The 288,358-nt window shown below is 40.0% G+C and overlaps 4 protein-coding genes, 1 long non-coding RNA gene and 1 pseudogene across 10 annotated transcripts; 2 read left to right on the top strand and 4 right to left on the bottom strand.

Annotated features, from left to right (window-relative positions):
* Positions 1-111,473: 111,473 nt before the first annotated feature.
* On the bottom strand, positions 111,474-209,754 carry LOC140515978 (uncharacterized). 4 transcript variants are annotated; one of them, XR_011971231.1, is made up of 7 exons: positions 209,660-209,754; positions 208,177-208,267; positions 168,798-169,015; positions 135,918-136,084; positions 134,455-134,617; positions 128,578-128,796; positions 111,474-113,870 (listed from the first exon to the last, which is right to left on the bottom strand). It is a non-coding gene; the product is annotated as an uncharacterized lncRNA (long non-coding RNA). The 4 variants fall into 4 exon arrangements; XR_011971233.1 differs by lacking the exon at positions 111,474-113,870 and adding an exon at positions 133,722-133,861 and having other exon boundaries at positions 128,405-128,796; XR_011971230.1 differs by lacking the exon at positions 111,474-113,870 and adding an exon at positions 179,298-179,416 and having other exon boundaries at positions 128,406-128,796.
* LOC140515495 (protein phosphatase inhibitor 2 pseudogene) lies at positions 114,992-115,959 on the top strand (annotated as a pseudogene).
* On the top strand, positions 209,699-219,037 carry LOC140515977 (protein EOLA1-like). Its single transcript, XM_072626874.1, has 3 exons — positions 209,699-209,787; positions 215,189-215,484; positions 218,442-219,037. The coding sequence occupies exons 2-3, from the start codon at positions 215,208-215,210 to the stop codon at positions 218,684-218,686; spliced, it is 522 nt and encodes a 173-aa protein (XP_072482975.1). The 5' UTR covers positions 209,699-209,787; positions 215,189-215,207; the 3' UTR covers positions 218,687-219,037.
* A 1,656-nt stretch (positions 219,038-220,693) lies between these two features.
* Positions 220,694-222,434, bottom strand: LOC140515976 (uncharacterized). The gene is made up of 2 exons (XM_072626873.1): positions 221,877-222,434; positions 220,694-221,398 (listed from the first exon to the last, which is right to left on the bottom strand). Exons 1-2 carry the CDS (start codon positions 222,192-222,194, stop codon positions 220,790-220,792), a joined length of 927 nt encoding a protein of 308 aa, XP_072482974.1. The 5' UTR covers positions 222,195-222,434; the 3' UTR covers positions 220,694-220,789.
* Positions 222,435-233,250: 10,816 nt separating this feature from the next.
* On the bottom strand, positions 233,251-235,558 carry LOC140515163 (heat shock transcription factor, Y-linked-like). Its single transcript, XM_072625708.1, has 2 exons — positions 234,953-235,558; positions 233,251-234,192 (listed from the first exon to the last, which is right to left on the bottom strand). The coding sequence occupies exons 1-2, from the start codon at positions 235,481-235,483 to the stop codon at positions 233,377-233,379; spliced, it is 1,347 nt and encodes a 448-aa protein (XP_072481809.1). The 5' UTR covers positions 235,484-235,558; the 3' UTR covers positions 233,251-233,376.
* A 7,129-nt stretch (positions 235,559-242,687) lies between these two features.
* On the bottom strand, positions 242,688-266,293 carry TMEM185A (transmembrane protein 185A). 3 transcript variants are annotated; one of them, XR_011971241.1, is made up of 8 exons: positions 266,048-266,293; positions 255,623-255,799; positions 253,913-254,120; positions 248,496-248,579; positions 247,982-248,031; positions 246,103-246,279; positions 245,257-245,380; positions 242,688-243,675 (listed from the first exon to the last, which is right to left on the bottom strand). XR_011971241.1 is itself a non-coding variant. In XM_072626928.1 (7 exons), the coding sequence occupies exons 1-7, from the start codon at positions 266,083-266,085 to the stop codon at positions 243,431-243,433; spliced, it is 1,053 nt and encodes a 350-aa protein (XP_072483029.1). In that variant the 5' UTR covers positions 266,086-266,293; the 3' UTR covers positions 242,688-243,430. The 3 variants fall into 3 exon arrangements, 2 of the variants coding, with proteins under 2 accessions (XP_072483029.1, XP_072483030.1); XM_072626928.1 differs by lacking the exon at positions 247,982-248,031; XM_072626929.1 differs by lacking the exons at positions 247,982-248,031; positions 248,496-248,579 and having other exon boundaries at positions 266,048-266,286.
* Positions 266,294-288,358: the final 22,065 nt, after the last annotated feature.

Raw genomic sequence — 288,358 nt, 5'->3', positions numbered from 1 at the left:
TTCTCAAGGAGTTTAGCCACAAAGGAAAGGAGAGGTAGAAGCTGACAGCAGGGATCAAGTAAGAGTTTTTTAAGAATGGGTGGTGGGACATGGCAGTGGTTGTGTAGGCTTCAGGGAAAGAGCAAATAAGGAGAAATTAAAGAGATAAAGAAAGAATGAGGAAGGAATTGTGGGGGCATTTTATTAGGAAAGACAGAATGGGATGAGATCAAAGGTGCATGTGGAGAAGGACTGACCTTGGCTAGGAGAAGAACCACCTCTAATTTAGAGAATGTAGTGAAAGAAAAGATAACTGTGAGAAGACGTATGAATGACGTGAGCTGAGGAGGAAGGGAGAAGGGTGAGCTCTCAACAACTAGTCTCAATTTTTTCAGTGAATTATGAGGAAGGTCCTAAGCTAAGGGAGTGAAAGGAGGGGGTCCTCTAGGAGGCTTAAAAAAGGATGAAAATGCTTGCAACAGCTGCTGTGGAATTCATCAGAGAGGAACAGAATGTCTGCCTTGCTACAATGAGGGTGCAGTGGAGATCAGATAATATAAATTTATAGTTGACCCACAATTTCCTTCAACTCCATTTGGTCACATGTGAATAGAAAGCAAGGAGGCAAATGGTGAGAGTGATCCCGATTGGGGTTTAGCGAGACGTGATCAGCAATAAGACAATGGGGCAAAAAATTTCAGAGAAGAAACTAGTGCAGAGTTAGGTTGAGGAGGGGGTGGAGAGTACAGCCAGTGCAGAGGTCATGGCCTGGGGAAGAACAAAGGAGGGGAGGGAACTCTGGACCAATGAGAAAAGGCTGTGAGGAAGGCTCTGGAAAGTGGAGGGAAAATCCAGGTAGGTAGGATGTTGTTTTTCACATGTTGATGTCACGAGAATCAAAGGAATATGGTACTGACCTCACTCACAGAGACAGCAAATCCTTTTCAACTTATTTTTTGTGGTCCATATAAAATAAAAATTGTTCTGTGGGCAAACACCATGGGCAAGCTCTTTGCAACAACCCAGAGCCTGGCAAGCTTTGAAAGAGCATGCATAAGTGACTGGATGACAAGCTTTATGTATCATCTAGTCACAGATATACATGTGGTCCTACTCTTTTCATTACGTCTAAAAAGTCAAGCACATGGCTTCATGTTTGCCAGATGAATTTCACTGAGAGGAAATCCATGAGCCTGTTGAATAGACTAGATTTTAGAGGGCGAAGTGAAAGGATCATGTCAGGCATTCAACAACCATTTAGTAACTTCCTCCTATGTGTAATACACTGGTCTTGCTGCTAAGGGGGATAGAAAGATGATTAAATTATAGTTCCTCACCTCATGAAGCACCACCACCACCATCATCATCATCAAAATGATGATGACGATGATAGTAACTAGGATTTATATACAGAACCTACTATGTGCCAGACACTGTGTTAAGTGCTTTCCAAATATTATCTCAGTTGGTCCTCACAACAACCCTAGGAGGTAGGTGCTGTTATTATCTCCATTTTATAGTTGAGGAAAGAGAGGCAAATAGAAGTGAAGTGACTTGCCCAAGGTCACATAACTACTAAGTGAATCTTCCTGACTCCAGGCTTAGCACTCTATCTAATGTACCATCTTACTACCCCATCAGATCTTAGGATCTAATATGGGAGTCCATGGGGAACATACAACACACACGAATGCAAAAACCATCTAAATGAAACATAATGTAATGCATAACAGAACACAAAGAACATAAGACAGGGTCAGTTTCCTATTTAAGCTTCAAAAGGAGAAAACTCATTTTTGACTGAGAGAAAGCAGGGAAGCTGACATTTTTAAAAAATAAGCTAGTCAAGTCAAGTCACCAAGTGGAAAGAATGCTGGACTTGGAGCTCAAAAAGCATTCAAATCTCATCTCATGTGATCATGGAGAAGTCACTGAACTTTACTCATCCCCAGTTTCCTCACCTCTAAAATAAGGATAATAACACGTCACAGACTTGTTGTGAGTATAAAACCAGAGAGTATTTGTAAAGTGCTTTGAAGACGTTCAAGCTTTGCACCTAGAAGGTCTTTAATAAATATTTATTGAATCGAAGGTTTGAATATAAATGTCAGCTATCATTATTGCTAAAGCCATAAGCATTTCCAAAGGAAGTGCCCACCCTCCTGCTGTGTCCCTAGCACATCACTTAGGACTCTAGCTAGCTAATACATATGAACTTCTACCAAGGTCAAAGTCCTAGCTGTCTCTAGAGGCCACCCACCGTGGCATTATTACTTTTTTATACCATATAACTGAATACTTAAGCCTACCCATAAAAATGTTGTCTTTTCATTATACAAGGCTAAAGAATTATTCATCATAGTTTGTAACTAGTAATTAAGTAATTTGAAAGCACTGAAGCATTTGCATGTAAAAGAAAAAGAGACTTTATATCTGAGAAATTATGTGACTGTTCCTGGTGGCAAAATGATTTAGGTGAGAGAAAAAGAGTCACTCTGGAGCAAATCTGGATGACATGCAATATAGAGAGTCACTTGCTCCCTATTTAGTCAAAACTGAATTAATCTTAAGTCAACACGTTTTAACACAAAACTATATGTCTTCCTTTCTTTCCTCTCTGCACAATACACACTGCAATGCAAATACAAGCAGAAGTATCTGATTGTTTCTTATATAGAAATGGTGAAGTTAAAGCGTGCTTGCTTTCCACAGTGCGGAAAGATAAGTTTTGGGTTTTTTTTTTGTTCAGGATCCATATGAAAATGTCTTCTTTTTTTGCTAAAGCTCAGATCTATCTGATATAAAAGCGGTTTCTTTCCTCTCACTCCACCCCAGGACTCCAGTTCAGATGTTTGCTATAGCGGGCAGGCAAATGGTAGCTCATGAAGGAGACTTAAATCAGAATCCATACTATTTCCAGCAATGACTGTGGGATTGGCTGTTTTGTAGATGAAGGAGAAAATATTCTCCAAGACCATATTTTGTCCATATGAACATATACATACACATACTTGACTAAGTCCTGCACACATGCCAACCTGATACTGCTGAAATCTAAAGTTTCTCTGCTACTGTCACCTGACCAGTGTGAAGAACCCCTGCCCCAGGCCTATGGTTACTGACACACATTTTCTCTTAAATATAGTGCTTCATTTTGCACCAAACTATGGACCTCATCAACAACACTCCCATTCCTCCTATCAGGATTAAATGAACCACATGGCATACATGTGACTTTGCAAAGACATTCTCACTGCCATAAAAATAGCCTGCTCAAGCATCTGAAGGCACAGTTCTCACTCTCCTTCTAAATTGAGGACATTGGTCTAAAATAGTGTTAGAAACATGGTTCATTAAAAGAGAATGTAAGGGAGAGGGTGTCCCTCTTTTACTGGAGCAGTGACTCTGAGGACTTTCCTCGATCCAAGTCTTGGGCTCAAAGGGCTATCTATTGGACTGTATTGCCTTGACTTGTTAGAAGTTAGTGCATGGTGAAAGTGAACCCCTTTGTAATTATAGTTCTTTCTTAAGAGATTTGAAGATAAAAGTATGGGAAATCAAAAACTGTAATTTTTTCTGTTGCTGTTGTACTCATTAATTAATCGATGTTATTTACTAAGACACTTTCAGATTCTTTCAATGACAGTGAGACCTAGGATCTACACTACAAAGCACTGCAGGATTTTGCACGTGGCTGGATTCTTTAAGGGATTCATAGTCTACTTCTAATCTCACCATTTTTCCAAGCAACTGAAAACACTAAACTGGACTCGTTGTCTCACTGGCACACACACACACACACACACACACACACACGTTCCTTCAAAGGAGAATTTCAGTACACCCACTTTGAGCATCAAACTTATGCTGATAACTGGCTACCTTAGCTAAACATACACTTGAAAAACTGAAGCCTTGTTTTTCAGACTTAGTGTCTACATGCACAACAACAGAAATCCCTTCACTATTGTGTATCCTGCACACAGTGGATGCTCATAAATTCGTGGAACTGAATTGGTTCTGACTGTAACCTATCGTCTAATCCATCCACAGTGGCCTGCCTACATGGTGACATGATTGGCAGAGATGTGGAAGTATCAGGCACACCAATCATGCCACCATGTAGACAGATCATGGCCAATCAATTACATCTAAAGTTATAGAGGGAACAGCTCTGAATCTATTCTGTCATTATGTGGAAATGCAGCCATAAAGCATTATGGGATTTAGAACTCATTCTTCCTCAGTGGTAAGAGGAAGGGAAGAAGGGGGAGAGGGAGGGAGGGAAGGAGGAAGGAAGGGGGGGGGGGAGAGAGAGAGAGAGAGAGAGAGAGAGAGAGAGAGAGAGAGAGAGAGAGAGAGAGAGAGAGAGAGAGATTTTATTCAGTATTCACTTTGAAGGATGATACTACTAACAGTGATTATAATCTGTGTGTGCAGGTGTGGCTGAAAAGACCAATTCAGAATGGACAGTTCTTCCCACACTGAGTTCACTTGAAATGTTCCCTTGATTAGCATCAGCAGCTGTTCTGCAAAAGAGCCTGTCACTATCTGAAACTCATGGTCTCAGTTCAAATAAAAGTAATTCCATTTAGTTGGGACAAGAGAAGACTTGTGGAGAGGACATGATTACCATCTTCAAATATGTAAAGGGCTGTCTCATGGAAGAAGGAATACACTTGTTCTGTATGGGTGCAGAAGGCAGAACCAGGATCATTGGGGAAAGTTCTAGAGAAGCAGATTTTGGCTCAAAATAAGGAGCAATTTTTAAAATAATTAACCATCTGAAAATGGGATAGGCTGCCTCATGAAACACAGTTCCTCATCAATGGGGAAGTTCAAGCATATATTGGAGAATCACACATCAGGAGGTAGTATAGATAGGATTCCTGTTCCAGGTAAAAGGTTGGAATTAGATGTTTTCCAAGATCCCTTCCAACTGTGAGATGCTTTGATTCCAGGATTCTTTAGCACTGAAGGTCAGGCTGAAATATAAGATGCCATAATTTCTCAGTGATACACAACTAGACTGTACCATCTAAGGCTGTGTTTCCATAATTCCTTAAACATAAGTTATGAGAACCTTTCTTCTGCCCTCTCTGATTCAGAATCCCAAGCACTTCAATTCACTATTGCAATAGCTGCTTAGAAAGCTTATTGTGGTCCTTTCTCTAGACAAGTATCTAGCCTAACAGAGGTATAAAAGAAAGAATATCTTTTTAGTATTGCTGTCCTGGATACATTCCAAGCCATCGTTGTCTTACCATCTGACACTCAATGAGGATCATAGATGACTTTGTTGAAGCTACTCAAGGAGCCAAATATGATGTCAGTGGGAAGCATGGCTCTCATAGCCATATTCTAAAGGCTGATGGTTTGGAGGGGAGTACGATGCCATTCTCTGATCATCCCCAAAGGGACAGACTAGTGGATTGTCATGGAAAATCACAGTGTACATGTTGTCAGTAATGCTAAAAGTGATTGGCTCCTGCAGGAATGGGAAATATTTGTCGCAAAGATCTATTACTTTTGCTCAGCAAGTATGCCAAACACCAGCCCAGAATCACTAACTTTTTTTCCACCTACTGAGCACCTGAGCTTTGAAAGCTGTAAGCTTATTGATTGTGTTCTAATTTGTCAGGGGGCCTGGGCAAGCACAGTATCTTAATTGCTGTGCTGAATCATGGTACAGCAGACTAGGTTGACTCCTGCTTGATACACCTCAAACTTTCATGGAAATCATAAACTCTAATTGTCCCTAGATTTACTACCATGCAATTTAACTAACTGTTCTCTAATTAGTTTGTATACATAATCTAATCCCCCTCCCCCTCCAGTCAGATTTGAAATGCCATGAAGATGAGAAACTTGTCTCTCTGTTTTTCTAGATTGCTCAAAAATAACCAGCTAAATACACAGAGTAGATAACCAATATACATCCCTTCATATGTTGATGACACAGGGAGCACAGTCCTTAAACCATGTCAAAAGCAGAAAAAGACTTTCATTTAAAGGCTCCCTGTATTCCCACCAGTTGAAAGCCCAGGACATTTTAGAAGGGACACTGGCAAGCTGGAGCTCATCAGGAAGAGGGTGACCAACATAGTGAGGGGCCTGAAAATCATGTCATAGGTGGAAAGACTTGCAATGTTTCCCTTATAGATTGTGATTAAAAGATTGGTTGGTTTGGAGAAAGACTGATGCCAAGGAAGATCAGGTAGCAGATAACTATAGTAGTCCAGGCTTGAGATGATGAGGCCCCAAGAGCACTCACAGCAATCTGTCACATTGATTACATTGGCTTATAATGCCATATTTTTTAATCACCAGTACATGTGTTCCATTATAAATTCCCTGAGGATATGAATCATGTTCTATATGTCTCTATAACACCCATATCTAGCACAGTGTCTTGCACAGAGTAGGTACTTGAGGCACTCAATGATTGATGGGTTAGACAAAGAACCACTGTGCTGCACACTTGTTAAGTCCTGGACTAGAGGTCTTGCCATTAAAGATCTAATCCCAGTCCCACAGTAATAGTTTAGGTCTCTGGAAGAGGGAGATTCCAATGAGGAGAAATCTTAGGACCTCAAGAGGGCAGGCTTTGGAACCATGAAGAGACTCAAATCAACCTGGATGTGACCTTTCTCATTGACATGGAGGAGTAGATGAGAACCTAGTCTCAGACATTGGAGAATGGGACCTGCTTTAATAGACACTGACTCTTTAAGACTAAAAAGTATCTGTCTCTAGGGTAGAATTGGCCATGAATTCTTGGCCTGTTACCAGATAAAAGAGTTCCATTTATTTAGGTTCCCTGACCCAAGACTAGCTACCTTTGGAGCTATCCATGGTACTTGCCTCTCACCTTGGCTTTCAATCTGCCTGACTGGTTAAACCTGTCACCCTCTTGATCCTACATAGAAACTGCTTCTTGACTTCCTGATTGTTGTCTCTGTTAAGATCCTTGCCTGTGTTGATCACACCTACAGACTTATGCCTGTCATTACACACACATGATTCTGACCTCTGTTTATCCAACTACATTTCCCCCTAAGTACTATCTTTGTTACAACCATGCTTAGCCCCAGGACTTCCTGACTTCACTCTTGACTTAAATGCCCTACCAACCCTATCCCAACTCTCCTGTCTAAAATATAGCAACAATGTACCAGGAATTGTAGAAAATCACAAGATGACACAATCTATACCCTCAGGAAACCTGTACTCTAATTCATTATAATGCTATCCTCAGAGCTCATGTTCTGTAATTGTTATCAGTGAGATAGTATTACAATGATGTCCTGATACTTCAGTAACAAAGCCCCCTTGGATGACTCAAATTGATGCTGTAGCAGATCTCATGTAGTTGGTAACAGCCTAAAATCTTGGGGGATTAACCTGAACCCTACAATTATTCTAGTGACAGAATCAAAGAATTCCAGTAAGAAGGGACCCAAGTTTCTGGATAAGAATCTTCTCCAGAAATAGTCATAAAGACTTTACTTGATGATCTTGAGTGAATGGTGATCCACTATATCTCTAGACAGCCCAGGCCATTCTGGAATGGCTCTAAATGTTAGGAAGTTTTCCTTAGCAGTTGAAATTGGCCTCAGGGTGACTTCTAGCCATTGTACCTCATTCCATTCTCTGGGGTTAAGGAAAACAATCCCTTCTCTACTTAACAGAATCGATGAAAATTAGTGAAAAGAAATTAAGTGTTTATATGCCAGGCACTGTGCTAAGTGCTAGGGATGCAAACTCATGTAAGCAAGACAGTCTCTGCCCTCAAAGAGTTAACAATCTAACAGGGGAAGACAACATATTTAGGGGACTAGTGGTCAGGGAGGGGTATTTGGGTCTGGAAAGTCACAGGGATGGTGACTAGAGCCACAGGGCAACTGAGTGACTTGTCTTTTCCAGGAAAGGTAGTATTGGCTTGATATTGTACCAAGAATAAAAGTTAGAAAATTTGGGTGTGTGGGGGGGAAGTGGGGAGGCATGAAGAATATGAGTAGTTGTATAGGATGAAGATGGCCAGAGCAGTGTTGAAGGTCTGGGTTTGGGTTAATATGGAGAACTCTTACCAGTCAGAAGCCCAAGGCCCTGGGTGAGATAGATTGGTGGTGAAGGCCCTCTGACTTATCAGTGTCCTTTATGAAATGGTACCCCCCAAATTGAACATAACATTCTAAATGTTGTCTGACCAGGGCAAAACAGAACTGTGACTTCCCCAGTCTTGGTCCTTTCGCCTCTCTTAATTTTTGTCCTATGACACTATAAGAAGCAACATGATATAAGGGAGGAAAAAACAGGGGAATAGGAAAACTGGGTTCAAGCCCTACTTCCGACACATATTGACTGCATGACCTTAAGTAAGTAACAACTTCTCTGTGTTCTAGGCAACCCTCTAAGATCTATCAGGACCCTGAAGCCAAGAGCCTTTGGAATAATAATCCTTTTGCCAATTCCACCACCCTCAGTCATTACCCTGAAAAGCACCCTCTGTAGAGACTGTGGCAGCTGCTCCCGCAGGTACTCCTACAGGCAGCCACAGCTACTGAAGTCCCAGAAAAGAGAATTCTTGCCACCAAAGTCTTTGGCACTGCCAATGAGTCAACAGCAAAAACTGATGTGCTATCAGTAGAAATGACACTAAAGAAGAGACATTACCATCTGCTTTTCTGCTCTCCCCTGGGGACCATAGGATCTTGCTAACTGACTTGTAGCTTAAACCTTCTGCATGTATCGCCTCTTCTATTAGAATGTGAGTCCCTTGAGAGCAAGGATTTTCTTTCTTTTCTATGTGTATCCCCAGAGCTTAGTGCCATGCTTTGAACATAGTAAACACTTAATAAATCACTCATTCATTCAAAGACTGCAAGTTGCAGACAAGGTGCCAACAGTACAGGAGATGTCCTTATCTGGGAGTTCCCTACACCAGTGAGAGCACAGGCTCAGGCCTTACCCCTATCATACCATCCTGTTGACCCACATTGAGCTTTTAGTATGCTGAAACCCCAAGATTTTTCAGAATCGTTGCCATATTATGCAAAATGGCAAAGCCCATGAGGCAAAAGTCAGATCCCACTAGAAACAATACTTCACATTGCTACTCAACCATATTTGACAACTCTTTGAGTCTGACCATTTAGTTATTTTGAATCCACCTAACCCAACTGTTATCTAATCCATATCTCTTGTCATCTTGTCTGTATGAAGTGTATGAGAGACTCCATCAAACACTCCATTAAAATCTAAGTCACTGTCAAACATTTGCAGGGTCTTGAAGCCAGATCCTGATTACTAGGCTGGACCCAAATGCTAAGAATCAGTGATAAGCACTACTGTCTACCTGGCTTTGAACTGGGTCCTGTTCACTTAGATAAATCTGGTTTTCCCTATGTTGACCCTTCTACTCTTGTTATCATAGAAAATCTTGATTATGCTAGAGGGGAAACAGAAAGATATGATTATGCTGATCACGATAGTATTTTAGAAGAAGGTTTTGCCTTATTTTTCTTTAAGATGGAGCATTTTAACTGTAATCATTTTATTTGTCTCCTCATGAAAGAACTAGAAAATTAGCATAAATAATGTCAAAAACCACTCTGCTCTCCCCCTGCTCCTTTCCTATTTCCCCACTCCTTCTATTGTTAATACGTGGCTAAAGGTATTTTAACATTGACAGGCAAACCAAACCCCACAGATCATGAAGAAAAGAAACATTCTTCCCTTACAATAATGTATGTTCTACAATGCAGTGGGGGGGAAAGTGTACTGATGGTCCACTTTAAGAATCAACCTTCCCCACTCCTGCCTCAGTTTCTACCTCCAAACAATGTGAGAAATATTTAATGTAATATACTCCAAACACCCACATCCAGTGGAATGGTATGACATACCCAGAACTAATGAATATTAGCAAATTTCATTGGTTAGGCCCAGAGATCCTAGCAGATGATGGTAATCACACAGCCAATGTGGCAGGGGACCATGCATATTTCTTCCATCCATTTGTATTCATCATGTTGCAGTTTGGTAAAAACCGACCTTTCAAAGGATTCTTGGGGAGAGTCAGTCAACAAATTTCCTTTTCCCCTTTCATCTGTGCCCCAGTAGTTTTTTATGTAGTTCAGACTGCCTTAACGGAGACCAAAGATTTTTCTTTTTAAAGGTGCCACCGTGGATTTAAGGCTCATAAATTAGTAATAGGCTATACTCAAATCCATAGGCTCTTGGCCATGTGAAAAAATTTCATAAGCCAGACAGGATTTCAGAGTCTCCTGGCCAGACCCAGACCTGCTGGTACCTCTTCTATTTACCAGAGATCTTGGAGAGATTTGAAGGCTCTAGTTTGAAGACAGGCATTCCCCTATTCTCTACTAAGTAAACAAACACAGGGGAGACTGACCTTTGGGTTCTAGAGAGAAGTAAGTTCCAGGTGTTGCCCTCAACCTTCAATATATTTTCAGTAGCCATAGTAATAGGTAAGGATTCAGAAATTCAAGGAGCCAGGTCTCTGTGCAGTATATGACTCTACCAGGTGCCATCTCCCGCACTCCCTTTCACACATTCTGGTTATTTCTGAGAAAGGCCCCCGGGGGAAAGAGAAGATGAGATCATTTTGTCCTCAGTGGACTGGGTGTCTCTTTTTTTTTTTTAGAGAAATTTTGCCTATTACCTAAATTCCAATATGTTTATCATGCCAAAGAAAAGCTCCAAAAATATAAACTTGGTCTTTGAATGTGTATGTGTAGATGTATACACAGGGCTTATTGACTTATTTGGGCTCGACTGTCTGTCCTTCACACAGCAGGTGTGTTCAGCTGCATCTACTAGTAAAGAAAAGGGAGAGGGAGCAACCTGGAGCCAGAGTGTTTCTGCCACTCCAAGAGTCTGTTCATGGCTTCTCTTTGTTTTGAAAGTGTCATCCTTACCTTCTCCCCTCCTTCCTTTCTCAAACACACACACGTGCACACACACGTGCACACACATGCACACATGGGCACATGCACACACACACACTCATGTGTGTATGCAGCACACATGCACGCATGTGCGCACACACGCACACACACATATATATACACACACACATGTATGCACATTCTCACACACATGCCTTTCTTCCCACTCTCAGGGGCTCCCAGGATTTATATTCAGAAACTGGTCCTATGGCAGCTATCTATTTTTCACTCATCAGTCTGGTCAGAATTGGAGAAGCAGCCCCTTCAGTGACAATCAATGCAGGTGGGAGTCATTTTGTATTCACATCTCCCTTAAATTCCCTGGGAATACAATAACTACATTTCTAACTGGTTTCATAAAGCAACATGCCATCTTTAGTATTTGAGAAAGAGTTTTAGCATGACTGTTTCAGATCCACTTGGGAATAGGGCAAGACAAGAGAGAGGGAGAAGCAGCATAGCACAAGAAAAGGGGGAGTGGTGTGAAGTCTGTGGACCTGGGTACAATTTTGCTCCTCACATTCTGTGTGGCTTTGATTAAGTCCCTTCTCCTCTCTAGGTCTCAGTTTCCTCCTCTGTAAAATGAAAGGGCTGGATTTCACAGTCTCTAAGAGCCCTTCCGGATATAAATGCTATGACCTTATGTTACCAGAACAACTGCAAGCATGATGGGAAATCAACAGTCATATAGTAGTGTCTTTGTTTTTTCCAGAAATCTGTCTGTAAAAGAAAGAGTGAGGGTTACTTGCTCTTTATCTTTCACTAAAGAGCTAAAAAAATACATTCACCACCAGTTCAGATAGGACCTATCATGTTTAATATATTCTGGGTTATGGTTTTTCTAGATAAATCAATATCAGTAGCTCCCCAAGGTGAAAATATACATTAGAAGGGAAAGACACTAGACGAGACAAGCTTTGTTTAAAAAAGAAGAAATCCACCAGCACGCATATCTTTTGTGTTTGCGTGTAGTCTGCGGAGGTGGCTTATATCTCTGGTGACACATCAGCATACTGTGCGACAGTGTTACCACAGTCAAATGACAGTCTTCCCAGTTTGATAATATAATGCTTACATTCCCATTATTGATTCTTCCACATAAATGGCCTGAATAGAGCAGAACATTCTATCTGGATCATGTTCTGCTGTGCTAGAGACAGAAAGCACCCAGAAAGCTAGAGGTTCCCAGTTCCAGAAATAGCATACCCTGCTTACTACCTGATCTGATACAAGCAGGAGAGCTCTGGATTAGCCTTGGCTGAAAACCATTGCAGGCATAACTAGACTTGATTTGTGTAACTGGTTAGTAAACATAAATTTGATCTGACTTTCTGGAGGCATGAAGCCAGGCTAATAGGTGGCACACTGCAAAACCCCCTCCGCTGGAGGTTTTCCCTGGGTGCTGACTCTGGTAACTTCACTTATGATGTAGCAGCCATTCTTTCCACTTCCTGGATCTAGGATGTAGGGCACGCTAAATCTGTTTCCAATAAGACTGGGGCCTAAGGGACTTTCAGTTTCTGAAAGTTACAAACCAGTGAAGTGAAAGTCATCACTATGGTTTTATTTAGACCCAGGCATATTTGTGGGGAGTTTGCTTCTCCCCCTGGGCTCCTCCTTACTCCAACCCATTATCAGTCTGGTTCTAACAGCACTTCCTTCCTCTCCTGCCTCCCTCCCTCACAGCCTCACTACCACCTAATTCCCTTCACCTGTGTCATACCCAGATCCATCAATGACTTCATGCTTGCAGTTCATATCTCATTCAGCCAACCACTCTGGCCAGCTCACCAAATGCCAGCACCCTCCACACTAGATTTAACACACCAGGACCTTCATTCCCTGGTTTTCTTAAATATATGCCCCAGTCTCTGAGCAAGTTAATCTACATATTTTTAACCTTCTGATCTGGGATCCTACCCAGTTGACTATTGCCTGGGTGGTAGCAAACAAGTCTATTTAGCCTGCCATAGCTACTGGCTGGCCCTAAACAGTAGATTATACTTCAACTCCATACCCTGTTTAGTAATCCACCCAGGCCATCTCCCTCCCATCTTTCCATCTCCTCAGAATAAAATTCTTTTCTCTGGGCACCTCTCTCTTTTATATGTTGTCTTCCTCTATTACAGTGTTAAGATCCTAGGGGGCCAAGATGGTGGAGTAACAGCACAGACTTTCTAGAATGCTCCTGCCAAACCCAGTCAAATACCTGTAAAAATGGCTCTAAATAAAATCTGGAGCTGCAAAACTCACAGAATGACAGAGTAAAGCAAATATCCAGCCCAACACAGCCTAGAAGGTGGCAGGGAAGTGTCTATTGTGCCACACTGGGAGCACAGCACAGTCCAGTGTGGGCTGTGAGTGCACAGAGGGGACCTGAGCAGGTTTTGGAGAGACTGAATCTATCACAACTGTGGTGGTTTCCAGACTTCATGATCCCAAAACGCTGAGGATAAATTGGAAGATCAGTGGGAAAAGCCTGTGGGACCAGTGTGGGAGAGTGGAGTGATCAGTCCCAGGGAGGCAGAGGGGTGGAGGAACCCTCAGCAGCCACAGCAGCAGCAAGGGCAGTTGCAGCCACTGTTTCTGGAGCTCTAGGCCCACAGATTGTGGGGGGATCAAGCTGACAGTACACCCCCTAGCCCCACTGGAAGCAGAGAACTACCTTGACAAAGAGCTCAAAAGTCAAGTAAATGACTGGGGAAATGAGCAAAAACCTGGAAAAAGAATCAGACTATAGAATCTTACTTTGGTGACAAGAAAGACCAAAGCATGCAAACAGAAGAGAACAAAGTCAATGCTCCTCCATCCAAAGCCTCCAAGAAAAATATGACTTGGTCTCAGGCCATGGAAGAGCTCACAAAGGATTTTGAAAATCAAGGAAGAGAAGTAGAGCAAAAATTGGGAAGAGAAATAAGAGTGATGCAAGAAAATCATGAAAAATGAGTCAACAGCTTACTAAAGGAGACCCCAAAAATGCTGAAGAAAATAACACTTTAAAAAATAGACTAACTCAAATGGCAAAAGAGATCCAAAAAGCCAATGAGGAGAAGAATGCCCTGAAAAGCAGAATTGGCCAGATGGAAAAGGAGGATCAAAAGCTCACTGAAGAAAATGATTCCTCAAAAATTAGAATGGAGCAGATGGAAGCAAATGATTTTATGAAAAAATCAAGAAATTATAAAAATGCAAGATCCTGGAAGGCAAGGACTGTTTTTGCCTTTCTTTGTATTCCTAATACTTAACACAGTGCCTGGCACATATTAAACACTTAATAATTTTTGATGTTTTTGTTTATTTGTTTTATGAGGTAGCTAGATGGCTCCAGTGGATAAAGTATTCACTGGGTCCAGAGTCAGGAAGATCTGAGTTTAAATCTCACCTCAGATACTTACTAGCTGTGTGACCCTGGGCAAGTCACTTCACCTCTATTTGCCTTCATCTGCTGAAGAAGGAAAGAGAAACCCACTCTGGTTTCTTTGCCAAGAAAACCCCATGGACAGTATGATCCACAGGGTCACGAAGAGTCAGACATGACTGAACAATGTCAACCAATGCTTTTTTAAATCTATTCATTTCTTCCTTCCTTCCCTCAGATATATTAATGGACCCATGATCTTATCAACTGGTTGATACAAAATGGTAAATTAACCCTCTCCTTGCCTTCTTATACTGGGAAATTCTCATCAATGCATTTCCATAAATTCTCCAGAGAAAATTTACATAATGCACCGGAAATCTTCCTTTGGTTCATTTAATGTCTAAAAAGTATCAGTGTAGTACTCAGGCTGTCCATCAAGTCTCGTGCAATCTCAAAACATGACCAGCTCACCTCCCTGAAGATGTCTTTCATTCAATTCAACAAGCTTTTATTAAGCATTTACTAAGTACCAAGCATTATGATATTTTTTCCTTCCATTATTCTTTTGCTCCTGAAAATTTTGATGGGGTTTTATTGCCAGTATGATACTTAACTGTTGCTCCTTTATGGGCCTCATTCTTTGTCTATCTGTTGGTAGAGTAACTCAATGGGGTTTCAGCCCAGCTGGATGCATAATCTGGGCAAAAGCTGTTTTTCATCCACTTTATTTTTCCAGTGTGAACAACTGAATTGATCTATTTCAAATACTATGAATTTCACTGAGGAGGTTTATGACATTCTGGAGCTTGAAAACATACCATCTACCAAGAAGAACATTTGGAGTAACTTGCCATGAACAGGAAATCCTTCTACTATTTGGAGTTTCCACAAGACATCATCTACGACACTGGGGAACACCTTAGGTAAGCATATATCTCCATGTTTTCCCACTTCATTTCATGTCACTGCTCATCAGAACACCAAAGAAAACTTTAGTCATCAAAGTAAGTGATAGTTCCATTTCTCACAAAATCTTAAAAAGACATTTGTGTGAAAGAGTCCTTGTTTGACAAGAGCCTATTAAGCTGCATTTTATTTTACCAGCTCAAATGCTTTTTTTTTAAATCAACAAACAATAAACACAGTGGAATATACATTATTTCCATCTTAGTCATCAGTGTGACTCTAAAGATATGGCTTTCTATAGAAAATCATCTATGAAAAACTATAGTTCCCTTCTCATATCTTCATCAAGGATATCCTCAATACATGTTTAAACTAGCCTCAAAGATTTTTATAAGGATGAAAAAACAGACATAGTTCAAACACTGCCTATACCTTCTAGGTTATCTTTTTATGATGAATGATCTTTTCAATTCTTTTCAAATTTTCTTCTCTTTGAGATACACTGAAAATGTATCCCTGTGGTGGGGGGAAGAACACATAGGAAAATGTTAGTGATGTAAAAAATGAAAATAGCCATAACAACTAATTTTTGAAAAAAAAAATTGTCCCTGAGGGCATTAAGAATTGTGTTACTCTCAGCACATATTCCTTCTGTATGTATTTCTCTTGTTAGCCAAGAAGATCTGGGCTTGCCTTCTGGCATAGTGAGATTACATAAGTCATTTCACTGTTCTGAGCCTCAGTTTCCTCATCTGTAAAGTAAGGGCATTGGTCTTGCTTTAGCTGATCTTCCAGATTTAATACTATGTGATTCCATCAGGTCCAGGTGCTCTTCTCAATTTTGTCCTAAGCACCACTGAAACTTTCTTGCATAATATGTAGGCTATTGGTAAGGTTGTTGTTTCATATGTTTAACTTATTCAGTTCAATAGAATATGTATGTGATGTGCATAACCAAGGGAGCCCCCGATCAGCAAGGCTGGGGTACTTCCCATGGAGCTGAACCTGTGCGCTGGTTCATTCTCATTAGCCTCAAACCACAGTTCCTTACTGAAGGACATGTATGACCAGATGCTCCCAGTTGGCCCCCATATTCCCTGACACTAGCATCTATGTTGAAGATGATTGTTGATTTGAGCAGGAAAAGCCACTTATTTTCCGAGCTTTAAGAAAGAGATACCTTCCTTTCTTACAAGGATTCAGTGGATTCAGAGAAGCCCATAAATAGATACAGAAAGCCGTATTAGCTGTTACCTCCATTATACTCTCCCGGAAAGATTCTCAGGAGACTTGCAGGCTCTACAGCTCCATTAGAATTACCCTAGTCTAGCACATCCTAGGAATCCCGATAATTACTCCCATTACATATACACATATAGATAGAAATAGATGTGGAGACTCAGTTTCCTTAACTATAAAATGGAGATAATAATAGCTCCTACCTCACAAGGTTGTTGTGAAGATAAAAATGAGATAATATTTGTAAAGTGCTTAGCATAGCTCCTGGCACAGAGTAGGTACTATATAAAAGCTTGATAGTATTACTATTATTACTATCATCATCATCATTATTATCACATAGGCATAGATCAGAAAGCTACAATTTTAGTAGTAAAGGTTGTTCTTTCCCACCCACAGCTTCCACCACTGATGAAGATTATAAGTCTTCCATGCCTTAATAGACAATCTTCATGAGCTGTTGGTTTAGCAAAAAAAAAAAAAAAGTCCATCCCTTAATGGCCACTGATGGCCAACTTTCTGGTGATGAGTCTCTCTGCCCTTAACAAGGCTGGATCCTTGGACAACAGACACATAGTGTGCTGCTGGATCTCCACTTAAAGCCTTTTCAGTTTCATAAGCCCTGTCAGAGTTTGAGGGCCATTGGCACAGCCTTCCAGAGCCTGGGGTCACCGCCACACCATGATGAGGCATCAGGGGAGGACTTTTGCATAGGATTTATATAATTTGATTTTTGAGCCAAGTCTCTAATCCGCTCTCTGGTTACTTTTCCTCCAGATCCCCCTTTCCCCTCAAGAATGGGAAAGGAAAGAAAAGGGATGCTAATAAAAGCCACAGCATAGTCTCCAGGTACACAAAACCCAGCCATTTACAAAGTACAAAACTCCTGCCAGAAAGGAAAGCGAAGTGTTGTACAGTGGGCAAAGCAATCCATTTGGATAAGGCACACGCCTTTGTGAATCATACTCTGACTTGCTACCAAAAACAGTCTTTCCTCTCCTCTCCCAGCTCCCTGAACTGGGGGAAGGAGGGGGGGAGTGTTGAATTTTCACTGCCTGTCAGTTTCTCAGAAAGACCAAAGCATCAAATTTCAGCTCTCAACTGTCAGGTCTGATCTTTATTTTCTTTCAAATTCCAAAATACTTACATGTTGATTGGAGTTCTTGATATCAGACAATAGCATTTAAGAGACATTCTGGCTAAAATATAGTTTCTGATCTGTCGGAGTGGGGAGGGGAGTCCTTTGGTTGCTGCCTGAGTATTGATCTGGGACTCATTTCTCTACGAATTTCACAAAGTAGTGGGAAATTCACTCAAATGAAACAGTTCTTTTGTGTCTCTTCTTTTTAAATGGACCCTTTACAGGAGGCCCAGGGAGCTTAATTTGCAGAGCAGTCCCCTAATGCTTCCCAGAATTGAATATTTCTCTGACTTCCCAACTGGAAGCAAGAAGCAAAAACAAACTGCAAAGGAAAACAAAACACACCAAAAAGGCCAGGAAAAACCCCTTCTTAATAATAACTCCGATTTCTCTAACACTTTAAGAGTTTTAAGACTGACTTCACCCAAGGCTGACTTGATGAGTGGTGAGTCCTTGCTGGGATCGACTATCTCATCAGAAGTCTCAGTTGTGGTGCTCATTTCCCTCCTAACCTTCTCTGGTCTGCTCCAATTCCACAATGGCCTGCCTTACCCCATGTAGGTTACCCCCACACCCATCCTCTTCCACCTCCTATTTGTGTGTTATTCTCCCCTATAAGAATGCAAACTCCTTGTAAATAGACACTATCTTGTTTTCTTGGTTTTGTGTCCCCAGTGCTTAACATGGTCCCTGGTACAAAGTAGACGCTTAAGAAATAATTTTTCTAATTTAACCTTAATGTTTAGAAAATGTTTTTCACATAACATCCCCGAGAGGTGGAGACTACAAATGTTACTGCCCCCAGTTTTAGTAGTGATGAAAAAAATTAAGGCCCAGAAGTTAAGTGGCTTGCTCAGAGACACAGATCAAGTAAATGACAAAATCAGGATGTGAGCCCAAGTCTCTCTTGCTTCAAAGTCCAATGCTCACGTATAATAATTACACCAAGCTACTACAGACAGAGTCAACCAAAGTTTGAGGCACACTAGTCCATATGAGGTGAAAGACAGACTCCAACAATAGTGTATGTGGCTCTATTAATTGGATTAAAGAAAAGCAGTGGAATCATAGAGATAATAGTAATAATTAATGACTGACATTTGTATAGCACAGAACACTTTACATTTGCTATTATCATCTTCATTTTATATACAAAGACACTGTGGTTCAGAGAGTTTGAATGACTTGTCTGCCAAAGGGTCATACAGTTAATAAGTATCTGGTGTGAGATCTGAACCCAAAGCTTTCTGACTCCAAATCCACCACTCTAGTCCTCTACTGACATTTGCTTCTTGACTTCACCATGGCCCCTTGGAGATCACAGGACTTAGACCTGGAAGGTATTTTAGAAAGCATCTAAATTCACACACACACACACACACACACACACACACACACACACACACACACACACACCCCTATTTTAAAGATTACTTGCCTGTTGCCACAGGATTCTGAGATAGGTAAAGATGGTAAAATGATATGGGTGATGTCTTTTGATTCACGAGTAAATTGGATTTAAGCGAGGCAAAGCTGCACAAAGTCATCGGCCTCTCTCTCTCCTCCAGAGTCATCATAATCCACATTCTCGCCAGAATCTTCCTTAATAGGTTGGTTTTCCACCTGGAAGATGGCCATCTACCTGAGAGCCAGTGTGACTTCAGAAAGGGCTGAGGAACAGTTGATATGGTGTTTGCTTCCTGACAACTCCAAGATAAATGTCAGGAGCAAAACAGAGGTAAACACACAACTTTCATCAATCTGACCAAGATCTTTGATACTGTCAGTGGTGAGGGCTTATGGAAAACTATGTCAAAATTTGGTTGCCCGAAGCACTGTACATCAATTTCACGATGGCATGCTTGCTTGGCTTCTGGATAATGGACAATGCTCTCATGCCTTCCCAGTCACCAATGGAGTGAAACAGGGCTGTGTGCTTGCTCCCATGCTTTTTAGAATGATGTTTTCAGCCATGTCGCCAAATGCCTTCAATGAGGATGAACATGACATCAAGGTCAGCTACCGCACTGATGGTAAATTCTTCAACTTAAAAAGGCTGCAAGCCAAGACCCAAGTGCAGGGAGTATTGGTGCATGTTTTTCTGTTTGCAGATGACTATGCACTTAATGAGGCCTCTGAAGCTAAGATGCAACAAAGTATGGATCTATTCTTTGCTGCTTGTGCTAATTTTGGCCTAACGCTTAACACCAAGAAAACACAGGTGGGCCGTCAGCCACTACCACACTATCCATACATGGAACCATCGGTTACAGCAAATGGAGAAGTTTTGAATGCTGTGTATAAGTTCACTTACCTTAGTAGTGCACTTTCCAGGGATATGAACATTGATAACAAGGTTGACACACATTGCCAGAGCTAGCTAAGTGTTTGGGAGGCTCCCAAGGAAAGTGTAGGAGAGAAGGGGTATTAGACTGACTACCAAACTGAAGGTCTACAGAGTTGTTGTGTTGACCTCATTGTTATATGCCTGTAAAACCTGGACAGTCTACCAGTGCCATGCTAGGAAACTGAATTGCCTCCATTTGAATTATCTTAGGAAGATTCTGAAGATCATCCAGCAGGACAAAATACCAGATACAGAGGTCCTTTCTTGAACTAAACTGCCAAGCATTCAAACTGCTGCAGAGAGTGCAACTTCAATAGGCTGGTTGCGTTGTTTGAATGCAAAACATATGCTTGCCAAAAAGACTATTTTATGGAGAACTCACACAGGGCAAGCATTCACATGGTGGTCAGAAAAAGCAATACAAGGACACTCTCAAGGTCTCTCTTAAGAACTTTGGAACTGATTGTGTGACATGGGAGACACTGGCACAGGACCGCTCAGCATGGCGTGCCCTCATCAGAGAAGGTGCTGTGCTCTATGAGCAAAGCAGAATTGAAGTAGTTCAAAAGAAACACAAGATACACAAATTTAGAGAATCCACCCCAAATTTTCACATGGATTATTAGTGCTTGACCTGTGGTAGAACATTCCAAGTTTTTATTGGTCTGATCAACCAGAGTCAGACACACTGTAACTTGACTCTAGCATGGTGATGTCATTTTAGATCTCTTTGAGACCGATGGACAACAACAACAATTTCAGAGAGTATCTAAATAGTCCCCCCTGGATGCCCATCCATTGAGGAATGGCTGAACAAGTTGTGGTATATAAATGTAATGGAATACTATTGTGCTATAAGAAATGATGAACAGGAAGCTTTCAGAGAGGTCTGGAAGGACCTATATGAACTGATGCTGAGTGAAAGGAGCAGAACCAGGAGAACTTTGAACACAGCAATAGCCAGAGTGTGTGAGGACTGTGTCTGATAGACTACGGCCTTCACAGCAATGTAAGGACCTAAAACATTCCCAAAGAACTCTTGAGGGAAAATGCCTTCCACATTCAGAGAAAGAACTATGGAATCAGAACATAGAATGAAGCAGACTATTTTCTCTCGTGTTATGTTTTGTTTTGGTTTTTCTCATGGTTTCTCCCATTCATTTTAATTCTTCTATGCAACATGACTAATGTGAAAATGTGTGTAATAAGAATGGATGTGTAGAACCCATATAAGGCTGCATATCATCTCAGGGAGGGAGGGGGAAGGGAGTGGGAGAAAGTTTAAGACTTATGGAAATGACTGTAGAAAACTGAAAACAAATTTTATATATATATATAATATATATATAAATTCCCCCCCCTCCATTTTACAGATAAGAAAACTGAGACTCACAGAGGTCAGATGACTTGCTCCAAGTCAAAGAGTGGCAAAGTGAGGTTTAGAACTGAGGTCACCTGACTCCTAGCTTAGTGCTCTTTCCATGACACTGCAAAACCTCTCCCTATAGTCTTTGTTCATTGTATATCTAGTCTCTATATGTACAATAATATTCTCAATGAAGATGATTATAATTCCAATGTTACTGATAACATAGTCCTCAATTTAGTTCCAAGTCATCCAAAACATAGAAAAATAATCTTTGAATCTGGAGAAATGTAACCTTATCTCTCCAGCAACAGATGCATCCCTGCATCTGCCTTTCTGAAAATGCTACTAATGTGCTTGTTCTTGTTAGACATGTAAGGATTTGGTCGAGACCCAAATGTAGCTTAGTTTTCACAGGTTGCACACTGCTCAATAGATAGCCTGGCACTCCTGAAATTTCATTAACTATTCATAGCAATGATTTGAGGGGCCTTGTAGTGTTTGGATATGCACACTGAAAATATATCATATGAATCTGAACCCAGGGATGGAAGCCAAAGGAGTCTTTCCCTTTAAAAATCCATTCACTTATGGCCTTTATTGATTAAAAAAAAATTCATTGCAAGCACGGTTGCAGGCCATTCTGAAGGCTGGAGGAAAAGTGAGCCTTGAATATTAACAATGAGAGGAGATGAAGGGGAGGAAATGAGGTTAAGAGATTTGAAGCCCACTGTTGTAACCAAACCCTGAGCGATAAGAAGGCAGAGAATTCCAGTTCAACTTTAATTGGCTAACTGGAGGTGCCAGACAATAAGGTCACAGAGAGAGTCATAGGAATGCTCTTTCTCCTCTACTCTCAAATTCCAGCATCTCCTGGGGGCACCTTTATTGTCATTGCACAGCACTGATGAAATGCCTGCATGTACCCTGCATGACTACACAGCTGTCCACAAGAGCTTAACATTTAAGAAAGTGTAGTTTATAATGAAAGCACAAAGCCAAGCAAACTCCCAGCCCAGGACTGATCAACCAGTAGAAGCTGGGCTCCCCAGCTCAACCCCTCCTCTTTTGCTCATTTCAGGCAAAGTCTCAGCCAGGTACTTTTGAACTCATGCAACTTAATGGAGCCCCAGGATCATCTCCTATCACAGAGTGGCTCCAGTGAACACCCTTTCTCTCATCTCCCCTCTCCTTTACTGTTAAGACTCCTCCTTTTTTGTCATACCTGTCATCACCCTTTTCTCCCACCCTGGGAAATACTATCCCTTGGTGCTGTGGTCCTCATGGGGCCTGACGCTCCTGCAGGCTGTCGCGTCTTCTCAGTGACAAGTAAAAAGTGGAGCACATTGGTGGTAACAGGACTGGCACTAGCTGAGGAACCCAAAAGTCTGAAAAAAAATCAAAATGGAATGGAACTGATAACCTGATTAAAAGGGGAATTACTGAGTTTTGTGGATGAGTTCCCTTCTCAGTTTTCTGAATCTTGAAAAGTATAAAAAGAAAACCACAGCCTAGTCTCAATTCTACTCCTGGTTGTCTTATGCTGTGGTTTTATTTGGAGTCAGGGCAAACTAGACAAAAGCTAACAAAAATAATTTCAAGTACAGTGGAACAGATACTGGACTGGGAGTCAGGAGAACTGCTTTTTGAATGCAGCTTTCTGACTCCTTGGAGGCATGTGATGTTAAACAAGTGATTCACTTCCATGGGCCCCAGTTTCCAATCGATGAAATGAGGATAATGACATTAGTGCTCCCTATTTCACTATCACTATTGTAAATATGAAATCCAAAAGCAGAGATATCAGAGTGGGGATTGATGTTTTAGGCCAGGGTTTGGCAAACTATGGCCTGAGGACCAGTCCTAGCCTGCCACCTGTTTTTGTGCAGCCAGAGCTAAGAATTTACATTTTTATATACAACATTTACATTTTTAAATACAACAAAATTTTACATTTTAAAATGTAAAGGGTTTACAATTTTAAATATAGCAAAACTTTATATTTTAATGTAAAGCATTTACATTTTTAAATATAGTAAAACTTTGTTTAAAATGTAAAAATATTCTTAGCTCTGTGGGCTCTACAAAAACAGGCTGGCTGTAGTTTTCTGACCCCTGGTCTAATCTCTGAGTAAATATGTATCCTTCTGCCTAGTCTATATTACAGATCCAGTATCTGTGAATAGGAATCCTATGAAAGTAAATTGTACTCACTGAGAGGAGTGGGAGCTGTGGGGGCTCTATAGTCTACCCAAATGGTGATTTCACTTGTTTTTTCTTGCTCTTGTCTACATACATTCAAATGCTGGACTCAGTTTCCTCTCAGGAGGAATGGGAAGATAATAGTATATCAGAGTATCAACCATAACATTAACAAGCCACCACTAAGAATGGACTGGGTTCTTAGATGAGGATGCAAAAGTCAACGGGCCCAAATGCCCAGCAAGGACATTACAAATGATTCTGAATCCAGGTTGAGGAACAATACTGTTCCTGTTCACCATACTGCTGAGTTTCATTCCTACATAGGTAACTTGGTGGCACAGTAGATAGAGTGCAGGACTAAGAGAATCAGGAAAACTTGAAATGAAATCCTGCCTCAGACATTGAACTAGTCATGTGACTCTGAGTGAGTCACTTTAACCTCTCCATACCTCAGATTCCTCTTCTGTGAGGTAGAAACACATACACACATATATGTATGTGCATGTGTATGTTTATAATACGACTGAACAGCAACAACACAAGGTGGCTCAGTGGATAGAACACTGGGCCTAGAGTTAGAAAGACCTGAGTTCAAATATGACCTCAGATACTTCCTAGCTATATGACTCTGGACAAGTTGCTTGACCTTGTTTGCCTCAGTTTTCTCATCTGCAAAATGAGCTAGAGAAGGAAATGGCAAACCACTGCAGTATCTTTGTCAAGAAAACCCTGAATGGGGTCATGAACAGTGGGACGCAACTGAAACAACCAAACAACCAATATAAAATAGCACCTACTTCATAGGGTTGTTGTGAGTATTGAATGAGTTAACATCTATAAAATCCTTTTCAAACTATAAAATACTATACAAATGGCAACCATTATTTTCATTAGGCAGGGTTCTTTGAGAATAGGGACAATCTTTTCCCTTTCTTTGTATCCTCAGCGCTTAGCACAGGGTCTGGCACATAGTAGGACCTTAATAAATGTTTATTGACTGACCCAGAATTACCCTTCATGGCAGTAGTAGGAGAAGAAACCCAATGAGTAATTCCCAAGTTTTCAACACTGCGACTCAGATATTTCCACAACATCTCTTTGACCTTGGTCTTTTTCTCTACTGCTTCAGTAACTAGTCAAGCAGACTAGCTATTGCCAGAGAGGTGACATAACTTAAAATGCAGAAGGAAATGAATGGGAATTTGCAGGCATGGTCAATGTGCAAATTTGTTTTGTTGGACTATGCATGTTCATAATGAGGGCTTTAGTTTTCATTTTTTATTTGCTCAAAAAGGAGGGGGTAGTGGGATAGATTAAAATGTTTGTAAAAAATTTTTTTGAAAAAAGAAATCATTGGTAACGTTGGAGAGAGCACTTTCACTTGAATGATGAAGTTGCTGGTTCCATCCCGCCAACCCAGCCTACAGACAATAACAGCAGCAATAATGATGATGATGGGGATGATGATGATACTTCTGTTGATGTATATAGAGGGATTTGTAAATGCTAAAGTGCTATATGAATTTAAGCTATTAGTTATTATGTAAGTTCCCCTCCAATGCAGGACTGAAAGTGACCCTGGTTTCTCAAAAACTGTGGAAGCATAGAATCTGGAAGATTCTACCAAGCTAGAAGGGCTTTGAGTACAGTCCTAGGAACAAATTGTGTCTGCTGTCCAAGGATCAGTCACGTAAAAGACAGAAAGGCTCATTACCAGTAGATTGGCCCTATTTACCCATTTATTACTATTGCACACTATGGATTTCCATATGAAACAAATAAGACCCCCAAAGGCTCTCAGGCTACAATTTTGGAAATACAAGGGATGAGTCAGAGAGCCTTTAGCCCTCTCCTAAAAAGGCCACATTTTCTGAAATGTAGTTAACACTAATTTGGCCTAAAGGAAGGGGCCCACCTGGCATCGATGTTTCTAATGGCCAGCTCCATCTCACAGGGCAGCTGGAAGCAGGAAATCACATTATGGAGCTGAATAGGTGATTAACCTCTGCATCTGTGTATTCCTGTATGCCTTTGTGTTTGTAGAGGATGTTCAGAGGTCAGAATGGTCCTCCTTGAGCAAGCCCTGACTAGCTGATATTTTCAGAAAATCTCTAGTTCTGGATCCTAAAATGGGTAGATGTCCCATTCCTCAGTAGTAACAAAATGCTGGCATTTTAAAAGTAAAGGACAATCAATCTTCCGATGAATTAAAGGGAAAATGTGCTTCTAACACACCTAGAATGCTTTAGCTTGTGCCAAGATAGTGTGCAGTTTGTCTTGTGACCAAAGTATGCAGCCAAGACTAGAAACAAAATGCCAACTTTTTAACACATGCATCATTTCATTCTTGTAAAAATATGTTAATTTAAGAAGACAGATAACATGGTTTGGATTTGTTTTTGTATATTCTACACTACAACCAGACTGAGAAACTTTGGTGAAATGGGTTTTGTAAAATATCATAAAATAGAGTTGGAACTCTAGAGACACTTTATAGATGGGGAACTGAGGCCCAGAGAGGTAAAACTGTGTTTTATCTAATTTCTTGCACAAAAAATGAAAATAAAACATGTTTCCCATTCATAAAATTTATTCAGTTTAGCAAACATTTACTAAGCATCTGTGTACAAGATCTTTGCATATAGAAGACATCTAATAAGCATTCATGATGTTTGTTGGCTATTCGGCAATGAGAATATAAAGACATATGCAATACACCCTACTCTCAAGAGATGTAGAAGAATATAGGTGAATGTAGATAAGTAACTATTACATAAGCAACAATTCAATGTAAGAAAAAAACTACCTAACAACAAAGTGAAATGGCCTGCCTTGGAAGGTACTAGATTCTCCTTCACTAGGGGCCTCATTGTTGTTGTGTTTGTCCTTCGTTCTCAAAGAGGACCATGACATCAAGATGATGACATGACTTGCAGTTGACTTTCATCTGAATAAGGGAGGGCTGTGCAAGGTCACCAGCCTCACTTTCTTCCCCTGAGCCATCTGAGTCCAATGACTTGATATTCATTGAGATGACTGGAGATGGCCCAGGATGTAATGGGAGACCCTGAGCCTTTCAGGGTAAGGTCTTATCACATTCTTACTTTGAGTGAAATACACCCATTCGATGAATAGGCTTCTTTAAGTTACTCAAGGGATGGCCCCTTTAATAAAAAAAATCCAACTGAGAGGGGAAGACCTTCAGAGTTCCTGGATAAGAAAGAAACAATTACTTTTTAGTTAGAGGCCTTAAAGTAAAAGCTGAATGACCACATCTCAGAAATATTGTGGAGGGAATTATCGTTCATGTATGGGAAGGGCTAGATGGACTCAAGAGGTCATCTGACAGTCTGTGCCAAGGATAGGCCCAGGAAAAGTGCCTTGAAGAATGTGCAGGGTGATTACTTTCCTCCAGGAGCTAGAGCATGAGGAGGCAGGTATTAAGTGGAGGTTTTCTTGGGGAAGATAACACATAAGCTTTTCATTGAAGGTGGGAAGGGACTTCAATAGGCAGAGGCTCTGGGATGAAGAATCTAGTCACAAACAGGGGAGAGGAGTTCATTATGAACAATGGCACTAAAATGGGTCACAGATTCAGAGCTGTAATGTATCTCAGAAGTAATGTAATCCAATTCCCTCATTTTACAGATGAGAAAATTAAGGCCCAGAGTGGTTAAGGGACCTAAGATAAATGTAGCAACTATTATAAAATGGGCTAGGCAAAGAGAAGTGAAGAAAAGGAGAATTAAGACCATCCCAGTTATTTATTACTAGTGTTGACATCCATTCCCTTTCTTTTGCCATCTTTTTTTCCTTTGAAATTGAGGGAGGTACAAAGAAAGGAAATATCCAAATAGGATAATATGGTAGAGAGGTGGATATTATTGTTAGGGAATCACAACCATGAATATGAATGGGATGAACTGATTCATAAAACAAAAGAGGGTAATAGACTGGATTAGAAAACAGAGTTTTACAAGAAATACAGGTTTCTTTTATTTTTCTTTTTAATTAGGAACTTACAAATACCAAAAATGACCATTCTATTATAAAAAGAACATAAAATGAGAAATAAATATGTCATTATAGTTCTCTATTACATAAAACTTCATTTTTAAGATACATATTATATATAACATAATAGCTCTATCACTTCCTGGCTTGTCTGTATCCCGTTCTGACCTTCTTTGTTCTCTCATCTATTTTCACTGATGCTTTTTGGTATCACTCTCATCATACCCCTTGATTGCCCTCCACATAGTGTTCTCCCCCACCAAAAAAACCAACCCTCTCTTGTAACAACTATAATTAGGTAAAATGAATCCACCCATTGGCTATATTTGAAAATATATGTCCCAATCTATACCTTTAGTCTATCAATTTTCTGCTAAGAGGTAGAAAGCATGATTCATCAACAGTCTTGGTAGTCATGACTGCTCATTGCATTAATCAGAATTCTTAAATTTTTCATAGTTGCTTTCATTTACAATGTTGTAGTCATTGTACAAATTGTTCTTCTAGTGCTATTCATTTCATGCCACATCCATTCAAACAAGCCCCCTCAGGTTTCTCTGAAACTTTTTTGTGATTTCTTAAAGGACAGTAGTATTATATCATATTAATAGATCAAATTATTTATAATAGGACCTTTTGTACATAAGCCATGTATCCAGTTGGAACTTTTTGTGGTGTATAGTGTGAGATGTTGGTCTAAATCTAATTTCTACTAAAATTCTTTCCAGTTTTCCAGCAGTTTTTTATTCAATTTTATTTTAAGTTCCAAATTCTTTCCCTCCTTCATCCCCTACCTACCCATTGAAAAGGCAAGAAATATAAAACTCATTACAAATATAGTCATGTAAAACAAATTTCTAAATTAGCCATAAGCGGTTTTTGTTGAACAGTGAATCTTTACCTATCAAGGGTGGGGAACCCGGGGCCTTGAGGCCATATGTGGCCTTCTAGGTCCTCAAGTGCAGCCCTTTGACTGAATCTAAACTTCACAGAACAAATCCCCTTCATAAAAGGATTTGTTCTGTAAAACCTGGACTCAATGAAAAGGCTGCACCCAAGGACCTAGAGGGCCACATGTGGCTTCAAGGTCGCAGGTTCCCTACCTCTGTAAATAGTTGGGTTTATTGGACTATATGCCATTATGTGGGATTGCTTCTGGATCTTGTGTACCTAATTTGTTTCACAGATCAACTTTCCTATTTTTTAACTAATACTACATAGTTTTGATGACTAATACTTCCTGGTATAGTTTGAGACCTAGTTCTTCAAGGCCTACTTTTTTTTCTCACTTTTCCCCCATTGTTTCCCTGGAGATTCTTGACTTTTTGTTCTTCCTGATTAATTTTGGTATTATTTTGTTTAGATCTACAAATGTGCTCGGCAGTTTGATTGTTATGACACTAATTCTATAAGTTAATTTAATTATTCATCTTACAGAAGGAATATGGCAGGGTCTCATCTTATTCTAGCTATGGGAAAAGGGTTATGTAATATTAGATTCAAATTGTTCTTTTTGAATGTTTGAAACAATTCACTTGTAAATCATCATGGTTACCCCCTTTTGTATTTTATGGCTTGCTCAATTTTTTTCTGAGGTTAGTTTATTTTTAATGATTTAATATTTTATGTTTTCCCCAATTACATATAAAAACAATTTTTGTCATTCAATTTTAAAAATTTTGAGTTACAAATTCTTTCCTTCTCTCCTTCCCTCCTCCCCTCCCACCCTCACTGAGAAGGCAAGCAATTTAAGATAGGTTATACAAATACAGTCATGCAAAAGAGGTTATTTATTTAAATTTTCTATTTCTCATTCTGCTAACCTGAGTATTTTGCAGTTTTGTAAATATTCATCCATTTCTCAGTTTTGTTGGCATTTCATATTTGAGCAAAATTGTATCTAATAATTCCCTTCTCACTTGTTGTGAATTCTTCTTTTCCTCATTTCTGAAAGTGACAATTTGGTGTTCCTCTCTTTTTCAAAAATCAAATTGACTAATGGTTTATATATTGCATTTGTTTACAAAATAGATACTAGCTTTACTTATACATAAGACAAAAGTCATGGTATGTTGTTTCACAGTCATAATTTTATTTAATGAAATTATCCATCATTTCTATGATTGTTCTTAAGATTAAATAATTGAGTATCCATTTAAGTTTGAATCTCTTCTTTAAAGGACCTTTACTGATTCTAATTTTTATTGATTTATGGTCACTAAAGTATGGGTTTAATATTTCTCTTTTTCTACATTTGTTTGTGAGGTTTATATGCAATCATAAATGGTCAATTTTTGTAAAGGTGCCATCCATAGCTTACAAATATGCGTATCTGTTTCCATCCTTATTCAGTAATTGCCCAAGACTTATTGTTTATCACTTTATTATCTTTTTGTTAGATTTGTCTAGCTGAGAAAGAAATCTAGCCAGTAAATCCCAAGATATCATGTGAGGTTTCAAGGATCAAAATTTACATTCCTTTGGGCAGATAACCAGGAAGGAAGGAAGGAAGGAAGGAAGGAAGGAAGGAAGGAAGGAAGGAAGGAAGGAAGGAAGAGATACATTAAGTTCTCTAACTATTATAGTTTTGCTGTTTCTCTCCATAATCCAATTAGCTTTTCCTATAAGTACTTAGATGTTATACCATTCAGTGCATATATGAAGTACCAATATTATTTCATTACCTGTTGCCTTTAAGTTTTTAAGTATATTTATTAAGTATTTAAAGTATTAAGTAAAGTATTAAACATATTTAAGTATAATGTAGTTTCCCTATTTATTTCTTTTAATTATGTCAATTTTCATTGTTGCCTTTTCTGAAATCATAAATGTTACCCCTACTTTTAAAAATTGGTCTGAAGCATAACAGATTCTGATTCAGTTGCTGATTTTAATTTTTAAACAACACACAGTTGGATTCTGCTTTCAAATCCAATCTTGTACTCTCCTGTTTTACAGTTCATTCCATTCATATTTGGTATTATGACTATTATTTTTATATTTCCCTCCATCATATCCTCTAATATGTTTTTATCTTTCCCTCTAATATCCCCCTTTGCAAAGAAGAAAGAGATAAAAAGAAGAAACCTATCAACACTGATATCATATAAATAAAGTGGTCTGTCCTTATTCTTCTCTGACTGATGTGGTTTTCAGTGCTCTGGATCCTGTCACTGTGCAGTGATCTATGGAACTGGATCTGTCCCTCACTTCTGTTCTGAAAGACCAGGGATGGGATCCAGCTTCATGTCCTGATTTTTGTAGTTTATGCTGGCTGTGATTTCCACCAGGGCTTATACAAGCTGACCTGGTACAACTCCTCTCCCAGCTTCTACCAGCTTCTTTGCACTTACAGAACTTGGTTTTATTTATCATTGCTTCATTCAGGATCCTTTTAAAATATTTTTCTGGGGAATGTGTGAGAGACCTGAGCTCCACTACCACATTTCACGTCACCATCTTAACTGGATTCAAACATCACCATCTTAACTGGAAGTCACCAAGCAACACATAGAGAACAAAGACTCACAGAGTTAAAACTGAGCTGCTGGAGTAAAATCTATTGTGCCTCAGGTGAATAAAGAAAAAGCAGGGGGTGGCAAACATGATCACAGACAAGGCACCAGTAAAAACAGACATGGTTAAGAGAGATAAGCAGGGAAAGTACATTTTGTTTAAAGAGACCAGAGATAATGAACCAACATCAAATATATTTATACATGTACACACACAAACATGTATATATGTACCAAACCACATAGCGTCCAAGAACTTAAAGGAAAAGTGAATATAACTATAGGAAGAAGCAGAAAGTAAAGCAATAATTGTTAGAGACTTAAATGTGATCCTTATCAGACCTAGACAAATTAACAAAAAGATAAACAAGAAAGAAATGAAAGGCTTTCAGAAAAGGCAGAAATAGTAAACTCTGGCAACTGATGAATAAGAATCATAAGGAATATATATGTTTGTATATACATACATACATAAGTTTCTTGGCTTTATGTGGTACCTGTAAAACTGACCATGTATTTGGTCATAAAAATTCAAACAAATGCAGAAAGAGCAGAAATATTAAACACATCTTTTACTGACCACAATGCAATTTAAATTGTAGTCAATGAGGGCAATCTGGGGAAAGTATTCAGACTTCAATAGAGACTACAAATATAATTCTAAAGAATGAAATGGGATGAAGAATAAATCATAGAAACAATAAATAATTTTATCAAAGAAAATTATAGCAATAAGACAACATAGTAAAACATTGGGAATTCATCCAAAGCAGTCCTTAGGGAGAAAAGTCCATCTCAAAACCCTTTCATCAACAAAAGAGAGAAATAAAAGATCAATGAACTGGGCTTATGACAAAAAAAAAAAAAAAAAACAACTAGAAAAGCAACACATCAAAAAACTCCAAATAAACACAGGAATAGAAGTTCTGAAAATCAAAGAAGAGATAAAATTGAAAACAAAAAACAAGTTGAGCTTATAAATAAAACTAGGAACTGTTCTTTTGGAAGACTAAAAAAAAAGAATAGACAAGCTATTACATTTGAATCAAAAATGAAAAAGGAGAAGTCATAATAGATGAACAGGATATAAAAGAAATTGTTAAACCATTTTGTCCAGTTATGTGCCCAAAAATTGATAACAAATATAATTAACAAATATTACAAAAGTATAAAATACCCAGATTAACAGAACAATAATATAGAATTTAAATAACCTAATTGGAACAAGGCATAAAATAACTACCAAAGGGGGAAGAAACCCAGTCCTGGATTTACAGGTGAATTCTATCAAATATTCAAAGAAAAATTAGCTCCAATATTACATAAACTCTTTTCAGAAATAGAGAAGGAAGACATCTTATCAAACTCCTTCTATGAGATGACTATGCCTCTGATACCCAAACTACAGAAAAGTAAAAAAAAAAGAAAGAAAAGATAGACTACTATCTTTAATGAATATTTATGCAAAAATAGTGAAGAAAAACATATTAATGATAGCTAGTATTTATATAGTGCTTCAAAGTTTGCAAAATGCTTTGTAATTATTATATCATTTGATTGTCACAGCCTTGGAAAGTAAGTACTATTATTATCCCCATTTTACAGAAGAGTAAACTGAGGCAAACAGAGATTAAAGTGATCTCTCCAGTCTCTGCTTCTGACTTTCTGGACTTCTTTCTCCACTATGCCACAGCAGCTTCTCATTCTGGAACTTCGCTCTGTCTCTGATAGGTCTGTTCTAGTCAGATCTTCAGTTTTAAGGCTAGTGTCCAAGCCAGCCATATTCACATCTTCATTCCTTTCTGGACTCCACCACTAAGTCTGTGGACTAAGTCTATTTCCATATCACATCTCTCACACACACACACACACACACACACACACACACACACACACACACACACACACACAACCCCCATTGCTATTTCAGCTTCCTTTCATGTGCCATCTTCCCTCATTAAAATGTAAACTCCTTGAGCAGGGAATGTCTTTATCTTTGCTTCTATTTGCATTTCTAGAACTTAGCACAGCGCTTGGTACATAATAAGTACATAATAAATGCTTTCTGACTGACTGATTTGCCCAAGCTCATACAACTAGTAAATATCTGAGGTCAGACTTGAATTCAGGTTTTCCTGACTCTAGATCCAGTACTCTCTCCATTGAACCACTTGTTTTATTTGCTAAAATACCAGTGAAGAGGTGACAGCAACATTCAAAAAGATTATTCACAAGATGATTTTATTTGTGCCAAGAATGTAGGGTTGGTTCAATATTAGGTAAACCATAAGATATATTGTATTAATAACAAAAATGAAAAAATTATGATTACATCAATATGTATATTAAAAGCTTTTGCCAAATATAACACCTATGTATGTTTAACCCCCCCCCAAAAATAGGAATAAGTGAATTTTGATTAATACAGAAAACTGTTTCTATCTAAAACCAAAAGCTAGAATTAGCTGACATGGAGACACGCTACAGGCCTTAACAGTAAGATCAGGGATACGACAAGCATGTCCATTGTCACCACTATAATTTCATACAGTTCTAAAAATGCTAGGTATAGCAACAAGTCAAGGAAAAAAATTGAGGGAACAAGCATAGGAGGTAAAATTATGTCTATTTGCAGATAATAATAGCTTACTTAGAGAACCCCAGGGATTCTAAAATCTAAACTAAATCTAACTAAAATGTAATTGAAGCAATTAATAGCTTCAGTAAAGTAGCAGGATAGAAAATAAGAACATAAAAATAGTCAGCTTTTCTCTTACCAACAAACCTAGCAAAAGGATATGAGGAAAAATCAATTTGAATAAACTAAAAGGTATAAATATCTGAAATCAACAAACCAAGACATAATCAGGACTTATATGAGCATGTCACTACAAGAAATTTTTAAAGACTAAAAACAGAGTTATATAATTGGAGATATATTAATTGTTCATGGTTGGTCTGTGCTGGTATAATGAAGGTGACAGACAATAGCACCTAAATTAATTTATAGATTTTGTGACATACCAAACTACCAAGGTGTTATTTTATAGAAATAGAAAAATAATACAATTTATCTGAAGGAACAAAATGTTGACAATCTCATGGGAAATAATGAAACAAGTAAGAATGAAAGTGGCCTAGCAGTACCAGATCTCAAACTATACTTTAAAGCAGTAATCATCAAAACTATCGGGCACTGGTTAAAAAATCATAAAGTTGACCAACGGAATAAATTAGGTATAGGTGACCCAGAAGCAAAAGAACTTGATTCTTTCTCCTTATAGCCTCAATGCCTAGCACAGTGACTAGCACATAGTAGGAGCTTAATAAATGCCTATTGATTGATAGTATTCAATAAATCTAAGAATATCAACTACAGGGGTAAGGATTCATCATTTGACAAAAACTACTGGGAAAACTAGGAAGGAGTATGGTAAAAATTAGGATTTAGGGAAATATCTACATGCCATAATAAACTTCAAATGGACACAGCCCCTAAATTTTGAAAGCCATGTTATTTAAAAAAGTTAGAAGTTTTACCTTTGATCACTATGGACAAGGGGAGATTTTCTAAATAAATAGAATATTATAGTTGTAATCACAAAAGATAAAATGGACAATTTTGAGTACAGAAAACTTTAAATCTTTTGCAGGAAGAAATAAGCTTAGTTAAAAATTAGAAGAGAAACAGTTAACTAGAAAAAAAAACTTTGCAGCAGATATCCCTGATAAAGTTTTAATAATATAATTTAAATAATAATAGTTTTAAGTTTACATATTCATGTAAATATATAAGAATGAGTCATTCCTTAATAGTTAAGTGGTTAAAAGATATGAACAGGCAGTTTTCAGATGAAGAAAAGAAAGTTATCAATAATCACATGAAAAAAATACTCCAAACCACTAATAAGAAGAATACACTCTGATATTCTGCTTCACATCCATCAGATTGGCCAAAGAAGATGAAAGAAGAAAAGCCACTATTGGAGAAGCACAGGAGAACAGGCACACTGATGATAGAAGTGATCCAAAATTCTGGGAAAGATCTGAAAATATGCCCCCAGAGTCACTAAACTTTGATCCAGCAAAACTACTGCCAAGCATATACTACAGGGAGGTCAAAGACAGAGGGAAAGGATCTACCTGTACAAAAGTATTTATAGTAGCAAAGAACTGGAATCAAAGTAGGTGCCAATCAACTGGGAAATGACTTAACAAATTGTTGTATATGAATATGATGAATTTTTGTTGCACAACTGCAAGATGACCACAATAATACAAAACAAAACAACTTTGATAGACAGCTCTGATCAAAATATTGAGCAATCATGACTTCAGAAGACTGATGATAAAGTGATAAAGTGCACAAGAGGTGCAGCATTAGATGTACATTTTCAGACGTGTACTATGTTGATGTGTTTTACATGACTACACTTATTTTTAACAAGGAAGGGATTCTATTGGGGAAAAGGGGTTAACTTGGTGGGTTGTGAGTAGAGATGCAAAAAAGAAAAATTTAACAACAAAATGTAACAACAAGAAGGAAATGAAAAGTTCAGAAAGAGACACAATGAACAATTTTGTAAGTACCTTCTTAAATTGAATACACTTTTAAAACTACATGTAACAAGAAGGAAACAAAAGTTCAGAAAGAGATACAATTAACAATTTTGTAACTACCTTCTTAAATTGAATACACTTTTAAAAGTACATGTAACAAGCTTGTAAGTTTACATACAATCTTTTTTTGTTCTCTGTATATTAAAATGTTTGTTTTTATTAAGTGCATAATTAAAAAGATTTTTTAAATGAAGAATAATCCTGCTAGATAGTAATAATTCAGTTATTTTCTATGAGATCAAGGAAACACTTCTTTAGAGTTAATCTGACTCTTAAGAATAACACAGGTGATTCATGCCTATAAAATCTTGAGATAGCGAAAAGCAACATAGGGTGCTAAACATCATTTCCAAAATTGTACCAAATATGGCTTTCATGGTCAGAGGCAAATATTAAATGGTGAAACCAGTTTCCCAGTGACTAGTCACAAAGCTGAAAGATCAATGTTAGTGAGACATCACTGTTACAACTCCATGTGGATGATGCAACAGGACCAAAGGAAACTGTTTCCAAGTGGAAATATACCTGTTAATACATGTAGGTGTTGAGAGAGACCAAGAGACCAAGGGTGAGGGGCAACGGGGAAAGACTGTAAGAAACCATTCAACCTCTGCCTAACATCAAGTCAGAGGGTTTGGGGAGAGTGTGAGCAGCTAGATTCAGGATCGCTCTTCAAATAGGCAAGCTGGCACACACGGGAAAGGCCGTCTTGAAAGAGCAGGACAGAGAAAGTGGACAATCACAACAGTCATGTTCTGAATTGATCTGAAGACTTTCTCCAAAGAGGACAATGAGCTCTACAGTCATTCTCTCATTAATCCTCCCAGCACCCCTGTCAGGTAGGCTGAGGCCATTCTCAGACGCCCCCTTTCCTCCCTGAACGTCAGGCTGCAGGGCCAACGTTATACAATGGCAGGGCTGTTGCAATGGGAATTGAAGGAAGTTTCTGAGGCCCATGGTCCAACTCTGCCCAACTATCATAACAGCTGGGCCTTTGTTTGCTTGCTTAGTTGCAGAGCAGATGAGCATGGGTGGTCATTTAAATATTGTGCATTCCCCCTCCCCCCTCCCCCTTCCAGCTTGCACAAAGACACTTTTTCCATGCCTGTAACAAGACTGATGGGGGGGATAGAAAGAGGGGGGATTCTAGAAGAGACAGAACACAGCAGAAGCTCTGTGTATGCAAAATATTAGTCTGGGTTTAAATCAACTTATGGTTTGGTTTTAAAATTAACATTGTTATATATTTGTACACACAGCTAAATGGTGTGTATGTATATGTGTGTGTATATATGTGTATGTATATATGCACATGTGTCCATATATGCCCACATGTAATCTTTAGGGACACAGACATATGGCCATGTAGATTAAAGACTCCACTTTTTCTGTCACTGGTGTTAGCTTGACACCCCCCCCCTGCCATTTACTCCATTCTGTGGCATTATGACTTCTATTTGTGAACCAGCCCTAGACACCTGACCTACTTCCCCACTAGTGTAAGGTTTCAGGGGTGGGATGGGGTCTATAATTTAAATAAAAATTCTGAGTGCTATGGTATACAATGTGACATTCTCTATTTTGTCAAGCAAGGGCTGTTAAATTTGTTCCAAAGCTGTTGCATAGTATTTCTGACATTTAGGCAGGCAGCTTGGGGCAGTGAAAAGAGATGGAGACCTGGAGTCTGAGTACCTGGGTTCAAGGCACAGAATCACAGACTGCCAGGGTCAGAAGGGACTTTGGGAGCCAATGAGGCCAAGTTGTACTCCACCCAAAACACATCTGATGAGTGGCTGCTGAAAGATCTCCTGTGAGAGACAAACATACAGCCTCCTGCAGCAGCTCAATCACTGTGTGGACAGAGGTAATTGGGAGGTTTTTTCCCTAAATTTGTCCCCTTGCAACTTCTACACATGGTTCCTAGTTATGTCCCATGGTGGCAAGCAGAACAATTCTGTTTCCTCTTTCACATGTCAGCCCTCCTGAAGGCAGTTGATAGGTCTCCTCAACACATCCCAATTTCTCCAAACAATCATCATGAAGCATGGACTCAAGCTCTTCACCATGTTGATCAGCCTCCTCTGGATGTTCTCTAGAGCTTGTCAATGCCTTTCAGAAATTGTGGTGTCCACCTCTCTGGGCCTAGAAAATGACAGTTTTGGACTAGATGATCTTAAACATCCCTTTCATCTCTCAATCTAGTGACAATATTTTGTCCCTTCATCTTCTGGACTCTCTCAGAAAATGAAAACTGACTTCTTTTTTCTTCTCCTCCACTGGTCTGATTTGTGGGTTATTGACACAATGTTAATCAGACAACTGGGGCTCCTGAGAAGAATAATTGACATTTCTATAAGGCTTAGAAGGTAAAGGTTAACCATGCTACAGGATATTACACAGAGAAGGTCATAGTGGTTAGGGTACAGTTAAGACAATAAAGAACCATAAGTGGAGTGAGGGCATTCTAATTTAGGGCAAAATCTTGTCCCAAGATGGGAGAGCTGGAAGGGACCTTATCATCTTGTCCAACAATATTGTCTTATAGATTAGATAAACCAGGCTCAGGACCTAAAGTGACTTGTCAAGCAATGTACACAGAGTAAGCAACACAGCCAGCGCATGTTCATTCTCAGACCTCCCAATGCCAACTCTAATGCTATTTCCACTCTCCCATGCCCCCTACTCACCTAGCTAACAAGCTGGCATCAGAGATGAAGCTTGAATATAGGTCTCCTAACCCTCAGTCATGCTTTCCACCACATCATGCAGCCCCCTTGTAAGGTGTTGGACACAGACACGGACAAGGAACTGAGATTATGTGGGGTTAAGGAGGCAAGTTGTTTTCTTGGGTCAGGGTTAATTATAGAATGGGCCAGAGTGAAGACAGTCCAAGACTGACATTCATTGATTGCTGTACTAGAATACTCTTGGGGCCCCTTTCCTGCTGGTATTTAGAGGGGGTTTACCTGACTAGGCCCTGACACTTGATCTGGCTGTCTGCCAAAGAGGCAGACAGACAACTTGCTCCAAGGCTATCCAGTGCATCACTAGAAGAAGGCAGGACTAGAACTCTTATCTCCTATCTCCCAATTTGCAGTCCAACAATTCAACCATTGAGTTACTTGGCTCATGGACACAGCTGTCTGAATGCTATTTCTGGATGGTACCACACCCTTCTCATAACTCATTAAGCCCAAGAAGCAGCTCCTGCTAGGAGAGCGTGGGCAGGGAAAGCAATGGAGCTCACTGTTTTGCTCAGCAGCAGAACTAGGACATCTGCACTCTCCCCGAGTGTGATTTTGGCTTCGGCTTTCACACGCCTTCCAACTACCCGCCATGGGTGGCATGCTGATGGGATCCCTTACTAGTGAGTCACTGGTTGGAACTTTTCCTGGTTTGACCTACAACGAAAGACTTATGGCCCAAGAAGCCATTGCTTCTTTATAGGGGTGACTAGTGAGGCTCCACCCTACCAAGGTAGATGAGGGACAGCTTTTGTTGGGTAGTAGGCTTTACTTGCTGCTTCCAGAACTTAAAGGGTATTTCAGGGCAAAAGGGAATGGTCTTCCGAGAGACAGAGAGAGAGAGAGAGAGAGAGAGAGAGAGAGAGAGAGAGAGACAGAGAGACAGAGAGAGAGAGAGAGAGAGAGATCATTCCCTCTAAGAATTTTCAGCTCTAGAGAGTTGCAAACGAACAGCATGGATGCTAAACTCACATGCTGGGGAAGGGGGCAGGTGCCAGGCTAAATAAAGCTTTGTGAATGCATATGCACAGAGCATACTTGCCTTCATTTCCACAGGGAAGCACAAAGCAGTATATTAATGAGGACGTCGGACACCAAGGAATAAAATAACAGCATCAACATCACAGTAAACACCAAAGCCCAAGAGGTGGCAGTAATCATTTGTTAGGGAACAAGCAGCAGGCTTCTATTTGCTACATGCTGTGGAGCACAGATACTTCGAAAGGGATAGATGCCCAGTTTGAAGGGGGAGCTTAAAGTTCTCAGAGCTAAGGGGAAACTCCTGGGGTTCTGTGGTTAAAAAAAGTGGGAGTTGGAGAAGCCCTGAGAAGACATCTTACATGTTTCTGCGTATGCACCTGCACATACACACAAGGTGAATGGAGACTCCATACTAGGGACTCATGGTTGAAGGGCACACTGGGATAGATGGTGTACAAGAGGAGTGAAGAAGACATAGCAGTACAATGGAGGCAGCGTCTCCAGCCCTAAGTTCATACACAACAGTGTTCATTACATATCTGTGTATCTTCTCTTCTGTGCCATACAAGGGTTGGAAAAGATGACCCCCAAGAGTCCCTTGCAGTTCTGAGATTCCTCAAATGATAAATGGGTTCTTCTGTATTCATGTTATCATGAACTGGCTCACTCTGCATGCCCAAAGTCCTCTGCTGCCCCACCCCAGCCCCTGCCCAGTTTTAGGAAAACAACAAGGTTGATGATGTGTCTGTTAGGGCCGAGCCTACAGAAGTATAGTCATAATGGTGGGTAGCTAGAGCCCAGAGCTTGGGCAGACCCACTGAGGCAAATCCCAACAGTCAGCCATGAGAGGAAGAAGTAAGCAGGCAGTATCAAAGAAGACTAAAAGGAACTAACAAATGAATATCCCAGAATGTGGGCAGAGTACTGTATTTGAGGAATTTGGCAGCAAGGACCAGGAGGGCTGAATTCCAGGGTGGAACTCCAGGGCTCAGGAGGAATAAAGGAAGGCAGATAGAACCTATAGAAAATTGCAAGGAGGAAAATTCAGACTTACCATCATGAAAAACTTCCTAATGATGAGAGCTGTCCCTAGGTGGAACAGACTGCCTACAGAGTCTGAAGGATCCCCCCTCCATGGAGGTCTTCCAGCAAAGGATGAACAACCACTTGTGTATGTTCTAGTGGGGGGAGTGCCCTTTTCAGTACATTTGGGCTATATGGCTACCAAGGTCCCTTCCAACTCACAAATTCTGGGATCCTGCGAACCCAGGTCTTAGAAGGAAGAGCCAAAGTAAGGACTCATTTCTGAGAAACAAAGCAAATGACCACTTGTTGGAACTAGGACATCACCAGAAAGGAGAACCAGCAGCAAGGCTGACATGATCCTAATTAGTCTATGAGAAGAAAACATAGCAAGATCACTGCATCTAGAGTCAAGAGCTGAGACTGACCATGGCTCTATGTAGATCACTTAAAACTTGTTGTGCTTCAGTCTTCTCATCTGGAAAAAGGAGGGGAGGAGAGTGATCTCTAGGTTTTATTCCCAATTCAAAGATACTAGGTTTTGAATGAGGATACAGAGGTTCTTGGATTTTCCTTGCCTGGGGGGCTGGATCAGTCCCAGAGCTCTGGAAGAGGCCAAGCCTATATGTGCCATTAAGTAATGCCCAGTATGGGCAGACTGAAGGAATAGAGGCCTAGGGAACCAGACTAACTATGACCATATGCAGACTATCTCTTAAAATTCTGGGGAGAATCAATAAGTGATGATCAAGACCAGCCTCCCTTTCATGTCTCTGGCTTTTCTTCTGCAAATCTCACTGATCCTTTAGAGTCCTACTTCTGCTCCAAAGTCTTCCCTTTTTCTTATCTTCTCTCTTTCTCTCCCTTCTCAGAACCCCTATAGCACTTAAGAATTAGGAGCAGTTACAAAACCTTTTGATGTGACCCTGTTAATTTTATAAGGTTTGTGGCCTGTGTAGAGCAGGACGGGGCAAGGCAAGGCCCACAAGAGAATAGTACTGCCCCAAGATAAGAAATAGTGGGTATTCTGAGGAATAAGATTTCTCTCTCTCTTTCTCTCCTTCCCTCCATCCCTCCCTCCTCTCCTTCCCTCCCTTCCTCTCTCTCATTTTAATTTTTTCTCAATTACATGTAAAAAAAATTTTAACATTCATTTTTTAAAACTGTGAGTTCCAAATTCTCTGCCTCCCTCCCCTCCCCCTCCTTGAGAAGTCAAGTAATTTGATATAGATTATACATGTGGAGTCATGCCAAATATATTCCCATATTGGCCATGTTGCAAAAGAGAATACAGGAACAAGACCTTTGACAGTGATGTGATGCAATGGTAAGAGCCTGGAATTTGGTCTATGCTCCAACCTCAGCTCTCCTAGTACCTGTGTGACCTCCAGCAAGTTGACTATCCTTTCAGTGCTCCCGTTCTGTGTGTAAAGTGAGGGTACTGGACTAGACCAAGGGTTCTTGACCTGGCTTCGCTGACCTCCTCAGGCCACATACATAGATTTCAGGGAGTCTGTGAACTCAGATAAGGAAAAATGACATCTTGATTTTCACTACCATCCTCTGTATCTTTTTTCATTTATTTATAAGCAAGATTGTGAGCAGGGGTCAGCAGGCTTCACTTCTCTGCCCAGGGGGGGCCAGGACACACACAAAAGGTGAAGAACCCCTGCTCTAGATCAATTCACTGATCTCTTCCAGCTCAAAATCCTGTGGTCTCCTCAGAGGAGGCCAGGGCCCAATAAGGATGTGTTCAAATAGGGGCAGGGAAACCCTGCAAAAGAAGAGGTACTTCTCTGCTCCCCTCTGAGAGATCCCATCCCACAGAGAGAAAATGCCTGTGTTACAAAGACTAAGTGAAAGAGGCCCCAAAAGGGGGCCCACAGGCCTCCTTCAAAGGGAATCCAAACCTCCTGAAATAACAAAGGGAACAGTTTTAGGAAATGATGGAGCCTTTGCTTCATCTGTTGCTGTGGTCCTGTCATGTGACAAGAGCCTAGAGTCACTCAAATTTAACTCTTCGCAGATGATTTTGTCTCTGGCTGTCCCCAAAAAGAACACATTAGAAGCGGGGAGTAATTCTCTGAGCAGCACGTCCACGGCTGTCATTGCTAACCTAACTCTCTCAATGGGTAAGCATTTCAAGAGCCAAACAGCCTAGCAGACTCTTTCAGCTGGGCCTGCCAAGTCATACTTCCTCCTCTGGTATGGATGAATGGATCAATATGCATGTCTTTTAGTCAGTCCCTAATGTGGGAAATTTTACTTTGATGAGGAGCCAGATTCTCCCTCCCTGAACCAGTAGGGTGCAACAAGGTATCTTCTAAAGCTGCCATGGGGAGAAAACTTGCCCTTTTCCTTTTTGGAAATGGGAAGGAGACCGATTCTCCTAACCCTATCTAAAACCACAGTAGCTTACTTGCCATAAGCTTAAGACAGTCTGTACTCCCACACATAAGTTGGAGAAATAGGATGTGTGAAAGATTCTGATGAGGTTAAATCAGCCTATAAAGAAAGGTTATGTTTCTGACAACGCTGAAGAAAATGAAATCCTGAAATGGGGAAAGAGCTAGGAAGACAAAGAATCATAGGATTTAGTCATGGAAGGAACCAGAATGGAAAAGTGACTTGCCCAAGGTCACACTACTAACTAGCTGAGCCAAGAATTGAGCCCAGGTCGGCCTGACCCCAAATCAAGTGCTCTTCCCCACCACACCAAGCTAGCTCCCATTTACTGACTTATTTTTAGCTTTGTTCTGCTTGACTCCAGAGGGTAGAACTGGAATCAATTGGCAGAAGTAACAAAGAGGTAGATTTCAGCTCAATATAAGGAACTTCCTAACAATTAGAATTTTTAACAATGGAACTAACTGCCTAGTGAGCTAGGGAATTTCCTGTCCCTGGAGGTGTTCAAGCAGAATGACCATAGTGGTGAGGCCATAGAAAGGATTGTGGTATCCGGTTTGAGGTTAGACTAGATGACCTCTAATGAATCCTAAGATGCTAGGGACTTATGTATGCATGTCTGCAGAACACATACCCCCACCACCACCAAGGCAGGCTTTCCCATCCATTCCCATAGCTTGGAGCAATCCTCAAGAGAGCTGCTAATATTTTACTTACAGCTGCTTGTGGAAAGAACAGACTTCAGAGACAAGAGGATCTGAGCCCAAATTCCTGCCTACCCACCCTGTGTGATCTTGGACAAATCACACTTCTGTAGGCCTCAATTTCTTCACCTGTAAGATGATGGATTGAACTACATAACCTTCCAGCTCTAAATTTATAACCCTGGGATCCTAGAATAATCTTCACTTTTGAAGCGCCTTCAAGTTACAGGGATATACCTTAAGGCAACTGGATCTGTTTGACTCCACAAATATACACGTATGACCACACTCTCTCCAAAGTAGTTTATAATTAAACCATCATAAAAGAGTTTCCCCAGCTTGGTATATGTGTTGACTTTCCTAGTACCCAACAGTAGGGACATGTGGTAAGCACGAAGTCTCTTTTCTGGTATGCACTCCAAGCTGACCAGCTAGAATATTTTTTTTTGAGATTTCTCCTAGCAAAAGGAGCTCGAGAGAAAAAGATGTTCCTAGATGGCTTGTCCAAGTCCTAGTACTTCCCCCATCCCTTACTTGTCTTTGCCATTAGAGTGCAGGCTCCTTGAGAGCTGGGAGTTTGTTTACTTTTCTTTGTGTCTCAAGTACTTAGAACAATGCTTTGCACAAGCACTTAATAAATGCTCCTGAGTGATTGATTGCCTGTCTTTCATTATTGGATCTATTTTCTTGCCAAGAACAATATCCATTCTGTATCTACACATACTCTACCACATCAGGATAGGCAACTGACAGACCAGGGTCATGGACTTGCTGAAGTGGGCAATACATTGGAAAGTACCAGATTTGGAGGCAGAAGCCTGGGGACTTGATCCCGTTTTGCTGTTGCCTTAGACAAGTCATTTCCCCTCTCTAGGTCTTCATTTTCCCATATATAAAGTAAGAGAGTTAGGACTAGATAGTCTCTTCAAACTCTAACCTACTAAGGAGTGATTGTGCCTTAAAACTTCCAAGGGGCTGAGTGATTTCTCTTTTTGTTTAAACTTATCAGTTAGCTGTTTCAAGTTGTCTACACTGACACAATTCACAGCCCAGGCCCAGCCCCAAGCAAACTTTCATGTTCATGCTATAAAGACCTGAAAACTGGGGACACTAATGGAAATGCTGACGCTTTCCTAACCTGAGGAGCTGTGCAAATGGGAACTCTGTGACAGTGAATGAGATGCCCTTTCTGGCTATAGACCAGTCAGCCTCCCCTGACTTCCATCCAAAGTCTCTGCAGCAATTTTCAATCTATCCTGAAAGAGGTTTCTAAAATATGCCCCCACAGCACTGCTAGCTTCAGTTGCCTTGGGGAAGAAAAGGCCTCCCTCGCTGACTCTGCACATCATTATCAAACATAGAGCTCTGATGTGATTTTTACCTCCTTGACTGAAAAAAAAAGAAAGAAAAAAGAAAGAAAGAAAGAAAACCCAGTGCAATTACTTGGTCCCTCGAAGATGTACTAAAGCAGAGGGCAGGGATATGAAAGCTGCTAGTGTGACATGAATTTCTGGGGTCCCCAGTTTTCCCAGGAATCACCACTTCTTTTGTGAATAAGATAGCTGAATAGGGTGGCAGCTGGAAGCAGTAGTATAAGTACAAATCCTGGCTCCCTAAGTAAAATGATGCAAAAAGGGCAGCCACTCCCCTGACAGCTCACCATTTACATGAATGTCCTTGCACTGCATTTAAAGTCTGGGGCACAATTACAAATCCAGGCTCTTCTTCCCACTAGGTATGTGAGCTTGGGTCAGTCACTTTCAATGAGAGGATTGAACTGGATAATCTCTAGGGTCCTTTCCAAATCTAAATCCTATGTACTGATCTTCACTGGCTTTATGGGCCATTTCCCATCTCCCTGCCTTTGCACTGGCTGTGCCCTATGACTAGAACACACTTCCTCCTCAACTCACCATTGCCTCTTAGAATCCCCAACTTCATTCAAAATTCAGGTTAGAAATCACCTCCTCCATGAGGTCTTTTTTGGTCTCCCTCAGCTATTAGTGCCTCCTACTCACCCAAATCACCTTCCATTTGCTTTGTAGATATTTTGTAAACAGTATACTTATATGTGTACCTCAATAGAACAGAACTTCCAGGAGGACAGGGATCTTTTCATTTTGTCTTGGTATTCCCACCACCCACCACAGTACTTAACACATAGTAGGTGTTTAATACTTGTTTGTTGATTGATTGGTTGATGATCCTATAAACCCCTGCAGACTTGTTGGAGCATCCAGTCTGCCTTTGTTATAACACTCTTCAAATGCTGCTTGTGTTCGGTTCAGCACGTCCCTTCCACAGCTTTGGCCCTCTTTCCAGTATGATCCATTGTTCTATGGACTGCTGTCTTCTTTGTAGATTAATGTTTCAATCCCAAACTCCCCAACTGGCCTTAGGCACAAGCTGCTGGTACTCCCTGGCAATTTGCAGGGAACCTGAAACATGCATTACTCCCACAGTAGTAAGAAGGAACTAATTTTCCCCCCTTGGGAACCAACGAATTCCCCTTCAAATGAGGGATGCTTAATAGAAATCTCTTGTATACATAGAGAAAAATGCTGAAAAAAAAAAGAAACACACACAAAAAAGCTACTTGACCTGGCAAAATATAGGGAGTTTCCTACTGAATCCACAAAATATCCAACAGCTAAGACATTATTTGTTCATTTCTCTGCTTTCTCAGCTGAGGTAGTGTAGAAATTTGGCATGGGAAAAAATGAATCTCGAAAGAATGCAGCCTGCCAAGTCTGCTATGCTCAGATCCCAAACTATTAGTAGATCTACATAGAGAATTGTCAAAAAGTACACACACACACACACACACACACACACACACACACACACACACCTTGCATGTGCAGAGTGTTGTGACCCTGAGTGGTCCTGGGACCCTTTCCATGCTCGACATATCCTATTAGTCTCCTCTTTCTCCATCTGGATTGGCAGAGGACTACTCGAAGCACCTTGCTCTGGCTCCATGCTCTGGCCAGTGAAGGATAATGAGATAAGAGAACCATAAAGGGGCTCCCTTGGCATTCAGAGGAAGCCTTGAGAGATGAGCCAACATATTTGCCTCTTATCACTTTACTTACCACAGTTTGCCCTTGAAACTCTCTCAAAATCTCTCTAGGCCACAAGGACTTCAAATCAGCAGACAAATTGTTTCACTTAGCTGGTTAATTGGCACCACAAGGTACTATTCAGAAAAGAAATAACATGACATTATAAGTTGACTTAAAAAGGTGCCAGTGATAAAGGAAGTATATATTGTGATATTTTACAACATCATGATATGTCATGATAACCAGTGCCCCAGGTTACCTTGTGTCCTCCCCCCACTTCTGGAGACTATTTTTCAACAGAAATGAGGAAGAGCTCAAAATCACATAATTCAGATACCATGCCCATGGCAGAATCTGATTTTACAGAGTTTTCATCAAAGCTCTCACCCTGCTTGTTGAAGTGATGGAAGCAATAGCAATCAGGCCACAGTGCCACTTCTGTATACAGTTCTCCCCTAAATATCCTTTGGTTGTATGGCACACAAGCACTACAAACACCCTTAAAGTCAACACACTTCTCAAGCACATGACTCCTTCATTCTTGATCTCACAGCAACACGTGTCCAGAACGCTCACTCTCCACGATCATTACCTCCTGTTCCATGTTCCCTCAATCATTGGTTCCAGACCAAGATCTCAACCTCTAAAATAAACCAGGTCTTTCAAACTTGTTTTTTGTCATGAACCACTCTGGGAGTGCAGTTGATATCTCAGAATGATGTTTGTAAACACATAAAATAAAATACATAGGATTACAGAGGAAACTAATTATACTGAAATACAATTATCAACATATTTAAAAAACCAAGTTAATGGATCCCAGGTTGAGAATCTCTGTATCAACCAACACTAGCCCAAAGGAAACTTACAAGCATCTCTGTCCCCTTGCCAATTCCCAGGGATACTTGTCTTCCTTTTCCCCTTTCACTCCGAAGCTCCTGACAACCATGAAACATACTTCACTTTGAGCATATGTCACATCCTCTGCTAACTGCTTTATACACCATCCAGAGTCCTCACTGGGCTTCACCTAAGATCACTATCTTAGGAAACCAAGTCACTGGGAGCATCCCCAAGCAGGGTACCAGTAATCAAAATGTGAGTCCAACTAGGAGACTCTGGGGTGCCTGATTGTTTAACACACCATACGTCTTCAAGAAACCTGCCTCCCATGGCTCTAAAGCTAGAAGGTGCCTGGAACTTAGAAAGTCACATAGAGTAGGGGAGGTGGGGAGTAAACCCATGCTCTCATTCCCTATGTCCCTTCTGGCAGGGCCACTGCAGGCTCAATCTTTGGTGGTTCCTCTTTATATCATTTGGGAGTCCCTGACCCCTTTGATTCAGCTGGGGAAAAAAGTGTTCTGGGAAAATTTTAAAAAGGTCCTTAGAGAGTCTGGCAACACCCAAAGCCTTTTCAGTGATCAGCAGGAAACAATTGCATAGGGACTTAAGACTGTGGCTGGCTCAGAATCTAAGAATGACAACAATGGACCAGATGCTGTAGTCTTATACATTTCAAAACGACTATGAATAGCCAGCTGTAGCAGGTTTTTTAACCCATAACCCATAAACACCCAGGGTTTTTGAGATCATGTCATGGTCTTGTTCATACATCAAATGGTTTCAGCACCTGTTTCTCCTATTGGTGTCTCCCTTAGAATTTTTCCTATTATTAACTCTAAGTGGAAATCTGTTGCAAACATGTTCAAGCCTCAGAAAGAAACATATTCCAGTTTGTCTTCCTAGCCCTTTCAGAAATCCCCTCACTACTCGACTCTTCTCTTTCGACTTCCTGACTTGTAGTCCCAGAAAGCTGACTCACCAGAGCCTAGCCTTCAGCTCCTGCCCGTTGTGAGGGGATCAGCTTCTCTTTGCTCTCCTGGCACCATATACCATGGTTTCAAAACAATACAAATGTGTTTTGAAAAAGGAACCCCAGCATGGAATCTTCTCAGCGAGCCAGCAGCTGAAGGTCAACAACTGTGGAATGAGCTTTAAGGGATGCCAGCGTCAGAGAAGTTGAGAACAGATGTCCCTCCTTTCTCCAGGTGCTACACTCCAAGCACTGGCGGGGGAGGGATGTCCACAAAATGCATTGAACACTATTTTTAAGGAGATAGAGATAGTGGCTCAAAGACAGAAAGAGAGAAAGTGAGAAGCCTTTTTCAAACACACTCTGAGGCCAAATTCTGGGTCAAGCAAAAACGAGGATCTTTGGACCTGTTTCCTCATCTATAAAACAGGGATGATAATACTTAGAATATATAGCTCCCAGGATTACCATGGGGATCAAATGAAATCATGTATACTGAGAACTCTGTAGGTCTTAAAGTATTCTAGAAAAACCGGCTCTGACAATTATCTCTCTCCTACATCAGAATTGGCACAATCCTTGAACTTTTGGAGTCTGAAAAAGTGTCCGGACAATGACAGTTTCAGGACTACTGGCAGCAGCCTTTCAGGAAGCTTCCATTGCTGCTGCTCATGCTATTTCTGTTGTGAGGATAAAACGAGCCAGGCACCCTGTGTTTTCAACTACTTCCTGGTCACCTCCACCTGTATGTGCCATCAGTACCTCAAAGTCAACATGCCACAAACCTCATCTACCTGCCAAAGCTAGCTTTTCCTCTTGATTTCCTTATTTTTGTTGATGGCAGTATCAATTCCCTCAGCCACCCAGGCCAAGCACCCAAGCTCAAGGCTTGCCATTTTCTGGTGCCAGATTCTCTTTGCCCTTTGATTCTCCCATTACTCCCACACAAAGACACTATCCATCCTCCATGTGGTACCACTTGATGTTTTTCAAAAACATTCCATGTTTTCCCACCTCTCTATCTTTCTTGGTCTATTATCTCCACCCAGAATGTGCTCCTCACCTGAATCCCTGCCCACACTCCAAGGCCCAATTTAAATGTTAACTTCCTAGTGAAGGCCTTCCTTATCACTTCATCAGAAATTTGTTCTCATTCTCTCTCTCTCTCTCCCCTCTTGAAGTTTCAAAGCACTTGACTCACTTTGATGGTGCTTAGTACATTATGATCTTTATAATAGTTATCTGGGTACATGCCTTACCTCCACTATTGGGTTTTAAACTCTCTAAGGTCAGAAGTCATGTTTTATGCACTTTTGCACATCCCTCAGCATCTATCTAGCATAGGCCATTCAGTGAAGGTTTGCTGAATGAATGATGACTCATCAAACATGCAAGATCAAGTAGAAGACTCTATTTTGAAACCCAAATGCACAGAGCCCTTAAGTTCCTTGTCCAGGAACAATTTTCAAGCAATGTCACTTGCATATAACATTTAGGAAATGGCCACAATGTCATGTGACTGGGGAAGCTTTTCCATGGCCAGCCTGTTGTCTGTGGACATACTCTCAGAATACAGCAGTCAATAACTTTACCTTTGAGAATGGATCCCAACTATTGCTTAGGTGTGAGGAAGCAGAGAACTTTTCCAAGTCCTACAGCCTACTAGTCATGTTTATTAGTTAATTACAACATTAATTTCCTTCTAGGGTCAGCAGAGTCTCCCCTTATCTCTCTCTTTTAGCTTCTTCACTTTCCCTCATCCCTCAGATCCAAACATTTTCCAAGTCTTATAAACTCTGTCTTCACAGCATCTATCATATCTGGTTCCCTCTCTCTATTCAAATGGTCACCATCCAAGTTTAGACCCTGTTTTTCACAGGACTATTGCAATAGGCTCCTAATCCCTGCTTCCCATCTTACCCTTCTCTAATCCATTTTTCCACAAGGGTTCCAAACTGATATTCCTGAAGCAAAATTCTGTTAGTCCCTGCTCAAGAAGTTTCTTTCAATGGTTCCCCATTAGAAATAAAAAGATGAAAACAAAACAATCTCTACCCTCAAGGAGTTTATATTCTACTGAGGGAAAAATGCAAATTTCAATTTGGCATTTAAAATCTTTCACAATCTGGTTCCAACCTATCTTTACAGACAGATTTCACACTCCTCCTCTCCATGCACTCTATGTTCTAACCAAAAGAGCTTGATATTCCCTATACACAATTCCAGTTCTCACCTCCAAACTTTTGTACCAGCTGACCTCCTTGTGCTTAGAAAGTTCTCCTTCCTCACCTTTACCTCTTCAAGGCTCAGCTCAGGTGCCAAGTTGTATATGAAGTTTCTCCTGATTTTACTCCCCATAGTTAGTGCTCTTCTCTACCCTGATATTACTTTGTATTTACTTTTTATGGATTTTCTAATGTAATTACATATACATACATATACGTATATATGTATCACATATATGTGTGTATGTATGTATATACACACACTATTCCCCACTCCCCAAAAGAATGTAACCTCTTTGATGTAAGGAACTATTTGATTTTTCTCTTTGCATATCTAGTACCTGACTAGGCATTTAATAAAATTTCTTAGCACATAATAAATCCTATCCGAATTGAACAGAATTGATAGATTCTAGTTGCCACACTTTGGGAATCTGTTGTCTATGTCAAATAAACTTCTACGTTCCTTCTGGAAACATCTCTTATGTTTGTCACTTCACTGCTCTGGGGCCAGTGCTCAGAGTTTCTGCAGATCTACATAGTTCTCTTTACAGATAATGCTGCCTTTGAAAGCCTTTATCATCACTTTTATCTCAATCCATCTACCTGTGGGGCCCAACTTCTACCCATAAATAACGAAGGGCAAAAAAAATCAATTCTCATGCCTGTCATTTCAGGAAACCAACACACTCCTTCTATTTCTAATGTTTTTTTCAAGTGTCTATCTTTTAGGATACTGTTCGCAGCTGGAACTGTCATTTGCATACACTTTGGAAGGTTCCTTCCACAATAAGGTACCATAGTGCCCACTCTCATTTTATGTCTTTGCTTACACCTTATCATGGGGTTGGCTCTCCTTAGTCCTGCTCTCTGCCATGTAGCCCTAAGCCAAAGGCAGATGGAGCTGAGCCACTCTCCACATTGCGTCTCTGACTAGGATTTTCAGGCCCTGACACAGAGATGACACCCATGACAACACTTTTCTGAGACAAAAGCAGTTGCTGCCTTCCATTTCAAAGAACGACCTTAGAATCTCTGCCTCCAGCTCCATCTGTCAAAATGCTATCAATTCTTCAAGTCCCACCCAGTTAAAATGCCCCCTCTTCCATGAAGCCTTCTCCATTTGTCCTGGCCCCCAAATGACCTCTTCCTCTTCTCAATTCCTGGAGCACTTTACTCATAAAACTCAGGTAGTGCTTATTGTCTTCTACCCTTTGTTTTGCCCTATGATTATGTGTTTTACAGAAATGCTTTAACCCCATACCAGACTACAGAGGCATTATAGCACAGTGCAAGAGTGCTAAATGTGGGGCCAGGAAGAGCTACGTGATCCTGGGCACCTCTCCAATATAATCTTCTAAATTCTAGCTGCATTAAAACCTCTTCCTCCTAAACCCTGCCATCTTCCCAACTTTCCTATCACTCTCGAGAGCATCACCATCTTCTCAAAATTCCACACATCCAATGTGTCATCCTCGTTATTCTGCCTCAAGTCTCACTCCCCTCTAATCCATCCTCCACTCAGTTGTCAAAGTGATCCTTCCTTAAAGTAGAAGTCTGACCTTGTCATTCCTCCTGGTCATTGAGCTCCCATGGCTTCCCCTTACCTCCAGGGTCAAATAAAAATCCTTTGGCATTTAAATTCCTTTACAACCTGGTCCTTTCCTACCTTTACCATCAGGCTTCTTCTACTTAACTCCTCCTCAGACAATATGTGACCCAGTAGCACTGGCTTACATGAATTCTTCACAACAACCCATTCATCCCCATGTCACATCTTGCATGCTTTCCCACTTCACTTCTTTCAAAAACTCAATTCAAATCTGACCTTCTACAGGAGGCCTTTCCTGCATCCCTCTCCCCTCCTTTCAGTGCCTTCCCTCTGAGATTACCTTCCAACTGGGGGCCATTTCCAGGCATCCTGATTGATATCTGACCCGTGGACCCAGATGGCTGTGGAGGAGAAAGTGAGGCTGGTGACCTTGCACAGGTCCCCCCCTTTAAATCCAATTCACTTACACATTATGGCATCACCTTCCTGATGTCATGGTCCTCTTCCAGAACAAAAGACAAACAACGACCATCTTCCTTCTACTCTGTAGATATCTTCTACATAACTTCTTCTTTCTATATTGTCTCCCCTCCCATTAGAAGGCAAGCTCCTTGAGAGTAGAGACTATCACCTTTCTTTGTATCCCCAGTGCTTAGCACAGTGCCTGGCACACAGTAGGTGTTTCATAAATGCTTGTTGACAAATTACCTATCTATTAAGTCATAGCCAGGTGTTAGAAGGGAATTACCTTACTAGTCAAGTCACAGATTTGTGATATATGGATCAGACAATATTGACCAGTCTTCATGAGGACAAGACCCATATCTGATATTTCATTGTATCCCATGGAGCACCTAGCCCAGTGACTTCTATACACTAAGTACTCCATAAATATTTAACGAATGAATGAACTATAATTGAACTGATGTCCAACCTCTCTACCTCCTTCCTTATGGCAACCCTGTCTACTCTATTCCACAATGTTTAGCTACCGGTGCTCCCCAGGTAAAGAAGAAAGCACCTTAACTGTGATAGCAGATAAAAAAAAATACCTGAAATAACAGGGTCCTAAAATCACCACTTGCCAGAGTTCTCAGACCTACTCAACTTATTCCAACTTGTTTAAAATTGCTAACAAAATACCTATTGTAACTGCCTTGTAGACTAAATAAGCTCAATTATTGGATGGAATAGCATGAGTTAAATACATTCATCCTCTTGGAAATAAAACCCTATCACATCATTAACACAAGCCATGGGCAGGCCAGGAAAGGCCAGTGCCCAAAACCAGGCTCAACTGTTAGGGTATGGTATAGCCTGAGTAAAATTAAGAAGAAGCTCATAGCCAGGGGCGCAGTTAGGTTATAGAAATGGGCGAGGTCCTACAAGAAAACATTCCAGAACAGGGGTTCTTAGCCTGGGATCTATGAACTTGTCTTTTAAAAAAATATATCCTGATAACTCTAATTAAATAGAATTTATTTCCTTTGTAAAATTCTGCATTTTATTTTATGCATTTACAAACATGGTTCTGAAAAGGACTCCAAAGGCTTCACCAGATACTCCCCAAGGGGTCCATAACACAAAAAGATGAAAGACTTCTGGTCTAGAGAGTAAAGTCTCTTATTAGAAATCATTAAATTAATGATTATAGTCAACCAGAATATTATTAAACATAGTAAGGATGATCCAGCTATTTACGGCTGCTGGATTTGGAGTCAGAGAATCTGGATTCAAATCCTGGCCCTATCTCACTACATGTCTCCCTTAGGAAGATCACTGAGATCTCTTTATTTGTAAAATGATGAATTTGGACTGGATGGCCTCTGAGGTCCCTTCCAACTCTGAATCAACAATCCTATACTCATCAGAATCTAGAGTTCAAATAGGAGAGAACAGGCAAATTGAAAAAGGGATTCTCAAGGCCAGGGGAGTCAAAATGGACATGGTTCAGAGCTAGAGTAGGTAGGCAAGGGGCAGATGTCCAGAGCAGTGTCCAGAGATTCAGACTAGACAGACAGATAGAGACAGAAACACTTGACCATGCATCCAAGCACAGGTCAGCATCCAGCATCAAACTAGGAATAGTTTGTCTTTGGACTGGGAGATTGATAAGTGCATCTTGGGATCCCCCAAAATAGCCTAATAAGGATTTAACTGTTGATCCCTGGACAGGGCTGAGGTGTGTCCTTGGCCCTGAGTTTCAGTGCCCTTCTAAGTGCTGACAGAGAGTGGTTGCTCTTCCTCAGAGTGGGGCAGGACTCCACAGGTGCTTGTGGTTGGTGATTACAACCTAAACAAAAAGAGGGGCCTCTGGGGAGTTCCAACAGTCCTGAAACATATTTTAAAGAAAATAATTTCTTCCAGGCATATTAGATGGGTCCCTGAGGACAGCACTTTCAACGGTATTACATTTGGGGGTATTTTTCTATTTTCTTCTCTTCACATACTCTGAGTACACGCTGAGCTTATACTGATTCTGATACTAAGACATAGTGTTAGGTCTCTGCCCAGCTTTATCCTGTCATTGTGTGTGGCCTGACCTAGTTGACTGTAGCCAGAAGGCCAAAGACCTAATGAAGAATTCTGATGCTGACAGAAATAGGGACAAAGATGAGAGGATTACTCACCAAAATTTCAAAGAATCACAGGGTACACAGGTAACTTAGAGGCCTATTCACCTCTTAACTGAAGGAGAATCCCTTCTACAACATACCCAACACATGGTCATCTAGCATCTGCCTGAGTACCTGTAGTGAGAGTGAACTTTTTATTTCCAGAGGCAGACTAGCCCACTTTCAGACAGTGCCAATTGTTAGGAAGTTTTGAGTCCAAATCTGCCTCTTTATAACCTTAACCCACTGCTCCAAGTGTTGCCCTCTGGGGCAAAGCAGGACAAGTCTGATCCCTCTTTCACATGACAATCTTTCAAATAGTGGGAAATTGCTATCATGGGCCCCTCCCCCCCCAAGACTTTTCTTCTTCAAGCTAAAAACATCCAGTTCCTTTGACTGATCCTCCATATGGCATGAACTCAAGACACATTGGTTGTCCTCCTTTTGACAGTCTCCAGCTTATCAGAATCTTCCCTAAAATGTGGTACTGGAAAGTAAACTCAGTACTCCAGATGTGGTCTGACCAGGACAGAGGACAGGGGGACTGTCACCCCATTAGTGCTGGCTACTACGTCTCTCTTAATGCAGGCTCTGATTTCATTACTGAGTTTGCAGTTACTAAAACCTCATAGCTATTTTTTGTAGTCACTATGGTCTCTCCCCTCAAGTTTATATTGGTGAAATTGACTTTTGGATCCCCAAATAAATTGACATTTATCCTTATTAAATTTCATCTTACTATATTTGACCCAGTGTTCCAACCTGTCAACATCTTGCCTACCCAGATTTGTTTAAAAGGTTGTTAGGATTCAAGCCCATGGTCTCCCTAAGTTAACTGCCCTTAATGGGCACTTTTCCAAAGAGATGGAAAGTACATATTAAGGAGATCATCACAGTGTTATTTACAGCCTTCCCCTCAGGAGTCCCCTGCTCTCTAGCCACAAGGAGGAGCATACCTCACTACTCTACTAAGGTTTCAGCAACGACTCATTCTCTCCAATCAGGTGGGAAATGAGAGTGAGATAGGGTTGCCGCTGGCTATCCCTTCTCAGGAACTGAGACTGAGTTCATGGGATATGGGGTTCAGAAATGGAAGGGAAACAAAATACAAAATACAGAGGCTCCTGAAACAACAGTTATTGGGGAGGTGGTACTGAAGTTGCATGCAGTGCTATGGGTCCATTAGGTTGAGCCTTTCACTTCCCAAGGGGAGAGGGAGAGGCAAAAGCAGATGAAGTTTAGTTGAATCAATCCAGGCCCCTTATTGTTAATACTATGGATTTGTCTGTTCTTCACTAAGAGATGTAGGGTTAGTCATAACTTAGAACTAGAAGGTGCCTTTGTGCGTTGCACAGAGTAGGTGCTTAATATATGTTTACCATGGGAATAATAATATTAATTAAAGCAGATCACATTTATATAGCACTTTAAGGCTTGCAAAGTACATTTGATCTGCTTCATTTTATAAATCTCAATGAACTCTTCTATTTTATACATGAGGCCCAAAGTCTTATATCTGGGGGGGGGAGGAGGTTCCTCAGGACCCTGTACTTTCCACTGCATACAATATATCTTCTTGTGGTAGGTGCCTCTTAAAGCTTTATGCAAACACAATCTATCATTATTTTTCTCTGTCTCCACTCAAAGAAATAAGTTTGAGACTGATCACATTCCCCTCTCTGACAGGTAGGATTGCAGAAAGACACATCTGGAAATTCTGTGAACTGCAAAGGATACTGGAGTGAATGGCCAGGAAAACATTTGAGACAACTGCTACAAATTCCAAGAAAATGTTGACAACAGTCACCACAAATAGGTTGCCAGGACCTTTACAGATAGATACAGATAGATTATTTCATGCCACACTGAATTCTGCTAGCAAAGGCCAGAGCAAATTGCAGAACTGCCTTCTGTACTGCTGACAAGGAGACAAGCACAGTAGTAAGGTGTGCCAGTCTTGGCCTGGGGTCTCTTGCAGGAAGAGATTGAGCCAGTGATAGATAATAGCAACAAGATGCTACCTGAGCCCTAGCTGATCAGAGCAGTACAGTACGGTGGGGGTATCTGCTCTGGTCAGACTCTTTTTCTCATTTTACAGGTCTATGTTCTCCTTTTCAGCCCTAAGTGGCAACTGAAAAGCGAAAATTAAATAATTTACCAGTTTCTGCTTCTGAGCAGCAACTGGCCAAGGGTACATCAGCTTATCCTGCTGGGCACTGTACTAAGCTGGTCTTTGAGGTGATTGACAACCCAGGAGATAACCCCACTTCCATCTAGCAAACATGTAAATCATTTCCTTTGCTGGACCTTTCCATTGGGAGGGGGCAATAAATTGGTGCTCTCCTTGCCTGCCTTCTTTCTCTTGTGCTGAGTTTTCTCTTGCTGTACAGCTCAGTCTTTCCACTGAGAAACAAAGAAAAAAAATCCCTCCAGCTTAAATTTATTGCCTATTTCTTGTGCATAATGAGACTCAAGCTGACCGACACAAGAAAGGGTTGGAGAAGAATAGGGTTAGCCATTGAAGACACACCCGATTCTGGTTACCAAATGGCGCCATCTACCGGTACCTGTTTTAAGTGATTCGCCTCGTTTGTCAGAACAAGATTTATGTAATCCCTCAGTTCTAATTGCTTACCCAAGAGTAATTCAGAGACACAGAGGAAGCCAAATTGAGAATGTCTCTGCTTCGATGTAATTTTTAGAGATTTAATGGTTGATGCCAACTACTAGATCTTAAACACAGAAGCCTCCATTATCCCTCATTCCAGATGTAAATACTGAAGCCAGGAGAAAGGAGATAGATGGGAGACTCATATAATAGGAAAAAGCACTGGATTTGAATTCATATTGAATCTTGACTTTGCTACTTACTACCTGGATGACCTTGGAGCAATCACTTGCCTTCCCTGAGCCTTAGGTTTCTCATGCAAAAAAAAAAAAAAAAAGAGGGGGGCACTCAACTAGATGACCTCTAACAGCACCTTCCAACTCTAAATTCTATGAATTCAAGTTAAAGAGTAAGTACATCAGTGAAAAATACTGGTATAAAAGTCAGAGTGAGAACTTAGTGCTGTTTTGCAGTGGGTAGCAATCTCAGACCTTGAAATGTTATGCCTTAAATAGATAGATCATTGAGTCATAGACTCACAGATGTCAGAAATGAAAGGTCCAGTTTCTAGCCCAACAGCCTCATTGGACAGAACAGAAAATGGAGGCTCTTTTACTTACACCAAAACAACCTCCCTCCTGGGCTTCCTTCCCCCTTGCTTTTTCAATCTATCCTTTCCTATCCTCTGAAAGTGAGCTCAGAACAAAATGCCTATTCTAATAATAAGAAGTCATTTTCAGAATCCATTAGATGTTTACCAAGTCTAAGAAGGTCTCATAAACTGCACCAACTGCCCCAAATCCTAGCTTTTGCTCCTTAAAGACTTCTGGTATTCACATATGACTGTTACTCCAACTTACCCAGGAAAAACAATGGCAGAAAGAGGAGAAATAATTCATGTGCCTGACTGCTTTGAGAGGTATTCTTTTTTTCCCTATTAAAACTATAGTTACTCCCAACATTGACACTACACCATGTCCACAGTTTAGTGAAGGCTGTTAATTGCAAAGAAGCCTGCAGAGTGGTGAGTGCTTATCAGTAAATCCCTCAAGGCCCTGTCATTTCTATAACTTATAGTTGTAGAGAGTTCGCTTAGACTCATGGTTGGTCATATGACTAGTAAGAGACAGCGAAAGAATTTGAAGTTAGGTCTTCCTAACTCCAGGCCCAAAACTTTATACCGCCTCTCATAGCAATAGACAAGAAATTCTTCAATACAGAAACATTGTCAAGATGTAAGAAGAGATGAATGAATATCTGAAGCAACATGTTTTGTTTTCCTAAACCAAGTGCTTGAAACCTCACAGCCTAAGTGGAGATGGAAAGGTACACTTTTTTAAAAAAATGTATTACATGACCAGCTGCTATGATATTTTAAATATAACACTTTTAATATCTGAGATGAACTAAAATGGAGATTTTTTTAAACCTGTGTATCGAAATATCACAGCATTCCAGAGTTGGAAGGGACCTGAGAGGCCACAGCCTTTGAAAAACATCCAAAAAATCATTTAGAGTCACATCTGCTGAATGAGATGAATGATTACACTGGGTTAACAGTGCCATTTGAGCTCCAAAGTCATGAGATTAGGGTTTGGTTTGGTTTTGTGGGCATCATAAGCTGCCCTCAAAAGCAAAGATGAGATCCAAAGATGGGTTGAGTGATAACATCTTCTGAAAACTGTTGTTTTTAAAATCTACTTCAATGATTTAAAGAAAGATGTTCCAATGAAGAGAGAGGGCTGGTTAAAGAAGGCTGCTTCTAAGAGCCATTCTCAACAAAACGGTGAAGCTGTTGCTTTGACCACCCATTTCCACACCTACTTCTCTTCCTCTTGTCCATCCTCCTGTCCCAAGGAATTCCTTTCTCAGCTACTTCCCTTAGATCTCATTCATTCTCTTTTCCAAGGTGTTAACTAAATATTAAGGAATTAATGGATAAAGTGTAAGCTGTGCATTCTCCCAGGAGCATTTGTTTCTAACTTTGACCTAGACTCTAGTTTCAACTCCTCTGTGAGCTCATGAGCTTGATAAAGAATAGGCACTAAATGCTCTAGAAACAAACCTTCCCATGGAAAGACGCCCACACTCAAAAGAGGGAGTTCCCTAGGTCAATGTCTCCACATGGGATTCCATGATACAGGAAAAGATGTAGTGAGGAAAATTTTGCATTGAGGAGAGAGGAAAATATATTTTGTAAAACCTTAGGGCAAACTTTAATTTCTCCCTAAATCCCTCATTCCATGATGAACTCAATTACCATGATATTCCTACTTTGTCAATCCCATAGCCAAATTCCTCATTCAAGACAAACACTAACCTTTTCTCAATGTTCTTCTGCCTCCTTCTCCTCCCACCGCTCCTACTGCCAAGGGTAAAATTATCTTACATAAACATTAAAATCATGCCTCTAAAAACTAGGCAATGCTATATCCACTTTGTTCCAGATCAAGCACAAACTCCAAAGAGCCCAAGAAATTCTATGAGCTTGCTGTGTTGTGCAATTTTTCTTGCCTCCTTAAACAACCCACACTCTCTTAGACATTTTCAGTATTCTTAGATATTGGCATATCATCCTCACTCATTGGGAGCCTGGGCTCCAATCTGAGAATCTGTCATTCTTTCTTTGGCCAATGGATATTATAGCATGCTCATTGGTGAAAACACTTTATAACCATAGACAATATGATAACTACTTCAACAATCTGATTTCACTAGCCTGTGTACTTTCATCTTTCCCTATGCCTTCCACACCCTAATCCTGATCTTTGTACTCATCATGACCTCCATTTCTTCTAACCCTCCTCAGTTCTTTCCCAGGCCATCACCCCTACACTGGCTATGCTCTCCTTCCCTCTCTATCTCAACTCCTTGGCGAATCAACTCAATTCTAGACTATCATTCACCCTCAAATCCCTTGCACCCTTTCCATAGTTGAGGTGGTCAAACATCAACTTTGGATCATTCTCAGCACCTGCTACCTTCACTCCTATTTACTTGCTGCTGAATAGAACTGGAGGAAATCATGAAAATGTACTAAGCCTTCTACAAATTTATATTCTCTAATCCCAACTGGGACCTCACTATGACAAGGCAAATATTCTATTCTTCTCTAATTGATTAGGTAGAATTGATAAAGGTGAATTTTCTCTTCCATTCCAAATCAGTGTTCCAAAACTTCCCCTCTCCAAAAGCCTCCCACAGTAGCCCCTCCCCCAACCTTCTCAGCTAAGGACTTCATCTTACTTCCCTGAAAAGATTACAGTCACTCATGGAGAGAGCTTCCCCCTTCTTCCCTCTTCCTAATCTCACATCATTGAAAGATTGTCTGCCATTATATTCTCCTTCACTACAATCTTGAGTGAAGAAATGGCCCTTCTTCTAGCCAAGGCCAATTAATTCCTCTACACATACCTTCTTGACTTCTCTGGCAAAATATTTCCACTGTCTCTCACCTTCAATCTCTGCCTATTGCCTGGCTCCTTCCTTCATGCCTATAAACACACCTATGTCTCCAACATTTTGACCCTAAATTGATCCTCCCATCTTAGATAGCTATTGTCCTATGCCTTCTCTTACTCTTCTTTGCTAAACTCATTGAGAAAGTTGTATACACAAAATAATTTTTAAAAATAAAAAAAATAAATTAAAAAATAAAATAAAAATAAATTTAAAATTTTTTTTAAAGTTGTATACACTAGGTGACTCCATTTACTCTGTTCTCTCCTCTATACCCTTTGCAATCTAATGTCTGACCTCATCATTCAACAGAAACTCACCTTTCTAAAGTTATCTGTGATCTCACAATTACCAAATGGAATGACTTTTTCTCACTCCTGATCCTTCTTGACTGCTCTCCGGTCTCTGACACTCTTGATCACTTTTTTCTTTTTTATATCTCTTTTAAGTTTTCATGACATTGCTTGTTCTCTACTGATTCTCTTAGGTGGTTAGTAACTCCTTTTTCAGATTCCTTGGCTGGATCTACTTAAGCCCACTAATTGTGGTATATCCCCAGGGTCTGCCCTGGGCACTCTTCTCTTTTCACTTTACACTACCTCTTTGGGTGATCTTATCAACTCCCATGGGCTCAATTGTGGTAGATTGCACAATGGTTAGAACTCCACTCCTACGGTCAGGAAGACGTGAGTTCAAATCTGATCTAACACACTGTGTGACCTTGGGCAAGTCATTCAACCTCTATTTGCTTCAGTTTCCTTAAACGCAAAATGAGGATAAAACCTTCTGTAGGATCGCTCTCCCAGTCCCCCTCCCTCGAGTGTCTCACCTTGTAGAACGCTTTCCTTCTTCTCTGTATACATCATGGATGTATAAGATATTGTAATTATGATATTGTATGATACTGTCATTATTTACATGTTGTCTGTCTCCCACATGAATATGAGCTCCTTGAGCACAGGCACTGGGTTTTTTTGTTTTGTTTTATCTTTCTTTGCATCTCTAATTCTTTGCACATAGTAATACATATAGCCACATGCCTGATACATAGTAAGCTCTAACCTTGTTGACTGACCTTCTCCACCAGTGCAGGCACACAACCCCTCCATTATATATTTAGTAAATAGCCTTTGAGAGTTGCTGTGTTAAAAAATTCATCATACTTTGGCCAATCCAGTGATAAGTTTATGCAAACATAGCTAAGCTGGACCTTGAACAAGAGGCATACAATCCATCATTCAGCCTGTGCTTGAAGCCTTTCCAGCATGGAAGCACCCACCAGAATTTGGATCCCAATGATATAGCCCTTAAGAAGGTGGATTTATCTCCATACCATGATGAGGCACTGTGGCAGGAGTTTGGTGGAGATCCATCACCACTAGGTGCTTGCTAATATTCATTTATATGTATGTCATCATATGTATGTCATTATACAATTATAAAGCAGTTTAATTTTTAACAGATTTTATTTTATTTTATGTCTTTTGTTTTTAAAGAACCTAGGTTTCCCCTAGTAAGCCTCCCCCTCCCTCTCTCAGAGAACCATCCCATATAACAAAGATTTTTCAAATTTTTTCTAAATTTTACTTTATTTTTTAAATTAATGAGCATTTGTGTTTCATTCTGTCACACCAAATCCCAAAATCTCCTCTCCCATTTGAACCTCATAACTAATATGAATAGCCAAGCATTAGCCATGGCCCAAAATGGATGTCTCGGTGAAAGGGTAAAGAGCACATCTTATCTTTGTCCTCTAGAAACCTCTGGCTTTTCATTTCATGGATGGCAGTTAAGTTTTTCAAAATTATTTTTCTTTAGAATGCTGGTGCTACAGTATAAATTGTTTTTATTTTACTCTCTATTAGGTTGTACAGGTATTCCCAGTTTTCTCTGAAACCATCCATTTCATCATTTCTTATGATGCAATAATATTACTTTACATTCATGTACTATAATTTGTCTAGCCATTCCTCAATAGATAGACACCCTCTTAGTTTCTAGCTGTTTGGTACTATACACACAACTTCTATCAACACTTTTGCACACATGGGTTCTTTTTTTCTTTCTTTGGTTTCTTTAGGGTATAGGCCTGACTGTAGTATTGCTGTGTCAAAGGGTATATATGATTTATTAAAAGTGTAAAAGAAGAAGGGAAAAAAATTCAGCAAAACTGGTCAAGATATTTACCCCCAAATCTGACATTATATATAATGTTCCACTCCCATGGATGCTGGGGGGGCTGGGAACCTTCTCACACCTCTCCCTTGCTGCCAAGCTTGCTCTTTATAAGGTTACAACATGCATTCTCAATTGTTCTGTGGCTTTTCTTTCCATTCACATTGTTATGTTTTATTCACATCATGTATATTGTTTTGCAGGCTCTGTTTACTTCGCTTTGCTCTTTGTTGTTTCTTACAACACATTTATGTGCCACAGTTCCAGGTCTTTACTACCACAAAAAGCACTTCTATAAATACGTTGGTGTACAGTACATGTAGCCTTACTTCTTTTGTCAATAACCTCCTTGGAGTGTATGCTCAGTGGAGGAATCTCTAACTAAAAGAGTATGGATCTCTTAGCCACTTTATTTGCGTAATTCTAAACTGCTTTCCAGAACAGGTATATTAATTCACCGCTCTTGGAATTAGGGTTAGAAATGCACAGTCTACTGCATTCTATATCTCCTCAGGACTGCCGTGCATGGGCCCTCCATAGTGCATAAGGCAGGCAAAGTCTGCAGGCTTGCCTTGCCTTTCTAGCCCTTTCCAGGTAGACATTATCATTGGCCATCTATAACTCTGAGATTGGGACACCCTCCACGTAGTCTCACCCCATCCCTTTCCAACCACATACAATTGCCTTCCACCCTGAGACAACTCTTCCCAGGGATGAACCCCATGTACAATGATAACTCATCTGAACTCATTCCTCAATGATTAACATATTTTCACTCAGTCATACCCACATCCCAGTGACTATCACTGTTGAAACTCCTTCATTTTCCAGCCTGCTTTGACTGCTCCCTTATTCCTATACCCCATCCCAGCATACACCAAAGTTACCCAAACTTTCCTCTATATTCTCTGGAATGCCAGTTCCATAGGTAACAAACTAGATTTCATCTTAAACCATTTCCTTTCCCATCCCTCCATCTTTGATGCACTCACTGAGATGTGGCTCCCTTCCTGATGACACAGCTTCCTTGGCTATCCATTCTAGCACAGCTTATGATTTCATTCACTCAGGCTTACTGGTTGCACATTGGGAGTTGGATTATTCCTTGTTTCCCAGTGCCATGCCCAGGCTCTCCCTCTACCACTATGACTCTAAGCTCTCCTCCTTTGAGGTTAATTCAATACACATTTATTGCCCAATCAAGATTCTGGGAGCTGCTTTCTACAGAGCCTCCAAGACACTCTCCTTCCTTTATCAATGAGTTCAGTACCTGGGTCAGTCTCTCTTTCTTCCCCAAATCATACTCTCACATTAGGGGACTTCAAAAATACCCTAACCTCCCAACTTACTCATTTCTCAGAACCTATTAGACCAGCTCACCAGTATTACGCACAAATATGGTCATACCCTCACAATGTTGCCATCACCTACAAATGTTCCACATCCCATGTTCATGAACTCTGAAATCTCTGATTGTAATTTTTTGTCATTGCAATTCTCCCTCTAGTTTATAGCACTAAAGCTATAAACTAACTTTGGTGGTGTTGCCATTTTTATTCTATTTCCACAGCCCAGCTACTTAAGTTGTCTTTTTTATCTAAGAAGCATTTATAACTGAATCCATACAAGTATAGAGTGTGCTTTGGTAGATTGGCTCCCAAATATTTCATGTATTTTGTAGTGATTTTAAATGGGATTTCCCTTTCTATAACTAACTTGGATTTTGTTTTTATTATATAGGAATACTTTTGATTTTTATGGGTTTATTTTGAAGTCTGCAACTTTGTTGAAGCTATCAATTGCATCAATTAATCTTTTTTGCTGAATCCCTAGGATTTTCCAAGTAAATTGTCATGTCATCAGCAAATAGGTATAGTTTTGTCTCTTCTTAGCCTATATTTATGCCTTTAATTTCTGTCTCTTGCCTTACTACTATTGCTAGCATTTTTAGAACTATGTCAAATTATTTTGGGAAGAGAAGACACACTTTATTTGCTCCCTTTATTTACTGGGAAAGCTTCTAGTGTGTTTTCATTATATATAATGCTTGTTTTTGGTTTTAAATAGACTTTTATGATATTAAAAAAAGATATTTCTATGCCTGTACTTTGTAAGGTTTTTAACATACATTAACGTTGTGCTTAATCAAAGCTTTTCTCTACATCTATTGATATAATCATGAGGTTGGGATTTTTAAAAATATCATTAATTATGATTGAGTTCCTAATGTTGAAACTTCTTTGTTTTCCTAATATAATCAATTCAGATCGCTCAAAATGAATGATTTCTTGGATAATCTGCTGTAGTCTGTTTGGAAGGATTTTATTTAAAAATTTTAATTGATATTCATTAATGATATTAGTCTATAGTTCTCCTTCTGTGCTTTATCCTTCCCTGAATTAGGTATAAGGATTTTATTTATCTTCTAAAAAAAGTTTAGTAGAGTTCTTTCTTTCTCAATCTTTGAGAATAATTTGTGTAGTATTGGTGTTAACCATTCTTTCAAATTTTTATATAAATTTTCTGTAAATCTATTAGGTTCAAGAACATTTTTCCCTGCCATGGTAGTTCCTTTACAACTAGTTCTATTTCCTTTCTCGAGATTAAATTACCTAAGATTTCTGTCTGCAATTTAGTTAGTTTCAGTATTTTATATTTTTTAAAGGTAATCCTCTATCTCTTTTGTGAGAACAGGTTCTATTGGCATATGCATTGTAGGTTCTGATAATTCTTTATTTCTTTTAGTTTTGTGTTTGTTTCATATTCTTTATTTTTTATTTTGTTTCATTGATTTTCTACCCTCTTCTTTTATTTGAGTTGACTAAAAGTTTATAAATTTTGTTAGCTTTTATAAAGAACCAGCTTTTAGTTTTATTTATCAGTTTTATAGTCTTTTGGTTTCCAATTAATTTATTGCTAATCCTATTTTCAAGATTTCTTCTTTTGTGCTTATTTTGGTTTATTGAATATTGTTTCATCTGCACCCCAGAAACTGTGGAAAGCTGTCTCATCATTATCATCTTCTGTTACCTCACTGTTAAATGTTTCTGTGATTTGTTCTTTGACTCGCAAGTTATTTAGGAATTCCTAAATGGAAATTTAAGCGTCTGCCTTTGTTTGTTTCCTGAAATTACTATTCTTTTTATCATGTTAGGTTCTGTAAAGTATATATTTAGTATTTCCATCTTTTAACACTTATTTGCAATTTCTATGTGCCTGGATACATGGTCATTTTTTTTAACTGCCATGTAGTGCTAAAATATGTATATTCTTTAATGATTCCATTCAGAAAGTGAAATAAAACTTTTAGCTCTAACTTCTCCACCAATTTGTTCATTTCTATATTATTCTTTTTGTTTAAATTTCTCTTAGATTTTTCCAGCTCTTAGAGAGGAACATTAAAGTTTTCTATTATCATTGTGTTATTATCTACATATTGGTGAAATTTTTATGAGGTTAGATGCTATGCCAGTTGGAATATATAAGTTTAATATTGATAGTATTGGTTTTTTTCTTTTGACCATTGTGAATTTTTGTTTTTTGCTCTGTTTAGTACCATCACTGTGACTTCTGCTTTTTCAATTCACCTGAGGAATACTAAACTCTGTTCCAGCTTCTCATTTGTATTTTACATATGTCTTTGCTTTTTAGATATATTTTGTAAAAGCAACAGATTGTAGAGTTTTGTTTTCTTCTCCCATCTGTCACTCTTTTATTTTACTGGATTATTTAATCCATCAACATTTAAAGTTATGAGCTAGGTTTAAATTTCCCCCTCCTGGACAGTGTCTATAGTTTTTGGGTTTTTTCCCGAATTAGGGTTAAATTTTTGTTTTTGTTTTTTCCTTTTTTTGCTCATTTTGTCAGTAATTTTTCCCTTAATATCCCTATCACCACCAGTTTGTCAACTCTTTTCCTAGTTTTAGCGTTTTACATATTGATTTTTTTCCTTTTATTCATTTATCTAGTTCTTCTCCATTTCCTTTCTTTTTCCCCCTCTAGGTTATGTGATTAATTCTAAATCTCCCTTCCAACTTCTTTTGTTAGTTTTCTTTTTCTGTGTCTTATTCTAAGAATTTCTTTACATTTTTCTCTTCATTAATTACATTCCCTTCTTATCTATTATGAATTTTTATTCTCTGATTCATGGTCAGTATACTTATGTGATCCTTCTTTAACTTCTTTGTGTTCTTTATGGAATTAAAGCTTCTAAAGTACCAAGTTTGAGTTCCTTCTTCTAACCAGTTTTATTTATGTTATTGCACAGTGCCTGACATATTGTTCTTCAGTCATGTCTGATTCTTCATGACCTCCCTGGACTATAGTATACCAATGCTGTCCATGGGGTTTTCTTGGCAAAGATACTGCAGTGGTTTGCCATTTCTTTCTCTAGTGGATTAAGGCAAACAGACATTAAAGTAACTTGCCCAGGGCCACACAGCTAGTAAGTGTCTGGAGTCACATTTGAATTTGGGTCTTCCTGGCTCCAGGTCAAGGGCTCTATCCACTGCACCACCTAGCTGCCTGGCAGATAGTATGTGCTTAATAAATGATTGTTTATTTATTGCCTTTGTAGATCTTGCCCTCCAGGTAATTTTTTTTTCTGTTGTCCCAGTCTTAAGAATATAAATTCACACAGGAAATGAGGATGGACACATTACCCTATGGTCAAAATTTCCCCGTGTCCCAAATTGTAAAGTCTAATTCAACCCCATGATCTCCCCATGATCAATCTCTTTCCCATCTACAATGCAGTCTCTTCTATGGGTCCATGTCTCCCAATCCTTGTGGGTGCCAGTTATTCCCAGGAGCTCTGATTTCCCTTCTCCTGGTGCAGGGTGTGTCATAGAGACACAGAGGACTATCTTGGAAGAAGGAGTCTCCTTGTGCACCAGCTCCCTGCAGATTATACATATTGTTAGGTCCCCATCTCCTATTACAGAATATGCCTCTTTCCTCATGGGAGTGTGTTTCAATAGGATTTCCTCTCTGCATTTGGTTAAGACTTCCCCCTTTATGCCTACTTAAATTCCTTCCTTTGCCATCTCATCCATTCTCCTGTAGTTCTTCTTGCTGAGAGATTATAAGAGCTATTTTCCCTTTGTTGTTTATTCATAGACTCAACTGGGGTACTCCATACATTCCCCTCTATTCTCCACCTCTCCTCTCCCCTTTTATGCACCCTTCCAATATGAAATTTAGTCTCACAGAATACAATGATTCACCTGTTAAGGGGTTTCAGGGTTTAGTCCATGGTGTTTTAGGCCTGTTCTTCTAGTTACATCTCTTACTGTAAGTTCTACTTTCATAATTATCCCTCTGTGTACTTTTAAAAACAAACCTCTTAAAGGTCTGGCTGTTGTCTTGGTTTTTTAACCCAAGTGATGTTTTTATCTTTCTATTTTTATTTTTTATTTTTGATAGTCTTAGAGATAGGGTAATTGATTTCATTACTTGTTCTTTCCTTGATGATTATAGTTCTTTAACTTTCTTGTATTTCTGTTGCTTGAGGTACTTACATATTGAATAATTTGATCAAATCTGTTTTATATTGATTTAATGAATGCTTCAAATGCCTCTCTTTTACTTAATGTTCATCTTTTTAAAAATAATCATTAGCCTCAGGTTTGCATGATATGTCACTTTGGGTGGCATCTTGAGCTTCTTTGCTTTACAGGTTATACTATTCTATTCTCTTCTGAGGTTTCTGGTGGCATAGAATAGTTTTTTTGATATTCAAATTTTCCTTCCTTTATATTTCAAGATCTTTCTTCCCAGTTGCTTGAAGAATTTGTTGTTTGTCATTGGAGTTGTTTAATTTAACCTCTATGGAACTTGAAGTTTGAAGTGTAGCATTTGTTTTTAATTGTTGTAGAGGTGATCAATAGATTCTTTTGATTGCTACATTGTTTATTGTCATCAAAAGTTCTGGAAAGTTGTCATGTATTATTTCTAGCATTATGGTGTTCAGGTCTTTTGATCTGTAATGTTCTTCTGGAAGGCCTGTGATTCTTAAGTTGTCTCTACATATCCTGTCTTCAAGATCAATGTATTTTGCTTGCATAGACATCATATTCCTTTACCATAATTCCCCTTCACTTCTCTTCTGCCAGTCTGTCCACTTCAGCAATATCTGTATTCCCAATCTGTTGTTCTCTCTCGTTTCCTTGGAGAGACTCACTGTGGGTTTAAGTTTTTTTCCTCTGATAATTATTTCTACTATTCAGGTCATAAATTCTGCCATTTGCTGCTCCCTTCTTATTTCTCTTAAGATTCTGATTTCTCTCTTGACCCATTCTGGAGCATTTTGCTGTGGTTACAAAACCTCTTGGGAATCCATAGCATTCTATGTTTCATCAGATGTTGTTTAATTTTCTTTGTCTTTCAATCTTTATTTAGAGAGGTTTGTAATCTTTTAGATTCTTTGGTACTTCCCTTCCCTTCTAATTTTTAGCATCTTCTCTGTTGATTTATTTCCCTGTGCTTTAAGATTTTAACTGAGTTTTATCCTTCTTGAAATTTTTGGGAGGAAGGGGGAAGGGAATAGCATTTATATATCACCTAATATGTACCAGGCACTGTGCTAAGTCCTTTAAGGTATTATCTCATCTGATACTCACAATGACCCTGTCAGATAAGTGCTATTATCCTCATTTCATAATTGAGGAAGCTGAGTCAAACAAATATAACCCCAGTCCCAAAGTTCACTTTGGGTCCTACAGTTATTCTGGGCTCTTCTGGCTTCCACCTTTGAGAGGAAAGACTGAGAAGTCCAGCCTCACTTCAGGTTGCTGAAGGAGAGGACACTGGAAAAACATAAGAAGAGCTGACAGTCTCAATTGTGTCTCAAAGCTAGAAACCAGGCAAGCCTGGAGTGACTGTAGGATCCAAATGACTTGAAGCTTGAAGCAAACTGGATAAGAACTGAAGAGCTCTCCTCTCTCCCCCCTCTTGCCAACACTGCCTCAACCATGACACAAGTGCAGGACACTGATCTCTACCAATAAAGAGAGCCCCTTACCAATGAGCTTTGGGCTTGGGATTATGCAAAAGTTAAGTAACTTGCCCAGGGACACACAACTAATAAGTGGCTGGATTTGAATTCAGGTCTTTCTAACTCCTGACCTAGTTGAGTTATCTACTGTGTCATCCAGTTGCCCCTTTGGTACTTTTGACCTTTTTCCTTATATTCATTCTCTTGTTCCTCAGTTTTTTGTGTTTGTATGTGTGTGTGTTTTGTTTTTTAAGACTAGGTCTGCATATTTCCATCAGGCTATAAGTGCAGTCCTACTTCTTTTTAGTTCTGTTTCTGACTTGGGCCAGTTTGCCCCTCCAAAGTAGCCTGGTGGTCCCTTTTTTGGGCTTCTTGCTTTCATAGATTCCACTGTTATTGTTCTAATACTGGCACATAGTTGATCTTTTGGGATTTTTTTAAGTTAGTAAGAATTGGAGAAAATATCTTGTTGTCCCTCTTGTTCACATAACCAGATCCTCCAAGGTTTCATTTTTTCAAACAAACTAGAACTTATCCATCCAAATGAGTGTTGATATTCAAAGTACCATACAATACAATATCAGAGGTAGAAGAAACCTCTGAGATCATAGAGTCTCCCCCCACCTATTCCTATTTTGCTGCAGCCTGGAGTGGCTATGGGAAGTAAGAAAGTTCTGTTGTCCACATTCCTAGGTAATGAGGGTTGTGACCTAGCATGGACAGGTTAGAGGTCAGAAACTAATGCACAGGCCCAAGGAAGAGTGTGAGGAAGGGCCTCTCAGAGAGGAGAACATGGAGTCACATCATCAGGGGATGGTATCGTGAGAAATCCAAAGTTCAGAAAACAGTATAAGAAGCCCCATCTTTCTGCATGTGTTGTAGTCATCCTGTAACCTTACTAGGAAGGCTACCTGTCCATTCAGAGGGAATGGACGTAAAGATTAATAAAGGCTTTCCTGATTTCATAAGAGGCATTGCTCTTTATTTAAGCTTCTCACTGTTGGGGACTTGCTAGACAGGCTCCCTTCTAACAGTGGCAAAATAACTTGTTCAAGGTAACCAGAACAGTAAGAAGCAAAAAGGGGGCTCACACCGAGGCTGCACGTCCAGTGCCTTTTCCATACCCTTATTCCAGTGATGATGCTATTCCTCAAAAGAATTTTGAAGCTTCTCTTTTGCAATGGCCTTCAGCTATCATACAGTCTCAAGACTTTGTCCATGGTCAACACAGTTAGACCAGCATTTAAATATCAGTAGGTCACCTGACTCCAAGTACTGTACTCTCACTATTATACCATACTGCTCAGTCAAAGAGCTTTAAAATTGTAATAGATACTCATTTGGACATATAAATTTAGTTTACTCATTAATCCATTATCTAGTCATTTCTACAGCTAGGTGGGGCACTGGGGCTGAAGTCAGGAAGACTTGAATTCAAATGTAGCCTTACTAGTTGTATGACAATGGGTGAGTCACCAACCCTCTGCTTCAGTTTCCTCAGCTTTAAAATGAGGATCATAATAGCACTTATTTCCCAGGGTTACGATGAGGATAAAATGAGATGATATTTGTAAAGTGTTTTACAAAACTTAAGGTGCTACATAAATGATAGCTATTATTATTATTAATTGTTCTTCAGGTACATTCCAAATCATTTACTGATATTTCTCACAGTACCAAGACTGTGAGCTTGAAGGCCAGGGTTGTGTTCAGCCTAATCTGTAACCCTTATCATGCTTACTATACAATGTCAGGCACTCAGAATAATAAATTCTGGATGAGAATGCTGATCAGATGTCACTGATATGCTAAACTGAATGGTGATCCTACTGCAGAAAGACAGTTAAACCTGGATTCACAAGACCAGCATTCTATACCAGTTCAGTTACTTACTCTCTGTGTGACCTTAGACAAATCACTTAACCTTCTGGAGCCCATTTTCTCCTCTGTAAAAAGAGGGAGTTGGATTCGATAATGTCTAAGATTTCTTCCAGTTCTAAATCTAGGATCCTGTACCCTTAAGGGTTTTTTTTTTCATTTCCATGGTCTTTCCTTTCTCTATTTGTAAAACTGGGATAATAGGAAAAAGAATGAGGATAATAATAGCTCCCACTTAGGAAGCCCTTTGCTCACAATAACACTGTGAGGTCAGGATCACAAATTTTCTCATGTATAAAATGAAAGGTTTAGACTAGATGGTATTAAAGGTCCCTCTGAGCTCTAAAATCCCATAATTCTAGGTATTCTCTCCATTTTAATAATAATAGCTTATGTTTATAAGCACTTAAGGTTTACAAAGCACTTTACATATATTATCTCTATTTGACACTTAAAATAACCCTGGGGAGGCAGGTTCTCCAGTTCACATTGTGACGATTTTACAGGAAGAAGAAGCTGAGGCTCACAAAGGATAACTAACTTCCCTGTAGTCACAGTGCTAATAAATATAAGAACCAGGATTTAAACACAGGTAGGTCTCTTAACTCCAGCCCCCCACACTCCCACTACTGTACCACAGTGGTCCATCAAGGTCTAGAAAGCGCTTAGAAATGTTACAAGGACACTTTGTGAGAGAGATAGAAATAGAGAGACAGACGGACAGAGACAGAGAGAGAGAAATTCAGAGAAACAGAGACAGAAAGAGCAAATTACTAAAATAAAAAATGAGAAAATGGCCTCATAAGGGAGAAGAAATAAATAAAACTATCAGAAACTTCCATACACAATTATATACCAAAGAAACTGAAAACTTAAATGAAATGATGAATGTCTACAAAAATATAAAATACCCCAGTTAACCATATAGGAAATAAAGAACCTAAACCTAAACCATCTCAGAAAGATAAAAAGAGCAAGTCATGAATGAACTCTAAAATAACAACAAAATCTGGTCCAGATGGAATTGCAAGTGAATTATATCAAACATTTAAAGAACAAATAATCCCTTTGCTATATAAACTGCCTTCAAAAAAAGATAAAAAGGTACTCTACCAAACCCCTTTGCTGAGACAAATATAGTCCTGATACCCAAGCCAGGTAGGAATGAAGAAGCAAAAAAAGAACTACATAGCAATATTACTGATGAATATTATTTCAAAAATATTAAATATAATATGAGCAATAAAGTTAACAGGCATTTCAAAAACAGTCATTATGAATATGTAAATACAAGTTGTATTTGTCCTAGGAATGCAAAGATATTTCAACATTTAAAAAACTTCTGGCATAATTACATTAAAACAAAAATTGCATGATTATATAAAAGCCAAGAGAGCCTCAGACTTTGAATCAGGAAGTTCAAATCTCACCTTCTACTTACTATCTGTAAAATGGAGATAATAATAGCACAAATGTTGAAGAGAGAGATGGGAGAGCTGGTTCAAAATGTGAATGAATTCACTTAGACCTTCTCTGTAGCCACTGGGAGCTTTAATGACACAAAAGCAGTGGGCCTGAGTTTTAGCAAGGAGCTAAACAAAGGCAGTGATATAGGAAAGGGTCAAATAGGATGATTTTAGGGTTTTCTTGTAGCGGCTGGAGATCCCGAATAAGTCTTACAAGATAAAGAAGTCTTGCAAAATAAAGGTACAGGGTGAGGACTATGAATGTCACAAGATAAGGAAATCCCATTCCCCAGGATGAGGGGTGGGGACAAGGAATTATATGGTCCAGGATAAGGAGAAGTTTTGTGGTAAGGGGAGACTTTAGGGCACCAAGGGCTTCACAAAGTCAGTCAATACTATTTTAACTGTAGGGCACTGTTTCTATCCACATCACCAATGCTACAAGGCTGTTTGGAGGAATATATTTAAAGCATTTTGCAAATCTCAAACTAGTATATAAATGTTGCTTATTAAGCTTATATCAGTGGATGTGAGAAAATCCTCCAAAAACCCAAGTCATTTATTACAAAAACAAACTAAGAAGTAAATAAACAAAAGGACATTTCCTATGTATGATTAAATTAATTTACGTAAAACTAATATTTCTAATGAGCAAACACTGAAATCTTTTCCAATGAAGTCAGAGGTAGAACAAGGATAGCCAATTACAAGTATTTGTCATAATGCTTGAAATATTAGCCATGGTAAGATAAGAAAAAAAATTAAGGACATAGGAACGGACAGATAGGAGATACAATAATCTCTGTTTGCAAACAATATGATGACTTACTAAGAAAATCCCAGGGAATCAACACAATATTAATTGAGACAATTAACTGAATGAATAAATCATAGTGAGTGGAAGAATAAAAGCTAGAGAACATCAAGGGAAATGTAAAAAAAGGAAGAATGAAAGAGGCACCACATTTGATCTGAAATTACCTTACAAAGCAGTATCAAAATTATCTGGTTCTATGTTAAATAATAGAAAAGTAATTAGTGGAATAGATTAGACCAACAAGACCTGGAGGCAAACATATAAAATGGGCTGGTGTTCCATATATTCAAGAACACAAACTGCTGGGAAAGAGACTCTTTACATGACAAGAATGGCTGGATAAATTAGGAGCAATTTGGTTGCACACAGGTTTATACCAATACACCACATGAATGGATCCACTAACTCTGATAGGTGAGTTTTTGCCTTATCTTTTAAGGGTCCAGGACAACTAGGTGGCATGGTGCATAAAGTGCCAGGCCTCCAGTCAGGAAGATCTGAGTTCAAATCTGACCTCTGACACTTTCTAGCTGTGTGACCCTGGACTTAACCCTATTTGTCTCAGTTTCCTCATCTGTAAAATGAGCTAGAGAAGGAAATGGCAAACCACTGCAGTATCTCTGCCAAGAAAACCCCAAATGGGGTCCCAGAGAATCAAACATGACTAAATGACTGAACAACAAAATAAGGGTCCAGGCCTCCACACCACTTTCTGGAAAGTTCTTCACCATGTTTTCCCTGTCTAGATCACCATCTTCATTTCCTCCCCTTCAGAAACTTGGACTAGGATCCTGGATTTCCCAGCCTGGATAGACAAGTTTTTGCCTTATCAAGTTGAGGTCCAAGCCCCCACTTTACTTCCTGGCCATTTCTTCAACATACTCCCAGGTATGTACCATCTTCCCTCCTGTTCTCTAGCACTCACATTTTCCGTTAGAATATAAGCTCCTCCAGGGCAGGGACTGTCTTGTTTATTTGTATTTGTATCCCTGGCATTTAGCACACACAGCACCAGGTACATAGTAAGAGCTTAATAAATCTTTGCTGATTGATTGAATGATTAAAGAGTGGTAGTCTGAAAATTATTTCAAAAGTCTGAGTAAAACTTTTTCTTTACACTGGGTTCATGAAATTAGAACAAAGACAGGGTGAGAAAGAGTGAGCAAGTGTATTAACTTATTCTGAAGGGAAAAAATAGGACATTTTAGGATGGAACAAGGCCAGAGAACCCGCTGAGAGTTGTCTCCTCCTCTCAGAGCTGCTAGTCCTGGCACAGTATAATTTTCTTCCAAATGCTTGTCTAACTATTTTTAAAAAAAGCAAAAAAAAAAAACCACTCTATTCATCCCAGTTGTTTCTATTATTGCCTTTGGTAATTTTTTCCCATGTTTTAGCTCTTCTTTGAGTAAAGAGATTTCCTTTGGTACTTGGCTCATTAGAATCAGTATTTCTCCCCAAGAAGCCTGAAAGCATTCCTATATTTTCTTGTTCTAAGTTTTCAGTACTCATTGGTGACCCAGGTGGGCCATTTAACTTGGAGAATATCTAAATATATAGTGACCATACATCCCCTATTATCAAGAGCAGTTCTGAATTCAAATCTTCTATTCCACTGCAGTTACAATGTCAATATGTCAACCATTATAATGTCAATATTTTAATAAAAATTATAACAAATACTCCTGGAAATGCCAATATTTTAACAAAGAGTAACTGAATGAATCCAGTCAATGATCATTATCATAAAAGCATAACCATAAAACAAAAAAAATTGATAACCATAAAACAGGAAGAATAAAGAAATTTCATAATTACTCAAGAAAAACACATGTGAGGACTTCTGAGTCATAAAATAAACAATATGGAGTACTAAACATTTGATTTAATCCCCTCTACCTCTTAAAGCTCTCCAAAACAGAAATTATGTGCCAAAGACAAAGAAACTTCAGATGTCTCCATGATTTAGGACACTAAGAATCCAAAAGAAAGCAAAAACAAGAACAAAAATAATGTGAACTGACATCTACACTGAGCAGACTCAGCACTCTTTGCTCCTACCCCATCCTATCTCCAGTGAGGCTGTACTAGCTGACCCACATGGGCTCACAACAAAACCCAATCCCTCATCCCTTTTCCCTTCCCTCTTTCTAGTGCAGTAGAGAGCCCAGTTCTAGGCTGCCACAACAGAGAGCCAGTAGCCTCTCCAGGTTCCAGCCTATGAACACTTATTAGGGCCACACACCCTGTGCAGCAGTGTGCAGCAAAAGATCTCTACAGGAGAGTCAGAAACAGAGGGAAAGGGGCAAGACAAACATCTGGGCTAGAAATAGAGCTCAACACCATATCTCACCACCACCCCTCCTCCTAGAACATCAGAGATTCAAACTACAAAAATCATTGTAGTAGAACCAGCATGGCAACTCTCTAAACTACTGGATCTGGGCCAGAGAACAGAGGGAACAGGACAGGACACTGGAATCAAACACAGTATATAGGTGGGTGATGTGGTACTCCATTAACCTGAGGGAAAATACTCAGCATCCAGTTGGGGGCAGTTCTGTTCACTCAAGAGTCCCTATGAGCAAAGATCCTATACCAAGTCTCTGAGGAGAGAGGGAGGAGGCTGGGAAGCTTTGAGATTCAGTACCCCCCAGGAAATCACCACTGGAGGAGAAGGAGTTAGAGAGTCAGAAAGTGAATGACAGGGGAAAATAGGTGAGGAGGGGACTAAAATTACCAAAGTTCTCAGGAATAAGAAAATTCAAAGACTTTGAACATAAGTAGAGGTCAGGTATCTCTGAATAAAAACTGAAAAACAAAGGAAAATGATATGACACTTAATGAGACAGAAGACTATGGGATTTGAGGAGAACATGGAACCATAACATGCTGTTTCTGAGTGGTTTAAAAGAAAAAGAGAGCAAAATGTATGGCTTACACAGCAAAAATAATGGGCAGAAAAGAAAGCCTGGGATCTGCAATGGCAAGTTTCACCAAAGAAACCAAAGAGAGAATAATAGGTTTGGGGTATAAATATACAGAAGCAAAGGATAATCTAGAAGAGAAGTCAAAAAATAATATTAAAAGAAAATATGTTCACCATGTAAGCAAAACATACTGATCTTGAAGACAGGATGCATAGAGAGGATCTAAGGATTATAGGACTCCCAAAGGAATACAACAGGATTAAAAAATCTTAATACCATAATGCAGGAAATAATACAGGAGAACTGGCCAGTACTTCTTGACATAGAGAATAAAATACTAATTGCAAAAAGTCATAGTTTGCTTCTAGGAAAAAAAAAAAAACTCAAGGCTGCAAACTCCAAAACACATAGTGGTTAAATTTAACAATGCACTTCAGAAACAAGTTCTGCAAGCAATCAGGAGGAAGACCTTCAAATATAAAGGGAAGGAAATTTGAATAACACAAGACTATTCTGCACCCACCAGAAAATACAAAAGGGATTGGAATAATGTGTTCAGAACAGCAATGGAGCTCTGGATGCCACCCAAGGTTACTCATCCTGAAAACGCAAACTTAGCCATAAATGAAAAAAGATGGATGTTCAATAATAAAATGGCATGAGAAACACTCTTAGAAAACCAGAATAAAAAAGAAAGAAAGAAAGAAAGACAGGAAGGCAGGTTGGCAGGAGGGAAGGAAGGAAGGAAGGAAGGAAGGAAGGAAGGAAGGAAGGAAGGAAGGAAGGAAGGAAGGAAGGAAACCAGACCTGAAGCAAGCATTTGTCTTCTCAAATGCCCCAGATAAAAGGAATGTAACGGGCAAAATGAATGCAACGTTCAAGGACAGTAACAGAATGAAAGCAGAGACCAGTAAGAGAATTCTTTCTAAATGTATACAAAAAGACTGGGATGAAGGTGGAAGTCAGATGGAGGGTAACAGTGAAGAGATAGGTTTAGGGCATTATGGACAGAACCTGGCAACATTGCTTACAAGTGAATCAATGTTTTTGGTGGGGGAGACTATATTACAAAATAGGAGAGTAAATGAAAGGGGAGGAAAGGAGCAGGGGGATAGAGTGTGTGATGAGCATGGATGAAATCAAGGGTTAGAATGAGGGAAAGTGACCCTAGTTGTCTCAGGAAGAGAACTTGCCAGGGAATAGGTGAAGAGGTGGGGAGAAGGATTGAAGATGGGGAGGGAAAGGAGGAAGGACAGGATTTAGTAGTGGGAGTAGGTTCCATTGATGAAGGTTTCTATGGGTGAAAAGAGATGTTTTGCGAAGGGAGATAAAGACCTTGTGCTGGGGATGGTCTGGAGTATTTGGTAGGGAGTTAGAGATCATGGGAGCAATTGGCACCTGAGAGAGTGGGAAGGAATGGACCTAGGGAGGAGATTTGGAGGCAAATGGAAAAAAAAATAACCCAAGAGAAGTTAAGAATCAACAGTGGCTGCATAATAAGGGACATTACAGGGTAAAGGAGTGAATCCTACCATGGAATAGTGTCCTTTCTGTCACCTGCAGAAACTGGCACAATGAAAAAGGGAATCCTTGATGCAAGCTCTACCAGGCAGTGGCAGAAACTGCCAAGAAGGGAGAGCCCAGACTGGATACCTTGGAAGTGATGATCCCATGAGGAATACAGAGAACAGAGACTAGATAAGCAGCATCAGGAACACCAGGTCCCCCGACTGGATAATAACATGTACAACATTGTCACTGGTCCTTATAACAGATCTGAGTCAACAGCATTAAAACAGCTAAGAGGAAAAAGACCTCTTGCATACAGCCTATCCTGAGGTCAGAGTTGTTTAAGAGGACTCACTCCATATTGCCATCATTCAGTGTTTCTAGGCCCATTAAGCCAAAACTTCCTTTCCCCTAGAAGTCCCATAAAGGGCAGACAACTTACAAATTAAGAGGGAAGTTAACCATTTCCCCAGGTGGCACAGATTCTTCTATACTAAACAAACAAAACTATAATTTCTTTCATGTGAGTCCTCCTTCCACCAGTGCAGACTTCAACCTCTCTAGGTTGTTAGACATTCTTAGAGAATTGCTGTATCTGAAAGATTTATAACCCTTTGGCCAGTCTATTTGGCTAGGTTAATCTTTAAATGAACAGTCCGCCAAATGGCCCATACTCTCAAGCTTTTGCAGCTTGGTTGATGAACCTGTCAAAACTTACACTGTGCTGTCATCACATTTGAAAACCCAGAATCACCTCCACGCCATGATGAGACACCAGAGTAGTGCTTATGTAGAAGGAAAGCTTAAGACAAAGATTCTTTCATTTCTGTCTCCACATACCAAGCATCTAACGTTGTGCTTTGCTCTTAGTAGATGTTTAATGAAGCTTGTTGAACTTGGTTAGATTGACTTGGGTAGATGTAATAACAACAATAATAAAGCAGGCAGCATTCATGTAACACTTAAAGGTTTGCAAAGTGCTTTCAATACTTTACCTCATTTGATTCTTATAACAACCCTGTGAGACAAGCAATAGAAATACTATCTCCATTTTACAGATAAGGAAGTGGAAGGACAGAGTGGTAAGGAGATTTTCCTAAGATAACTCAGCTAGTGAGTGACAGAACTGGGGTTGAAAGCCATGTGTTCTGATTTCAAATCCAATGCACCTTCCTGTCCACCATACTACCAACACCTAAAGGCAGAAGGGATCTTGAGGAATTTGGTTTCAATAGCTGCCTATTTATATGAATAGACTGTTTCTATCACAATATTCCTTGTCTTTTCTCTAAAATTCAACAGTTGAGAGATTTTCAGTAAAGTTGAATTGTATCATTTTCCAGTTCTCTTCTCTGTTGGGATAAACTATTTACACTAGGAGGAAGTGAACTGTTTGTATGTAACATTAAACTTCTAGCACCTTTCAAGTGTATGTTCTGGGGTCAAATGTGGTTCTGCAAAGTTGCCAGAAATCTCATCTGATTTCTCATTTTTTTAATGATTATTTCAGTATTATGCTTGAGGACCTGACTCTTGTCTTCCTTCCCCTGGTGTTATAACTATCACTGGACAAATGAAATGGGGAATTTGGGGAGATGCAGCCAAATTAAACAAGATGACCACACTGACAAACTATCAAAGGCATTTCCTTCTAGGACTTTATCGTGACCCACTCCATCGGTGCAGAAGTGCCTTGTAAGAATGTTGCCAATGCTTTTTACTTCCTAAATTAGTATTTAAGATGTGTGGAGAAGGATTAGGGCTACAGTAAAAGCATTAACTTCTTAATAACTTGTCTTCACTTAGCCAAATATCTGTGGAAAGGAATTATGGTAATTTTAAGAGTTTTTTTCTTTTCAAAAAAATTGTTTATTTTTTTCTCTCCCTGTCACTTCCCTTCTCCCCCCTTCCACAACTGAATAAAGAAAGAGAAAAGGAAAACTTCATACTAAATATGCACAGTCAAGGAAAACAAATTCTTGTATCATATCCAAAAATATATGTGTCATTCTGAATTTTGAGTCTATCACCTCTCTATCAGGAGGTGAGTAGCATGCTTCATCTTTGGTCCTGTAGAATTGTGGTTTGTCATTGAGTTGATTGGAGTTCTTAGAGCTATCAAAGTTATTTTTCCTTAGAATGTTGTTATATAATTTGTTATACAATCCTAGCTCTGTTTACTTCACGATACATCAGTTCATAAAAGTCTTTCTAAGCTTTCTTCTCAAACTACTCATTTCATCATTTCTTATGATACAGAGTGTGATGTATACACCACAATTTGTCCAGCCATTCCATAAGAGGTAGGTACCCACACAGTTTCCAGTTTTTTGCTATTACAAAAAGAGATGCAATTCATATTTTTGTACATGTGGCTCCTTTTGTTCTTTCTTTGTTCATTTTGGGGCATAGGCCTGGTGGTGGCATTGCTAGGTCACAGGTTGGGTGCAAAGTTCCAAACTGCTTTCCAGAATGGTTGGATAAATTTGAAGTTCTGCCAACAATGTGCTACTGTGCCTATTGATAACTTGGATTTCTTCCTTTGAAAATTGCCTATTTATAGCCTTTGACCATTTATCTATTGGAGAATGTCTCTTATAAATTATAATCAGTTCCTCATAGATTTTGAATATTAAACCTGTCAGAGAAACTTGCTGCAAAGATTTTTCCAAGTTGTTTCCCTTCTAATTTTAATTTCACTGATTTTGCTTGTATAAAACCTTCTAAATTTCACATAATCAAAATTTTCCATTTTTTCTGTCATCCTTTGTAACCTTTGCTTGGTCATATATTCTTCCCTATCCATAGACTGGATAGGTAGTTTCTTACTTGCTCCTCTAATCTAATTATGATATCACCTTTCTTGTCTATTTGGTGTTTATCTTGGTACCTTTACTCATGTCATTCATACCTCTAGGAATGCTCTTCCTCCTTCTCTCTATGTATCAAAGTCTTTCCTGTTCTTGGAAATAGAGCTCAAAGGCTATCTCCTCCCCTAAGTCTTCTCTCATTCCCTCAGAGATCTCTCTCCCTCTGTACTATTCAGCTCACATTTGAATAGTGCTTTCCTTACAAACATTCTACAAGGTAGGTAGTACAAGAATTGCATCCTCATTTTATATGACCATGAGCACATAGCTAATAAGCACCTGAGGCAGCACTTGAACTCGGGTCTCCTGATTCTAGGTCCCATGTTCTACTCACTAGACCAGATGGCCATCCTTAGTATTAGAGATTTTTGAGTCTACCTTATCTATCCTTTTGTCTCTCCCTAACACACTGCCTTTTATACAGCAGTATTCCACTACTAAATGAATGAATGAACTTGGGGTTTTGTTTTGACCCTGCATTAAAAGGATCCTGTTATACAGACAACAATGCACATCTACAAGGAGAAGAAAAATGGGAAGCAACTTGGCTGAAGTAAAACCAAGACTTAAACCTGAAAACTTAGAAAAAAATGACCCACTAAGTGGTGGCCAATGAGAGGTTAAACTTATGGCCTAGAAGAGTTCAACATGATTTAAACAGTTGGCCAGAATGGAAGGATTGTTCACCCCAACAGAAACGACTCTGCCTAATAACATTAGTCATTGATGGCTTTCCATCTCTTTTAGCTTCATACTACATAACAGGCTGTTTTGAGCCAAGAAGAATCCTCTTTTATCTTTGTAGTGCCATTCCTTTGCTGTCCATTTCACGCTACCCAGGGACACGACTGAGGGTAGGATAATTGTGCACAGTTAGATCTCTTTTGGAAATCTCCCCAGAGCAATTGGGAGTGTCTAGGGACCATCAGTACTAGCAATTCCTTTCACAAGTTATTATAATTCCCTGTTTGTCTCTTGCAAGGGAGAAAAAAGGTGAGTTCTTCTATTGTCCTGCTACCCTTCAGCATGTAAATGTCATCCCTGGTAGGGGGCAGGAAAGCTGCAGCTTTAGGGGAAAAGTTGAAGAATTTCCTTGGACTGACTACTTATGAACTTTTGAGGCCTTATCTGTACAAGTAAAAGGTTTTACCAATCTGACTGAACCAACTAGTCAGTGTACCTGACTCAGTTCATTGGCTCACTGAAGTAACCAGTCACTTGGTCCAAAATGACCCAACACAAAAATATAGTCTGAGTTCTTTCGAGTTACATATTACTGAGGTTTCCAAGTCTTTTTGACTTGAAACACAGTAATTCTTTAAAATTTCATTAAAGTTAAATAGGGATTGTCATAAATGTAAACCTATTAGTGAAATGTGCAGTATATAATAAGTTCTTTGTTATTTTATGTGGTCAAAAGCAGGAAATTACTGGTTGGAATAGGAAGCTTAAATTTTGACTATATGCTGTGACATATGGCTGAAAGGAAAAGTCATTCATCTGAATATTTTAAAATATATGAATACCTTATATCCTGTAGCACACTGTAATGGAAACAGGATGTGTCTACATACTAGCCCTCCCAGCTTTTTTAAAATGAAGAACAAAAGAAAAAAAAATAGGTGATCTGATGATCAGTTTTAGAAATCCACTCAATAACTGTAATGATTGATGTTGGCCCAAGAGAAGTAATGAGCAGTCATCAGGAGAGAGAGCATTCGGGCCACAGGTATAGCATGCCACCTGCAATGTCAGACATGTTGACTATGTCCATTGGGTTTTGCTTAACATTTTCCTTTGTTACAAGGGTAGGCTCTTTTGGGCAAAGGACTTATCTAGAAATTACTGTGACATAAAAATCAAAGGCATAAAACAAAAGGTATTCTTCTCTCCACTCACACAATCACCACCTTAGTTCATCTCCTTATCATCTCTTACCCAGATTATTGTAATGGCCTCCATCTTCCTTCTCTGTAGCTTTGGACAGGCTTATCTCCATGGTTAGATTGTACTTCCACCCCCTCTCCACCTCTTGGAATGTCTGCTTTCCTTCAAGACTTAGCCCAAGCGCTACTTTCTGCAAGAATCCCTCCCTAAACCTCATAGTTGGTAGGTAATGCTGGTGCCCTCCCCTCAAGCTACCTTTTATCTGGTTTATGCTGTGTCATGTGATCTCCCCTGTTCCAACAAAATTGTCTCATTTTTGCCTTTGTATCCCAGTTCCGGGTACAATGCCTGGAACACAGTAGGCACTTAATAAATATTTCTACATTAATAAATGATTGAACTCTTTTGACTGTTATATTTCTATTCTCTGGTCTTTTCCTCTGTGCTACATTCATGACAGGGCTAGACAGGAGAAATGTAAATTGAATACAAAATACCTTGCAACCTAGTTATCTTTTCTTAAAATAAATTTTTCTCTCTTTTATTTTTACATAACTTTCCATTTCCCCTGCAATCCTACCTCTACTCTCTCAAAGAGAGCCATCCCTTATGAAGAATTTTTAAAAGAAAAAAGAGAAATAAATAATCAAAACTGATAAATAAATTGAAAAAATTCAATAACACATACAATGTCCCACACCTTTGGTACCTCCTACCACTTCTGCTAAGGAGTAGGAAAGGTGTTTACTCATATCTCTTCTTTGGGACCAAGCTTGGTCTTTGTAATTCTACAGCATTCATTTTCTATTATTTGTGGTTGATGTTCCTTCCATTCGCATCATTGTAATTACTGTGTATATTTTCCTGGCTCTGTTTACTTAACTTTGCATCAGTCCATTTAAGTCTTTGTATGTTTCTCTGTAGTAATCATATTAATTCCTTTTTATAGCACAGTAATAAGCCATTACATCTAAGTATCACCATTTGCTTATCTATTCCTCAACCAAAATGCATTTATTTTTATTCTAGTTTCTTTCCTACCACAAAAGGTGGTGCGTGTACATGTATGCATGTATATGTAAATGTAAATATGTTTAATATTTTGGTTTTATAGTGAGCCTTTCTAACACTGATCTCCCTGGGGTATATGCCTAGCAGTGGAATTTTTGAATCAAAGGATATGGACATTTTAGCCATTTTATTTGCACAATTCCAAATTGTTTTCCAGAACGGCCAACAATGCATCATTAGTGTGCCTGTCTTTACACAACTTCTCCAACAATTACCATTCCCATCTTTTGTCATCTTTGCCAATTTACTAGTTATAAGGGAAAACCTCGCGGTTGTTTTGATTTATATTTCTCTTATTATTAGTGAATTTGAACATTCTTTCATATGGTTATTAATAATTTGCAATTCCTCATTTGAGAGCTGTTTGTTCATACCCTATGACCACTTGGTGGTTTTTGGTCTTATATGTTTCTGCTACTTGTCTAAATAATTTGGATACCAAATTCTTATAAATATTTTATACAAAGATTTTTTTCCCCAGCCAACTACTCCCCTTCTTTTCCTAGATGCATTCATTTTGTTTGTGTAAAAGCTTTTCAATTTCATGTAATCAAAATTATCTATTTTATTTTTTGTAATCACCTCCATCCCTTCTTTGCTTAAGAAGTCATCTCCTATGGGATCGAAAGCTGTGAAAAGTACACAATTGGCTTCTCTTCTAATTTTTTTATGGTATAATCTTTAATATTCAGGTCATGTATCCATTTTGAACTAATTATGGAATATGATATGAGATATTAGTCTGTGTAATTTTTGCCAGACTACTTTTCTGTTTTCCCAGCAATCTGTATCAAATAAGGAGTTCTTTCCTAAGTAATTTAAGTTCTTTGATTTATCAAACACTGGGTTACTGAGTTTCATTATTTCTGATTCTTCCTTGTTTAGTCTATTCTATTGATCTACTTTTCTGGGGGTTTTTTTCAACCAGTATCAAATGGTTTTGATGATTTCTGCTTTATAATGTAGTTTGAAATCTGGAGGTACTTATCCCCCTTTATTTCTACCTTTTCTCATTATTTCCTTTTATGTTCTATATCTTTGGTTCTTCCAAATAAATTTTCTTATTATTTTATCAAGTTCTGTAAAATACTAGTTTGATTGTTGTAGCGTTAAAATGATAAATTAATTTTGGTAGTTTTGTCATTTTCATGAACACTGAATATTCCTCCAGCTATTTACATTGTTCTTTATTTCTTTAAAGAGAACTTTGTAATTGAATTTCTACAAATATTACGTGTGCTTCATTAGACTGACAGGCCAACTAGGTGGGGCAGTGGATGTAGTGCCCTGCCTGTAGTCAGGTAGACTCATCTTGCTGAATTTACATACAGCCTCAGACACTTACTGGCTGTGACTCTGGGCAAGTCACTTAACCATATCTGCCTCGCTTTCCTCATCTATAAAATGAGCTGGGGAGGGAAATGGCAAACCACTACGGTATCATTGCCAAGAAAACCCCAAATGGAGTCATGATGAATCAGATATGACTGAACAGCACCCAGAGTTAGATTGACAGCTATGGAAGGGATCTAGCATTATTCCTTGCTGTCCTCCATGCCTGGAAGGCTCTCCCTCCTCTGTTCAGATTCCTAACCTACCTGACCTCCTTTAAGCCCCAACCCAAATCCCACCTTCTACAGGAAGCCTCACCTAACCCCTCTTTATTCCAGTGCCTTCCCTCTGTTAATTATTTCCTATTTAACCTATATATAGCTTGCTTTATATATATTTGTTCGCATGTTGTCTCTCCCATTTGACTGTAAGTTCCTTGAGTTCAGGGACTGTCTTTTGCCTCTTTTTGTATCCATAGCGTCAACACACTGCCTGGCATGGTAGTAAGCACTTAATAAACGTTTATTGGCTGATTAGTCAGGACTCAAAATAATGCCTGAACACACCAGCTATGCTTCCACAATAAAGAATATGGAGTCAGGCACAAATCTGTATGCCCTCTTAAGGACTGAAGGGAGGTATCAACAGTATGCTTGGCTTTCTGGTGTAGTGGCTATCATGTCTGCTTTACATGTATAAGGCCCTGGGTTTGATCCCCAGTGAAACCAAAAGGCAGTTGTATTTTTTTAAATTGTGCAGAATTGATGAAGGTAGGAAGGAAGGAAGCCAACACAACTCAGCCAGTGCCCCACGCTCCCAGGGAAGGCTTTTCTTCTCAAACCTAAATGGAGAAGTATACTTAAGAAGTACTAAATACTTAACTTTAAGTATCACCCAGCAGCTGTGCATTTGAATTCCTTAAGTCAAGAAAAGGGATGAAAGCAAGGATGGAAGCATCCACTCAAAGTGCCAATCACTTGTTTCTTTTGGCGACATAGACCTGAGCACCAATGAAATTTGAAAAACTAATCATTTAAATATTTAATATAGTGGTGTTTCTTATTAAAATACAACATGTGCTGTACTTTGCTCTAGTTCATTTTCAAACTTTGTAAAACTTTTTATCAGCTGTTGCTCAGTGACTGAAAAGAATTGTATTTGCAATCCTATCCTTAAGATCATCCAAAGAATGAGGTTTTGATGTATACAAGACAATTTTGACATGACCCCACCAAAAAAAAGTCTGATGGAGAGAGATCAGGTAATTGAATTGGCCAGGCAAGAGGTCACCTCTACAGAGATGTATGGCTCTGAGAAAATGTTATTCAGAAAGTGTCCAAAACATAACATATAACGTCAGGGGCCTTTGGCTTGTTAAAATTAAAATATATTATTCAAAATTCATGAAACTAAATAAGTACAAAAGAATTTTAAATAAACTTTCCTTTTTTATAAATAAGTATTTGAAGCTTAAAACTGTACTGACTTTTGGGACACTAAAAAAGCCACCTGCAGTCTCAACTACAGATTTGTTTAATAAGCAAAGATCAGATTGCTGTAATCCAGTAATAAGTTCAAATCCCATCTCTGAGATTTACTGGCTTTGTGACCATGGTCAAGTCACTTAACCTCTCTACACTTTTGTTTGCTCATAAGTAAAATGGAGATGGTAATACCCACAGTACTTACCTCAAAGGATGGCTGTACAAATTAAATGAAATAGTGTGTTCAGTACTTTGGAAACTCTAAAGCACTGTCAATGTCAATTACACTCATACCCAAAACCAAATAGCAAATTCTGGAATCTATCACATTATTCGGGGGCACTCTTAGTTACATATTATTCTTCAGGGAAAATGATAAGTTGTTGGGTTGTTTTTGGTTTTGGGGGGGGTTTGCTTTTAAAAACAAATATCTAAGACATAACTTTGGAAGTAAGTGAATGAAAACTATGTGTTTATTCCCAGCAGGGAAATGGGATTATGGCTGAGGTGGTGGTGATGGTGAAAGGTTCTAAAATGAAGAAAGAATGGTGATAACGTCTCTTTTTTCCTTTGTCTTAGGTCAAACCAAACAAGGAATGATCAAAGTAGCATAAAGAATGCAATAGACAAATCAGTCCATAAATGGAAAGATTAACTGCAGTCCTTCCTACATTTCATTATAAGCTTCTGACAATGGCAGGCTTTCTTATAGAAATACCCAATGCTGTACCACTTGCAGGTTTCAAAGACAATGAAGTCAATCTAATTTAGAAACAGCTGGTCTTCATGCTAAAACACAAAAAAATGGCAGCAAAGAGTTGTAATCTAAAATGATTAGAGGGAAAAAATGATGGAATAAAGAAAGAACATTGCTAGGAGAGTGTGATTTCTTATAATTCTATTTAATATCAACAAAGCAGAGAATGAATACAAAGCTGAATATTTTAAACTAATGCTTAATTTGGTTTCAAAAGGAAAATTATCCTAATTCAACCCCAAAATGTACTATTACTCATTATCAAAACTATCCTATGGTGAAAATCCAGCAATCATTTGGGAAGAAAAAGAAAACCAAAGAGTTTTCTTTTTTTTCATTAATACCTTCATAGTCACCTTTCCAGTCTTATCTCAAAAAATCAAATGTATAGGAAAAATACTAAGAATATTCTAAGTCATGTAAAATAATTCCTAGTCTTGACATTTAAATTGAAATTCACATTGAAATTAAGTGCTCTGATTTGGAACTCTGCCCAAAGGGCTACAAAAATGTGCATACTCTATAACCCAGCAATATCACTTCTAGGGCTGTATCCCAAAGAGATCATAAAAATGGGAAAGGGCCCCACATGTACAAAAATATTTATAGCAGCTCTCTTTGTGGTCGCCAAGAATAGGAAATCGAGGGAATGTCCATCAATTCGGGAATGGCTGAACAAGTTGTAGTATATGAATGTAATGGAATACTATTGTGCTATAAGAAATGATGAACAGGCAGACTTCAGAAAAACCTGAAAAGACTTATCTGAACTGATGCTGAGTGAGGGGAGCAGAACCAGGAGAACAATGTACACAGTAACCACCACATGGTGCAATGACTAACTTTGATAGACTTAGCTCTTCTCAGCAATGCAAGGTTGTAAGAAAACTCCAAAAGGCCCATGATGGAAAATGCTATCCACATCCAGACAAAGAATTATGGAGTCTGAATGCAGATCAAAGCATACTATTTGCTCTCTTTTTTGTTTTGTTTTGTTTTTTCTTCTTTCTCATGGTTCATTCCATTGGTTATAATTCTTCTTTATAACATGACTAATGTGAAAATTATGTTTAATAGGAATGTATATGCAAAGCCTATATCAGATTACATGCCATCTTGGGGAGGAGGGAGAGAGAGAAAATTTAAAACTCAAAAGCTTGTGGAACTGAATGCTGTAAACTAAAAATAAATAAATTAATTTTTTAAAAAAGAAATTAAGTGCTCTGCCCATGCATGCCATGGTAGTGTATCTAGTAATCTTCAGAGACAAGATAGGAACTCAGGCTTTCCTAACTCCAAATCCAACAATGTATCCACTTGGTCAATCTGCCTGCCTCTCTAAATGAATGACCTGGAAGAGACCCAGAAGGGCTGAGCCTAGACAGAGGGCAAGAGAACTCTGAAGAAAGGGGGGAAAATGAGCTGACAATCAAAGCTTCTAACTGTGAGAGGAAGGTGACATCCCTTTGCAGAGAGACAGCATGGTATGACAGGACAGAGTAAGGAAGATATGGGTTCAATTTCCACCTTAGATACTTCCTAATTCAATAACCCTGGCAAGTCATTTAACTGCTATATGCCTCAGTTTCCTCATCTGTAAAATGAAGGGGTTGACCTTGTTTGCCTCTAAGGTCCCTTCTAGCCCTAAATCTCTGATTCTATGAAAACCTTCAGAACATCTTACCCTCTAGAGACATCTTTTTCCTTCTCACCTGGGCTAATTAGACTATGAGACTTCAGTGGCTTCCATCACAAACTACAGGAAGCAAAGATGCCTCTAGAGAACTAGACTTTGGGAGCACTGAGAATGGTCCCTTTTCCTCCTAAATATGACAGACTGTGTTGGCCCAGTCCTGGACACTGAGAAGCTACTGGCAGCTGGGCCAGTTTCTAAGACACTGTTACCAAGCTCTGGACCTCAACAAGGAAATAGTGCTATTTTTTCTCAAGATTTACAAGTAGAATGACCAGTAACAAATGTTCAGAAAACTCTTATTTGTCCCCCAATAAAATGAAAGTTCCTTGAGAGCAAGGACTACTTCATTTTTGTCTCTGTAACCCCAGTACCTAGCACCTAACACAGCACTTGGCACAGTGTACCTGCTTAATAAATGTTTGTTGATTACTGATTAATATACTAATAGAGATTAATGCTTTTATTTTCTCCCTTAATTCCATCCCTCCTTCCTCACCATAGCAATCATTCTCTCTGTCTGTCTCTTTTTCTATCTCTGAATCTGCATCTCTCTCATCAATAGCCTTTTCTCAGTCCTCATTCTCCTGTACCTTTACTGAAGCTTCTGACATTGGTGAACACCCATTCTTAATGAGTGTTACTGCTCCTGCCCTTAACTCCCAATGACATTGTCTCTTCTGGCTTTCCTCTTGCCTTACTGCTTGATCTCAGTCTCCTTTACAGGATATTTATTCATCTTTTGTCTCTTCTCTTTCTACACAGTCTCATTCTTGTGAGATTATTATCATCTCAAATATATACCTATATCAAGCTTTAATCTCTATGTTGAAGTCTACTTCTTCACTATAATTTCCTGCTGACCATCTATACCTAAATGTCCTCTAAGTACCTTAAATTAAATATATATCCAAAATGGAAATCTTCAATTTCCACACAGACCTCCACATGCCCCTGTTCCCAGTGACCCAGGTTTATAGTCACGGAGTCATTCCTTGAGTATCCCTTCATATCCAATCAGATGCTCAGTCCTGCTGATTTCACCTCCATATCTTTTGCATCCATTCTTTTCCTCTCCACTCATAAGACCATCACCCTAGAGCAGGCCCTCACCATCTCTGGCCTGGTCTACCATACATAAGCAAGTATTGACTTACTTATATGTATGGCATATCCATAATCTAAAAAAAAAAGAAAAAAGAAATAAAGGCTTCCTTTGACTCTTCTATCCCACTGAGCTGCCAGTCCACCTCTTTCCTCCCCTGCATTGCAAAACTTCATGAAAAATCGAACCATGATGCCTGTATTTCCTTATCATACTCTTTCTTCTCCCCCTTGCAGTCTGGTTTCTGACTTCACCATTCTACTAAAGTGACTCAAAGGTCACCAATGAAGTGCAATCATCGTATTCAATGGCCTTTTCACCTACTCCTCATCTTCTTTGATCTTACTTCAGCTCCTCCTTTTAGACACTTACTCCCTCAATGATTTCAGAGACACTTAGTTCTCTGACTCACTCAAGGTCTTCTCTGTCCCTTCCCAATACATCCCCAAGGCTCTGTCTTTGGTTTTCTTTCTACACTACCTCCTTTAGCAATTTCATTCATTCTTGTATCTCTATCATCTCTACTGATATAAAGACTCCCAAATATCCCAAGCTCTAACTTCTCTTTCTACCATCTGAGCTTTATCTCCATCTGTCTACAGATATCTCCACAAAAATGTCTTACAGGTACCTCAAGATAAACATTCAAACAGAGTTTACTGCCTATCTCCCAAACCTGATCCTCCTTCTGACCTGACTATTTCTGTCAATAGCACCATCTCTCTCAGAAATTAAAAAATTTGGTTTTGGCTTTGACTCAGTTTAGCTGAATGCCATGCTTGCTCCAACCTTCTGAATGATTCTCTTTTCAACTTCCTTAATAATGTACAGATAATTCTTGAGGTGTGGCCAAATTTCCTCAGCCTATCTGAACATGCTTCTTATATAACATTACTTCTGTCTGAAGGACTTTTTGCATTTAGTCTTTAGCCTGTGACTGATGGAGACATTCTCACCTAATTAAGATAGCAAAGCTAAAATAAGGTGGGGTAGTTTTGACCCCATTCTAATAAGGGCAACATTTGTTTTTCAATGATCTTGCAGCACTTTTCCACAATCATATTTTCTATTTCTTTCAGTCTTAATAAAAGGATTTGTACTATAAAACTTGGACTCAGTCAAAAGGCCACATGTGGCCTCGAGGCCTCAGGTTCCCCACCCCTGGAGTAGTTCATGTAGGCCAGGTGACTTGAACTCAACAAGGGCCGCTGGGAGTTCTCTTACTATCTCCTTACTTATCTTGGGTATTGATTTCCTTGTGGCCATTTTTGTTCTAGCATTTCCAATAGCCAGGTCATACTCCTTGGCAGAAGAAACAGAAGCAAAATAGGAATTAATGAGTTCTGCCTTCTCTCTGTTATCAGTTCACATCATTTTACAACAATTGTTGATCCTTCTCATTTTCCCAATATAGTTTTTTTTGGGGATTAATCCCTTTTTTATTGCACTTAGCTTCTCTTGATGGTTTCAGCTCACTCTGAATTTCAGCATTACTGACAGTTTTTTTATAAGACCATACCATGCTCTTATATTCATATTGTTACCTGTACTTGGCTCCATTTTCTGCATACATCTTTCAAAAATTTAAGTTGGATAATGAGTTCCCTGTACATCCACACTGATCTCTTCAGACAGTTCCCATTTTTCCTAGTGATCAGGATTGTTTATCTTTGTGTCTTCAGAATTTCATCTCTATTGGGTTAATGTAGTCCAGGGGATCCTTTACTTCATGCCTTATATCTACTTTTTATTTTAGAAGAAAAGATTTTAGAGGGTTTAGAAGATGGAGACGTGTTCCTGAATCAGTTTTTCTCTCCTATATCCCTTGTGTCCAATGCGTCAACATGAGGAAAACAAAGTCTATGCCTCTATGGTTTTCTGGTCCAAGACTCCTTAATCTTTGGTATTTGGGCCTACAAGGGTCTAAGGGGAGACTCAAAGCCAATTTTTTTGACTCCAAGTCCATTGCTCTATCCACACTGCCTCCACAGTAAGCCAGGCCACAAAGCACAAGTAGAAAATAGGAGAGAAAGAAAGAGGAAAGGAGCAAAGAATTGAGAGAAAGACAGAAAGAGACACAGAGAAAGCAATTCTAGGCGTATAAAACATTGAGCTCTCCAAATAAGTGGTATGGGATACACAAAGCCTGAAACTAAATGGTAAATAGCTTTGGAGGCCTCATAGAGAAAAGTTGGAAGTACTATCTAAACTCATGTTTCACAGAAGAGATTTTCCTATGTGACTTGAAAAGACTTGTCATCACTGAACATGGTAACAATCAAGCCTCAGAGCTGACAATGGTAAGAGGAAGGAAGTATAATCCCAGCCCACAGCAAATGAGCCTGGGTGAGGTGTCCTAAAAAAATGTCCAAACTGAATGACAAGGAGTCAGAAAGTATTGCCCAGGTTCTAGGTGTTCACAGCCACAATTGAAGGCTGAGTAATAACAACCTGGAAAACAAATCTAGAATTATGTTTACACAATTTGATACACTCAAATATCTGAATGAATTTGTATACATTTAAGCCCAGATGTATAGATTCTGCCTCCCTCAGCAGCCCTATCCCACCTTCTACTTCTAGATGATCAGCAGCTATGGATGGCTTCTATTGCAGCTGTAGAAACGTGGGATTGGACTGATAGAGGAAAAGATGCATGGGAAAGAAGAAATCCCATGATCTTCTATACTCTTCCCCACATCTCCACCACAGGATCCTTGATACTCTGGGTAATGGAGAAGGAGGCATGGACTTCCCATTCCCCAGGTTCAGGCCTCAAGGAACCACAAAAGGAAGCAAAAGTAGTACAAAACATAATTATTACCCTTGACTTTACAATATAGTTGGGATGATAAGATGCATATGTATAGACATCCCAAAATTTCTACAAATAGAAAGATCCCAGATCTCCTGGCTCCCAATTCATTTATCTCTCCAAAAGTATCCTGGGCTAGAACAACCTATAATATAACCTTTGCCTATGGTAACACTTTTAGTGCAACAGTGTGGGAAAATACAAGGTAGTACAAGAATGGAGGAATTATTAAATTGTGGTATACAATAATATAATGGAATACTTTTACTCAATGAAAACTAAAAATTATGAAGCATATAAAGAAATTTGGAAAAAATTTACTAAATAAAGTAAAACAACAACAAAAAAACCTCAAAGAATAAAGTACATACTGTATGACCATTAAAGATAAAAAGTGAATGTGGATAAGTGGACAAAGAATTTTGATGAGGGCAGTGACTGAAAAATTATACCTCATGTTGAAATTCATTAATTTTTAAAATAACTGATTTAAATGTAAATCATTATCAAGTAAGTATGTTTGCTTCTATGGATACCAATGCTAATGGGTTTTTTTAAATAAAAATTTAATTTTTACCAAAAAACCCATAGCTTTATAAAAGAGGTTGAGGCAGACATAGAGCTGTAACTGCAATTTGGGCACTCATGCTTTCCCTCCTACAAGAGTCAAACACCCCCCTCCACTAACAAAGAAGGTCTCCGTTAACAGCATATTCTCTCTTACTCTTTTCTTCCCTAAATCAACCCCACTGACCAACTTCCCTAAATTAATTCATGATAATGGGGCAACTAGACCGTGTAGTTCTAGGACCCCATAGTGAGGAGAGAGGACAAGACTGTCTGCAGGAACATGGAAAGCAGTAGAATGAGAAGAGTGAGGAATGGAGCAAATCAAAGTTGGACTCCCTGGACATAAGAGGTCGAGCAAATTCTCCTGGTGCCAGGACGCTATGCAGAGTTTCCAAAGACAAAAGGCATTTTGACTCTGTGTTATGTGTGTTATGACTGGACTAACCTTGCCATTATAGCTTTTACTAAAAAAAAGAAAAAAGAAAAAAAAAAGACTTAATGAAGCTGGGAGTAACCTTACAAGTCATGTAGTCCAATGCCTTCATTTTGTAGATGAGGAAACAGGTCCAGAAAGAAGTGATTTACCCAAAGATAAGGGCAGTTAGCAACAGAGGTGAGATTAGAACCTGTTCTCCTAACTCCCAGCTTCCTGTACCTTCCATCACTCCACCCTCCAGGATCATCGCCACCCCCAAAAACTCTTTGTCTGATCATGACTTGACTAATAGAGGCAAATTCTGTTAAGTGCTACCACAGTTCTTTAGCCTGAGAGCAAAGGACTTACTTAAATTACTGTAACCTCGACTGGAAGCACCAAACTCATGTTTCACAGAGGGGATTCTTCTGTGTGACTTGAAAAGACTTGTCAGTGCGGAACATGGTAACAATCAGGCATCAGTCAACAGTCGAAAGGTTTAGTAGTGGAGAAAATTCATCTTTGAAGTGGTCCACTACAATATTTCTGGCATTCCAAGTATGAGCCCTGAGAAAGAGCCTGGCATGGTATTTTCCATCTAACAGCAATTAAAGACAGCTAATGTGGTCCCTAGTATCACAGGATATTATTGTTTACTTAGGGGCTTTATCTTTGACTGGAGAGTATTCTGCCAAGATCTACAAGCTATTTCCTTATAAGAGGCTCTTCCCAAAAATAAAGAAACCCAGCACTGTTGTTCTATCTTTTTTTTTAAGGCCTTTCATTTGTAAATTTAAAATGCAGTCCCTGTAATACAAAGCCCAACAGTGAGGAGATTAACTAGCTCTTTGCATTGGTGTTAATCTGAAGACACATTTATGGAACAATGTGTTATCCTCAGATGAAGAATTGGGAGGTGGGTGGAGAGGAATATCAGAATTTACTTGTTTTTCATCATAAAATGTCAGAGCTCAGAAGAGAAAGTTTAGAGATCATCCAATTCAATCCCCTCATTTTACAAATGAGGAAACTGAGGGCCAAGAAGGAAAAAGATTTGCTCAAGGTCATCCAGGTAGTAGGCCACAAAACTAAGACTCTAACCTCCAGCTCTAAATTTTGTATTCTTACTACCCCTTTTTCTTGCTCCTTGCCCCCTCCCTATCCCCAGAAACACCTCCAATCAAAACACATTCATGCATCTCAATGCTGGGAGTGATGTCATCATATCACAGTACCTAAATGATAGAGATTGCTCATGGTACCCAGGGCAGAGCACACAAATCATAAGCATTTTTCCAGAATTCCAAAGGCAAAGTCAAGCTCCCTACATCTTAAACATTTTCAACAAATGCTACATTTGTTTTTGCATCCCTCTCGGTCAAATGGTAGTCCTGGCTCAATGACAGGCAGTACATCTCACTTACTGTGTTAGTCTAGATCTATTCGTTCTAGGTGAAAGGGCTTTTTGGAAAAGGTTTGTTGGCTGGGGTCTGGAAATGATGACATTTTAAAGTTTGTTCTAATTTTAGTACTTATGAGATAGGAAAACCACTAAGGAAAATGGGCTCTTCTAAAGGAGATTGGCTAATGGCTTAAACACTCATTTGCTTAAACAGTTGGAATCATTCAATTGTAAATGACTAGGTTTTTTTTTTCCATGGGAAACATGCTGGCTATCAAAATGATACAATACCACTCTGCTGTAGAGTGCATGGACTGAAAAGCATTAGACCCCCATAACTATATTAGCAGTCATTTAGAAGACTTCGAAAGCATCTAATGAACAGGAATTTGGTCTGTGTCTAATAGGGATTTAATAGCTTGGAAAAAATTGAGTACTTGAGTAATTTGACATGGCTTATTTTTTCATTCAAACTTCCCAAATGCCTAATCTCATTAGAGGCTATAAATTATAACTTACACTTACAAGGCCCATAAGTGGAAATTAATTATTTAGATATTGTTGGTTTTATTAAATATTAAATATTATAATTGAACATATATGCCTGGTCCTATATGTAGTTAGGTGATGTAGTGGATAGAATGTTGAACTTGGAGACAAGAAGAACTGAGTTCCAATCCTGTCTTGAGCACTTACTAGCTGTGTGACCCTGGGTAAGTCATTTGATCTTTCTCAGCCTCAGTTTCCTCATCTGTAAAAATGGGGATAATAACAACACCTATTTCCTAGGGTTGTTGTGAGGATAAAATGAGATAACATATATAAAGTACTCTACAAATTTTCAAGAACATACTTTAGCTATTATTATGCCAATAGTTATACTTATTCAGATGACCTAATATCTGTAAAGTGCTTAGCTCTGTGTCTGGCACATTATATGGGCTTAATAAATGCTTGTTCCTTCTCTGCTCCTCCCCCTTCCCGCCCTATTCATTCTTCCTATACCAAATCCATAGATCTGACTCTGCTCTCTCTCTTGAGTGTTGGTCCCACAGTACCAGCTACCTAATGGACATTTCAAACTGTATGTTCATCTCAAATTCAATATGTCCCAAACATGGCCTACTATCTTTTTCTTCATTTGCATAGAGGGCGCTATCACCACTGCAGTCAATCAGGATTCATCTTCCACCCCTCCATCTCCCTCACTCAGTGTATCCAATCAGTTACAAGTCTTGCCAATTTTACATCCAGAAGATCTCTTGCATCCCTTCCTTCTTCTCTGACCTTCCTGCTAATCCTCACTTAGCCCATCTCTCATCTCTAGGCCTTTGTAAAGGTCACTTAGTCTAATCCCTTTATTTTACAGATGAGCACCCACCTTCAAATTTATATATTTATATTATCATATATTATCGCTTGCCCTTTCTAAGCTCAGCTTCAGTACCATCTTCTATGTGAGGCCCTCCAGTTGCTAATGCCCCACCCCCAATTACTCTGTATTTATTTTGTATATATTTATATGTGTACATATTCTCTCCCCCTAGAGAATATAGGTTCCTTGAGGGGAGAGACTGTTTGATTTTTGCCTTTGTATGCCAATGTCTGGGACATACTTAAATGCTTGTTCATCGATTAAAGAGCCATTTTGAAGAAATCTAATCATTTGCCCCTATGTCTCTTAATTTTATGTCTTCAAAGGAGAAATTCACATCTACCACCAAGAACCTGGAAATGTTATGGGTCTGAGACAGACAATTAGGCATGTGCAGGGAAGATGTCCTCCCATTCATTTGCTCCATATCCAAGAGGTTGGAAGGGGAACACAAGTAATAATAGGAGGAATGGGGGAGGGTCCAGGAAAGTAGGTTAGTAGCTTTGCAGTTACTATAGATTGACTGGTGGTTAGGGAGACCTGTTTCAGAGTTATGACAGAGAAATCCTAGAAAGAGTCAATAACTGTGGATGAGGGGGTGCGAGTGAGATTAGAGGGCTGACTCATACTACTCTCATACTATCTCATACATACCCCAAAGCCCTGCCAAGGCTCCCAAACTCCACACTAAGAATGAATGAGTATAGTTGAGAGCTTTAGTAGCTGCAATACATTCTGAGAAAGCCCTGAGAAAGGAAGGAGAGTACATGGGAGGGCCCTGACCAGGACGTTATTTCCCCACAATGTTCACTGAAGTATATACCAATATTGAGTAAACTATGAGTAAGCAAAGAGAAAGAAAGGTTGGGAGCTTTAAGATTTGTCCAGTCTAGCACGTCTGAGTCATGGTGTCTGTATTTTGGTCGGCGTTCTTCTTTTCAGAAAGATTGCTCCAAAGATGCAGGGTGGGGATGAGAGGACGATAGGCAATGTAATATCTATGTTGGTAAATGCAGATGGGAAACAGAGTTGAATTTAAACCTTTCATCTGAAAAATATGTTAGGATGGTCACCCATATTTCCTAAGCAAAGATAACACAAAAAGGCTGATGTCAAAAAGACCTCTAATGATTATGCTTCATTGAAGCGTAATCAGAATGTTCTCTACACCTTTTCAACAACTCTCCAAAGTCTACTATTCTTTATAAATAAAGAGGCAGCTCCAAAATTTTCTAGGATATCAAGAGATTTCTATTTGCTGCTCTACTGCAATGATTTTCTCAAAACAAATGCATGAAACTCATCTGGTCAAAATGAAGCATTTTTTAAATGAAGGAAAATAAACACTTGGCATCCCTGACTCTGGGCTAACTGACTCAGAAGGAAATTTGAAAACTTGCTTTCATTGTTAGTAATTCCCCCTTTTCAAAAATGTTCAAATATTCTCTTAACATCATATGGTGTTTTTAATTTTCAAAATGCTTTTAATTAAACCACTTAATATGATATATTTAATTGACCAATCTATATCATTCAAGCCAGTTGTTCTTACCACTATGCAAGGGATTTGGGGCAGAATTATTCAGAGGATTATCTTGACTGTCCATATCACTTTACTTATATAGATAAAGGCTTAAAGTGCTAAAACAAAAAAAAAGTTGTCAATTTTAAAAAAATGTCCTTTGAAAGCAAATATTTGAATTATTTTCACTGAAAACAAAACTCTCAGTCCAAAATGTCAGTCCACATTATGGCCTCCAACACAAAGTGCCTTAGTTCCCTATTTCTCTTCTCATTCTAAGGTAACACCCTATAACTTGTGCTCTGGCAGTTATCTTAGCAGCTAGGATCTAGTCCCATTTAATTCAGTATGACACAGTGGAAAGGGCTGTTAATTTGGAGTCACAGGGTCTGGGTTTGAACCATGACTCAGCTATGTGGCCTTGAATTTGTCACTCCTGTTTTGTTGACCCCAGTTTCCTCATCTATAAAATTAGGGGACTGGATTAGATGATCACTAAAATGGTAATGTTTCAGTTCTAAATCCTATTAAACTGGACCACAGAATACTTAAATTATGTGATCAAGTCAAATGGAGAAGTCAGTGGCAGAGTGGAAAAAAGATTCCTTAAGTTGCTCAAAGGTTTCTGTATAAGGGTAACATCCTAGAATCTTTGAGGTAGAAGGGATCTCAAGGACCATCAAGTTCACCCCACATCTGATGATGAATCCCTTCTACTACATTCCTGATGAGTGTTAATTCATCCTCCACTTAAAGATCTCCAGTGATGGGGCACATACCACCTCCTAAGCTCTAATTGTTAAGAATATTTTCCTTTAATTGGATCTGAATATGCTTCTCTGCAATTTCATAGGATCATCAATTTTGTTTTTAGTTATAAAAGACATTCAAAGGTCACCTAGTCTAACCCCTTTTTTTGACCTATGAGGAAAGTGAGGGTATAGAGAGGCCTATGGTCATAAAAGTAGATAGTAAGTGGCAGAAGCAGCATTCAAACCCAGGCCCCCTGACTCTAAACTTAGTCCAATTTGCTACTATTACTGTTTACTTAGATTTTTCACTGCATTTTCCTGTGTTAAAAATTTTAATTATGTGAGAGTATTCAATGTAAAAAAATTATTTTATTAAGGTAGCAATTTCCTAAAATTGAAAGACTTGAATATTAAGCAACTCTCCCTCCAACCCCCCACCTCCCCACTGCTCCTCATTCTGCCCTCTGGGTCCAACAGCACAAGTTTTAGCCCTCTCACACAGGGGTGCACCAAGCAACCCCAGACTCAGGGCTGATGGACCTCCTTCAGTCATGGTCTGTCATGAACTGCCTGTGAAACACTAGATAGAACACTGAAGCAATTGAAAAGTAGTGATGACATGCCTAATTTGTCTGAGGCACTAGGGATACAAGTACAAAGCATGAAACAATACCTACTCCAAGGAGCTTACATTCTAAAAGGGAAGATAACAGCTGATCCTCTCTGGGCCTCGATTTCCTCCTCTTTAAAATTATGGTTCAAGATGTGGAACACAGGAGTGCAGATTTGGTCAGACCAGGGCAGAAAAGAGTAGGACCTTCACATCTCACACTCTGGGCACTATGGGGCTATTAATGAAACCTCAGATCACTTTATCTCTACTAGATTTGTACTTTGATGTCTCATCATGACAAGATGACCCTGGATTCTCTGAGGCTATGCAAGTGAATGGAACATAAGCTCTGGTAGTTCCAACCAAGCTGGAAAAGTGGCAAATGTAGGCCTGGTGATGAGCTGTACATGTCAGACTCACTAAATGCAGAGGGACTCATCAGCAGGTTGCTTACAAGATGATGAATTCCACAGCCACAACAAATCTCAGAGACAATCTCCTATGTCACAAAGAAATTGTAATTTGCATTGGTGGAGGGAGCACAGAGACAAATGAAATCACAGATGCTTGAAGCACTGAAGAACACATTAGCTGTTCTGGCTGCTGCCACACTGATGACTCACCCTGAGCCTACAGCACACTCAGTGTCTCTGTCAGGAAAACCTCCTGGTGCAGAGGAAGAAGGATCCTCCTGCATACTATTACTCTTTTCCAAGGTTAACTGTCCCCCATATGTCCTCCATTTCATCTACACCTATCTCCTCCAAGTCCTTGTTTCATCGATTATCCTGTTTTATCTCTCTCATATCTCTAATCTTTGTGAGCAGCCCAGTCAGTGTACCCTGGGCAGCTCGAAAGTCTGGCCTCAGCTACTCTAATAGCTCACCTTGCTTCCATCGACTACACTGCTGCCAGGTTAATTTTAAACACGTTCTGGTCTTCTCTCTCCCTCCACACCTCCCTTCTCTTTCCCCCATTTCCCATTTTTGCCTCTCCCTCCCTCTCTACCTCCCTCTCTCTTTCATTCTCTCTCTTTCCCCTTTCTCTGTATCTCTGTCTCTAAAATGCCTTTGATGATACCTATCAAATAAAGTTCAGGTACTCCACAATCCGGCCCCAACCTACGCTTCTCTCACCAGTCCCTTCATATACCCTAAATGCTTTGAACAAACTAGATTATTGCCATTCCCCTGACTTCTCTGACATGGAAAAGCATTTGTTAATTACTTACTATGTGCCAAGCACTGTGCTAAGTGCTAGGAATACAAAAGTAAAAAAAAAACAAGACAGTCTCCACACTGTAACTGGGGGATATAACCCATTTAAGAGTTCAGTTGCAGGCCCAGAAGTCCTAAGGTACAGGTCAAATGTCCATGTCCAGGGCATACCAGCAGATCAGATGACAGTGCCCAACAAGAGTTGCTGAAATCTATATAATGTTTTAAGGTTTGCAAAGTACTTTCCATAGGCTATTTCATTTGAACTTCATAAGCCCAATGGATAGATATTATAAGTATTATTATTCCCATTTTATAGATGAGGAAACTAAGGCTCAGAGAGGTCAAGTGACTTACCCAGAGTCACATAGCTAATAAATTTCATAAGCAGGATTCAAAACCATGTCTTTTGATTCCAAGTCCATCATTCCCACCATTATGACATACTGCAGTTTGAATACAACTATAAGATTTTACATTATTGGAAACACTGAATCCACACATCACCTGCATGGAGTCTCAGCACCAAACCATGTCCCAATGGATGATGTCATGATCTCCAGCATCCATTTGATACAGCTACTCTACCAAGACTCCAGAGAAAGCTATCCAAGTGGACGCTGTTAGATCAGAAATCTGAATTCAAGCCCAGAGAGCTCAGTGGTTCCAGAAATATCTCCAAGATCCTTGAGATCATCCCTCTCCTACATTTTACCTCACCCAACCTCACTCAAAATGGACCCACCAACCATTTTTATCACCAGAGGGTAAGCCCAATTTGGTTGTGGTTAGGTAGGACCATTTCTGATTCCTAGGAAAGACAGAGCTGTTGGGAAGAACATAAGTATCATTTCTGCCCATGAGAGGGACAGTTTATACCTAGTGATCAATCAGTCTAGAAATGGGATAGGAACCAAGACTTATACACTCAGCTCAGTTTTTTCCTTTCTCAGAAACAAGAGATCCATAGCATGGACATTAGTCCAATAAACCCCAAATAATCCTTTACCAAGGATTCTATGCAATGCTGGAAAGAAAAAAAAACCAATTCATGTACTACAAATTAGAATCCTTGAGTTGCATGTATAATCATAATAACATTATTATATTATATATTATACTTTTTCAATACTTCAACTCAGATGACTTATCATAATGTGGCAGCAAACCTAGGTTCTGGAAATCTATACCACAGAGATATAAGATCTGACAGATCCTATCAATATGGAAAGGCCTGGTGACAAACTATATGTTGGTTGTCCAAAGAACAGAGAGATTCATTACTATATGGGCCACACAGTAATAAATTTTTCAGCAATAACAACTCTCAAAGACCTTTTACTAAGTCATAGAGGAATTGTGATCTGCATTAAAGGAAGGAACACCTATTCCAATGAAATCACACGTCATTGAAGTATGAAAGAAGTATATCATATAATATTTACGATGTATAATTATACAGATATATAATGTAGACATATTTGAATATACTAGCAATAAGCAAGCATATATTAAGTAGCCAATATGCACCAAGCACTGCGGGGTACTAGAGATACAAAGACATAAATGAAAAAATCCCTGCCTTCAAAGAGCTTACACTCTACTGGAGGAAAAAGCATGCATACATATAGGATAAGGATTAGGAACTGGGCCAGATTAACAAAACTCCATCTCTGTACCAATATGATTTACATACAGACTTCATACAGAATTGATTCAAAGTCATTTGGAAGGGGGAAAGCACTTGTTGCTGATGACAATTGAGAAGGGCTTAATGTGGAAAATGGCCTTAGAGGTAAGTTTTGGAGTTAAGAGGTGTGGAGGTGAGGCATGTCAGTGAAAAGGCCCAGAGAAGGGCCATGGAGTGTGAGGAATAACAAGAAGACCAGAAAATAGGAGATAATTCTCAGAACAATAGTTCTCATTTCTACAGCACTCACTATACCCTAGTGGAACCAGCACCAGGTTTGGAGGCAAAGAATAGAGGGCAGAATCATGCTTTTGCTCTTTACTTTCTATGTGACCCCTGGCCCTCTCTGACCTTCTGTTTTCTCTTTTGTTAAAAGATGCTGTGGGACTGTGAGGTTTCTAAGATCCCTTGCAGCTCACTCTATCATTAAAGGCAGCAAGATTTCTTGTCCCTATTTTACAGGAGGAAATGAAAGCTCAGAGAGGTAAAGGATCTGCCCATGGTCTCACAGCCAGGACATGGTGGAGCTGCAGTAGAACTCGAATGTTCCAGTCGAAGTCTAGCATCCTTTCCACTAGCCAAGGGATGGGGAACCTGCAGCCTTGAGGCCACATGTGGCCCTCTAAGTCCTTGTGAACAGCCTTTTGATTGAGTCAAAGTTGTACAGAACAAATCCTTTTATTAAGGGGATTTGTTCTGTGAAGTTTGGATCCAGTCAAAGGGCTGTACCTGAGCACCTAGAGAGTCACATGTGGCCTGCAGACCATAGGTTCCCCACTCCTGCACTAGCCCCTTTCCCTGGGACTTCCTTGGTCCTTTCTCTGTTTCCATGGTGTGTCCTTGTCTTCACCCTGGAGGATCAAGAGTATGACTATGTAGGGGCATTAATAGCAGGTACTATGTAGAGGCCAGAGAGAGAAAAACCATCCTAGGTAATGGTCCATTGGCTTTTGAATCCATAAGACTGCTGGCTAGAGCCAGATGGAACTGTTTCAGAAAAGATTAATATATCTATGTTGATCTTATTAGAATGATTATGGTAGACCTTAGTGTAAGAAAATTCAATAAATGAAATCCATATTTGCAAATTGTAAAAATCAGGGAGTGATTTCATCTTATAGAAGGATTTTTTTGGCTCTTAAAGAATTGACTTCAGAGTTACTTTATGCAATGGGTAGAGCAGAAAGAATCCCGTACAAAAGTCAGAAAGCCCAGATCATAGGATGATAAACTTAAAGTTGGAAGAGACCTTATGGACAATCTAGTCTATCCCTCTCATTTCAAAGATGAGAAATAGGAAGCTTAGAGAGGTTCAATGACTTGCCCAAGGTCACATAAGTAGTAAACATCTGAGGCAGGATTTGAACCCAGTTTCCCTGAGTCTAAATTCAGTACTAGGATTTGGATTTTGGAAACACCATCATCTAATGAAACAATGCGTGTGGAGAGAGACCCCACTACCCTCACCTTCCACCTATGCTAGTTACCAACCAACTGCTGTGGGAGAGTAAGGTAAGCCTGAACAGCCTAGGAATAGTAGTGTAATACCCCAAATACCTCTAGTTGACACTCCAGCCTGTCTTCCCCTCTCCAAAACAGCCATTATCCAGGGGAGCAACCCCTGTGGAGAGGCAACTGGCACCTGGGGAGAACAGACTAGAGAAGCTGTCCTGCAGAAGGCAGAATTTGAACTGAGTCTTGAAAGAAGCCATGAGGTGGAGGTGAGGAGCAAGAGCATTTTAGGAGTGAAGAGGTCTAAAGTCCAGAAATCCAATGGAAATAAATAGCAAGAAGGCTGGAGAGAGTAAAGAGTAGAAGACTGGAGAGGCTGGAAGGGGCCAGGATGCAAAGGGCTTTAAATGCCAAACAGAGGACTTTCTATTTGATCCTAGAGGTGATAGGGAGCCACTGGTGTTTATGGAGTAGGGGAGGTAACGTGGTCAGACGTGCTCTTATGAAAGAGCCTAAGTATAAGAGGGACTAAAAAAGGGAGAAAACTGAATGAAGGAGACCAAAGAGCAATACTCACTGGGCATGAGGTGATGAGGGACACTGTATGAGCAGAGAGAAGGGGACATACACAAGAGAGATGTGGTACAGGTATAATCAACAACAGTGAGCAACAGATTGGTATAGGGGCTGAATTCAAGTGGAGGCAAGGATCCCATCGAGGTTGTGAGACTGGGTGAGTGGGAAGATGGTGGCACCCCTCAATAACAATAGGGAACTTGAGAAGAAGGGAAGATTTTGCAGAAAACTGCTGAGTTTGAGATATTTATGGGATGTCCAGTTTAAGATGTCCAAGGGGCAGTTGGTGATAAAGGACCAGGCTTCAGGAGAGAAGTTAGGGCTAGATAAATAGATCAGAAAATCATTTGCATAGAGATAATAACTGAATCCACAGGAGCTGATAAGACAACCAAGCAAGATAGTATAGAGCAAGAGTTCTTCAGATGGGGTCCATGAACATAGTTTTTTAAAATATAATTGGTTTCCAGGGCAGCTAGCTGGCACAGAAAATAGGGCACTGGCCCTGGAGTCACATCCAGCCTCAGACAGGTGACATTTACTAGCTGTAGGACCCTGGTCAAGACACTTAACCCTGATTGCCTCATTTAAAAATATAATTGTTTCCTTTATAATCCTATGTATTTTATTTTATGCATTTAAAAATATGATACTAAGAAGAGAATCATATGTATAGCCAGAATGCCAAAGAGATCATAACACAAAAAAGGTTAAAAATCCCTGATATTGAGGGAGAAGAGAAGAGGGCCAAGGACAGATACAGTTAGTAGGCATGACCTGGATGAAGATCTAACAAGGGAGATGAAGAAGGAACAGTCATACAGGTAGGAGAACCTGAAGAGAGCAGTATCATGAAAATCTAGAGAGGAGGACGTATCTACAAGAGAGTGATCAACAGTTTCAAAGGCTGCAGAGAAGTCAAAAAGAAGAAGGATTGAGAAATAGTCATTAGATTTGGTCATAAAGAGATCATTGGTAACTTTGAGACAGAATAATTTCAGCTTAATGCCAGAAAGATTGCTGAGGGTTTAGAATCAAATGAGAGGAAAGTGGAAGCATTGATTGCAGATAGCATTCTCAAGGCATTTAGCTATGAAAAGGAGAAGAGATATAGGAGGATAGCAGTGGAGATGGTCTGATCAAGTGAGAGATTTTTGAGGTTGAGGGTGACATGGGCATATTTAAAGGTGGCAGAGAAGCAGCCAGTAGATAGGGAAAGCTTAACGACTAGAGGGAGAGAAAAAGTAGTTTAGCATCTGCCTTTCTAAGGAGCTTCTAAGAACCACTAAGCCTTTCCATGGGACTTGCAGTTGAAACTTCCCATGTGTCTTGTCTCCCTCTGTTACAATATCAGCTCCTTGAGAACAGGAACTGTCCTGTTTTTCTATTTATATACCCAGAGCTTAGCACATAGTAAACACTTGAGAAATGTTTTTTCATTCATCCCATTGTACCTTCTGCCTCACAGTTCTAGGTCTGTTTCTGACACTAACTTGCTTACCTTTGGTCAAGTTATTTAACCTTCTGGGCCTCAATTTCCTCCCCTGGAAAATGCAGGAATAGGAACAGGTGATCTCTAAAGTATGTTCCAGCTCCAAAACATTTAAAGCTCAAGTAATCAAGCTTAGAGTCAGTGATAGAAATGCAAATAGAAGCTAGACTGGATCTCTTAACCGCATAAATGCAAAAATCTCAAGTAGTGAGCTCCCCTAGTGCATTTAAAATATGATTTAATGTCTACACAGCTTTTCTCAAAAGACACCTGCTAAAACAGACCAGTATACAGCCATTGTTTCTTAATGACTAAACCATTTCTAGTGAAAGCTACAGACTCCAGCATGCTGGGGAAAATGGAGCAAATTCCTGACCTGAAGGTTTTCTAAGAGACTTTGGAGCAAGCGCCCTCTGACCTGTTCCTTTCCCTGCTTGGGTTTCAGAGTTCTCTGGGAGCTTTCCTGGTGTACCACCCTTCATCTTCTGACTTCCCAGACATCCTTCCCTAGTCCAATACAACGAAAAATCAGCAGAACATTTAAAGAATCAGAGATGGATACCTTTGAGCAATGAGACTGTGCTACAAAAGCAAATCTTAAGGCAGTATGATCTTTTAAAAAGAGAGGTACGTGATCATAAATGGAACTGAAAGAGACCCTAGAGGTATCTAATCCAACCTCCTCATTTGACAAATGAGGAAACTGAGGTCTGGCACTCTTTCCACTGTATCACACTGCCTCTGAAGGCAGGGGGCTAATTTATGATTTAAAACAAGGGTCAGCAAACTTCCTCTCCAGAGTCAAATTTAATGGTGGTGGTCTGTTTTTGTACAGCTTGTGAGCTAAGAATGGTTTTTACATGCTTAGATACAATAAAACTGCATTTTAAAATGTAAAAACCATTCTTAGCAGGGAACAGTATAAAAATAGGGGAGAGACAGGTGTATAGTCTACAAACCCTTGGATTAAAAGACTACTTTATCCAAAAGGCATACAAAGGTGAATTTTTTAAACCAGTGGTTTGAAACACTTTCAACAAATTTATACTTTCTATAAATGTAACTTTTACAGTCAGGGGAACCTGTTGCCTAAAGCACCTGTATTACATTTCAGGAATATCATACTTCTCAGGAGCTTCAATCCTACCACCATGAAGCATGGAAAAATCCTCTCACTGAGCAGTGCTAAAGGCTAAAGTACTAAAGCTGACCAAAAGGTACTGAAAGGAAGTGTTATTGAAAGAAAAGAAAATTTCTGTCATACTAGAGGAAAATCATAGTATTACAATCTAATTCAAATAACATTTCTTTTTTTTTTAAATTTATTTATTTAACTTTTAACATTCATTTTCACAAAATTTTGGGTTCCAAATTTTCTCCCCATTTGTCCCCTCCCCCCACCCCAAAACACCGAGTATTCTGATTGCCCCTATCACCAATCTGCCCTCTCTTCTATCATCCATCCCTTCCCTTGTCCCCATCTTCTCTTTTGTCCTGTAGGGCCAGATAACTTTCTATACCCCATTACCTGTATTTCTTATTTCCTAGTAGCAAGAACAGTACTTCCTAAAACTTTGAGTTCTGATTTCTCTTCATCCCTCCCTCCCCAGCCATTCCCTTTGGGAAGGCAAGTAACTCAGTATAGGCCATATCTGTGTAGCTTTGCAAATGACTTCCATAATAGTCGTGTTGTGTAAGACTAACTATATTTCCCTCCATCCTATCCTGCCCCCATTGCTTCTATTCTCTCTTTTGATCCTGTCCCACCCCAAGAGTGTTGACTTCAAATTGCTCCCTCCTCCCATTGCCCTCCCTTCCATCATCCCCCCTACCCTGTTTATCCCCTTTTCCCCCACTTTCCTGTATTGTAAGATAGGTTTTCATACCAAAATGAGTGTGCATTTTATTTCTTCCTTTAGTCGAATGTGATGAGAGTAAACTTCATGTTTTTCTCTCACCTCCCCTCTTTTTCCCTCCACTAAAAAGTCTTTTGCCTGTCTCTTTTATGAGAGATAATTTGCCCCATTCCATTTCTCCCTTTCTCCTCCCAATATATTTCTCTCACCCCGCTTAATTTCATTTTTTAAAGATATGATCCCATCCTATTCCATTCACTCTGTACTCTCTCTGTGTGTGTGTGTGTGTGTGTGTGTGTGTGTGTGTGTAATCCCACCAACTACCCAGTTACTGAAAAGTTTCAAGAGTTACAAATATTGTCTTTCCATGTAGGAATGTAAACAGTTCAACTTCAATAAGTCCCTTATGACTTCTCTTTGGTGTTTACTTTTTCATGCTTCTCTTCATTCTTGTGTTTGGAGGTCAAATTTTCTTTTCAGCTCTGGTCTTTTCATCAAGAATGCTTGAAAGTCCTCTATTTCATTGAAAGACCAATTTTTCCCCTGAAGTATTATGCTCAGTTTTGCTGGGTAGGTGATTCTTGGTTTTAGTCCTAGTTCCTTTGACTTCTGGAATATCGTATTCCATGCCCTTTGATCCCTTAATGTAGAAGCTGCTAGATCTTGTGTTATCCTGATTGTATTTCCACAATACTTGAATTGTTTCTTTCTAGCTGCTTGCAATATTTTCTCCTTGACCTGGGAACTCTGGAATTTGGCTACAATGTTCCTAGGAGTTTCTCTTTTTGGATCTCTTTCAGGAGGGAATTGGTGGATTCCTTGAATACTTATTTTGCCCTCTGGTTCTAGAATATCAGGGCAGTTTTCCTTGATAATTTCATGAAAGATGATGTCTAGGCTCTTTTTTTGATCATGGCTTTCAGGTAGGCCCATAATTTTTAAATTGTCTCTCCTGGATCTGTTTTCCAGGTCAGTTGTTTTTCCAATGAGATATTTCACATTATCTTACATTTTTTCATTCTTTTGGTTTTGTTTTGTGATTTCTTGGTTTCTCATAAAATCATTAGCCTCCATCTGTTCCATTCTAATTTTGAAAGAACTATTTTCTTCAGTGAGCTTTTGAGCCTCCTTTTCCATTTGGCTAATTCTGCTTTTGAAAGCATTCTTCTCCTCATTGGCTTTTTGAATCTCTTTTGCCAATTGAGTTAGCCTATTTTTCAAGGTGTTATTTTCTTCAGCATTTTTTGGGTCTCCTTTAGCAAGGTGCTGACCTGCTTTTCATGCTTTTCTTGCATCTCTCTCATTTCTCTTCCCAGTTTTTCCTCCACCTCTCTAACTTGATTTTCAAAATCCTTTTTGAGCTCTTCCATGGCCTGAGCCCATTGAATATTTATTTTGGCTGTTTGGGATACAGAAGCCTTGATTTCTATGTCTTTCCCTGATGGTAAGCATTGTTCTTCCTCATCTGAAAGGAGGGGAGGAGACACCTGTTCACCAAGAAAGTAACCTTCTATGGTCTTATTTTTTTTCCCTTTTCTGGGCATTTTCCCAGCCAGTTACTTGACTTCTGAGTGTCCTCTCCACACCCACCATGCCTCCAGATCCACCCAGCTGGCTCTTGGGGTCTGAGATTCAAATGCTGTTTCCCAGCCTCAGGGCTTTTGGCGGGGGCAGGGCTGCTATTCGGTGTGAGATTAAGTTCAGGTGCTCGGGTGGGGGCAGGGCCACCACATGGGGCTCAGTTCCCTCAGGGGGTTTATTCAGAGATGTTCAACAATGGATCCGGGCTCCTGCCTGCTTGGGGAGCCCTTGTCCACTGCTGCCTCCGCTACTGCCTCCTGAGGGGGCCTGAGTTATGAGGACACCCCGCTCCCCTCTCGGCCAGCCAAAAAGACTCTCTCACTGACCTTTGGCGCCTGTGGGTGGAGGGACCTGCTTGGCTGCTGGAGATTCTGTCCCTGAAGCCTGCTTGGATCTGCTCCTCTTGGTGCCATGTGGCCGAGGCAGGGCTGGGCTCTGCTCCAGGTCCGGGCGCGACAGACCTTTCTTGTGGGTTTTTCAGGGCTCTCTGGAACAGAAATCTCCTCCACTCTGTTGTTCTGTGGCTTCTGCTGCTCCAGAATTTGTTGGGAGTTCTTATTTACAAGTATTTTATGGGCTGTGGGTTCAGAGCTAGCATATGTGTATCTTTCTACTCTGCCATCTTGGCTCCTCCCCCCATTTATTTCTATAATTTAAATTACCACAGTACCCCAACAAGTATTGCTTTGCACAAGTGGGAATGGGCCTCAGAAAGAGAACCAGAGAGCCAAGGGCACTGACAATTCCAGAACAGAGATGTTATGCTAGAGGCCAAGTCATACAGAAGAAGTTAATTTGAGAGAAAAACAACAACAAAAAATTATTATTCATAGTATACTTGTATTGATATGGATGTACGATCTCAAAGGTGTGGGCATTCCCTCCATGGGTGCAGAACACAACATATACATGTTTTTACCCATGTCCTTCCAGAAAGCTTCCTCTGAAGACCCATCTAAGGTACAAGACTCATGGGTATGGGCGTGGTGCTCAAGGCTGTCCATATGTTATTGATCAATGTATGGCTGGCCCACTTCCTTTTCTGGTCATACATGTTTTGGATAGTATCTTTTACACAACTGGCAGTATGCTGCAGTCTGATTACATCCACCTGGGAAAATGTTGATATCACACAGAAGTATTCTATAAATGTTGCAAAGTTAAAAATTTAGAATAAGAACCTAAAGATGTTATTTTATGCAAATTTCCTATCATAGTACCCACTCAAAAATAAAACTTTTCAATGGAAGAACACCATAATAATGCATAATCATTTCATAGAGATGCTATGCACAATGAATAAAATAATCACATTCAGATAATATTATGAGTATTTAATGATTAATAATCAGGTAAAATTCATTCTCTTGCTTGTCTGCAGACATGTGACACATACAATGACAATATATGTAGTAGAACATATGATCCTGTCTATCATAGGACTTAGGGTTAGATATCTATCATCTAGTTCAACCCCCACATTTTACACACAAAAGTGGAAGCAGTCCTGGCTTTGAAATCAAAGGACCTGGGTTTAAATTACAGATCTTCTAGTTACTAACTCTCTGATCTTGGGCACATGATTTAACCTCTCTGTGCCTCAGTTTATTCAAAGGTAAAATGGAGGGAGGGGCTTCAACTAGATGACATTTGACCTCTCTGTGCCCCAGTTTATTCACAAATAAAATGACAGCTCAATCAGATGACCTTTGAGGTTTCTTCTAGTTCTAGTTAGGACTGTATAATCCTAAATTAAGTCCCAGAGGGGTCAAGCAACTGGCTGAGATAGTGCACTTATCACCTCTCACCTGTCAACATCTTCCTAATTGGTTTCTCTGACTCATCTTTCTCTTCTCCACCCCAGTTCCCACATAGTGGTCAAAGTAATAGTCCTGAAACATTGGTCTAATCTTGTCATGCCACTCTCATACTTAAACTTCAGTTGACTGCCTATTTATTACCTCCATGGTCAAATAGGAATTTCTGTTTGGCCTATAAAGCTCTTCACAACCCAGTTCTGACCTACCTTTTCAGCCTTCTTATACATTACTCCTCCACTTCACAGGCTAGTCAAAGTAGCTTTCTTTTTGTTGTTCCTAACCCACAACACTTCTTCCTGAGGTCAGCTTCTTAAAATTCTGATTATCTTTCATAGTTCAAGCACCACCTCCTAACGTAACCCTTCCCTGATCCACTCTAGCTGCTAGGGCCTGCCGTCAAAATTACCGTGCATACACTTCTCTGTGTATACATCCTCTATCCAATGGAAGTTCACTGAGGGAAGGCACTATTTCCTTTATTCATTTGAACTTCCAGTGCCTAGGACATCACAGGCATTTAGTAAATGTTTGTTGATTGAATGACTGCCTGATACTTTCATGTCTTAAGTAGCAGGGTCAGGATGTGGGGACATACTCAAATATCACAGTTAGGATGTGGGATCAATTTAATTTCTGCAATTGATCCTGGTGAACATTGCTAAGAAGCCACTGATTTCTGCAGTTAAAAAGTGAAATACTGGTATACAAATGAAACTTGTCAACAGTTCAGAGAGACTTGAGAAGTCACAACATCCAGGCTGTGTAATTGTACGGGGGCCTATCCTCACACCCAGGAGTCCTAGGAGGGGTCAGTACTTTGAATTATCCTACAAATTAGAGTTTAAAAAATAATAACCTCAATCTAAACTGCAGATCTATGTACCTTTGAGAGACAATAGCTAGGACTATATAACATTAACAATAATTATAGCCAACATTTGATTAGCACATTAAGGTTTGCAAAGTATATTATATTACACATGTCATCTTGTTTCATCCTCACAAACAATACTGGGTTTTGTTGTTGTGTTGTTTCAGTTGTGATGGACTCTTTGTGACAATATTTGCAGTTTTCTTGGCAGAAGGTACTGGAGTGGTTTGCCATTTCCTTCTCTAGTTCCTTTTACAGATGAGGAAACTGAGGCAAACAGGGTTAAGTGGCTTGCCCAAGGTCACACAGATAGTAAGTATTGGAGACGAGATTTGAACTCAGGTCTTCCTGCCTCTAGGCCAAGTGCTCTACCCATTGTACCACTTAGCTGCCTCTGGGCAGCTTCTTTTATGTCGATGCCTGGCAACAAACATAAATGGTGCTGAAATATTCCAAGTGTTGGATAACTTTTTTGAATCCATGGGAACATCCTGCTGATATGTGCACTGATGGCACAAAGACAATCTGCAATTGATACCACACAAACGTAAAACAAGGCCATTTTTCTTGTTAAATGGTGTTGTGTTTGTTTGTTTGGCTATGGAATACGGTTATTTTTCATAGAAAATGTTAACATGTAATGAGTTTTATTGTTTTTAAATGAATTGATAAAAAAAATTTTTTAAATCTGTCAGTTTTCATTTCTAATGCAGTAAAACAGAGTATCCCAAAAGTTTTGGGACCAACCTGCATGGATGGATACAACCCACATAAACAAAAGCTCCTTGGGGTCCTCAATAATTTGTAATATCATAAAGGGATCTTGAGACCAGAAGTTGGACAACTTTTGAACTAGACAGTCTCTAAGATCTCTTCAGGCTCCAAATCTGTTATTCTAATGTTACATAACCTTGTTAAACATCAGGTGAGGAGAGAAGGATCCGTAGCATATGCAGCTGTTAGGAATCAGGAAAGCAGGGCCCAGCAGAAGAATGGGGTTGGCATTTCTCTCCTCATCGGCTCTTCTGTCAACAAAGAAGACAGAGAAAATGGGGAAAGAAAGGCAAGCTTCCAGACTGCTCCACCAGTTCACACTGGATTATGAGGAAATTAGTTTCCTAGCAGATAACCCCAAGGATAAGAATCCTATTCTTTTAACTTCTTGCTACCTCCCAAAGCTACTAGGATCCCAGAGATTTTTATGAAGAATCAATACTTCAAGAAATAATGCCTAGTGTTAGCTATCAGATGTTGAACATGTATAACTCAAGGCAGAGTGGGCAGCATGGAAGGAGAAGAAGGAGAAGGGGTGGGCCTTAAGTTGTGAAGCCCTAGGATCAAAGTCCCACTTCCAACAGATTCGACCAGCTATGTTTTGTCACCCTGGGCCAACCAGTTTGCCTCTCAGTGCCCCAAGGCAATTCTTCCAAGGCAAGTTATAGGCTGGTTGTTGATCTATACTGGGAGGACAAGTTTCTACCCTGGGAATTCCTTTCACCAATGCTGAGGCCAAAAGGAAACTAAAGTAAAAGGTGAATAAGGTAAGAGATTAAATCATAGAGCAGAGGATGATAAGAAAAGCTGTAAATTAAGTACATTTTTATTACAATGCTGAGGATGCTCTATGTACTCAGTTGTCACTTGGAAAAGTGATTTTCTGACCCCCTTCAGACCTTTCTCTTTGGTAATTCTCACTACCAAACAATACAAATAAAAACAACTAGCATTCATCTTGCACATTAAGAGGTACAAAGGGCTTTAGATATATCATTTGATTGTGAGACTACCCTTAGTATTTTTATCCCTATTTAAGAGGTGATAAAAACAGGCCATACAGAGGTGTAGAGTTGCCCATGGTTACAAAGCTAGTTAGTCAATGTAGGAGGCATGATTCAACTCTCAAATAAAAGATAGGCCCAGGTGATATCAAAAGAGGCAGCTGTTTTGGGGCAGGGCCTCCCAGGGGCCTTACTTATTTGCCCATAAATGGTATTGCCCCAGGTCAGTGGCTCAGGGGCCTCTTCAGCTCTGCATCCCAGGCTGATGTCACAGAGGGAGGCCTATGATCCGTACATGCCCATTGTGCAGTCACTGCCCCACCACAACATAACTTCCCACAGGCATTGGGGGAGGGTCAGAGATCATTCCTAAGACCTGTGGAGGGGAAGCAACCAGCTGCTCAGGAAAGAAAGCCGGCTTTCCATCTTATACCCTTAGGCCTTCTTAGGAAAAGTCACTGCTAAAAACTGAGGTGTATATAGGGACCAGGTACCTTGAGGCCAGAATAGCCAAAGCCTCTAGCCAGCCCCTTCACCACCTCAGCCCATATCGCCACTGCCCCAACCTCAAGCCAAGTCACCACCAACTAGCTCTAGGACCCCTCGCCTCCTGTAGCCATCCACCCCTCTTCTTGTTTCATCTGCCACTGATTCAACTCACTGCAGAGCAGAGCACCAAATGTCGGCCTCCACAACCTCCCACGGACCCATCAAAGGGATCTTAAAGAAGAGCACAGCGGGGACTTCAGACCTAAGCACTACAGTGGGCACCAGCTCTGGTAGTGGCCAAAAGCTCAACAAGAAGTCTCAGGAGTGGGTTGAAAAGAGCATGCTGGCCACTTACCACCTAGCAGATGAGGACTATGGTCTCTTGAATATCGATGAACCCCACATGCCCTGCCACCCCCACTCCGTGATCGGAAGCACAGAAGATGAATCCAACAGCGACTCAGAGATCCTGGAAACCAATGTCCCTGAGTTCTTATCCCAGAAGCTGGCACTAGCCCAGGGCACGGAACCCAAGTTTCTGGTGCGTTGGGGTAACACCAGTGAAGATGAAGAAGATTTCAAGCGGCAGTTTGAGTTAAAGAGGAAGCTCCATTACAACGAGGGCCTAAACATCAAGTTTGCCCGGCAGCTCATCTCCAGGGATCTTGTCTGGGACACCGAAGATGAAGCACCACAAGGTCAGGAGATGCAAAAGGAGGCCTATGACAAGGAAAGCACGGCAGCTGAGGCAATCCTGAGCAAAGTGACAGCTGAGAACAACGTGAGCTGTGATGACTTTGTCCCCTCTGAAAATCTGTTATCGTAATACAGTGTCATGTTCTCTGCACTGGCCTGGTTTGTCTTCTTTATACTCTAGGACCGTGTAACAGATGTTAGAACACCTAGGCCAGGGGCCCCCCACCTCCACAGGGTACTAGAAAGAAAGGATTTTGTGTTTGCCCAAACATGGAGGGACTCTCTAGAAAATCAACTAGTTCAAACTGTCCTCATCCTATAATGGGGTAGGGTGAAGAGGAGGAGAAAAACCTGAAGGCCCTACCTAGTCATTGTGGTCCTCTTGGTAACCCCCCCCCCCCCAAGCCCCTTGAAATCCGATGGTCCAACTCCCCCACCCCAAGCATTTGAAAATGCTGTAGTCCAACCTCTCCCCACATCCCCACACTCAGTAAAGGAGGAAGGTTTGAACTTGTTGACTCTAATTGGGGGTAAGTAAGGGGAAACCTAAAGAAGTCCAGAAAGAGAGACATTCCTAAACTCACATAGAATTCCCTACCTAGAGGTCATCTCAGTACACTTCCCCCCACCCAGAAGATTTGTAAATCATCAGGCCCAAGTGCCCCACAAAGCAGATGAAGGTAATTTGGTCCAACCCCCCCCCCCCCCCCCCCAGCACAAATTAACAGAGGCTCTAAGAGGATCAACTAGTTAATACCCTTATTGGACTTGGGGGAGGAGGGAGAAGAACCTGACATGCAGGCCTGGAAAGGGAAGAGAGATTTGCTCAAACTCAGACAGAAACCACTTGGTTAACACCATTTCATCTTGGTAATATTCCTCCCCAGAAGCCCTTTAAAATCTTCTGCTCTAACTTCCCCCACCCTAAGCTTTCCCACTCCCCTCCAAACAAAGAGGGGCCCTATAGAGAATCAACTAATCAACTGGATTCAACCCCACATTGGGGGGTGGAGGGAAGAACCCGAGGCCCAAACACAAACAGAAGCCCTTAACTAGAGGTCATGGTCATTGTGGTCATCTTGGTAACCCCCCTCCCAGCCCTTTAAAATCAGCAACTCCAACTCTCAACTCCTCTCCATTAGCCTTTTGAAGATAATCTGGTCCAATTTACCCCAGAAGCTAAAGTGAAAAGGGACTCTTAGACAATCAACTAGTTCAAATCCTTCTGATGGGGGGAGGGGGAGAGGAAGTAACTAAAAGGCCTAGAAAGGAGAGGGAGACTTGCCAAACTCTCCCAAAAACTAGAGGTCATTTGGTAGCACTCTCTTCCCAGAATAATTTGGAAACCATCTGGTCCAACTCCCCCCCCCACCCCAAGCCTTTTGAAGATAATTTGGACCATCCCTCCCCTCCAAAGAAGTCCATATAAATTGGGGCTCTTAGAGAATCAGCTAGCTCAAACCCCCCGCAGGGGCTGGAGGTTTGGGGGAGAATCTGAGGAGGACCAAAAGCAGGGATCAACTTGCTCAAACTCAAACAAAAGCCCCTATCTAAAAGTCATTTTGGTAACCCCCCTCCAAGACTTTTAAATTATCTGGTTCAATCCCACACCCCACCCCAGAAAAGCACAAACAGGGATTCTTTGGAGAATCAACTTGTTCAAACAATCCAGACTGGGAGGAATGGGGGTGGGGGGAGTGAAGGGGAAGAACCTGTCAGGGAGGTCAAGAAAGAGCAAAGAAGACCTCCCTAAACTCAAACAGAAGACCCCTAGAGGTCATTTTGGGACACTCCCCGCAAGAAGACTTTTAAATCAACTGGTGCAATAACCTCCTCTAGCCATTTGAAGATAATCTGCTCCAGGCTCCCATCCCCAGAAGTCCAAAAAATAAACCCCCAAAACAGGAATTCTTGGAGAATCAACTAGTTGAAACCACCCTCATCGCCTGGAGAAACCCTTAGCGGTCACTGTGATCCTCTTAGTAACTAGTCTTCTTCTCCCCATCTACCTTAAAATCATCTGATCCAACTCCACCCCATCAAGCCTTTATTTTTATAATCTGGTCCAATTCTTCACCTCTCCCAGAAGTCCATACAAACACGGGCTTTTACAGATTCAACTAGCTGAAACCCTCCTCACTGATGGAGACAGGGCTGGGAAGAAAGCCAGGTGACTCAGAAGTGAAAAGAGATTTGCCCCAACTCTTCCCCTCCACCCCAGAATTCAGCTGAAAACATCAGGTCCAAAACTCTACCTAGAAGTCATCCTGGTACACCCCCCCATCCCCAATCCAGTTGAAAACAATCAAGTCCAACTACCCCCATAAGACTTTTGAATATGGTCCATCTCCATTACCCATAGAAGCCCAATCAAAACAGGGACTCTTAGAAAATCAACTAGTTCAAACTCTCATGAGGAAGGGAGGGGAGACAGTTGAAGAAAAGCTCTGAAATAGGGGAGGAATGTGCTCAAACTTATATAGAACACCCTACCTACAGGTCATCTTGAAACAAACTCCCTCCTCTCCTCTACTTTTAAATCATCTCGTTCAACTACCCCCCCCCCACAGGTTTTTTTAAAGATAATCTGATCCAACACTCCCCCCCCAAAGCCTAAACAAAGACGTTCAAAGAATCAACTAGATCTAACTCTCTTGGGGGAAGGGGGAAAGCCCCATAGGACCCCCAGAAAGGGGGGAAGAGACTTGCCCAAACAGTTGCAGTAGTCCCTGCTTAGAGATCATCTTGGTACAACTTCCCCAAGACTTTTGAAGATAATCTGGTCCTATCCCCCTGCCAGAAGCACAAACAAATGAGGGTTCTTAGAGAATCAACCAATTCAAACCCTACTGGGAGGAGAGGGGAGGGAAGCAAGTACCTGATAAGGCCCAGAAATGGGTGAGAAAATCCCAAACTCACAAGAAGACTCCATTAAATGCCATCGTGGTACACCTCCCACCCCCACCCCACTTTGAAATGATCTGGTCTAACTACACCCACAATCTTTTTAAAGATAATGTGTTATACCCCCAGAAACCCAAACAGGGGTTCTTACAGATTCAACTACTTCCAACCCTTCTCATGGGGACCTGTCAAACAACCTGTCAGGGAAGCCCAGAAAGAGTAAAGAGACTTCCCCAAAGTCATACGGAAGCCTCTACCTGGAGTCACCTGGGGGTGAGGGAAGACCTGAGGCAAGGTCCAGAAAGGGGGAGACACTCTCCCCCCAAAAAAACCTACCTAAAGGTCAAATCCCTTTGAAATCATTCTGGTCCTATTCCCCCCACATACACACACATAACCTTTTTGAAGACAATCTAGTCCATTCCCTCCCTTTCCCCCCCAAAGAAGAGACTCTTAGAAAAACAGCTATTAAAAATTCCCCTCATTTTGGAGGGGGGATGCTAAGTAAGACCGGAAATGGGGAAAGACTAGCACAAATTCAAAGAGAAGTCCCTAGCTAGAGGTCAGTGTGGTTGTCCTGGTAACATATACCTCCCCCAGTCTTCTGAAATCATCTGATCCAACACCTCCCCCCTCCAAGCCTTTTGAAGATAATTTGGTCCAAACCACCCTCCCCAGAAGCCCAAACAATAGCAAGGCTCTTAGAAAATGAACTAGCTCATAACAGGAGGGGGAGAACCTGAGGAGCCTTATCCAAATTGACAGAAGCTCCTACCTAGAGGTCATTTTGGTATCCCCACAAAGTTTTTAAATCAACTGGTCCAACAGCCCCCCCATAAATTTTTTGAAGATAGTCAGGTCCAATTCCCCCTCCCAAGCAGCACAAATGAAGGGAGGTTCATAGAGAATCGACCAATTCAAAGTTGGCGGGGCAGAGAAGAGAAAAGAAACTGAGGAGGCCCCAAAAGAAGGAGAGATTTGCCTGAACTCACCAAAATAATATATCTAGAGAACATCTTGGTACGAACTCCCTCCCACCAAATTCCTTCAAAATCATCTGGTCCAGTTTCCTCCAACAAGTCTTATGAAGACAATCTGGTCCGTTCCCTGCCCCCCAAAAGAGAAGCTCTAGTAGAATCAACAAATTGAAATGCCCTGGGGTGGGGGAGAGAGAAAAGGCCAGAAATCAGGGAGAGATGAACACAACTCAAACTACCTAGAGGACATTGTGATTGTCTTGGTAACAAACACTCCCCCTCCAAGACCTTTGAAATCATCTTGTTCAACACCCCCCACAAGCCTTTGAAAGATAATCTGGTCCGAACTGCCCTCCCAAAAGCCCAAACAATAAAAGGGCTCTTAGAAAATCAACTTGTTCAAAGGGGGGACGAACCTGAGGAGGCCAAGAAATACTCTTGTCCAAACTGACCCAGAAGTCTCAACTAGAGTGGTGTCCGTGGTACTCCCCTCAAAATGTTTTCAAATCATTTGGTCCAACCCCCCTCCTTTTTATAAAATAATCTGTTCCAACCCTTCTCCCCTAGAAGCCCAAACAATAGGGGTGCTCTTAGGAAAGAACTAGTTCAAAGGAAGGTAGTGGTGAAGAACCAGACGAGATAGAAAAAGTGTGAGTTCGGGGGAATGAGACTTATCCAGCTGATACAGAAAAACTACAGATCATTTTGGTACAACCCCTTCCCGGAATCCCTTTGAAATCATCTGGTCCAACTCTTCTCCCCCCAAACTTTTTGAAGATAATCTGACCCAAACTCTCATTCCCCCAGAAGCTCAAAATAATAGGGGACCTCTTAGAACATCAACTAGTTCAAAGGGAGGGAAGGAGACCCTGAGGAGGACTAGAAAGCGGGAAAAGACTTGTCCAAACTCATACAGAAGCCCTTACCTAGAGATCATCATGGCACAACCCACCCCCCAAACCCTTTGAAATCATCTGGTTCAACCCCCCAAAAAAACTTTTGGAGATCATCTGGTTTAAAACCCCTCCCCCAAGAACAAACAAACCAGCTGGGGCTCTTAAAGAATCAGCTTGTTCAAAACCTTCTCCTTGAAGGGGCAAAGAACCTGACAGGCCCAGAAAGGAGAAAGACATGCCAAAATTCACCAGAAAAAATCTCCTACCTAGAGATCATTTTGGTTACATTCCCCTTTTCAACCATCTGCTCTAACATCTCCATCTCTCAAGCCTTTAAGATGTCATGTTCTATCTTTCCCCTAAACAGACACTGAGACACAAAAGGGGGCTTTTACAAAATCAGCTAGTTAGGACCTTCATTTTCACGGTGGAATAGAGCCTGAGGAAGCCCAGAAACCTGGGAGAGATCAGGGAGAGACTCCTCCTAAACTCACCCGGAAGATCCTAACTAGAGATCATCTTAGTAGAACCCTTTCCCCCTTCAGAGCCCTTTGAAATCATCTGGTGCACTCCCCACTCCAAGTTTTTTGAAGATAATTTGTTCCAACCCTCACTGCCAACCCACAAGCCAGAAATAGAGACTCTTAGAGAATCAATTAGGTCAAATCCTCTTGGGGTGGGGGAGCATTTTAGGAGTCCCAAAATGGGGGGAGAGAAATTTCCTCAAACATAGAAGCCCCTACTTAGAAGTCATTTTAGTACCACCCTCCCCCCACTTTTAAATCATCTGGTCCAATCCCCCACCCAAGAGGTTTGAAGATGATCTGGGGCAAAAACACTAACAAGTAAAGAGTTCTCAGACGATCAACCAGTTTAAACTTTCCTTAATTGGAGGGGAGAACCTAAGGAGGCCTTGAAAGGGAGAGACTTGACCAGACTCACCCAGAGGCCCCTTCCTTGAGGTCATTTTGGCACCACCCACTCCAGAAGACTTTAAATCACCTGCTCCAACTCCCCCAGCCCCAAGACATTTGATGATAAACTGGTCCAATTCCCAAGTAAAAGGGATTTTTTTAAAGAGAATCAACCAGTTCAACCCCTCCTCATTGTGTTGGATGTGAAAGAGGTTGAGAAGGTCCAGAAAGGAGATACTTGCCAAACTCACCAAAACAAAACCAAATCCACAACCTAGAGGTCATCTTGGTAACCACTCCCTCCCCCAGAATCCTTTTGAAAAAAGCTGGTCTGACTTTCCCCACTAAACCTTTTCAGGATAATACAGTCTACCCCCAACAGAAGACCAATAAAACAGGGGCTCTTGGGGAATGAAAGATAAACTGAGGAAGCCCAGAAAATCGGGGATCACACAGAAGACCTTACCTAGAGGTCATGTGGGTACATGCCCAGAAAACTTTTAATTCATCTGCTCAAACTCCCCCCCCCCCCACAAGCTTTATGAAGATCATTTGGTCCAACCCCCATCAACCAATGCTCAAACAGAGGCTCTTAGAGAATCAACTAGTTCAAACCCTCCTCATGTGGTAGGGGAAGAACCTGAGGCCACCCCAATTTGCCCAAACTCACACAGAAGCCTCTACCCAGAGGCCGTCTTGGTATAAGTCCCACCTAAGACTTTTCAGTCATCCTATCTAGCTCCCACTGCCCCCTAAACCTTTTGAAGATAATCTGAACCAATTCCATCCCCTGCTCCCCACTCATTCTGGATGATGTGGTCCAACTCTTCCCCCTCCCCCAGTTGCCATGGGAAACAGAGTTTCCAAAGGGATGGGAGCTAGCTGGTCAGATTCACAAAGGGAACTTTTGAGAACAACTAGTCTGAACCCCTCATTTGACAATAAAATTCAAATGAGGGGCATTTATACAACCTCATAAAGTTGCCCTTAAGAATTCAGCTCATCCAAACCCCGAATTTCATATCAAAACTGAGGAAGGCCACAAAGGAACTTAATTACTGGCAAAACCATTCCAGGTTAAGAAGGTCCTGAAATAGGAGTCTTAAAAGTTTTAAGAGACTCCTGACTAACTTGTACCCAGTGGTAGAGTAATATGGTGCTTCACTTAAAATCCCTCATAACAACAGAAAGGCAGGTTTAATGAGATTGCTGCTTATGTGGACAAGAAATGATCACCTTGAAGGATTTTTAAAGTTCTGAAGAATTGGGGCTGGGGGGTGCTAATTAATAAATTTGCTGCATCACAAAAGTTTTTAATAGTTTTTTATATCAGGTTGTTGACAAATATTCTTATCAGCTATATTTCTCCCCTTTTTAATTAAAATTTTTTTTAAGGTATTGTGTATTTTTTCTCCTAAACTAATGGGGAGAATGCCCTATAGGTGATAATCAGAGGTAAAGGTCACCTGTTAGAGCCCAGGGACCTGTGTTTATAGGTGTGTGTGTGTGTATGTGTGTGTGTGTGTGTGTATGTTTATAAGGCAGCTAGGTGTCAAAGTTGATATAACCCCTGAGTTCAAATCAGGTCCCAGACACTCACTAGCTATGTGACCCTGGGCAAGTCACTTAACCTTGTTTTTCTCACTTTCCTCATATATGAAATGAGCTGGAGAAGGAAATAACAAATGACTTCAGTGTCTTTGTCAAGAAAACCCCAAATTGATTGTTAAACATTAAAAAATAAAAATAAAAAAAAGAAAAATAATAAAAAAACAAAGAAAACCCCAAATTGGATCACCAAGAGTCAGAGGCGATTGAACTACAACAACATGTGTCTTTATGTGTATCTCTATGTCTTTCTGTGTGAGGTAGAAGTGAGGAGTGTTTATCAGCTTTTTTCCCCTTTTTTTAAGTTGTCTACATTTGTCTTCAATATCCATGAGTGCCTCTTAAAGGTCACTTAACAATGTGTGTGTGTGTGTGTCTGCCTGTACTGTGTGGAATAGAAGTGAAGGAGTGTTTATCAGCTTTGGTTTTCAGCGTCTAAGTTTGGCTTGAATTCCCACTAGTGCTTTTTAAAGGTCACTTATCAGAGCCCAGGGCCTGTGCGTGTGTGTATGTATGTGTGTGTGTGTGTGTGTGTGTGTCTTCTGTGTCTGTCTGTGTTTTTCTGTGTCTGTCTGTCTTTGCGGGACACAAGTGAGGGAGCATTTGTTAGTTTCTGTTTGTGGTGTCTAAGTTTGGCTTGAATACCCATGAGTGTCTCCTGGAGGTCCCTTATCATAGCCCAGAGATCCAGGAGCAGAAGTCAGGTGATTCTGGTGAAAGGTAGTTAAGAAAAATACCAGAGTGGAGTTAACATGGTCTAGAAATGGCCCTGATGTGATGTCAAAGTCTGGTTGCAGCGTGTGTGTGTGTGTGTGTGTGTGTGTGCGCGCGCGCATGTGCTGATGGAGTGGAAGTGGGAAGTGTTTTATCTTTTTGTCCTTCTGGTGGTTAAGTGAGGCCGATGTGCCCATGTGTTTTTAGGGGTTCATTTTATTTTCATTTTGTTTTGTTTCTCCTTAAGGTTTTAAGAAAATATCCAAATTAATACATATGGAAGAAGGTCTTCTATTTCAGAAACAGATGAACAGAAAATTCTTAGAGCAGAAATGTTAATATTATGGGGCTCTTTGGCAAGGTTATGTGATTCTCTTAAAGTTAGGATTCTCAGAAGCTACATGTTAAAAAGCTACTTTGAAAACCACCTTTCCTTGCCCCTGTCTTTCAAATTTGGGCAGATTTAGAAACTTAAATGTGTATTATGTAGAATGTATTTAAAGTTAAAATCAGTTATTAAATATGTAATGAGAAAAGGTACAGTTTTTAAAAAGGAAATTGTGGGAGTTTTAATCTTTAGGAATTATGGTGCTGCTGACAGTCACATAAGTACTCAAACACAGTTAGGTAATGTAAAACCCAAGTAAATGATTAATTCAGGTGAAGTGGAAACAGTAAGCTATCCTTTAATATTTTGGTGGTAAAATGATGAATGTGCAATTATCCTCAAGTCACTACAAGCCAGACTTGGTTCAGGAGACATGGTCTAGTGCTTTGTAATATATCGAAATGTGTAGTGCTGTCACTTCACAGTGAGCAATAGCTCACTGAAAATGGGAAAAACAATGATCCCCTTGAGTGGGAAAAAGTACCCTTTGGAAATCATGTCCAAATCTTGGGCTCTCCAGAGCTCCCTGCTATTTTGAAAGTAATTCATTCCCTTTTCCCTTCCCAGAATATCGTTAACTTACTGCCTAGGCAGAGGGATGGAACCTGCCTTCCCTTGCCTGGGAACCTTTTCTGTTCCCATTATCTGGCCGTATAGAAATGCTCTTAGCTCTTCACTCACCAGCACACAGCTTTTCTGGGCCCTAAAGGAAAGCAATAGTTGTCACTGAGGGAATCACTTCAGGAATTATCCTTCAGTTTTAGAAATCACTATTTCAGTCGAATCCATATAGCCATCGATGACAGTCAGAATGCATTTATTAAGAGCTTACTGAATGTAGTAGGCACTGGTGGGTGAAATTAAATGTGTTCATTTCAGCTGGACTGAGTACATACAGCCAATGTGTGTTGGTTGGTTTTGAGAATGGGTCTCCCTGTGTCACCTGGGCAGGCAGTGCAGAGACCCCTCAAAAGCCCAATCCTACTTCTAATCGACTTTAACCTATGTCTTTTCCTGAACTAGTTCACCCTTCTTGGGCAACCTGGTGGCCCTCCACTTATGGGGGGGCTTGCCATATGCGAGGTGCCAGACAGTGTGGACAACTGATTAACTTAGTTCTCAAAATTCCCAAATAGTCTCAGCAGAAGTTACAGGTGGGTCAGACAGACCCAGCTGTAAATTTTTTTTTAAACCATATTTGATCTAGTACAATTCCTTTTCATTTCTGTCTCCTTCACCTACTTGGTTGGGAGCCCACCTTTGTCTGCTCCCTTATATTACAATTCTCCCTATGTTCTGATTTCAAGTGACTTAGAGAATATATTTGACAGACCCTGTTGTTTAGGTAATTCGGAGACCCTCTCCCTTCTATAGTTACCAGCTACTCTCGGACCACTTCTACATTTGTGTCCTATGCTGCTGCTAAGCAACGAGGAATGGTCACTCCCAAGCATCTAACACTCCCACCCCATATCTCAAGGTTGATTCTCTTTATCATAGGGGACATAGTACTTAAGAGCTGGAAGGGAACTTTGATGTCATTGGATGGTAGATTTTGCTGAAAGAGACCCCAGAGGACATCTAGTCCAAGCCCCTCATTTTACAGATGAAGAACACTAAGACCCAGAGAAGTGAGGTGATTTACCTCAATTTATACATTCTTAGGTGGCTGAGTTAATTTTACCCCATCATTCCAATAGTGGCAGATTTACACAGTGCAGGCTGAAAATACGGATTAAATATGGAATGTGTCTAAAGTTAAAGATGTAATGCCCTTTCCTCTTGGCTCCCTCCTTTTTCCCCTGAGATCCTCTCACGCCAAACCCAGAGCTCTTTCTACTGCACAACAAGGCCCCTTCATTTCTGGAGGAGGTGACTTGAGCCTAGTGAGCTACAATGATGGGGTCAAGGACACAGAGATAAGTGCCAGAGAGGGAGTTCAAGACCAGCCTTCAGGCATCCAGATTCAATTTTCAAAGAGAGATGATATCATAGATTCAGAGATAGAAAGGGATCTGGGGGGCCATTTGGTCCAGCTCTCTCATTTTACAGAAAAGGAAACTAAGACCCGTGGAGAACAGGTGACTTATCTGGGGCCACACTGACAGCAAGTGTCAAAGGTAGGATTTAAATCCCAGTCCCCTGCCAGGGCTCTTTCCACTTTGTCACATTACTGCACACTGCCTCAACTTTGGATTTATGATGAAAATGCAATCATATTCCATTCAAATTCATTTTTGTCTCCCATCAGATCCAGGCACACTGAAAATACATATAGAATTGGAGGCAGTTATCAGAGGCCATTTTCAACATTTTGGGTTAGGGGCCCAGAATTTAAACTTTTACCACTGCCCCTTATGAAGGAGAAAAGTCTTTTTGGTAGTCACATGATAGTGCTTACACATCTGGAAAATGAAAAACTCAGATTGGAAATGAAGCCAGGACCTCCTGCATGACACCCAGAACACTCACCACCAAACATCTTATTTATTCTATCTCAAGTGGCATTTGCTTCCTGTTGTTTGATTACATTTGGGAACTAGCAGCACGTTCTGTGTTCTGGAGGACTGCTGCCTGAGCCTGTGGGCCTGGGTCACAGTCCACAATGCTTAGCCTACTTTTTACACCAGACTAGAGTAGAGTGGGGGTGGGAGTAAGGGATTTAGCTCAACAAACATTTATTCTATACCTGTGAGGTTAAAGGGCTACTTAGTTTATATAAAAACTTCAATCCTTGTTCTTCCCCCAGAAATCTTATAAATCAGTCGAGGAGATAAAACATGTAGAACATAACAATCACACAAAATAATATATGGTGATAGAAGACAGTTTCAAACAAAGTGCTATGTGAGGTCCAAGTGGGGACTGGTGGGTAAGGGAATGCTCCTTGGAGGGGGCATCATTTGAGATGGGCTTAAAAGGATGGGTAGATTTCAACAGCTTAAGTGGAGAGGAGGCAGTGAAGGGGGAGGCATTCCAGGCAGAGGACATAGTATAAACAAACAGAGACATGGGAAAGCAGGGTTTAATTTGCCAGGGGTATATAGTCCACAGAGTAAAGTTATATGCTATGGTGCTTAAAAAGTAGTGTGGTGTCAGATTGGGGGGAAAGGTGGCACTTTATATACCAGGTTGGAGAGTACAAACTGTAGTCAGGAGGCAATAGGGAAGCAATCAGTCCATAAAGAAGAATAAGCTGGCTGGGTTGTGAAGACTGGATTAGAGGGGAGAGAGAGCAAGAAGGTAGGAGCTGGGAAGCTGCTATGACAGTCCTGATGGCAAGTAATGAGAACCTGTACAAGGGTGGAAGTAATGACAAGAGAGAGAAGAGTAGAAAAGAGCATACAATTTGGATTCAGGGGCCCTGAGTTAAAGTTCATGCTCTACTACTCACTAGCTATGTGATCTTGGGCAAGTCACTTCCCTGCTCTGGGCCTCAGCTTCCTTCCCTGTAAAATAAGGTCATCAGAGTCAATGCTGTCTAAGGTCTTTTCAACTCTGAATCCTATACACAGAAATCACAGAGGTAGCATCAAGAGGACTTGGTAATTAATTGAATATGTCAGGTGAAGGCTCACACTCAAAGGTAAAGAAAAAACCAAAGTTCAATACTGGAGACTAAGTGAATGGCAGTGCTTCTGAGAATCACTATGAAGTGTGAAGGATTACATTTCCAGGAAAAGAGAATAAACTCGATTTGGGAAACATTAAGCTCCAAGTTCCAGCAGGACATCTTGGTAAAGACGATCTGTAGACATTTGGAAATGTAGGTCAGAAACCAGAGAGAGAGGTCCACTCTGGAGAAATAGATTTGGAAGTCAGCTGCACAGAGAGACTTGTTAAAGTTCTGGGAGTGAATAAAATTGCCAAGGGTAAGAATATAAAGAAAGAAAGGGGCTGAGGACTAAACCTTGGAACACACTCAGTTTTAAAGGCTTGAGAAGAATAAGAGGACTCACTAAAAAGAGACAAAAACTATATCCCTGGGTCTTTCAGGAAATACATACGTACATACATACAATGATCATGCATATGTAGCACTGACTCTAAAGCTATTATCCCAACTCCTACTCAGGTCCACAGTTAGGCTTGAGGGGTTGAGGTGTGTCTTCTAATGCTATATAGCTCATGAACCACGGGCCCTCCCCACTCCTCTCCCTCCCCCCCCCTTGTTGTCTTCCTCTTATGATTATAAGGTAATAATTAGTAAACCAGATTTAATTAGTTTTAATAAATAGACATTTACTAGGGTGGTATAATAAGAGTAGTTAGTACAAAAAATTCCTTTACTCTCTCATAAGTATATACAAAGTCCAGGGGAAAGTGGACTCAAGCTTAGAGATCACCTCTGGGAAACAGGTAACTCACAATTCCTGGAAGTCCTTTTTCTGGATCCCTCAGGATGTTCCTCTTAGGCATGGGGGAGCTTCTACTGGGCAACTTGTACAGCCTTGATTCTGCATCCATTCTGTCCTTGGCTTCTGATGTAGACATTGCTATTAACTTTTCCAGGGGTACTGCCAGGATGCCAATGAGGAGACAGTCAGTCCCAAATCCTCCAAACTCTAAAGCTCATACAGTCCTTCTCTGATCAAGGGAGAGAATGAAGACAAGAAGATGAGGCTGAGGCTGAGACCCAAAGCTCTGCTCCTCCATGACCCCCACCCCCACTCCCAACTGATTCTTTCTCAGGGGTTGAGTCGGAACACTCTCTCCTGGCTCTCTACTCAATTAAAAATTGGTTACAACTAACAAGATGGTTTTATACAGACCTCAGAGGGTATGACCAAATCCCTCAGTCAATCTGAACAGACTTCATGTTGCATCTAGGGAAGTCTCCTAATAAATGGATCAGGGGTGGAATAAATGGGGTGGAATGATTTGAAGACCCTCACACATAAACATCCATAGCCTGTAAACCCAGCCCCAGTCCAGCAATACACTGAAGAGGAGCAGAGCAAAAATTAATTTATATCTTCTCCCAGTATGTGTGTAGACTTGCTGTTGTTCCTTAAGAACATTTCTGCAACTCTGCAAAAGACCCACAGTTTTACCAGTGAGAGCAACTCTTCTGCCAACACAGATTTTAACCCTACCACACCATAGTAAAAAGTCTTATGAATTGCAATTGTTGGGAAAAAATAATCATTACCTGGTGGTCAACCTCCTATTAATAAGCTTCTCACATTTAGCTAGCCTAGTAATAATAATAACTGACAATTTTACATAATGCTTTAAAGTTTATAATGAGTTTTCCATGTATAATCTCATTTGAAATTCACACCATCTCTGCGAGATAGGTACTACTGGTATTATTATACCCATTCTTACAGATAAGGAAACTGAGGCTCACAGAAGTTGAATGACTTGCTTGCCTATGGCCACACTGCAGGACAGTGGGATTTGAACACAGATCTTCCTAAAACTAAAGTCACCTCCACGAAAAGTCATTGAAGAAAAACATTAGGGATGCCTAAAGTCATCAACATTTACTAAATGGAGTTTGAACCACACAAAAATTCTGTCTAGTCTTTTTCTGAGGTTATATATGATCAGACACAGTGATGTCAAAGTAAATTGTACATAAGGATCTTTATGGACTGCATGTAGACTTTAAAAATCACATTAATATTATCTATGTTCTACTGTATTTTTCATTTATTTTGTCAAATATTTCCCCATTACATCTTAACTGAGTTTGGGTCAATTAGGGGGTCACAACAGGTCAGGTGTTTGACACCTGTGATCTATGACACTGGCGATTTTCTTGCTAGTGGTCTCTTTCTCTGCTTTCAAAAGGTATTAGCAGTGTGTTCACAGTCCTTGTAGCTTTATCCATTAACTCCCATTCAGAGTTAAGCAGTAAAAAAATAAGGTGTGTATGTGGGGAGGTGGGAAGTGAATTTTATCATCAGACACTGCCTTGAGGCACCGATTCTATCCCACAGCTTTTCCCTCCATGCATTAACCCTGCTCCTAGGTTTTACCAACAACCACAAAATCAGAGAGCCCCAAGCAGTGGGAGACAGTGGAATGAAAGGATGTGGGGAACAAGAGAAGATCATTTAGCAAGATTGCATCTCTGGCCGTCAGCATGTTTTAACTGGACCCTTAGCCTAGTCTGGCCCTTGGTACTGCACAAAATTTTCTAAATTTTCCTCTTCTTCTTATGATCTATTAGCAGCAGAAAGGAAGAAATATAGAAATTGCATGCATTAAGCAAAGTAAGCATCAGGTGATTTCATATAAAATAAGCTTTTCCATAGATTATCTCTTTTATACCTGTCAAATATACCCACATTCAAACTGAGAATTTCCTGAAAATACCATGTGTTGATGGCATTTTTAATTCATCTTCCTTGGTATTTTGTTCATTCATTTTATGCATAGATAAATTAGTTTCTGGGTCACCTTAACAACTGCAGCTCCTGTCCAGAACTGATACACAGAACTTCTGGTCCATATCAGTTGTCAAAAGACCCTGGTATACATCTTTTAAAATAAAAACATTTGCACTTTCTATCAAAGCATTTTCATGTTATGTCCATGACACTCAATAGAAAGAAGGGCTGCTATCCATTAGCGATACACTAATGTATTCTATTTCTGCACAGCTATCCAAAAAAAAGGTAATATGACCCACTCTCCCTGACACTGAGTCTAAATCATGATATTGAAAAATGAACTATAATCTCTGTGAAAGTAAACACTCTCTTAACACTGAAATGGTAGAGGAATCAAAGAGAACTTGGTATTTTTAGGTGCCAACTGTGCTTATTCCCAGAAAAATCAGGAATTGCTCTGCCGTGACTGGAGACACCTGTCCATACATTGCTTCTGAACTAGGAAATAGTAAACATAAGAGGGAGAAGGAACCCTATTCTATTTCTTCTCCTTTCTCCTATTATCATCCCCTTTTCACTTCTCTAAAGTATTGATTTTTTGAAAGATAAAACCTTCCTCCATCACCAGGACAGTAATGGTCAAAATATTCTCACTTACCAGCAGTTTTCAGAATAAAGTTGTGAACTTACAAGGAGGCTGAAAAGGGATGTGCTCATCTTTTGGGGTCCCATTCCATATTAAGCCAACCATCATATCAGTGAAAAAGACACATCAATAAGGCAAAGAATCACCTTTATTTCATCTGAACTGTCAGGGTGGGTGCTCATTCTGGCCTCATTAGGGAAAGCTGACTGCACAGTGACATTAGACATTGTGAAGCCTACCTACCACACTGATTGTGCTTGTGTAGAAAGTGGAAATGAGAATATCGGGCCAGTGGTAGATTTGAAACTAAAGACTCCCAAACCTTTCTGGATACCACTTCTGTCAGCCACTGCGATTCTAGAGGTACATGCTAGTATAAGATTATGCTCTAACAATGATGTCTATGTAGGAGAAAAATCTTCCTCTAAACTAAAGAGGTTCACAGTCAGGTAGTCCAAAGTTGAAGGGAAATTTTTTCTATTTACCTCATGATTACATACTCATTCTTTTCTTAAAATTCTATTTTGTTATTTTTTCAAGTTAATAGGTATCTTCCTCTCCTTACTCCCCTCTAATTGAACAACAACAAAAAATGAAAAAATAACAAATGTTCAAAGTCAAGCCAAGCAAATTCCATCACTGATCATGTCAAAACATGTTATGTCTCATTAGATATTTTGAGTCTATCACCTCTCTTCCACTATGGTCCTAAGAACTGGGCTTTGTCATTGCACTGAGCAGAGTTTTAAAGTCATTTCAAGTTGTTTTTATTGATAATGGTGTCACTATATAAACTGTTCTCCTACTTTTGCTCACTTCACTCTGTATCAGTTCATAGAGGACATCCTATTTTCTTATTACACCATAATATTCCATCATATTCCTATCTCATCCATGGCCTGATAGATGATAAATCACCTTTCTGCAAATACATACTTCAAAATATCCTGGAGAATTCAACAAGAACATGTACTGTACCACAGTCCAAACTGCTGCCTCCAATCATCTAGCCAGAATACTGAGCCATAAACACTGAAGAAAGTTTTAAATAGATATTGCTGTATCAAATACTCATATACCAAAGCTTCATAAAACCAAAAGCTTTCAAAATAAAGAGACCTGGAGTAGGTCAAAAATCCCCTGGTGACAAGATGAGGTATATCACATTCATGTTACTGGGTTATTGGTATGGAGAATGATTTTTTTTGCCCTAATACTTTTGTTCAACTATAAAAAGCAGTCATTTTATCTACCTCTGAATTAATCCATAGAACACTAAACATAAAAGAATTATAACAAGATAGTGACTTGTCCCACCACTGTTTTAATCAGAACCCTATAAAAAAGGATGAGGATGAGATGTTAATGATAATAATCTCCTCAAGCTCAATTTCAACTCTTTGGTTATCTATATCATCAAAAGAAGTGAACAAAATGAAAATACAAGTTGCATAAAACACAAAACAGAAAGTTTATGTACCATTAATATAATGAATGGAAGAAAAGTTACATCAAGGGCAGTGACTGAAAGTCTTTTGTTCTTGTTCTCTCATTTTTCAGGAAGATCTGGGTGTGAATCTCACTTTAGATACTTATTAGCTATGTGACCCTGAGCAAGACGTGTAACTTTCCTGGACCTATTTCCTCAATCTATGAAATGAGTGCACTAGACTCAATGATTTCTAAGGTCTCTTCTAACTCTAAATGATTCTGAAGCCAAATTTTAAAGCACAAACTGTGGTCTTTAGAACAATGAACATTTATGCAGTACTAGTATTAAGGTATCCTTTTGTCATCAAGTATGGTAAAATGGACAACATCAGATCCTGGTGTCCAAACAAATAAACAAAAAACACACAAGATTAAAGTTCTCATTACCCCAGGGCAGCTAAGGTAGAACATTGGGCCTGGAACCAGCAAGAGCTAAGTTCAAATCCAGCAGATGCTTATTAGTCATATAACACTGAGCAACTCATTGAATCTCTGCCTCAGTTTCCTCAATTGTAAAATGAGGATAATAATAGTACCTCTCTCATAGGATTGTTGAGATCATTAAATAAGATAATATTTATAAAAGTCTTTATCATGGTGCCTAGCATATAGTAGGTGCATACCAAGTGCTATTTCTGCCCTCCCTTATAGAAAGATTAATACTACCTCATAAAAAGAGGGAAGAAGGTTGATAGTTATTCTCAAAGTACAAAATAATAGGTTTAAAATTTACAGAAAAACTTCTGGAGCTCATATTCCTCACTTCACAAAGCAATAGCAAAGATATTATACATATATACACACATATATGTATACACACACCTACATATATACATACATATATGTATATATACACCACTAGATTTGTTGAATGGTACTGAAAGTGGTTTATCTTGAGATGATGCCTATGAAACAGCTAATATACAAGAGTGAAATCAAAAAAATGCTCCACTGGCAATAACCACAAGAATTTAAACAACATATTACCAAGAAGTACAAAATAAATAACAGAGTAATTCAGATTTGCTTACGGATATAGAAGGATTTATGCCACCAGAAATTACAGAGAGATCATCCTTAAGGATCTCACATTTATATTATGCAATGAAGTGATGGAAACTGCAATAATATATCACTGCAGGCTTGCAAAACTTTAGCATCTACTGGGCTCCTAGAAAGACATAATCAGGCAGCTAGAATTATACACCAGCAGTTTTACAAATCCCAAGATATCCTTAAGAATTCAACAAAGAAAGTGTGCTGGAACATTTTCATCAGTCACTATTTTTGTTTTATTTTGAAAATTTGACGATTCCTTCCATTGACAAATGAGAAAATTCACCAATAGACACTGCACTAGCAACACTGAATAACTTTTTCAACAGCCGACATATGAAGAGAAATCGGGTTTGTGTACGGATGAGTAAAAAGGACAATCACAGGCTTTCTGACCTGGCTGTCTCTGTAAAGTCTTTTCTTAGAACACAGTTTGCTAAGAGGACACTTGTTTCATAACTCCATTGCTGAAAACTCTCACAAGTATCACTTGGCAATAAAAACTTTCTAATAAATGATGTGTGCAACATACAACAATGAAAAAAGGGACTGCTACCCATTGTTCAAATCCGATGAAAGCATTCTATTTTTCCATATCTGTTAAAACAAATAATCCCCCAAGGATTCTCCCCAACTCTATCCATCATGTCCAGGCCATATGTAGAAAAAGTAAACAACCGATGTTTGAGAGAATAAATGTTTTCTTACCACTTTCAGATAGCACTGGAATAGAAGGGAATGTAGCATCAGCATATTACTGGCTGGTTCTAGACTGTCCTCTTCACAGAACGATGGCCACGACAGGCACTAGAGACAAGTCCAACACCTTACAGACACCTCACAGCACACGGCTTCCTAGTCAGGTAGAGTCCTGGAGAGATTACAGTGAAACAAACTATCTTAAAAGCCTTTCCTGGTTTTCAATGGAACGCAAAATTCATCGTTTACAAGATGACCAACTGTTCACTTGTACATATTCCTTGGGTCTGTCTGCCAAGATTGAAGAGGGCGCTCCAGTGCCAACAGGTACTGGGTGAGGCCAGGCAAACCCTATGTGTAGTCACTTGGGAAGCTGTAAATAGTTAACTACTTCTGAGTTGCTGGTTGCTGTGGCAACTAGAAACATTTCTTTAGTGGACAGATATCTGTTCAGTTGCACACGTGCAAAAAAGAAAAAAACCTTTTAAGAAAATGTCATTATTTTTCAAATGTGTCAAAATTTCCATATAAAAGGGCAAATGTCCACTTAACTACATAAAGGAAGCACTATAATGTACCAGATTAACACTTGCAAGATATTTGTTATGATACTTAGACCAGAAAAACGTGAGTCAGTAAAATATTATGAAAGACAAAAAGCATTTCAAGAAATAATTGGAGTTCATGATGCTTCTTTAAAATTTGCAAGTTTGAAGAGAAAAATGCCTCCAAGTAGAAATGTTATTCACTGTCCCCCTGGTTTATGATGGTAAGGTTACTTGGGAGTCATGATGCAGTATTGATTTTTTTTTCTCTTGCAAAATCTCCAAGGAATCCAGAGAATTAAAGTCATAAATTTAATTTCAATATCTGGTAAATTGTGAGGCCAATTATTAAGGAAGTCATTTCAGAATACCAAGAGGGCCCTGCAGTGAGAAACAGCAGTCAGTATGAGTTCAGGAAACACAAATCATGCCAAACTAAGTCACTTCCTTGTCACACTAGGAAGACAAGCTGAATGGCTAGAGATTATGAAGCAAACTGAACATATCTTGAGGATAGTGATGCACAGGGTTACAATGGAACCTTACATTCTCACAAGAGGAGAGAAAAATACAGAAGAGATACAGTTAGAAGGAAACCCACCAGAATGAGAACCTTGGGTGAAGTATGAGCTCAATGGATGAAAGGAGAGAATGAGAGCAGACTGAGGCTGAGCAATGGACCTAGTACTACATGTAGTATGGCTTTGTGGATCCACTACATGTAGTATGACACGTAGTATGGCTTTGTGGATCCAGCAGCAAGCAATGACATTATAATCAGCAATGTAACAAAGTTTTAGGAGCTAAGATTAATATTGTGCATTTCATTAACGGAAAGTAGAAAACATTTAGAGTTGGAGGGGACACCTTAGAGGTTAGGTCATTTTAGAGATGAGTAAATAGAAACGCAGAGAATAAAGGACTTACCTGAGGTCACAAAGGTGGTAAAGTAGTAAAGCCGGCATTTGAATCCAGGTCCTCTGATTCCAAATCTAGCATTCTTTATATACCAGGTTCTCGCATCAAAAGAATCCATATGGCATAGGAAGGAAGCTGGCTGGCTAACTATGTTAGGAGGAAATAAATGGAGTTTGCTGTAGGAAGAAAAAGAGTCTGTGATACCAGATTCAGACTACGCACAATATTAATAATTCCTTACACATGTAAAGCATGTTACAGTTTACAAGGCATCTGCATATCCATTGTCTCATTTTCTCATTTAGCACAGTAGTTGGCACAGAGTAGGTGCTTAATAATTGTTTATTGGTTGATTGATTATCTGACGATGAGTAGTCCTAGGAGGCAGATAGGGCAGCGATTATCACCACTGAAGTTTTAGAGGAAGCATGGAGTAGTGGAAGTCAGGAAGACATAAGTTCAAATCCCACCTTCTAGTCACTAGCCAAGTGACCCTTGGCTATTTACTTAACCTCTGTGTGCCTCAGTTTCCTCCTCTCTAAAATGAGGGAGTTGGTCTTGGTGGTCTCTATGGTATCTTCTAGCTGTAAATCTAAGACCCTATTTTCCTATAAGTGACTTGCCCAATGTCGTGCAATTAGTAAGTAGAGAAACCAGGCCTGGAATCCAGTTCTTCTGACTTCAAGTCTTGTGCTCATTCACTACCCTATACTTTCGTGGGAATTTAGGGATGGGAGGGCACAACTCTACCCTCTTGAAGAAGTATAATGAAAGTTAGATTTTAAAGAGAAATATATCTACAATCAACAATTTTCTAACAGATACAAATCTGATCTACGGGTTATGCAAGGTGAGTAAAGGAAATTCAAGAAAAGAAAGAGGTCATCCACCCAGGTTAACTGGGTGACCTGGATATTTAAACAGGAGACCACTACTTCTCTTCCCTTTTCTATCACCAAGTGGATGATTGTTGGCAAGGTCCTCCAAGGTAAAATGCATGGAGCCTATTGGATCATCACTTTAGAACCTGAAGGGACCATCAATATTGTATAATCTGGCCCTCATATTTGACAGAGAATAAAATAGAAACCCAGAGAATGGATGTGATTTGTTTATGGTCATACAAGTGACAAGCATCAATACTGACAGCCCTGCCAGGCTTGATCCCAACTCCAAGCTGCCCTCTGCCCTCACAGTTTACTCATATAAAATGACAAGGAAATGAATATTCAGCTGCTCATATAACCAGAAAATTATTACAACAGAAAGTTTTTCTTTCCTTTTTGTCTATCCCCACTACTACAAGCCTGGTGTGAAGGCTTGGTACTGGGTGACTAGTAGGTGGCAAAATTGGCCTACTTAGTTGTAATAACAAGGTGGGGAGATGTTCTCCAGAGTCCTGTGGGGGGTTCAGACACTTGTCCTGCTACCAGAACCAGCTTTTCATAATTTTATACATCTCTGTTGTATAGAAATAGATTTAGATTAGGAGTAGAGTGGATATCACTGCAGGTAGCATTGCCATTTCACTGAAATGAAAGTAATGTCTACGTACACTGGTGTCTGCTTTTAACACCATTACTAAGCCCTTTGCTACCATTTAGTTATAAAAAGTGCCGTAAGTCAGGCCTCCCCCAGATTTTCAGGTGATTACATAAACACAGTATATACCTTGGGTATGGTAGAATAGTACTTTCTCAGGAAGAAAACCCTTCTTCAGTGAGTTCTTCATTATTGGTTGAGTTCCATCTGCAATGCCTTAGTTTAGCCATGCTAAGGACTGACAGACTTGTCACTGGGAGATTGGCTATAGGTGATACATTCTTTATCCATGGCAGTATGAAACAAAAAAAGACAAAATGGCCCCCCATCTTGTGTTCCACTTTCCACTTTCATGGTGACTGTGACAGGCTACCAAAAAATAGAATGGAGGCTGCCTAGAATCACATACTTTGTAGGCTATTTTAAACATTAATTTAATATTTGGTCCTCTGATGTGAGATATCTGACCAACAATCAAAGAGATGACAAACTAATAGAGGGAATGAACCAGGTCAAAATTGCCATCCCCATCTCCAAATGAAAGCAGAAGACTGAGAAGCTGCAGCTGAATATAAGGATGGCTTCTAGTTTTTCCTTGGAGAAACAAATAAAGGTGGAGTTGGTTTTCTCATGTACCCAAAGGCATTTTATGAGACATTTGGTCATCTTGCCTTGAAATGTTCATAAAGACAACTGCAGCTTGCATGTTGACACCTGGTGCAAAGGGTGAATTAAGCAGAGGAATTCTACAAAGAACTTGACAAGATCCTTCCACACCAAGTAAATATATGACTTGATTCTCATTAACTACAATGCAAAGGTAGGCTCAAGGGAGGATAGTGAAAAATAAGCTGGAAAATATGGTTAAAGATTAAGAAATGAAGAAGCCAAGGCTTATAGACTACTCAGAAGTTTCTTAACAGTAACTAGCATTTATGCAGTGCTTTTAAGATTTGCAAAGCACTTTACAAGTATTATCTCATTTGATCCTCAAACAACTCTGGAAGATAGGCGCTATTATCAGCCCCATTTTAGAGTTGAGGAAATTGAGGCAGACAGCAATTAAGTGACTTGCCCTTAGTCACACAGCTAGTAAGTGTCTGAGGCTTGATTTGAATTCAGGTCGTCCTGACTCCAGGTATAGCTTCTTATATACTGTACTAGGCCTATGCGAGCCTTGTTGCTTGTATACCATGCAGACTTTCCTCAGGAAGATAATCAGAAGGTGCTAGGCATGGTGAGCACCGAACAATATCACAGAGAATGGAACTGACTATATCATTTGAGGAGGGAGGGTCCAGATCTGTAATTTCACTGATTTAAAGAACTATCCATACGGAAACTATTTCCCCCAACGCAGATCAGCAAACTATCTATAGCTGATAGTCATAGAAAGAGGGCATGGAGAGGCTAATTGGCTCACCCATGACCACATGGTATGTATCAGCAGCAGGGCTGGAATGCAGTCTCTTTGGTTCCAAGGCCAACCTTCTATCTATTCTACTATTTCTCAAGTATATCATAACAGAGAAGAAACTAACTGGTATGTGGGAATCATGACAGAATCAATCATCTCTCTAATGACTTCCAGTGATGTTGTAGAGTAGGGAGGTGCAGGGTGGATTATATAGCCTTGGAGGGCTTTTCTGACCCTGAGATGCCATTCTGTGATTTCTTATCAAGAGAGGGATCATGGAAATCACATGTGCAAAACATAACAGAGAAGAATGATAGATTATGAGCAATTATGCCTCACAAAATAGTGAAAGACAGTGGAGAAGAAAATAATTTATGAAAAGTTTGGCATGAGACTGAACTGTCATTATATTGTCATGGCACCCTACATTCTAGGTCACCCTGTGACATCAGAGGAATTTTTTCCGGAAAGGAAACCAAAAGGAACCTGGCAAGCATTGATTTAGGTATGCTATATGAGACAATGAGGCAGCTAGGTGGCTCAGTGGACAGAGCACTGGGCCTGGAATCAAGAAGACCTGAGATCAAATCTGGCTTTAGACATTTACTAGCTGAGTGACCCTGGGCAAGTCACTTCACCTCTGTTTGTTTTAATCTACTGTAGAAGAAAATGATAAACCTTTCCGGTATCTTTGCCAAGAAAACCCCATGGATAGTATTGGCATGATATGGTCCCTGGGATCACAAAGAGTCAGACATGATTGAATGACTGAACAACAACAACGATATGAGATGTACCCTGATCTTATAGCATTTTCATCTTAGATCATTCTGTTGGAATAACTGTGTGTGTATGTGTGTGTGTATGTGTGTGTGTGTGTGTGTGTTATGAATCATAGTGGGGGGAGAAAGGAGGAAGGAGGGAAGTTTGCACTTGCCCTGGCCCGTACCCTCCAGTCTCTGGCATCCAGTCACATATATAACCACCCCAAATGCAGGTCCCAAGTACACTACTCTCTCACTCTCACTGCATCATACTACCAGCACACACTCTTACCACAATCACCAGCCATCCCTCTATACTTCATTAATCTGAATCTGAATACCTAAAGTTACTTCCTGCCATTCCTAAATAGGTATTTGTGTCCTTTGGAATACACCTGGTTTGTTTTTTTTTCACTCTTAGATGCAGGTCATCCCAAGTTCCTAACACCAAATATCATCCTGAGAACACATATAGATGCAAATGAAGGGCAGATAACAAAGAGCCAAAAAATGCAACGAATTTACCAGTGTTTCTCCAGTGATTGATACTCACCATGGATGATGGCAGAAACCCAAAGGAACTCTAATACCTCAGTACTAGAATGCTACATGAGAACAAGATGAAGGCAAAAAGAAAAGCTAGACCTGGCCGAGTATGCACAGAAAACAACCATGTTAGAGGAAACACAATTTTGAAAGTATTGGGGGACCAATTTTTAAGATATCTGAAAGAAAGGAAGATACCAAATGGTTGGAAAAAAATCACAGATGACATTACTACTTCCCAAAAAACAATCAGGAAGCTACCAGCATGTACTGACCCATATACTCCTTGTTATCTCTAGGCTCAGATACAAACAACTCTAGTTTGGCATCTAAAGCCTTTTACAACCTATCCCCTTGTATTTATATATTTGGTATAGCCTTATTTCCATATATGTTGTCTCCACAGATAGAATGTAAACTCTTTGAGGCTAAAGACTTTCTCATTTTTGTCTCCATAATCTCAGATCCGGGCACTTAGTAGGTGTTTAACAGGAGCTTGTTGATTAAAATTCACCATTGTCATGGATAACATCATGTTCTCTGAACAGAGATTCCTCATGGATGCTGAGGGATCCTCCACATCACCCTATTTGCTGATGGCTTTGGGTTGGCTGCACAAAGTCTCAGAATACCAGTAAGATTCAATGAGGTGCACAATGACTCAAAAGAAATCAGCCCAATAATCCATACAAAGACTGAATGGATAAGCAAAGTAGCAAAATTTAGTCCATAAAGGATGCCTATTGTACAAATTACAACATACAACTGGATAAAAAACCCCCATTGAATCAGTTCAACAGTTGCGGTTGTGGTTGAGTCATTCAGTCATGTCCAACTCTTCATGAACTCATGAACCATGGCATGCCCTTCTATCTTCCACTATCTCCTGAAGTCTATCCAAGCTCATGTTTGTTGCTTCACATGACACTATCTAGCCTTCTCATTCTCTGCTGTCCCATTCTCCTTTTGCCTTCAGTCTTTCTCAACATCAAGGGCTTTACCAATGAGTCCTGTCTTCTTATTATGTGGTCAAAGTATTTAAGCTTCAGTTTCAGTATTTGTCCTTCCAATGAATAGTCTGAATTAATTTTTTAAGTATTGACTGATTTGATCTCCTTGCTATCAAGGGACTCTTAAAAGTCTTCTCTAGCACCACAGTTTGAAAGTGTCTTGGGTAATCCTGCACAGCACAGCTCATAGTTTCATTGAGCTATGCAAACCCCTCAACCATGACAGTGAAGCAAGGGGAGTTCATCAGTACTAATGTACAATGTTTTGGCCAAGCACTATGGAAAGCCAGTGAGGTAGGTCCAAAATTGAACAGGATGAGAGAATGTGATGTAATGCAACTGATAAAGCATATAACACTTTCAACAATCCTACAATGCTACCTGAAATGAAAACCTATCTTTTTAACACCAATATGCTTCTGATGATTCTATCTGAAATCATCCAAGAAATATAAAATCAGAAAAGGATGTGGACTGGTCAGACAGCAAGAGTAAAGATTATAACAAAGAAACGGAAAGCCCAAGTGCTATAATGGCACCACAAAAATGTAAAACAGATCTAGACCTAGAGAAAGGCTTCTGGTGCAGTAGGTAAATCCTCTATGGAGAATTAATGAGAAGACACTAACAACTGTCATACAGGATGAAAAAGCATATATGCACTGTGATCTCCAGTGGTTAGAATATAAGCTCATTGAGGGCCGGGAATTTTTGCTTTTGTCTTTTTATCTTCAGTGCCCAGATAGTGGCTGGTACATAGCAAGCTCTTAATAAAGGCTTGTTGATTGACTATTAGGGAACACTGTGTCCATGAATAGATTACAGAACTATTAAAGCATTTAAGAAAGTTATCTTTAAGTTCATATTCTCAGTAAACTTGTAAGTGACAAAGTATAGTAAATAGCCCAATTCACAATGAATACCTACTTCTAAAGTATCTTGAAAGAAATTGGGTTTGTTTATAAGTTATTTGAACATACAGTAGTTTCTAATAGAACATACAGAATTACTCTGGCTTGCTTGGGTCTGAAACATGCTAAGGCTTCATTTTTATGGTCTTTTGAAAGCAAATAATTTTGTAAAGCATATTCATGGTCAAAGAGAGGTGAGACTAGACGACCTCTGAGGTCCTTTCCAACTCCAGGATTTGGTTTTGGAATTCTTACACAAAAGGCATTTTTATCGTTATGCAATTAGATCCTAATTCATTCAAATAATGAATCCTGTGAAGTGGTTACATGCATTTGAATTCACACTACATATTTCCATTGGGATGGAACCAATTACCATATTTTACATAATTATAACTTCCAATAGTATGAATTTAAATACATGCAACCACTTCACAGGATTTATTATTCATACTAATTGAAACCTAGCTGTATTGTTCTTTTTCAGATGACTCCTAGAACTGGAGAAGAGAAATAGAAGGATGGGAGTGACCATTAATCTTAACTGTCTGGCACAAGCTACCCACCTAGTACACACTCAAAAAATACTTGTTGATTGAATGAACGAATGAATGACCGACCTTATCCTTCCCCATCAACTACTGCCATCCTCAACCAGGGGAAGAGAAATGAGAAAAATGAAAAATAGAATTATGAATCACTGGAACTAGAAAGAACCTGAGAGTTTAAGTCATCAGATCATAGGTTTGCAGCAAGTGACTTCACTTCTCCAAGCCTCAGTTCTTCATTCTCAAAACAAGGTGGTTGATGTCCCCTGTTATCCCTTCCAGCTCTATGATCTATGATCTTACTGCTCAGGATAACAAATTTAGAGCTGGAAGGGACCTCAGAAGTCAAACCTCTTCATTTTCCATACAAGGCCTAGAGAGTTCAAATAAACCAAAGTCACACAAGTTATTTAAAACTCAAAAAAAAATCAGCCTTGCAGGCAGAAGCCCTCGAATTAAAACCTTTGTGATGTTGGGCAAGTCACTGAATATCTCTGTGCCTCATATTCCTCATTTATAAGATGAGGAGGTTGGCCTACATGACTTTTGAGGTCTCTTCCAGTTCTCAATCTATGATACTATCATCTCAGTGCTACAGTCTAGACTAAAATTCATCTAAGAGGAAGGTGAAATGAGAGAGGTTGATCATAAAAGTATTTTACAACAGTTTACACACACTCAGAGGCAAGAAAGAGTAAAAGCACCAAAAGAAACTAGAATTAGAGAAAGAAGAATTGGAGCACCAACTCTTCCTCATGTGCTGGTGATCTTTCACAGAAAGATCTCAAAGCACTTTGTAAAGACTTGAAATAACCACATGAAGAGGATGCAAAATAAATTCTATTTAATCAAGTTGATAAAAATTGTATTGACCTCCAACATAGAGAAACCATAGAAGAGGTTAATGATATTCATCTTGTAGCCATGGAATAAGATATCTAATTAGAAAGCATTTGTTCTTAACAGAAAAAAATACGAGAAGTAAATAGCTGATTAAGAAGATGACATTTGAAAATGGGATTTGGACTTCTGGACCATGTTAATTTTTAAAAGACATGCATATGTAACCAAGGTCTTGAGCCTGGAGCATTTGGATAAGATTCTCTTCATTGATGGAGCAAATGATGACATGACACTGTGTCCTTGCATGAGGAGCAAAGTTGGCACAAGGGCTTTGGAAAGAAGAGAATTTCTTCCTTCTGGCTTAGAGGATGCTGCAGTTCCCAACTCTCTTCAGGGAGAGAGCCACGGATGAAGAAAATAGGCTTTGGAACACAGAAATGTAGGGGAAATCTAAATCCTCAACATGTCCCTGATTTCCAGCTTGCATCCTTGGAGACTTTGAGGAACTACCCATTGAGTGAATTGCACCCCCCTACTCTCAGATAAGCTGAAATATCTCACTCCTAGTGACACTTGTGGCCCCATTTTTTCCCCAGGGATGGGGAACCTGCGACTTCAAGGTCACATTCAGACCTCTTGGTCTTCAAGTACAACCCTTTGACTGAACCCAAACTTCACAAAACAAAAAAGGGGATTTGTTCTGTGAAGTTTAGATTCAGTCAAAGGGTCGCATTTCAAGACCTAGAGGGCTATATGTGGCCTCCAGGCTGCAGGTTCCCCACCCCAGCTCTAGTTAGTACTCAGTTTCCTTTGGAAAAGAGTGGTCAAGATTTCAGATATAGCTAGATATAGATACAGATATATACATATTCACACCTTATTTAAATGATCCATGTGGAAATCCATATAGCCTGTATGAGCAACACACAGATCCTGGATATAAAAGATGGAAGCAAAGGTAGAGAAGTGAATAAATACAAAAGTGTAACATGATCTGGTAAGAATAGTATCAGGAGTGCTAAAGCTTAGAATAAGTTGAGCCTGGAAAGGAACACAATACAATAAAAGTATTCATTTGGAAGCAGATTTAGCTACATTAGGCAAAAGAGGAGATCAAAGATAGGCTAGGACTATAGGTTGAGGTGGATCACACTAGACAATGGAGAGAAGTCAGAGTTATTCATTTTTACTTATTATTATTTTTGTTTCTTTTTTCTCTAAGAAGAATGATCTTTTGAGTGTAAAGGACATAACAAAAATGGTTACCAGGGAGTTATATGCTAAGATAAATAGGGAGATAGTAAAAGACTCTCTTAGGAGTCCTTAATGAATGAGTCTCCAAGTCTAAATGTACTGCATCTTTAGGTACTGAAAAGAAAGGCAGATGTGATTACTGAGTAGAATAGGGGAGGGGCTACAAGATTGGAAAAAAGGCAAGTTTTACCCAATTTTCAAGAAAAGTAAAGAGATCAGAACCTGCAAACTAAAGACAAGTGGACCTGATTTGGATTCATGACAAAATTTCAGAAATTATTATTAAAGCAATATTAATTGTACAAAGAGTGAGAATAGCTTCATCAAGAACAGGTCATGCGAGACTAACCTTGTTGTCTTGGATTATACTCAGGGTTCCTAGGTAGATGGCGTGAAAGGCTATGTAGTTCAGTGGATGGAGAAATGGCTTGGAACACATATTGACCATGTGATCCTGGACAAGTCACTTCATCTCTCATGAGTTACAGAAAAGGTGTTGCCCTTTATTGGTAGAGGAAGTATCCTCCCTCAGGAGTCCCCTACACCAGTGAAATCATAGATCCAGGCCCGTCTCCCAATCACTATTGTATTAGATTGGAAACAAGCTTAGAAAATGAGAGACGGGAAAAGGCTAGAAACAGAGACTATGGTAAATGAGCTAGAATGTGGCTAAACACAGAGAGATTGTCAAGGAGCAACGAGGGCTGGGACCAGCTGATGCTGTGATGGCAGGAATTTCTATAGGGCAAAATCAGCTTAATCTCCATACTTTCTCCTGGGATGATCAGCAATGCTGCAGCAGAAGCAAAGAAATTAGAGGGATGAGGAGTCACATCTCAAGAATGTCAGAAGACCAGGAGAGCAAGGTATTCTAGGATAACAGCTAAGAAAACTTAAAGTAGCAGACAACATAGAACTGGAAAAAAAGAGGGATGCTTGAAGGGTCAAGTCACAAGACTATTTCTCAATCTCCACCCCAGGGTCTTCTCATAGTGGCGACTCCTCCACCCCTGTGGCCTCCATTAGAGGAAGTGCTCATGCCAGTCATGCTCACCATTACCCGGGATCAGCTCCTGACTCTGGAAACTACTTTGCCACCTTGTCCCTTTTACCTTCATCATGCCCCCTCCCCCCAACACATACATCTTTCAGGTCCCCTTTGATGTATTGTCTTCCCCTGTATTTGTAGCCCCAGGTTTAATACAATATTTGGCACACGGTAAGCCTTAATAAATGCTTTTTCTAATCTTATCTGAAAGGACTGAAAGCTGTGATAAAGGCAGAAAGTAGACTGAACATGCACAAGAGAATGGAAGAGGTAGAAAGGCAGGCTGTTAAGGCTGGAGAGCAGCATTTCCTGGTTCTGGACCGCGAAGACGTTAAGTGTGTGTCAGGTTGTTGAAGGGGTCAATGCCAGGAATAATGAAGTCCCCAAGGAAGGTAGTAGAAGTGGGGTGAAGGGAAAACTGAAGTTAGAGGCTAAAGTCGGTGAGAAAGTTGGGGATTGTGACCTAGAGGTCAGTAGATAATAACAGCATTTCAGTGAATGGTGTATTAATACATTTCATTTGAATAACAATATACTTCTTTTCTAAAACAATGGTCTCCCAAATACCAAATTATATAACATATCTAAAGGGCTTTGCAAATATTAAAATACTGTATAAATGTTAGCTAGTATTATTAAATATATCTTGTTATAAAACATAACACATGAAGCATTGAAATAAATTCTCAATAAAAATGTTTATGTGAAATAGAAGTATTGAATAAGTCAGCTCTTGATAATTAATTTTGATATGCTCAAAAATGATTGTGAGTGACCAGCATGCATTTTAATTTATATATTGAAAAAGCAATTCCTTCTCTGAAAGGTAAATGGATCCATGAGATGAAGATACATGAAATAACCATTTTATTTTCTCAATACAGCATAACATACCACGCTCATGGCAGACACATTACCAAATTACTCAGAAGACATTAAAAAGAAAAATGAAGCAAAGTTATCTGACAAAGCATTCAACAAAACATATTTTAATTTTAAAAAGAAAGCATTTAACCAGTATGGTTGGACGAGATCCAGTGAATTTGTTCTGCCTGTCACTGAAAATCATGTTTAGAGATTATTTCCAATGTTATGGTTTCACAGTAAAGCGCTTTGATAAAAATATTAGCTAGCTTCGTTTCATTTGATGGTTCAGATTCTTGCAATCCAGCTGTGAAAAATGTGATGCTTCCTAACTTTACACTAGACAGCCATTCACAGAAAGGCATGTAGTGAAAGGAGAGAGGATATCTAGATTTGGTCTCTTTATTAATAACCTTGATCCCTTCCACTTTTTTCTTCCCAATTCCTTAACTTTCTTGCTACTTTTTAATTTTTCCTTTTTATTGGTATCTTACATTTTTTCAATATCATTATTTCCAAATAGAAAGCAAAACTAACCAACACATCAATCAGATCTGACAATGTATGCACTGTCTCATATCCACAGTTCCCTACCACTACAAGGAAGTCCCATCAATTCACTTCTAAATAGCTAGGGCCCTACCTCAGAGAGGTTCCTGAATGTCCTGTATTCTTCTTTGGGATGAGTCTACCTTATCCATTTCCTGAGGGTATATATGCCTTTACAGGTTAATCTTTTATTGTCTCATCAGACAAGGTTACACTACATATGACATCATCAGTCATCTGGAGATGCTGAACAGGCTCTGATAGCCATGGAAAAGCTGGAGTCTTCTTTTTGCCCACCCTGGAGGATTCTGGCCTTCTTGCTCCTTGGGAGAAGAGAGCTGTGATGAAGAAGAGACCAGGGCCTCAGAAAAGGTAAACTGGAAGATCCTCCTGGATCAATCAAGACAGCTCCCTACTTCAAGTAAGTGGGAACCTACCTCAACTGTCCCTTAAGAATATAAAGGTTGCATTGATTAAATGAGATAATAGTTGTCTTATAAAAGGGCTTAGCTCAGTGTGTAGCACACAATAGGTGCTATATAAATGCACATTATCTTCCCTTTCCCCTTCCCACTGCAGAGGTGGGGCCAACTGGCTAGTCCTGAGCTGGCTGGGGATAAAAGGCCTCAGAAACCTGAGACTTCTGCCAGAGCAACAGCTCCCTTGGAACCATTTGGGATTGGTTCACCTTAACCTTGCCCAAATCCAGCCAGCCTGACTTTCTGTCTCATCTAGTCCATACTGTGAACCATGTCGACCTTTGATTTCCTCACACTATCTCCTGTTTACATGCAATAGCAAGGCTTAGCAAGGTGTCTCATACTTAGGGACCTTGAATTTCAGACCCTGTCTCTCACTCCCCTCCTGCTGCTATAAATCTTTCTGACCTCTGCCCTGGCTCTGTGCCATACAGTCAGTTCTGGGCCACCTCAGCTGTTGGGGTTATTCCACAAACTCATACAACTATTGTGTGGAGGAGAGAATGGAGCTGAGTACCAACAACAACAGCGCTGGATTTACCGGACCCTTAACCTTTCCAAAGACTTTAAAATTCAATTCAACAAACACTTATTAAATACCTTCTATGCACAATGTACTAGGCTGGGCTCCAAGGAAAAAAAAACCAAATCATCCCTGCCCTCCATGAACTTACTTTCTCCTAGAGAGAAAAAGCACATGCCAAAGCAATTACTCATATTACTATATTACTAGTGTTACATGAGTTGATCAAGGGAGTCACCTTGATGAAATCCTTGATCAACCAACCAGATGAGTTTACAGTGAGCAAACCTTTGTTTGGAAGTTGGAAGGTGTTTTCCCCAATATAATAATAGTAGTAGTAATACTAACAACAGCAGCATTTAGATAGCATTTAAAATGTGCCAGGCACTGTGCTAAGCTCTTTACAATTATTATCTCCTTTGATTCTAATAACAACAATAATAATGACCAACATTTATATAGCATTCAATTTGTGCCAGTCACTCTATTAAACTCTTTATAATTACCATCCCCTTTGATCCTAATAAAAATAATAATTATTATAGTTAATGTTCATATAGTGCTTTCTATGTTCTAGGCACTTTGCAAATATTATCTCATTTGAACCTTGCAGCACTGGTTCAAGACAGTGCTTTGAAGAACTTTGAATCAATTGTGAGCACCCAGTATGGGTAGCGTTCCCGCGTCAATGAAGGTGCTGTGATCTACGACCAAAGCAAAATTCAGTAGTTCAAAAGAAAATTGAGATGTGCAAAGTTAGAGCTATCTCCACTCCAAATGTTCATATGGAGTATTTGTGCCTAACCTGTGGTAGAGCCTTCCCAGCTCACATTGGTCTAATCAGCAACAGTTGGACGCACTGTACCTTGACCCTAACATAGTGTTGTCATTTTGGTCCCCTTAGAGCAAGAAGGACAACAACCAGCTGAGAGGATAACTGACCAAAGAAACATTTAATCTTAGCCTTGGGGCACGGTGCCTGGCTTTTATTAGCTGGCTCTAATATTTTACTCAGGCCTCCTGACCACTTCCTGCAATATCTTTGCCACATCCCTGCCTAGACTCAGGTACTCTTCCCTTTTCAGCACTCCTTTGTGAGGTGTCTTCTCCCATTAGAATGGAAGCTCTCTGAGGGCAGAGGCTGTTTTACTTCCTTATATTTGTATCCTCAGGACTTAGTATGGTGCCTGGCACATAGTAAACACTTTAAAAATGCTCTATCTTTCTACCATGCTCTAGCACAGTGATATCTCCTAGAAGGTACATTTGATGATACATTGGGGTGTGGGAAGAAAATGTGAAAACTTCCATTTATTTTCATTTTGCTTCTAAAAAATAAAAAGGAAATTAAGTTTTACCAATATATATGTATTGAGACTAGCATCTTCCTTTGGTCCATATGTCAGATGGGCATGTGTCACATACGGTACAGAAGATGACCCAAGGAAAGACTAGGAGTTCCAGCATACTCAGGAACTGACAGGGCCTTCCATTCAGTTTCAGTGTATTGTGATGTTTTCTGTTTATGTGTGTCCAGATAAGTAGCTTTACAGATTATATTCTAGGCTTAACTAAACTAGCCCTCAGAAAATGGACCAGGGATCTTAAAAGACCCCACAAAGAAGCCACAGATTGAAAATAATGCCAATAATGTGAACACAAGCAAACAACAAGAAAATAGCATAGCTGATGTTTCCTAATAGGAGCTCTTTGTCAGTCACATAATGAGGTAAAAAAAACAACAATCTAATCAAATCTGATGAGACATCAGCCAGAAAAATTCAAAATTATCTGGAAGATTAGAAGAAATATGTATTTACACCCACTATTAACAATGAACCTTGTCCTAAGTATATATTGTGTCTTGAGATATTAACTTATGATAATAAGAAGCATCAAGACTAGCAAGACATTTAAAAGCCAAGCTGTTGTTGCCAAAAATGATGTAAGAGTATCATCTATAAAACTGTCAGAACTGTACACTTTTAAAAAGAACCATGGAAACAGAATTTTCTAACCTGTTTCAAAATTTTCCATTTTTTCAGAGGGTTTTGAACTCGTTGGTTAAAAATATAAAATGTAATGTCTTCTGATTATTTCAACTGATTGACGACATTGAAGATGGAAGTTCACTAGCTGATTTTCAACCAGAAATGCTTGCATCATTGGAGGATGGGATTGAAAAATGAGGACCATGATTTAGTCAGTGCAGCCGATGATGCACTTCTCCCAGTGGGATTTACACATCTTTGCAAAGTGTCTTTTTCGGCTCTGACAATCATTAAAACCAAGGATCAAAATAAAATGAACTTTGAATTGCTAAATCAGAAAGGGTCAAACCAAGGTTTTCAAGAATAATGAAGCATAGTTAATCACAATCCTCTCATTACAATATCATTAATAATATCGGGAGTGAAAACTGAAAGGGGTTTTTAAGGTTAATGAATGTATAATTATTTTTTCAATACTGTTTATTTCATCTCATTCTCTAATTTCTATTTTTTCTGTATATTTTATAATGGACGTTAGATTGTAAGTTCCTTGAGAGTAGGAACTGTCTTTTGCCTCCTGTTGTATCCCCAGAGCTTAACACAGTGCCTGGCACATAGTAGGTACTTAATAAATGTTTAATGATTGATTAATAATAGCTAGCATTCATAAAGCACCTACTATGTGCCAGGCACTGTACTAAGCACTTTACAAATATTATTGTATTTGATCCTCACAACAGGTAGGTGCTATTATTATCCCCTTTTTATAGGTGAGGAAACTGAGGCAAACAGAGCTTAAGTGACTTGCCCTGAGGCATACAGCTAGTAAGTGTCTGAGGCCAGATCTGAGCTCAGAGTCTTCCTGACTTCAGGCCCAGTACTCGGACCCACTGAATCACCTGGCTGCCCTGTCATTGAACATGATATCTTGGTATGGTAGTATTTGTACATAATGAATACAGAGGGGGAGGGCCAGCTACTGGGGGGTCCAATCCTCAGAGCACGCACAAGGAGGCTCTGCCGGCTACTAACCAAAATGGGGGATTTGGAGAGCCTGCTTCTATAAGTGCATGATGTCATGGAATGGAAGGGCTCTGCCCTCAATTCTGAGCAAACGCAGGGCCTCTGTGACTATTTTGTGAACATGGAGTGCCTTTTGTTCCTTTGCCTCTTTGTATTTGTAGTTTTTAAGTGAATGAGAAACAAGACAGAAAGGACCAGGTTGTGAGAACTCAAAGAAACCCCAAGAAGTGCAGCGACAAGAGCCTGTAGCAGAGCAGACACCATAGTGGTTCCAAGGATGTCCCTACAGTGAATGGGGTGGGCCAAATGCTTAGCTTTGTTCTTACTTCTTGTGAGATGTTTTCAGTAAATTGTTGTTGCTGTTCAAACATGATGGACTCTTCGTGACCCCATTTCGGATTTTCTTTAGAGAGGTACTGGAGTAGTCTGCCATTTCCTTCCCAAGTTCATTTGACAGATGAAGAAACTGAGGCTAAGAGGGTAAAGTAACTTGCCCAGGGTCACACAGCTAGTAAGTGTCTGAGGCCAGATTTGAACTCAAGAAGATGAGTCTTCCTGACTCCAGACCTGGCACTCTATCCATTGCACCACCTAGCTGCCCCTTGTAAAAATCTAACTGAGGCTGATCTGCCTTCTGAATGGGAAAAGGTGAATGAGCAAAAGGTAGAACTGTTTTTTCAATTTGCTTTTACAAACACCAGAGAGGGCAGGTTCTGTGAAGTTTGGATTGTCAAAGGGCTGCACTCGAGGACCTAGACAACCATCCACTCCTGGTGTAGGATATTGGTGGGTTTTGATGCATCAGAGATGTGAGTTGTTCTTCTAAGCACATTTCCCAGCCATATGTGGTCCCTATACATGTTTACTCTCTCCACTGATGGTATAAATATCTGTGAAAGAGAGTACCCCAGGTTTATAGGACAAATGATCTATTACAAATTTTCTTGCTGTACTATTTTTTTTAAATGCTTTTGCTTTGGGGGAAAAAAAGAAGACATCTGACAAGTACTAACTGGTTTCTGGTTTCTAGTAAGTGAAGCTGTCTCCAAGATGACTGACTAACTGGCTGGCCAGGGCTCAGAGGAGCCTCCCTTCTCCAGTCTCTGTAAAAGCAAATTGACAGAAGAGCTCTGTCTTTTGCTCATTTACCTTTCCCGATTCAGAAGACAGAGCAGCCTGAAGACCTGAATGAAAGGAGCCTGGGGCATATGTATTTTCAGTCTCCTTCCACCAAGGAACTAGTAATGGCTGCCTTGGGAAGCCCATAGACTTCTTTGCAGTTTTCTGCACATGAGTCAAAGACTAGAATTCTTTAGAGTGGACTGACTTCCTCCACCCAAGAGAAGGCAGCAATTGGAGCACTAATAGATTTCCTGCAGAAACACATGGCAGAAACAGACACGGACATGTCTACTTGGTTGGAGAGGAGAGTTCACAGATAATATTTAGGAAACTCAAACTCCTGTCTTAAAGAAGAGGGGATTTCAAATTACCTTGGCAACATGACATGAGAATCTAGCATTTTAAAACAGAAAAGAGCCATTTTCTGAACAGCACCTTTGTAACTGCATCATGAGTGACCTCAAGTTTGAGAGTCCCTAAGTCCAAGAGTTGAGCCATCCGAAATTCTAGACAAAGAAGAGGATTGTCCACATGGCCCCTGTAGCTGAAAGACTTCAGTCACATCATGAGGATGGCAAAGAGAGCTGGGCTTTATCATCCCCCACTATCATGCTGTTATTTGAACAATACTGATCATAAGGGAAGGGGGATTTGTTCAACAGCCCACCCCCCACTCCAAATGCCTGTGGCTTCTAAATCACAGAATAGTACTATGATCCTAGGAAGGATTGCATTAGAACTCTATGGGAGTGAGAGATTCATTTTAATATGTGAAAAGGATTCCCCAATAGCTGCCCTAAAATCAGTTTTCTCCCACTGGAAGCTATGGGATAAATGTGTGCTCTATGTGTTTCTGTATTTGTTAATGGGCTCCTAGAAACACTTTGTGTCTTTTGCATTTTTTGTGGAGTGAAATACAGGGGACTCATATTGTTACCTTGATTGCTTATTCTGGGCACATAATAGGCATTTAATAAATGCTTACTGATTGACAGATGAAATGATTCAATATATGGGAGCAGAGGATGCTTTTTACTCACCTTTGAGGGAATCTAGATACAAATGATACCTCAATTGTATTTTAGAGATAACCCTGTAGTAACTCCAGGTGGGTACAGCAAGTCGAAAGAGAGAAAATGGTCCCCTTTGCATCAGCTCCCGAGGAGTGACCTCAGTCTGCATGAGCCCAGAGGCACTGGAAGACTCTAGATCATGGTCACAAAAAATAGGGCATGAAAAGGACAAAAGAGAGATCAGTGTTCTAGGAATACGTGAGGAGGAAGAGATTGTTAATGAGGGAGGGTGTTCATGGAAGGCTACAGCAAGAATAGCAATGGGAACTGAGCCTTGAAGGAAGAGAAAGAATCTGAAAAGCAGAGGCAAAGGGGAAATGCAATTCAAACATGGGGAATACAGAAGGGGTGAACAATGGCTTGGTGAGTTTGAGGAAAATCTTAAATGAAAAGAACATGAAAAGTAGGCTTGAGCCAGGTTGGGGGGCCCTTTAAATGCCAAGCTGAGGAGTGTACATTTTACCTCTGAGCAGAGGTTCTTAATCTGGGTTTTCCAAGGGCTCCATGGAGAGATTTCAGGAGATCTAAGAACTTGAATGGGAAAAAAATTACATCTTTATTTTCACTAATTTCTAATTGAAATTTAGCATTTCCCCCCATTTGAATGGAAGCAATATTCTGAGAAACTGTCTGACACAAGAAAGGTTAAGAAGCCTTATCTTAGTAGCAGGGAGGGAAGACATTGAAAGTTTTTGAATGTGAGTGCAGTGGTCAAACTATTGCTTTAGTAAATGATTTTGGCCACTGTGTAAAGGATAGCTTGAAGAGGAGAGAGACTGGAAGGAAAAAGACTCATTATTAGGAGGCTATTATAATCATCTGAGGAAGTAGTAATGAAGGCCAGGGATAAGGTGGTGGTTGTGGAAATGGCAAAAAAAATGTTAGCAATGCTGTGCAGATAGAACCAGTAAGACTTGGCAACTGATTAGATGGGGGCTTGTGGGGGTTGGGAAAGGGATGAAGAAGAGGCAGAGGGATCTGGCAACTATGACTCCAAGGTTTCTACCATGGGGTCTTCCAGAAAAGTTGATGCCTTCAACAGAAATAAGGAAGATTATAAGAAAAGTGTGTTTAGGCAAGAGAAAATGACAAGTTCAGCTTTGGACATGGTAAATTTGAGGCTCTGGAAGGATCTCTTTCTGGCTCTGAATACTAATAATAGATGTTCATATAGTGCTTTAAAGTTTGCAAAGTGCTTTATATTACATATATATTTATTATTAATATTACATATGTAACTCATTGGAACCTTATAACAACACTGTGAAGTAGGGACTACAAGTATTATTGCTTTTGTTTTATAGATAAGGAAACCAAGACTCAAAGAGGTTAAATAACTTACCCATGGTCACACAGCTCCTAGATGGCAGAGGGAGGATGCAATCCCAGGTCTTCCTGACTCTGGGTCCAGCACTCCATGTCCTCACTCTCATGCCATTCTTATTAAGTGTACATTACCACCTTCAAAACTGCAGAGGTAAGGAAGCCTTGCCACTTTTCCCAAAGTCTCAAATCATCCTTTGGAGTAAAGGAAAGGCCTACAATATGCATAGAGCTGTAACTAAGCATTTTTTTCAGCAAGGGTCAAAACAAATTGAGAGCAAGAAGCAAGGTAGCAGCCATGGCACAGAGAACACTCCTACAAAGTTGGACCCTTGTACCCATGAGGACTTGGGGGTGGTATAGTAGGTCTGGAGTATGTGTGCTATTGCAGGGCACAATGGTGTAGACCAATGGAGGAACACAGAGGAGGATACATGCCCCCAAGAGGGAAGCACAACCCACTGGATGTCAATACCTGGGTCAAAGTTCCATTCACTCTGAGCTAGTTATGGGTATGAGTATGCACACTACCACAAAACACTCTATTTTGTGACTTGTGGTGGTATCCTATGCTGTAATCTCAAATCTCAATACTTCCTTGTTGCCATAGTTATAGAATCTGATTAGAGTTCAGCAGCTATAGGCTGCTCTAACCTGGATCTCAGCCAGCATTATGCTTTGTTTGGGGTACAGGACAAGGATAATGGGAGCAAAACAGTCAGTCCTTCCCACCACCACCACCTCCTTCTCCCAGGAGGAAAGAACCTTAGAATTACCAGTCAAAGTTAGACCACATGTTGACTTCACAACTGGCACCAATAAAACCCTACTGTTATATCCCAGGGTGTTAACTCAATGATATGAGCAACTCAAGATCTTCAGTTGGGCCCATATGTGCAGAATATACTCACACACTCAATGACAGTCCATTGAACCAGCAAATTCTGATTACTAAAACAGCTGCATCTTTATGTATCAATTGGTTTCACAAATACAACAGCTAAGGATTCCCAAAGCCTAGAACATCTAGGAGCTGTGTGACCATGGGTAAGTTATTTAACCTCTTTGAGTCTTGGTTTCCTTATCTATAAAACAAAAGCAATAATACTTGTAGTCCCTACTTCACAGTGTTGTTATAAGGTTCCAATAAGTTACATATGTAATATTAATAATAAATATATATGTAATATAAAGCACTTTGCAAACTTTAAAGCACTATATGAACATCTATTATTAGTATTCAGAGCCAGAAAGAGATCCTTCCAGAGCCTCAAATTTACCATGTCCAAAGCTGAACTTGTCATTTTCTCTTGCCTAAACACACTTTTCTTATAATCTTCCCTATTTCTGTTCTCCAAATTCTCCAAACAGTTTTCTGTTTCTGAAATCTTAAGGGCTGTTGTATGTTGTTTTCAAGAGAAGTGCTTGTTTTATGCAGATTTCTTTAGATCTCTACTCCTTTCCTTAATGAGACCTACTTTCAATATACAGCTTTGTAATGCATTTATTCTAGATTCTACCTTGGTCTCTAAATGAGAACACAGAGTTATTCTTAACCTTTATGGGCCATCATAAATACACACAGCAGAGTGTTTTCAAAGTCATGACAAAATTAATGCTTTCCAAGGATTCTATAAATTCAAGCATGGATTTCTAATGGCTTCTTGTGTTAGGGAGAAACCCATTTTTAAAAGGCATTAGAGGGTTTTCTACAATTCTTCAAATAAAATGTTCATTTTCTCATCTGATTTTCGGGACGAAAAGGTAGAGAATTGGCCTTAGACTTTTTCAAAGAGTCATTGCACATGCACACGGCACATTTCAATAAAGTGTCCTGGAATTCTAGGAATCATTCACAATGTTTATTTGTGCTGTCACTGAAAAGTGTGTTCCTCCATCATTGATGTATCAAAATAGTCAGGTGGCCCCAAGTTTTCTGCAGATCTTACTAAGCTGGGAAGGTTCCAATCTGCACTGGGGGAAGTAGTCCCCTCACTGATAAAAACCAGGCATCCTTGAAGTCCTGATGTCTATTTACTCACATAACTATTATAGCACATAGCTTAAGAAAGTCCATACTTCAAACACTTCAAGAATCTGTGGTTTCATGAATGTAGAAACTCCACACAATGATACAGGCTATACACAAGCCCTCTCTGACTTTGTAGATGGTCTTTGTAGATGGTCTACTGTGGCCATAAAAATCATCACTTTGTGGATAACTTAATAATGAGATTCCTTGGCTGGGTCTCAAACATCAGACTGTGGTCTGATACTAGAACTCTTTTTGCTAAAGCCTTGTCTAGATTTTTCATCTTGGTAGAACTTAGCAGAAGGAAATTTATGCTATACAAAAATATAACTTCCTGCCCATCCTTATAATCTGCCAACCTCCTGGCTGTTCTCCCTCTTTTCTCAATGACTTTGAAATCTAGCTCATGGGATTCCTCCCAGAGCTTCAGAGATTTCAATATCCATACTGATGACCTCATTCTACTTTACTTCAGTCACCCACCAGGAAGTCACAGGTTAGATCGCCCCATCATCCCAAACAGCACCTCAAAAATCCTGAACTACAAGCTGTTATTCCACCTCTGCTAGTCCTTTACTCCTCCCCAAACCTGTTGTTCACCTTCATCATGCTTCCTGGCTCCTTGAATCTTCCCAGTTTCATCACTGGTTTTTTATCCACAGTGCCTGACACATCTTTAATGCTCATTGACTGGCTGATTCCCCATTGCCCGCTCTATCAGTCCTGTTCTGTGGCCTCCTTTCCCTCCCTACACAGTCTTGACACTACGACCAGTTGTATTAATAATGCCCTTTCTTCCCCTTCTTCAGTCTCCTACATCCTTGATCTGGCATTCCCACCCTGCTAATCCTTGATCCTTAACCTTGGGTAACTTCTACCATCCACTGCCTCCACACCCAAGAGGCCCAAGTGAAACCATGCTTCCCTCCAAACCTGCCTTTCTTTTTCACTTCCTCATTTCTATTGATAGTACCACCATACTCCTAGCTTTTGTTGTTGTTCAGTCGTTTTTCAGTTACGTACAACTCCTTGTGACCCCATTTGGGGTTTTCTAGGCAAAGGTACTAGAATGGTTTGCAATTTCCATCTCCAGTTCATTTTGTAGATGAGGAAATCGAGGCAAACAGGGGGAAGTGACTTGCCAGGGTCACACAGCTTGTAAGTGTCTGAGGCTGGATTTGAATTCATGAAGATGAGTCTTTCTGATTCCAAATCCAGTGCTCTCTCCACTGCACAACCTAGCTGCCATAATCCTAGCAACTCTGGCTCATAAACTCAGAATCATCTTAGATGCCTATCTAGCTCTCTCACCCCGCCTACTCATCCCTACCTCCTTATTCAACCAACTGGCAAATTCTGTGGATTCTGCCTTGGTAATATGTATTTCATCATTCCTCTGCTGTACACTGTCACTGCAACTGTGGGAACCATGGTTCAGACCTTCATTGAGTATTATTATATTGTGTTCTATTGTATTATATCATATCATATCATATTATATATTGAGCCTTCTATACACTCATATATCATATTTAAATTCTTATTAAGTGCCTACTGTATATACAGCTAGGAACTGGAAAAAATTAAAAAGTTTGGGTAAGACATAGTCCCTACCTTTAGGGATCTTCTAGACACCAGAACATATTACAGGGTAAGTCCATCAGAAAATTATAAAACAGACTGCTATGTGAAGGTTGTTACCAACTAGAAGGACTACGGAAAGTTCAAAAGAGAGGGGCATTTGAGTTGGAATGATTTCAAAGGACAGAAAGGTATTAAAAAGGTGAGGAACAAGGAGGGAGGATATTCTAAGCAGAGAAAACAGTGTGATTAAAGGCACAGAATAATATGTGTGGGAAAATGGAGTGAGAGCAGATTTTGGAGAGCCTTGAATATCAGACAGAGGAATATGGACTTTAGTGGGTAGGAAATAAGGAAGTACTGAAGATTTGGGAGCAGAGGAATGACATGACCAGATTCATGCTTCCAAAATAAAGTATGAATTCCTAATCCTGGTATTCAATGCCCTCTATAATCTGGTTCCAGCCTTATGTCATATAATTCCCTTTTATATATACAGGGTGTCCCAAAAGCCCTAGTGTAGTTTTATGCTTGAATAGCTTCACTAGCATAAAAATGCACTGTGACTTTTGGGACACCCTGTACACTCCATATTTTAACCAATCTGGAGTAGTCTCTGGCTTTTACTCTCTATCTTGCCTTCTCCTAATTCCATTTTTGCTGACAAGCTCTTCCAAGCCTGGATTGGAGTCTCCCCATCTTTTGTATTCATCTGCTAAAATTCCTACTTCACAGGGTTGTTGTGCATATCAAATGAAATCATCTTGGTGCAGAATTTTGTAACCGCAAAACACATAAACATGAGCTTTTATGATTTGGTATTCTTCCCTGTTTTTCAGAGTACCCATGTGCTTGTTGCTTTCAGCTGTTTACAGAGGTGTTGACAAGAGCATTCCAGGAAGGTAAACCAATTACCACTGCTCATGTGAGGCAGAGGCAGGGATACAACAGAGAACTGTAAGAAGGAATTGCCATGTAAGGGGGAGCTTGAGATTTTGACCAGTGGGCACAGACAAAATAAGCACACTTTTCTAAATAACAGACCACCTACTGCAGTAAGCTGAGAAGAGTGGACACTTCCCAGGCATGCTCTTGGACAAAAGTAAGTAGAATGATTAGAAAGAAAGAGATTGCCTCCTGCCCACCAAGTGGGTTTCAGACTACAGCAATTATTAGAAGGGGAAGACAAGGAGTAGTTTCACTTTGGCAACAATTAAACCAAGGTGGCCACAGAAAGTCAAAGACATCTCATCCCCAGTGAGGCCAAAGAGAGAATGAATGGTCCTATATACATCAGATGTTCATTGCACAACTTTTTTTTTTTTAAGTGACAAAGAACTAGAAGCAAAGTAAATAGTCATCAGCTAAATAATTTATGGTATGGGAATGTAATGGAATATTATTACATTATAAGATGCAATATATGTGAGCTGTATGAATATGGTGAATACAGAGAAGTGTGGGAACGCTTTCTGTGAAGTAATGTTTTGCACATAGTCAGCCTTTAATAAATGTCTTTACACATTCATTCAAAAAAGTGGAACTAGGAAAATAACATATACAATGATTATAACCATGTAAATAGAAAGAATAAGAAAAGCAAACAAAGATGAGAATGCTATAAGGACCAAACCTGGTCTGGAAGAAGAGGTGAAAAAATACACCTCCCTTCCTAATTTGCAAAGGAGGGAGACTCTAGGTGGGGATCACAGAATCTACCACCAATCTTGTTTGTTCTGCTGAACTAATTTTTTTCTCTGTCTTTTTGATTCTTTTGTCATAAAGGATGGTTCTCTGTGTAGGGCAGGCATAATTTGGAAAATGAAGGTGATGTAAAATCAAAAGGAATCAATTTAAAGGAGGAAAAATTGCTTCTTCCCAAAGACTTTCCTGCTGCCGTGTTCACAGCGTTGATTAATTGGGGAAATGTTGGTTAGGGGCCCTGAAATAGGAGAATGATTACTAAACTGAATAGGCTTCCTGCTTTGGTTCCAGAACAAGATCTCCCTTGAATAATATCCATAAGTTTGGGATTCTTGCTAATTAGAGAGTGTGGAATTGGGGTCGCTATGGAATTAGGTCTCACCTATTTCCTTTCTTCTCTTTTCATTTGCTAAACTTTACAACTAAACGATTCTGCTGCTTCCTGGAAAAGCAAATAGCCACGAAGGAAGGGAAGGTAGGGAAGAAAGGAACACAATTGGGTGGGGTTGGGAATTTGAATCTTGGCACGACTTTTCTAGGTTTTCTCTCTCAATTTGCATCAGTTCCTTTCGGCCCTGATGTTATCTCAGTTTTCCCAGGACAGAGAAAAACCCCACAAAACTTGTACAGAACATTCACCTACATGCCTCAACTGAATCCACACCGAGACTGTAAGTGATTCAGTCAGGCTTAGGGCTAGACAAGTCAATGAGGTAAGGGCAAAGATGCATGACTTGGGAGTCAGAGGGCCTAGGTTCAAATTGTGGGCTCTACCACTTCCTTCTAGTGTGACCTTGAACAAGTGATTTCCCTTCTCCACAAAAATAAAGGGTCAGATCAGATGACCTATAAGGCTCCCCCCTCCCCCCAGTTCCATGTCTAGGGGTGATTCCATGGGCAAGTTAGGCAGTCACCAGAGATTCAGAATTGCCTTGGCCTGCAAATGACCAAGTGCCCTGAGGAAACCCCACTCCTCCATCTGTCCAAAGAAACTTCAATGAAGGGGAAAAGTGTGTGGGGGCACCTATCTTCGGTGGTTTTCCTAGACAAAACCACCCTTCAGTCTAGTGCTTCAAGCCCTTCACAGGCTTCAAGATTTAGCTCTTCTTTAAGATGCCTTTCCCGACTTCCCCAGTTTCTAGTTCTCTCTCCTTCCTTAAATGACCTTGGATTTGTATATTTCTTTAAATGCGACATCACTCAGTGGAGTATAAGCTCCTTGAGAGCAGGAGCTGTTTCTTTTTTGTCTTAGAATCCCCAATGCCTAGCACATCGTACTTAGCTAGTAGGTTCTTGTTGAATTGAATTGATTTGTTTGTGTCTATTTACTTTCATTTGGCTAAGAAATCCAGCCAATAATGATTCACAAAATCCCAGAAACATAAACTCTGAGGATCAGAAGGGACTTTTAGAAGTCCTGCAGTTTAACTCTACCACCCATACAGAAACATCAATATCTTCTGCAACATCCCAAACAAGTGGTCAACCAGCTTCTACTTGAACACTATCAGTGACAGGGAACTTATTACCTTATAAGGCAGCTCAACCCATTGCCAGATGGCTCTAATTATTAGGAAGCTCTTCCTTTAAATTCAGCCAAAATCTGCCTCCCCGTTGGTCCTATTTCTGCCTTCTGGGGATAAGCAGAATAAATTTAGCTCCTCTTCTCCTTCAAATAGTAATTCAATCAATAAACATTTAAGCTTTATGTGCCCAACACCATGCTAAGCACTGGTCTTTTAAAAGAGACAAAAGACAGTTCTTGTCCTCAAGGAGCTCACAGTCTAATGGGGGAGATAACAACCAAAGAAATATGTGCAAACAAGCTATATACAGGATAAATACGAAATAATCAAGAGAGAGAAGGCACTAGAATTAAAAGAAGTCAGAAAAGGGCTCCCTTTAGAAGATGGGATTTTCACTGGGACTTGAAGTAAGCCAAGAAAGCCAGCAGATGGAGATGAGGAGGAAGAATATTCCAAGCATGGCTACAACCAAAGAAAATGACTGGAGCTGAGAGATGGAGTGTCTTGTTTTAAAAATATGTGAATACAAATATTTGAAGAGTATCATAACTCCAAAGCTCTTTCTAGGCTAAATACCTCCAGGTCCTTCACCTGGTTCTTATATGACCAAGGTTTTCAATCCCACAATAATAATGATAATAATAATAATAGTATCAATAATAGCTGACATTTACACAGTATCCTCTGCTCTGCTCTGCTATCCAAAAACCTTAAACCTATTGGTCTAATGGATACTGTGGACCCAGCTACCTCCAGGCCTCTTTTTATGAAGTTCTGCTATGGATGTTCAAGATAAAAAAAATAATAAAACTCAGTCATCACTGGTATTACATCCAGGAACTGGGAAACTGATTTCAAAGCTGTACTGGTATTTTATGTGTCAAAGTGGTATCAAAATGCTGACACCAATGAATGAAATAGCAGAAAGGATCCATAAGCTTATAATCAGGAGACCTGGGTTTCAGCCCAGACTCTTTTAATAGCTAAACTTTGTGTCCACAAGGAAATTAATTCATCTTGCTGATCCTCCATTTCCTCAACTGTAAACTAAAGGTTTTGCATTAGATGAACTATTAAGCAGTCTGCCAACTGAAGCAACATGGCAGCCATTGTAGTTCTGGGATTAGAATCAGAGGGTCTGGGTTTGAATTCTAGCTATGCTACTTACTACCTGTGTGGGACCTTGGGAAAGTTCCTGCAGGATTCTGCATTTCAATTTCTTCTTCTGTAAAATATAGAATATAAGTTCCTTAAGGGCAGGGGTTCAGTTTGGTTTTATCTTTGTATTTTTAGTGCTTCACACATAATAGAAATTTAATAAATGCTTGTTTATTTGAACTGAATTAAATTAAAATGAGAGCTGGATTAGATTAGTTGGAAGGACTCTTCCAACTCTAAATCTTACAATCTGTGATCCTATGACCCTGCAGCTCTAACATTCTGACCCAATAAAAAATAAGTGGAACATAATGAATGAGAAAGATTTTTATACTAAGTAAACAGCTATACTCAGACCCAACTGGGATCAAAGGCATTTGGGGAGAACCAGCTTACCCAACAAGAAATGAAGTGAGGGCCAGGCATATTCAGGATCCAAGGTCTCAGGGTAAAGCCCCATTTGGACCAGAATGACAACACCATACAAGAAGGTACAAGAGCCATGGTTCTTACTTATCATGTGCTGTTTTCGATAGACAAAGATGACTCTACAAACTGATCTACTGAGCCGACTGAATAGGATGTATGTTGAGTTGGATCTTTAGTTGGGGAAACAATATGTACTGATCCCTGCAGCCATCTGCTTTTGCCTTCTCTCCCCTGGGAGCTCATAGGATGAAGTTGAGAGCTTAGTCTGTGACCAGAGAAGAAAGAGAAACAACTTTAGTCTATGAAATGATCAAGCTGGTGAAGGTGTAACTTTGCTTCTTCCTTCCAACTCCTAACCCTATTCTTTATCCTCATCACGTCCTCCCTTCCCTCTATTCCTCAGTTATTTCTCAGACCATCAATCTTCACTGACCTCCTTTGCCTATTAAGGCTCTCCTTCCTGGCTCCCTTCAAACGTGAGATCAAATCCCACATTTTGCAGGAGACCTTTCCCATTCCCCAGCCGCTTGCTAGTGCCTTCTGCTCTGAAATGACCTGCTATCTACTCAGTATATTTGCTAAATACACAGGCAGTCTTCTCCCATTAAACATGAGCTCCCCAAGGGCAAGAATTTGGCATATTTCACCTTCCTTTGTATCCCCAGTACTTAGCACAGTACCTGCTGCTTAATAAAAGCTTGTTGACTGAATGACTAAGGATTGCTTAGTGCCATGGTCTGACCAAGAGGTAGCACTGGGGACTTTTGAGTCTTGGGCCACGTTGGCAAGGGCAGTAAGCTCCACAGCATTTGCACTAAGAGAAGCAGAATGAATAAACCAAATTCTTCTCATCTGAAAGGTATTACTATGTTTATACAGTGGTGGCATGGCTTAGGGACTAGAGTGCAGAGTTTGAAGTCAGGAAGACCCGGGTTCAAATCTTCCCTCTGCCTCACACCAGCTGAGGGATTCTGAGAATTGTCACTTTACCTCTCAGCCTCAGGCAACTCCCCAAAGAGTTCTATACTAAGTTCTAGACAAGTTACTGATCTAGGTTGGTGGAGGGAGCTTCCAAATTGATGAAATCAACCAACTCCTGATGTACTGACATGTTTATATTTATATTTGAACATAAAGGCCTTTGGTTTCTGGAAATTCAAAACACTTCTGGAAAAATCATGAAGTCATACTGGGGCAGTTCAAGTTGGGTAATGCCAGAAAGGGGGGCAACTGCCCCATTCTCCAAGCCTACCCTCTTGCAACTTTCCGAACCCTGTTCAACCATCTGATCCTCACTCCTGGCCAAGAATGGATACCATCAACTCACAGAAGCAGATCCTCCAGGACCCAAAACAAAGCTATGAGATGACTCCCATCTTTCTTGGGTTTTATTCATTCTCAACTATAACCTCCAAACAGACATTCTGAAATCTGTATATTGAGCCCTGAACTCTCTCCCATCTCTGGACCAGCAGTATCTCCAAGGGACCTACAGGACAGCTCCACCTGGGTGTCTCAAATAGCTTCCTCAATGCCATTTTAATTTGATTGTATTGCCTCACAGGGGTACGCTAGAGGCAGCTCAAACTTGCTTTCAGGAGCCAATTGTTAAATTTTCAGTATGAACATTCACACTTCACAAATGCTGCCCTGTTGATTATCTGTTGATTCCCAAGTGATGGAGAAAATATTTATGACATAGATTAAATTTATACATGTACTATGAGTACAGTTTAATTGTTTTAGAGAGCCACTTGTTAAATAATTACCAGCATATCCCTGATCATATGTAACAGGCTTTCACCCAAAGCCTGATGCATTTTCAGGCGGCTCCTTAGGGACAACTCCAGATTGGTGGAGAAAATGATGATACAAGGCTATATGCCTGCATGAAGGAAGAATTGGTGGAGAACTTGAAAGAAGAGAAACATTTTTTTCTTCAAGAGGACACATATGGTATCAAACTCTCTCTGGGACCTACTCCAGAAATGGAGGGAAAACTGGCTCCTCAATATGTCTCTGATTTCCAGATTGTCTCCCTGGAGACTTCAGAGAGCTTTTCCCCTTGGGTGAGATTAAGGCTTCTCTTTCGGTTTGGGTGGAGATAACTTGCTCCTAACAGGAGAGCTTATTCACTCATGTTTTGTTGTTTGGGGGTTTTTTTGGTATATTTTGTATAACTTCTCCAATCTCCATTTGCGGTTTTGCTTGGATAAGTTGTTGGAAGGAGTTAAAATGGTGAGTGTAAGGTAAGGGCTAATAACCAGAGAAGTAGATTTTGTTTTGAAGCAAAATCATGCCCTTAGATCAGCAATATTTAGAGGCAGACAGATATAATTCTAGTCCAATACCCCTCTAAGGGACTAAAGGAAGAAGTGCCTAGTCTTGTGGCCCTTCTCCAATTCTCCTCAAGGCAAGAATCATAGACTCCCTTGAAGAGGGGCGGGCAAAATTTCAAAACTATGAAATCTATAAATGCCTCTCGCGAGCCACATTTAGCCCATTTGGACATACACATCTTATATGGGTTGCACACACATTACATATACAAATACAGTCACATCATTCTGTTCAAAAAAAGCCTTTATTGGAGACTAAATCAGGTTCAAAATCTTTGTGACTCCACTCTGAGGTCAACTTGCTGATTAGTGAGCCCCTACCCTGGACTCCCATATTATGAGAAGTCCTAATCACTTACTGGCTCACTCTGATCTGTTCCACCTCCACACCAGCTGTCTTAGCCTGCTAAGAATGACTCCATCCTGAGACCCTCCATTCTTCCTCCCTCCCTTTTATTGTTCTACTTTATGAGCTATCTTCCCCTACTAGAATATTTGTAAGCTCAATATTGTATTGTTTTTGTATGCCCAGAACTTTGGCAGCTATAGATGGTATAGTGCAGGCACTGTACCTGGAGTCAGGATGAACTGGGTTCAAATCAAGGCCTAGACACTTATTAGCTGTTTGACCCTGGGCAAGTCACTTAACCTCTGTTTACCTCAATTTCCTCAACTGGAAGATGAGGATAATAGTACCTACCATGCACGGTTGCTATAAGGATCAAATGAGATAATATTTGTAAAGCACTCAGCAGAGTTCCTAAAACATTGTAGGTGCTTAATAAATGCTTATTCCAATTCCTTCCCTCCTCCTCCCCTCAGCCCCAGAACTTAGCAGAGCACCTGGCATATAGTAAGTGGTTAATAAATGTTCTACCTATCTATAGTCTGGCATTCAAGACTTTTCATGATTGGTAGCCATTCTACCTTTCCTAAAGTTTTCCCCATCCCTTTTGTCAGAAATGAAATTCCATTTGAACGTTTCTCATGCCCTTATCATGTATGGCTGTGTGGTACAGTTCGTGGCTTATTCCCTAACTAGACTATAAGCCCCAGAAAGACAGGCATCATGTCTTATCTAAAACTCTGTGTCTCCCTCAAAGTCTAGCTCAAGGTTTTGTAAACAGTAAGCTTTTAAGAAATTATTTTTGAGCACAATTGAATTAGGAGGTGACTATTTCAGCTTAAAAATAATACAGCTCCTGTTAGGCCAGAGTAGAGACTGAGTACTTAATGCAGGGTATCTAACAATTTGAATAATGATTTGAAAATGATATTTGTGGACCATCCACAATGCAGGTCGTGAAGAGCTGACTGGTAGAGATAAAAAAGTAGTCTATTTTAGGTGCCACTAAATGTAAGTCACCTCTGGATACATTTTTCACAGACAGGCCCAGGATTCCAACAGAAAAAGGCTGCTGTTTGTTAACAACAGTCAGAAATGATCTTCAGAGTTGGCTATGTCCTGCCTGTCTGAGAAGCCTGAAGCAAAACCAGACACCAGCTGAAATCAACGGTGGAAGTTCAGACCTATTTGCCAAACAGACAGGGGTAGAATACTAAGGAAAATGAAAAACTCTAAAGTAGGGTACATGACAGTGTCCTTTCAATTCCTGTAAGAAAGTTGGAAAGTATTTGGAAAGTAATCAATAATCTTTCTTAGCAACGTTCTGGGAAAGGGGCAAAAACCCTGGCATCCAGTTCTATGGTAACGTAGGGCACCACTGGATTTCTCCCGATAACCCTTCTGTTTACAGAGCTGATTTCTTAATAGACCACTATGGATGACAAAACATGTCTGAAATTTATCAGGACTAAGATTTGGTTCTAAGCTGTTGGGTGCATCTGATGCCATTTAAGAAAAAGAGGCTTGAATGAGGACTCCCAAGCTCATGATTGTAATTCTATCCTAACTGGCCTCCCTGCATCAAGTCTCTCCCCATTACAAAGCATCCTCCGCAAAGTTGCCAGAAGGACGAGTCTATTCACTCCTCTACTCAAAAAACTCCACGGTTCCCTGTTGCTTCTAGGATCAAACACAAAATACTTTGTTTTGTATTTCAAATACCCTTCCAAATTGGTCCCAACCTACCTTTCCAGATTAATTAAATATTACTTCCTTTTAAACACAGTATGATCAGGCCAAACTGCCCTCCTTACTGTTCCTCACTCAAAGTACTCCATCTCCCAGCTCTGTGCCTTTGCACTGGCTGTCTTCTCAGTCTGGAATGTACTCCCCTTCCTCATATCTATGACTTGGAATTCCTAGCAACCTTCAGAGCTCAGCACAAGCAATTTTTATTATCCCAATAGCTACCTATACCTCCCCCAGTAAATAACTTGAATAGATTTTGTATATACTTTTATATGTGTGCATTTATGTTGTCTCTCCAATAGAATGGAAGCTCTTTGATGGCAAGGGCTATTTCATTTCTGTCTTTGTATCCCCAGCACTGAATAAGCACTTACTGATTGACAGCCTGATGGACATCAACAGTAGAACAGGCTACCTCATTAGGTAGTAAACTCCCTGTCACTAGAAGTATTCAACTGGAGTCTGACCAACTGCCTGTCAGACATGCTGCAGAGGGAATTCTTCCACTGAATAGGAAGTCAGACTATAAAGCACTGATAAGGGCCCTCAGAGATTTGACAAACACATGAACTAATCTTGCCCAGCGAGACACAGCTTGGTCACAGCAAAGCTGGGACCTGGCCCAAAGTCTCCTATCTTTGAGTCCAGTATTCCTTCCATTATATCAACAGCCAAAGAGGAAAGAATCAACTTACCTTGGCTTCCTTAGAAAAAAGAGTAAACCAAGAGTAATAAAATTGCATTATTGTGAAGTTAGACTGAAACCAAGGCAATTTCAACCTGCTAAACGTTGCTTACAAATAAGAAGTTGTCCCTAATGTAGTTATGTCTCGCTAGGTCCACTAGTCAAAAGATACTATTTCCTTAAAGGAAATCTTCCATGAAAGGGCTACAGTATGTACACTCCATTACTAATCATATTGATTTACTTTACTTCAGGCACGCCAGCAAATTAGAGGCTCCCATTATGTAAAGTTACCTTTCAGGAGGGTTTAGTTGCTATTGATAAAGACAATATCAAAAGTAGCATTACTGGCACGATTCTAAATGGCAGAGTATACAGAGCAGGAAGATGATTAAGCAGTTAGGAGGGAAATGATAAGTAGGTTATGTTGTGTAATCCCTCCCTGGGGATTAATCCCTCCCTGTGATTACTCCTCAACAAGAAAGCCCCAATTCCAACAAAATCACTTACCTGTGTCTCTACAAGAATGAGATCCACATCTTCCATGTGTTCAGCAATGACCTCTTCGTAAAAAGGCTGAGCAGTATCCACTTTGAGACCTAGGCATTCACTCTGGAAGCCAAACAGAGGCGTGCTAGAGGTTGAACAATTACTGGAGAGCAGAGGATGTTTTCATCAGGATGGTTGGAATGCATCAGTTGAATAATTAACGCACACTTCATAGATGTCTAGGGAAAGGAAGCCAAAAACAAACACAGTCTGACTTATGCTCATGATTGAATATATCGAGGGTTTTCTGGGGGCTTATGAAGTAGATGTCCAAAAGCCAAGGGACATAAATGCTCTCAGTGATGGTACAATTACAAAGAAAATTCAAGAATCAATGATATGCTGACCTTAGAATCAGGCTGCAAATTGTAAAGCAACAGTATTACAATTTGGGTGTGGGTCAGCATGGGAATGCATATACATCAGGACTTATGGGTAATGCATTCACTCCTCAATTCTTAAAACTGTTCAGAAACGTATTTGCCTGTGGCAAGCTGTAATTATTAGCACTTTTTAAAAATGAAAATCGTGGAAAATAGCAAATGGCCCATTCCAGCCAGTCAGAGGTAGAATGTGTCAGACCCCATGTCATGTGGACTCTGAATGGGCACTGCTCTGCTCAGCAAGCAGCTACTAAGTGCTCAGCAGCAATAATGGAACGACACATGATTCTGACCAAGCATTTCATGGTCGTCAAATCTGTGATGCTTTCCCTATGAGAATGTAGTCATGGCCCCCCTCAGAGATGGAGGAACATTGTGGGCTTTCATTTAAATACTGATTATGTAAGCTACCAGCACCTGTAGAGAAAGACGTGCAATACTTTTCAATTCAACTTCCACAAATGGGAAACAGCCCATTAGAACACAGCTTGGCTGACATTGAGGAATCAACTTGGAAATGGATTTAAATCAGCTTTTCCATAAGTTAAAATGAATGCAATTCCTTTCCTTCTTTTATCAATTTTCTCAAATTAAGCATACCAGATGTTCTAAGGCCACATGATACTTTTTATTATTATCAATTTATTGAACATTTTATAAATTATTCTCAGTATACTTCTTCATGTGACCACGTGTTGTAGCTAATTCTTTCCAGGTCCTCCTCTTCCTGACTTCCCTAATTTTGTCATTCCATAAGGATCATCCAGTCTAAGCCCCTCATTTTACCAGGACAGAACTGATGCCCAGAGAGGTAAAGTCATTTAACTAAAGTCCCATAGTCAATAAACAGCCAAGTCACAAACCAAATCCAATGATCCTTCCCTTATACCATTAAGTCTTACTTCATCATACCTGATGATTTTCATTCGATGATTTTCATCTGCTAGTCTGGGTCCAGATCAAGATGTTTCCCAACCCTTCATTTTTTACTTTCATTGACAACTAATTGATATGTCTTAGAGTAACATATTTCTCAACCCCTCATCCCTAAAGAGATCTCTGGTATGTGGAGAGAGGAATAGGAAACTAATCTCTAGAACAAGAGGAGAAAATATCAGGTTCTAGGAAACAGGGAGGGAGAAGGCCTGGAAAGTAGAGCTCCTGCTTTGGGGCTCCTGGGTCCACTGTGTGATCTCAGATGAAAACTACTTAACTTCTCTGAGCTATTCTATCTGTCCCCCTAATAAAGCTATGGTTAGTAAAGTACCATGAGAACTCCAAAGAAGGATGTTGTGAAAACACAATTAATTAACTGATCTATCAACAAGAATTTATTTAGCACATTTGGTGTATCAGACACTATGCTAGATGCTGGGGATACAAATACAAAACCTGAAATAGTATGTACTCTCAAAGAGCTTACATTCTATCAGAAGATGGCTGCCTCACGAGAAAGGTGAAGAGAAGCTTAGGCTAGGGCCAAACAGCCAAAGCCCCCAAAGAGTAAAGCCAACCTGTTCTCACTAGCTTCTCGTTGCTCTTTAAGTCAAAAGTGGATGAGGACCACTGAGCTCATATCAGTTCTGAGGTAGGGATGTGGCTCTTCCTGTAAAAGGGGAAGATGGCTCCTCTACTGACCAACCAACTACAATAGAAAGACAACGATTTATGTGAAAACTATCTGATGGCTCTGGTAGCCAGATATTGACATGAGCCAACAGTGAGACCCGACTGCTACCAAAAGCTACCTAGACCATTGGCAACATTAAGTAAAGCACTGCCCAGCAAGGGATGGTGAAGGTCATATTGTGTCTGTAACACACTCTATTCAATTCTGATACCATATTCTAAGAAGGATGTTGATAAACTGGAGAGCATCCTGGAGAAGTTAATCAGGATGGTCACAGAACTATAAATTTCCAACTGGAAAGTATCTTAGAGGTTATTTAGTCCAAATAGCTCATTTTGGAGATGATAAACAGAGGTCCAGAAGGATTAAATGGCTTGTCCAAAGTCACAGAGCTAGTAAGCAGCAGCAGAATTTAGACTTGAACTCAGGGCCTCTACCTTTAGCCATTCAAGAATGTAATTAAATTTCCTTGTCGTTTTAGGAGGTTTATGTTAGGACAGTGTTTAAGACATTCAATGGACATGTCATTCAAGGACTGCTAGAAGGTATCAAGAATGTTTGACTGGGGGTGGGGGCAAAAATCTGTAGGATATAATAGATGTCTTAAAGTAATTGAAAGGCTTATTATATAAAAGAAGGATTAGATAGATTATGTTCCTCTTGGGTCCAAAGCAGCAAATGCAATGTTAGAAATAGCAGTGGGGCAGATCTAATCTTGGAGTAAGAAAAAACTGCCTAATAGAGTTACTCACAAATGGAATGAGTTGCCTAGGGAGGTAGTGGATTCCCACCTCCAGCATACCAGAGTTCTTCAAGCAGAGATCATTTATGGGGAATGTTCTAGAAGGGCTTCTTTAAATCATAGGTACAAGCTGGACTGGGTGACTTCTCTGGTAACTTTCCAGTGAGACGTGGGTAAGGAGGAGAATGATGTTGTGGGAAGGCCTATGGGAGAGACTACTCCCTACCTGACTCTACTTGGGGGGGAGGGGTGGAAAGTGACAGCTACTACAAGGTTCTGGGGCTGTGTGGCCTCTTGAGCAGGAGCAATTACTTTATTTTGCATGGAATTGGCAAAACTGGTATAGCTGTAGAAAATGCAGAGTCAAACAACTACCCAAATTGGAAAACAGTAGTACAGCTCCTATATACCTACTACAATAAAACCTTAAAACGTGCACCAAACCACAAAATGATAAAAAAAAGTCCAGCCAGAAAATACAATGACATCATCCGCTCAAGAATTATGCAAAAAGTCAGCCAGAAATCCAGGAGTTTCAAGAGGGTACCAGAATGAGCAGGGAAGAGTATAGCCTGCAAGGCTCTAAGTCCAGAGGCACCAAGAGTGGAGGACTCCCCTGGGAAGGCCCAGGACATGTAGAAAGCCCCATAGAGGAGTAATGAAGAACGATTAGCAGAATGCTGACCAGTATGATGCAGTGGCGTTTAGACCCAGAGAGCCCAGGCCCAGGGCTTCTGACGTCCCTAACACTATCCTAAGACATCAGAGAGGACCCAGTAGATCCAATGATCTGAACCACAAAGATCCAAGGGAGGGGTTAACCCCAAGAGGTAGGAATTCACAACAACAAGCTTTTACTAAGGGCTTACTATGTGCAAGGCACTGTGTTAAATACCAGGGAAATAGTTTACATTCTAGTAGGGGAAGATGACACATAAAGGAAAGATGAAATAGGAGGGGAGAGGTAGGTACCTGAAGTGGGGGCATGGTAGAGGAGGTCAGCATAATGACCCAGGGGAACAAAAGGAAAATGAAGGAGAGCTGACCACCCTACCCAAAATGCAGTATAAGGCAAAGCCTAGCCCCGGAACAATTCAGGAACCAAAACTGGAGGGATAAGTAAAAAATATACTGACCAGTATAAAAATTATTGTAAATTTAGCTATATAAGAACCACAAGCAGAGATTCAAAGGAAAGCACACATTTTCTACAAAGATTACATGAATACCTAGAAGAAATTAAGGAAGAAATACAAAATGAAATAAAAGCTCCTAAGGAAGGAACTGGAAGGAGAATAAAGTACTTGGAAGATAATGAAGTAAACCTTACTCAAGAAATGGATTCCCCCAAAGCTTGAAGAGACCAAACAGAAATCAATGACTCCATGAGACAGTAAGAAATATTAGGACAAAATCAAAATATTGAAAAAATAGAATAAAATGTAAGTGATCTGATATAAAAAAAACAACTGACCTCAAAAACAGGTCAAGGAGGGATCATTTAAGAATCATTTGACTCCCTGAAAAGCTACATATATATACATATATGTATATATGATATATACATACATGTATATATCATATATACATATATGTATATACCATTCATGTCCTAAAACAAAAATGCAAACAAAAGAAAAAGTCCCAGGAATGTCAGAGGTAAAACCCAGAGTTCCCATGTTAAAGAAAAAACATTTCATGTATACAGAAAGAAATAGTGCAAGTATCAAGGAATTACAGTCAGGTTCACACAAGCCCTGGCAGCTTCTATTAAAAAATGGAGATCCTGGAATACAGTATTACAAAAGGCAAAAGATATAGGCTTACAACCAAGAATAACCTGAAAAGCTGAGTATAATCTTACACGGGGAAAAATGATCTTTAATTGATTAGAGGACTTCCATGTATTTCTGATGAAAAGATTAGAGCTAAGTAGGAACTCTGAAATACAAACACAAGACTCCAAAGAAACTTCAAAATGCATATTTATTTGAGTATTTGGAAGGTGTTGGAGGATAGTGTAATGCTGACATTCTAATAGGGGGAAAGAAATAAGTGTCCCTTCTCAGCTATAATGTCTTCAAAGGGTAAGGAGGAACTTAAATAAAAAGTGAGGACCCAAGGGTGGATTGGTTCTGTTTGAGGGTCTGAAGTGGAGAAAAGAGAAGGGATGATAAAAGGAAGAATAAGTAAGTGAAGAAAGGAGGAAGGAAGGGACCAAATTTGCTACTTCTCATAACTGGGATGTATAAGAATATACAAATATGGAGGAAGAGGTGAGGGGAAGTACCATCAGATGAACCTCATTTTTATCTGGAATGGAAAAATGAGGGTTGAACACACATCTGTTTGGCGTACAATACACCAAATTCCACAGGAAAACAAGCTGGGGGATATAGAGGGTAGGAGTTGGGCAGGGAGAGTATGAATTAAGAGAGAGAATAATACCAGGGTGTGGGTAGCTGGTACAATGGGCCCTGGAACACAGGGTCTGGAGTCAGGAGAACCTGAGTTCAAATCCAGCAAGGGACACTTACTAGCTGCATGACCCTGGCCAAGTCACTTCACCCTGTTTGCCTCTGTTCCTCATCTGTAAAATGAACAGGAGAAGGAAATGGCAAACCACTCTTGTATCTTTGCCAAGAAAATCCCAAATGGGTCATGCAGATTCAGACACGGAAAATGACTCAACAACAACAACAAAAATAATACCAGGGAGGGAATATTCACAAGCAAAACAAAAGTCCTTATCCTGAAGGGAGATTAAAAGGGAGAGGAGGAGGAAAAGAGAAGAATGGGCAGCTGCTTAGACAATTGGGGAATGGTTGATCAAAGTGTGGTATAAGAATGTAATGGAATATTATTGTGCCATAAGAAATGAAAAAAAAGAGATGATTTCAGAGAATCCTGAGTAGTAATTGATTCACTGTGAATTGAGGAGAATAAGGAGCATAATTTTTATAATATAAAAATGTACATTATAAATGTAATGTAAAGAAAAATGACCCTGAAAGAAGACTTAAGAACTCTGATCAAAGCAAAGACCAACGATGTCTCTAAAACACCTATGATGAAGCATGATACCCACCTCCTGACCAAGGGTGATGGACACAAGAGACAAATATATTTGGACAGGGCCCTGTGGGGATTTATTTTGCTTGACTAGGCTGATTTGTTACAAGGGTTTTTTTTCTGTTCCTTCCTTACTCTAGGTTAATGAAATGGGGGTGGGGGTGGAGGAAGCAATAATGAGGCCAAGAAAAAAAAGAGAGAGTTGTAACCTTTTTTAAAATGTGCAAAAGAGAACAGAAGGAAGCACAAACAGGCTAGTTTTGTGTAGAATTGATAATAAGTTTTCTTTTTTCCCCAAAGCAAGGAGTGTGTAATGAGGATTCACAGTTTCATAGAGAATACAGCTTTTGTGGTCTTTGTGGAAATGCTCTCTCTTTGGGTGTTTAAATTCAGAATAAAAAGTTACGATTTTAAAGAGTGGGAAGGGAGAAAGGAGACAGAATGGTAGTATCATAGAGCTACCAAAGATCATGTAATGCTATCCTCTGATTTGACAGTGGAAAATCGAAGCCCAAAGAGGAAGAACTTGCACAAGATCCCACAGGCAGTAAAGTCTCTCTTATCTGGCTCTTCCTCTCCATCCTTTTGTCACAGTCCTAGTTCAGGCTATCACTTTATGCCTAGATTAGTCAATAACCTAACTGGTCTCCCTGACTCTTGTTCCTCTCCCTTCCCCATGCTAACCTGCATACATAACCTTCCTCATATGCAACTGGGTCCCTGTCCCTCCTCTACCCAGAAATCTTTCCTAGTTCTCAGTGTCCTACAGGGTCATAGGATCAAAGGATTGAGAGCTGGAAAGTGATCATCTAGCACAACTCATTCATTTTTCAGATAAGGACAAAGACCAGACTCCTCACTCTGGCATTTAAGACTCTCCATGATCTGGTACCAACTTACCTATTTATTCAACTTTCTCTCTCACTACTACCCGATGTTACATTAAGGCTGGTCTCTTTTATGCTGTTCCTTCTTCCTGGAATGCATTCTCTTTTCCCTTGTTTTCCATTTATCTAAATCTCTCATTCAATTGTGAGCTTCTTGAGGACAGAGACTGTCTTTTGCCTTTTTGTGTATCTCCAAAGTTCAGCACAGTGCCTGGCACATGGTAAATATTTAACGAATGTTGAATGAATTGAAATGAAAGTCATTTTTCCAGTGTACTCAGTTCTTCCAGTTCTGCTTTTTCCACTTTACATTATTTTATAAAGGTCACTCTAAGAGTTTTTTTGGTCACAAATAATTTCCTTAATACACTTAGAAGCCATGATTTTCTTGCTGTGGTTACTGATTCCCCAGATCACAACATATCTCTGCCTATGTAGATCTTTGAGTAATTACTCTAATTAAAAATTCTGTCACTTTGTGGTCAGGTGAACCTCTAGACTGGTCCTCCAATAACAGAAAGCCTGTAATTGGGCCTATATTTGAAGCCCTTTCAGATGGGCAATCCCCACTGGCATAACCTTGAAGGACCTATGATGCCTCAGAGATAAAACACAGAATATGATAGATACATAAGAAGTACCAGGTGCCATAAGGATTCAGAAGGAAAAAGAGTTTCCAGTTTGGGATTGGGAAGGGAAAATTCCTGCAAAGCTTAATAGAGAAGTTGACATTTGAGTTGGGTTCTAAAGGATGGAATTTCAATGGTACACGAGAGAACACAAAATTATATTTCCCTTTTTGCAGTTTGGACCTCAGATTCCTCTTTTATAAAATGAGGGAGTTACACAAGATCTAAATTTATGATCTTATTATCATACATTAGGGCCTAAAGGTCATATAAATTACAAGTGATCTTAGTCTGTTAGTATTCACTATAGAAACAGACTTCCTTTCTAGCTAGATCAGAAGGTATACGATTCTTCATCCAGCCAGCCTTCTGACTCTAGGAGTCCCCTTAGGTTCTATCCTAGTCCTTCTTCTCCTCTATCTCCATATACTTTTCTCAATGGTTCATCAGCCCCCAGGGATTCAATGATCATATCTATGGTAATAGTTTTGCAGTCTTTCAATTCAGTCCTAATCTCTCTCCTGAATTCCAGTGCCACATCACCAACTGTCTACTGGATGTCCAAGAGGCAGCTCCAACACCGTATGTCTAAAACAGAATTCATTATCTTCTCCCCTAAACCCATCTCTCCTCCGAATTTCTCAGTTTCTATTGGGGATACTGCAATCCTTTCCCTCACCCAGTTTCACAACCTCAAAGTCATTCTTAGCTTTTCATATTCCTTACCATTCACATCCAATCGTTACTTCCTGTCCATTCTAGCTCCACAACACCTCTCCCAACCATCTCTTCTTCTCCATTTGCATGGCCATCATCCTAGACTAGGCTCCCATCACCTCTCACCTATACTATGGCAGTAGCTTCCTAACTGGTTTCTCTGTTTCTCTCTGTCTCTCTAATTCACCATCTACAGAGCTGCCAAAATAACCTTCCTAAGGCACAGATCTGACCTGGCTCAGCAATCCATAATGGCTCCTTCTTGCCTCTAGAATCAAATGAAAACTGCTCAGTTTAGCATTCAAAGCCTTTCTCAGTCTGTCTCCAGCCTAACTTTCCAGACTGACTTCACATTATTCCCTTCCTGTACTCTACATTCTAATCAAACAGGCCTATTTGCTATTCCCCAAACTCGGTATTCATCTCCTACCTTTGCACCCTGATGCTAAATCTTTCTCATCCTGCCAAGAATCCCTCCAGATCCCACCAAAGCAGTCAACAAATATCCCCAAGTCAGCACTGTGTGCTCAGGACTATAGTGAACACTGGATGATCACAGTAGAAAGAGTTCTAGTCTGAATATCTGAAAATCAGTTTGGACCCTAGCTCTCTCACTTACTCAGTGTTAGAGCTTAGTTAATTGCTTCTCCTCTCCAGGTCTCAGTTACCTCATCAGTAAAAAGGGGTAGAGTGAAAAGAGCACTGGACTTGGATCCAGACTCTTCTACTTGCTAAATGTATGACCTTGGGCAAATCATTTCTCCTCTTTGGCCTGAGCTTTCTCATCTAAAATTCAATAATTCAACAAATATTTAAGTACCTACAATGTCACAGGAACTGTGCACCAAATCTCTAAGATCCCTGGCAGCTCTAATACTCTGATTCTATAGGCTTAATAATGTCTGATCTGCCTCTGTACAGGGTTGTTGTAAGGATCAAATGAGATAATATATGTGAACAAGTTTATAAATGGTACAGAACTCTATACACATGAGAGATCATTATCACTAGTCTGTGTCCTTGAAAGTACCAGATCTTTTAAAAATACAAAATCCTGGAGAAAAGCCTGTGGACAGAAGCAAGCCATCCCAGGCACCTGAACAAGCCGTGTATCAGGAGCAAAGGGCACCCATATATTTAGCTTCAGGAGAACCGTTATTTGTGGAAATGGATTGCAATTTACAAAAAAAAAAAACCATACTTTTTGAAAACAGAAAAGGGGAGATCATCTATGTAGGGGTTTGCCTTTTTGAGATAATCACATAAATTAGGACCATTGGAAAAAAGTTCATTGAGTAGTGAAGTGACGTGTAGGTATAAAAAGGCATAAACTATTTGATTATAAGTGAACACGTACTCCTAGTCCTTTACAAGAAAAAAAATATTTGCGTCATGTAGCAGCTGATAGGTTATCTATGTGTAGCTGGAAGTGGATGGAACATTAGAAGTTCCATTTTTTTCAAGCTAACAGAACTTCTGTACCTCTAGAGTCCAAAGATAAAGGAGGTTTATAAAGATGCTTTAGAATCAAGTAAATTTAATTATATTCTATTTCTTTGAAAATTATCAGCACATGCTGGGTATATATGTGTATAGACCTGTCTGGCTCCCTGCCCCTACAAAACTGAGGTCCCCAAACTTCCACTTGTAGATCTGGCCCTGTACTAGATGCTAGAACCAACTTTCTCCCTGGCCAGGAGGATTCAAAGAAGACCTTGATCGGTAGTTGGGCCCAAGTTACAGTCTCACTGAGGCCATCCTCAATGGAACAGCCAGTAAGAGTGATCATAAGGCCAACTGTATCTCCTAGATCTTCATGAGGCTCAGCATCTCCTTCTCTACCTATGTCAAGAACTTTGTGTTCCAAAGACCTCCTCCGGGCCAATGTTATCTTTGTAAGGTATGTATTGGGGACAGAGAGAAAAGGTGAACATATTTACCCTCTGCCCTTCTCAAGTAGCAAGGGTTCGCATTTAGGATTTCCTAGGTGCCCAGCCTGGGAATATACATACATACGGTATGTGTGTGTAGATATGTAAACACTACATATACACATATACACTATATCTATCTATCTAATCTATTTATGTGGCTGCCAGAAACTTTTTCACTGTCAAAACAGAAGACAGAAAATATTTTTATAAATCAAAACATTTCTTTCGATTGCTTGTCTAAAATTGTAAAGCCCTTTCAAGGAGTTCTAAGACATATGTTCAAGAATGACTCATCTTAGGTCATTGAAAGCACTCAGCTTTGCTTCCTGACTCACAAGCAGCCAAGGCCTGTTACTTTTAAGTGCAAAAGAGTACACTAGAGTGTTTTTCTGAGGAAATTTTGTCCAGAGGTCCCAGCTGTTCTACTTCCCATGTGATAGAATTCATGTAGCAGAATATGTATTTACCATAGTTACTCATCCAGGAAAGTTGTCATTTTCTGAATTGGTGGAGTTTGCTTTCCTGCACCAGCTTGAAATGCTATCACTTTTGCCACTAGAGGAATCTGGGGAGGCCAAAAGGCTGCCTGTTAACAGAAGTCAAAGAAATGTGAGACTCAGGAGAATATAGCAACTGTAGGACTACACTGTTCATTGCCTATATTGTCAAATGGAAGAGCTAGTTGGCAGCTGCACCCTCTAGGCCATGGCTGCAGTAAAGATTTCCTTACTGCAATTTACTGTTTCCCTCTACTCTCTGAACCTTAGGGGCAATGAAATTCCATAAAGCCAAATCCTACTAAGTTTTATATTCTCCATTAGTAAAAGAAAACCACTGAGCTCAAACAGAATTCTATGATACTATCCAAGAAAGGGAGTCAGTTGTATGGCTCAGTGGATAGAGTACTGGGCCTGGAGTCAGGAAGACCTGAGTTTAAATCCAACCTCAGACACTTACTAGTTGTATGTTTGTGTATGACCCTGGATAAGAATCATTTAACCTCTATTTATCTTAATCCACTGAAGGAAATGGCAAACCACTCTAGTATTTTTGCCAAGAAAATCCCATGGACAGTATAGATAAAGGGTTGGACACAACAGAACAACAACAACATCCAAGAAAAGAAGCTCCATGAAGAAAATTAAGCACAGAAACAAGACTGGGACTGAGAAACAAAGCTAAGCTCCCAAGGAAGGAGACTGTGCATTCAGAATATCATTGAGGCAAAGGCACTGAGGCTCAGCTATTCTCAGGAATCCTCTGGTTTCTGATTTCATGGTGACTGAGAGGAAGCCATATTCACCAAGATGAACAACATCCAACTTGCTGGGTTTCTCAGGATCATCCGCGTCTTCCTGAATCCCATTTGTTCAGACTGATAGCAGTTTGTTTGGGATGTCCCTAAGCTGAACCCTCATCAGGACAGTTGATTGAGACCAGTTCCAGGTCCCCTCAAATCCCTCTAATCACTAGGAGACTGAGGTAGTGGAATGAGTCCTGGAATGAGAGTCAGGAAAGATTTTGAGCTCAGTTTTCAAAATGGTGAGTTGAATATGTTTATGAGAAATCTCAGTCCAGTCCAATAGGCAGCTGGAGACTTGAGGTCACTTCTCCTCTACAGTCCTCAAGTTCCTGATCTATAAACGAGGGGGGGATAGACTATAATCTAGTCATCATATCAGAGGTTCTTAACCTATTTTTGTCACATACCCCCTCAGCAGTCTGATAAGGCTTATGGACCTAGTCTCAGAAAAAAATGTTTTTAAATAAATGAAGGGAGAATCAAGTTCCAATTAGAGGTTAGCAAAAATCAAAATACAATCTTTCCCCACTTAAGTTCCTGGACCTCCTGAAATCTAGCCATAGGGTAAAGAAGCCCTGTACTAGAAGATTTCAAAGATGCCTTCCAGATCTGCATTCTATGATCTAAAATCTTTCTTAATCTTGTACAGGAAAGCTAGGTGCAACAGTGGGAGAGACTGTTGCACTTGGAGTCTGGAAGACCTGAGCTTTAATCTTGCCTCAATCATAGCCCCTTGTGTGGTTCTGCTAGAACAGTCAGCATCTAATATCTGTCTGCCTCAGTTTCCTCATATGTAAAGTAGGGATAATACTAGCACCTACCTTACAGGGTTTCTGGGAGGAACAAATGGGATAATATAGGCAAAGTGCTTCACAAAACTTTGAAGCAGTTTCTCATAGAATCAGTATTATCAAGAAGCCTCCACTCAGGGTCTTTGGGTGATATTGCCACCTAGTGGAAAGTGGTCGCAATAAGCAGTGAAGACAATAGTAAAGAACAGGGAATTCAAATAAACAAAAAACATTTTTTTAAATACACAGGAAGATGGCAGGAAACATTGCAAAAATGGTGACAGCAAGTCAAGGATGAAACCATCCTAGAACCCGTTTCCAAATTTCAATGGCGGACAATAATATGGTTTGTTTGGAATTAATATGCATTAATGTAGTGGGTCATCCTTTTTCAGGTGGGGAGTTTGATAGCCCACATTTGCTTCTAAAAAGTAATGAAGCAGAGTACTTTCCTGCTTCCCTATCTTTGTTCGTGCTGTTCCCTCCTCCTAGATGCCGTCTCCCTCTCTAACTCTCTCAAAATCTTATCCTTGTCAAATACCTCTCTAATAGAATTTAACACATTATGCTGGAGAACAACAATAACAATAGCTGCCATTTTCAGAGCACTTTAAAGTTTACAAAGCACTCTACATATGTTATCTCAGTGAGGTAGGTGCTCTGATTATTCTCATTTTATAGATCAGGAAACTGAGGCTGAGATGGGTTAAGTGACTTGCCAGGGACCAAATCTCATGCTGGATTCAAACTCAGGTCTTCCTGACCCCAACAAAGTCCAGCATTCTATCCATTGCACCACTTGACTACATGGTATATCCCTTACTTACTAGAATTCAGAGAACCTTAAAGTTGGAAGAAAACCTAAGAGATAATTCTCTAGATGAAAAAAACAGGCCAAGAGAGGCCAACTGACTTGCTCAAGGTCACAGAGCTAAGCAGCCACAAGATGACTCAAATCTAGGTCTCCTGATCCCTAGTAGATCAGACATCAATAGACCCCATATTACCTCTGACTAGGCTGAAAGCTACTTGAAATCAATCACAGCATGTTAGGGTAGTGGAAAGGAAGGTCCCAGGGAGCAGGCACGGGTTTTCACTGTATCTTTGTACCCACGGTGCCTCACTCACAATGGAAGCTTCATAAATACAACTTGTTAGAGCAGAGAGCAAACTAAAAGAAACCTTGGAAATCATATAATCCATATGCTGTATTTTACATATACGGAGCCTGCAGGCCAGAGAAGGGGAGTGATTTGCCCAAGGTCACAGAACTGGTTTGTGACAGAAACAAGACAAGCATCCAAGTCTCCTGATTCTCAGTCCACCGCCCCTCCCACTCTGCTCTGTATCTCCTAGGAGCCATAACAACATTTTACACATAGTTGTTAAATGTCTACTCTTTGTTGGATAAAGAAAACAATGTATTATTTATTTAATTTTGTCTACATATCTTTGGAAATTTTATGGCACTCTACCACTGCAATATGGGCATTTCCTCACTTCAGTGGTACAGATCAAAACCTGCCCACACCCTCTCATGCTGTGTGACTCTTGTCTGTGCTCTCCCAGAAAGTTTCCAGAAAAGATCCATTATAAAATTATTTCAACTAATGGTTTTCTAGATTATTTCTTTTATGTAATGAAGGAATACCAATGAAGCATTTCTACTATAAATGCATACTGCAAAATCTCTTTTTTTATACAGTTTGTTCTGATGTGACATTTCCCAACTAATTCCCAAAGAAACCCCCTCCCACAACAAAATTATACTCCCCCCAAAAATAGTCAAGTAAAACTGCTTCAGAGCAATTGCCAACATCATCAGTGTAAGTTGGGGTCACAGAGATGTCTGAATCGCATTTCTATATACAATATTTTTGACAAAGGCTATCACTAACAAAGGCAGCTAGGTGACACAGTGGATAGAGCATTGGGACTGGAATCAACAAGACCTGGTCTCAGACACTTAGCAGCTGTGTGACCCTGGGCAAGTTGCTTAACTGTTTGCCTCAGTTTCCTCATCAGTCAAATGAGCTGGAGAAGGAAATGGTAAACCACTCCAGTGTCTTTGCCAAGAAAACCCCAACTGGAGTCACAAAGAGTCGGACATGAGTGAAACGACTGAACAAAAACAATCGCTAACAAAAGCTATATGCTATTTTGGAACCAGCCTACCAAAACTTAGAGAGAACTCATCAATCGAAGGTTGGCAACTGGGAGTCAAATTTTAGAGAGGACACAGATAAGCTAGAAACTGTCCAGGGAAGAAGAGAACAGTGAAGGTCCATGCCATAGGAGGATTGGGTGAAGAAACTTAGGGACATTTAACCTGAAGGAGAGAAGATTTAAGGGAGCTGTCTTCAGGTATTGGAAGAAATATAATGTGGAAGAGAGATTTAACTCATTCTAATTGGCCCCAGAAGGCAGAAGAGGGAGTTATGGGTGGAAATTGCAGAGGCAAATGGGATTGGACTGCTTAGGAGGTAGTGGATTTCTCCTCACTTGAAGACCTCAGTCTTCAAGAACAGCTTAGATGCCTCATCTCAAATATAACGCAAAGGGGATGGACTAGATGGCCTCTTAAGGTTTCTTCCAAGTCTTTCTGTGATTCTGCAAATTTTTTTCAGACACAAGACCTGATGAATAATAAGAGATAACACTCCTCCCTTATATAGGGCTTTATATTAAAGTTTGCAAAAGCCTTCACATACATTATCTTATTTAAGGCTCACAACAACCTTGTAAGGTAGATACTACAGATACCTTATTCCCATGACTATTTATAAGCCAACAAATATTTTTAGGTGCCTACTATGTGCTAGACTAAGGATGAAGAGATTAAAGTCTATATCGCTGGAGGCAGCACCCAAACTTATAAAAGAGCCTTGAAAAGCCATTACTAAATCATTATTAACAAATGTAAACTCATAAGGAAAGTAATTTTTATTAAAATGTAACCAATTTCTGTAATCAAGTTCTTTAACCAATTTCTAGGCTACACCATACACCAAAAATATACTGAACATTGTCTTTAGGAAAAGCTAAAAGTCATGCAAAGTTCGGTACAACTCATACACAACCATAGAACTTTGTCATCTAAATGTTTCCTTTCAAATAATGCTCTCCAATTTTGTGTTTTACAATTTGTGTTCTTTAAAATTATATAAACAATGCTTATGGACTTGAGGTCGCACAGTCCTCCATCAGTCCTGATTGCATATATGTGTTTGACAGAAATGTTTCTGCTAAAAATATTTCACTTTTTCTACTTACTTCAAGTAATCTTTAAAATTTCAGTACAAATTATACAGAATTCAGACCTGTAGCCTAATGGAAGTATGGTCAATTGATGTCAAAAACATCCTATGTATCTTTAGACACATTCTGTGCAATTTCCTCTGTATGTCAGGGCTTGCCATTTTTCAGTTTAATCCATTTTTAGCTAATAATGACCACATTTTTCAAAGTACTAAAAGCTTGTGTCAGTTCCCTGGGGCAGCACAACCTAGATGGATTATAGAGGTTTGGGAAGGTAGCACTTCTTTGTTACTTAAACAGTTCAGTAATTGCACATCTAAACAGTAAGAAGGGTTGCACATCCTCCATAATGTAAGCAGATAAAGCCAATTTGCATTTTGTAAGTTTCCCTAACCAAATGTTGGGAGGAAGGAGCTCCTGTTTCCCCTTTCCTACCTATAAATGTAGACAATAAAATCACAGAATAAAGAAATGACATTATTGTCAGAAGCTTAGGTCACCATGAAGGGTCTGATAGGAAGGAAAAAGTGGCCCCCAAGCTTAGGGGGAAACAGGACTCTGAAACTCCCAAAGGCATAATGAAGTATGCTTTTAGCTGATATTAGGTTTCAGAGGTTGATGAAATGATAGAAGAGCAAAAAATGTGACAGCGCTAGGGGGTGTGGCAAATACATATTTTAATTCCATGTCAGGTCAAGCTCACTTCCCACCCTGGTCTCCCACTCTCCCAAGAACACAGGATGCTCTGACATTTTAAGGTCAGCTAGTCCAACCCCCTAGATGATAGACAACCATTCCTGAAAAGTGTTCTTCCAATTTCCTTTTGAAAATCTCCAGGGACAGAGAGTTCATAACTTTCCTAAGACAGCGGGATTACACGGAGCCAATATCTACCTCCCTGGAACTTTTTATCTGTTGGTCTTTGTTCTGGTCTTTGAAATCCCACAAAATAAATCATCTCTCTTTCGCATATCAACCTTTCAAATAACTGAACTTTTTTACTATCACGTCCCCACCACCACTACCACCACTTCTTCTTCAGGCTGAGAATTCTTAGTTCCTTCACTTGATCGTTATAGGGCACAGTTTTGAAATCCATGCCAGTGGAACACAAACTCTGACTGATCCTGTCAAGGTACAAAGGCTTTGGGGATGGGCCTGGGGGCAGACTTGTCATTTAAGGACTAGTGTAGTTAAGTTTAGAAAGACATAGCATCAGAGTGGCCTCAGGCTGATGAATTTTTCAGTCACAGCCACTCTGGCAAACCATCTACCAGGGGCCAATTAATCAGATCCTTGAAGGGAATGGAGGAGAAGGAACTAGGCAAACAGCAAGCATCCTCCATCAACACATTTAACAACCTTCATTAATTTCAAGCCACTTTTACTAAAATGACAAAGGTAATTTGAATCTATATTTCCTAAAAGTCCTCTCTTTCTCAAGTAATTTCCCCAGAAAAGTGCCGCTTAGAGAATAAGAGGGAGACGATTTGGAAGGGATTGAAGAGGTTTGATATTTGTTTTCTTTTCTTCCAAAAGCTTATGATTTCCTATTTGAGGAATTCCCTTTGATCAAAGGAGCTAGAGAACAAGAATTAGGGGTGAACAGCAACTTAAATTGCTATTAGAGATCATGTGACTTGGGGAACAAATGGTCATTTACATGGAAAGCTTGGACCCCTGCAGATAAGCAGGGAATCTAATGAGAGTTTAGCTTTTGTGGCACATCTATTAACTCAGATGGCACTTTAGTAAGATGACAAAAATCAATAAAATTACAATTTGGAGGAGGAGGCGTACTATGGGACCCACACACTAATGCATGGTTGATGGTACTGTGAATTGACCCAGCCATCCTGGAAAGCACTTTGCCCAACTCTGCCCCCAAAGTCACTCAATTGTGCATAAGTTTTGACCTGGTGACCACACTTCCAAAGAGACTAGAAAAAGAAGTACAAAATTAGCTCTATTTGCTATGGGACCTTAGGTAGTTCTAGAGAATCTGTTCTTTTTGTGTGTGTTTTGTATACACTTGAAAGCAGCGGTTCTAAACCTTTCTTCATCATGGATCTCTTAAGCAGTCCAGTGAAATCCACAGGTTCTCTTCTCAAAATGATGTTTTTAAATAATGTTCTCAGAATAATGTTTTTAAATAATTGAAGGAAATACTAAATTTCAGTTAGAGGTCTGTGAAAATAAAGATGTAATTTTTTCCTATCTGTTCACAGACCTGAAATCTCTTTGTGGACCCCAAGTAAATAACAACAATAATGACAGCAGCAGCTGACAGTCATAGTCATTTTTAAGATTTACAAAGCACTTGATGTAGATTTATCTCATTTGCTCCCACAACCTCCAATCTCCCCACTGATGTTCTTACCAAGTACTAAAAAAGGCCAAATGGGCTTGAGCAAATGCTTTAGGATCCCTAACAAAGCCAGATTTTGCAACATGTAAAAACCTTTGGATTTAAGTCAAACAGCCCTTCGTATAGCTGAACAGAAAATATGAAGCGGATTATTGGCAAGAAAAGAAGCTGGGAATTTTCTTCCTACTAAGCAAACTTAGAGATGGGAAAGACAAAGAAGGATCCAATCTTTCTACTTTCCAGAAAGACCTGAAACCATTCCAGCACGGGCTGCTTCAAGCACTGCACATGCCTGGAGCTCAAAAGGAACCGACCACAAAGAACTGGAAACAAAGCAGATGCCCAGTGATTGGGGAATGGCTAAACAAATTGTGGTCCAAGAATGGAATGGAATATTACTGAGCTGTAAGAAATGATGCGCATGATGAACACTAAGATGCATGGAAAGACTTAAATGAACTGATGGGAAGTGACATGAACAGAGTCAGGAAGATAATGTACATAATGACAACAACAATGGAAATGGAAAGAATCACTTCCATAAAACATCTGAAAATTAATGATACAAAATTATAAAGAACAAGCTTGGCTGGCAAAGAAGAGACATGGGAAGACACCTGACCCCTGCTCTTTTGAGGAGGTTGGCAGAGGGTGGAATCCATGATTGTGCACTATTACATGCAATGGCAGGTTTTTTCAAGGTACTGATCAGTTTTGCTGATGTTTTCCCCACTTTTTCCTTTTTTGTTATAAGGAATGGCTCTCACACAGCGACAGGGGAACCTAAGAAACATAAAAACAGAAGATATCAATAAAATCTACTTTTAAAAGGAATCTACCAGAGGCTTTGGTTCAACTGTACCCCACTCTGCCTAGTGCTGGTGTAGGAGCTTGGAAGGCCTACATACCTCACAGTATTTTATTCTATTAGAATATTGTTGAAGGTACACAGTATGCATATGAAAGTCTTAACTGAAGCAGTTCACTATAAACTGTGACATATACTGCTACATGTTCAGAGATCATAGATTTAAAGGAGTAAAGGATCCCAGGGGCCATCTAATTCAACCTCCTCACTTTACAGATAAAGAAACTAAGGCCCAGGTAGCATTAGAAACAAGATTTGAACCCAGGTCCTCTGATTTCAGGGTAGCTAGGTGATACAGTGTCTGGAGCACTGGGCCTGGAGTCAAGAAGACTCGTCTTCCTGAGTTCAGATCTGGCCTCAGACACTTACTAGCTGTGTAATTCCTGGGCAAGTCATTTCACCCTGTTTGCCTCAGTTTCCTCATCTGTAAAATGAGCTGGAGGAGAAAATGGAAAAGCACTCCAGTATCTCTGCCAAATGGGGTTATAGAGAGTCTGAAACAACTGAACAACAATCTCTAACTCCAGAACCACTGTGCTTTCCACTGTGACACACTGCTTCCCACACTAAATGATTTAATTTTTTTTTTTAATCTTAGGCTTTGTGTTCTGGAAAGGACCTTGGAACCCAATATTTTGCAGATAAGAGAATTGAACTCTGTAAATAACAACTTAAATAATCAAGCTTCATTTTATTTTATACCTATAAAAGCTAATTTTTCTGGTGTAGTGTTTTGTTTTAGAAGGGTTTTTGTTGTTTTTTGTTTGTTCATTTGTTTTGGAGAGGGAGGAGGGGAGTTCCTGTGATTTCACTAGTGTAGGGAACTTCAGTGTGGAAATTTGACAGAAGCAACATCTCATCCGTAAAGCAGCATCTTGGAGAGTTGGCTGGGGCACCGAGAGGCCACGCAGCTTGTAGGAAGCCACACAGCTAGTATGACTGAGAGGCAGGCCTTAAACTCTAGTCTTCCTGACTCCAAGGTGGGTCCTTTGGACACTACACCACTATGCCTCTCACAGAGATAATAGTCATCCATTAATACACCTTTAATCATCACTATAATAATATGATCCAATGCTTTTAGGTATAAGCTGACTTACTAGGACAATTTCCCCAATTTACAACTGGCTAGACATTAATATAAGGTTTCCTCTCTCCAGATGCATTAAATACTATCAAAGTATAAGAGCAGATTAAACAGATTAATAGTGTGAAACAGCTGGGTTAGTTGGATTTTTGAAAAAACAAACCCTTGGATACGACTAAATGTGCATTTGAGTGTGCTAACTTGGAGAGATTTTCACATAGCACACCTCTTGTTTCTGGCAGAGGGAACAGGAACAGACAAACTGGAAGGCAGCTCCTTTTCCCTCTTCCTGTAGTTGTTTTATCCTTTGGGTAGATTACAATAAAGGCTATACAGGGGGAGATGGGTGCCCGAGTCCTCCTCCTTCCCTCCAGGAAACCTTCTACTCTGATCTAGACAGGAAGGAACAGACCTCAGGATGCTTTCAGGCATTGCCAGGCCTCAGGCCCCATAGGCCTAAAGACTGAACAAGTCCAGCCAATGCTTCCACATTCTTACTTTTTGGTGAGAATTGCCTTTCTTCTCTTGAGTAATAGCAGTGCAGACTTTGGCTTTGTCAAGAAGGACTATGGGACCTGTAGGCCTGAGGCACACCTACTTTATCCAAAGAGCCATTCAAGAAGGACCTACACTACTTATTATTTTAAGAATCCAAGTGAAGACAAGAGTCCCTTTCAGCCAAAATATGTTGACTAGGACACAGTCACAAATCTAACACTGAGTGAAGAATAAGCTTTGATTCCTAGCTCACCTTAAAGCATATGTTGTATTATACCAGTCACAATTGTAATGTTCCCAGAATGGTTTGTTTTAGAGAGCTGCTTACTGACTCCTAGTTCTTTTCCTTGACATCTAGTCACTGTCACCACCATATTTGGTTTCTAGTTTTGTTAGTAAAAGAAGGTGGCTTAAGCAGTTTAAAAAAAAAGAAAGAAAAATGACCAAAAAGTGCAGAAATAAACCTCTCCACTATGCTATTCCTGAGTGTTATTTTTCTCTGAAAAAATATTTAGAGCAGAGGTCTAGGATTTAGTCTGAGGTTGTAAATTTATTTCTTTTTTAATATTTTGATATCTGCATTTCAACATAATTTGTTTCCTTTGTAATATTTTGTATTTTATTGTATGCATCAAAAACTTTATTCTGACAAGGAGTCCCTTGGCTTCACCAGCCCGCCAAAGGGGTCTGGGACACAGTAGAAGCTAAGAACTCTTGATTTAGAACAGCAAAACATAAGTAATCATATACAAGCCACAAATAGCAAATGAATAAAAAATGAAAATAAAAACTTCCAAGTACAGAGTACTATTTCTTACCATTAATGAATTTCGCATTTTAATATATTGGAGTAAAATTAACTCCTCAACCAAGCCCTACTCCAATGCCTCAGTGGGGCATGTGGCAATAACAGTTTCTTAAAGGCTATACCAACTAAGCACAGACTCTAAAGGCCCTACACCAAGCTAGGAAGGCTTCAAGGATGGGCCCAGAGATGCATTATGTGCCTGTCCTCAGAGGAACCGCCTGACTATGGTAAATGCCTATGAAATTCCTCTGATCTTGATGCAGTGGTCTCTGTTTCCAGTTCTGTCACTTTCTACCTATGTAATATTGGGGAATTCACATTACCTCTCTGAATCCCCAGTTTTTTCTGTAAAATGAAAGAGCAGCACTAGACAGCCCTCTGAGGTTCTCTTCCAGCTCAAAATCTAAATATGATCTTACGATTCTCAAACTAGGACCACAGGATTTTAGAATTGGAAAGGGATGTCATTTTACAGGGGAGAAAACAGAATTTGAGAGAGGAAAACGACTGGTCCAAGGTCACACAGTAAACAGCAAAGTTGTGGCAGAGCACTAGGCTTTCCAACTTCAAATCTACTGCCCCCCCTTCTATACTAAGTTGGCCACAAGTTTGGTTTTTGACAAATTCATGTAAAGAAGAGGGTGAGGAGAGGAGAAAAGAGAAGGGGAAAGAGGGAGAGGGAGGGAGAGAGAGGGAGAGAGAGGGAAAGGGAGAGGGGGAGATGGAGGAAGAAGAGGGAGAGGGAGAAGAGGGAGGGGGGAGAGGGGGGAGGGTGGGAGGGGGAGAGGGGGGAGAGGAAGAAGGAGTTTTCAATGTCTGTCTAATTTCTTCCTTGCTGTCTCTGGTGAATGGCTCAATGCCTCTGCATGATTTAGTTACCTGACTTTTTAAAGGAACTGGATTATTTGGCCATCAAGCCAAATATATGTGGAACTTACACCAATGACCATGACTCCGTTCCAAACCAACTAAAATAACCTTAAATTTTTTCACAACCACAAGAAGCCTCCTAACAGAAATTTTTTAAAAAAGAGCTAGCCAAAAGTCTTGAGCACCTGTACTGACAGGGAATCAAGAGACAGTATTAATACATATAATAGAAATCCACAAATTATTCCAAACTTTGTGTTTTATTCAGTAGTTTAGATTCCCTTCCCCAGCAGAATGTCTTCCAATAAGGAAAGGGGCGACACACTGATTTGAAATATTCTATTTACTGTCTTGAACATCTGGCAGCAAGCTCCTTGGTCTCCAAAGTGGTCAGATGCAAACCGCTTTAATTAAGGCCCTTCCCGGATACTTAGTTATGGGATCTGCCAAAGAAGTAGACTCGAATCTGGGCTAATGCATCAAACTGTAACATAGAGTCCTTTGCATTATTAAGAAACTTAGGAGCCCCTATTAGGAACTCCTAAGTTGTATCAGGTGCTGTAGGAATGAAGTCTCCAAGGTAATGTGGTGAGTACCTCAGGGGACCTGGCTTAGTAGCTTGTTTGAAGATTGTATTTCACAGATTACACTTAAAATCCTTTCTAACCACAGTGCAAAATACAAGCGCTGTAATCTTAATGCAATGACCCTCCAACAGCCTTCCTGTCCTAATATCACAGAGAGTATTAATTGTACTGAACAACTTTAATTATACTGCATCAATATTGTGAAACTGTCACAAGTGAAAATAGGATCTAACTGGATTTTCAGAGTGAATTTGTGCCACAGATTATACCACAAAATAATTTTTAAATGTTATCCCTAAACAAAAATTATTATACTGACCCACTATCAGTATAACTTTTGAGTTGTTTTCATTATAATCAACTAGCAAGAAGCAAGGTCTGGGAAGATAGGGACTCTGCTTTCTCTTTCTTTACTCAACAGTATCTAGAGTGAGTCTTGGCACACAGTAAACATTCACTAACTGTTTGATGAAGGAATGAATTAATCAACAGACATTTATTGGAGATTCCACTGCTGAAAGATACTGTGCTAGGCAATATGGGGATGACAGGGTACCTGTACTTGAGGACAATACAGCTGGGAATAGTATACAGCTGGGGAAAAAAACCCAGAACATATTTATATATATAAATGAATGCTACATTGGCATTCAGAAGAAGAAATCATCTCTGAAAGGTTGAGTGGTCAAGAAAGACCAGAAGGAAGGCATGCTAGAAAAAAGAGCGCATTTTGATAAGTGGAAAAGAAGGAGATGAACGTTTATGATAGAGGGATTGGGGTGACCAAAGACTTGGAAAACAGAAATTAGGAGAAAATACAGGGAAGTATTGATCAAGAAGACTAGACAGAAAAGTGGGAGGGATCAAATTGTGGAGGACCCTGAATGCCAGACTAAGGCACTGGAGCTGTAGGCCACAGAGAGCTCTAGAAAGTTTCTAAGCATAAGATAGTTGTATGCAAAATGATGTTTTGAGAAAAAAGGAGAATAGAGGTAGAGATACCAGTTAAGAGCCTAGTCTCCCTTGTAACTGAAAGGGGACCTGGCCAATATGGCTCTATCCTCCACCCATTTGCAGTTTGATCGCTCTAATTAGGATGCTAAGTGGCCAAAACAAACCTGTTTTCTCTTTCCGCCCTGACTGCATTCAAGTGAGGGAGACATGTTGTAACGTATGGACAGGGAGAAGCCTCAGGCTCTCCCCACTCAGGGTAACATTGGGCCCATGGATATAGACCCTATTCTCTGCCTTTCATCATTTGCTTTTAAGTAAAGGAGCATTAGAGACAGCTGCAGCCTTGTGAGCTTTGAAAGGTTGGAATGGCAAGCTAGCAGAGATCTGGGAACCCTCCTATGCCAGATTATTCATCCAGCCAAGATGGTGAGGAGCAAAGTCCTGAGCAACTGGTTTGACCCAGGATAGATGGAAGGTGGTCAGGAGAGAGCTATAGTCATTCATCCATCAACTATGCCAAATTGTGAACTTAGTGGGACTAATGCTGTGTAGAGACACCACTCTCAACACAAACCAATGATAGGAGGGAGATTGTGCCCCCAGATGTTAGAAGGGGGAATGGTTTGTATTTCTATTCTTGTTATTTCTTTCCAGTGATTATCTCTTTGTAAAAGCTAATTGATATTAACTGGTTAAATTAATCACAAAGAGGCGGCCCTTTTCCTTGTCAAGGCCCACTTCTCTACATCTACCCTTGATCCCAACCCTTCCTGTCCACCCTGGCTATATACTACATACTGGCTATTTCCCTGATGGCTACAAATATGGCTAGATCTAACCCAGTTACTTTCTTCAGTTTCCCTCCCCCCTCTCCTCCTAACTGTTTAATCCATTGGCCCTTTCTTAGTTTTCATTCCCCTTGACCATAGCTTTAGGCAACGTCGTTCACCACCTCCTTCTGCAATACTCTCCTCCTTTGCTATCTGTAAGACTCTCCTTTCCTGGTTCTTCTTTAGTCAACCCTTCTCAGGCTCCTCTGCTGGCTCTTCTTCCATCTTTGCCCCTGTAGGCATGAGTATGCATTCCAAAGTTCTATCTTGGGACCATTTCACTTCTCTCTGTAAACCCTCTCTCTTGGTAATCCCATTAATAACTATTAAATAATAATAAAAGCTATTATGTATATAGCCCTTTAAGGTTTACCCAGTTTAAAAATATCTGATTTTATGCTCACAACAGCTCTAGGAATTAGGTTCTATTGTTTTACAGATGATAAAACTGAGGCAGACAGATATTAAGTGACTTGCCCAGAGTCATACAACTAGCAAGCATCTGAGGCTGGATTTGAACTGATTCCTGATTCCAGGTCCAGTGCTCTATCTACTGCACCACCTAGCTGCCTCCTAGCACCTATAAGTTCAATGATCACATCTAAGCAAATGATTAAATATCTAAATATTCAGTTTTAATCTCTTTCATGAGTTCCAGTCCCACTTGAACCAGGGAGTTAGTTAAGCATCCTCCCAGACATCTCATAAGCATCTCAAATTCAACATGTCTAAAACAGAACACATTTTCCCCCTCTCCCTTCGCTCCAAAGTTTCCTCTTCTTATTAAGGGCTCTACCATGCTCTCAGTTACCCACGTTCCAGATTCACAACCTCAGAATCTTCCTGGACTCTTCACTATCCCTTAAGTCTACAACTCCCTACCCCCATATCCAATCAGTTGCCAGGTCTTGTCCATTGTACCTCTACAATATCTCACCCATTCATCCCTTCCTCCCCACTCACACAAGTAATATCCTAATTCTGGCCCTAATCATCTCTCATCTGGACAACTGCCATAACCTTCTAATGGTTTCCCCTGCTTCTGTCTCTGTCTTCTCCAATCCATTCTCACCAGAGTTGCTGAAGCTCAGGTCTGATCACATCACTCTCAGCCTCCATGTTGAGCCTTAGCCTGGCATTGAAAGCCTTCCTTAGGATATCCAGCTCCCACCTACCTTTCCAACCTTATTATGGATTCTTTCCCTCCAAGCACTACACTTCAACCAAAGTTGCCTAGCAACTATTCCTAGAACTCAACATTCCATCTCCCCATCTCTGTGATCTCATCCAGATCAAGATCCATGCTTAGAATGCATTCACATCTCACCTTTGCCTCTTAAGAGTCCTTGGCATCCTTCAAGGTTCAGCTGTATGAGAAGCTCTTTATTTACCTTTATTATACCTTCTTTATTTGTAGTGTCATAGATTTAGAACTAGAAAGGATTTTTGAGGTCATCTTTTCCAATGGCCTATTTTGATATTTAAAGAAACTGAGGCCAAGAGAGGTAACTGGCACAAGAATAACCCAGGTAGCAAATAGCAAAGTCAAGATTTCAATCCAGGTCCTGTGACTTAACCTAGCACTTTCCACTGTACCACACTGCCTCACTCTCTTACTCCACAAAGTATTGGATATTTATCTGTGTGTGCCTGTTGCATTCCTTTGTAGAACCTAAGTTCTTTTGGGACAGTGACCTTGTTTCCTTTTTGTCTTTGTATACCCATAACCTTGAACATAAACGTGCCTAATAAATGTTTGTTAAATTGAATTCAAAATTTTAATTAAGAGTCCTTAATTCAGTTAGCATGTTGACTCTACAACTTGCTAAGGAATTCTTTCATCTTAACAGATACACTTCCTAATCTGAAACTAGTAATAATTTCATATGTTTGTGGTATATTAAGGTTTATGATGCACTTTCCCCACAAGAACCCCATGAAGTAGGTAGTAAAAGTATTATTATACCCTTTTGACAGATGAGAGAAACTGAGGTTCAGAGAGGTAAAGTGACTTGACCCTGATTAAACACAATCAATAAATGTCAGAGCCAAGATCTGAACCCCAGTCTTCTGGCTCCAAGCCCAGGGTTTCTTTCCTTTCTTTGTGTCCCCAAGGCTTAACATTTTGCCTGGCATATAGCAGGACCTTAATAAATTCCAGTTGACTGACTGCTCTTTCCCCCATGCCATGTTAATAAAGGTGAATGTTGGAGGATGGAGGGGAGAAACTGTATTTGTCAGTGAAGTTTGTATTCTGATAGCAAATAGTTTACTTATAGAGCGTTAAATGCCCTTCTCAAAGACTCTTCAAAAGGGGCAAGGGACTAGTGCCACCTCCACTGCCATCACTACAGCCACCAGGACATCTCATTTCTATCAAGCTTTAATGATTACAAAGTGCTCACCTAGTAAGACCCCAGTGAGTCAGGAATTGTGGGAATTACTAGCTTCAACTTACAGAAGTGCAAATTGTGCCTCATCAAGGTGAAGTGACTTCAGGCCATATAGCTAGTGAGTGGCAGAGTTGAGATGAGAAGAGTCCAGAGGGAAGGGTCTCGAAATCTCTTCCTTTGGGACACTCATTTCATAGCACTGGAATAGAAAGGATGGAAGCCAACTGGCAGTTTCTTTACAGTGTGTGCAGTACGGTAAGTATCAAGCAAGCGTCTGGGGATAGATACTTGGTTTGAAAGCAGGCAAGTAATTGCTTTTGCCCAGTAGCCTCTTTCGGAATTTCTTCACTAATTCTTATAAGTAGAATATCTGAGGATCTACATTATGTTGTAGACAAAATCAACAACCCAAATGAACTCGAAGGCTCCTTAAAGTCAGGAAGACCAGAATTCTAACCTTTCCAAGCTAGGTAAGCCTGGGCAAGGCACGTCACTTAACCCTCTCAGATGGTTTCATCATCATCTGTAAATTGGGGATAATAACAGCATCTACCTCAGAGTTGTTGTAAGGTTCAAATAAGATAATGCAAACATATAATGCACTTTGCCAAACCTTATAATGATGTGTGTATACATAAATAACATAGAAGGTGAGATATATACATATAAACATACAAAATAAATTTGAAACATGCAAGGTGATCTGTATGTATATACACATACATATACATATATGTAATGTATATGTGTTATATATCACATCCAATATGATATATATAGTATATACGTGTGTGTGTGTGTATCTTACCTTGCATGGTTTTTATATATTTTGTATTCATCTAATATGTATGTACATTGTCTCACTCAGCCAGATTCTAAGCTTCTTGAGGGCAGGGATTGTCTCTTTTTTGCCTTTTTCCCCCCTGGCACACATAATAGATGCTCAATAAATGCTTATTAATTAATTAAGTTATGGATAAAGGTCAGCTAGTATTATTTTTCTTTCTGTTCTAAATCTTATGATCCCATGTCAAGCTTTCTAATGTGAATTATACTGTTCTAGAAAATCTTTTATAAATACTTCATACTGCCTTAGTTGGATAAGAACCAACAGCCTCCCACCTCCTTTATATTATGGAAGGTCAATTTCTATATTCACATAATGAAGAATTTTGTCTTTAACAGCGACACATCTATGGAAATCTTCAGTACATGCTCTGGTTACTTTGAATTCGTAGGGTCTGCAGAGTAGGGAATTTGGATGAAACTATAAACCTCTGGAAGTCAGTAAGGGTATGGACACTGGGGAAAATGTAGAAACATTAATGTTTTTCAATTGTTTTCTTGACCAAATACAAAAATGATCAAGAATCCTGAGTCACTGACAGCCACTGCAGAAGAGTAATGTGTGCACAGGTAAATTCTGACCAGACACGATCATCTACGCCACTGTTGTAACATACTCTTAGCTTCCTAATTCAGAAGCTATTATCAAATCATGCCCTTTTGCTTTTACCATTTTTAAAGAAAAGAGAAGGGAGTTCCTTTGGTCAAGAGCCAGCACTATGAGAAATAGGCCAGTACATGCACTCCATTCCAGTCCTTAGCATTGTCTCTTAAGGACAAAGGAGGCCTCTTTTCTGAAGCATTTCACAGGTAACCATTTTCAGATTTCATAGAGTAAGAGCTGGAAGGGGTCTCAGCAGCCACTGAGTCTAACTGTCTCATTTTTCTGATGAGGAAAACAGGTTAAAGGACTTGCCTAGGGTCACAGACATAATAAGTGCCTGGGGCAAGATTTGAACTCAAATCTCCCTGACCTCAAGTCCTTCACACTATGCTGTCTCTCATTTGAAGCACTCTACATCACAGAACTTAAAAGCTGGAAAGGTCCTCATCTTGCAGATGAGCAAACTGAGTTCCAGAGACATGAATTAAAAGACCTGGCAAGATCAACTAGTAAGTGACAGAATTGGGATTTGAACCCAGGTCTACGAATTCCAAATCAAATGCTCTTTCCAGAGAGACTAAGCAAGATGCATCTTGTCTTTAGACTCCCAAGACAGGTGATTTTTCAGAGCCACACCAACTTCATATTCCATCTAATTTCAGGTGCCAGCATTTCTAACTACAATAATAATTTCCTTTGAAAGCTGTTAAACTCAGTCCTAGCCCTCTCCACAGTAATTGTAGAGACCACTCATTACACTGCCTATGCAAATTTACTCTGCTGTTAAGCTTGGAAATTAAAACAGCAAATTTATTGCATAATATTGAATTGTATTCACAAACATAAGTAAACAATTCATATTACTGAATTACTTACTATAACTCTTATTATAAAGGGTGAAAAACAGCAATATAGCAATCAAATTTTTGAAAACAGAAAGTCAACCTTTTGTTGAGATGTGCAAAGCTCATGCAATATCACAGAGTTCACAAACACTGTAATTTATAAATAAATCTTTCCTCTAGCTAGATGGTATTTAAAATTATATTCATAATACATAGTCTTTGACTATGAAGGAAGCTTTTCCATGATAAGGAGGGAAATAGAATTGTATTCTTTGAAAAACATGCATTTGATTTAAGCACAAATCCCAAATCTCACTTGTAAATAAACATTTCAAACCTTATAAACAAAAGTTCTATAATAAAAAGTGTCTTCAAGTTTTCAGCACTTAGTGGAGAGGAAAAGAATGTTGAGTAGAAATGTTGCATTTTAAGAGGAATTTTTCATAGAAATTTCAGAAACATTAGAATCCAGGCCTCCAGTGGACCGAAGGAAGGGGAAGTTAATTAAGAGAGAAAGGGATAGGGAGAAGGAAGAGGAAGAAGAGAAAAGAGAAGGAGGATGAGGAGGAAAAGGAAGAGGCGAAGGGGGAGAGAGAGGAGGAAGAGGAGGAGGAGAAGAAGAAGGAGAAGGAGAGGAGAAGAAGGAAGAGAAGGAGAAGGAGGAGGAGAAGGAGGAGGAGAAGGAGAAGGAGGAGGAGAAGGAGAAGGAGGAGGAGGAGGAGAAGGAGAAGGAGGAGAAGAAGGAGAAGGAGGAGGAGAAAGAATAAAATGGAAAGGGTTAGGAAATTGGATGAATCAAAGAATGATTAGAAATTTCAAACTGTCATAATTCTTTCAACCTTCTAAAGCAAAAAACTCTTTAAAAACAGAAAAAAAAACCACTTTCAAGGAAAGTAGGTTTACGCAAAGAAAAGAAAAATCTGTCATTTCACTTTGTGTCAGAGGGACATGCCTGAAAGGATAACAAAATGAGGCTCAGCTGATCTTGGAGCTGTTCTGCACATTCTAAAGGAGGATGAGGAAGAAAAGTTGTTGCTTCTTCTCGGAAGCTCTTCTTTCCAAAGGCTCGGTGTAAGTGTCCTAGCTAGCCCCAACGGATGGGCGTGAATCAAGCCCTTTGGAACTACATGGGTCAGAGTAGTAGCTGGGGCTTTGGAACAAACCTGCCCCAAAGCACTTGGGGAATTTCCAAAGATTCCCAAGACAAGGAACAAGTCCATGAAATCTTCTTGGATAAGGAAGAACAAAGTCAAGAAAGGATCTTCCGGAGGAACCAGAGAAGAGAGTAAGAAAGGAAGGTACAATTGTGAGGAAAGGTCCAGAGGGGCAGGAGAGCTGACTGGCAACTGACAACTAGCAAAGAACTAGGGTTTTAGCCAAGAAATTGCCAATCAATCTCAGTTAAGTGCAAGAAACAATTGGAATGCCACAGGCTAATTTCACAAGGTGTTTTTTCAAAGTTCCCAAACAACTGAATTCCCCATCCTTTGGATTTATCATGATCTGAAGTCTGAGGACTCAGATTTTGCCAGTTACTACCTATGCAACCTGGAGTATGGAAACCATAGAAAGGCAGATTTAGGATCACTGTAAAGAAAAACTCCTTAAGAGAGTTAACCCAAAGTGGAAAGTAATAAATAGGGTATTTGTAAAAGTAGAAGGGCTGAACCAGAGGCAATGTGATATAGGGTAAAGAACACTCACTCACTCTGGAGTCAGAGGACTTGGGGTGAAATCCTGTCTCTGGTGCTTACTATCTATGTGACCTTGGATAGGTCATGTAACCTTGATGCCTCAGTTTCCCTACCTGTGAAATGAGAGGTTTGAATTAGATGGCTTCTGAGGTCCTTTCCAATTCACAGATTTCCCTTCACTGGAGATCTTCAAAGGCCGGATGACCACTTGTCAGGGATGCCACAGAGCAAATTCTGGTTCAAATATGGGCTGAACTAAATGGCTTCAGATGTTCCTTTCAACTTTCAGATTCTGTGAAGTTACTTGATTGCACCTCAGTTCCCTTCCAGACACTGGACCTAATGAACTCCAGGTACCTTTTGCAGCTCTAAATCCTATGATTCTATGATGTCCAAGAAACATCTGACTCCCATGGTATCAAAATGGAACAGTGGTCATCTTCCATTATTGCTTTATTATCATTAGTATAATTTGAAGGTGATAAAGGGAATGTCCTCAAATACAATGCCACTTTGAGAAACTAACTAAACCTTGGAGATTAAACTGACTAGTTAAGAGTACAGAAGTTCCATTTATTCTCCTGAGAGACCAAATGGACTGAAACGTGTGTATATGTGTGTATACATATACATATATATACACACATGCACATATATACATATGTGTGTATATGTATATATAACATATATTGCAAATTACAATACAAATATAAAACCAAATTCTTACTTGTGTTCATACTTTCAAACAACAGCATTTATTAAGGGCGTACTGTAGGCCAGGCATTGGGCCAGGCACTAGGGACCCAAAGACAAAAATTAAACAATTTCTGCTTTCAAGGAGCTTAATTGTCATCAGGGAGACAGCCTATACATATATAATTCTGCATATATGGAAGAAATACAAAATAATTATAAGGTTATCAAGGGAGGAATGTCAGCAGTAGTTAGGGGGATCAGGAAAGTCTTGATGCAGAACAAAGGTTCTTACCTCTCTGTTCTTGAGGGGACCTGTGAACATGGGTGTGAAAAATTCACAAAAATTCAACAAATATTTTCCAAGTAGCTAACATGTACTCTTCTTGGTGATAAGAATACAAGGGAACTCACAACCTAATTGGAGGGCAGAGGTAAAGACACGTGGCAGAATGGGAAGTAGTCTGAGAAAGATGATTAAGGGGAGGTCACATTTGCTTAGAGGAATTAGGATAGGATTTGTAGAGATGGCATGAGAGTTGGACCTAGAAGGAAGGATTTCAACAGGCAAAGATATAGGTATGGGGAAGGGGTATATTCTCAAATGCCAGAATGAGGAATAATTTCTTCAGTAGGCAACGAAAGCAGGGATTCCTAACCTAGAGTATCTGATCTTTCATAAAAAACATATTTCTTATAACTGTACAGGGTGTCCCAAAAGTCTTACTGACTCTTTTTGGGGGGGCAGCTAGATGATGCAGTGGATAGAGCACCCGTGCATGAGTCTGGAGGACCCGAGTTCAAATCTCACCTCAGACACTTGACACTCACTAGCTGTGTGACCTTGGGCAAGTCACTTAACCCCAATTGCCTCATCCTGGGTCATCTCCAGTCATCCTGCTGAATATCTGGTCACTGGATTCTCTGGAGGAAAAATGAGGCTGGTGACCTGCACAGCCCTCCCTTACTCAAAAAAACAAAGTCAAGTGCAAGTCATGTCATTATTTCTCTAATGGCATGGTCTTCTTTGGCAATGAAGGATGAACACACACACTGACTTTTTAATCTTTAATAAGCTTAAAAATCTTTCTGCAAAAGTCTTTGTGACTTTTTCATTTTTAATAGAAGCTTTAACATGCACTAACACTTTTGGGACACACTGTTTTTCAATATAATTGGGTACCTCATTAATCCTACTCATTTAATGCATTTACAAAGATTATTCTGAAGAACCTTTCGGTTTTTTCAGAGCATGCAAGGGGTCTATGATACACACACACACACACACACACACACACACACAAATGGTTAAGAACACCTGAACTAAAGGTTTTCAATAGAGGAAGATCATGACCAGAGTGGTCCATTAAGAAGTTTTTTGGAGCAGCGTTTTGAAGGCTGGACAGAAGGAAAGAGACTGGAGGTGAGAACAGGCAGGAGGTTGCTATTCTAATATGCCAGGTGAGAGCTAGGGAACCCATCACTAGAGTTATAGCAGTGAGTTTGGAATCAAATCCATATTTGGGAAAGGGGAGGGGAGCCAGGAAATGGTTGGGATGGAAAAACAAAAGGCATCAAGGCAACTTTAAATGAATAAATAAAAAACTCTGCTCAAAAAAGGATGGATAAAAGAGTTAATACTGAGGTAGAATCAATAAGCCTTTTGGGAAAATCACTGAAGTCCCAGAGTTGTAATTCTAGCTCTGCCACTCATTAATTAGAATGATCCCCTTGGGCAAGTAATAATAATAGCTAACATTTATATAGCACCTACTATGTGCCAGGCACTATGCTAAGAGCTTTACATACATTATCTCATTTGATTCTAATAACAAACCCTTTTGACAGATAAGGAAATTGAGGCAAACAAGGGTTAAATGACTTGCCCAGGGTCACACAGCTAGTGTGTCTGAAGTAGAATTTGAACTCAGGTCTTCCTAATTCCAAGCCTGTGCTCTATCCACTGCACTACCAAGCTACAAGTAAGCAATTTTCCCTCTCTGGGTCTCAATTTTAAGGTCCTTTATAGCTCTGACATCCTTTATTTCTAGAACTGGATGGTATTGGGGCAACTCAATAGTTAAACGATAGGAGACAGCCAAAGATAACCGAAGATGTGGCTGAGGACAGTAACGTCATCAAGAGAAATAAAGTGCTTAGGGGGAGGAATAGACTTTTTGTAGGAAACATGGTTAATTCTGTTATGAACATGTTGCACCCCAAGTATAAGACATATACTCAGGTAGAGAGAAATATAGAATGAAAGCTCTTAGGAATGGCTAGGGCCAGAGATAGATGTAGGAGCCATTTACATAAAAATTACAATTGAATCCATTGAAATAGATGAAATCATCAAGAGGGTACTTGAAGAGGAAAAAAATGGCCAAGGATAGATTAAGGAGAGGAAGCGGGGTGGTAAGTGGAGACAAACAGGTAGGAGAATAGAATGCAAGCATTATCTACTGGGCATATAGAAAATTGATAAAAAGGAAGTCCCCCCCACTAAGATACTTATAGCAATACTTTCTGTGGTAGCAAAGAACTGGAAAAAGGTAGAAGCTCATCAACTGGAGAATGGTTAACAAATTGTGGTCCACAGATGAATTGGAATATTACTGTGCTGTACGAAATAATGAGCATGGTGAACAGAGAGAAAAATGGAATTCTTGGATGAATAAATGCAGAGTGAATTAAGCAGAGCCAGGAAAACAACAGACAATATGACTCTATAACAATGAAAATGGAAAGAACAACCATCACAACACAGGTGAAACCAAATGCTACAGGAATTCTAAAGAACCAACTTGGCCCCAAACAAGAGATATGAGAACCCCTCCCCCCAGAGGTCAGGCTCCACAGGTATGGAGCATCATATAGAACATCAAACTTTTTCGATGTGTTGATTTGTTTAACTGAATTTTGGGGTTTTTTTCCTTTTTTTCCTCTTACTGTAAAAAAAAATTCTTTGTTGCAAAAAGGATGGCTTTTAAGGAGAGGAAATAAAATGGGATATAGGGAGAAATCCAGGCAACATGAAAAAGGAAGATATGAATAAAAAATCTATTTTTAAAAAAAATTCAATGTCATAGAAGCCAAGGCAAGAAAAGGGAGCTGGTTAAAGTGACAGGTAATCAAGGTGGATGAAACCATCAGCATTTGTAGTTTTGAATAAGCTAAAGTGGGAAGAGTGGAAAGGGAAGTTAAGAGAGTCCTTATTATGAAAATGCTTTCCAGCGGGTATCACCATCATCAACAACAAGATATACACATACACATATAAATATATTTTTGAGGGCTTACTACCTTATTTGGAGGTATCTGTGGCCAGTGGAATGATTATGAATGCCTCTGTCTGTTGTAAAAAACCTGAAGGCTGATGCTCAAATGATCATGATTTACAGACCTAGGCCACCTAAAACCATTTCTCCAAAGTCTTTCTAAATTCTAAAGCAGCAACAAAATTATTAAAGCAATAATTGATGTTTATTATAACAGCAAAATCATTTTTAATTCAGATTGATGAAGTAGTACAGTTCTATTTCTATGTAATATAGGGAGCTTTATAGACACCGGGGTCCATCTGTAAACCATGTGTATTATATGTTTCTGTACATTTTATAGGAAATGAAGCACAATTTCACTCTTATAAAAGATGTAATTTTCATATTACTTGAGCCTGGAATTATTAAAAATCAAATATTTAAAAAAAGGTTAGAGAAAATTACGGCCTAGTGTCAAATCTGCAGTAATATCCTCTCATGACAAAGACTCAATATAGTAAGCCTGTACCCAAATATCCTAGCACAAATTCTTGAAATGATCAGAATTCCATAAGATCATATTAGCAGAGAAAGAGATCAGGTCTCTTTCACAGCTAGCACTGGAGGAAGAATTCTTATCTACACAAGGATAGAGGTATCATAAAAGGCAAAGCAGATAATTTTGATCACAGGAAATTAAAAAGCTTTTACACAAACAAAATTAACAAACTAGAAGAGAAGCTGCAGAGTTGGGAAAACACTTTTTGCATTAAATGTTTCTGAAAAGAGTTTGGTATTCAAGATATATAGGGAACTAACATAAATATATAAGATGGGGTAGCTAGGAGGTGCAGTGGATAGAGCACCAGCCATGCAGTCAAGAGGACCTGAGTTCAAATGTGACCTCAGATACTTAACATCTGTTTGACCCTGGGCAAGTCACTCAACCATGATTACCTGATAGATAGATAGATAGATAGATACATGGATGGATAAGATGAGATAGATGAGATAAACCATTCTTTGATGGATAAATGGTCAAAAGATATTAACAAACATGTCTCAAAAGAATAGCAAGCTATTGTTAACCATATGAAAACACTGCTCTGAATCACTAATAATGCAAAAACAAACAACTCTGAGGTTTTACCTCATACCCAGCAAACTAATAAAGATGGCTAAAGATTCGTGTAGTCAATGTCAAAGGAACTCTGCAAAGACAAGCACTGTTGTGCTTGTCTATACACTGTTGGTGGAACTGTGAACTGGTTCGACCATTATGGGAAATAGTTTAGAATTACACAAAGAAAACGACTAGAATGCCCATACCTCTTGACCCAGAGATCCCATTGCTAGGCATACACTCTCAAGTAGGTCACAGATATTTTTTTAACTCCACAGAAGCCAAAATATTTATAGAAGCATTTTTTGTAGTAGCAAAGAATTGGTTATAAAGCAATTGCCTGTCAGCAGAAGAATGGTTAAACAATCTGGACATGAATGAAATGGAATACTGTTGTATTGTCAAAAATGATGAATGTGGTAAATACAGAGAAGCATGGGAAGAACATGACCTGATACAAAGTGAAATAATCTGGACCAGGAAAATAATCGACACAACAATGTAAATGGAAGAAACAAACAACAAAATAAATGAAACTGAATCCTACAATGACAACACTTGCTCCCCTTCCAAAATATGAAAAGACAACTTCCCCTCCCCACCCTTGCTCCTTTGCAGAAGTGAGGGTCCATCTAACTGCCTTTAACATCAGGTTTTTTCATTACATTGACCATTTTTACAGAATTTTTTTCCTCTTTTTTTTTTTAAAAAAGTTTTTGTTCTAAGATATGACTATGGGAGAGGGAAGAATATAGGGTGAAATACAAACAATGTAGAAAGAAAAGATCAATAAAATTTATTGTTGAAAGGAAAAAAGTATATCATAAATTCAACACATTACTTTCAAAACTGGAAAAAAATACATGACTACAGCAGTGTAAATGGAGAGAATAACAATGAGTCCTCTAAGTGCCAAGTGTGGTCCCAAAGAAAAGATATGACAATGTGCCTTCCTTCTTTGCAGAAAGTGGAGGGAAACTATGGGTGTAGAACACTACATGTTGAACTTGGTAGAGATGTCAGGTAATTTTGCTCGTGTTTTTTTCTCTTTTTTAATTCTTTGTAACAAAGAATGGAAGAGGAAAGAAGAGGGAAATAATGAAAAATGTAGGTGACAATAAAAAAACAAAAGACATCAATAAAAATTTTGTAAATTTATTTTAAAAATAAATGATCAGGGATGTTCCTTCATATATCATCAATGAACTTACTGCAAGTGAGACAAATAAGAAAGTGAAAGTTGACAAAGAAAGTGCTTATGGACTTGGTGGTGACACATATATAATAGCTTTCAAAGGCTGCCAATAAATCAAAAGATAGCACAGTGCCTTGCACATAGTAGGCAGTTAACAAATGGTTTTTGTTTAGATAAAGATGATTTTCTTGGGGGCTATGAAGCCACTTGTGAGCAGGTTGTTTTGATATTCAAATCAATAACTCATTTTGTATCCATTACAACCACACACACACACACACACACACACACACACACACACTACCTGGAGGGCATGAAGCAATACATCCTTCATGCCACCTTTATGAGAAACAGACAAATAACCCAAAGCAAGCTAATATCAATGACTTTGTTCAGGAGGTAAGTTCCAGAATATCTCCTAGGATTCCAATCCTCTTCACCCTCAAGTCCTACCCCATCAACATATCATTTGCAAGGATACCTTATCACCATAACTGATGTTTGTAATGATCTGAAGTCATCAAGAAAAGGTTAAGTTGTGTAATTATGAATAGCATACACACATATACACATACATACACATATGTATATATATATATGTATATATATACACATATATGTGTGTGTATATATATGTGTATATATATGTATATGTATATATATATATATATATATACATATATATATATATCTTCCCAGAAAGGACACATATGCCTACCTAACAGTTCTTTTCCTCTCATCTACCGAGAAGTCACTTAGGCATGTCACACTATCACATCCCATACACTCACTAACTCCTAGATCAATAAAGGTCACAGACACCTTTGAGAATCAAAGTTTATAGTCACCATTTTGTACTTCCAAAGCAAGGAAAAGCATAACATATTTTAGAAAGATTTTTGTTGAAAAAATTTAAGTTTAGTACCTCACATATCTGGAAAATCCACTTAAGTGCCAGAGAAATGAAGCTATGTTACTTCAAAAGATCCATTGCTGTTGGTAGTGTCTCCATTGAAAGTCACAAACCTTCTACACCTTCAGGGACAACTAGCATGAATTGCAGGGGCTCAAAAAATTCTTATCACTAGGTTTAACCACTTTCTGCCTATGAAACTTTGAATTTAGTTAAGCTGATTACCACATTAAAGACCCTTTTACAGCTTGTTTGGGCCTGCCAGAGATTATGGTCAGCTGGCAAGGCTTTTGAGAATACAGGGTCGTTTCTAAGCTAAAAGAAACAGAGTAGAACCTTAGTGAAGGTGTCACTGTATTAATATGGAAAAAACCCAGAAGTCTAAAAAGGGGGTACATATCAAATCTTGGAATCACACAAGCCCGCATGAAAACTAAATCTAACCAATGGAACCAGGTCTAATAAAATACAGACGTAATAGTGTCTACTGGGTTTGAGGAAAGATGATGGCTACTGGGTCGACCTGTTTATGTAGAACTCCCCCTTCATTTTCTTGGACTTTTTTTTGTGACAATTTTCTTTGAAACCTTTCACTTTCTTCAAATATAAGGAAATGCTAAATAAGGAAAAATAAACAGCAATTAGAAGTAAGACCACTTCCAGATTGAAGAAAGTAAGCTCTTTTTTTTTAATGGAATCTAGTTTTAGAGGAACATTTACTAATTTGGAAGATCTAGAAATTCAGCAAACTACTAGAAACCTGAGGAAATACAGTGAATTTTTTCAACTGTCACTCGCTATACAGACCAAAGGAAATTGAAGAGAAATAGTTCATATTCTTTTGTAGTTCCTTAGTGGATTAAAGCTACTGGATTTCTTGGTTCCTCTCCCCCTTCTCCCTTCCTCCCACCCATATCACATCTCATAGAATCTGGACTCTTACTTTTCAACTCTCAGAGGGATAAGAGTAGGAAGATGTTAATTTTTATAGTACTTCTTGGTATACACATAAAATATTGATGTCACCTAATTTTCAAATATGTGTACATGTATATATACATATATGTGCACATATATGTGTATATGTGCATGTATGTGTATGTGTGTATATATATATATATGACACACAATTGTTCCCAAAAACTATATGAGATATAAAAGGATTGGTGCCTGGACCATTTTTAAAATGCTGCAGCTTCCCAGTTTGGAAGAATTAGTATTCAAAATCAAACAGTCAGAAATCTAGAGCTGGAAGGGACTTTGGTGGCCATTTAGTCCAATCCCCTCCTTTTATAGATGAAGAAACTGAGGTCTAGAAAACTGGAGTGACTTGTCCAAGGTATCAGTGTCAAAAGCATCAAAGCCAGGATTTTGAACCTACAGCTCTGTCCACAATAGAAAGTGATGTAGTTCAGTGAGGTAGGACCAGATTTTTTACAGTGGGCAGAGAATTCATGGCAAATGGCTGATACTTCATGCATATAAGTACTGAAATACCCAGGGCAAGGAGGAAAATATTTGGTACCTAATTGGAATCTCTGAGTGTTTTCTTACCTACCAGGCAACAGAATGTACTCTTTCCATCTCAACTCGTCCATAGTTTGCCAGTGAACATCAGCATGAATCCGACAGATAACAGGAACCTCTCACTAGGAGGAAAAAAGAGGCAATTTCTTTTGATCATATTAAGTCCTGTGGGTTACCCCCAAGGTTATCTTGTATTCCATAGGATCACAGGTCTACAGCAAGAAGGAAATGAACAGGCCATTGAGTGCAATCAACTCATTTCACAAATGAAGAAACTGAGACAAACAGAAGTTAAGTGACTTGCCCAGGATCACACAGCTAAAACGTGTTGGAGACACAATTTGAACTCAGGTCTTTGTGATTATGAGGCTAGCTCCCTATCTCCCACTCCAATACCTAGCTGCCTTTGTTTTATATAATAATGGCAATAATAATAGCCAACACTTTTTATAGTACTTTAAGGTTTGCAGAGAAGTTTACATATACAGGATGTCCCAGAAGTCTTAGGCTAGTAAAGCTTTTAAGACTGCACAAAGACTTTTGGGACATGAAGAAGAGGAACTATTTCTCTTAAGTGTCTGTAACCCTGGGGCTAGCACAGTGCCTGGCATACAGTAGAAGCTTAATAAATGCTTGTACATTGATTGGTTGAGATACTCTGTCACAGGATTCAAATTTTATTCCAGCTTTGCTAACTGTTCCCAGTTGTGGGATTTGGGAGAAGTCACTTTTATTTGTGCATTCAACAAGCATTTTATCAAGTGCCTAATATATGTCAAGCACGGTGGTAAGTGTGGTAGGCACTGGGAGTACAAAAACAAAATCAAGCTCTGTCCTCAAGGGGATTACATTTTAGGGATAAGGGGATGGAAAAGGGGAGAAAATTATGCACACAAACACAAAATATACACAAAGTAAATCCAAAATAAGGCCTACTGTCAGAAGTGCTACCGAAGACCTCAGTTTCTTCATTTATTAATTGGAGTTGGACTAGATGGCCTCTAAATTCCCTTCAAAATCCCAGTGAATCAATCAATGATCTCATCATGGGCATTTTTTCCCAAGGTGCAAATCCTAACCCATCCCAGCCTGCCAATGTGTGGGTACACAATCCAAGTATTTTTCAGCTCTAAAGGTATGAGGGTCTGTGGCCCTGGGCAAAAAATCCCCTTCCTTGCCCAGACCTCTGTGGAAATAGGAGAGTTGGTTGAGATGAATTTTAATCCAGCTCAGCCATTTTGTAACTCATTCCCAGCCCCTGCCACACACAGAGAGACACAACATACCTGAATCACACACACAGCATACAAAGGTACCACACACAGATACATACATACAGACACTCCAAGTGGACACCACACACACACACACACACAAAAAGCCACACTGACATAACATAAACACCCAAAAACTATACACACAGTCCAAAGGGACTCACACACACCCTGACATACATACACACACACACAAGCAGACAGACAGACACACAGACAGACACACGCACACACACACACCCCGGCCCGAGGCTCCTCCCTAAGCTCCTCCTCCTTTCACCGCCCGACCGGCCGGGCGGCCCACTGGTCCCCGCGGCTTGTCGCTGTTGTCCCGCCGAGGCTCCGCTCAGGTGTCCTGCACTCCCTCCGTAAGCAAGCTGCGCCGCCCGCCGCCCGCCGCCCGCCGCCCGCCCAGCCCGGTGGGTCGGCGGGGCAGGAGGAGAGGGGCGGGGCGCCCTGTCCCCCGGGCCTCCAGCGCTTCCCCTCCCCTGACCCCGTCCCCCCTCCTTCCTCTTTCCCCCCTCCCCCACGAGGTGTGCCCTTCGGCCGGCGGCCCACAAACCCCCACGCCCCAACACCCCGTCCCCCTCGGGCTCCGGCCGGGGCCCCCGGAAAACGTTAGGCCGCCTCTAGGCCCTTCCATCCTGTTCCTGCCGACGCCTGGCCCAGCGCGCTGCGTCCCTGGCCCGTCCCTGTCCGGTCGCAGGGCTCCCGCCCAGTCCCAGGGCACTGCGCCCCCGGGCGGCGGCGGCGACGGCGGCAGCGGCGGCGACTGCGACTGCAGCTGAAGGCCCAAGACTTTCTCCTCCCCCCTCCCTTTTCCCTCCTCCCCCCTCCCTTCCCTTGCGCCCCCTCCCCCTCCTCCCAGAGTCCTGGGCTGGGAAAATGCCTAACTGCCTAAGGCCGTTAGCCCCCCCCTCCTAAGCCAGGCCGCCAGCCGCCCCCCCCCCCTCCCCCCGTATAGAACAGGGCAGGTGTCACTAAGGCAAGGTTGATGGGAGTTCTGTGACGCAGGGCTTCTACTACGACGGTTTTAGAATCCTAGAGCTGCAGTTGTGAACTTAGGCAAGTCACTACTGTCTCTGGGCCATAGTTTTCTCATCTGTAAAATGAAAGGGTTAGACTAAGTGACCGAGGTAGGGGGAGGGGGAGCGAGTCTCCTTCCAGCCCTAGATCTGCGATCCTGGGGACCTGCTATGGTGCTGTCAACATTCTCTTAATTTCAGTGCAATGTCTCACCCAATGTACTTATCCAACTTAACCTCAAAGCTCTAGACGCTGGACACACCAGCCAAAATGGAAGTGTCCTCCCCCCCCCCCCCCCCCCCCCGCCAATGTAGCCTCTTCCAGGATGAGTTTCCTGACCATCCTCCTGCACTCCCAAGCCACAGGCTCCCTCATCCCTTCACCTTAGACTATAACCTCTGTGAAGGCAGGCATCAGGTCTAATTTATCCAGTGTAGAGCAGGATCTGATTAGATGTGGACTGGCCAAATAAATGAAAAGAGATGGGAAAAACAAGCAACACATATAAAATTAAATTTGTGCCAAACTCAGGGACACTGGTGTTGATTACCATCACAGAGGAAAATCACTTCTTCAGCATCCCAGTGAAATGGGGGTTGTCATTCTTCCCATAGGCCCAGATTTTCACCTCAAGCACTCATTGCCTGTAGCATAGCATACTTTCCATCCATGTCTTGGTTTTACCGAGTATTGCAAGCATTTGCCAAGTATTTTCTTCAGAGCCATATAGATGATGCTGAGGTGATTGAAAACTGGCTCCTGCCCTCCCATAGTTCATAGTCCTTGTCTATGGCTGCTGACAGGCCTGTTGATAATGTCATTTCCCAAATGTCCTTTCTTGACCCTTCGCCACTCCACTTTTACTGTCCCATTTCATTTCTCTAAAGTGGGTACTGAGCCCCAATCTAGGACTAAGATCCTAAGATTATCAAAGGCATGATCATTCCCCTTCCCTTGTACCATATACTCTATTTCATGAATGAATAGAAGGTAAGAATAGTCTCCAAGAATCAGGCTAAGACAAGACCACAGCAAAAAATCAAGATGCCTAGGTCAGGTAGAGCCATCTTAAAGATGGGCTTAACTATCTCAAGGAAATGTCCCCAGAAATACAGAATGCAAAAGATCTGGTTAGAGGGGAGTTCATGTGAAAAAGACCTGGAGGACTTACTTGACCACAAGCCTAGTATAAACCTACCATGATGCAGGACTTAATGAAGTCTAGCCCACACATTCTGCCGATATTACCCATCTTCTGCATTTTGGTGCTTGAGCATTCAAAACCTGATAAGGAGACACAATACAAAGAAAATAATAGGTCTTCAATAAATAGCAATTAATTGCCTCTAATCTCATTTAATCCTTTGTGCCAAATGTGGATCTTTCCTATTTTGTGGTTATTGTTCATTCATGTCCAACTCTTCATGATCCCATTTTGAGTTTTCTTGGCAAAGATACCAGAGTGGCGTGCCGTTTCCTTCCCTGCTCATCTTGGCAAAGGTACTGGAGAGGTTTGCTATATCCTTCTGGAGAAGGATTTGTACAGAGGAGGAAACTGAGGCACACAGGATGAAATAACTTACCCAGAGTCACATAGCTAGTAAGTGTTTGAGGTTGGATTTGAACTCAGGAAGTCTTCTTGACTCCAGGCCCAGTGCTGTATCCACTGAGCCACCTATCTTTTTAGTATCTGGAATAAAAAGAAGGTCATTTAATTCAGCTTCATTTTACAGATGAAGATACTGAGGGCCAAGGAGGACTTGCTGTTTTACATCCTAAGTTCTTTACAGATAGGAACTATTTCTGGGTAAATCACTTTGTGTTGTACTTACTAACCAACTATAGGATAATAGTGATGAACATATTGCTCAATAGGAGAGTTGAGGCTTTGAGAAGATTTGTAGCTGCAAAAGATGTGAAGTTGATGGTAGAATCTAGTTCTGTAAGGGGTCTCATTTTTCTTTACAACATCCTAGGTGTTGAGTTTTCAACCTTAAAATTGTGAGCCAGAAAATACCCTTTATTTCTAATAATGCTGGCAGATGTTTAACATGGTCCTTGACTCTGACAAGGAGAAGAAGGCAAGTGCCTTTGGGGGCAGAAGAATGAAGCAAGACTCAAAATCAAAGTTGGGAAGAGTCTCCAAGGACATCTTGTCCATTGTGTATCTGGATAGGAATCCCTTCTACAAACAGTTTCTCTAGCAAACCGTCCTCCAATGATAGGCAGTGTATCTCCTATAGTAGCTATTATACTTTTTACACAGCTGCCTTTGCTAGGAAGTTTTCCTTTTTAAAAAAGATTCTTAAGCTGGCATCCAATTAACTTGCAATTTTTTGTAATACTTTTTAACCTGTATTTCAGTATACTGATTACCTTTATAATCCCATGTATTTTGTTTTATGCCTTTAAAAGCCTTATTGTAAGAAGGGCTCCCTAGGCCTCACCAAACTTCGAAAGGGGTCCATGACACAAAAACAGTTCAGACGCCGCCCCCCCCCCCCCCCCCCAGCGGCTGTTGTCATTCTCAGTTCTGTCCTCTGGAAAAGAGAAAGCAGAAATTGTTCCCTTCTTCCCCAGGCCAAAAATTCTCAGTTCCTTGGGCAAGGCTCATCTGGATGGCATGATTTCTGATCATCTCCCTATACTAGCCACCCTCTGGATGCACTCCAATTTGTCAGTGACTTTCCTGAAATGCTCCCAAAATTGAACCAAATACTTTAGATGGTGTTTGGCCAGGGCAGAAATCAGTGGGACTATGCTCTCCCTGGCCCTTGACACTGCCTCTATTCAGGCAAGCTAAGAATGGTTTCCTCAGCTTTTTTTGGCTGTAAAGTCACCCAGCTGACTCATTTTTTAGCTTACTATTCACTAAAACCCCCAGATCTTTTTGAAATATAATTTTTTACCCATGCTTTCTATGTCCTATTCTCATACAATGGATTCTGACTCTTTTGCTTCCATTGTCTAATTTTGGGGTCATTACCTGGAATTGCTAATGACTTGTAAGTCCCATTTGCTGCTGGAAAGTGATCCTCTAATTTGGCTCTCAAAGGTATTGGTTTTCTAAATATTTATTGTGATGAGGACCTCTTTGCGGTGCATCATAACTTCAGGATGCTATCAGCTAGCCTTCCCCACCTCTCTTTGCTTGAAATTGCCTTCATATATATATATGTATATATGAATACATATACATATATATGAATGTGTATATATGTGTGTATGTGTATGAATATGTATATATACATCCTAAGTAATGGTAATTATATGCTTCATTTACATTTTGCAGAAAGTTGAATCAGATGAAGTGAAGTCACTTTCCTTAGACTATAGGGAATCAGAATTACAGTTTAGTACTTCTGGTCTGTCAGTTAGGAAAGGAGGAGGGGAAAGGGTATAAGCATTTATATGTCACCGACCATGTGTCTAACACTATGCTGAGCACTTTTATGAATATCTCATTTGATCCTCACAACAACCCTTCGAGAGAGGGGCTGTTAATATTCCCATTTTACACTTGAGGAAACTGAGGCAATCTGATGTTAAATGACTGCTCAGAGTAACACAGAGAGTAAGTGTCTAAGGCAAGACTTGAATTCAGGTCTTCCTGACTCCAAACCCAGCACTCTATCCACTGGGCCACTCTTAGATGGGATATATAAACTCACTTCACAATTACAGTCAGATCTCATTCATTGGGATTCCACTGCTTTAGAATGACTGTTTTGGTTGAAGATTACTTCTATACTGCAAGGGCTTCTTAAGTAAGTTACAGTTATCCCTTCCACATCTGGGGGATTAGGGGTACAGCACCCCCATATCTGAAAAATCTACACAAAATTCTTTGACCCTCCCCTCATAGCAGAGAAAAAGTCTAATTTTTTTTCCTTTTCTTTTAAGGGGTGTTTACATTATTGTAAAATTTGGGTTGACATTATGCAATACTATACATATATTTATGCATTTCTGAGTTTCAGAACTTTTCCTGTTTCATCTGTGACTACTGCAAAACTTCCCCCCCCCATTCCCATTTAATTTCTTATGCCAAACACTGATATATTGAAACCATGATGGAGAAAGTCGGGATGTGGAAGGTCTAACTGTACTGAATTGTGTAAACAAGGCAATTGTTTAACCTAGTTTAGAGGGAAGGCAAATGCTGTATTCAAAATCCTACTTTATTGCAGCTTTTGCTTTCAAACAATTGTTTAAATAGTCACTTAGAGTGTATATATAAGTATGTCTATAAAGATACGTATATGTAGGCAAGTATATAGAGATACACAATGAGGGATAGATTGATTGATTCAATAAGAGCCATTTAGACAGATGGCTGGGCTTGGAGCTCTGACTCTTATTAGTTATGTGACCTTGGGCATATAATTTAACTTCCATATTCCTCTGGTACTTTTCTCTTTTACCTCTTTGAATTGCTATTTGCTGAAAGCACAGGTCAGATTCTCTAAGCCACTGCTCTGAGCTCTCATTGTTCCTCTTTCCTTCAGCAGAGTTAGTTATAGACTTGAATGTAAAAAAGCTGCATTCTTTTCAAAATGCTCTGTAATTCATCCTTGCTCCCCAATTGTACATTTCCCCCAGTTAGTGTGGCTAAAGTGTTTCTTCTTGTGATAGCTGCCAGAGAGTCAGGGGCACTGTCTAATGGGCATGGGGGAGGTGGATGCAGATGGTACTTTGTGCTTTGATGGTTCATTTACCCCCTTTTTTTAAAACTTGAAATAGGATGAAAGACTAATGATAAATGAATCACAGGCTTGAGAAAGAGATGAAATTTGGCTGTCTTTCCTTCCGGCAACCTTATGCTGGGCTGGTCCTAAATGGAGTCAAAACCCTAGAGACTCGTTGGCGTCCTTTGCTGGCAAGCCAGTACAGCTGCACCATCGCTATTCATATCGCTCAGAAAGACTGGGAAGATGAATCATGGAAGTATATACTGGTGGAAAGGCTTGGGATGACAAGCACTCAAATTCAGGCATTGTTGGACGAAGGGGAGAAATTTGGTCGAGGAGTTATTGCTGGTGAGTGGTCTTTCACCTTGGGCGTGTAAAGGGATTAGGAAAGGCTGATGGGATTGAATAGAATAACTAAAAAATATCCCACATACACAAACTCTTCCTCCCTTCAGAGACACACACACACACACACGCACACACACGCACACACACATGCATATATACACATACAAATTTACCCAGCAATCATAGCAGAAACATCATTGAATTTGAAGTCTCAACACTTTGGGCATACCACTTTGACTTCAGTTTCCTCCACCGTTAAGTGAGAGAACGGGACTAAATAAATGGCCCCTGAGATCCCTTCCATTTCTAAATTTAAGATCCTTTGATCTTATGAAGAGATTACCTTTATGGTCCGTTTTGACTCTAATAATTTAGGAATCTATAATAAGCATTTCAGTGTTCCAGGAACTTTGAGGGTTGTGGGATTGGTGGTGGTGGCAGTGGTAGTAGGCTGGTGGTTTTGTCTGTAGGTGTGTATTTTTTAAAATGAAATGTCACTAGTGTACTTCATTGTAACCTATAACGTTACGTTGAGTAGATTATCTCATTGGAGATCATTGAATCATAAAGTGATAGAATATTTGAGCTAAAAGAACCCTTCAGAACCATCTGATCTAACCTTTTAACTTTACATAAAGAGAAACTGAGGCCTATAAAGGGGAAGGAGCTTGCCCCATGTCACACAGGCAGTTGGTGGCAGAGTTAGGACTCAGCTGCAGTTCTCCTGTCTTCTACTTCAGGGTTATTTCTGTTCTGACCTAATAAAATGCAAATATTTCCTCCTACCTCATTCCAGGCTGGGAGAAGACTAGGAACCTTAGTTGTGAGTCTCCAGATTTTTCTAAGACGTGATGTTGTAAGTCTGTATTCTGACTCACTGTGACCTGGGGCAAAATCATCTGGCTTCATCTACCAGGATGAGAATTTGGGGGAGTTACTGCTCTAAGCAGCACCAGCCTTTCAAACAACAAATCAAAGGTAGTGGTTTTCAATCTGGGGGATAAGGACCATCGGTCTCATTTTCATTTGTCCATCCAGACATAGGCATCCATATTCAATTTAATGTCAGCAGCATTATTTTTGAAGATATAATAATAATTAATACTATTAAATAGTTACATACATATGCACTATGGGGAACTATTTATATAGCCCCCTTCAAAATCCAGAGAAAGTGACTTTTATCCTGAAACCTCCCAAAAGAATCATAGTCCTACATGGCAAACATCTGATATAATACATAGATATAATTCCAAGCTCAATAAGCATTGAAGTTAGGAGAGGAATCACCCTGAGGGAGACATTGCAGATCTACCTATAAATATCAGTTACATGCAGGCCTCCCAGTGCTTGGTTATGTGGGAGGAAAGGGAAGGGAACAGGCACCTACTGTGTGCCAGGCATAGTGCTAAAGTGCTTTACAAATATCTCATTTAATGAAATGTTATACCATTTACATGGTATTTTGTTGATAGATGATAGACATCTTTGTTTTACATAGTTCCTTTTATTAACATAGTGTGTATACATGTATGTACCCTTCCCATACACACTGATACCTTAGCATACTCAGGACATGGCCTTAGGTTTTCAAAGGGGCAAGGGCCTAGCAAGCTCAAAAGTTCTCAAGGACTGGGGATAATGGTAATGTAAATGGGAAAATCTTTCCCATTCCTTAATAGGTCCATGTGATCTGCTTGGATCACATGGAAGCCTAAGTCACATGTGGTAGGAGGAGCTTGCTGAACAGGTGAAGCAGAGCTGAGAGAAAGTTGGTCAGACTGGTCAGAGCTGAGAAGGACACAGGCAGGCAGGCACAGCTTAGGCTGGTGTTTGTTTGTTCAAAGGTCCCAGCAGGGGGCAGGGAGGCTTGGGAATGACTTTGCCCCCTGCTGTGATAACCTGTATTGACTTCTTGGTTGCTATGAAGGATTTTGTTTTCTGGTATCTAAATCAATGTTTTTCTTCTGCCTTCTATACAGAGAATCTGTTATACATTGCGATTGAGAACTATGCTGGCAGTCTGTAGTCACTACCAGTGTGGTGAATACACTGGGCCAGCAGCAGAATGTCATGTGAGACCCAACCCAGCTAAGCATAGGGCCTTATTGCTAGAAGGTTGTACACCAAGAGATAAATTTTTCAGGCTCAACAATTAACAAAGAAAATCTACTGAAGTGTGGTGAGGTTAGCATCTCCATTACCAGAGGGAATGACTAATTTTCATTGTTTAGTCGTTTTCAGTTGTGTCCAACTCTTTGTGACCCCTTTTATCGTGGAAGGGTGGAGGGGGTTTTCTTGGCAAAGATACTGGATTGTTTTGCCAGTTCCTTCTCCAGCTCATTTTACAGATGAAGAAACTGAGTCAAACAGGGTGAAGTGACTTCCCCAGGGTCACATAGCTAGTAAGTGTCTGAGATTAAATTTGAACTCAGGTCTTCCTGACTCCAGCCACCCCCCCCCCCCCACTCTATCTACTGCAGTGCCACCTAACTACCTAATGACAATAATAGTTGATATTTATATGGGGTTTTAAGGCTTACAAAGCTTTTCTTTGTAATATACCTTATTTCTTTTCATTCCCACAGTAACCCTGAGAGGACGGTGCCATTTCTATCCTCTTTTTTCTAGATGTTAAAACTGTGACAGAGACATCAAGTGACTTGCCAGAGGTCACATAGATCATTTGAGGCAGAATTTGAACACAGACCAGTACCATCAATAGTCTTTGACTTACCTCTCATTTTTCTCATAAAACTCTTAACAATATAGGGGGTTGGCTATAGTCTGTAGCATCTTTCTTGGGGTAAATTAATACTCTTCCTGATGTTCATTTTTCACATAGAGAGCTGTGTTCTTTTAATAATTGAATATTTCATGTGTAAAAGGAATGCAAACATTCTTATTCAACCAAGGGGGGAAAAACCCTTCATGTGTGCTTCTTTGCTTCCATCCAGGTCTCGTGGACATTGGGGAAACATTGCAGTGTCCTGGAAATCTGGCTCCGGAGAAGTTGGTGGACCTAGAGAACAAAGCTGTGCTGACCAACTTGAAACAAAAGTACCTGACAAATCTTTCAAACCCAAGATGGCTATTAAAACCAATACTTGCTAAAGGTGGAAAGGATATATTTCAAGTTGAGATCCCCAAAGAACTGATCCCTTTGGAGCAGGGAAATTTTATCATGGCTTCCCAAAAATAAAATTGCAGAGAACTGATCCAAACATCTTTAATGGATATGATTCCCATATGAGCCAAACTGTAAATTCCTTTTATTGTATTAATTGCACTAGATGTCCTCTACAGGGGAAAAAAACATCATTTCTCAAAACCAGATCAGTGGGAATTGTGATTTTCAAGCTAAAGCATCACTGAGATATATGTATCTTTTTACTTATTGACAATAATATTTCAGATCATTAGGTCTTAATGCAGACAATGACATCAGCCAATAAATGTAATCATGTTACTATTTTTTATCCCATTTTATCCCAGTTATGTTCATTTCAAGACTGTAATAAGACATTTTTTAAAAGAAGTTTTTGTTCCATTAGGCTTGGTTTTGTGTGCTTTCTTATGTTAATTCTAGTAAAAATGGTATTGTATGTCTTACACAAGGCTATTGCTCAAATCAGGCTCTCAATCAAAACAGATATTAATTGGAAAAGCCTTATTCAAGATCTAAGCAATGCCAAGATTTAAACTGATTTTAGAAAAAACGGTATTGATCCCTCTTTCTTTTGATATCATAGACATTTCCTGATATAGCCTTCCTTCCCACTTCTCCATCCCCACCCCCCTCCCCCCATGGAATCTTTCCTTGTCATAAAGAAAAGTAACTGACATAGCAACATTCTGATAGGGAAAGGAGAGAGGCCTTCAACTAATCCATCTGTGTACCATCAACATGTTTAAAAATAACTTTTATCCTATCAAGAAAGTTGCCCCACCCCCACCCTAGACATTCTTCAGTTGGCAAAAATTACCATCTGACTTTCCCCTCTTTCCACACTTTAGGATACAGTGATCTATAAAAGCATATGCTCTCATGGTCCATATAGTCCTTAACTCCCTTCTAATCTGGTTTCCATCCCCTGCTTTATCAATCCTAGTTTCTCTAAGGTCACCAATTACCAGAATTTTTAAATCCTTGGCTAAGTAGCTTTAAAAATAAAAATTTTCTTGATGCTTTTTGTTTTGACTTCAGATAGATATGCCCTAGTCCTTGTCCTAACACCACCACCCAGTGAGCCTTCCCTTGGGAAGAAAGAAAAGCAACTAGAAAATCAGTCACTGTTGGACTTTACTTGTCAGCAATATGCAGAAATCTGCACCTGGAGCAGGCTTCCATCTCTAAGGAAAGGAGAGAGGGACAGTTAGTGTTGCCTTTTAAAAGTCTTTATCCTTCTGGTTTCCTGATTCTTCTCCCAGCTCTAAGGTATTCTTTATTCTCTTGCCCCCTGAATGTAGATATCCCAGAGCCTTCTGTCCTCAACTCTCTTCTTTTTACAGTCTCTCTCAGAGTTTTTTCATCTGTTCCTATGGCTTCAACTAGCACCTCTTTCACTAATCCTTCCTATATCCCCACTAAACCCAACTAGATCCCCCCCCCTCAGCCAGGCATGGTGTCACCCTCCCTAGGACCCCATCCCCTAGCATTTAATACCTCTCATTAAGTGGGTAATATGAGCAGCTAGGTGGCCCGGTGGATGGAAGGCAGAAAGATCTGAGTTTAAATCCTGCCTTAGACACATACCTGTATGACCCAGGGTAACCTCAGTTTTCTCCTTGGTAAAGGGATAATAATAGCATCTGTCTCCCAGAGTTATAGTGAGGATCAAATGAGATTCTATATAAAAAGCACAAAAATTCTGGCTGCCATTTATGCTTTGTATTAAGGGTATGTTTACATACTAGTGCTATCCCCCTTATTAAATAATCATTTCCATCTTTGGACCCCCTGCTGTGCCAATGGCAGCGTGTTATACAGAGTACACTCAATCAATATGTGCTGAATGAATGGACAAAATCCCTTTACATGTCAAATCCAAACTAAGAAGCCCTAAGACAAATCTTTTCCTTGATTCTATGTTTGATTTTAGAAATGAACACCTTTGAAATGAATACTCCTACGTTCATCAGGACGGACTGATAAAGTGTAAGGTGTTGAGAGAGAAAACACTGGTTAAATTTTTTTTAAGTAGTTTAATTGGCACAGATTTTTATAGAGACAAGAATGGGACCATTGTATTCATTACAAAATTGTAATCATTTTAGTCAGAAGAGCTCTGTGGACTCTGGAATGTTACTGACTTGGCTGATGTCTCCTGTTGTAGCAGCTGCAAACTGGGCAAAGCCAGGCTGAGGAAGAAACCTGGTGTTCTCTGCACTCTGAAGGTGCAGCCATGAGCATAGCAAACCATGGGTTATATAAAGACATTAAAGCAGAGATTTGAGTATTTAGAGACATAAAGTTAGGGTAGAGTGAAGATGTTAGCAACCCCGTAATGGGAGGGTAAATTGGCATAGGTGGTTCTTGGGATATAAAAGGATGTAACCCGATGTTGTTTTGGACTTCCCTGTGGTGAACTTGGGGTAGATTTTGTCTGGAATGGCTAGCGGAATTCTCCAAAGGCCATGTTGGTGGAGCACGATAATCATGGCTGCTCTTTTGTTGACTTTGCTGAGATTTCTTCAGCATCTTCTGTTTGCCTTTCATGGCTATTACCTGCCTGCTAGAAAGAGCCATTCTTGACTTCCTAAAGGAAACTTGTCTTTTCTTGGCCTGGCCTCTCTTTTTTTTTGGAAGAGGAGAGACAGAGCTTGATGGAGCACTACTCCTAACGCCCACTCTTCTTTTAAGTCTTTGAATCAGCAAAGGGCAGTCTCTTTTAAAGTTGGAATTTCGATAGATCTACAGAGAAATCAAACACGTTTTAGCCATTTGCAATTAGCTATAAGCCCCACAAGGATCTCATTTTGAGATTTCAATTGCTACCTTTCAGTTCGCGGGTAAAAAAAAAAAAGCTATCATAATCATTTCATCCTGTGCTATGAGATCAACCCAATTTGATTGAGTAGTGAAAAACCCTGTATATTTCAATTGGGTTTCTATGTTAAAACCTTTCATATCATAAAAATGTTCCATTTATAATAAACAACTATCCTTTTTGAAATAAACTGGGTTGCTTGAGATTTTGAGTTAATTGAAAACATCAAGAGTTATACTTTAAGTAATGAGACATTGGCAGAGCCTTGCCTGTCCCCTTTCCATCAAGTCTTACCTGCTCTGCGATATAACCCTTTCAGAGAAACTTGTCATAGTAGCAAAATAAAGCTTAACTATAACTCAGAGAAATTACTTCAGCATAAGAACTAAATTAGTACTTTACCATTAGTTTTTTTGTCCCCTGATGAGAGCGAGTTGTGTGAATTTTAGAGAATCCATAAAGATTAAGCTGTCGAATGAAACTTTTCAGGCTGGATGTTTCAAAAATCCCTTTCCTATCCAAAATTTCTTTTTGGAAAAGCTCTTCCTCAATAACCACACAGTCTCCATTATCATTCCAATGGATAGACTTAAAGTGGTCACTTTCTACTATTTTCCAAAGCTTCTTAGGAAAGAAGAGACAAAGAAATTGACCAGTTTCTGCCAGAGTCAGAGGCTGGCTACTACTCTCCCTTGTTGAGGAAGCGGGATCTTTATTCATGGCTTCTGAAGCATATTTCTTCCACAAATACCTGGAAGTTCTTGACCCTTTCTGGTCGGTTAAAGAAAAGGGAGTAACCCTTTGAATTGACTCCTCAAGAATTCAAGATACCTACTGAGGTTTCAATTTGACTCTGCCCTCAGTAGAATTATTTGCTATAAAACTAACCTCTGTTCTGACACATTTTAACCTGTCATGTCCACTGCTCTGTCTAGCCTGAAATGATTTCAGCAGCAGAAGAGGCATTGTTTTGATACTGGTGGCAAAAATCTAGAATGTAGCACAAAGTTGAAACCGTAGTGGTTTCCTAGGTGAATGATGCCATCCATAACATTCCAAGCTCCCTGATTGGTTTGAAGTGCAGATGATAGTTAGCATCACTTTCAAAAAGTATCTTGACCAAACAATGGAATATTCTTGTCAATTTCACTTTCTCTTTTTAAGAGAAACCCAATTAAGAGGGGACAAATTGGTCATTAATTTTTATTAGAAAGTAAATGTGGGGGAAAAAAGAAAAAAGACAGCAAATATGGGAGGAGGCAGCTGAGAAATAAAACATTTCTAATTCCATATGGGCTCTGAAAGACAGCATACCAGTAAGAATTGTGCTTCACAGTTTTTAGTATATTTTCTCAGGCCTTTTGCCAAACTCTTTCCGCTTCTAACTACTTTATAAATAAAGCAAGTACTTCTAGATAATTGCTTAAATCCATAGGAGTGGAACTTCAAGGAAGAGAGAGGGGGTGGGGGCTGAGGGAACAACAAATCAGTTAGACTCCTTGAGAGGACTTGGAGGAAGGTACTTCCACATTGCTCTTTCTCACCAGATTAGGAAGTTTGGGGGAGGTGAGAGGATCCTCTGGGTCTTGAAGACAGGAGCAAGTAAACAGGTTGGCAGTTGTATGTGTGGAATGGGGGAAGGGGATAGTGGTTAGAGGGCCACAGTTTGCTGGCTGTCTGGGTGCTAAAGGGTTTGGTTGGAACCAGTTTGGCTGTGTGCCTGGGTAGTACTGGGGTGGTGTCTTGCTGTGTAACACAGCATTGCCAAAGGAGATGAGCCGCTACTTTCTGCGAAAAAGATCGAAGTGACTGTGTTTCTGGGGATAGAGGCAACTGAATGCTCCATGTGTCTATGACCCTCCTCCCCACACCTTTCCTTTCTCCCTATGACCTACTGCTTATCCTCTTTGGAGATGGTGAAGCCATTTGGAAATCCGAGGCAGGCACCCCCAAAACCAAAGCTCCCTGCGCCAACCAACACTGAGGCAGAGATCTCCCTAAGCTGAAGGGAAGCAGAGCTCCTGAAAAAAGCTACCCCGAGGGGACCCCTATAGCTGGAACAGCACCACGGTGGCTTGTGGGTATCATGAAGAAGAGCATATTTAGGTTCAAAAAACCTGTGTCCTAAGCATAACTCTGACACTTGCTAACTAGCTGGATGTCATTGGACGAGTCACTTAATCTAAAAGGACTTTATTCTCTGAACAGGACTCATTAAGGGCTTACTACATGCAAGGTACTTCAGTTTCCTCATTTATATAATGAGAGGATTGCACTGACTTTCCAACTCTGATCAAAGATGACCTATAAGCTCCTTTCCAGCTCTTATAGAATCAGAGAATGCCAAAGTTGGAAGGGACCTCAGAGTCCTGTGAGACCATGTGAACACAAATAACCTCTACTCTACACCATCCTCAACAAGTAGTCATCTGGCCTTTGAATCAAGACCTCTAATATCTTATGAATCTATCTCTGAGTTATTTTTCATATAAACAGAACTTGTGGGAATATTAGAGGTCCTTTCATCCAACCTTCTCATTTTACATATGAGGAAACTGAGGCTTAGAGATTAAATGACCTATAAGTTACAATTACAATGAAGACATTACTATATTACTATATATATATGTGTGTGTATGTATATGCATCTATATATACATACATGTGTATATGTACATATGTGTGTATGTCTGTTTCTGAGCTCTCCTTTGAAACACCACCACCAAAAGACCAAATTCACCTCCTATCTTGAAAGATGGGAGGGACATGAAGGGCAATGGGGCTAAGTACAGTCTCACATAGTTCTGCCAGCTTGCTCACAAAAAATTCAGAAGCATTTAGTTTCATACAAAAGCATTCGTAAAGTACCTGTTCATCATTTTCAATCAATATCATTTGCTATCCAGTGATATTGACCAGTATTATTGCCTTTACATATGAGAAAATTAATCTACAGATCTGTTAAATAGATCAAAGTGACAGGCATTGTGATTTCAGACCCTGGAGTGTACCAAATCTGAGAAAACCCCTGGTCTTATGGCATGGAGGATCCCAACCTGGCTCTTAAAAGGAGGCTCTGAGGAGTTAGACCATGAGGGAGCTTAGAGACCATTTAACACCTGAGGTGTTCATATTCATTCATTTCTTCATTCCTTTATTCAAGAGCCCAAGTCCAAAGCCTTGAGTTGGACATTTTCTCTGGAGCTTTTGAATATTTACTGTGCACCTTGCCACTGTAAACTCTCTCTCCCTCCAGCTAAGATTTTGAGAGGCCTAAACTAATCAGATCCAATTTAAAAGGAAGAATGTGGATTTAAAATTTCTACCAGGTATAAGATTGCCAGGCCTAGAGGCCTGTGTGGGCTACCCGAGTCTTCTTACCTCACCTCCGAGGTCTTCGGTTGGCCAAAACCGGATGCTCATATGAGAGAAAGGACGTTCCAGAGTCGAACAAGGGTTGAGCTTTATTTCAGGGTCTAGGTTACAAGTGCAGGGGGTCTTCCTTAGGAGGAAGAGGGGGAGATTTCCTAAGGAGGCTAAGATCTTAAGAGATTGGAAGTAGAAGTACAAGCGGGGAGAGAGGGGGAGGGGAGAGAGGAAAGAAGAAAGCAGAGCCTACTGTCCTCTTGGCTCCTCACGTGCTAAGAGAGCTTTCAGGCTTCCTCAATCCTACTTAACCTTTAGCCGCATAGTTTGCATCTCAATACCGTGCTGTTAGGTAACTAGGTGTGCCCAGATCTGGGACCATCTCGAGGGCGGGGAGATCTCTCCCCCATCACGTTTCTCACGGGAAGAGGCGGAATTACTCGAGATAGCTTGGTTCACCTCGATCCCCTGCCGTTTCCTGGGAGGGTCTCGTGAGAGCTCTAAGATTTAGAAGCTCCCACCTTTACCCGCCCGAGACTGTCCACACGGAACTGAGCTTCCAATCCCAACATCTCCCCTTCTTTTTTATGCGCGGAGCGCACCTGGCTCTAGAGCAAACAGTGGCTGGAGGCTGAGTGGATTAGGAAGGCCTTTAGCATATGAGTACCCTACAACAAGACTTCATTCACACAGAAATCTGCAGCTAGCACAACTGACAAAGGGAGGCATCAAATAAAACAAAGATGAAACTAAATGGCTGAGTTACAACAGGGGAAGTGCAATCAACTAATCCCAAAGCATTTTTTAAGAGGAGCAGCTGGTGTTGGCGCCTTACACGTCACCACCCCCCTTAATCTTGCAAATGGATCTATACAGGTGGAAAATTGGTCACCTCCTCCCCACCCCAAGTCCTGGGTTTGTGATATCAAAGTCCTCCTTCAGCCGGTGGAAAGAGATGCCTAGATGGGAAGCTGTCAGCAGCAGTGTCTGCGGTTGTGATGAGTGCTGCCTCCTCTCTGGGCAGCAAGGTTAAAGCTGTCAGCAGCAGGCTCAGGTGGTGTATGATCCTTCTCCGGGCTCTCCGGGGTCTCCGCCTCCTGCGTCTCCGCCGTCTCCGACATCGGTTCCCACCTACGGATCCTTCTAATGGGAATCCACGCATCACCTTTTCCTGTGGAGACACAACCATACCCTGGACCCCATATTAGTATCTTAAAATGTCTCATAGCTGGAGTAGTATGTGAGCCTTTTGAGACAGCTGTATCAAGCTCTGATTGTATTAGGTGACCTTTTCCCCTTCTTTGTTTAGCGAGGATCGCCTTCAAGGTGAGATTGATAAGAATGCATAGTGGCTGTTTATTTTGGTATAGCTGCTGCCAGGTACTTACAAATGCTTGATTAACATCTGTAAGGAACCTGACTTTCCCGGATTTTTTCTTTATAACAAACACAGGAGCATTCCAGGGTGCTGATTGCTCCTTAACCAGTATTTGTAATGCCTGGAGTTTTTCTGGAGTCAGGGGCCACTGCTCCACCCAAATCGGGGTGTCTGACTTCCAATTCAAGGGTGGGGACTCCAGTGCAACAGCAATGGCCCTTACTAAAAATTTGATAACCTCATCCCGAGGCGGCTAATAGCCATTCCGGCAATCAAGACATAATCAGCGGCTGAGTACTGTAATTGATTTCCTGTAGCCTCAAACTGCCCTGTTCCTGTAAATTGCTGATAAGCCTGGGGGGCCTGAGCCCCTAGCCCACCGGTAGTGCTCTTTACCCTCTGAGAAAATTCTGATACCCAAATCACATTCTGCCCAGGGGTAAGGCAGGCTCTAGCTAAGCTCTTCCAGTCATTAGGGGTCAGAACGAACTGACCGCTGAGAGTTTCAAGCATGGCTATAACAAAGGGTGAATTAGGGCCATGCTTGGTACAAGCCTCTTTAAGAGTCGCCACTCTCTTCCACTCTATGGGTATGTGGCTCCTTCGAATGCCACCGGGGACACTGGGGTCCGCTATTTCTAGCACAGGAAATGTCCCTACATCTTCTCCATTCTCTATAGCCTTTCTTATTCCTTTTTCCAAACTGGACTGTGGCCCTGAACTGTCTGACCAATGGAGCAGGTTATAAGGAGGCGCGGAGGGAAGGCACGGCGTATTCTCCCCTGCCTCGCCTTTTCCATCCACTAGATGGAGCTCCGAGTCTATTTTTTCTTTACGCTCCTTAACTTTCCGCTTAACTTTCTGCTTGCCTGGACTCTCTGTCCCTCCCGTGTTCTCCCCTCCCCTCTCTCCGCTTCCACTCTCATTCCAATCCTGCTCTGGCCTCTCCGGCCCTTCCAGCAGGCTCTTAATTACACCGAATATCAGGAAATCTAAATCCTCCAGCTCCCCAGGGTATTGTTGCTCATAAGCAGTCATTTGCTCTCCAACCGCTCCCCGTTTTTCTCTTGATATTCCTGCCTGCTTGAGCCAAGGAGAAACTTTCCAAATCCTTTTACAAAATTCTCGGAGGTCATCTAACTCTATTGTGACCCCCGCCTTCCTGCATTCCCTGTGAAGTTTCTCAGCCCAGACCTCCTGTTCCTCTGGCTTTATTACTGGCAATACATTCCCCATCTCTGCCCTTTTCCCATGGGTGTGGGAAGCTTCTCTCACTCTTTCTCTCCTTCCGAATCTAGGATTCGGGACTCGCTTCTTTCACAGCCCCTTCCGGGTGTTCCCAAAGCACCCAGGATTATCTGCGCTCCCAGTCCCTGTTGGGGTGCCAACTGCCAGGCCTAGAGGCCTGTGTGGGCTACCCGAGTCTTCTTACCTCACCTCCGAGGTCTTCGGTTGGCCAAAACCGGATGCTCATATGAGAGAAAGGACGTTCCAGAGTCAAACAAGGATTGAGCTTTATTTCAGGGTCTAGGTTACAAGTGCAGGGGGTCTTCCTTAGGAGGAAGAGGGGGAGATTTCCTAAGGAGGCTAAGATCTTAAGAGATTGGAAGTAGAAGTACAAGCGGGGAGAGAGGGGGAGGGGAGAGAGGAAAGAAGAAAGCAGAGCCTACTGTCCTCTTGGCTCCTCACGTGCTAAGAGAGCTTTCAGGCTTCCTCAATCCTACTTAACCTTTAGCCGCATAGTTTGCATCTCAATACCGTGCTGTTAGGTAACTAGGTGTGCCCAGATCTGGGACCATCTCGAGGGCGGGGAGATCTCTCCCCCATCACGTTTCTCACGGGAAGAGGCGGAATTACTCGAGATAGCTTGGTTCACCTCGATCCCCTGCCGTTTCCTGGGAGGGTCTCGTGAGAGCTCTAAGATTTAGAAGCTCCCACCTTTACCCGCCCGAGACTGTCCACACGGAACTGAGCTTCCAATCCCAACATAAGATAGAGGAATTGTGTCTAGGAGGAAATTCTAAGCAAACAAACTGTTGAATTTATTTTTCTGACCCAGTTGGTTACTCTTGAAGTCTTTTTCTTGTGAAAAATATCTCAAGGTTTTGTTAGACTGTGAAAGAGAGGGGAAGAAGAGAGAGAGAGACAGGGAAAGATACAAAGACAAAGAAAGACACAGAGAGGGAGAGACAGAGAGAGACAGACAGACAGAGATGGGGAGGAGAATGACAGAGGGAGAGAGGAGGGAGAGAAGGGAGGGGAGAGAGAAAAGTCCTAGAATTTTGAGCTGGAGGAGGTCTTAGAGGTCACCCAATCCATCCCCTTATGTTCTAGGCAGTGCTGACTCTCCTGTAGCATACACAGGCCTGGTCTTCCAGAAGCTTACAAACATCTAAGTTTTCAGTCACTTCCAAAAAGAATTTAAAGTTCTAGGGGTTTTTGTTTGTTAAAGGCAGGAAGAGCTTCATTGCTAGAGAGGTGCCAGGATAAAGATTCTGACCACTAAGTGGGGGCAGAGAAAAGAGGACTAGAATGATTGAGGGTGCCTGGATGTGAGGACTTCAGTAACCACTCCATCGGAAAAGCTGGCTGCCCAATCCTGCCCAGGTCATACATGCTGTCCTTAGCAAAACAAAGAAATCAAGGTAGGAATATCCATTTTTATTGTTTGTTGTTGTTCTAGCCAGGATATTTTTTAACCCTCTCCCTAATATAAGTATTTATCTAGTTGGTCAAAGGAAGGGACAGTTTATTAGTCCAACTCTGTGCAAACTGATTGCCCTGGGAAGAAGGGATGAGGCAGCACCTTGGAGAGGTGAGGGGCCATGGGTGCATAATGTTGCATATGCTGTTAGACCCTGGGTTGTTTAATATGGTGGAACTTTTCTGTTAGCTAGCAACAGTAGCTAATGGTGGGCAGGGGTAGGATAATAAATATATGGATAAAAGTTTAGAAAAAAGGGGAAAAAAGTAGTGGGCAGGTGAGTCTACACCAGAGTTTGTATTTCTTTTGGTGGTGCCGAAGGGATAGGATTCTAAAGTTCCCTTTTGGGTTGTGTTGATTTCAAAGCCATGGAATTAGTCATCAGTTAAGTTAAATACCTAGGATCGACCCCCAAATTTGGCCTTCAGGAGGAAAATTGCTGCTACTAATTAACTCTACTTAAAAAAATCTCCAGTGCCTATCAGTCTTGGCCATCAATAATTGACAGCTTTAGTGTTGATTCCTAAAAGATCACAGTAGCATGTCACTGACCAGTCTTTTTTTATTACTGCTTTTCTTTCCTTAACTTATGACTATTTCCTGATATTTAAGGATCCCCAAGTCCTAGTCTTAAAATGGGTAAAATTCTTCCATCCAGATCCTGTCATGATTCTCAGAGAACACATTTAAATTTAATGTTAGTAATTTTATCCAGTGGGGGGAGGAGTAAGACAGGTTATAACATTAAAAATGGCATAAAATCATAGCCTGATGGCCCCCCACCCTCAAAACAAACAAACAAACAAACAAAAACCCAGCAGCTCAGAGCATCAGCATTTTAGAACCTTGCTATTCTGAATCATCTGTCCTCCTGGACAGACTGCTTCCCAGTTTTAGGCAGAGGCAAGGGACCAGGGAATCACATAGAGACCAGTGTATATGTCAACGATCATGAATGGTAACCATTTGGTTTTTGCCTGACCGTTGCTCTTTGTTACAAGTGAAGGTTCTATTAAGGTGAGGTAGGGTTGGGAGGATGGGGGGACGTTGTTGCCCTCATAGCCATTGTGGTATAAAAACCTAAAGGCATCCCCAAATGATTAAACAATTTTTTTTAAAAGAAAGTTTATGTTTCAAGTGGGGAGGGAGAGAATAAGCATTTATTAAGCGCCTACTATGTGCCAGGCACTGTGCTAAATGCTTTACAAGTATTATCTCATTAGATCTTCACATCCACCCTAAGGAATAGACACTAATATTATCCTTATTTTACAATTGAGGAAGTATTGGGGCAGTTAAGTGGCACAGTGGATAGAGTGGCAGGGGTAGAGGGGGGAGAGGAATGGGGATGGCTCTCCTGTAGAAAGTTCAAATGCCAGACACTAGCTGTGTGACCCTGTTTGTCTCAGTTTCCTCATCTGTGAAATGAGTTGGAGAAGGACATGGCAAAGCACTCCAGGATCTTTGCCAAGAAAACATCCCCCAAAAGGGGTCACGAAGAGTTGGGCACGACTGAAAGATGACAACAGCAACCGTTGAGGAAACTGAGGAAGACGGGGTTTTCCCAGAATCACACCAGTACAAGTATCTAGGGTAGGATTTGAACTCAGTTCGATCCACAGCGACACTCAACAGCCTCTAGCGATGGTTTCGGGACCCGGTTTGCCGCCCTAGGGTCAAAGGCACGGAGTAGGAACTTCACTGCTTCTTCTGCCAAGCAGCCCGACGCTGGGGCGGGTGGGAGGGAGGGGTCTGTGTTGGGGCTACTGCGGCCCCGGTTCCCGCCTCGGCTAAGAAAGTCGGAAACGACAATTATGTAGAGGAAACACACCTTGTTCCTCTGGGGAAGGGAGAGGTGCGGACCGGGGAATGCAGGCCCGAGGCTGCTGAAAAGTTTTCTTCTGAAGTAGGAGATGGTGGGGAGAGGCTGCAGGAGGACGCGTTCGTTGGAAATGACTCCTTTTTAAAAAGAGACTTTTTTTAAAGAGACATTTTTCAAAACACAAGAAGGGAAGCGAAGACTATATACAGTACATTGTCATAAGATTTACCTCACGTGACAAATTGAAAACATGTTGGAACACTTAAAGAGATAAGCTTCGCTTGGTTGTCCTAGAAAATTCGCTTTTAAAAACATTTTTCATTATCATTTAAAAATGCCTTTTAAAAAATACCAGTCATTTCCCAGGATACTCCTCATCTCCCAACTCCTATTAAATGTTAACAGAGCGAATCAGGTCAATCCAAGGGGCAGTCTCACCCTGGGCCCCCCACCTTGCAGACTAGAAGGTTGGGGGTGTCTCCTAACTGTTCTCTGGGACCACATTTGATCATTGCAATTCATTCGAATTTTTTGAGTATTGTTTTTGTTTCCGTAATTGTGGTCTGTGTGTATATGTTGTTATGTTACCAAAAATAAAAAAAAAACCCAAAACATTTCAGCAGACCATTCCCCAACAATTCAGGATCACCATTAGGCATAATACCACTAGTGTGTGGTGGTTGCCCCCTCTTTCCCCAATCCTCCCCCCCCCCCGCCGCCCCCTACTGTGAGGAGGGAACTTGTAGGTCCAGGACTGGTAAGCAATCGATTTGTTTTTGCTTCAGGGTCCCTTTTTTTGGATATTCTTTCTCAAATGCCCTGCTGTTCAGAGACTGTTTTTGTCCAATGATTTCACCCAATTATGTTACAAAGTAATTGGGAATGTTTGGATAACTAACTCCCCTCCAAATCCAGATTCAGAGCTATGACAACATACAAATGATGTTGTCCTGAGGCTATGCAGATATCTGCCATTAAACAGATGGCTGAGAACATCTGGAAAAGATCATATTTTAACCCTATGACAGCAGCTCCAGTCAGTAAAACATCTTCTTTTCCCACTGCTCCTGATGAATCACTGGATAAGCTGACACCTTCTCAGTACCCGCTGCTCTTGGGATCCCTCCCTCTACTTGGAGAGGATTGAGAGAGGGGATCCTCCATTTGAGGAGGACACCCAGAGCTGTGACCTTGTTAATTTCTACCCAGCTGCTCTCCTAGACTTCAGGATTTCCAGAAACTCATCATTGTATAAGATGAAATCAAAGTTATTAATAGTTCTCAAATAATGTCTATTGATACTTGTACTCATCCTATCCATGATCATTTAAGTCATAATTCTTATAATTCTCTTTCATTGCATCGTCTCTTTAAAATCTTTCCAAGCAAATAATCACCCCAATTTACAACTTGCAAATTCAGAATTTTATATACTGGTTTGCTTTAAGCGAGGTACACTGATATTCCAAACAGTTCTAATCAGAAAAGCGCTTAAGCAGCACATTAATAAAATTGTTTATTACACCTTCATTGATTCAACTAAAGATCATAGAACATCTGGAAACACAATATAAAATATTACTTTGTTCTTTTAAGAATCCTTGTTATTCAGGAGGATGAGCTCAAGAAGTCAGGAATACTATAAAAACTAATTATCCTAATTTTATAGATGGAGAATAGGACACAAAGGTAACTACAGATTGTGACTTGAATTTGGATTTTACACTTTTTTACTTCTTTAAATATATTTGTCTTCAGACTCTCTTCTAACAGGGGTCTTTTAAAAATAAAACGAGGCCAGTGTGTTTTTCTGGATTTGGGTTTGTTTTTGGTTTTTTAAAAACATTTATTTTTTTCTCAGTATGATGTGGGAGGGCTTTAAACTCTATCCATAAACACCTGCCATGAACTGGTAAGCTTATTCATAATAGCATTTGACATGAATCACCTTCTCTAAACAGATTTCATCTATCACAGCACACACAAGTCAAATATCCCATGTGACTCCATTAGAAGAAAAGGTCAGCATAAATAAATAAAATGATTCACTTGATGAAATTGAAACTAACAAACTATCCTAAACCCAGAAACAACTGAAAGAGTACCAGGGTGTCTCAAATCCTCTGTAGAACAGAAAACCCTCAAAGAATGACAGGATTGAACCAAATCTCAAGGGCTTTTAATCTTCTGACCTGTAAAATGAGAAGACTATTACAATAAGGCAGAATGCTGCCTATGAGGTAAGTAAAAATCTGAGTGACTAGGGAAAATGTGTCACTGTGTTCTCCCTGAGCCATGGCTTACACACCAATGCTTGGTTTTTATTCACATCAGGCACATTCAAAACCGCCCAATCTCTAATAACTAAACTCAAGAGGTCAAAGGTAACCAAATATATGGTTAGCACTGCACTAGGCAGGAATGATATTATTAATGCTAATTCTTTACCCCCTCCCCCTCAACATACATATGCTGGAGGTAACGAGAAAGAAAGACAAAAAACCAGTAGTGAAGCAATTAATTTTATTTTCCAGATGAAATAGCCTGAATCATCATTGGTTTTTAATCCCTTGCCTCTTTAAAAAAAATGAAAAAAGAGACGAGGTTAGCTTCAGTAGTGATAGCCTGGATATTATTTGCCCCTTGGATCCTGTTTGGAAGTTTGAACATTGTTTGAAGAGTTGCAGCAGCAATTGGGACAATGTTGGTTCTGAGAGGATTGTTGCTGTTGGGAAGATATGGACATTGAGATAGCAGACACTGCAGCCAACATGGGTATCGAGAAGTATGGGCCATAAAATGGCAGAAGGCTATTCAGGTGGGCCTGCATGGCTGTCAGCTCGGGGTACGTTGTTGGGTACACCATAGACTGAAATGAACCATTCTGGATAGCATGATAGAGAGATGCAGTAGCTGCAAATCCATTTGTACTATGCATATTTAGTTGAGCATGGTCTACCAGATGAGCCAGGTGGAAAGGAATGAACTGGTTCAGTCTAGCATGAGGAGTTCCTCCTACCCAGAATGGGAGAGCAGAGAAGCCTCCTCTAAAAGGTGGGCTGCTGGCAGCTGGCTGTTCACTGACGTGGTTGCTCTCCACATATTTTGGCCTCTTCTCTCTTGAAGTTGATGGAAAAGAAGTAGCAGAAGAAGAGGTAGAAGCAGAAGAAGAGGTAGAAGCAGAAGCAGAGGTAGAAGCAGAAGAAGAAGAATTAGAAGCAGAAGAGCCAGAAGCAGCAGAAGAAACAGAACGCTTCTTAGCAGACCTGCCAGTTGGAGCAGATTTTTGGTCTAGCTTACAATGATCCCCTTTTAAGAAATTTTTGCTCGTATTTTGACTTGGCAAGAAGGGATGGTTAGGTGTAGTTTTCACACCCACTCTTCTCTTCATTCTTGAGATCAGGTGAGGGTACTCTCTTTTAAAATTGGGATTATAGTACAACTGTAACTAAAAACCAAAAGAAAAAAATGTACTTAAAATAAGAGAGGAACAGGCAGAAGTTTCTAGAAAAAAACCCTATCTTATTCCATTCCTTTAGAATCATAGATTTTTGGAGCTGGCTAAGCCTTACTCTTAGAGATCACCTTTGACCAACCCCTTCATTTCACACACTAGAGAATCATCTCACTAAAATGATTCTTAATTTAGCAGATTTAGCCTCAAAATGCTAAGTGGAAATTTCTTTGAAAAAGTGTTTGTAAAGGCATGGTAAACCGTAAAAAAAATACATGAGATTCATTAATTCATGACTGGAAGACCCTTGAAAAAATGCAAAACTCTACTGACTCTATAGTCAGCCACCAAGAAGTACTGACACTTCTTAAGTACATACTATTTCAATGTAATATTACTCTACATTTCACATAATTGAAAGTACCCATTTTATTACACTGAAATACTTGCTCTAATATTAACCCCCTAGCTTAGGTACTGTACCAATGTTAATGGGCTAATTTTAATTAAAATACTTTTTAGAAAGGCATTTATCAAAATCCAAACAAGTTCAAGAGCAATGGAGTTTAACCAAAACAAAGAAATTCACTTTTAATATCATTATTATATTTAAATCAGAATTTTTATACCTATATCACAGGGTCATTATCTACTGATAAAAATAAACTTCCTTTTTGTATTTGAAACATAAAACTAAGGTCTTTAAATCAGTTAAATTTAGCTTTGTAAAATCATATGTTACTATTAAAGTTACCTTGCTTAGTGGTAAAGTGTCTTCGTCTTCCATTAAAAAATCATCGAGGGAGGCAGATATTTCCAAGTCTTGACGGATCTTGTAGAAGCCATAGAGATTAAGCTGGTGAAGGAAACCCTTCATACAATCAGTTTCAAATATCCTAACAGGACTGTCCATTTCTAAAACCTCTTCTTTAAACTGCTCCACATCGATTACTATGCAAGTTCCATCTTCATTCCACCAAATTGACTTAAAGTGATCACTTTCAACTATTTTCCAAAGCTTTTTAGGAAAGGTGAGGGATAAAAACTCACTTTCTTCCATCATCAAGCTTTCATCAAAAAATGTAAATGTTCTGTTTGCCAAGGGCCCTTCAGTCAAAGCCTGAAAGGCATTTTCTTCAACCAGAGCCCGAAGGTCAGCATCCATAAGTGGTATCCCACTTTCCCTCAGAGGTTCAGAAGAAAAAGCAGAATTCTTGCTGTGCTCTGTGTCAATGGGTCCATCTCGAGGAGAATTTTCTTGTGGCTCTGATTTACCAGAATCCATTTCTAATCTTTCAGTCTTCTATGTTTTTCTCAGTTATAGACATTACATCTGCTCAGCCTTGGGGCTGTTAAACAAGTAAGCAGGTTAAAAGGCAGTTTACAACAAACTTTAAAGTAAGCCTAAGACATCATAATGGTGGCTCCAGTTTCATGACTGTGACATCACAAAATGTTTTGGTTTCCTAGGAAGCACCACAATAATGATTAGGCTAAATAAGTTACTGAGATGAGGACTCCTCACAAGCCACCTGTCAGCTCTGAAAATTCCATCCAGAATGTTCTCATCAGTGCTGTGAAAAACGGAAGTTTTTACGTAGGCATAATTTCATATAATTAATGGCTAGAGTTCTAATGGATAGTAACGTTATTGGGCTCTTATCTTTAGAGTTGGCTCCATGTCAACAGCACTAGCACAGGAGGGAAGCTAACTGACCTTTTGCCTTCTCGCTGAGCTATAGCTATACAAAGCATCTTGTTCCCTAAAGCTTGCAGTCTTTACATTGCCCAACAGAAGGGATTTCATGTGACATCACAGGATAATTTTGGTTTCCTCACAAGCACCACAATATAATAATTAGGCTAAATAATTTACTGAGATGAGGACTCCTCACAGCCACCTGTCAGCACTGAAAGTTCCATCCAGCATGTTCTCATGGTGTTGTAAAAAATGGCAGTTTTTACATAAGCACAATTTCATATAATTAACAGATAGAGTTCTAATGGACAGAGTTATAATGGATAGTTAATATAGTTACTGAGCTCTCATCTCTAGAGTTGGCTCTGTGTCAACCGGACTAGCACAGAAGGGAAACTTACTTTACCCCTTGCCTTCTCACTGAGCTATATATTCCAAGCATTTTATTTCCTAAAGCTAGTAGTCTTTATATTACTCAACAAAAGGAATTTCATGTTCAAAAATATTCCCCAAAATGACCCAAGTTCTTATAGAGGGCACATTTTTTGGGCACACACTTTTTTAAAAAAGAAAAAAAATCATACCCAATAAGCTTTGCAAATTGGCCCACTAACAGTCACATGCACTAAAGGTCAGGCAAAAGTCATGGGATCATAGATGTACAGCTGGAAGGGAGCTTAGATGCCACCCAGTCCAACTTCCTCCCTTTATACATGAAGAAATTTGAGACCCAGAGACAGAGTGACTTGTGTAAGGTCACAAACTAGAAGAACTAGGATTTGAACCTAGGTCCCCTAAAGCCAAATTTAACACACTTTGCATCATTATTTGCTTCATTCAATTACTTGGCTTGCTAAAAATCACACAGGGCTGGTCCACTAGGTCTAAACAAAATGGATCAATTCATTTTCAAAAGAAAACAAAAAGGCACACAATGAGTAAAAGAAATAGGATGTTAACTTCCCATGTTCAGTCCAAATGTATGGGAAAGTAGACTGCCCACATTCCCATGGGGAATGGTGTCAACCAATTTTTCCCATCCACATTCAACAAAAAAAATCCTTATTTCTTCCTCTAAACTATCAAAGAGGAACATATCTTGGTTCACACATCAGGATTTGAACATTCTAATCATTTTTATGTGGGGTAGTACCAGAAGAACAAGCAACAATAATCAGCATAAACTACAAGAGCCCCCACCCCCATTATAAAAATTATTACCATAGGAACATCTTGCTACTGATTCTAGGTGAAAAACAAAATGTTCTTTAAAAAGTAATAGCACTTTCGAGGGGGCAGAGCCAATATGGTGGAGTAGAAAGATGGACCTGTAGGAGCTGTCCCCCCATAGCCCATAAAATATCTGTAAAAAATAACTCTAAACAAATTCTAGAGCGGCAGAAGTCACAAAATGAAGGAGTGAGACATTTTCAGCCCAAGACAGTCTGGAAGGCCAACAGGAAAGGTCTTTCACACAAGGCTTGGAGCAGAGTGCAGCTCAGCCCAGCGTGGGCTGTGAGGCACAGACAGGACTGGAGTAGGCTTCAGGGCACAGAATCATGGGTAGCTGCTGCAGTTCCCAGATTTCCCAACCCACAAATGCCAAAAACAACTTCAGAGGTCAGTAAGAAAGCTCTTTCACCTGGGTGAGAGAGGAGTGAGATCTGGCGTCATTCCTGGCCCCAGGGTGGTGGTAGCCACTGCCTCAACAGCTCCACTTTTGGAGCCCTCAGCCTAAAGATCAACCAACCAATCTGGATCTCAGCTCTGAGTGGAGGTCCCGGGGTGAGGAGGAGTGCTGGCATGGTAGAGCTGATGGTGGCAGTGGAGAGGGAATTCTATTCACAGTTCCAGGGCAGAAAAGAGTGCTTGTGGTTGCTCACAGACCAGAGTGCAGGCCAGGAGAGGAGTAAACTCCTCTTCCTTGATTGTGTCCCCTTGGAGGAACTGAGAACTTACAAGTCCCTAGAGTATACCCTCCACTTGACAAAGGACTTAAAAGTCAAGTAATTGGCTGGGAAAATGCCCCAAAAATGAGACTATAGAAGGTTAATTTCTTGGTGAACAGGTATTTTCTTCCATCCTTTCAGATGAGGAAGAACAAAGCATACCATCAGAGGAAGACATAAAAGTCAAGGCTTCTACATCCAAAACCTCCAAAAAAAACCCATGCAATTGTCTCAGGCCATGGAAGAGTTCAAAAAGGATTTTGAAAATCAAGTAAGAGAGGTGGAGGGAAGACTGGGAAGAGAAATGAGAGCCATGCAAGAAAGTCATGAAAAGCGAGCCAACAGCTTGCTAAAAGAGACCCAAAAAGTACTGAAGAAAATAACACCTTTAAAAATCGACTAATCCAAATGGCATAAGGAGGTCCAAAAAGCCAAAGAGGAGAAGAATACTGTAAAAAGCAGAATTAGCCAAATGGAAAAGGAGGTTCAAAAGCTCATAAAGAAAATAGTTCTTTAAAAATTAGAATGGAGCAGATGGAAGCTAATGACTTTATGAGAAACCAAGACATTATAAAACAAAACCAAAAGAATGAAGAAATAGAAGACAATGTGAAATATCTCACTGGAAAAACAAATGACCTGGAAAATAGATCCAGGAGAGATAATTTTAAAATTATTGGTCTACCTGAAAACCATGATCAAAAAAAGAGCCTAGACATCATCATCCAAGAAATTATCAAGGAAAACTATCCTGATATTCTAGACCCAGAGGGTAAAATAGAAATGGAAAGAATTCACTGATCATCTCTTGAAAGAGATTCCCAAAGGAAAACTCCTAGAAATACTGTAGCTAAATTCCAGAGTTCCCAGATCAAGGAGAAAATATTACAAGCAGCCAGAAAGAAACAATTCAAGTACTGTGGAAATACAATCAGGATAACACAGGATTTAGCAGCTCCTACACTAAGGGATCTAAGGGCTTGGAATATGATATTCCAGAGGTCAAAGGAGATAGGATTAAAACCAAGAATCACCTACCCAGCAAAACTGAGTATAATACTTCAGAGGAAAAAAATGGAACTTCAATGAAATAGAGGATTTCCAGGCATTCTTGCTGAAAAGACCAGAGCTGAATAGAAAATTTGACTTTCAAATACAAGAATCAAGAGAAACATGAAAAGGTAAACAGGCAAGAGAAGCCTTAAGGAACTCATTAAAGTTGAACTGTTTACATTCCTACATGGAGAGATGTTATTTGTAATGTGAGACCTTTTTCAGTTTTAGGGTCATTAGAAGGAATATATATATATATATACATGTGTACATTATTTATGTGCATGTATATATACATGGGTATATGTGTGTATGTGTGTGTGTATATATATATACATATATATGTATATATATACACAGAAGGCATAGGCTGAGCTGAATGTGAAGGGAGAATATCTAAAAAAAATAAAATTTACTCTTGAGTGAAACGTATGAGGAGTAAGAGAAAGGGAGAGGTAGAATGTAGCAAATCATCTCACATAAAAGAGGGAAGAGCTTTTACAATGGAGATGAAAGGAAATAAATGAGCCTTACTCTCATGGGATTTGGTTTAAGGAGGGAATAACACATACTCAATTGGATATGGAAATCTATTTTATTCTGCAGGAAGGTAAGGGGGTAGGGGATAGGAGAAGGAAGATAATAGAAGAGACAGCAAATTGGAGAATGGGATAAACAGAAGCAAACACTATTGTGGGAGGACAGGTCAAGGGAGAGAATGGAATAAATGGAGGGCAGGATAGGACAGAGGGAAATGCGGTTAGTCTTTTTACAACATAACTATTATGGAAGTGCTTTGCATTGTTACACATGTATGACCTATATTGAATTGCTTGTTTTCTCAATGAGGGTGGGTGGGGAGGGAGGGAGAGAATATGGAACTCAAAGCTTTAAGAATGAATGTTAAAAATTGTTTTAGCATGCAACTGGAAATTAAGACATATAGGCAATGGAGTATAGAAATTTCTTTTGCCCTACAGGAAAATAGAGGGGAAGGAGAACGGAAGAAGGGTGGGTAATAGAAGGGAGGACAGATTGGAGGAAGGGGTGAATGGGGTGCATGCTGTCCTGGGGTGGGGGGTGAGGGAGAGATGGGAAGAAAATTTTGAATTCAAATTCTTATGGAAGTGAATGTTGAGAACTGAAAATAAATAAAATTTTATAAAATTTTTAAAAGAAGTAATAGCACTCCTGCCCCCTCACCTGCCCAAACAAAAGAAACAGAATAGCTAAATCCTAGAGATTTCCTTTTGACTAAAATATGGCCACACTAAAGATCAGATTTACGGCTAGAAGGGACATTAAAAGCCACCCAATCCAACCTTCTCATTCTATAGTTGAGGAAACCAAGGTCTAGGTGACTTGTCCAGGGTCACACAACTAGGAAGCATCTCAGTCAGAATTTGGACTCAGGTCTCACATCTCCTGTGATTTTTTCTTCCCTGTGCCCTGCTCAAGTCTTTCACTCAAGATCCTTAAAAGGTATGACTTTTTCTTGATTTCCTAGGGAAAACATATTTAATTGTTCCAGTTAACTTAGAGGGGATATATAGTTCTCCTGTTCAATTGTCAAAACCAGTAATTTCTCACTTACCACAATAATGTCAAAGGCTTAACGGTTCCTCCTCCAGAGGGACTGCAACCCACTTCTGTTTTGTAATCTTAGTTGCTTGAGACTCAAGGAGTTTTAAGTGATTTAGATGGGGTTATAGTGTTCAGAGGCAGGAATGAAATGGAGGTTTTACTAATTTCAAGGGCAGCCCTCTAACCATGACACCACATTGTTTCTAAGAGAACCATAACTTAATGAATTTCTTCCTTTAGTGTTTAGAATAGTTAGAATGAGACAAAGTATAGTTATTTTATTTGCTGTGACTTGATTTGCTCTGTGAGGTACCTTAAAGAGAGTGACTCACTTCTGGGCAACCACAACAGTTGAGCTAGTTTTCCAAAAATCCAACAGTTATAAACTGAATTAGCAAATCCCTACGGATGTTTTAAGACAGTTCTTAAGACTTTTCTCCATATGATATCATTGAAAGTTTATTGAAGGGTGTAAGAAGTGTTTGATGATGTCCAGAAATTGAAAGTGTTGATATAGCACTTTGACACTAGGTAAAAACACACCAAGTTTTATTGACTCTAGAATCTCACGGTGGGGCTTGCACTAGTTGGTTAATTCCTCATTTTTCATGTGCAGCAACTTCACTATGGTCTGTTCAATCAGTTGTTGACGTTAACTCCAGAGGGAAAGTAAGGACAATATCTGGAAATTTTGGAGAGGAAGATTTAGGTTCCTTAGATGAGATAGTGGGGGAGTGATGAGACAGCATGGCATGCTAGCCTCAAAGTCAGGCAGATCTGGGGTTAGATTTTGCCTCAGACGCTACCAGCTGAGTGACCATAAGTCACTTAACCTTTCTAAGTCTCTGTGTTCATCTGCAAAATAACAATAATAATAGCATCGACCTCACAGCATTGAGGATCCAATAAATCAAATAACATGTGCATTACAAACCTTGTCAGTTGTTAGGTAAGGAAAAATTTCCTAACAATTAGAGGTCTCCCAAAGTGGAATGGGATCTCCAGATGGACTAAGGTCAACAGCTGAATGAACCTCCTACAGTGAAGGGGCTGCTTTGTATGACTTAGAACATCAGGTTCTCCACCAACATATGATGCAGGATAAGGGAGAGGTGGCCACTTTGTTGATTGCCCTCCAAGGGATTGTATGCTGAAAGGGACATTCAATTATTTGAGGCCAACTGAAGTCTTACTACACTTAGGAAGGATGTTGACTTAGAGGAGGTCAGTAATAATTCCACAGACGACAGTGTCACCCCAGCAGCTCCTTCCCATCTTCTTATACTGAACAGGTTTACTATGATAGCATCACATCAGGGGGGAAAACTAATGCTTCTTATGACCATAACACAAAACATAATGTGCACATGAAAAATGAGGAACCAGCTTATTGAACAGCTATGTAGAGGGAAAAAATAGTGAATTTTAGCTCAAGTTTTTACACACAAAACTGGAAAAACTATGTTCTTGCCCACCCCACCCCCACTCCCAAACAGAACCTATTTGATCCTAGGCCAGTGCAAAGGTTTTAGTTATTTACATAATTTACATTCAAAAGAATTCAGAAATTAAAGAAGTTGCTTACATTGTCAAATCAAATACCCTCAGATCTATCCTGAGGAAAAATATCAAACGTTTCTTTTCATTTGTAGTCAAAAGGTTGTTATGCTGGAGGAATCTGACTTCTTACCTTCTCAGCACTGGGATAATACTAACAAATTACTTTTCAATTCATTTGTAAAAGTATCTGAACCGATGTAGCATTACCTATGGCCGCTAAGTCAGACCTTAAAAATAAACTTAATTCTGATGTATGTTTCCTCCTCCCAACTCCTATCTTATTCAACTCTCAGTATTCCAAAGATGATAAATGCTTTCCAGTATCAGTAAACTGTGATTCTGAGCCTTTTAGAAATGGACATACCATTTCTTTCTTTCTAATTTTCCGTGTTGTAAGATCAGACCAGTTGCAGATGTGGTGACCGAAAATGGTAAATAACAGAGCTGTACAGTCTGGTATTGCATTAACAACACAAGAATGCCATATGCAAATGAAAGCTAAAACCATTGGTTTCTAAATGGAATTGGTACCTAAATCTGGTTACTGATAATGTGATATGTCAAGCTTTGAAATTGTCTTCATGGATTGATTAGTGTAGACCTAAATATATAAAAATTGGAATTTCAAATCAACACAATTTTCATTTTCTGTGGTCATGTCAACTACTTTAATAAGTTCCCATTCCCAAAAGACACATATTAATATTTTTAAAAGACTTGAAAGGACTTCTTCCATAATAGAACATATATCTTCATATATAGGCTTTTAAAAATACTTTAACATAATATAATTATACTGTACAGTACTAGAATTTTAACAGAATATATTACACATTGCTAAAACGTTCATATAAATACTATACAGGCATGGAGTCTGTCCATTAGAAAGGTTCACCATTAAAGTTAGACCATTAAAGATGGCTATGAGCATGCCCAAAGAAAATCTTAACAGGAGCAACACTAAAAAATAATGCATATGATGTTTTGAAACAAGTAATGGAATAGAGAAATATTTACGTTGGTTGTAGATTATGTTTCATCATTGAGACTAGTACTACTTTTGAAAGGCATGATAGCATTTAAAAAACAGCTAGGCAAGTACCCCATTGGTCAATCTTACGAAATCAATTTAACTTGCTGATAGAAACTTTTTAAGTGTCAATCTTGAAAGCTTTCTCACACAGACATATATTAAAATAACTGTCAATATCTATATATTACATACTGATGGTTCACTAGTGGCTGTGATATTTACTTAAAGCATGAGATGAAAAGATTTTACTCTATTTCCAGTTCCAGTTTAGAATGTAGGCAAAGTAAAGTAGAAGATATTTGTCTTGTGTATCTTTTATGCCACATACTGTCCATCAAATTCCTGAATTTCAACTTAATCTGGCATATCTATATTTAATTTTGGAGGTGGCAGGACATATTTTCCAGGGCTCTGTGTAATAACTACTCTAGTCTTCTTTCGGAACATAGGAGCAATTTTTGGAGGTTCTGGGACTGGTGTTTCTTCAGTTTCCTCACTGTCTTCATGATGTAGATCGTATGAAATATTTCCATATTCTCTTAGAAAAGGGAAAATTTCAAGCAGAAATTGACAGAAATCTTTACGAATTCCAAACCACCCTGAAAAGAAAGGTTCAATTTAAAAAAAAAATTAGGTTTTCAGTCAAGTAAAATTCATTTTTTTAAAAAAAATAAGTTCATAGTGATGTAGTCTACTAAAAAAGTATTTATGCATTTTTTGGATTTTCTAATGGAAAATTAGAAATATGACCACAAGGATGAATAAAGGATTTATTTTGTGTCAAGACTGTAGAAATGTCTTCTTTCTACAAGTCCTTCTACTCACTCTTTATTCCTCCAAACTGAGGATAAGATGCATTATTTGTTTCAAATGAATCAAAGGGTTTCTCCCAAATGAATTTTTTAAAAAAACCTTTTTCGATGACAGTTAGTTGTGATACAATAGGTACCACCTAGTCCCTCAAATAAAGCTACTCCTAGAGTACACAGTCACCGAAAAATTAAGCAGAAACACCTCGCAAAGTGGCTGAGATGGATGGAGAGCATGCCACTTGGAGGGTTTCCTCATTTGTCAAATTTCCACCTTATTTCACATTCATTTCTTATTTCACACCTGACCATACAAGACATTTAAATATCCAAGACAGAAAGTAAAACTCTTCCTATCTACCAAGGGCTCAGCCTTTTTGGTGTTGTAAGACCCCTCAGGAAGTCTGATGAAGTCTGCAGATCCCTTCTCAGAATCATGTTTTTAAATGCATAAAATAAAACACACAATTACAAAGTAAACCAATTGAAATATAGTTATCAAAACATTTAGGATAAAATAAACCAGTTCATGAACCTCATAAACCTATAAAAAAGGTTCAAAGCTATTCTTAGGAGGCTCTAGAAATTGAGGAATAGTGATTCCTTATCAGCTTAACCTTGGTTCCTATGTGGCTTCTAGAATACCTGTCTGACTCAGGTAGTTGTGCTTCCTGGTATATGGGACTGTATATATCATCCTATAGATCTCAGCCACGCGCAGTTTCCAGAATGGCATGCAAAAATGAAAGCTGTCTTTTTTTTTTTTTTAAGTTTCTTGACTTAACAAAAAATCTTGCTAATTCCTAACCACCAATGAGAACTTGCCTTGTTCTTCACATTGAAAATTCCCATTTTTTTTCCTCACAAGGTTATAGCCCTTTTAAATAGGGATAGAGACAGAATTTGTGATTTCATTGGTAGAGGAAACTTCCAGGTGAGGCTATTTCCTCTACTAATGCAGACTGGCATTTTCTATGCAACTTGTAATATTAATGGAGTTACCAAGATCAGTGTTATCAAACTCAAATCAAAGCGAGGGCCAATAATCCCTATGTAAGGATTCCTGCAGGTGTTTTATTATATTTTTATTTATTTCATTCAATATTTCCTAATGACATTTTCATCTGGTTCTACTGCTACACTTAGGAGTGTTGTGGGTCATGTATTTGACAACTCTGGCCCTGCTCTATGTTACTCAACCAGTATGTATTAAAGGTGGGACTTGAACCCAGGACTTCTTGGCTTGAAGGCTGACTCTCTCTCCACTATGTCATGCTGTCTTTCACCGTTTTAAACAGTCTAGTTAAAGATGTCATATAAAACAGCCAACTGAAATTTAAAACCCAAGATATTTCCAAGATATTTACTTACAATGATTGCCTCCTTTCTGTCCAAATGTTGTTGCCATTAGAGTTATTAATGAAAGCCAAAGTGGAACAAATATAGGCACACATGAGAATGCATTATGGCCATCCAGTTTATGAACTAGCAGAATCTAAAAGAAAAAATTTTCAACATAATCTGTTCAGAAATATTAAAAAAAGGTAGATGAAGTTAGAAGCAAGATATCTGTTAAGCAATGTCAAGTCTAGCACTATTAACAGTGGGTGGTAGGGAAGGGAATAATTAGAACCCATCTTTTTAATTTTTCTATCTATGTACCTCTCAGCTGCCTATACAAAGCTAAAAAGCACTTTGTCAGTTATTTTTTGTTTTTCAAGAATCTGTGACTTCATCAATGTAAATGTTCAATTAGTCCACTGATGAAGATCCAAAGTCTCCACAACTTAGTATGTTGCCATGAGTAGCTATGGCCCAAAATCATTCATCACTGGTGGGCCAACCATTTGGTGATGAGGCTTTCTGAACTCAGCTGGGTTGGTCTTCAGATAACAGATTTACAATCTGGAGTTGGGCCTACTAATAAAGCCTTTTCAGATCAGTAGAAGTGGCCAGAACTTATACTCCACTGATCCAGCCTCTGAGATGGCAGTGTCACTCTCCATACCATGGTTTGGCATGACAGAAGGACTTCAGTGAAAGTTACCAAATTTTAAGTTTTAAATTTTCCACAGAAACATATCCCTCTTGTTCTTGTAAGTGCACAATGCTTTCCCATTTTTATAGGCTGACGTCAGAAAACAGAACATCTGACTTTCTGGATCACAACAGATCCCTAATAAACACTAGCACATAGCTGCTGTGGGGAATGACTACCTCAAAAGTAAGCAGTGGAACAACGATTGTCATCCAGCTGATAGCCATTGTTATGTGTGTTCTCCTTTGCTCTGCAATAACATCCATAGAGCGTAAGAACAAGACAGACCAGACTATGTAATACAGCACGACCAGGCACAGGAAGGACATCAAAATCCAAAGAGGAACACAAACAACCTGGAGAAAAAAAGAAGAAAAGACTTCTTTACTCATTAAGGATTTTGTGGTGGGCGTTGGTAAAAGCTCATTATAAGTCTCAAATTATCATTAGCAGAGTTTAAAAAATGATAATGTGCACTTATATCATATTTTCCTTGTTCACTGTGTTCTTACACACATCATTATTAAAACCTTGTCAGGTAGGCAGATGATCATAAATAGCTCTACTGAGCATAAATAACTAGACTTCATCCTGATCTAATTCTAACATGCTCTTTAAAAAAAATTTTTTTTTCATAAAATCAGTTCCTAGTTTTATTTATTAGTTCCATGGATTTTTTTCTTTTTTAAAAATTTATTTATTTTTAGTTTTCAACACTCATTTCCACATGATTTTGAGTTCCAAATTTTCTCCCCATGTCTCCCCTCCCCCCACCCCAAGACATTGTACATTCTGATTACCCCTTCTCCCAACCTGTCCTCCCTTCCCTTCTCTCTTTTCCAGTAGGGCAAGATAGATTTCTATACCCCATTACCTGTATTTCTTATTTCCCAGTTGCATGCAAAAAACAATTCTTAACATTTATTCCTAAAACTTTGAGTTCCAACTTCTCTCCATTCCTCCCCACCCATTCCCACTGAGAAGGTATAACATGCTCTTTTCCAAGCAATATTGCTACAGGCCTCGTGGTTCTTTGGCCTTTGTGTGTGAAATTCTTCTTCAGAACCTCTGACTGTTACATGGGTTCTCACCTTGGGGTCTGGGAACTTTTAAAAATATCCTGATACTGGTATTTCAATAGAATTGGTACTTTTTGTAATCCTAGGTATATTTTACTTTATGCACCGAAAAACTTTATTGTGTCCATGGCACAAAAACAGGTTAAAAACCCTTCTGCATTAAATGAACCTTCTGACAGGACTTTGGAACGGCTATATTACCCCTCACGATGAATTCAGGATGAGGTGAGTCTGTATTTAGACTGTGTTAAAAGTACCTTGTTACCAAATGCTTATCCCAGCCCGGGCCATGAAGAGGGAGTGTCACAGAAAGGGGTCAGTATGGGAATTAGCATTTGCCCTCAATGACTTGTCCTCTGCTCTTAAGAGTTAACTTTGTTGCATAGTTTTGGCACTGTCTTCTCCAGGTATTCTGTTTACAGATGCCCTTATTGATTCTTTGTGTGGATTTTTAATAGATATGATTAATATTTCCCCCTATGACTTGCTCTTTCTTAAGATTACAGATATAGAACTGGAGGGGACTTCAGAAATCATCTCGTTTACTCAGCCCCTACTCATTTTATAGATGAGAAAACTGAGACCCAGGGAGCTTAAATGATTTGCCCAAGATCACACAGGTGGTAATCAATCAATCAATACAATTTTTACATGCTTACTTAGTGTCTAGCACTGGGCTAAGCAATGAGGATACAAAGAAAGGCAAAAACATGATCCCTACCCTCACATTAATGGGTGAGACAACATGTACGTTAATAGACATAGATAAGATAAAAACAGAGTAGAAGGAAGATAAAATGACCAGGATCGAGATTTGAACTCTCCTCTGATTCCAAGGCCAGTGCTTCTTCTGCCTAATTATATTTGGGAATATTATATAGTACCGCTTCATATGCTAAGGCATACACATGATCAGGGCTTGAAAATCTACCCATTAACTTATAAGTGAATTATATTTTAGGGCTTTGCCTCTTATTACCAGTGTAGCCTCAGGCAAGTCCCCTCCTCTCTCTGGGTCTGTTTCTTCATCTGTAAAATGAAAAGGTTGGATTACATGAGGTCTAAGGTCCCTTCTACTTCTAATAAGTCTATGATTATAGAATAAAGAATAAATTGGAAACATGACCTTTCACACAATTCTGAATCACTAATCACTTTATCCTGTTGGTTTATAAGATTAGAAATTCTATGTTGTCATGGCTTCTGTACACACTCATGACCCGACAGGCCACTAGGCCTAATGTTGCAAAGAGCACCTAGAAGTGAGCATCAGATATAAAATGGTGCTCAATAATGGCTTTCAATGAGGGAATCAACACCAAAGAACTTAAATGAAGTCTGTGAAGCTCACCTGCACTCATGACAGTTGTGACTCATTTTTCCTTACTTCTTTCCTTTTGACTAAGTGAATAGGGAATTATAAGCAAACTTTACACCCATTGACTGAGGAAAGAGTTTAAAGAGCAGTTACAAAAAAGAGACAAGGTACATACTAGCCACGGCCAATGTATGATCTTGTCCAGTCTTAAGGCAATGAATATAAACTGAAGAATGTTGACAGAGCACAGGATCTCTAACTGAGAATGGAGAAGAAAAAGTGTTATTTGACAACAAAGTTGGAAAATACTGCTATTTCTAAGTTAGCATACTACCAAGTCAATAATGCAAACTGTAATGACATATTACTTAGAGGGGTTCATAAATTCAGCCCAAGGTTAAATCCTGATTATCGGTGTTAATGGAAAACAAGCACAGACAGCAACAAGATGGGGCTAATTGACAGTCACTCACTCACTCACTCAGACACTGGCATTCTCCTCACTGCCCAGGTTTGTGAAAGCAAGGCAGGCAACAGAGAGGTGGTGTGTTGCAATAACTCCATCTGATACACAGTTCTATCCTCTGTTGCAAATTCCCTCCAGTGCTCGAAATCTATTCTTCAGTCCTTTATTCCCTGGGCTGGGGGCTGGAGACCACATGAATATTATTTATTTAATTTAGTTGAAGGAAGGGAGTAAATTGAGAGAATGCAATTTCAGTAGACAGGTGGGAAGAGACCAGTGTTCTCTAAGATAAAATAGAGAGGAGGCCATCCTAGGACCTAGGCCATGAAGATACTCTGTCTGGAAAATCCAAGTCATGATGACTATCAACTTTCTCTTCTAGGTCTCCTTGGAAGTGATACGATGAATAAAACCTGGCTCCAGAAATTTCATGACTGCACATGTGATGGGGCTATAGGACAAAGATGCACATGCATGAACATGAGTCTGTGTGTAGGTCCTAGAATAAGGGTGGTGGTGGTGGTGGTGCTCACTATAGTACATTTTTTCAAATTTTGCTCTAATTGTATTTTTCTTAAAGAAGAAACAATGAAACAATTGACAATGGCAGTTACCTTCAAGAACATGCAGGATTAGAGGAGGCAGATATTTCATATAACAAAGCATAATGTGTAAAATATGTGCAACTCAAGAGCTCCATGTCTAATGTTCAGAGATCTGGAGAAAGGCTTTCTACACAGTATGCACATCTTCAATGTGTAAATCTTTAATTTAAAGGGTGATATGCACAAGAAATGAAAAAGTGGAGAAGGCATGGACAGGCTGTGCTCTCCACCATAGAGGGAGTACCCAAATTGATGAGGATTATAGGTCTAGTGAAAGATTTGTTTATCCAGGCTTTTTAAGTCAGCCATCTGGCAATTTAGAACTGAGAAGCTTCAAGTACATAATGAAGGTTAAAGGTTAACATAGTGAAAAAGAGACAGGATGGTATAATGGCTAGAGGGCTAGTCTTTAAGTTAGGAAGCCCTAGGTCCAAGTCCCATCTCTGACTCATACTATGTGATCCCTCAGTGTCCTAGGCCAGGGCTTCTTAAACTTTTTTCCACTCATGACCCCCTTCAGCACTTCTTAAACTATGAGTCTTGACCTCCAGCTATAAGTAACAGAACAGCTGCCAATCAATCTGCATGAGGGGAAGGAATTTCCACATGAAGATTCACTTCTCCCCCACTTCTCCATCACCATGAAATCTCAGATCCTGACCCCTCCTTATCACTAACCCCCAAACAACCAAAAGCATAAAGCATTTATGAACTTAAAAAAATTACAATTAATGTAAGTGGCATCATGACACTGCACATTCTCATACAAATACTTGGCAGTATTTTTGAGGGAACTTTTTAAAAAAGATGTTTAGTCAATCTTCCTAACAGACTATATAGACTCAAAGCTAAATTACTATAAAGACAAAATGGTCAGTCAAAAACAGATACGTAGAGTATCTTAACTGTCTTCCATGTTTTTCTTTTTTCTAGCCTATCCATTCTCAAACAATCAACAAGCATTTATTAAGTGCCTACTACATGTCAGGCTCTGCGCTACAAAAAATGAAACAATCCCTATTTGCAATGAACTTACATTTTAAAGAGGGACAGAACAAATACAAATAAGCATAGAAAGCATAAATATAAAGTGAATAAATACAAATATATATGAAGTAATTAAAAACAAGGCAGTTGTAGAGGGAGGACATGAAATCAGGAAAAGCTCCATGTAGATGATGCCTGAGTTTTGTTGTAAAGGGAGAGGAACTCTATAAGGTGCAAAAAGGCAACACATTCTAGGCATGAGGGATGTTCAGTGCAAAGGCACAGTGATGTGAGATAGTATATCATGTGTGGGAAACTGAGAGATGACAAGTTTGGCTGGAGGGAGGTGAAAGTATAATGTTAAATGAGGCAACAGGAAGCCACTGGAGTTGACTGAGTAGGGGAGAATCCCATGGTCAGATCTGTGCTCAAGGAAAATGACTTGGGCAGCAGTGTATAGGATGGACTGCAATGGAGACCAAGTTGAGGCAAGGAGAACAATAAGGAGGCCAATGTAGTAGTCCGGATGAGAGGTGATGAGGGTCTGAATTAAGTCTATGTGAATGGAGAGAAATGGAGAGATGCTGAGAAAGATTTTGAAAGTTGACTGGACATGTGGGAGAGTGAGGAGTCCAGGACAACATTAATCTTAGGAACTTGGACACTGGAAGGATTATGGTCCCTTCCCTTAGGAAGAGGGGAGGGCTTAGAGGGAAAGATAATGAGTTCCATTTTAGACGATGAATTAAAGATAACCCTGGGGCATCCAGTTTGAAATGCCCAAAAAGCAATTGGCAAGGTGGGACTGAAGGTCAGGAGGGAGACAGTGGCTAGATATACGGACTGGAGACTTGTCAATGTAAAAGTTAAACCCATGGCAGTGATGAGGTTACTGAGAGAGAGGGTAGAAGGAAGAGAGGAGAGGGTCCAGGCCAGAAGTTTGGGGAACACCCCCACATGAATGGTATGATATGGATGATGAGCCAGCAAAGAACCCTGAGGAGGAGCAGGCAAACAGGGAGCAGAACCAGAGAGAGTCATGTCATGAAAATCCAGAGAGGAGAGAGGATTCAGAAGGAGACGGTGGTCAGCAGATAGACTGAGAAGGATGGAGACTGAGAAAAAAACCATCAAATTGCTATTTAATAGATCAATGGTAATTTTGGAGAGAGCCATTTCAGTTGAGTGATGAGGTTGGCAGCCAGACTGAAAAAGGATGAGGAGTGACTGAGTGGGAAGACAGGATGTGAGGGTAGCAAATGCAGGTAATTTTTTTCAAGGACTTGGGCTCAGAAAGGGAAGAGATATGGGATCAAGAGATCTGAGAGGATGGTATGTTCAAGTGGGGGAATTTTAAGGATGGGGGAGGCTTGGGCATGTTTGAAGGCAGTAAGGAAAGAACCAACTGATAAGTAGTGGCTGAAGACTGGAAAGAGGGGGATGAGCATGGATGCAATCTGTGGGAGAAGATGGGAGGTGATAAGATCAAGTGCCCATATAGAGGTGGGCTGGCACTGGGAAGATTGGCCTTTGTTAGGGAATGGAGGAAAAGAGAGAGTGGGAGATGATATCAAAGGATTGTGAGATGAAGAGAATGGGATTGGCTTTAATTTTCACTGTAAATTTCACCATAACAGCAAGGTCCTCAGCTGAGATAGAGAGTGGTGAGGAGTAGGTGCAAGGGGCTTGAAGAGGGAGGACAATAACTTTGGAATAGCTCCTGTTGGGAGTGAAACAGAATATAGGAATGAAAAGGGCTGCCTTACTGCACTGAGGAGGGATAACATGAACACGGATAACATGGACCAAATCAAGATGGCTGTGAGACATTCTAGTTAGAATTTAGCAAGTTTAACTGAAGGCTTTTGCCTCTTAATTTTCTAGGACTCAATTCAGAAAAGGACTTTTCCTGTACAGAGAAATGGAAGTATAAACTTTGCTTTACTAATGGTTCAGTGTTTAGTCTCTCATACCTTGTTAGGCTTATACATCAGGAGAAAGAGTTCATATGTAGTTGATTTGCTTGTTTTTTGGGGGAGGTGATTAGTCCAGGCCAGAGGTGGGGAACCTGCAGCCTCAAGGTCACATGTGGCCAGGTTCCTCATCCCTGGTCCAGACTGTACTATGAAGGAAATGAATTCTGACATTCTAGGTAAAAGAGGTCTGAGCATATGCTTCTGGATCCAAAAAGATCTGAGCAGGCTAAACTATTTTGGCTAAATCTAATAAGTTGGTCTTCATTAGACACAAATATAAAGTGTTATGCTAGGGTTAAAAAAATAACCCAATAACCTTACTAGTATAAAATAAGGGAGCTGAGAAAAGGTTTCTCTATAGCTTTGAAAAAGGGGAAGGAGGAATTATGGTCTAAAAGCTCTAGGAGTTGACGTGTGATATGACAAACAAAAAAGCTCACGCAATCTTTGGAGGCATTAAAAAAGGCATGGTTGCCAGAAGCATGGAAGTAAAATTTATGCTATACTTTGCCCTGGTCAGAGCATATCTAGAGTACTTTATTCAGTTCTAAGCTCCACATTCTAGGAAAAGACAATGATAGAAGCTTGAGAGCATCCAGAGAAGGCAAGCAGGATAGTGAAAAGCCTTTCATCCATGCCATCAGAGGACTGGATGAAGGGAATGAGGAAGTTTAGCCTAGAGGAAAGGAAACTGGGTAGGCCATGGCATGACAGCTATTTTCAAGTAGCTGAAAAACTGTTACATACAAGAGGTATACTTGCTTGGTCTCAGAGCTAGGAACAATGTGTAAATAGTGGAAAGAAAAAAATTCAGGCCTGATGGAAGGAAAAATATTTCTAACAATCAGAGCTATCTAAAAGTGGAACAGACAGCCTTAGATGGGCATCAGAAGGTAGTAGATTTCTCCTCATTAAAGGCCTTCAAGCAAAGGCTAAATGAACACTTGTCAGGTAGGCTGTAGCAAAGCTTCCTATTATAGTACGGGTTATATTCTCATGTGAAAGTTTTTTTTCAGTGCTTTCAAATAGTGCCTATTGAAATTTCCTCTTGGGGCAGCTAGGTGGCACAGTGGACAGAGCACTGGCTCTGGAGTCAGGAGGACCTGAGTTCAAATCCAACCTCAGAGACTTGACACTTAGTTGTGCCACCCTGGGCAAGTCACTTAACCCCACTGTCTAGCAAAAAACAAAAACAAAAAAAGAAATTTATTCTTTACATAGTCAAGAAGGAAGGTCAAAGGGACTAACAGAAATTGAGTCAATTTGATGAATATAAAATATTTTAACATGCTAAAGGTAAAGGTCATATAAACAACTTTAGATATAAAAATCAGTGTAATTTTCTAATGGATCATTTTATTACATTGTATACACTTTTTTAAATGTAAGAAAAGGATTATATTATTGCCATCCTCTTGTGTCCTTATACACACACACACACACACACACACACACACACACACAACTACATTAAAATGACTGGAAGGAAATCCATGACAAAAATAAGTAACCAAAGATTTTACTGTAAAACATCCACTTTCAGTTTATGAAATTTTACCTCAAGTGACCTGTCATGTCGGAATCCCCACACACAGGCTGCAACAGATACTGGGGAGACAAAGAACAGGGGCATGAAGACCAGAAGCCAAAAATGGCTTCCCCTCTCAATCCTGTCACAGACCAGAACCTCAAACATCAACAGGAGCAGGTGGATGCCCACGGCAATTAACATGGCTTTGAACTCCACACAGGTTTCTCCTTCTGCTCTAAAAATAGTCATGAGGGAAAAAAAAAGAGAAAACATCAAATATCTTAGTTCAATTTTCTGTTAGAAATAAATGTTCTGATCAATTTAGAAAACAACGAGAGCTTTATTTGCAAAACAGTATCAAACATTGTATTTATGTAAAGGAAAGTAAGAAAGATTTAATGAAACAGTGTCTTAAATGGAATCTGAAAAATGTAAAGGAACCACCTCACATGGAATCAGATGACAGCTCAGATAACCAAACTAGTCTATCCCACCTTGGAACTTCACTATTTTATTTTTACTTTTTGGGGTCTGGGGCTGTGATTTCATTGGTGTGGAGATTTCCTGGTGAGGAACTCCTTCTGACAATGAAGAATGTAAGAATACTGGTAAGCAAAACACCACCAGATGCTTCCCTACTCAGTGAACCTTGTGCTGGCAACAGTCATAGAGAATTAAAGATGACATTACTATACCAAGTCTAAATGCTGCCATTGGTATTTTTGCGTACAACTTTAAATTCAAGTGTAATTTTCTTTTCCAGTATTATCACCACAGCCTCATACCCTTTTACATATCTTAGGGTCATAGTTTTAGAGCTGGAAGGACCTTAGAAGCCCAACTACCACAAGTGTTAGAGGGAGAAACTGAGGCCTGGAGGGGTTAAGTGACTTGTTCAGAGTCACATAAGTGGCAGCAGTTGTTGGCAGAGTTGGGATTTGAACTCAGTTCTCTGACTTTAAATCCAGCATTCTTTCCACTGTGCCACAATGAGTTTATCAGTAAATAAGAAACTCTACAAATGACAGTCTCTTCTAATACAATTTAAAAGCCTCTAGTCTCTCTAGAAAAGTTGAGCAAGAGAAAAGGTGGAGAGAAGCGATAGCTGGGTAACTTACAAATGCTGCTCACCCCTGAATTGAGAACTGCTTAGAAGGTATTTTTCCTAAAACCTTAGAAGTCAAATAGCAAGTAGAATTAATTACTCTCACTTTACCAAAAAATAAACAAGAAAATGCAGAGGCAGTTCAGTGAAGTGGAACAACACTGGACTGAGAGGCAAAAGGCCTGGATTCTAGCCCCGGCTGAGCCATTTCATCCCTCTAGGCCTCACTTTTCTCACCTGCAAGATGGGAAGATTTAACTAGAAGATGTCTAAGATCCATTTCAGCCGCAACATTCTATTACTCTATGATTTGAAAAATAGAAAAAAAACACTCCAGGTTTATGCTCAAATGACTATCCCATTTTTTCCCCTCTACACATCACATGCTCTGTATCAAAAAGAAAATTTTTTAAAATGCAGCTCAGCACTATATGTGAAGAAAAAAGAACTCACATAAAATGATGCTATACTTTTATAGCACAATCTTGTCAAGAACTACTATGTTTACATATATGAAAAAGGGATTCTTAATAAATTTAAAAATCATTCACATATCCATAACATGTGAATATCTCTGCTAAACTTATCAGAATCTAACTAATCACACATTCTCTCTGATAAAGCAGTCTTACCGATACTGGGGGTTACGTGCCCAGACTCCAGTTCCAACTGAGGCGCCGATGATGACCATTAACTTCCATAGCCATATTGGAGCAAAGACAGCCCAGTAACTCCACTGAATGATGCCATCTAGCCGAAGGGCCAGCAGCACGGAAAACAGCAACAGGCAAGCATAGATAAGGAATTTACTAAAAAAAAAAAAAAAAAAAAAAAAAGAGAGAGAGAGAGAGAAAGAGAGCGAGAGAGAGAGAGAGAACAATTGAAAAGAATTCCCTTTAGCAAAGCATCATTGGTATCATGAGGAGAAAACTTAGGTTCCTTGAAGCATAAAAATATTCTCTACTCAGGGTTGTGGAGATTGGTTTTGCTTAACTTTCTTTTCTTTGTTAAAAGGGATGACTCACTGGGAGTGGAGGGGGATGATGGACATATTCAGAAATGACCGGGATGTAAAAACAAAAGGCATTAATTAAATTCTGCTTAAAACTTCTGTAAAAGAAAAAAATAGCTAAAATCTATGTTCATAATCTAACATTAAACACATATGTACAAAATAATCACAACTCACTTGAGGTAATTAAAACATGTCCTTCTTCATGTCTCGAAAATATTTATACAAAATTTTAATGAGGTATCTGAAGGGACATATAATTAAGATGGAAATAAGGTCCCCCATACAAATCTTAAGAGTATCATTTAGTCATCTTGACTTTAATTACTTGTAATCTAAATTTTTCATGACAAAAAAATAACACAAACTTAACAAAAAGAAAAAAAAATCATACAATATTTAATTCCAAAAACAGGTTTTACTAAGTCCTGGACCTATATGTATAATCATAATGGTGATTTTCCCCAAGCATAAAAAAATCCTGCAGAAATCGATTCAGTTGGAGGCTATGACATTTCCTATGATTTTTAAACCTAAGGTTTGCCAATGAATTCACTAAAAGGGGTTTAATTTCACCTTGCAAAAAATCCAACCTAGATTCTCCAGTGTCACCAAATCGTAGTAGTATTTAGATCTTGGGATTTAAGTCAGGAGTTCTGGGTTCGAATCCTAGGTCTGACAGCTGCTGTTTATTTATGTGACTTGGGACAAATCTGTTCACCTTTCTAAGCTTCATCTTCCTGCTCTGTAAAATGGACCTAATGTTTGCATTAACTTACTCACTGAGTTGATGTGGAGAAAGCAATTTGTAAAGCTTACAGGGCTACATAAATGTGTTTGCTTTGCAGAAACTTAGATGGAGCTCTGTTCAAAGCTTGACTTCTGAGCTCTTCCTCTTCAAAAGTGAATAGAATGGAAAGAATAAAAAGAGTCAGAGGAAGAAACAGCCAGTGTAAGTGATACTTTTTGGGAAGTAAACAGAGCCTTGAACAAAATATAAAAGCCCTTGTGCTGTTTCTCCCTCCTCTCCTCCAGGGAAGAGTAGTTATCTCACACCCAACTACTATCTCAGGCAGAATTGGGGAAAAACAAGAATACTATGATTGCTTCTTTTTCCCCTTGCATTTTATAAACCAATGCATTTTGTTTTAATATAGTTGCTAGACATTAATCAGCACAATTACTATCTGCAATGTGCATCCCTCTGTGCCATACTCTGTCCTGCTCAGACTTCCTTGATGCCAGAAGAAAGCTGGGTGGGCTTCCCGTCTTTCTCTGACACATCTTGGCTGTGTGACCCTGGGGAAGTCCTGGTACCAGTTCCTCGGGTGTTTCAGTCAACTCTCTAAAGCTCTTAGAGGCAGAGAAAGTGCTGCCCAGCATTGGGAGAGAGTTCCGCCCACCAGCGAAATCCCAGGTCCAGTTCCTAACTCCATCCCTACTATTGTGTGTAACTGATCCTTTGTTAAAAACAAAGGCAGCATTGCTGTATTCTGTGGTGCTGAACCGAAGTAGGAGGGCCCCATCCCAGCTTGCCTTCCTTTACTTACCTGTGGTTGGTGCATAGATTAGGATATACGTGCTTCACTCTACATCTCTGCCTACAATTTTTTCCTCAAATTTCTTTGCTTTTCCTCAAATATTCTTTGTTCCTTGTTGAAGTGCTGACAATTTACATAGAACAATAAATGTATACATCTTCTCTAGATACTAGATTCTTCTTAGCAACCTCCTAAGCTTGATAATATAGTTTCAATGACAAATTGACTCATTTAGAAGGACATCTCTGTCTTTGACATAAAACAGAACGTTATGAAAGTAAACAAAGTCTTTGAATAGAAATTTCAACTGGTTTAATTCCAGATGCAAAAGTGTATTATATACTAATAAAGAAGCATATTAAACCATTAAACTATATCTCAAATAGAAACAGATCTGTGTGGGAGAATATTGATTTAGAAAATCAAAAATTAATATTATCTGTGTTGTTAATGCATTTTTACTTACTTCATTAAACCTTTCCAAATGATATCTTTATCTGGTTCAGCAGGCTTAGTGAGGATGACACCTCTGTATTAAACCATACCATAAAAACAAAATTAATGTGGTTCATAATATGCCTAAAACATGAGAGCTAATAGAATTAAAAGACTATCTGAATGACTGAATTAAATTCTGGAAAATAAAATTACTAACAATATTAACAAAAGGGAAATGTTTTTACCCACATTTTACAGTCAAAGCCAAGACTGAGTAACAAATGGCCCAGATTTAGGAGTACATACTCTGAATTACCATTTGGAGCACATTTGGTTCTGGAATTTAATTCAAGGTTTTGATTTCATTTGATGAATATTTCCTCAATCCTAATGTCCCATATATTGCTGTTCTACCTGTGATTACTTAGGGCAAATGAAAATGCCAAGCTCTCAAACTAGGAAACTTAACTCAGGGAATTTTGAGACACTCCTAAAATGCTTCCTTCATCTCTTTGATCTGTGCCAGCCCTGCACTCACTTTTCAAGAGCACAGGTATGTTTATATTCAAAAAAAAATGCAAATACTCTGCTCAGGCTTAACATTCAGACTGGCAAGCCATTTGGTTCCTCTAGGGTTTCCTGCTCAGGCTTGGAGTTACTTCCAAAGAAGATTTTCAAAAAGGTTCTGAGCAATGGCAGCATCACTGAACTAAGTGTATACCTAGTGTCCCAAGGGGACTTCTATAAAGGCCAACAGTCATTTGGATTTATGTATTTTCATCTGTGTGTGGTTTTTTGCCTTCAGAGTATAGGTTCCAATCAAAGCACCTCCTAAAACGAAAGTTCCTTATGACATAATGTGGTTACTTGCTTCTGGGTTAATTTCTAGAAGTGATCAGATTGGCTGCAGTGAAATATCACCTAGGTTGTTATAGGGAAGACTTAACTTTTTATAGATGGTTTGAGATAAGAGATTAAAAAAAAACACCACATGGAGGGGTGGGGAAGGAGTGATCCCTCAATCAAATGAACAGCTGGCTAAGAAGATGGTATCTGAGAACAGGAGTTAGATTTCTGAATCACAGCTTAAAATATAACAGTAATGGGCTCCTGGCCAGGGAGATTTTAGGGTCGGTAAGAATCTACTTGCTGAGAGTCTTGCAAATCTAATTAGAAGAATTTTAAATTGAAAAGGAAGGGGGATGGAGAAAACTGCCTCCAGATCTACACCAAACTAGATACCATAAAGGGTAGCTGCAATAGGGAGGGGGCAGCAAAATAGAAATGCCTAGCAATTCAGAAGACAAAATCCAATAAAATTGCCAACAAGAGAAAAACCGTGGCCTCAAATGTCTGCACATAAATACCCAAAGCAAGCCAAACTACAGATCTGAGTGCAATGAGGCAAATGTGCAATCACTACAGTGTGGCTCTGGAAGGACATACCTTCATCAAAAGAAACACCCACTGACCCTGGGCCTGATCTTGGAGGCCAAGCACGAGTCTGATCTCTCTTGCACATGACAGCCCCTCAGATATTAGTATAACACTACAAGAGTTTCCTAATACTTCAAACACTAGGTTTTTGATGACAGATTTTTGTTATTGTTCAGTCATTTTTCACTCATGTCTGACTCTCTGTGACCCCATCTGGGGTTTTCTTGGCAAAGATACTGGAGTGGTTTGCTGGATCCTCATCCAGATACATCCTCTAACCATAAGTGTTCCTCAGGATTCTGTCCTGAGTCCTCTGCTCTTTCTTTCTCTATATTGTTTCACTTGGTAATCTCACAACCCCCATGGATTGAATTACCATCTCTATGTTGATGATTCTCAAATCTAAGCTTCAGCTTCCTACTTAGTAAAATGGAACTAATGTTTGCATTAACTTACTCACTGAGTTGATGTGGAGAAAACAATTTGTAAAGCTTACAGGGCTATATAAATGTGTTTGCTTTGCAGACACTTAGATGGAGCTACCTATTTTGCCTCGACCTCTCTGCTGACTTCCAATCCTGTATCTCCGATTTTCTTTCAGACATCTTAAATTCAACCTGTCCAAAATCGAATTCATTATCTTTCCCTCCTAAGTACTTCTCACCTTTTACCTTCCCTATTACTGTAGAAGGCAACACCATCTTTCCAGTCCTTCAGACTCAAAACCTAGGAGTCATCCTCCACTCCTCACTATCTCTCACCCTCCTCCTACCCCCATATCCAATCTGTTGTCAAAACTTGTCAATTCCATCTCTCAGATATGCCCCCTTCTCTCTGGACACTGTCACCACCCTGAGGCAAGTCTCTATTCAACCACCAAAGTGATTTTCCTAAAGCATAGATCCAACCATGTCATCCCAAACCCCTATTCAATAAACTCTTAATGGCTCCCTCTTGCCTCCAAAAGTAAATACAAAATCCTCCGTATAGAGTTCAAAGTCCTTCATAATCTATACAGTTTTCTTACATCTTACTTTCTGTTCCAGTGTTACAGTCCTCCTGGCTGTTCCATGACTAAGACACTCCACCTCTCATCTCTATCCTCATCTTACCTACTGCCTTCCCTGGCTTTCTTCAAGTACCAAGAAAAAGCCCAGTTTCCCTAGAAAGCCTTTCCCTACCTCTTTAATTTTAGTACCTTCCTGCTGTTCATTATTTCCCATTTATCCTGCTTATAACTAGTTTGTACATATTTATTTATTTGTTATTTCTCTCATTAGGGCAAGGACAATCTTTTGTATGTTTGCGCATCCCCAGCCCTTAATACAGTGCGGTAATGTTTACAGACTGAATGACTAAAAACTATAGAGCTGGAGAAATATTATATTCAATTCAGCCTGTGGAGTTGATACTCAAGAAGTAGATGACAGAGGTCCATTTATTTAATAGATTTTATATTACAATTCCTCCAAATTAATTTTACTGAGTGACTAAGTCATTGCCTATCCACATAGGTTCAAGATATAATTCAAACTTTTAAAATGTAAAACATGACACCAACTTGGTTTTCTCTAGATTCTTTGACTCTGATCTACTCCTAATGCTAGGGATAGGGAAGGGGTGGGGGGCAGGCTTGGCAGTGGGGTGCAATAAAAAGAATGCTGAATTTCAAGTCCAAGAACCTGAGTTCAAATCTCAGCTCTGTCAGTCACTACCTATGGGACCTTGGGCAAGTTACTTCACCTTTACAGGCAACAGTTTTCTCAGCTACAAAATGAGGAGGGTAGAATAGATCCAATGATTAATGACTTAATCTTTCAACAGTTTTTTACAAACAGTCATGGAAAAATAATTACATTTATAGTCATTTAATTTTAGCTACACCATTTAAAAAAATCATCCATTATAAATAAAAATATTTTGGTGATACCTATTAAAGTTCAAACATCATCTTGTTGCTATTCATTTATACTGACATGACTTTATTGATGTGATTTTAAAAGATATAACAAACTGAATTTTTAAAAGGGCTAGTTGATGAGTCTTCTCTTCTTTCTCTCTTCTTACCTAGGCTCCTTCCCCTCAGCTTCATTTAACAATCCATGCTGGAACGATTCTGACCCCAGACTCTAATTTGTTAAAAAAAAAAAAAAAAAAAAAAAGGATACTAAGATCTCAGTTCTATCTTAGAGTTTTCATGCTTCAGAAGTCTCAAAGATGGCTCTTAGGCCACAGATATTGGGCAGCCTTTTTTATCCCCTGCAGTATCTCTGAAACAGTAAGGAATCTCCAGCTTTCATGATTCTAGGAAAGGATTAAAGTAGTCACACTGATGCTCTGAATACATATAAACCAGCAGCTACTCTGAATTGAGGTTTAGAAATCCCATGATTAGGGTGCCCCAGCCATTAGAAAGCCTCATTCATGCAGGTAATGACTGTTGATGAAGCAAATATATCTGATTCAGCAGGTCTTAACTTGCTGTGAAACTAGAGAGTAATTGTGAAAAGAATTTCATGATGCTAGAAATAGGCTCACAGCTGTTACCTGGTAACCCAGACTGCCCATCTGAGTGCTGAGAAACTAGCATCAGAACTAACCTGAAAAAAAACATCCTGGTCACTTCAACTCCCATAGCATGGAGAAAAAGAAAGCTATCCCAGGCTCAGAAGGCTGGAATGATCTGGGTCCACTGTTGTGTTTTGAAACCTGCCACAGCTTTGGGCCTCTCCCATGCAATATAATGACAATTTATTTCTGATGGGGTGTGGGGGGTAGGTGTGGGATATCCATGCTTCAGGACTCCAAGGAAGTAGTAGTTGAAAATAACAGCATGGTGTTTCCTCTAAAGGCTCCTAGATTGTAGGAATCTGTAGGGAGCATGAGATTACCACTGCTTCTTAGAATCTTGGAGTCAGGGAGGGGCCTTATTGATCCTTTTTGGAATCATGGATCCCTTGGGCCTCAACTTGTGAAGTTTGGATCCAGTCAAAAGGGTGAAGCTGAGGAACTACTAGAGAGCCACATGTGGCCTGGAGGCCAAAGGTTCCCCACCCCTGTCTTGGGCCACCAGTCTGGTGAAACCTATGGACCCTTCTCAGAATGTTTTAAAATGCATAAAAAAAAATAAAATACCTGGACTTATAAAGGAAACCAACAATACAGAAATAGTTATCATCCAGGTTAAGGATCCCTGATTTAATCAAATGCTGTTGTTTTACAATTGAAGTCCAAAGAGTGACTCAATTATTATCAATGACAAATTTCAGCAGAACCAGAACTGGGCATTCTTTCTTTTTTTATGTAAATAGTGTTTTATTTTTTCCAATTACATGTAAAGACAATTTTCAACATTCATTTTTTTAAATGAAATTTTGAGTTCTAAATTTTTCTCCCTCCGTCTCTACCTTCTCTCCTCCCCAAGAAGGCAAGCAATCTGATATCCCAGTATTCTTTATATTACATGTGTAGTGCCTTTTATAAGGCAGGGACTCACACTCTCTAGTATAGGCTCTCTCCTTATTTCAGCATTGGATAGTAAGTCATCGTGGTTTTTCACCTTTCTATACCTAGCACAATACCCACCAGCTCAGAGTGGGAAACTCCAATCAAGGCAGACATCTATCAAGTCATGAACAGGGTTTTCTGTCTGAGGTTAAGTAACTTGACCAAGGTCACCATGCAACTATATCCTGGTGGTACTGAACTGAGATCTTTCCTTACTCAAAGCCCAGAATTTATTCACTGTACCAGGTTACTGCTATGCCTGGAACACAGGGCCTAATGTTTGTTGAACTGGTGTTGAATGGCACCAAGTATGTGTCTGAAGGACCCTTCATAACATATAAAGAGGAAAAGATGCCATAAAGGCAAGTGTATTGTGCAAAACATAGCAAATTCCTCAATGGTGCCTTCTAATCCCACTAAACTGATGGAAAACTCTGATTTGTTAACATTAACAATCAACAGTCTTTAGGTTCAAGAGAAAAAAATAACATACCTCTTGGAATCTCTACAACCCAGTTCATTCCCAATGACTTCAAAGTGTGCCAACACAAAAATACAATACAAAAGACAGCTTAGCTTTTCACGTATATGTAGCTTGTAGCAGAATTAAAATAAATTGAGGAGTCTCAAATGCCTATTTGGGGATATGAAATTTTCTTATACCTATCTCAGAAGAAACTCAACATACCAAAAAATATTTAAAGAACAAAAATAAAACAAAAAAAAACCACTCCTGCTAACGTTTTTGTAGCTGCAACGCAAAGTTCTCCTTGCCAACACCCGTAGTCTGAGGGTCACAAGCTGGGCATTGGAAGGGACCTTGGGGATCATGTAGATCCCAGGTCACACAGAGTCAAAGATCTGAACCCAGGTCATCTGACTCCAAATCCAGTGTTATGCCATTGGTAATTACTTTCAATTCCTTTGGAATTCTGAATTGTTGGATTATTATCCAACAAATTTGGAACACTTTTTGGCAGGGAAGTGCAGTACAATCACTGTCACATTTCTGGTGAGTGATCCAACTCCCTCCACACTAAGACAAACAGAGGAGAGGCCCCAGGCCACAGAGCAGGTTCCTAAGATCACAGTTCTAGATCCAGATGGGCCTAGCGAGCTTATCTAGTCTAAGTCCCTCATTTTACTGATAAGGAAGGAAACAGAGGTCCAGGGAGATTAAATGATTTGCCCAAGATAACAGAAGATTTGAATTTAGATCCTCAACCCCAGAACTAGTGTTTTTAATCAGTTTTCTCATTCTGGACACTAAAGAAACTCTCACTTTCTTGGCACTTCATTTCTAATGCCACCCCCCTTCAATCCATTCTTTATATTGCCAAAACTCTTATATTTGTCTGCATACAGCTCATCACCGCCACTCCTCAAACATCCTGAGAGGTTTTCTACTGCTTACCAAATCAGGGTCAAACTTCTCTTTCTGGCATCCATGGGCACCCACAATCCTATGTCATTCAACTTCATTTTACTTCTTTTCAGGCATCAAATTCTGTCCTCAAGGAAACTGAGCTATTCTCTCTGTTCTCCTTCAAATCTCTACCTCAACCTGCACCTTTTCCACACCTCAGTTGGAAGGATTTCCTAGGTTTGGAGGTCCAACCCTGACCAACTTTTCTTATCTTAAGTTTCTACTCCTATTCTTTAATGCCCACCTTAAACATTATCTTCTCCAAGAAGTTCTCCCTGATTCTCTTTATTATTTTGGAATTTTCTAATTCGCTTAGCATGTAATTTATGTTTTCTATCACAGTTCTACCTCCCACCCCCACCCCACACAGCACTTTGGTAGATCCACTTAGACAGAACCTATGTTTTATTTAGACTTTGTATATTCTTCCCCTCCCCCTTAGCACAATGCTCTGCAAACAGTAGGCACTTAACATGTTTGGTGAATGAATGAATGAATGAATGAATGGGGATCAACCATGAGCTCTTAGTGACATCTATAGTAGTGGAAAACTCATTTCTGAAGCATTGAAAAAGTTCTCCATTCCCCATGCAACATACCTTTGAGGCTAACAATGATGCAGCCTACTTCTATAACACATACACACACATACACACACACACACACACACACACACACAACTACAATCTAAGCTATATGTTTCTACATTACAAAACTTCCAGTGACCTTTTTCCTGCCCCAAGACTTTTGCCTAGAATATGGAGTGTAGGTTCCACAGAGGCATTGCTGTATAGAAGAAGACACCATAACCTGGTTCAACACTATGTTATGTACCAGATATTGTGCTAAGCTCTGGGATACAAAATAGGGCAAATTTACAGTCTGCTCTCAAGGAGCTCACAGTTTAATGAGGGAGACAAGGTTCCCACAACTCTATACATATGTAAAATATATATCCAGTGTAAATGGGAAGTAAGCACAGAGGGAAGGCTCTAGGAGTATCTACCAAGCTGTATAGTGAAGTAAGAAGGTGGAAAATTCTAAGTTTCTCTTTAAAAGATGCTATGTAAGGCAAGTACCAGTATATCTTGTCATCAACTCTAGGCTGGGTTCCAGATACAAATTCAGCACAACAAATAAATAAAAGAAAAATGAAGGGAGATCAAAGAGTAAGGTTGAAAAATCAAGCAAAACCGTAGGAGTTAAGAGTAGTAGGGCCAGAGAAGCAGGGTTAAGTAACACAAGGCGGAGAGAAATGAAAGAGGTTTGATGCTGAGCCCTGGAGGGCAGAGGGGGTGGGAGAAAGAGAGAACAAGGGAACGAGAAGGAAGTGGTGAAAACAATAAAGGGGGGTGGGGGTGGGAAGGCGTGTAAGCAGTCCGTTGGCTCCGTGTGTGTGTGTGAGTGTGTGTGTAAACTGACAAATAACTTGAAAGCAGACATTCAACGTTTGGCCTAGGAAGGGTGAGGGGAATTGATAGTAATGTCAGGGGAGGATTAGAATGAAGGAGAACAAGGGTCGTTTCCAGGAAAGGACCTTTAAACGGGCAAAGAGAAAGCAGAGGGGCTCCCAGATCAAGCCTCGGATCTGTTTCCCGGCCCCCCGAAGCTGCTCTTACAGCTTCCCCCCACCTCCGGCTTGTTTCCTCCCGGTGTCTCTGGCCCTTCACTTCCCGGGGGCGCCGCGCGGCCTCACCTTGGGTTAAAGTCCTGGAAGAGGCCCCTCAGGTTCATGGCGATGAACTCTGCTGCTTGCTCCTCTCCTTCCTCCCCGACACCGCTCTAGTCCCGCGTCACAACGGATTCATGATGTTACCGTCCCGCCGTCGCTTCGGGTCCGTGTCTTTCCTCTTTTGCCTCAGCCTACTCCTCCTCCACCCCTTCTCCTCCTCCCGAGGCCCTAGAGGCCGCCTCCTCTTCCCCCCCCCACCCCCCCCCCCCCGGACTCCTCCCTAACCGGCTTCCGTAAAGTGACTGAGCATGCGCACCAAACCCTGACGAAACCTTCGAGTTTTGAGATTCTAGCCGAAGGGAGGGGCGATGAGCAGAGTTGGGTGGGGCGACTGTTGAAACCCACTGAGCATGCGTTCACAGGCGGAGCATCCGGAGGCGGAGATATTGTGAGTCGTGTGTAGAGGGAAAGTTCACTTGAGTTTTCTCAGCGTGAGAGGCTGGTTGGGCTGAGAGAGAAGGCGATGGCCCCTCTCGGGAGTGGAGGAGCTGAGGAAAGAGAGGAAGGGACGGGGAGGTGGGTTGCAAGGAGAATGACTAGAGGGAGGAAAAAAGCGGTCAGTTGAGTTGGGGAGGAAGAGAGCAGCAAGACTGAGGGAAAACAGTGGAGGAAAAAGGGCGGGAAGAAGGCTTCCAATCTCTAGACGGTGTTCCTTACGCGCCTTAGCAATTTTCCCACCCTCACACCCCCTGGGAAGACCCGGTTCTCAAAACCTTTTGCGTGCTCGTCCTCAGACTGGAAACCGCCTTTTTTTTTTTTTTTTAAAGTTCCCCCAACCTATCCCCTGCGAGATTGGAAGGGTGACCCCGTGGGAGAAGGATTAGGCTTGTACTCTAGGTCTGGGAAGGCATTTGTGTGCAGGGTTCAGTGGATGGAGCCACGAATTTCTTAGTCCTCGGCCTTGGAAGGGGACAGTTCGGGTTATAGCCGAATCCTCCTCGAGGAGGAGGTTGTAAGGCCGAGAGCGTGGGAGATCGATGCCCGGTGGCCATTTTGATGGAAGGAAAGGGCAGAGCAGAGCATGGGCGGCCGTTGCAGGAGAATGTGAGTGTCCCTTTTCTCCCCACCCTGGAGGACAGTATCCCCTCCAGCCTGGTATTGAGGTTTTTTAAAATTTGATGCCCTGTCATCTTTTATTAGGCTTTTTGCCATGTTGGACTGTCAGTGGAAAACTATTCAGCTAGGTGGGGAGGGGGCACAGCGTAGAGTTGTTGGGGGGGGGGTATAGCGGGGCAGAATTAAGAACAGTGGTGTTTAAGTTCAATTTAAGGAAAGGAGGAAAACATAACAAAGTTATGTTGAGGCGGAAGGAGCTGCCTAGAAGTGATAAATTTCCTCGCTGGAGTACTTTGAGCAAGGGCAGGTATTTTTTACTTTATGTAGACGCCATTTTTTTTTCCCTTGTGAGGCAGTTGGGATTAAGTGACTTCCCAGGGTCTCACAGCTAGTTAAGGTAAATGCCATCTTTCATGGCTTTTAAAAGATAGCAACGGTAAACCCCTGAAAGAAGGCTTAGGCAATTTCCGCTTGATTGCAGAATGCAAATCTATGGGCCCAAGGACTTGAAGCTTGAGTAAAAAAATAAGGTAAAATTCCTAACAGCAGTACTGAGGGAATAGGTGACTTTCAGAGGTGTGGTGGGTTCCCTTGCACGACACTCCCAGTCTTCTAGCAAAGGCATCTGCGTCATTGCCTTCAGCTATTTTGTGTAGTGGTGAACAATGGTGGAAAGATGGCGCAACAATGGCGGAAAGATGGCGCAACAGTGGTGGAATAGGGCTGTTGGAGAAGATGGGGGAGGGTAGAAAACCTGACAATGTGGATGTTTAGAGAAAGTGAGTTCTGTAATTTCCAGATAGCTTAACACATAAGTGGAAGGTAAATAATGGAATTGACCCCCAGGAAAGCAAGTGACGTATTCAGACTAGATATCTTCACAAGGTGATGTACGTAATTAGGTCTGTTGAGTATTCTACAGTTGATGTTTTCCTTGAAGCATCTTATTTATTCTCAAAACATGAAGACAATTCTGTAGATCTTAATTATGAGCTTAACTGTTAATATTCTTACTAAGATTGATTGAAAAAGAGAAAATCTAAATAGTTCTTTATTCTTTAAATATTTGACTAATAAGTGGTAAGAGTTTAGGAGATCAAATGGAGGTCTGAGGGCAGTTATATTGTTTCAGGCACTGTATGTGGGGCACACCCTCTTTTCTCGCTAGTATCATGATTCTTAACTTTTATAACTTGATTCCCCAAGAGTACTCAAGTGTCCCAAATATGATTTAAAATTCAAAAGTTCAAATTGATTTTTAAGTTCACTGTTATGTGAAAAAAAGGTTAAATATTGTGAAAGACAAACTATATTTCCCTCCATCCTATCCTGCCCCCCATTTATTCTGTTTTCTCTTTTGACCTTGTCCCTCCCCTAAAGTGTTTACTTCTAACTACTCCCTCCTCCCATTTTTCCTCCCTTCTATCATGCCCCCTCACCCCAGTTATCTCCCTCTCCCCTACTTTCCTGGAGTGCAAGATAGATTTTCATACCAAATTATTCCCTCCTTAAGCCAAATGTGATGAGAGTAAGGTTCATTTTTTCCCTCTCACCTCCCCTCTGTTCCCTTCCATTGAAAAAGATTTTTCTTGCCTCTTTTATAAGACTTAATTTGCCCCATTCTATTTTTCCCTTTTTCCTCTCAATATATTCCTCTCTCATACCTTAATTTTATTTTTTTAGATATTATCCCTTACTATTCAACTCACTCTGTGCAGTCTCCCTATATGTATATAATCCCCTACTGAGAAAAGTCTCAAGAGTTACAAATATCTTTCCACGTAGGAATGTAAACAGTTCAGCTTCAGTAAGTCCCTTATGATTTCTCTTTACTGTTTACCTTTTCATGCTTCTCTTGAGTCTTGTGTTTGAAAATCAGATTTTCTATTCAGCTTTGGTATTTTCATCAGGAATGCTTGAAAGTCCTCTATTTCACTGAATGACTATTTTTTCCTCTGGAGTATTATACTCGGTTTTGCTGGGTAGGTGATTCTTGGTTTTAATCCTAGTTCCTTTCACTTCTGGAATATCATATTCCAAACCCTGCGATCCCTTAATGTAGAAGCTGCTAGATTTTGTGTTATCCTTATTGTATTTCCATAATACTCGAATTGTTTCTTTCTGGCTGCTTGCAATATTTTCTCTTTGACCTGGGAACTCTGGAATTTGGCTACAACATTCCTAGGAGTTTCTCTTTTTGGATCTCTTTCAGGAGGCAATTGGTAGATTCTTTCAATATTTATTTTCCCCTCTGGTTCTAGAATATCAGGACAGTTTTCCTTGTTAATTTCTTGAAAGACTATGTCTAGGCTCTTTTTTTGATCATGATTTTCAGGTAGTCCCATAATTTTTAAATTGTCTCTCCTGGATCTGTTTTCCAGGTTAGTTGTTTTACCAGTGAGATATTTCACATTGTCTGCTATTTTTTCATTCCTTTGGTTTTGTTTTATAATTTCTTGACTTTTCATAAAGTCATTAGCTTCCCTGTGCTCCATTCTAATCTTTAAGGAATTATTTTCTTCAGTGGGACCTCCTTTTCCATCTGGCCAATTCTGCTTTTTGGGGCATTCTTCTCCTTAATGACTTTTTGGGACATTCTTCTCCTCATTGACTTTTTGGGTCTCTTTTGTCATTTGGGTTAGTCTATTTTTTACAGTGTTGTTTTCTTCAGCATTGTTTTGGATGTCCTTTAGCAAACAGTTGAGTTGTTTGTCATGATTTTCTTGCTTTGCTCTCATTTCTCTTCCCAATTTTTGCTCTACTTCTCTTACTTGATTTTCAAAATCCTTTTTGAGCTCTTTCATGGCCTGAGACCAATTCATATTTTTCTTGGAGCTTTGGATGGAGGAGCTTTGACTTTGTTGTCTTCTGTTTTCATGTTTTGGTCTTCCTTGTCACCAAATTAAGATTCTATAGTCTGATTCTTTTTTTGATTTTTGCTCATTTCGCCAGCCATTTACTTGACTTTTGAGCTCTTTGTCAAAGTAGATCTCTGCTTCCAGTGGGGGTGGGGGATGAACTGTCAGCCGCTTGATTCCCCCGAAATCTGTGGGCCTAGAGCTCCAGAAACAGTCACTGTCTCTGCCCCTGCTGCTGCTGTGGCTGCTGCGGTTCCTCTGCCCCCTTCCCTCTCTGCCTCCCTGGGGCTGGAGTCAGACCACTCCACTCGGCTACACTAGTCCCACAGGTTTTTTCCACTGACCTTGCAATTTGTCCTCGTTGTTTTGGGGTCCTGAAGTCTGGAAACTGCCAGAGGTGCCAGAGATTCAGTTTCCCCAAAACCTGGTCAGGTCCTGTCTGTGCTGGCACAGCTCATGCTGCACTGCCCCCTCCCCCCAGCATGGTTTGATAGATACTTCCCAGTGACCTTCCCGACTGTCTTGAGCTGGAGCTTTGCTTCACTCTGTCATTCTGTGGGTTCTGCAGTTCCAGAATTTGTTTAGAGTCATTTCTACAGGTATTTGGCTGGGCTTAGAGGCAGCGCTCTAAAAAATGCGTGCTGTTACTCCTTCATCTTGGCTCTGCCCCCTTAACTAGCATTTATTAAGTACCTGCTATGTGTAAGAGACTTTGCTCTATCTAGTATCTGAGGCTGTTTTTCTGGAAGTGAGGGTCCTGATGTCTAAAGCTCTGTTCCTTGAGGTGAGGGTCTGGTGTCTGAGCCTCTGCACTTGGTCCAGATCTTGAAGGCGAAGGAACTGTTGTTTAAGGCTCTGATTCTGTAGATAAGAAATCTGATGACCAAGGTTAAGTACCTATAGATTAGAGGCTTGATGTTTGAAGTTCTGGTCCAGGCAGTATCAAGGAGGTATAAGTTTTTCTTTGATTGGGTCCTAGAGGTGATAAATCTGATGCCTGAGCTTCTGGTTCTGGGAACTGTCATGAGGGCCTGGTCTGAACCCCTAGGCAAGGTCCTCATGATAACAGATCAGACATCTGAGTCTCTGTTCTATTCCTAGACAGTCCTAGAGGTGAGGGACCTTATGAGTATGGCTTTGGGCCTGGAGGCAAAGGGTCTGGTTCAACAAACATTTTTGAAGCTCTTATTTTGTGTTAGGAACTGTAGTAGGGTCCAGGGATGCAGAGACAAAAAATAGTCTTTGTCTTGGAGGAACTCATTCTTCTGGGTATAGGGGAGACATGCAACATGTAGAAGACAAAATAGACATAAAGTAGTTTAGGGGTTTTGCGTGGAGCACACTAACAATTGGAGGTATCTCCAATTGGAGGCACCTCAGCGCTTCCCTAAATGAAGCTACAGGCCTGTGGGTGCAGCTCTTGCAAAGGAGGGAGATGGAATGTTGTGTATAAGGAATATCATGTCAGTTAATAAACATTAGTTAAAGGCCTACTTTGTGCCAGGCACTGTGCTAAATGTTGGGGATACAAAGAAAGATAATGTACACTTGAAGTGACAGTCTAATGGGGAGACAATAATGCAAATAGCTTATACAAACAAGCTATATACTGGATATATTGGAAATCATCAACAGAGAAGGCATTATAATTGAGAGGGATTGGAAAAGGTTTTCTGTAGAAGGTGAGATTTTAGCTGAGACTTGACAAAAGCTAGGGAAGTTAGGAAAACGTGATGAGGGGAACATTCCAGGAAGGGAATGGGGTGGGCAATTGGGATATTCCTGGAGTAGTTGGGACATGGAACAAGAGTTCAAGAAACAGAAAAGAGGCAGTTACATGGGAGGGGGGAGTATAAGGTGTAAAAAGAATAGAGAGGTGGATAGGGACATTGAATACTAGAGGATTTTATATCAGATCATAGGGGTGATAGGGAGCCCACTGAAACTTATTGAATGGGGGGTGGTGCTGACATGGTCAGACCTGAACTTTAGGAAGATCACTTTGAGAGCTGAGTGGAGAATGGGCTGGCTCTTTGACTGGGGCATGCAGTGCAGTATGTAAAAGGGTCTAATGTGCAATTAAGCTGGAAATTTAGGGTTTAGGTTGGAGCCAGATTGTGAAAGTAGTTTATAATGTTAACTATTAATGGTATGAAAAGTCATCTACAAAGCAAATCATACTGTTGCAATGCTTCCCCCAACACATATTCGTATACCTTTCCAGTATGGCTGATGAAGAAACTGAGGCAGAAGAGGAGGGAGTGAATGATAAGGACGCAGGAACTAGGCTGAATTTAGAAGAGAGTGGCTAATTTCCATTTGGGAAGTAACTCCTTCTTACTCTGCCTTTCTTAGATTATGAGCACTCAAAGTAGCTGTCAGAGCTCAGTTTGGTGGGGATGGAAGAGATTCAATACAAAAGCAGGGAAAGTATGGTCTCTCCCATCCCTTTCCCCACTTTTAAAGGATTACTGCTATGTAGGTATTGCCACATGCTGTGCATTGACATATACTATCTCTCATTCATCTCTGGTGTGTGTAGTTGGTGGGTAACATCTAGCATGCCCATGAGCATTGACGGTAGGAACTTGTCTGAACAGGTTCGATGACAGGGAATGGAATTGTGGGGGACAGTGTTTGTCCAGAGCCTGGGCTTCTAGAACTGAAGATCAGTTAGTTATTCATTGAGGAGAAACAATAAGATATACTTATTTTCTTTGATTAACTGGCCACCACACCAAACTTTTTTAGCTCATAATTTGCTTTTGCGAATTTGCTTTCTGTCTACTTCACCGATCTATTCTCCCTACCCCAACAGCCTCACAGAGGGGGTCATAGAGCTCAAAGTCTAGTGTCTGATGTTTCTATCTCTATCGGGGATGGTTATAGGGTGAGCACTCACAAGTGCTGCTGCCTTTTTGGGAAACTGCATATTTGGGAAGAGCACAAGAAAATGCCGTGTTGGGAAGAGAATGAGAGTTGGTATTCTTTTTAGGAGGGAACTTGTGCAGGTATGGAGGACTTACTGCTGTATTTGGTACCAACAAATCCAAGCCTCATTTTGATCTTTATTTTGCTTGGGAAAAATGTGAAGTGTGACTCAGTGTTAATATGAAAAAATAACTCCCTTGCATTGAAAAAAGGCTTCATATATGTGTTAGTATTTTTGTAATAAATGTTGTTCTGATTCAAGTGCACATTTCAAGTTGCACCAGTTGAAGAGAATATGAGTTCAAGATGAGCCTGTGTAAATGTTACTATCATGGAAGTATGTGTTCAGAGAGAATACATGCCTCAATGAAAACTGAGAATTTGGGCTGAAAGTATCTTAGTGGTGGTGTTAAGGAGAATGTGAATTTGGAAAGAGAATCATGTAAGTACCATCTTTGCAAGAAAATGTAAGTTTACAGAAAGCATCAGTCACCAAGTATTTGTTAAGAATCTACGTGCCAGACATTTTGCAAAGTTCTGAAGATACAAGAACACAAAAATGGCCCTGCTCCTGTTCTGTTGAGAAAGATGAAGTATGTGTGTGTGTGTGTATGTATGTGTACATGCATGTGTATGTATGTGTGTAAAATATATACAGGGTAAAGAAGGTAACTAGAGGGAGGGGGTACTTATATCTAGAGGTAATAGGGAATCATCTCACATAGAATATGGTTCTTGAGCTGTTTTAAATGAAACTAGGGTTTCTAATAGGCAAAGGTGGGGAGGGAATACTTTTCAGGCATGAAACAGCCATGCATATATCTGTGCTTGTATAAAAGCAAGACTGTGGGAGATGGAATATACTGTGTGTGAGGAAGAGTAGGAAGACCAGTTTGAGCTTAATGCCATTGGACTGGATTATAGAGTTTATGAAAGAGGAATAATGAATAATCTGGAAAGGTAGGTAAAGGTTTTTAAATGTCAGATATATTTTTATTTGATCCTAGAGGTAATAGCAGCCATCAAAGGTTACTGAAAAGAGGAGTGACATGGTTGGCCCTATGCTTTAGGAATATTTCTTTGGCAGCTGTGTGGAATATAGATTAGACAGGGAGAGCCTTGACATGGGGCAACCATTTAGGAGACTTTTGGATTAGTCCAGATGAAGAGTGATGACAGCCTGAACTATGGTGGAGGCCCTGTGAGTAGAGAGGAGGAGATGATGAATGTGAGAGATATTGTAAAGGTAAAATCAACAAGATTTGGCAACTGTCTGGATTTGTAGAGTGAGTTGAGGCTATCTCTGAGGTTTTGAAACCTGGGTGTGTGAAAGAATAGTTGTGCCCTTGAAAGAAATAGGAATGTTCAGAAGAATTATTGAGTATGATGAGTTTGAGGTGCTAGGGGACATAATTTGACATGTTCAATAATCAATTGGTAATGTGGAACTGGAGATCAGGACAAAGGTGAGGGTTTAGACAACAGGGAGTCATCTTCATAGAGATAGTAACTGAATTCATAGAATTTGATGAGATCAGAAAGTGTAGGTATGTATAACCTATATCAAATTGCTTGTGGCTGGGGAGGGAAGAGAGAGAATTTGGAACTCAGTTTTAAAAATGAATGTTGATAATTGTTTTTACATGTAATTGGGAGAAAATAAAATACTAAGTTAATCAGAGTGTAGAAAAGAATTTTGGGGTATGTTAGCTATGATGATCCAGCAAAAGGGACAGAAGGAAAGGTCAGACAGGTAGGTAGGATGGTGACCAACAGAGAGCAGTGTCATGAAAACACATAGAGGGAAGTATTTATGTGGTCAGCTGTTTAAAGTTGTAAAGAGATGAAGAATAACAATTTAAAAGGCTGTAAGAAAGATCATTGATGCAAAAACCAAAATGATTATTATTTACTTTGGAAAGTTTTAGTTGAGTATGAAGAAACCAGACTGCAGGGAGTTGAGAAGTGAGTGAAAAGAGTGAAGGCAAACAGAGTAGATAGCTTTTCCTAGGAGTTTGGCTCTAAGGGGAGGAAAGAGAATGGGGAGATATATAGGAGGGTAGCCCTGGATTTTGACCATTCTTCTTAGTTTTTGTAGTCTTTTATCTGGCTAAAGTCAGGTAAGCCATATACTTTGACCAAAGATAGACTTACTGGCACCATGTGGTTAAGAAGCAATCAACAAATATTTGTTTGGAATAACTATGCAATATTATATTCATTCTTCCTCCTGCATCTTGTTTTGTAGTAATAGTTGGTTTCTATATTCACCTGTGGACGATATGCGCAAATTTTTCTACAATTAGCATGTGTAAACATTCATTTTTATTCAGTTAGTTATGGTTAGTTTCCATACTTCATTGGTCCCTTTTTATGGATAGCCTGTTAATTTCTACAACCCAGTGAATTATGTTTTTATCCACCTAGCTATCCAGAGGAAGGAGTGGCAGAAACCCGTTCCTCTTACTGGTCTGGGTGTTGCTACATGGTCTGGATACAGGCCTAAATATGTAATTACCAAAAGAGCCTTCAAGAGCAGGGTTCAAAGGAAAGAAATGTGGAGGAAGGGGATTGTCTTGGGTTGTTAGATTCCTGGGCTGTGGTTTTCTGCAAGTTAAGCTCCCACCAGCCAGTTATTCTCTACAATATGGATATGGTGTCCACTGAAGATGAGACTCTGAGGAAAATGGTAACAACTACATTAGAGCATTAGTGGAATTGCCCTTCTACAGAGCGGGAGAGCCCATCAAACCCAGGAGAAGTTAGAAGATCCAGCATGGATCCAGGAAAGTTAGCTAAATTACATTTCTGTTTTATAGTGCCAGGGTACCTACCATTGTCCCTGAGCAAATGAATGACTTTTGGTTCTGAGTTAAATATTTCTCTGTGTGTAGGCTTTATGTATCTAGAGTCAAGGGATAGAGAATCTGTAGTCTCGAGGCCACACGTGACCCTCTAGGTCCTCAAGTGTGGCCTTTTAACTGAGTCAAAGTTTTACAGAACAAATCCTTTTATTAGAGATTTGTTGTATGAAGTTTGGATTCAGTCAAAGGGCCGCACTTGAGGACCTACCGGGCCACATGTGGCCTCCAGGCCACAGGTTCCCCACCTGCAATAGTCAGATGTACAGTTATCCCTTCCACATCTTGGGGATTAGGGGTGTGAGGGCCTCTGTAATCTAGAAAATCTGTATAAATCTTTTTTGGCCCTTCCTTCACACCAGAGAAGTTTGAAGTTTTTCTCTTTTAAGGGATGTTTACAGTACCTTATTGTAAAATTTGGGTTAAGTATTTGTTCATAGGCTTTGTGTTGTCTGCTGGCCTTTGTGTGTCATCTGTGGCTTCTGCAAAACTCCCTTCAAATTCCTATTTAATTTCTTATGCTGACCAGTGATATATTGAAACCATACAGAAGGAATATAGACCAGGGATGGGAAACCTGTGCTTTTGAGGTCACATGTGGACCTCTAGTTCCTCAAGCGCAGCCCTTTGACTGAATTCAAACTTCACAGAACAAATCCCCTTAATAAAAGTATTTGTTTTGTAAAACTTGGCCTCAGTCGAAAGGTTGCACCCAAGGACCTAGAAGGTCACATGTGGCCTCAAGGTTGCAGGTTCTACTCCCCTGCTATAGAGTCTTCTGAGGGCAGGGAGTGGTTTTACTTTTCACTTTGTCTCCCTAGTCTCTGGCACAGTGAATTAATTCTCTGGGGCTCTGAGAAGTCAGGTGACTTAATCAGGTTTATACAGCTAGTATAACCCAGAGTCAGAACTTGAACCAGATCTTGCCCTCTATCTACTACTCTCACCTTGCACTTAGTATCTGTTTAATACTCATTAAGTATTATTACTTAATAATCATTGGATTTAATTGAATGAGTCTTTTTTAAAGTTGAATTTGTGTATGGTAGCATATAGGGTTACTTTCGTGTGAAGAATGTACTGTCTTGCAAATTGTAAGGTCTAAGAATTAAGAAGGTAGAGATCAATTTGTCACCTGTTCATTGACTCTACAGGGACTTGAGAAAGTCCAACAAACTGAAAGAAGAGATAAAAAGAGGAAACAAAAAGTTAATTGAGAATATACCAATCTCTCCAGTTACAAAATTGACTTTGAAATTTAGTCTAACCCATCATTCTGTGACTGACAAGCATGGGATAATGTGTCATATTAATTCAAAAATTTGTGAAGGGGTTTTAGATTTTTTTCCATACGGAGTTCAAGAGATATTGAAGAATCTCGCTTTTAAATGAAGGGCTCCATTTGGCAAAGGTGGTATTTCTTTGAATTTTAATCATAATTGGAATTATTTTATTGGCATATTTTTATTCATTATAATTTGGTGAATTGCAAGTTATAATGGTATGGACATTGTGCTTTGGTAAGATTTGAATTGGAGCAATTTCATTATTGGAGGATTAAAACTGATTTTCAGTGACATGATTGGATGGACTGGCATTGATGGGGGTATGTGTGTGAGTCCCACCCACACAAAATGTTGCTTGGAACTTGATGTCATCCTCTGCAGTGGATTTCTGGATATATGCACCAGGGACTATTAAATTGGGAGTAAATAGACAAGGAATAACTAGTCCAGAGGTGGGGAACTTGTGACTTTGAGGCCACTGCGGCCCTCTCGGTCCTCAAGTGCAGCCCTTTGAGTCCAAGTTTTACAGAACAAATCCTTTTATTAAGGGGGTTTGTTCTGTGAAAGTTGAATTCAGTCAAAGGGCCACATTTGAGGCACTAGAAGCCCATATGTGGACTTAAGGCCGCAGGTTCCCCACCTCTGAGGTAGGCTGTGTGAATAATTTGGACACTTGCACCCATGCTACATTCTGAACCATCTCTCTCTACCTCTCTTGCTTTTGGGTAAACCCCAAAACATCTAAGCAGGAATGACTTTGAAGGAGGCCCGGGAAAGGTATTTTTCTTGTTTTGTCTTATCTTTTGGAGATACTTTCACTAAACGTTGCAGCCTCTACTTTTACTAGTCTGTGTGTTTGTATTCTCCCTTTTGTGAAGGTAAGCCCTCTATCAACCTTATGTATATTTCTTTTCTATCTTAACCTTACTTTATATGATTTACTGTTAGAAGTTCTTATAGTTCATTTCTTCACAAAATGATATGATTGAGCTGTTTTCTTTGGATGAACCAGGATTTGCCTGTTTTCCTTTGTGCAGTCATGTCTCAAGTGTGATCAGTAAACTTTGTTATATTCTGTGCTTAGTATATTTATATTTGTGTGTTCAAAAAGAGACTTGTTGGGTACAAATTTTGCCAAGAGGACTATTACCAAACTTAAAAGATTTCAGTTCATGAAACTCCTGGAGCATGTGTAAAGAAGGTACACATCAGTGCATTTCCATTAACCCTATGTATAATGGAAGAGAGTATAAGCAAAAATAATGTGATCATACATAGTATTTTCAGTTCCCTTAGATACAATTGCAAATTCATAATCTTGGCTAAATTTCACCCAGTTTGTCAAATGTCCTGATGCTTTGCCTATGTACATTTGGAAAGAGTTGTGAATTCTAGATTTGAATTGTTTGTTGTACTCTTAAAACTGTGAAGTGATCAGTTCTGAGAACTAATTTTTCTGAGTTGAGAAAGAACCTCTCAACAGAGCACAAAGACTTTAAAAGACAACTTCAGGGATTCCAGGCTAGAAGATAACAATTTTCTTGGGAACTTAAGGGGAGAATGGAGAAGATTTTCCTTATCTCTGACAATGTAATCTTGGAGTCTTATAAAACACTAGATTTAGAAGTGAAGATTAATGATGTAGTGTTGCAAGAATATTGGATTCTGGATCAGTAGGCTTGAGTCCTGCCTCTGATATTTAATAGCTTTGTGACCACAGACATAATAACTTGTCCTTTCACTGCCTTAGTTTCCTCATCTGTAAAGCTAAAATCCTACTGTTTATAATATTTTCCTCAGAGTTTTTCTGGGGATTGAGTTCATATATGGTATATCATCTTATTAATCTTGAAGCATTGTTTTGCTTTATGTGCTAGTTTTATTTCATGTGTTACTGAGTTTCCTTGTCCTTGCTTGAAGAACAATTTTTTCTAATGGCCAATAAGTTAAATGATATACTTAAGCCTAGAAGAAACTCCAGATGCCTGGATGAATGGAACAAGTGGCTCTAAAATAAGGTCAAGATTCTCGTGTATCAGATACAGCTAGGGATTCAGCCTAGGGTTGACTAGGGGATTGTCTACCTCAGGGGTGGAGAACCTGTGCCCTCGAGGCCACATGTGACTTTCTAGGTCCTCTGGTACAGCCTTTTGACTGTGTCCAAGTTTTACAGAACAAATCCTTTTATGAAGGGGATTTGTTCTGTGAAGTTTGGATTCAGTCAAAGGGCCACACTGGAGGACCTAGAGGGCCACATGTGGCCTCGAGACCGCAGGTTCCCCACCCTGGTCTTCCCTCTTGCCAGCTCATAGCAGATTAATTATGGTAGCCTTCTTTTTGCTGTTGAGTCCGACAGTATTCACCCACACACGTACTACTTCTTATACTAGGTATATTTTGGTCCAGCCCAACCACTGTAATCAAAGACCTTGAACAGAAGTCTTAATTTTTCCCACAGATTGCCTCAATGGATTGAATTTGATCAAGGCATCTTTTCCTTCTACCTTTCTAACTCAGATAATGTAAGAGCAGACTTTGAAAATATTTGAAGAGAAAGAAGACTTTGAAAAGCTTTGAAAATATCACATCCCCTTTCACCCTGGCAGACTACGTGTGGAATGAAGTGTGGAAGACTGTCTCCTGGCCTCCACTGACTTGGCAGGAGAGGGAATTTGGTCCAATGAGGAGTTTCGTCAGTTGAAAAAGTAGCCTCTTTGTTGTTTTTCCTCTTCCATCCCTTTACATCCAGAGGCAGAGGACCTTAATATCTGGATGGAATAAGGTTTTGAAGACTTATACTGTCTATTGGCCTGCACTGCTTTGGTAGGTTAGACCATCTGGCCTATTGAAGAGTTTTTATCAGTTGAAAAATTAGCTTCTTTATTGTTTTAGCCTCCCTATATCCCCTTTCACTTAGAAACAGAGGACTTTCAAGGTGGGTAGAAGGTGTTGAAGACACTTACTGTCTGTTGGCCTCCACTGCCTTGGCATCTGACCCACTGAAGAGTTTTATCATTTGAAAAATTAAGCTCTTTATTATTCCAACCTGTTTAGCTGACAACATGATGACTGAGTGAATGAGGAAATGGACAATAAAAAAAATGGACGTGGTGACTCATTATCCTTGCCTGTTTCCTCAAGGAGAGTCATAATCTCAGCATTTCCTTTGAAATCACTAGTTATTCTTGGGGAGTGATGGAGCCAATAGGACCTGATGTTCTGGATAGCAGACGGAGACCCCTAAGGCCAGGTGCCTCCATAGGTCCAGGATGGAAAACCCACCACTATAGCTGGCTGCTTACTACAGAGAATGAGTAGAGTTGATCTAACTGCCAGGGAATTCTCATCCTGGGGGAAATAAAACTTTGATGATGACGGACAGATTCTACAAACCTGTTAATCTACCTCATGTGACTGACAGGAGGAAGTTCTGTAAATTACCCTCATGGAGTAATTTCAGATTCAGATTTTCTGAATTGACTTGGAAAAACTATTAGGGCATTTGGGTAGCAGCTCTGAGAACCTTCACCCTAACCTCATTCGTTAGAGTTGTATATTTTGACCTGTGAAGACCACCAACAAATAAGTGGAGTGAGACTGCACCAAAAATTAAAAATGCATATGTATGGAAGCCTGTTAGGGAAGCTCAAGCTGTGTTGTACAATACAACTAGAGAGTAGAAGATTCAGGCTGCCTACCTGTCCATTTAATACTCTCCAGAGTGCCTCATCCTGGCCAAACTGCTCCCAGGTGGCACAGTGGGCAGTACAACTAGGGGGAGGGAAGCAAAGGTATCGTGACTGGCTTGGGTGTGTTCTGCCAAGCGGAGTAGGAAAAGATTATTGTGAAGAACCAGCAGATCTTGAACAAAAGGGCAGCTGAGATACGGTGTTAGGGATAAAAAAGCAAAGAGAAAAGTTTTAATGATTTAGTTAAATATTCTGTAGTTTTCATACACTATTGTGTCTTTTATTTATAGCTTGTTAAATTGTGTAATTTAATAATTCATATTTGTGATCACCTAGATCACTGTCTAGACCAAAGAGGGCTGAGACCGCTAAGGCCAGGTGCCTACATAGGTCCAGGATGGAGAACCCACAATCCCTACTAGTCTAGGGACTGATACATGGACCAAACAGAGGCCTAACATGGAGTTCTGAAGTGGTGAAGAGGACCTACAGCTCAGGATTGAGGGCTCCTTGTAAATCGATAATTCATTAGTACAGAAAGTAATTGAACTGGCAGAGACTGCCCTAGCATACCCTTCTTCTAGTAAGACTATGAAGGTAGTAGTCAACAAAGGAGAGGTTTAGGGTGGGTTATCCCAGTCCTTTCCTTGGGATGTTATTCTCTGGAATGGGGGCGGGAGGAAGAAGAGCGTAGAAGCCTTGCCTTACTTTTTGGTGATTTTTCTTGGGAAGAATAAGAAGGGAGAGATTAATATTGCGTTTCACATTTATTTACACAGATCTGGAATCAGTGTGTATATGAGAAAAACAGCTTGAGCATGGAATTGGAAGCCCACTTCATCAACTGGAAATGCATCACATCCTTCAGAGAGACAAATTCATCTATGAACTTCGCTCTTGAGGAGGCTAGTAACATGCTTCTCTGAATCTGTGGGCCTAAGTACTAGCCCAGTTTCCTCAACTAATCAACCTTTGTCTCCACCCCCAACAGTGTCCCCAAGTAATTTATTCCTCCCCTGGCCCAGAGGAGACCACATCTACAATTTGACTATCTCACCCTCACCCTGGGAGTGGGAGGGACCCCGCCCCACCACTTGCAGACCCCTCCCCTCCAGTCACAGCATGTTTCCCAAGAGAGCATTGTTTTCCTTTCTTGAGTTATTACCTGCATATGGGATCTAGGATGTAGGTATAGTGTGCAAAAGCTTTGAAATCTCTTTTCTGTGCCATTTGAGATGGGGCCCCAGGGGCACTCACTCTGTAGTAAAGTCTGTCTGTTGACCCTCTCTAGCAAATGAGTAATTTAGTTTTATGTTGGCATCTTAGATTTGAGAAGTTCAAATTTGATTGGATTTGCTGCATTATGTTAGCATGCACCTGATTTGTGATGAACCAGGGATGGTGTTTTCTGAAGCATAGTTGATAATTTGTTTTAGATAATAATTGGAAAGTGATGGTGCCATATCTTTGTGATAGAGATGTGACATAGATATTCCTGATGACTTTTAGAAACTTAACTGGGGAGAATCAATTAGTGAGACCAATATAAAAAGGTAGGAAAATGTAGATGTACATATCACAAGATCTGTTTTCTTTTTCCTCTGTCCTTGTTCTCCATTTCAGGCTATTGTCTCCATGCTACCAGTGGGATCGATGACCACCACTGGCTGTTTGTGACTCATGGCTGCTTAAGGCTGTTTTAGCTACAGCCCAAGTTGAGCACAGTGGAGGATGAATTGGGACAGAATGTGGAGCCAGCAGGATGGAACACAGGCTGTTACTCTTCTGAGAGAGTCTTTCGGCTGTGATCAGACTGGAATGGTAGTAGTTCCTATGAACTTCAGCTGCTGGTGAGATTGGCCAACAAGACCAATCCCAAACCCTAGTGTTTTTCTCCTGTTTTCTCTTGTTATTCACAGAACCGATTTCAGCAAGTTCCAAAGACAATTCTTTCCCTTATTCTTTTCCCCATCTATAAGCTGGGAGGGAAGCAGTTTCTCTATAACTTGGCTGTATGACAGCTCCTTTACTGTGTTTTAATAAACCAGCTGAAAAGTAAGTTATCCGAGTGTTATGAATGAGGTTAGTTGATAGCAGATTTCCCACCTATGGGGTCAAGGCAGAACCACTGAGAACCAAGGGAAGAAATCTGTAATTTTAATTTTTAGGCACAATATTTATTTTCTTCTCCCCTAGATTATAATTTGAAACTGGCCATTGAGGACAGTTAAAGCTGTCTAGCTACACCCATAATGGGGAGGAAAGGGAGTATAGAAGGGGTTCTGAGAGATGTAGGCAAGCAGCATTTGGTGAGCATTGGGACTGTTGAGATCATCTGCAAAACCTGTACATGCATGTGCTTTGATGAAAACATTTGACTGATGACTGGAGCATATCACCACCTAGTGAAAAAAGGATATATTATACTCCCTTCCTGGTTAATTAATTGACAATATGCTTTTCTGTAGGTTGAAGAAGGCAAGCATATCTACCAACTAGGTGTGAGCAGCTGTTGATCTTGTGGGATGTAAGACATATATCAACTATATACTTGGTCTGTACCACTATCACATATATTTTGTTTTGATGGTTTCTTTTGCTTGTTTCAGTTTTTCTGTATATTCTTATGCTATATAGTAATGAATATTTAGTGTTGTTTTAGGAAATTTTATAAAACTGTACTGGTAGTGATTGGACAAGGATTTTAATAGAATTGGTAAGATCCAGCATGTTACCATGAGGCTGGCATCCTCTCTGAGGATCAAAGTACCATGAGTGCTTTATTAATTGGAAAAATTAAACAGTCATGGGGTTACTTAAAGCATTAGCTTGTGAGCCTGTTTTGTTCTTAGTTTTATATATTAGACAGCATACTTCGATTTTAGTAGCCTTAATAAATTGAGAAAGCAAACTGATACTAGAAATAATTAATGTGGCAGGCATATTGTTGAATTGACAACCTATCAAGGGGAGTGCTTATGGACTTTAGTCTATAATGCTGGCTTTGAAAGTCCATTCTGACTACTGAATTGACTTTGGGTGTGTATTTAGGAGTAGTGATAAGGATTCAGGAAGTAGCCTCATAAAACTCTTGGCTGAACTTTTCTGAAGACACTCATTGTTTTCTTTTCTTGGAAGTAGCAGAGAACCCCTGCATATGTAAATTCAAATAGTGCTAGATCCAAACTTGAATCCAACCTGTCACCACTTTTAAAATAGGGAGAGAGGACAGAAAAAAAAGCAAATTTTCCCCATAGTGCCTTAGACCAACCTTTCAAAGAAAAAAAAATTACCAGAGATTGTTTTGCAAATGTAAAGAGTAAAACAATACAACTGGATGTTGTGAAATTATAATGGCAAGATTGATCCTGGAAAACAGATGAGAAGACACACTTCCCTTCCCACCCCCACCCCTCCTTTTTTTTTTGAAGAGATGAGGGAACCTTGAGAGTGGAAAATTGCTTATATCATCTGTCTCAGATATGTTGATTAGTTTTGCTGAACTGATTTTTTTTCTTTTTACTCTTTAGAACAAGAGCCAGTTAACTAAGTACAGGAGATGAAAGGATACATTCCAAAATAAAGGTGATATAAAAACAAAAGGTCAATTTTTTTATAAAGTAGCAGCCCTCAACTCATTGACCACGGACATATCTGTTATGCTCTTTGGATAATAGGACGTTGCATGAATTGACAATTCTGAATCCAAACTTAACCAATATCAAAATAAGATTAAAGGACACCAGGTCTCGCAAAACTTTGTAATGCCAGTTTGTAATTTCTTAGCCTGTAGGTAGAACACATTGTCACCATGGTCTTAGTGGCCTTGTCATGGCTTTGATCTGTTAGTTGATTACATGGTAAAAGAGTGGATGAGTAGTAAGACAAAGAAGAGGTGGCAGTCACCTAAATAATGATTTAGTCATTATCTTGGTCTATATCTTAAAGTCAAAAGCTAATATCCCTTTTGAAATATCTCTGCTTGTTCTTGGGGAGTGATATAGTAGTAGCATTAAGTCTGGCAATAAAAATGGGATTCTCTACACTTTGAGAGGTGTTCTCAATCACAGAATGGAGGACCACTCCTCCATTTCAGTTTGCCTATATATTAAGCAGGCCTGACCCTGTAGCCCAAATGGAGCATCACCAGTGAAAACTCAGTGCCCCAACTAGGAGGGAGAGATTTGAATTGTTTTACTAGAGCGAGAGGATGATGCATCACTTGAGTGAGATCTCTCAAAATAAGCAACCATAGAGAGAGAATGGTGGAGGAGAATGGTGAGAGCTGGATCTTGGTGTCCATAATGGATAGCTCCTCCATGATTCAGAGCTGTGTGTGCCCTCTTTATAAGGGAAGAATAACCTGATAGGGTGATAGACACTTGAGCAATTACTCTAATGGTTTCTCTGTACATAAGAGACGTTTATATTTACAGCTGACTAGCCCCATGTGTCTCTTAAAAATGAGATTTTTTCTACAATTGTAGTGATGCATTTTGCTTTTGCCATTGCATTGGTTTCTGTATATGTCCTCTCTTCCCCACTCAGTGAGGCTTCCCTTTTAAGAAAGAGTAAACTGTTTTTAAACATAACCAGCACATTAGCTGTATCTGACAACATATACAGATTTTCACTTAGAGTACCCCACATGACCATCAAAAGGAAGAAGATACGCTTTCTTATCCATTTGGTGTCAGACTTGCTCAAAACAATGAGTCTTGTTTTATTCTTTTCATGTGTTGTAATCGTGTATGTCATTTTCCTAGTTTCTTAGTTCTATTTACTTTGCATCAGTTCATAGAGAAGTCTTTCCATGTTTATTTCAATTCTTCATAATCACCTTTTTTATGGTGTAATAGTATTCCATTCCATTAGTGTACTATAATCTATTGAGCCATTTCCCAGTTGGTGGGTTCCTTTTTTATTTCTAGTTCTTTACTACCACAAAAGTGCTGCTGTTAATGTTTTTGTATACATAAGACCTTCCTTTTTCACTTCCTTGAGGTATTATATATGCACCAATAAGTTCTCTAGGTCTAAGAGTATAGGGCATCCAAATCACTGTTTCTTATTCTTTTTTTGTTGTTGCATAATTCCTAATCTTTCTCCAAAATATTTGAACTAATTCACTGTTCTTCTGTCTTCCACAGCACCTGTAATATTGAATAATTCCATCTTTGCAAGTTTGCCAGGTTTGAGGTGAAACCTGAGTAGTTTTCATTTGCTTTTTGAACAATCTTTAGTATGGCGGTTGATAGTTTGTAGGTATTCTTTTGAGAACTTGTTTGTTCATATCCTTTGAGAACTTATCTGTTAGAGAGTGGTTCTCTGTCCTATATGTTTGTGTCAATTTCCTATATATTTTGGGTATCGTATTTAAATCAGAGATATATTTAACTCAAAACAGTTTTCCCCAGTCAAAGGTTTCCCTTCTTGTCCTTGCTGCATTTTGTTGATACAAAAGCATTTCAATTTGATGTAGTAGAAATTGTCTAATATGGTGTAAAGAACACTACTGGATATAGAGGACACCAGTTTCCATCCCTCTTCTGTGTGATCTTGGGTAAGTCACTTAACCTCCTTATACTGCTTTCTTACCTATAAAATGAGGAGGTTGAACTAAATGGATTTTGAGGTCTCTGTTGTCTCTAGATCAACGATCCAGTCATCTTTTGTAATTGCATCTATCTCTTTGGTTTAACATTCTCCTCCTAGTCAAAAGTGTGAAAGGTAGTTCCATTTTTGTCTGGTTTTTAGAATGCTGTTGCCTTTTATATTTAGGTTACTTTGCCTCATGTATCTCATGGCTTGGACTGCCCCATTATGTGTGTGGGGGGGCAGTGAGGGGTAAATAATCTTATTTTTGTTCACCACCTAGAGAGAAAAAGAATGGATTACTGGACAGAAGTTGGGCCTTTTCTGATGAAGAGGTCTTGTATATGTCCTTTCTCCCTAGATGATATCACCACTTGCCTACAGACAATGTAGGACAATTCTTCAAGCCACTGGCAGAAACTAAGGATTGTGACCAAGGAGATAGGACGTCAGTGATTCAGCTACACCCCAGCTTGGAAAGCTTAAATCTGGTGGACATCTTCCCTGAATGCATCAAAGACAGTGCCTCAAGCATATTGTACTAAGTCTGTGTTTTGGATTTCATTAGGAACTCCTATGCTAGTTTCATTTTATGTTTATTTTTGGGAGTGAGTAGGTAGGTATATTAAGTAGTAGTGCAATATATTTGGGAGGGGCTTTAGTGATTGCACCTATGTATGGTAGGAATCAAAGTGTAAAATAATGCGATCTGGCCAGAGGGAACATCATGCCCTTTAGGGAGTAGGGGACAGCTAGAATGATCGATAGATTCATGCCTGCAGCTCCTGCAGTGTTGAAAGAAATTCTACCAACCCCTGTGTGCCTCCTTATCTAGTTTACTCATGACTGATATGTTCAAACGGTGCTTGGACTTTGTTTTTTAACCTAGGTTGGTGCATTTGAAAAAGCCTCCAAGTTCCTTTTATCGCCCTGAGTATAAAATAGTGCTACTCTGACAGTTGGACACTCAGACCCAGACTGTAGTTCTGCATAGGGCTAGTTTTCCTGGAACATGCCACCTAATATGCTGCTTTGCTTCTTGGGGACTAGAATACACAGCCAAGAAATTGGGTGGCCAGTGAAGTTTTTATCCTTTTGGTGCATACTACTAATACTTTGTATATTCTCAGTAAACCCCATAACCTGAGATTTAAGGAGTATGACTGTGTTTCTATACTTTGGAGATGTAGAATTGATTGCTCTCCTGTTGGCTGTGAGTCTCTGACTCAGTTTCCTGCTCTTCTCCTTTTTGTTCTGGATGACTCTTTTTTATTCTCTTCCCCTTTGAACTACTCTTGTGCTGTCACATCCTCTCCTTTTATCGTCAAGGTTTGTGGACTGGTCTCCTCTAGTTTATTTGTGGATACTTTCTCAACATCTGTTTGATAACTTCGTGGCCTGATAACACTAACACTTTATGAATCAATCAAAGGCAAAGTTATCCTTTTTTTAAATACCTATTGCAGAGACACTATGGAGATAGAGCACATGGCATAGAGAAGCTTCCCACAACTTGCATCAGGGCTGCAAGAGGTTAGTAAGAAAGTTTTCAAAGTGATTTTATTGTCCTTTCAAGTTTTCTGGGTTTTTACTTCTTTTTGCCCCGGAAAACCATGCGTGAGAAAATGGGCTCTCTGTGACTACCTCCTTCTCTATTTCCATTTTCCATTTTCCATCTCTAGATGCCAGTCTCTAAAATGATTACTATCATTTAAGGTAGCCATGCTGTCCTTGGTGGTCTCTTTCTTATTTCTAGCTTAAGTGATTTGAAATGCTGCTAATTCAGCTGGCCTTTAAAAAAACTGCTAAAGAGATCAGTAGAGCCTTCTCGTAGTCTCCAGTTAGCAGAATATTTGAAAGGCTAAGATCACTAGGTATGCTAGAGGCAAAGGCCATGGCTATTCCATTGATTCTATGCAGTAAGTAGCTGCTTTAGCATTTTTTCCCAGAGTATGAAGCTTTTCTTCAGTTTACATCTTTAAGGGATTCACAACATATT

This window comes from Notamacropus eugenii, chromosome X, assembly GCF_028372415.1.
Source record: "Notamacropus eugenii isolate mMacEug1 chromosome X, mMacEug1.pri_v2, whole genome shotgun sequence".
Lineage (NCBI taxonomy): Eukaryota > Metazoa > Chordata > Mammalia > Diprotodontia > Macropodidae > Notamacropus > Notamacropus eugenii.
The sequence above is the reverse complement of the archived record's forward strand: the minus strand, read 5'-3'. Positions and strand labels throughout refer to the sequence as shown.

Bases quoted from the DNA above. Each gene is read 5' to 3' on its own strand.
- LOC140515977 (XM_072626874.1), top strand. From the start codon at position 215,208: ATGAATCACAGGCTTGAGAAAGAGATGAAATTTGGCTGTCTTTCCTTC. The intron at 215,485-218,441 runs GTGAGTGGTCTT...GCTTCCATCCAG, and splicing joins TGGTCGAGGAGTTATTGCTG to GTCTCGTGGACATTGGGGAA.
- LOC140515976 (XM_072626873.1), bottom strand. From the start codon at position 222,194: ATGAATAAAGATCCCGCTTCCTCAACAAGGGAGAGTAGTAGCCAGCCT. The intron at 221,399-221,876 runs GTAAAGTACTAA...ATTTCTCTGTAG, and splicing joins AGGGGACAAAAAAACTAATG to ATCTATCGAAATTCCAACTT.
- LOC140515163 (XM_072625708.1), bottom strand. From the start codon at position 235,483: ATGGATTCTGGTAAATCAGAGCCACAAGAAAATTCTCCTCGAGATGGA. The intron at 234,193-234,952 runs GTAACTTTAATA...TTTGGTTTTTAG, and splicing joins ACACTTTACCACTAAGCAAG to TTACAGTTGTACTATAATCC.
- TMEM185A (XM_072626928.1), bottom strand. From the start codon at position 266,085: ATGAACCTGAGGGGCCTCTTCCAGGACTTTAACCCAAG. The intron at 248,580-253,912 runs GTAAAATTTCAT...CTCCATTCTCAG, and splicing joins GACATGACAGGTCACTTGAG to TTAGAGATCCTGTGCTCTGT. The intron at 243,676-245,256 runs GTAAGTAAATAT...CTTTCTTTTCAG, and splicing joins ACAGAAAGGAGGCAATCATT to GGTGGTTTGGAATTCGTAAA.